This window comes from Somniosus microcephalus, chromosome 1, assembly GCF_052327205.1.
Source record: "Somniosus microcephalus isolate GS21.2 chromosome 1, FLI_Smic_1.0, whole genome shotgun sequence".
NCBI classification, from domain to species: Eukaryota; Metazoa; Chordata; class Chondrichthyes; order Squaliformes; family Somniosidae; genus Somniosus; species Somniosus microcephalus.
In genome coordinates, this window is record NC_140987.1 from 308,285,945 (window position 1) to 308,574,302 (window position 288,358).

Consider the following 288,358-nt stretch of genomic DNA (forward strand, 5'->3'; position numbering starts at 1 on the left):
TTCAGCAGTCAAGGACATTCAGCCTCCGATCTTCGGGTAAGCATTCTCCAAGGCGGCCTTCGAGACACACGACAACGCAAAATCGTCGAGCAGAAACTGATAGCCAAGTTCCGCACCCATGAGGATGGCCTCAACTGAGATCTTGGGTTCATGTCACGCTACATGTAACCCCACCTGATGCAGGGTCACCCAGACTCGAGTCGACATTTGGCTTGTTCTCTCTACACAGATGCGGCCGGACCTGCTGTGATTTCCAGCAAAAAAATAAAAAAATGTTTTTTGTCTTTTTTTTGTTTTTCATACAGACCCCAGCATCTGCAATATTTGACCCCTTGTGACCCCACCTCATTGTTCTTTGATGTAATGTTTTCCTGACTGACCTGTTTGGACACCATTCACACCTTTGATTGCTGTGATTATCTCTCTGCCGAGGTGTGATAAATGGCAGTTGGCAAGATTACCTGTAAACATCTGACATTATTCTCTGACTATATAAGTTGTGTCTTTATGCATTTCTCCACTTCACCTGACGAAGGAGCAGTGCTCCGAAAGCTTATGATGTCAAATAAAGCTGTTGGACTATAACCTGGTGTTGTGTGACTTCTTACAAATTATTGACGATAATTTTCCTCCAAGCTCCCACCTAAAATCAAGCAGGTTCACAGCATAATGATGGAAATTTTGGGTGAGACACTTACGGTCAGATCACTACCTCAACCAGGATTTCCCTCACCTTACGCCCACCGGGACCATAGCTCATTGCTCCTTCCTTGCCTGCTGCATCCAAATGGAGGAAGGGGGATGTGGCCTGGGTTCCCAATTGATTTCTCTCCAACTGCCCCACTTAACCCCGCTTCACAGAACCACCATGTGAAAGCGGTTGAGACAGCCTTTTAGTGGCTTCCTGCCCATCCAGTTAGCCCAAAGACTTACCTGTGGAAGGTCTCGCTCTCCGTTTCAGCCGAGGTCTTCAGAGGCAGCCTTGATTCTAATCTTTGGTGTGATTTACCCCTTTAAAGTCCTTTGTTGTCTCTTCTGGTGCTACAGTCTTGCTGGAATTTCCTCAATTGCACCAGTGTGCTTACTCTTGGCAGGAATCCCATTGGCAGCGTCGCTGTGCCTCGCCGAAAATGTGCCCCAAAGAAGAGAATATTCCCTGGATGTCCAAATTATATTTTGCTTCCTTCTAGAAAGCATTCTTTGAAAACTAAAGCTATCATCACTTTGTCCAGTCCATTGGTTAAACTTTGTCAGCAGAGCTCGCTCCAATTTTTTTAATTATTTAAATTATTTATTCATTCACCTGAGGCCAGCATTTATTGCCCATCCCTAATCGCCCTTGAGAAGGTGGTGGTGGGCTGCCTTTTTGTACCGCTGCAGTCTGTGTGGTGAAGGTGCTCCCACAGTGCTGTTAGGGAGGGAGTTCCAGGATTTTGACCCAGCAACGATGAAGGAACGGCCAATATACTTCCAAGTCAGGATGGTGTATGACTTGGAGGGAACTTGGAGGTGATGTTGTTCCCATGCGCCTGCTGCCTTTATCCTTCTAGGTGGTAGAGGTCGCAGGTTTGGGAAGTGCTGTCGAAGAAGCATTGGCGAGTTGCTGCAGTGCATCTTGTAGATGGTACACACTGCAGTCACGGTACACCGGTGGTGGAGGGAGTGAATGTTTAAGGTGGTGAATAAGTTGCCAATCAAGAGGACTGCTTTGTCCTGGATGATGTCGAGCTTCTTGAGTGTTGTTGGAGCTGTACTCATCCAGGCAAATGGAGAGTATTCCATCAAGCACCTGACTTGTGCCTTCTAGGTGGTGGAAAGGCTTTGGGGAGTCAGGATGTGAATCACTCACTACAGAATATCTAGCCTCTGGCCTGCTCTTGTAGCCATGGTATTTATGTGGCTGGTCCAGTTAAGTTTCTGGCCAATGGTGAACCTCCAGGATGTTGATGGTGGGGAATTTGATGATGGTAATGCCATTGAATGCCATGGGGCAGTGGTTAGATGCTCACTTGTTGGAGATGGTCATTGCCTGGCATGTGTGCAGTGCGAATGTTTCTTGCCACTTATCAGACCAAGCCTGGATGTTGTCCAGGTTATGCTACGTGTGGGCATGGACTAATTTGTTATTTTAGGAATTGTGAATGGAACTGAACAGTGTGCAATCATCAGCAAACATCCCCACTTCTGACCTTATGTTGGAGGGAAGGTCATTGATGAAGCAGCTGAAGATGGTTGGGCCTAGGACACTGCCCTTAGGAACTCCTGCAGCGATGTCCTGGGGCTGAGATGATTGGCCTCCAACAACCACAACCATCTTCCTTTGTGCTAGGTATGACTCCAGCCAGTGGAGAGTCTCCCCCTGATTCCCATTGATTTCAGTTTTACTAGGGCTCCTTGATGCCACACTCGGTCAAATGCTGCCTTGATGTCAAGGGCTGTCACTCTCACCTTACCTCTGAAATTCAGCTTTCGTCCATGTTTGGACCAAGACTGTAATGAGGTCTGGATCCAAGTGGTCCTGGCGGAATCCAAACTGAGCATCAGTGAGCAGGCTATTGGCGAATAAGTGCCACTTGATAGCACTGTCAATGACAACTTTCATCACTTTGCTAATGATTGAGACTAGGCTGTTGCGGTGGTAATTGATTGGATTAGATGTGTCCTGCTTTTTTGGACAGGTCAAACCTGGGCAATTTTCCACTTTGCCATGTAATGATCAATAACATGTCATTCTATAGTGGACACTAGGTGGCGCCGTAGAGCTGTGTAGAGCTGTATATAGCTGTAAGTATATAAGACTACACTACCCAGCTGTATGTATATTAAGACTACATTACCCATGAGGCACTAGGCTACCCACAAGGCAGCAGTCAAGATGGATGCCTCTACAGATACTGTACCTAGTCCACATGTGCTCAATAAAGTGTCTAGCAAAAGCTAGCTGTGTTCATAATAAGAATGTCTATTTATTAATGAACATAAGATGTCGGATAAATGCCAGTATTGCAGTAATTCTGGAACAACTTGGCTAGAGGTGCAGCTCATCAGCTGAGGGAGGGCGGTAGGTGGTAATCAGCAGAAAGTTTCCTTGCCCATGCTTGACCTGAAGCCATGAGACTTCATGGGGTCCAGAGTCAATGTTGAGGACTCCCAGCCTGAGCCACTCCATCCCGACTGTATACTACTGTGCCAGCACCCCTGGTGGGTCTGTCCTGCCAGTGGGACAGGACATACCCAGGGATGGTGATGGAGGATTTTGGGACATTGGTTGAAAGGTATAATTCTGTGAGTATGACTATGTCAGGGTGTTGCTTGACTAGTCTGTGGGATAGCTCTCCCAATTTTGGCACAAGTCCCCAGATGTTGGTGAGGACGACTTTGCAGGGTCGACTGGGCTTTGTCATGTCCGAACTCAATGCCTAGGTTGATGCCAGTTGGTCTGTCTGGCTTTATTCTTATATTTTTAATGGTTTGGTTCAACTGAGTACCGAAATTACTAGCGTTTGGTTCACTGCCACACCTCTTCTAGGAATGCCTACCTTGAAGAAGTTCTGCTCTTCTCTTCGATGGGATCTCCGTTGGCTCGTCAACCTTGTTCATCTTCATTCCTTTCAGTTTCCCTTCTCGTGTTTGATCAGGTATCTGTCACATAATTTTCCTCAGCAACTGTCTCCGGTTCCGACTTATTCCACGTGGATTCCAACTAAACTTCCACCCTTCGTGTTTCAAATCCACCCAGGATTACAAATATCTCCAAGATATTCATCGTTCCTCGAACTACTGCTCTCGCCGCATCTTGAGATCTACGCTCAACACCATGCGGTGCCACATGAACACTCTCGATCTCTCTCTTCAGCAGCACCGAAGCACTCTATCTCAAAGCTGTCCGGGTCCACAGCTCCATTTCATCCTTCGACTCATCCGACGCTTCAACAAAAAAACTTTTTTCTTCCTTTCCGCTAGATCCGTCTTTTGTCTCCACTAGTCCTATCACCATCTCGTCTCGTTTTGCATACCTCTTAATGTCTCTTCACTTCTCTTTTGTTCTCTCCCAGCCTGGCCTTTTAATCTATTTCATTTCCTGTGCTTTTCCAGTCTTGACAAAGGGTTTGACCCGAAACGTTGACTCTATTTTCTCTCCACGGATGTTGCCTGGCCTGCTGAGTTTTTCCAGCATTTTCTGTTGTTTTACCAAAATTACTAGGCCATTTCAGAGAGCAATCAAGAGTAACCACATTGCTCTGGGTCTGGAGTCACATATAGGTCAGACTGGTCGGTTTCCTTTCCTATATGACATTAGTGAACCAGTTGGGTTTTTCTGGCAATCCGCTAGCTTCATAATCACACTAGCTTTTTATTCCAGATTTATTTAATTAACTGAATTTAAATTCACAACCTCTATGGTGGTATTTGAACTCATGTCCACAGTTTATCAGTGCAGGCCTCGGGATTACTAGTCCACAAACATAACCACTGTTCTATTGAATCCTTATGTTATCAGCTTTTAATTTTTTGAAAGCCAGCAGGAGAGCTTGGCACAGTCCTACACTAAGACAATGGCATTTTTTTTACTTGTACTTGTCTTTAAATATGTTTACCCTTTGTCATTTCACTAACTGCTAAATGGACCAGAAGACAATTAGCAATCTCTTTGGGAAGTGTGTTATTTATCTTTCCAGAAATTAAACTTGAACACTTAATAACTAAAACTTTTTAATATTATTTTTCTTCACTGTTTTGTATTTTAACTTCAATTGTATTGTAGGAATGGTCAAATTCCTATCTAGAGATTGGGTTCGACGCAGGCAATCAATCAAAAAGGTTTTTAATGTCAAACTAATGAGTTCAAACAGATTGATGCAAGAGAACTATGAATACAGGTCTTAACAGGTCGGAGGCTCCACGAGGACTGCCTGGGTGTCCCGTGGATGGCGTCATGATGTCATCACGTTTTCCTCGCGTTTGGGTGATCACGTGATTAGCGGCATGACGTCATCGCATTTACCCGCGCTTTTAAAGGGACCGCACGCTGTACATGCAAACAGTATATACAATGGTACAGATTTAGTCTGTAGCTAACACAGCATTAAAGGGAATTATGTACAGTTGTTCAGAGTCCCTCAGTGGCTCTGCCACATGCGCCCCCTCAGAATTGTCTTTAACAGAAAAAGTCTAACGGTGAGGGGGTCTGACAAGCCTGTCAGAGCGACTCCTGTATTCCCGAAGCGGAAGCTGTTGTTCGGCGGGCGGTCTGGCGGGAGGCTGCACTTGTTCTGGTGTGACGACGGTGGGCGGCCAACCTCGTCTCGGTGGCTGTGCATTCTCAACGGGGCGGTCAAGGTCCAGGTGTGCTGGCTTCAAACGGTCGACCGAAATGTGGTCCGGTTTACCACCGACATCCACCTTGAAGGTTTTGTCTCCTGTCTCTAACACGCGGAAAGGACCAGTGTATGGGGCCTTAAGCGGATCCCGGTGAGCATCATGGTGGATGAACACGTAGTCGGCTTGTTTCAGCTCCGCTGGAATGTGAGAGCCCTGAAACCCGTGATGCGATGTGGGAACCGGCGCGAAACATCTGGCTGCTTCCTGGTGACTGATAAGCTGGCGTGAGGCAGACCATGACTCCGTTGGTGTTGGCAGGAATTCCCCTGGCACTTGCAGCGGCTGACCATAAACGAGCTGTGCCGCGGAAGAGTGAAGATCTACCTTGGGGGCCGTGCAAAGGCCCAACATGACCCACTGCAGCTTGTCTGCCCATCCAGCATCTTGGAGGCTGGCCCTCAGTGCGGCCTTAAGCAATCTGTGAAAACATTTGCACAGACCGTTCGCTTGTGGGTGGTAGGATGTGGTGCGGTGTAACTTGACACCGAGTCGTTGAGCCACCGCATTCCAGAGGTCAGAGGAAAACTGCGGTCCCCGGTCCGAAGAGATGTCAGCAGGCACTCCAAAACGGGCGACCCATGAAGAGATGAACGCCCTGGCCACGTCCGCCGAAGTAGTAGATGACAGGGGAAACGCCTCCGGCCATCTGGTGGTGCGATCTACTATGGTCAGAATGTGCGTAAAACCATAGGAAGGTGGAAGTGGTCCTACCAGGTCCACATTAACATGGTCAAACCGTCGCTCAGGAACTGCAAAGGTGGCTAATTGAGCCTTGATGTGGCGCTGTACCTTGGCCTTTTGGCAGACCATGCAGGTGTTGGCCCAGTCGCGGACATCTTTATGCATGCCCCACCAAATGAACTTTGATGAGATTAGCTTTTGAGAAGCCTTCATTTCTGGGTGTGACAACCCATGTATGGCGTCAAACACATAGCGGCACCAGGCGACCGGCACAATAGGGCGAGGGTCCTGAACGGAGACGTCACACAGCAACGTAGTACCAGCCGAATGGAACCTGACGTCGGCCATCTGGAGGCTAGTGGTGTTTGTGCGGTAAGCCTACACTTCTGGGTCTGAGACTTGGTCTGCTGCCATGAGGGCGTCGTCGATGCCCAGCTGGACCGCATGCACGGTCGCGCGGGAGAGGCAATCTGCCACCAGGTTGTCTTTACCGGCCACGTGCTGAATATCTGTGGTAGATTCAGAGATGTATGACATCTGACGTTGTTGTCGAGATGACCACGGTGTGGCGGTCTTGGCCATGGCAAAAGTCAGTGGCTTATGGTCGACGAAAGCGGTGAAAGGACGTCCTTCCAACAAGAACCACAAATGGCGGATAGCCAGAAAAAGGGCTAGTGACTCCCTGTCGAAAGTACTGTACGCCCGCTCGTTACGCCACAGTTGACGGCTGAAGAATGCCAACGGCTGCCACGTCCCGTTCACCCACTGCTCCTGAATGGCGCCGATTGAATAATCTGATGCGTCGGTGGTGAGGGCGATGGTGGCTCCTAGTAGTGGGTGCGCCAGCATGGTCGTGTTGGCTAAGGCACTCTTGGTGTCGGTGAATGCCCGGTCCATGTCGAACTTCCAGCTCACCGGATCCTTGCCAGACTTGCCCTTGAGGGCTTCGTACAGGGGCTGCATGAGCAGTGCTGCCTTAGGCACGAAACGGTGGTAGAAATTTACCATCCCGAGGAACTCCTGCAGGGCCTTTATGTTCTGCGGGCGTGGGAAGGATGTCACCGCCTCTATTTTCACTTGCAAAGGAACCGCCCCCTCTGAGGTAATGTGATGTCCCAGGAAATCAATTTCGCGCAGGCCAAACTGGCACTTGGCTGGGTTGATAATCAGGCCGTGTTGGCTGAGGCGTCGAAAGAGGGTGCGGAGGTGAGAGATGTGTTCCTCCTTATTAGGACTAGCAATGAGGATATCGTCTAAGTAGACGAAAAGGAACTTGAGGTCCCGCAGCACGGAGTCCATGAGGCGCTGGAAAGCCTGGGCGGCGTTCTTCAACCCAAACGGCATCCTTAAAAATTCAAAAAGACCGAAAGGGGTGATGACTGCGGTCTTTTGGACATCTTGCGGGTGCACCGGGACTTGATGGTAGCCTCGGACAAGGTCAACCTTGGAAAAAACGGTTTTTCCTGCCAAATGGGCAGAGAAATCCTGGATGTGGGGGAACGGGTATCGATCAGGAGTGGTGGCATCGTTTAGGCACCGATAGTCACCGCAGGGCTGCCATCTGCCGCCAGGTTTCCGTACGATGTGAAGAGGCGAAGACCAGGGACTATTCGACCTGCGAATAATCCCTAAGTGTTCCATTGTTGCGAACTCCGCCTTCGCGACCGCAAGCGTCCAGGTTCGAGGCGCCGGGCCCACGCGTGGACCGGGGGGCCGGTGGTGGTGATGTGGTGTTCCACACCATGCTTCGTGGCCGTGGAGGAGAACGTGGGCCTGGTCAGGTCTGGAAATTCGCCTAGCAGGCGAGCGAACTTATTCGGAGTTGGGAAAGTGCAGGAGACGGTGCGCGGCATGTTGTTGCTACGGTGGCAAGGGATAGAGTGAAACGTGGCCGCGTTGATCAGCCGCTGGTGCCTTACATTGACCAGGAGGCCGTTGGCGCACAGGAAATCTGCACCGAGAATGGCTTGCAAAACCTTGGCCATAACGAATTCCCAGAAAAAACGCTGGCCGCCGAAGCACACCTGGACCCGCCATCTGCCGAAGGTCCGAATAGCTCCACCATTAGCCGCTTCGAGGGGGAGGCCGTGCCTCCCAGCCTGTACATCAAGAGCTGACGCGGGTAGAATGCTGCACTGCGCTCCGGTGTCGCACAGGATCCGATGACCGGAGAGGGTATCTGTGATGAAGAGCAGCTTGCCTGCATTGCCGATTGCCATCGTGGCCGCGGGGCACCCATTAGAACCGTTCTTCATTGGACGGCGCTGTTGTTTTTTTTGAGAGAAGCTGCAGGGAGGGCGGCAACATCTCACCTTCGCGCCAAACCGCGCATGGTAGAAGCACAGCCCCGTGGGCTGAGGAGCTGGGGCGGCGGCTGTGGGGGATGGGCGCCTCATGGCAGCGCAGTACTGTTGCGTAACTGCGAATATTTTGTCTGCCTCGGCAGCGAGCGCTGCGCAGTCTTCGACCTCGGATCTCGCCAAGGCTGCTTGCACTTGCTCCAGTATTTGGCTGAGGAATAACTCTCTGAAGAGAAAGCATTCCGGTTCGGAGCCAAGGAGTGTGAGCATTTGGTTCATTAGCTCGGAAGGTTTGGAGTCCCCGATCCCGGGCATAGCGAGCAGCTGACTGGCGTGCTCTGATTTCGTGAGCCCGAAAACCTGTAGCAACTGTGCCTTGAGGGTCTCATACTTGCTGTCAGTTGGGGGGTTCCCGAGAAGCCTGACGATCCGCGAGGCGGTAGAGCCGTCGAGTGCGGAGACCACGTATAAGTATCGGGTCTGATCCTCAACGATGCCTCTCAGGGCGAACTGGGATTCAATTTGGGTGAACCACGAGGTCGCTTGTTGCTCCCAGAACTGTGGCATCTTCAACGAAACGGCATTTGCCTCCATGCTGTGTTCCTTTTGCGAAATCCGTTCACAAAAGTCAGGGTCACCAATGTAGGAATGGTCAAATTCCTATCTGGAGATTGAGTTCGATGCAGGCAATCAATCAAAAAGGTTTTTAATGTCAAACTAACGAGTTCAAACAGATTAATGCAAGAGAACAATGAATACAGGTCTTAACAGGTCAGAGGCTCCACGAGGACTGCCTGGGCGGTCCCGTGGATGGCGTCAGGACGTCATCACATTTTTCCCACGTTTGGGTGATCACGTGATTAGCGGCATGACGTCATCGCATTTACCCACGCTCTTAAAGGGGCCGCGCGCTGTACATGCAAACAGTATATACAATGGTACAGGGTTAGTCTGTAGCTAACACATCATTAAAGGGAATTATGTACAGTTGTTCAGAGTCCCTCAGTGGCTCTGCCACAGTATCTATAAATGTGAATGTTATTCTCTTCACGGTGAGGAATGCAGCTCAGGGGAAAGGAGCACTTTTCTAATTTATGAACCCAGTGTCAGCCTCGGGTACTTCTATTATATGTATGTCACAGGGTAGATAAAAAGCTCACTCTAGTCTGATCCAATATTGTACCTTAATCCCAACCTCAGTGGAGCACCCAGACTGCATCAGTGGCAGACCGCCGTTTTCGATACCAGCCATGCTTATGGCTTTTCTAAGTGAGATTATCAATTTACTTCCAACTTATGCAGAATTTTAAGCAAGGTCAGGATTTGGATTTGAGATACCTAAGAATTGGATCTAGAATGCCCAAATTCATTTTACATAGCAATCTCACAGCCAGTAGAGAGGGGAGACTCTCATACCATCAATCTGGATTGGATTCAAAACTCAGAGGTAGAAATTCAATTGCGAAGTTATTCCGGAACAGGTAGGCCTGAGACCCAATTGATATTAGACTGAAAACAAAAACTTGCATTTATATAGTGCCTTTCATGCAGTAAAACATCCCAAAGTGCTTCACAGGAGCATAACCAGACAAAAATTGACACTGAGCCAAATAAGAAGACATTAGGACTATTCTGTCCTCCTCATGACTATGATTCGACAGACAGCTAAACCCTCATCACCAAACAGGAGGAGTTGATACTTTTTTATCCAGTTTAATGACACAGGGTGAAACTACAGAGAGAACAAGAAATTACAACGTCCAATAAGGCTGATTGGTATTACAATCACAATCTGAATGCACAAAATAAACCTGGGGTAGTAGAATGAAACGTTACTACTATAACTCAATGGTTCTATTACAATTTGAGGTAAGTATGATACAACAATCAAAAGTCTAACACATGAATGCCAGGGGAAAGGCTAATAGCTAACTACCACGGAGCTGCACAAAGTGCAATATATTAACTCATCTGGCCACAAATATCAAAAAATGGTGACATAGATCAAACATAAAGAACATCTGATAAAAGGCTACTTACAGACAATGCCAACCAAGGGGGAAACTGAAAAGGATGGCATTAGATACTGGAGACATCACCAGCCATGAATTCTGGCTCCCTCGTGGTTCTGTTTTACTTTCACTTTCTAATCATGTCACATGACATAAATCAATAGTATGGAGGTAAGTAGTAAAACACTAGGGGGAGACAAAAACACAATACCAAAGTCTCATAGGAGACATAACAAGGACAGATGACCAAAAGCTTGGTCAAAGAGGTAGGTTTTAAGGAACGTCTTAAAGGAGGAAAGAAAAGTGGAGATGCCAGGAACGTCTCTCAAACTGCGGAACCAATATGGCATCAGATGTGTTTCCAATGCTGTCCAGGCATGGGAGGTTGGCTGCCTAAGTTGGACCTCTGTGCCCCCGTTTTCTGCCCGTAACATGGGTGCATCATGGTCCAGTTTTGTCCCCGAAGTCTCAGACATAAAAGTACAGTGTGTTAAACAACTGCATCAAATAGAATCCTTTTCATATTATACAAACATATGAAATAGATGGACAGAAAAAGAGCAGCTGATTCATTAAGCCTGTCCCATTCAGTCATGTTGCAAATAAGCCTCATGACACTCAACGCGCTCCATACCACCAGCAGGCATATAATCTCCTGGGAGAGGCAAAAAAAACAGATTAAATAAAGCCTTAGGCCAATTCAAGGAAAAAATAATCAGGGAAATTCCTCTCCGACCCCCAAAGGCAATCAAAAATGAGTTAGAACATGTTCAGGAGGTAACAGTGACCATTTATCATTACAAGCATTTATGCAGTTACCGATGATCATAGAATGGATAACAAAGAAGAGAGCAGTGTTTGCCAGAAGTAGTATAAATTATATAGTTAGCAGATATAGAATAAGTTGTAAGGGCTATGGAATTATTGCAGGGGTTATGGGTTATCAAAAAGGGAGTGTCACCATCAAATATCATCAAAATTAATGAATTATATAGAAATCTGCATATTGTAAATCTCCTTTTGTTTTCCTTTATACCTTTTGGCAACTTTGAATGTGTTTTTTTTAACCATTCAATGTTGGCGGCATCATCAGGATAATAACCTGGAAGAATTACTAATCCTAGTAGAAGTAGTATGAACAGAGCTAGTTATTAGCTTGGGACATCAAATCAACTGGGTATTTTAATTCAGCTGCAGTGTCAGGCTCAGAAGTGTTTCAAAACTAGTACCTATGGTCAAAAGCATTCACAGCTGCATATTTATAGAAACAACCAACATTAATAGAATTATTGAAAAGCTATATCACAATTTTAAAAACTGGTAATGGGGAAAAATAACGCATACATAAAAAAAAGACAGATTTTTGTTTTAAGGAAATAATTAAATCTTTGAAGGTGACAGGACAAGCTGATAAGGCTGCTAAAAAAGCATGGGATACTGGGCTTTCTAAGTAGAGGCATAGAGTACAAAAGCCAGGAAGTTATGTTAAACCTTTATAAATCACTGGTTTGGACTTAGCCGGAGTATTGTGTCCAATTTTGGGCACCACACTTTAGAAAGGATGTCAAGGCCTTGGAAAGGTACTACGGATGAGGGACTTCAGTTATGTGGTGAGAGTAGAGAAGCTGGGGTTGCTCTCCTTGGAGCAGAGAAGGTTAAGAGGATATTTAATAGAGGTGTTCAAAATTATGAAGGGATTTGATAGGCTAGTCATAGAGAAGATGTTTCCACTTGTGGGGGAATCTAAGGCTAGGGGCCATAATTATAAGATAGTCACTAATAAATACATTAAAGAATTCAGGAGAAACTTCTTTACCCAGAGCGTGGAACTCGCTCCCACATGAAGTAGTTGAGGTGAATGGCATAGCTGCATTTAAGGAGAAGCTAGATAAGTACATGAGGGAGAAAGGAATAGAAGGCTATGCTGATAGGGTGAGATGAAGAAGGGTGGGAGGAGGCTCGTGTGGAGCATAGACACTGGCATGGACCTGTTGGGCCAAGTAGCTTGTTTCTGTGCTGTAAGTACTATGTAATTCTATTATGTAAATTGTTTCCACTGGCAGGAGGGTTGGTAACTAGACAACACAGGTTTAAGGTAATTGGCAGAAAAACCAGAGGGGAGATGAGGACATTTTTTTTTACACATGAGTTGTTATGATCTGGAATGCACTGTCTTAAAGGATGGTGGAAGCAGATTCAACAATTTTCAAAAAGAAATCAGATATAAACTAGAAATATTTTCATAGCTATGGGGAAAGAGCAGGGTATTGGGACTAATTGGATAGCTCTTTCAAAGAGCAGGCACAGACCCAATGGCATGGATGGCCTTCTGTGCTGTATACTTCTATGATTCTGATTCTAATTCACTACATCAGTTATAATGAAGCATTTTATCAAATATTTGATTGATCTGTTATAGTGTTTTTCAGAGATTAAAACATATTGCTTTGGAATACTTTAGCCCATGGACTGATCACTACACTTAAATAAACACAGCATGTACTTCAATATAAGAGGATTCAAGATTCAAGGTTCAAGATTCAAGATCATTTTATTGCCATATGTAACTAGTACAATGGAATGCTTACTCCCCACTCACTCCCACAATACAAGCATATAAATATAAAAGCAAAAAATAAAAACAAGTATAAATAAAAACAATAAGCAAATAAGCAGAAAGTATAGCAATAACAGTCCAAGTTGCAGGATATGATGAATAGTGCAAAAAAGCCTCAATTACCACTGGAAATAATAGTAATGTAATATGATAAATATATGGTAATATAAGTATAATGTATATATTTACATAAACATATAACTATAATATATGGGGCAGTGCGGTTAGCAGTTCAGTAGGCGCACTGCCTGTGGATAGAAACTGTTCTTAAACCTGCTGGTCCTGGTTCGGATGCTGCGGTACCGACGTCCGGACCGCAGGAGGGAGAACAGTTTGTGCCCAGGGTGATTGGGGTTCTGAATGATGGAGCGGGCCTTGTTCCGGCACCTGGTCTGGAAGATCTCCTCGATGGATGGAAGTGCACACCCGATGATCTTTGCTGCCGTATTCACAACTCTCTGGATGGCTTTCTTGTTCTGTGCAGTGGTGTTACCATACCACACATTGACACCAATCGTCAAGACACTCTCTATGGTGCCGCGGTAAAAGTTCACAAGCCACTGTGTGCTTATGCCGCATTTCCTCAGGCACCGTAGAGGGTAAAGGCGCTGGTATGCCTTCTTCAGCATAGCCTCAGTATTATGGTTCCAGGCCAGGTCATCAGAGATCTGCAGTCCCAGGAATCGGAAGCAACTGACGACTTCCACTGGTGTCCCGTCTATGCTGATGGGGCGATGGTTCCCTCGGTCCTTAGACTTGCCAACGTTCAGGGCAAGATTGTTGTCATTGCACCATCTCATCAGCTGGACTATCTCATCTCTGTACTCCGTCTCGTCATCGTTGCTTATCAGACCAATTACTGTGGTGTCGTCGGCAAACTTGATAATCCGGTTGTTGCTGTGTATGGCTGTACAGTCATGTGTAAACAGAGAGTACAGCCAAGGACTGATGCTGTGAGGCTGCAGAAGTGCTAGTCCAAGTCCGAGGGCTGTTTTATACCACATTGGTATAAAACTGGAGTCAGATATAGGCCAGACCAGGTAAGGATGCTAGTTTTCCACCCACCAAAGACAAGACAGTTGGGTTTTTACAACAATCCAACAATTTCATCGCCACTTTTACTGGCATTTTTGTTCCAGATTTTTTAAGCTGAATTCAAACTCTCAAACTGCCATGGTAGGATTTGAATTCACGTTCTATAGATAATTAGTCCAATAACATAACCACACTGCCACTGAACTCCTAATAATATAGATGATTGAAGTAACAGCTTGTTTAAACTAGTTTGAGGAATTAAAGTGTGAAGAAATACATTGTCACCTGATTGAATAGTAATAATTACAAGCATGGACAGTACATTGCTTTGCCAAACCAAAGCTGTCCAGCTTTTTCTCAATTGGCACACGAGCACAGCTTTGTATCCATTATCACTGAATCATGACTTCGTTTTACCTCAGCAAAGTTCTAAAAGCCAATGTCGTCAACCTAGAAAAATTCTTAAAAACGTCTCCAATGAGTTGTGTCACAACAACATTTTCAGAGCATACAAGAGGTACATAAAAGTAGTGGAGAAAAGGGGGAAGATATAGTAAACGAGAGAGGAAAAGTGCCAACAAGAGCTGCTGGGTTAGATCCAAATCGTTGTCAGAAGCATTACCACAAGTAAAAATATGAGTTATATCCAACTGTTTTTAAATTTCATGCCAAATGACTTTCAGTGTTTTCCATTTGAGCCCTGAATAAACAAAGCTGCCTTTTGTTCAGGCTCTGTGGAACTGACCAAACGTGGAACAGGTTGGATTTCCAGTCTGATTTTATGCTAACCCCGACTTCAGATTGCTTGCCTGCTACTCTATAGTTCAGAGTAATTATGGCCCACAACACCATCTGCCCTGTATGTAAGAGCCAATTGTATCTTCACACACTCCCAGCCACATCATGCCATTTCACTATTGCCATCTTTCTTCTCACTACAATAAAGTAAAATATTCTAGTCTGTTCATAATTGCAGGGCATTTTTCCTGTTCACATTGTAGGATTCAGGCTCACTTACAACAAAGCTTGTGAAATTTATAGTTTCAGGTTCTGCTGGTCTTGAAGCTCTTCGAGCCAAGATGTGGGATGGCTGCATTGTTGAAACTGAAAAACACATGCCATGGGAGTTGTCTTCCAGTTATTGATGACTGCTTACACAAATTTTGGTGAAGCTCATCAGATGGCATGTTACAAAAGCAGACTGTGTCCCTTGCACCACACTCACTGACAAACTTCACCGAAACACATTGCACCACACTCAATGACTCACACATCACCCAAACACATTGCACCACACTCACTGATAAAAATCACCCAAAAACATTGCTCCACACTCACTGACACACTTCACCCAAACATGTTACACCACACTCACTGACACACATCACCCAAACACATTACACCACACTCACTGACACACGTCACCCAAACACATTGCACCACACTCACTGACACACTTCACCCAAACACATTACACCACACTCACTGACACACGTCACCCTAACACATTGCACCACACTCACTGATACACATCACCCAAACACATTACACCACACTCACTGACACACGTCACCCAAACACATTGCACCACACTCACTGAAACACACATCACCCAAACACATTACACCACACTCACTGACACACATCACCCAAACACATTGCACCACACTCACTGACACACTTCACCCAAACACATTACACCACACTCACTGACACACATCACCCAAACACATTGCACCACACTCACTGACACACTTCACCCAAACACATTGCACCACACTCACTGACACACTTCACCCAAACACATTGCACCACACTCACTGACACACATCACCCAAACAAATTGCACCACACTCACTGACACACTTCACCCAAACACATTGCACCACACTCACTGACACACTTCACCCAAACACATTACACCACACTCACTGAAACATATCACCCAAACACATTGCACCACACTCACTGACACACTCTTCAAGCAAACACATTGCACCACACTCACTGACACTGTGCACCCAAACACATTGCACCACACTCACTGACGCACTTCACCCAAACACATTGCACCACACTTACTGACAATTTTCACCCAAACACATTACACCACACTTACTGACACACACATCACCCAAACACATTGCACTACATTCACTGATGCACACAACACCCAAACAGATTGCACCACACTCACTGACACACACATCTCCCAAACACATTGCACCACACTCACTGAAACACACATCACCCAAACACATTGCACCACATTCACTGACACAAAAATCACCCAAACACATTGCACCACATCACTGACAGATTTCACCTATAAGACATTGCTCCACACTCACTGACACACTTCACCGCAACTCATTGCACGACACTCACTGACACACTTCACCCAAACACATTCCACCACACTCACTGACAAACACATCAACCAAACACATTGCACCATACTCACTGACACAAATCATCCAAAATCAATGCAGCACAATCACTGACACACATCATAGAAACATAGAAACATAGAGATAGGAACAGGAGTAGGCCATTCGGCCCTTCGAGCCTGCTCCGCCATTCAATGAGATCATGGCTGATCTTCGTCTGAGATCATAGCTGATCTTACCAGTTCAGTACCCCGTCCCCGCCTTTTCTCCGTAACCCTTAATCCCCTTAGCCTTCAGAAATATATCCAATTCTCTCTTGAAAATATTTATTGAATTAGCCTTCACAGCCCTCTGTGGCAGGGAATTCCACAGGCTCACCACTCTTTGAGTGAAGAAATTCTTCCTCATCTCTGTTTTAAATGATTTGCCCGCTATTTTTAGACTGTGGCCCCTGGTTCTGTGCTCCCCGGCCATTGGAAACATTCTCTCTGAATTCAGCCTGTCCAGGCCTGCCATAATTTTATATGTTTCGATGAGATCCCCTCTCAATCTTCTAAACTCCAGTGAGTACAAGCCCAAACTATTTAATCTCTCTTCGTAGGTCATTCCCGCCATTCCAGGTATCAGCCTGGTGAATCGCCGTTGCACTCTTTCCATGGCAAGAACATCCTTCCGCAGATGGGGCGACCAAAACTGTACACAATACTCCAGATGCGGTCTCACCAGCACCTTGTACAGCTGTAGTAAGGTATCCCTATTCCTATACTCGAACCCCCTTGATATGAAGGCCAACATACCATTTGCCTTCTTGATCGCCTGTTGCACCTGCATGCTCTCCTTCAGTGACTGGTGCACAAGAACACCCAGGTCCCTCTGCACTTCCCCATCTCCCAATCTATTGCCATTTAGATAATAATCTACCCTCCTGTTTTTACCCCCAAAGTGGATAACCTCGCATTTATCCACATTATAGTGCATCTGCCACGTATCTGCCCATTCCCCCAACCTGTCCAAATCGCACTGTAGCCTCCTGACATCCTCATCAGAGCCCACCCCTCCTCCTAGTTTAGTGTCGTCAGCGAATTTGGAAATATTGCATCCAATTCCCTGATCCAGATCATTTATATATATTGTGAACAGCTGGGGTCCCAGGACAGATCCTTGCGGCACCCCGCTGGTCACTGCCTGCCACTCCGAAAACGAGCCGTTTATTCCAACTCTCTGTTTTCTATCCGCCAGCCAGTTCTCTATCCACGTTAATACTTTGCCCCCAATCCCATGAGCCTTAATTTTGCATGATAATCTTTTGTGTGGAACCTTATCGAAGGCTTTCTGGAAGTCAAGGTACACCACATCCACTGGCTCTCCCCCATCTATTTTACCAGTTACTTCCTCAAAAAATTCCAGCAGATTAGTCAAACACGATTTACCCTTTGTAAATCCATGTTGACTCTGTCCGATCCTTTCCCCATTTGTCAAGTGCTCCGCTATTTTATCCTTAATAATGGACTCTAGCATTTTGCCCACAACCGATGTAAGGCTTACTGGTCTATAATTCCCTGCTTTCTCTCTACCCCCCTTTTTAAATATTGGGGTAACATTAGCTACCCTCCAATCCACGGGTACTGTTCCCGAGTCAATGGAGTTCCGGAAGATGATCCTTAGAGCATCTGCTATCTCCAGGGCCACCTCCTTAAGTACCCTAGGATGTAGTTTATCAGGCCCCGGGGATTTGTCGGCCTTCAGTCCCCTCAACTTACCCAACACCATATCCCTAGAGATACTAATTTCTGTCAGCTCCTCCCTCTCATTAGTCCCTATGTTTGCCGATATTCCTGGGAGGTTATTTGTGTCCTCCTTTGTGAATACAGAACCAAAGTATGAGTTTAATTGGTCTGCCATTTCCTTATTCTCCATTATATATTCTCCCGAATCGGACTGCAAGGGACCGACTTGGGATTTTACCAGTCTTTTCCTCCTGATATACCGATAAAAGCTTTTGCAGTCTGTCTTTATGTTTGCTGCAAGTTTACTTTCGTATTCTATTTTCCCCTTCCTGATTAATCCCTTTGTCCTCTTTTGCTGTATCTTGTACTGCCCCCAATCTTCCGGTCTGGTGCTTTTTTTTGCCAGTTGATATGCCCTTTTTTTTGATTTTATGCTGTCCCTAATTTCCCTCGTTATCCACGGTTGAGTCACCTTTTTAGGTTTATTTTTATGCCAAACCGGTATAAACATGTTCTGGAATTCTTCCATTCTATCTTTGAATGCTTGCCATTGTCTCTCCACTGTCAATCCCCCCAGAAACACCACCCAATCAATCTTACCCAATTCCCGTCTCATACCCTCGTAATTCCCTTTATTTAAGTTCTGGACCTTAGTCTCTGATTCAATTTCCTCACTCTCCATCTCGACTGAGAGCTCGATCATATTATGATCGCTCTGACCCAAGGGGCCTCGTACAAGAAGATTGCTGATAAGTCCCTTCTCATTGCACAATACCCAGTCTAAAATGGCCTGATCTCGAGTCGGCTCCTCGACATATTGGTCCAGATAACCGTCCCGAAAACATTCCAGGAATTCCTCCTCCTCAGAATTTTTACTAATTTGGGTAGTCCAATCAATATGTAAATTAAAGTCACCCATGATGACAGCTGTGCTCTTATCGCACGCTTCTCTAATTTCCCTTTTTATGCCTTCCCTCACCTCCATATTACTATTTGGAGGCCTATATATCACACCCACTAACGTTTTCCTCCCCTTGCTATTTCTCATTTCTACCCATACAGATTCCGTTTCATCCGAGTTAATATCCTTCCTTTCCATTGCATTAATCCCCTCCTTTACCAGCAATGCTACCCCACCTCCCCTACCTTTTTGCCGATCCTTCCTAAATATTGTATATCCCTGGATGTTAAGTTCCCAGCCTTGCCCACCCTGCAGCCACGTTTCTGTAATCCCAATCAAATCATACTTGTTTACCTCTATTTCCACAACTAATTCATCCACCTTGTTCCTAATGCTTCTAGCATTAAGATACAAAGCCTTCAGGCTTGCGTTTTTCACACTCTCATTATGAATTAGTTTGGCCCTTTGTGTTTCTCTCCTTTGCTTATTGCTTCTCACCTTTCTACCATCTATTTCTGACTTCATATGACTTCCCTCTTTTCCACTACCTAGGTTCCCATCCCCCTGCCAAATTAGTACAATTAGTGCAAACACATTGCACCACACTCACTGACGCACTTCACCGAAACACATTTCAACATACTCACAGACACACTTCACCCATACACATAACACTACACTCAATTACACAGTTCAAACAAAAACATTGCACCACACTCACTAACACACATCACCCAACCACATTACACCACACTCACTGACACACACATCACCAAAACTCATCGCACCAAACTCACTGACACACACATCAGCCAAACACATTGCACGGCACTCACTGACACAAACCACCAAAACACATTGCACCACACTCATTGACACACATCACCAAAACACATTGCACCACACTCATTGACACTCTGCACCCAAACACATTGCACCACACTCACTGACGCACTTCACCCAAACACATTGCACCACACTTACTGACAATTTTCACCCAAACACATTACACCACACTTACTGACACACACATCACCCAAACACATTGCACTACATTCACTGATGCACACAACACCCAAACAGATTGCACCACACTCACTGACACACACATCTCCCAAACACATTGCACCACACTCACTGAAACACACATCACCCAAACACATTGCACCACATTCACTGACACAAAAATCACCCAAATAAATTGCACCACATCACTGACAGATTTCACCTATAAGACATTGCTCCACACTCACTGACACACTTCACCGCAACTCATTGCACGACACTCACTGACACACTTCACCCAAACACATTCCACCACACTCATTGACAAACACATCAACCAAACACACTGCAACACACTCACAGGCACACACATCACCCAAACACATTGCACCATACTCACTGACACAAATCATCCAAAATCAATGCAGCACAATCACTGACACACATCACCCAAACACATTGCACCACACTCACTGACGCACTTCACCGAAACACATTTCAACACACTCACTGACACACTTCACCCATACACATAACACTACACTCAATTACACACTTCAAACAAAAACATTGCACCACACTCACTAACACACATCACCCAACCACATTACACCACACTCACTGACACACACATCACCAAAACTCATCGCACCAAACTCACTGACACACACATCACCCAAAAACATTGCACCACACTCACTGACACACACATCACCAAAACACATCGCACCACACTCACTGACACACAGATCACCCAAACACATTACAGCACACTCACTGACACACACATCACCCAACCACATTATACCACACTCACTGACACACACATCACTCAAACACATTGCACCACACTCACTGACACATATTGTAAGGGGTTTTCCTCGAGAGATTTCCCTGCGGTTTCTCTCTCTAGAGGCCTCTCTCTCTTGCACAGTAAAACCTTGAGTGGTTCGACCAACTCGCCCCTTAGATTCTATACTCTGGACTTAGGCGCAGGAACTACAATGTAGAGAAAACTCTTGTAGACCAAGTTTGATGAAACAAAATGAAATTTTATTGCATAAGGAAAAATATCAAATCAAATGCAAGCAGATAAGGGAATAGATGGGAGGGAAAAACACACAAACAAATCATAACGACACAATACGGGCAGCACGGTGGCATAGTGGTTAGCATTGTTGCCTCACAGCGCCAGGGACCCGGGTTCGAATCCGGCCTCGGGCGACTGCCTGTGTGGAGTTTGCACATTCTCCCCGTGTTTGCGTGGGTTTTCTCCGGGTGCTCCGGTTTCCTCCCACAGTCCAAAGATGTGCGGGTTAGGTTGATTGGCTATGATAAATTGACCCTTAGTGTTAGGGGGATTAAATACATGGGGTTACAGGGATAGGGTGGGATATGTGTTGGTGTAGGGGTTACGGGGATCGGGTGGGATATGTGTCGGTGCAGGCTCGATGGGCTGAAATGGCCTCTATCTGCACTGTGGGGTTTCTGTGATTTCTGTGATTGTGAATACTAACTAAAGCAAATACAGGCATCTTATACTCTACAAAGATCATCATGAAATAATGAAACACACGGAACATTGAGGGACAACAACTCATGTTAATTGTACGCTTAAATCCACCCCCTTATTAAAACTAACTAGATCTGATTGTGAAGGGCCAGAAACATGCTCACCAATCCCACTAGGAAGTGCACGGTTTTGAAATCGAGTCTGTGTTTGGTCCTTTCAGGCGTTTCGTCTCCACGTGGATCGTGGAGCCCCTGCGAGCTGCGCCACACCTCTCTCCTGAGGTGGGGGTCGGGGGCGGCTGGACACCGGCGGGTGTGGATGTCGGCGGGGTCAAAGATCGTCGGCTTGACCCTGGTTAGAGGAGCCTTGGGCTGGCTCCCATCGCTTCTTCAGTTTCTTTTCTCTTCTCCCGAGCCGGGGTGGCTGGAAGGTTTCTTCTCTTGGGGTTTTTATTTTTTGTCTCTTCTCCCAAGTTGGGTCGATGGCCTCTCGTTCCGGCAACGGCCCGGGGACGGTCGATGATCTCCCGATGTGCTTCCCCGGGGCGGAACGCCGGTTTCGAGACGGCCTTCTCAATGTTGGCTTTCTTCTTCCTCCTGCGAGTGCCTGATTCTTCTTCTGAGTGTGTCTTCCGTCTGAGCTCAAGCTGCAAGCCTGCCCCAACTGCCGAAAAAGTCTTCCAGATATACTTTCTTCCAGAAACCTCCATCTCCCGCCCAAAATCAGGTTAGTCTTTGCTTTATTTTTGGCGGGCTGGGAGCACAGTGGGGTAGTCATTATATTTTAAAATGTCTTAAACCGCTGGTAAGAGGCCCATCTCTGGTCTGGAATTACCTTCATTGTTTTAATGTCCTGCTGATCTCGTTATCTAGTCCTGGGTGCTGTTCTAATGAATATGAAATTGTCCCCTTTTTTCTGGGTCAACATTTTGATGGCCTCTGCCTCCAGGCTGATCTTGACTAGATCTGCATCTAATCCATATGCATACGTGTGGGTCTGGTTTCGTTCTCTCAGAAACGGCTTCCAGAACTCACTGCGGGTTGAATCCACAAATCTGTCTGAGGTTGCGCAGGAACCATTTTAAAGTGTCTCAATAAACTGGCCACATGGTACGGTGGCCATTTTGTATGCCCCTTTTTCTGGGCTACTTTTAAAACAGTCTTTAAAATCACGGCCTCTTCTGCCATTTGACCCTTATTAATATAAAGTCCAATTTTGCGAATCCTACAATATCATACAAACTTAATGCACCATATTCAATGACACACATCACCCAAACACATTGCACAATACTCACAGACACAAATCAACCAAACACTATGCACCACACTCAATGACAAACTTCACCCAAACACATTGCTCCTCACTCATTGACACTCTTCAACCAAACACATTGCACCACACTCACTGACGTATTTCACCAAAACACATTGCACCACACTCACTGACACACACTTCACACAAACACATTACACAACACTCACTGACACACTTCAGCCAAACACATTGCACCACAATTACTGACACTCTTCACCCTAACATATTACACCACCCATACTGACACACTTCACCCAAACACTTTACATCACACTTATTGACACACACATCACCCAAAAACATTTCACCACACTCAATGACGCACACATCACCCAAACACATTGCACAACACTCACTGACACACACATCACTCAAGCACATTGCACCATACTCACAGAAACAAATCAACAAAACACATTGCACCACACTCAATGATAAACTTCACCCAAACACATTGCACCTCACTCATTGACACTCTTCAACCAAACATATTGCACCACACTCACTGAAGCATTTCACCAAAACACATTGCACCACACTCACTGACACACTTCAGCCAAACACATTGCACCACAATTACTGACACACTTCACACAAACACATTACACCACACATACTGGCACACTTAACCTAAACACATTGCACCACACTCAATGACAAACATCACAAAAACACGTTACACCACACTCACTCACACACATATCACAGAAATACATTGCACCACACTCACTGACGCATTTCACCCAAACACATTGCACCACACTTACTGACAAACTTCACTCAAACACATTACACCTCACTCACTGACACACACATCACCCAACCATATTGCACCACATTCACTGACACAGACATCACCCAAACACATTGCACCACATCACTGACAGATTTCACCTATAAGACATTGCTCCACACTCACTGACACACTTCACCGCAACTCATTGCACGACACTCACTGACACACTTTACCCAAACACATTCCACCACACTCACTGACAAACACATCAACCAAACACACTGCAACACACTCACAGGCACACACATCACCCAAACACATTGCACCACACTCACTGACACAAAATCTTCCAAACTCAATGCACCACATTCACTGACATACATCACCCAAACACATTGCACCACACTCACTGACACAAAATCTTCCAAACTCAATGCACCACATTCACTGACATACATCACCCAAACACATTGCACCACACTCACTGACACAAAATCATCCAAACTCAATGCACCACACTCACTGACACACATCACCCAAACACATTGCACCTCACTCACTGATAAACCTCACCCATACACATTGCACCTCAATCACTGACATGCTTCACCCAAACACATTGCACCACACTCACTGACACACATCTTCCAAACGCATTGCACCACACGCACTGACACACAGATCACCCAAACACATTGCACCACATTCACTGACACACTTCCCCCAAACACGTTGCCCCACACTCACTGACACAAACTTCACCGAAAAATTTTGCACCGCACTCACTGACACACTTCACCCAAACACATTGCACTGTAGGATTCGCAAAATTGGACTTTGTATTAATAAGGTTCAAATGGCAGAAGAGGCCGTGATTTTAAAGACTGTTTTAAAAGAAGCCCAGAAAAAGGGGCATACAAAATGGCCGCCATACAATTTGTCCTGCTTAGTGGGACACTTTAAAATGGTTCCTGGGAAACCTCAGACAGCTTTGTGGATTCAACCCACAGCAATTTCTGGAAGCCGTTTCTGAGAGAACGAAACCAGACCCACACATATACATATGGATTAGATGCAGATCCAGTCAAGATCGGCCTGAAGACAGAGGCCATCTAAATGTTGACCCAGACAAAAGGGGACAATTTCATAGTCATGAGAACAGCTCCAAGCACTAGATAACGAGATCAGCAGGACATTAAAAACAATGAAGGTAATTCCAGACCAGAGATGGGCCTTTACCGGCCATCGAAAACATTTTAAAATATAATAACTACCCCGCTGTGCTCCCAGCCCGCCAAAAGTTAAACAAAGACTAACCTGATTTTGGGCGGGAAGTGGAAGCTTCTGGGGGAAAAGTATAACTGGAGGAGTTGGAGTTGTACAGACACGCAGACACTGGGGAAACTCTGAAGGAGACGCCAGAGATGTAGTTGCGGAGACAGCAGTGGGTGAAGAGGAGTCGCTTCGGGAGAAGATCAGCAAACTCCTCTCCACCACCGGAGGAGGAAGAAGAATTAAGCCAACATCAAGAAGGCCGCTTGAGCCGGCTTCCTGCCCCGGGGAAAAACATTGGGAGATCATCGACCATCCCCGGGCCGTTGCCGAAACGAGAGGCCATCGACCCAACTCGGGAGAAGAGACAAAAACGAACTGAAGAAATGATGGAAGCCAGCCCAAGGCTCCTCTGACTAGGGTCGAGCCGACGATCCTTGACCCCGCTGACTTCCAGGCCCGCCGGTGCCGAGCCGCCCTGAACCCCCTCTCAGGAGAGAGGTGTGGTGCAGCTCGCAGGGGTTCCACGAGGAGACGGAGCGCCTGAAGGGACCAAAACACAGACTCGATTTCAAAACCTTGCACTTCCTACTTCAGATTCAGATTCAGATTCAGATTCAGATTCAGATTAGATTTATTTGCCATATGTAACAAGTACAATGGAATGCTTGTTCCCCGTAGGGATGCGTCAGCTATACATACAGCGCCGCGTTCAGAGTCAATACAATGGCTTCCCGTGGCAGTGGGAGCATGATGTCCCTCAGCCGCTCCGTCCTCCTCTTCACTGCGGCCTCCTCCTCACTGTTGCCAGCTCCACGTGTGGTGGCCTGCTTCTCCCGCTCTGGCCACCATGCCCGGCTCCCCCCCTCCCATCCGGACTGCGACTTACCCGACATGGAGCTGCCGGCCGACGTGCTGCAGCGTGTCGTGAGTCTGCTGCTGCTGCTCGTTGCGCTGCGCTCCTCTGCCCAACTCGCCGAACACATCGTCGGGATGTTAATGCTCCAATGCGGCCTCCTCTTCACCGTCGCCGGCTCCACGCTCCACGGCCCGGGGCCTACTTCTCTCTCTTCACGGGTCAGCCTCTGGCCGCCATGCTCGGCTCCCCTCCTCCCAGTCGGGATTCCTTCCCACCGAGGAGCTGCCGGCCGATGTGCTCCAGTGGGTCGGCTTGGCTGCTGCTGCTGCTCATCATGCTGCACTGCCTCTGCCCGACTCACCAAGCACCTCGCTCCGGTTGTGGGAGCGAGCGGCGAGATCTGGCCGCCCGAAACAGGGAGAGCGACCTCAGCACCGGTTGGATTGGTGAGCATGTTTCTGGCCCTTCACAATCAGATCTAGATAGGTTTAAGGGGGTGGATTTAAGGGTACAATTAACATGAGTTGTTGTCCCTCGATGTTCCGTGTGTTTCCTTATTTCATGATGATCTTTGTAGATTATAAGATGCCTGTATTTGCCTTAGTTAGTACTGTGTCATTATGATTTGTTTGTGTGTTTTTCCCTCCCATGTACTCTCTTATCAGCTTGCATTTTGATTTGATATTTTTCCTTATGCAATAAAATTTCATTTTGTTTCATCAAACTTGGTCTACAAGAGTTTTCTCGACATTGTCGTTCCTGCCCCAAAGTCCAGAGTATAGAATCTAAGGGGCGAGTGGGTCGAACCACTCAAGGTTTTACTGTGCAAGAGAGAGAGGCCTCTAGAGAGAGAAACCTCAGAGACACCTCTCGAGGAAAACCCCTTACAGAAAATGGCAACCGCGGCAGGACTCTGGCAGCAGGATTGCAATGTAGTAGATCCAAGTTTGAATGGTCGAAATGCAATGGGTGAGAGGATAGCGGATTATGTCTTTGGCAAGGTAAATCTCACTAAACAGTGGATTTCCGATCTCTTGCTGGATGGGCGTCCGGTGGACGCAGCCATCAGGTGGACAGAGAGCAAAGAGCATAAGAAGTCAGTGGAGAAGGCAGTGTAGCTGATGTGTTACAAGAAGCAGGTCCAGATCTTGGACCGGGTCATTGCAGCACAGGCAGCCAAGATCACAACCCAGGCAGCAGAGATAGAGCAAAAGGCCATGGGAGGGGAAAAACTCATCACAGCGCTTCACGCGCTGAATCAGGAATGCCAAGTGGTAGCTAGTCAACATCAGGCTAGGATAGAGTACCTGGAGTGCCAGGTTACTGAGGCAAAGATTAATGAAACGAGGATACGTGAGAGAATCGCCCGCCTCGCCCAACAGCTAAGAACGCAGGAGGAGAGATTAGTGGAAGTTAAGGCAGCTTACAAGCTAGCCCTCGAGCACGGGTTTGAGAGCACAGACCACGGCCCCTGCCAAAAGACCATAGAGGACCTAAGAATGGCCCTGGTAAAGGCAAAAGGCATGGTGTGTCTCATCAGCCCGAAAGCTAGTCACATGGACTTTTTAAAGGAATCAAAACAGCCGATTCCAGCTGAGGTAATTGTGGTACCAGCCAGCGAGCCCTCAGCACCGCCGAGCTATAGTGAGACTTGGCCGGAAAAGGAGCGGGTAGTGAAAGAGGGGGTAGCCGAGGTGGAGTGTGAGGAAGAACCACTGGTAGCAAAGCTGGGACCGGCACCAATGTGTCCCGCTCGGTACCAGAGGTTTGGTCCCAACGCTGCCGATGGCAGTATCGGACCCCACCAGAACCAGCTCGTGGTGCCATACGCTGGCCCGCAATTAAGATCCATGGTGAGCCACCTCGCATGACTCACAATAAAGGGAGATCCCTCGATTCATTTCAGGGAGATAGAGGAAACAGCAGCCATTAATGACTGTGATGATCAGGAACAGGTGAAACTGTTGCTTTTCTCCCTGGATTGCACAATCCTTCAGTGCCTCTCAGAGGATGGTAAGAGGGGACGGAAAGGATATGCGGATCTCAGGGAGGAAGTTTGAGAAGTACTGGGAGTGGACGACGGTAGTCCATTCGACCGTGTGGAAGGGACCGTGCAGCTATCTGGAGAACCCCCACGGGCTTTCGCAGAAAGGCTGTGGCCAGTGTATCGACGCAGCTGTCTGGGTATGCTTGAGCGGGCTGTAATGAGCGACGAACAGCGGGTTCATTGGTTCCGTTGCTTGGTTACCAACAGCTTGCCAGAGATACGGGCCCTAGCCAGATCTTGGTTCGATCCCCAAGGTCCCGGTGTCACGGAGGAGATGGTGCTCCGTCAGCTCAATGTGGCGTACAAGAATTGTAGAAGTCAGGAAACACCTCCCCGGAAGGGAAAGGTGCATGAGGGAAAACCCGCAGCCCCAAACAAGAAGGAGTGGCATCAGGAGGGGAATCGCCCTGTCCAAGCCAAGCTCAAATTGCTACGGGTGTGGGAAGGATGGACATTGGCGCAAGGACTGTAGAAATCCGTGGACGGATAATAAAGGGAAATTTCCCGCAGCCCAAGCCCAAGCCCAGACCGCCGCCCCAGCACCAGCCAAAACCCAAGCCGTAGCTCCTGTCCCAGCACAAGGAGCTGGTGCAGTTATGGATCCCGCTGCGATTGAATCAATCATAGAGACAATGTGGTCTCTGATGATTTCGCTGGGGAAAGTAGCCGTCACTACTGGTCTTGTCGTTCCCGAAACCTCGACTCCTGTGCCCAATTGACTAGAGCCAGCGCAGCCTGTTGACCTGTGTCCTCTAGAAAGACATGCACAGGAAGAGACCTCCTGTAAAATGGAGGAATACCTGCGGTGCCAGGTTGCGGAGGCTAAGTTAGTTGAGCAGGCTTTAAGGGAGGAGAACGCTAGGTTAACAGCGAGGGCTGGCAGTTTAGAGGACCAGCTAAGTGTTTGTAAAATGGTTCATGACCAATGCAAACTGTTTCAACCGGGTGCAAGAGTATCAGCAACCGAAGCCAGGTCTGAGGGTAAAGATCCTCAGCCTGAGGCGTGCGATGAGTCACAGACCACACAAGCTGGAACAATAGCCTGCTTGGAAGGAGAAGCTGTCCCGCCTGTAATGATCAATAACATGTCATTCTATAGTGGACACTAGGTGGAGCCGTAGAGCAGTGTAGAGCTGCATATAGCTATATGTATAAGACTACACTACCCAGCTATATATATATTAAGACTACATTACCCATGAGGCACTAGGCTACCCACAAAGCAGCAGTCAAGATGGAAGCCTCTACAGATACTGTACCTAGTCCACATGTGCTCAATAAAAGTGTCGAGCAAAAGCTAGCTGTGTTCATAATAAGAATGTCTATTTATTAATGAACATAAGATGGTACCAGGGTGGTGAAGATCTGCTGAAAATTGTGAAAAGTGAAATGGAGAATTTGAAGCCACCAGAGCGTTTGAAACTCACAGGAACTTTTGACTACAATTGGCAGACTTTTAAACAACAATTTGAACTCTACATTGCAGCCATCGGATTCGGTACAAAGCCAGACGCAAGGAAGATAGCGTTGCTGCTTACGGTTGCAGGCCCACAGGCGATAGAGGTATTTAATACATTTGTATTTAATCCAGAGGAGAACAGAGAAAAATTAGAAGATGTGCTAAAAAAATTTGATGCACATTGCTCTCCCAAAAAGAATGAGACGTATGAAAGATACATCTTCCGTTCTCGGACACAGCAACAAAATGAGACTTTTGATAGCTTTATAACTGATCTGAAACTGAAAGCACAGACATGTAATTTCTCTGAGCTCAAAGCATCCATGATTCGTGACCAGATTGTGTTTGGCCATGATAAAAAAGTCAGGGAATGTCTGTTGAGAGAAACCGAACTAAATTTGGAAAATGCAGTGAAAATATGCCAAGCATGTGAGATAGCTCGAAAGCACGCGAAGACTTTCAGTGAAATCAATAATGATGCGATTGTAATGAGTGATAATGCTGCTGTCGGTGCTGTGTCCTACAAGGGGAAGAAACGTGGGCAGAACAGAAATGAAAAGAAATCGGAGGATGACATTTTTAATTGTAAACGCTGTGGTTACAAACACCAGTTAAGACAATGCCCAGCGTTTGGAAAAAAGTGCACAAACTGGAATGGAAAGAATCACTTTGCCAAACAATGCTTTTCAAAAGTACAAACTAAGAAAGGGCAACGAGTTAATGTAATTGAGGACACTGATTTAAGTGAGACAATTTTTGTAGGAATGGTGTCATGTGACAATATCAAAAAGGATACAGAAAATGTGCAGCCCTCAGAAATGGACAAGGCTGAACATAAAGTTAATGCAGTAAAAGAGGACAAATAGATGATCCCACTGCAGGTAAATGGAGCATTAGTTACCTTGAAACTAGACACTGGGGCAACAGCAAACTTAATCAGCATGAGTGACATTAACAATATGAAAGAAAAGCCCACAATACAGAAAAAGTCAGTACTACTGAAGGACTATAATGGTCAGAAAATAGATAGCTTAGGTGTATGCAGATGTAAAGTGACAGTCAAAGACAAAGTGCATCATCTCATGTTTTCTGTTGTGGCTGAAAGGCTTGATTCACTACTGGGTGACAAAGCTTGTGAGGACTTAGAACTGGTCAAAAGAGTCTACCGTATAAACTGTGCCATAAGCAGACCAGATGACTCGGTGGATTCTGTAGTGAATAATTTCCAGGATGTGTTCAAAGGATTTGGAGATCTACCATTCACTTACAAGATCCAGCTAAAGCAGGATGCTCAGCCAGTGGTACATGCTCCACGAAAAGTTCCAGCACCCCTGCGTGACCAGCTCAAGAATGAACTGGACAGAATGACCACACTAGGAGTCATCAGGAAAGTCGAAGAGCCAACAGACTGGGTTAACTCCATGGTATGTGTAAAGAAAAAGAACAATGATCTAAGAATATGCATGGATCCAAAGGACTTAAATGCAAACATAACACGTGAACACTACCAGATTCCCAAGCGAGAAGAAATCACCAGTGAAATGTCAGGTGCCAGATACTTTACAAAGCTCGATGCCTCACAAGGATTTTGGCAACTAAAACTGGATGAAGAGAGCACCAAATACTGTACCTTCAACACACCATTTGGCAGGTATTGTTTCCTCAGAATGCCTTTCGGGATAATATCTACATCTGAAATCTTTCATAGAGCAATGGAACACATAATTGAAGGTCTGGAAGGAGTTCGGGTCTATGTTGATGACATCATCATCTGGGGCTCCACACTGAAAGAACACAATGAGAGACTGACTAAAGTGCTACAGAGCATACGCCGGAATGGACTGAAGCTCAACAAAGCCAAGTGTCAGTTTGGCGTCCAGGAAGTCACTTTCCGAGGAGATAATCTATCTGGTAAAGGAATAGAGCAACATATGGAAAAAGTAAACGCCATACTCAAAATGTCCCAACCCACTGACAAAAAAGGAGTGCTACGCATCATGGGGATGATAAACTTCATTGGAAAGTTCATTCCTAACTTGTCAGCCAAGACAGCCTGTCTGCGAGACCTGCTACATAAAACAAATGAGTTCGCATGGACAGAAAGACATGAACAAGAGTGGATAAACCTCAAAACAGTGCTGACAACCACACCTGTACTCACCTTCTTTGACCCAACAAATAGAATCAAAGTATCAACGGATGTATCAAAAGATGGCCTAGGTGCGGTCTTGCTACAAGCAGAGGCTGAAGATTGGAAGCCTGTTGCCTATGCCTCCAGGTCTATGACTGATACTGAGTGTCGATACGCCCAGATTGAAAAGGAATGTCTAGGCTTGGTAGTTGGACTAGAAAAGTTTCATGGCTACATATATGGACTTCCCACCTTCACAGTTGAGACAGACCACAGCCCTCTGGTTGCCATCATTAAAAAAAACCTGAATGAGATGTCTCCAAGGATTCAACGACTCATGATGAAGCTGCAAAGATATGACTTTGAACTGATCTACACACCAGGCAAATACATCGTGTTAGCAGATGCACTATCCCGAGCACCCACAATGAGTCATGTGAGCTCTACTGAAGAAGACGTGGATGTTCATGTGAGTATGGTCACTGCTACGCTGCCCGTGTCAGACACAAAATTAAAGCAAATAGCAGAAGAAATAGTAAAAGATACAGTATTACAAACAGTAATAGAGAACATTCATCATGGTTGGCCAAAAGGTTCCTGTCCAAAATATTTTGACATTAGGTCAGAATTGAATGTCGCAAGTGGACTATTACTAAAACAGAACAGAATAGTCATTCCACAGGCTTTACGTCAAGACATGCTCAAAAGGATTCATGAGGGACACCTTGGAATTGAAAAATGCAAAAGGAGAGCAAGAGACACTGTTTATTGGCCTGGCATAAATAAGGACATTGAGAACATGATAGGCAAATGTGAGACATGTCAGAAACACCAAAATAAACAAGCAAAGGAACCAATGATAGTAGCTGACATACCAACAGCAGCATGGCAAAAGGTTGGTATGGACATTTTTCATTTAAATGGTAAAGACTATCTAATAGTGATTGACTACTATTCTAACTATCCTGAGATGGCACTGCTCTCAAGCACCACAGCAAGCAGTGTCATAATGCATGTGAAATCCATCTTCGCCAGACATGGAATTCCCAGGATTGCCGTTAGCGACAATGGCCCGTGCTTCAACTGTAAGGAGTGGCAACAGTTTGCAGCACATTATGACTTTCAGCACATCACATCCAGTCCTTTGTATGCTCAGTCAAATGGCAAGGCAGAGAAAGGTGTTCAAGTTCTCAAGCAGCTACTGAAGAAAGCGACAGAAATCAAGTCTGATCCTTATCTCGCCGTGCTGAGCTACCGAGCCTCACCTTTAGACTGTGGTTCTTCACCTGCTGAACTACTAATGGGTCGCAAGTTGCGCACCACGCTACCCTGCTGTGCAAAAGAACAGCAAAGTGAGGAACTGAGACAGAGACTTCAACTGTTAAAGCTGAAACAGAAATCATACTATGACAAGTCATCCAAAACTCTAAAACCATTGACAAGGGATGATGTTGTCAGGATTGAGGATCCAGATGCATGAAACAGGAACGCTACAGTTCTTGAGGAAGTAGGACCAAGGTCATACACTGTTAGAACTGAGGAAGGACAGATTCTCAGGAGGAACCGCCGTTCCCTCCTAAAAACACAAGAGACTATTCAAGACCAGATTGATGACAATGCCGCAACTGCATCTTGTCGTTCACTGCCAGAACAATCTCATGAAGACACATCAGACTTACCCGTGTTGAGAAGATCCACACATGAAGTAAAAGAGCCTGATAGACTTAATCTTTGAGTACAATGTAAAGTTTTGAAAATGTGTTGACTGTTTTGAAAATGTTTATTCTTATAGAGCACTAACAAAGTGTTACTGATATTATCTTTATTGTTTTCTTGAAAGTTGATTGATATGGAGTTTGTTAAACCTCAAAGAAAGGGGGATGTAATGATCAATAACATGTTATTCTATAGTCGACACTAGGTGGAGCCGTAGAGCAGTGTAGAGCTGTATATAGCTATATGTATAAGACTACACTACACAGCTATATATATATATTAAGACTACATTACCCATGAGGCACTAGGCTACCCACAAGGCAGCAGTCAAGATGGAAGCCTCTACAGATACAGTACCTAGTCCACATGTGCTCAATAAAAGTGTCTAGCAAAAGCTAGCTGTGTTCATAATAAGAATGTCTATTTATTAATGAACATAAGACCGCCCACCTTTGGGGAGGCTTCCCCTATGGCCTGCGACTCGGATGAGGGGGGGCCCGAACAACAAGGTCCCGCCCTCGACACAATTCTGGAGGAGGTGGAGTCGGAAGACTAGGTCCCGCTCTCGACTCAAGTGTGGCGGAGGTAGAAATTGGGGACAGAAATTCTCCACCTGTAGGGACAGGTGAGGAGGAGCCATCTGCCACAGGCCCAATTCCCGAAGGAGCGGAGCCTGAGGGGAGGGAGCCGAAGTCCACAGTCATGGAAGAGCCACAGGCTGTGAGAGCTAAAATCCCACCCAAAGGTCCACTCGCCAAGGGAGCCTGCCCAAATCCCAAAGGGGCGGAGCCTGAGGGGAGGGAGCCGAAGCCCACGGTTGTGGAAGAGCCACGGGCTGTGAGAGCTAAGGTCCCACCCGAAGGTCCACTCGCTAATGGAGCCACGCCCAAAGCACCTTTTCGCAGGTCGACTCGAACGCCTCAGCCATTAAATCCTTGGCCCGATTCCCCCGTTCTCAGTAAACGCCGACTTCAGAAACCCTTGAAAAAACACAGTCCCCGATTAACAGCAAAAGGCTGCGGGGAACCCGAGCCACAGGTCACTGCAGCCCCGCCACAGGGAGCGGCGAGCTGCAGTCCAATCAGGGATTAGGCAAGCCGCCCGGGGATGGGCGCCGCTGTACATAAGTTTAGGTTTAAGTTTAAGGTGTGTAAATATTAAGGGGATTAGAGTTTAAGTAGTTTTAAATCTGCCCAGTATGTGTGTTGTTTTGGATCGAGGTCGAAAGACCCGATCATGCCGTCACCCAAGCCAGAATCTCTCGGGAGCCTGGCTATATTGTGTGATTTATTACAGGAGCCAGTAAAGATGAGAGGGATCCTCATCACGTTCGTGACGATTGGGTGGAGCTGGGCCTATCGGGGCCGCACTAAGGACTCTACCATCTACGGGTGCTCTGGCAACAGAGGCCCCATCGCGACTGATGGAACCGACTCACGGGACGCTGAAGAGACTGCTGTCTACTTCCATGAAGGAAGGTGGCCAGGCTGGCTGGGGTCGAACTCTACTGAATACTCCAGCCAGACGGGGTTTGTGTACAGAGAAACGTCTCTGATGTGCCCCAGGGTGCGGATCATTGCACCCAGGATCAGCGTCACCGTGGGCAAGAAGATTTGCTTGAACTGTCTGGGACATGTACCTTTGGATCGTTGGTGGTGGCTGCGCAAGTTGAGCAGCACCATGAAGAACTCCACTGTGGAGTGGGAGAGACTGGGTAACAACACCCATCGGACTATAACGGGAACTCACGGGGAGTTCAGTGTCTGTTGGGACAAATGGTGAGAACCAGATGAGGGGATCTACATCTGTATTTGGGGTTCAGAACGCGCTTGCCCCACAGGCATCTCCATCTTTTTCCCAAGACAGTGGCAGGATGCTGGACAAGGAATGAGGTGGGACGTCAGCACACAGGCGTGCGGTGCCCCATATTCTCAGATCCCAGTAAACACCACTGAGCTCATCACCCGACCCCGCAAGCCCCTGCCCACAATTCCGGTAGCTAAAGCCCTCAAGGAAGGGTGCCCCACCACAACAAAGGGACCCGGGAACGGATTGGTATTGGTACCCACAGGTCAGGTACTGTACAAAGGGGTCCACCACGCGGTGGCTTCGGTGATTTTAAACTTCACCGAGGTAAGATTGCCAGCGTGGTGCCCCAAGGAAATGGAGCAATTATACCAGGTCCTGTTAACAAACATGTTTAAACAGTTTTACGAATTCGACTTTGCCGATGTCGACAGAACCGAATTGTACACCACACCACATGAGGTCTTGGACAGAGTAGGGAGGCAAAGAAGGGGTGCAGTAAATGATATTTTCACAGCTTTTAATACAGGAACTTCCGTCATCAACACACTGGATGATGTGGAGCTGCAAACCCAGATCAATGATTTAAAAATGCAGCCAAAAAAGACACTGACTGATGAGAATAAGGTAATGGGTTCTGAGTTACATGAGGACCAGGCCATGGCACTACACTTAAAAGAGATAAGAGCTGAGCTGGAGAAACATAGCCAGAACGGTAAATGCTCTCATCAGGGAGGATCAGAATGCGTCCGATCAGGCTGCGCAGAACGAAGCTTGTGTGCTATACAGGGCGTGGTTAATGGGCGAGGGCCGCAATAACCTGGAGGATTTGAAACAAGGTTTAGTTCCCTCCTGGATCAGCAACAAGCACCTCGCAGCCCTCCAACCTTTTGAAAATGCATTAAGTCCGTGCCAGCTCAGACTAGCCTCAGAGGCCTACCCAGTCCCAGTGGACAGCAGACGGTCTAATCACACCATTATGGGTATAGTGGTAAGAATGCCGGTGATGGGAAAGACAGCAAAACCCGCCCCGGTATACAGGGTGGAGAACATTGGAGTCATTCAGGGGGGTGCGCACATTCGCTACACAGGGGTCCCACCTTACGTCATTCAATGGGAGCATGCAATGACGAGTATCGACCTCTCGGGGTGCCGGAGCCGGGGAGCACACATCATCCTGTGTCCCCAGCATTTGAATGCCCACTCAAAACCACAGTGCGGGTTCAGAACTGCTGGCGCGAAGCCTATAAATTGCACCATGCAGGCAATGGCACAAGGCCATGTGCCTCCGCAGGTGGCATATATAGGAGGTGGGACATACTGTGTCCCCACTGCAGCGCCCCACTACCAACATGGACAGCACGGTTGGTGTCCGGTTAGTGACAGCAGCTTCTGTTTCAAGCCCAGGGCAAAAGTTCAAGTGGCCCAAGAGTGAATTGTCCCCATTCCTGAACCTTCCACTGTTCACATCACTGTGAAAGAGAATTTCACCGATATCAGCGATTCATTGCAAATTTTGGATATATCATTCCCCTTCTCCCTGAACACCTTACCAAGATATTAAAAGCTGTTGTTGTTTCACAGAAACACTTCTACACACTGGAGCAGAAGACTTTAGAGACAGGGGCAGACATATTGGACATAGTGACACCACTGTGGTGGGACCTGTTCACTAATGTAAAAGTCCCTTCCTGGATTAGGATAGCCTTCCACATTCTTGTAGTGTGCCAGGTTGTCATTGTAGTTTATTTACTGTTTGTACACTGTAAAAAGGTCAAACATTCGCAAAGGTACGAGAATAGAAGGGAATGGAGGGAGCATTATGTGCGGGTAGAAGAATAGACACCCGTTTAGATTTTGCTGCTTCGTATAAAGTTAAAGTTTTCCCTCCCTCCTCTATTATTTTGATATGTATTCATGTGCATTGTGATTTTCGTGTGTATTTTATTTTATTATTGATGTCTTATTGGGCCAGAAATTCCAGAACGGGGCTTGCAGCGCGTGCAAGCCCCGTATTTGTACTTACCCCGCGCTCCTGCCGATCAGCTTCTGGGACGCCTGAACTTGGAGAAATTGAAAGCACATTCCCGGGCAGCGTATGACGTCATGCCGCCCAGGAGTGCAGCCAGCGCGGACCCAGGAGCCTGCAGTGTAAGTGAGACACGCCCCTTGAGGTCTCAGTTTCACTGGACATGCCCCCAATGTTTCTGTCAAGCTGCTTTGCTTTTTTACATGCAAAGCAGCAGTTTAAAGAGGTTTTTGGAAGATTTTGGTAACTTTTATAAACTTTTAAAAATGTTTACATTATTTTGAGTAATCTGAAGTAGTTTTAAAGAGAATTAAAGCAATTTAAAGACTTTTAAAAGCCCTAAAAGAATTTTTTTAATTCCATTTATTTATTTAGCAATGTCGTCGTCATACGTGTCTTCACACTGTTCCCTTTGGGGAACTGTATGAAGTGATGGAAGGATTTATGGCCGTGATTAACGCTCATTCCGTGACCGTAACCATCTTTGAACCAGCCATTAGGGCGGTTAGTCCTATGGCGGGAGGGTTTGACGGGCTCCCACAAGCTATACAAGGAGGGGGGGCCACCCACACCCACGGACGCAAATATCCCACTGGATGTCAACCCAGAATTTAGAGGCGGAGCTCCGACTCCACTTGCCGGGACTGTCTGGAGCGGGGTTCGAAACCCTACCCTGATCTGGCCCAGCGGCGGGGATCCTACCGCTATGACAAACGCCCAATCCGATTAGCTACGTGAAATGGCAGCATAGGGCTCCAGTCACGGGGAGGGAAAAGGCGCAGGAAACGTATGGGTGTCACCTTTTGTGCGGAGTGGGCCTTTTGCGTAGCAGTAAGCATCCCCGCCGCTGGGCCAGAAGGAGTAGGGTTTTGAACCCCACTCCAGACAGTCCCGGCAAGTGGAGTCGGAGCTCCAACTTTAAATTCTGGGTGGACATCCAGCGGGATACTTGCGTCCGTGGGTGTTGGTGGCCGCCCCCCCCCCTCAGATGGGTTGTGGGAGCCTGTAGAACCCTCCCGCCATAGGACTAACCACCCTAATGGCTGGTTCAAAGATGGTTACGGTCACGGAATGAGCGTTAATCACGGCCATAAATCCTTCCGCCACTTCATACAGTTCCCCAAAGGGAACAGTGTGAGGATACGTGCGATGATGACCTCTTGCGCAATGCACCTCCTTGGACCCTCAGTCGCAGATGCGAGGGGGCAAGTCGTGCAAGTGTTAAATTTTTTATTTTATTGACATGTAAAATGTTGGCCCAATAATTCCCTTCCAAATGCGCTAGTACGGTCGGGGTACTTACGCATCTGGCCGGATGAAATGCCGGTTTTCAGCATGCACAGTGCATGTGGGGAAAACCGGCATTTCCTGTCCTCTGAACGAAGGGGTTCAGAGGCAGAACGCGTGCGACTGCACAGGCAGCGCGTGCGCAGTATAATTCGCCGCTTTCATTAATGCTTTCAGTGAGGTCCAGTCATTACAACTTACACATGAAAAAAGCATGGGTACAGTTGCTACAGAGGCTGCGGAGGAAGATATTTCTTATCGTGGAGCTTCTGAAAGTATGTATGTCTGTATATATTCCTTTGCGTGTTATGTATATATTCCTTTACTTATGTGTATGAATGTATTATTTAATTATGACTTTCAGAGAAAGTAACTTATTGGAAAATCATAATTAAAAACATACATTCATAGTAAAGGAATATAAAACCTACATACATATACGTAAAGGAATATATGTGGACATACATACATAACTCATTCTCACATTCCATTCACACAGCCACAATTGCTCCTTCTACCTACCGTTCTGAAAACCCTTTAAAAAAAAAAAAAATTTTAACTTTAAAACTTACTTAAAATTTCTTAAAATAACTTCCCTCCCTTTCCCAAACAAAAATATTGCATTTCAAAAGCTCCACGATAAAATACATCTTCCTCCGCAGCCAATGAACCACTTTACACTTGCTTTTTTTCAGTGTAACTTCTAAGGACTTAACCTCACGGATTTCATGAATGAAATCCACGAAGTTCACTGCGCAAGCGCTGCCTGTGCAGTCGCACGCGCTCGAGGTCTGGAAATGCCGGCGTTCCCCGCATGCGCTGTTCATGCTGAACGCCGGCATTTCCAACGGCCAGAAGCGTGAGTAAGCCGACCGCACTCACGCTTCTGGCCTGGAATTTCTGGCCCATTAGATGTGATGTTATTATTAGAGGTAATGTGTATGCACTAGGTGATGTAGGGGTATAAGGACCTCCTCCACGCCTGGAAGTAAGTTGTTAGATTTTAACTCCAAGGTATTGCCATCTATAGATGCTTAATGTACATTAGATTTTTCTGAAATGGGAAATGCATGTGTCGTGGGGTCATAGATAGGTAAATACTGGGGATGGTTGGATTGTGGAGAGTCAGAAAATTTTGCTCACTCAGAATATGATACTTAAAGCAAGTTACAGCATCATCAGGGGAGAGTGTAGGATTCGCAAAATTGGACTTTGTATTAATAAGGGTCAAATGGCAGAAGAGGCCATGATTTTAAAGACTGCTTTAAAAGCCCAGAAAAGGGACATACAAAATGGCCACCATACCATGTGACCGGCTTATTGGGACACTTTAAAATGGTTCCTGTGAAACCTCAGGCTGCTTTGTGCATTCAACCCACAGTAAGGTCTGGAAGCCGTTTCTAAGAGAACGAAACCAGACCCACACATATACATATGGATTAGATGCAGATCCAGTCAAGATCAGCCTGGAGACAGAGGCCATCTAAATGTTGACCCAGACAAAAGGGGGCAATTTCATATTCATGAGAACAGCACCAAGGACTAGATAACGAGTTCAGCAGGACATTAAAAACAATGAAGGTCATTCCAGACCAGAGATGGGCCTTTACCGGCCATCGAAAACATTAAAAAATATAATAACTACCCGGCTGTGCTCCCAGCCCGCCAAAAGTAAAACAAAGACTAACCTGATTTTGGGCGGGAAGTGGAAGCTTCTGGGGGAAAAGTATAAAAGGAGGAGTTGGAGTTGTACAGACACGCAGACACTGGGGAAACTCTGAAGGAGACAGCAGTGGGTGAAGAGGAGTCGCTTCGGGAGAAGATCAGCAAACTCCTCTCCACCACTGGAGGAGGAAGAAGAATTAAGCCAACATCAAGATGGCCACTCGAGCCGGCGTCCCGCCCCGGGGAAACACATCGGGAGATCATCGACCATCCCCGGGCCGTTGCTGAAAGGAGAGGCCATCGACCCAACTCGGGAGAAGAGACAAAAACGAACTGAAGAAACGATGGGAGCCAGTCCAAGGCTCCTCTGACCGGGGTCAAGCCAACGATCCCCGACCCCGCCGACATCCAGGCCTACCGGTGTCCAGCCGCCCCGACCCCCACCTCAGGAGAGAGGTGTGGCATAGCTCACAGGGGTTCAACGATCCACGAGGAGACGGAGCGCCTGAAAGGATCAAAACACAGACTCGATTTCAAAACCTTGCACTTCCTAGTTGGATTGGTGAGCATGTTTCTGGCCCTTCACAATCAGATCTAGATAGGTTTAAGGGGGTGGATTTAAGGGTACAGTTAACATGAGTTGTTGTCCCTCGATGTTCCGTGTGTTTCATTATTTCATGATGATCTTTGTAGAGTATAAGATGCCTGTATTTGCCTTAGTTAGTACTGTGTCGTTATGATTTGTTTGTGTTTTTCCCTCCCATGTACTCTCTTATCTGCTTGCATTTGGATTTGATATTTTTCCTTATGCAATAAAATTTCATTTTGTTTCATCAAACTTGGTCTACAAGAGTTTTCTCTACATTGTAGTTCCTGCCAAATAGTCCAGAGTATAGAATCTAAGGGGCGAGTGGGTCGAACCACTCAAGGTTTTACTCTGCAAGAGAGAGAGGCCTCTAGAGAGAGAAACCTCAGAGACACCTCTTGAGGAAAACCCCCTAAAGCACTACACTCACTGACACACATCAACCAAACACATTGCAGCACACTAACTGCCACACATCACCCAGACACATTACACCACACTCACTGACACACATCACCCAGACACATTGCACCACACTCACTGACACACATCACCCAAACACATTGCACCACACTCACTGACACACACATAACCCAAACACATTGCACCACACTCACTGACACACTTCACCCAAACACATTGCACCACACTCACTGACACACATCACCCAAAAACATTGCACCACACTCACTGAGACACTTCACCGAAACACATTGCACCACACTCACTGACACACATCACCCAAACAGATTACACCACACTCACTGACACACACATCACCCAAACACATTGCACCGCACTCACTGACACACACATCACCGAAACACATTGCACCACACTCACTGACACACACATCATACAAACTCATTACACAACACTCACTGACACACATCACCCAAACACATTGCACCACACTCATTGACACTCTTCACCCAAACTCATTGCACCAAACTCACTGACGCACTTCACCAAAACACATTGCACCACAGTCACTGACACACACATCACCCAAACACATTACACCACACTCACTGACGCACTTCAACCAAACACATTGCACCACACTCACTGACAAACTTCACCCAAACACATTACACCACACTTACTGATACACTTCGCCTAAACACTTTGCACCACACTCACTGACACACTTCACCCAAACACATTACACCACACATACTGGCACACTTAAACTAAACACCTTGCACCACAGTCAATGACAAACATCACCAAACAGATTTCACCACAATCACTCACACATACATCACCCAAAAACTTTACACCACACTCATTGACACACTTGACCCAAACAATCTACACCACACTCACTGATGCACTTCACCCAAACAAATTGCACCACACTTACTGACTCACTTCACCCAAACACATTGCACCACACCTACTGAGACGCATCAAACAAACACAATGCAGCACACTTGTTAGATCCGTGTATCTTGATGTTGTGTCCTTCAATAATTAGACAAGAGACTGCAGGGAACGATCAACAGGTGTATACTGAATGAGGGTTATTCTAGAACCAAATGTACAGATCACTACTCAGGGTTTATATACAGGTGTGGTCACTGCCGGTACGACAGTATACAGGAGCTGTAAAAAGTAGTTCTCCCCTTAAAGGTACATACATTACAATTCCTCCCCTTTTAGAGTAACAGTACCATAATACTCATTTAACAATTAAATATCAAACTAATTACAATTAACACCTTTTACATGCAACATTAGCTGAAAATAGTCCATTTATAAATTCAGTCTTTGGGGAGGCTTCCTGATCCTTTCTGGATAGCGCCTTTCCCGAGTGTCTTGCTCTTGGTGCGGAGGCGATTCTGGCCCCCTGTCGTCGGTTGGTTCATCCGCTTCCGATGCTACTGTTTCTGGGGTAGATGCTACCTGTACGATGGGGTCATCAGCAGGTACGTATGGGCAAGACATGGGGTTGACTCGTTCCTGTGACTCTAGGATCTGGTCAGCATGGCATCTCACAATGTTCTCTCCAACATCCACTGTGTACATTAGTGGCCCCTGCCATGTGCATATCGTTCCTGGTTGCCATTTCTCTGTTCGGTAGTCGCGGGCCAAGACTGGTTGCCCTACATTGAAGCTCCTTGTCGGCTTCTCATTGATGTGCTGGAATTGCTTATTCTCAACATCTCTTCGTACATTTGGTCTGAGCAAATCCAGACGAGATCTCAACCTTCGGTTAAAGAACATCATGGCTGGGGCCTGGTTGGTGACTGCATGTGTCGCATTCCGGTAGGCTAACAGGAAATTGTCCACCTTATGCTGCAGTGGAATGTCGTCATCGCACATGGCCCTTACTGCTTTCTTAAAGGTTTGTACGAACCTCTCAGCCAATCCATTTGTGGCTGAATGATACGGGGCAGATGTGTAATGCCTTACCCCATTCCTTTTCATAAATCTTCGAAACTCTTCGGACACAAACTGTGGTCCGTTATCAGAGCAAATCTGCTCTGGCAAGCCGTTCCTGGCAAAAATGGTCCATAGAACTGCAATAGTTTTCTCCGTGTTGGTGGAGGACATTTTGATCACCTCAGGCCATTTCGAGTGCGCATCCACGGCTATTAAAAACATTGAGTCCATGAATGGACCAGCAAAATCAATATGCACCCGTTGCCATGGATATGAGGGCCACTCCCTTGTGTGTAGAGGGGCATGTGGTGGTGCATTTTGGACCTTCTGGCATCCTGAGCAGCTGCTTGTCAGGTCCTCGATTTGCTGATCGATCCCCGGCCACCAAACATAAGCCCTAGCAAGGCTTTTCATTTTGACCCCTCCCAGATGACCTTCGTGAAGCTCATTGAGCACTCTCTCCCTTAACTTGGGTGGAATTACCACTTGGGATCCACACATCAAGGTCCCCTGGCATACTGACAGCTGTTCTCTTTTGGATGAGAATGCTGGCAACAGTGAGTCGCCATGTGCTGGCCATCCCCTCACCGTCAAATCATATACCCGAGACAGTGTCGGGTCATTTCGGGTCTCCTTCTCTATACCAACGTTAGTTACTGGCAAGCATTCAATTACAGTCAAATGAAATATTTCGACAGGATCCACTGCTGGTGTTTCCTCCGCAGTAGGCAGTGGCAGGCGTGATAGCCCATCAGCGTTTCCATGCTGTTTCGTGCCCTTATACTCGATTTTGTATTGGTGCGCCCCTAGAAAAAGGGACCATCTTTGTAGCCATTGCACAGTCATCACCGGAACGCCCTTCTTTGGATTAAAGATGGAGACAAGTGGTTGGTGGTCAGTCAGCAAGGTGAACTTCTGCCCGTGCAGATAGGGATTGAACATTTTCACTCACCACACTAGACTGAGGGCCTCCCTGTCAATCTGGGCGTAGTTACGCTCGGCTGAGGTTAGTGACCGAGACGCAAAGGCTACTGGCCTCTCTGAGCCGTCTGGGAATTTGTGCGACAGCACTGCTCCAATGCCATAGGGTGATGCATCACACGCCAACCGAATTGGTAGCGCTGGGTTGAAATGAGCCAACACCTCTTTTGATGTGATCAATGCTTTGCTCTTCTGGAAAGCTCGTTTGCATTCGTCACTCCACTTCCATGGTACCCCTGTTTGCAGTAGGGTGTTCAGTGGGTGTAGTACGGTAGACAAATTTGGCAAGAACTTATGGTAGTAGTTCACCAGCCCGAGGAACGACCTCAGTTGTGACACATTTTCCGGTGCTGGAGCCTTGACTACTGCCTCAATCTTTTCAGGGGACTTATGTGTAGGAATTCACAATAATTTACAGTTCTGAAGATCAATTTTTTTGATTAAAGAATCCCTGGGCGTTGTGCTTTTAAATTTCCAGGGATAAAAATGGCTGTCACCACATGGCCAAAGACAAAGGACAATGCTTTGTTTACAAAGCAATTGAATGCTATTAGCATTTGTTTGTATATCGAGTGGATACATCTAAACTGCAGAAGAGACTTTTGTACCTTGAATGGGAAACGTTTAAGAATTGAATGGGTTTTAAATCACCCAGCACTGGACAATAGGGCTGTTGCATTCTTTTGTTTCAGCCCAGGGAGCTCCAGAAGACACATTAACCCAGTCTAACCATTTTGAGTTAGCCAATCAGCTTTCTCTTGTGTATTGGACCCTTTGGGTGGGGAATTTTGCACACAGCCCTTGCAGGACAGAACAGCAGGGGGGAGGGGGGGGCTCACCATATATAAGATAGCTGCTGAGAAGCTATCCCTCGCTTTTACTTCCTGGGACCACAGGTGAGCCTCTCTCTCTCTCTCTCTCTCTCACTTCGCTGGACCACATGTGAGCAGAGTTTCTGACTGCTCAGCAAAGCAACCTAGTTAAGGAGTTTGGGGGATGGTAATTTAAGGGGATATTGCTAAGATTGTTTAGCCAACATTGTAGTCACTTACCCCTCATTTTTGCCGTCTGCCTTACCCCATTTTAAGCAATTTTACTATAATTACTGTGTGCGTGTGGGATAGTTTGATATTTTGATTATAGTTTCTTTTAGTTAATAAAACTTGATTTTTTTCTCTCATCCAATCTACGTGTCTGTTTTAATATCAATAATTATAAGCCCTGCAGTCAGAACTGGAAGGTGGGGTAGCGATTCGAAACTGCTGTTTTAAAATTGGTTTTATTGGAATTGGTTGACTGCAGGCAAAGGCTGCAAGACCAGGAAAATTACTTTAAACCAGTTTAAAGAAGCCCCAACCCTTACAATGGCGACCGCGGGCAGGACTGCAGGCCGTTTTTGATATGATATGTGGTCTGGATCTAGAGAAAGCATCAGTTATTGTCTTTCTTGCTTTCAGTCTGTGGCCAGCCCTGCGGAAGGTAGTGGCAGTGTGTAAGCTGACCTATCGGGGTATAGGTGGCTGGGCTAGGAAGGGTGAGAGATGGGAGAGCAGGAGGAGTTTAAAGAGGCCAAGAATCGGGATTCCCAGCTTGAAAAATGCCAGGCGGGGGTAGAACGCCTCAGAGAGGTGTATGAGGCCAGAGCTAGTGGTATGAGGGTGCGGGAAGAGAATGCACGCCTCACACTAGAGGTCATGAAATGCCAGGCATTTATAGAGCGCCTTGTGCAGGAAGTCACAGAGGCGAGGAACAGAGAGATGAGGCTACAAGAGGAGAATGCACACCTCACCCAAGAAGCTAGCGAGGGAGAGAGCCATGCGAGAAATGAGATAGAATTCCTAAAGTACCAAATCACTGAGGCCAGGGAAAATGAGATGAGACAGCGGGAAGAGAATGCCAGGTTTGGTGAAGCAGATCATGGCCCCTGTAGGGCAGAGATAGAAAGCCTTAACATGGCTTTAAAGGCATCAAAGGGAATGATTTGCATGATCAGCTTGAAGGCAGGTCAGCCAGATTTTACTGGCAGCCCAAGTGAAACCATCCCACAGGCAACACCCAGGGAAAGGTTGGCTAGGGAATTAGAGACCCCAAGACCGCAGCCCACAGCTCCGAGTCTTGAGGAGCTCTGGCAGCGAGGAGGGGTGGAAAATGGGGTGGTAGGAGAACACCAGCAGTTCCCGCTAGGCAGGCGGTGACCAGGATCAGTGTAGCCCCTCCAACAATGGAGGTACGGTTTGCCTGTTAGGAGTGAGCCTGAGAATAGGAATCCTCAGCCCACAGCAAGTTCGAGTTCACAGGCAAGCACTGTGGCTTGTGTGGGGGGAGGAGCCATTCATGTTCAGAGTAAGCTGTTTAAGCCAGGGAACAGGGAAGGAGAGTTCTGGGACCCCTGTAGAGCAGGTCCAGTAGCAGAAATCTGGGACAAGGGAGGCAAACAGGGGATAGTTTTGGCCCCAGAAAAAAGGCAGGTCCAAAATTCCCCAGTTAAAGCCACCTGGGTGAGGGAACATGAGTTTGCTGTCCATGCAAGTTCAAGTTCACCGCATGTAAAGGCAGGCACTGGGACCTGTTTAAAGGGACCAGCTTCTCAGCCAGCTACTAGAGTGGTCCCCCCCATGATGTGGGACCCTGGGGAGGCAGGGATAGCAATCCCTCTTACAGGGGACACAGGGAGGGAGCTGACACCAGGTTTTAAACATGGGGAGGAAAATTTCCAGCCACCAGCAGCGGCTGGTGAGAGTATACCTGCCCCCAGCACAGGAGTGGGCAGGGAAGAGCAGACAAACCCAGAGAGAGATTTGCACCGGCAGGCTGCCAGGTACATTATACAGTGCGGGCTATTTGGACATGGGAGAGAAGGTTCCCAGCCAGCTGGGGCTGTGACCCAAGCTCAGGGTCCACCAGCCAAAGTTTCCCCCAGAGACACACCCCTCAGAAGGTCTCAGCGGGTGCCCCAGCCTAAGAAAGCATGGTCACCCACTTTACATTGGAGTAGGGTGGTCTCCCGAGCCAGGGAGAAGCCAGAGAACAGAGGCCCCCACTCAACAGCCATAAGCTGCGAGGGACCAGAGACAGGAGGCAGTCCAGCTTCGCTGCAGCCAGCAGCAATCTGTGACAGTGCCAGAGATTAGTCTGGCCGTCCGGAGACGGGCGGCATCTGTATTATAGCTATGGGTGTGAATATAGCTTGCTTTAAGGTGTATTTTAAGTTTTGTTGATATAACTAGTTTTAAGTTTAAGTTTAAAGAGTTTAAGTTAACATGTGTGCCGAATGTTTGTATTTTGGTCCGAGGTCAAGGGACCCGATCATGTCTCCACCTAAGGCAGCAGGTCAGTGAGACCTGGCTGCATGTCCTTTTAAGTTTTTGCAGGAGATTGGAAAATGAAGCAGCCATGTTCGCCCAGCCCGAGCTGGGCATCGAATGAAGATACGGATACGGAATGTTGGGGATCACCTCGCCACTGGACGAATCCAGGAAACCCCGCAGCAATCTTCGGGAAAAACCGGACAGAGTCTGGAGGAACTTGCCTACTCCTCCTACGGGGAGGAGATGGCCCCAGCTGGGTGGGGCACGGCCCCCAACCCAGCACTATCCTGACCGAAGTTCACTTGCGGGAGACCTCGCTGTTGAGCAGTCACGATGGGGAAGCGCGGGCGCCTTGTGATAGGGACGCGTTCCCCAGGGGTGGGTGGTGATGGCCCGGGAATGATTGTATAGAGGAGGGGGAGACCCATAGAGTCACGTGGGTGCGGTCGGGGGAGGGAGGAACTCACCCGGGGGCCCATGGGCAAAGAGGATAAGTGTGGCTGGGAAGGATGAGTGGGTGGCCGGATCAGTGTGGGGCCAGGGAGAGCCGCCACACAGGCACCCATCATTTTCTGCAGCCAGTCAAGGGAAGATGGGAGGGGGAGGGAGTGGGAGTCATGAGATCCCATACTCCCCGGTCTCGGTCTGTGCCAAGGTAATTTTTAACAGGAGGGGTACCCCGCCTCCACACAGGGACAAGGGAATGGCTCGGGGCTGGCGGAGCAGGCTGGTCTGTAAATCCATTCTGCCTGTTTTAAAGTTTAAGACAATCAACATGGGGGGGGAAGGTACTTTTACTGCCCAAGTGGGAGGAGCAGTACGCACTCGAATTTCGCGACCCATCATCGGCACGTGATGATTGGGGTTCATTTAAGCATGTTGTTTAATGATTTTTTTGTATTTTGTGTTGCAGCCCCAAGTTGAGCAGAGGCGTAGGATCCTCTCTGTGCTTGGGACCAGTTTGTGACAACTCCAAGTTGAGCAGAGGCGTAGGACCCTCTCCGTGCTTGGGATCATTTTGATTAGATTGTGTAACTAAGATTGCAACATTTTGTAATAACTTATGATGTAAAAAAGTGATTGTAAATTTGGTTTACACTGTATAATTTTACAAGCGTGTAGGGGTATGAGACACCTTATTGAGAACTGAAGTATCTGTGAGATGCCTACCGTACCATGTTTTTTTTCTTGAATTTAAGGGGAATAGACGGGACGGGGATCAGTGGCAGATAGCTATTAGGTAAATACAGGGGATGGTTGTTTGTGAGGGGTCAGAAATTATTGCTCATTTCTTCAAGAGGATACTACAAGCAAGCTGGAAGTATCCAAGGGCGGACTGTAGGAATTCGCAATAATTTACAGTTCTGAAGATTCATTTTTTTGATTAAAGAATCCCTGGGCGATGTGCTTTTAAATTTCCAGGGATAAAAATGGCTGTCACCACATGGCTGAAGACAAAGGACAATGCTTTGTTTACAAAACAATTGAATGCTATTAGCATTTGTTTGTATATCGAGTGGATACATCTAAACTGCAGAAGAGACTTTTGTACCTTGAATGGGAAACGTTTAAGAATTGAATGGGTTTTAAATCACCCAGCACTGGACAATAGGGCTGTTGCATTCTTTTGTTTCAGCCCAGGGAGCTCCGGAAGACACATTAACCCAGTCTAACCATTTTGAGTTAGCCAATCAGCTTTCTCTTGTGTATTGGACCCTTTGGGTGGGGAATTTTGCACACAGCCCTTGCAGGACAAAACAGCAGGGGGGAGGGGGGGCTCACCATATATAAAATAGCTGCTGAGAAGCTATCTCTCGCTTTTACTTCCTGGGACCACAGGTGAGCCTCTCTCTCTCTCTCTCTCTCTCTCACTTCGCTGGACCACATGTGAGCAGAGTTTCTGACTCCTCAGCAAAGCAACCCAGTTAAGGAGTTTGGGGGATGGTAATTTAAGGGGATATTGCTAAGATTGTTTAACCAACATTGTAGTCACTTACCCTTCGTTTTTGCCGTCTGCCTTACCCCATTTTAAGCAATTTTACTGTAATTACTGTGTGCGTGTGGGATAGTTTGATATTTTGATTATAGTTTCTTTTAGTTAATAAAACTTGATTTTTTTCTCTCATCCAAACTACGTGTCTGTTTTAATATCAATAATTATAAACCCTGCAGTCAGAGCTGGAAGGTGGGGTAGCGATTCGAAACTGCTGTTTTAAAATTGGTTTTATTGGAATTGGTCTGATGCAGGCAAAGGCTGCAAGACCAGCAAAATTACTTTAAACCAGTTTAAAGAAGCCCCAACCCTTACATATGTAACCCCTCTTCATCAATAACGTGTCCACAATACGAGATCTGCTTCTGGAAAAACTCGCATTTGTGGCGATTAGCTTGGAGCCTATTTTCCTTCAATTTAGTGAGCACCTGCTCTAGGTTGGCGAGGTGATCACTGTCATTTTTGCCCGTGACCAGGATGTCGTCCAAGTAACACTGGGTCCCTGGAATCCCTTGCAGGACTTGTACCATTGCCCTTTGCTAAATAGCCGGAGCTGATGCTACCCGGAACACCAGCCGGTTGTATTGGCAGAGAACTTTATGAGTGTTGATCGTGAGGTATTGTTTCGAGGCTTCTTCTATCTCCATTTGCAGGTACGCCTGGGCCAGATCAATCTTAGTGAAGCGTTTCCCTCCCGATAGCGAGGCGAAAATATCTTCAATCCGTGGAAGCGGATACTGTACAGTGTGAAGGACTGGGTTCACTGTCACCTTAAAGTCCCCACAGATGCGAACCTTCTTTCGTTCCCCAGGCGTATTACTCAACGATCTCTTCATTACAGGAACGATGGGTGTAGCCCACTGGCTCCAGTCCACTTTGGACAGTACTCCTGAATGATCCAAACCTTCCAGCTCCGCTTCGACGGCTGGGCGGATCGCATAAGGTAACAGTCTGGCCTTAAAAAACTTTGGGCTTGCATTTTCCTCTATTTTGATCGTCACTGTTATGCCTTTTAGTGTTCCGAGTCCCAGCTGGAACACTTCTTGTGCGCCAGTTAGCATTTTTGACATTCGTCCAGGTGTGACGTCGTCATCCTTTTTGGCATCTACAGTCAGTGCTTGTATGGAATGCCAAGCTAGCTGTATCTTCCGGATCCATTCACGTCCTAGTAGTGGTGGTCCTCCATTTGGCAATACATATAGGTCCATTTTTGGTGTTTCCTTGCCGTTATATTTAACGTTCACCCTTATTTTTCCTTTGGGGTAGACTTTTTGCCCCATGTACGTCTTCAAGACAATCTTTGTATCTCTCAAGGGTATATCTGAGAATAGCCGCTTGTAGTCCCTTCAGTTTATGACTGTTAGGGCTGATCCTGTGCCCAATTCCATTTTCACTTGGACTCCTGCTATCTTGAGCGTGACCCAGATAGTTTGGTGATCCTCCGTTTTGATCACATTATGTAGTTTCAGACAACCCAGCTCCTTGCTACCGGAGTCTGTATCACTTTTCTGTTCGTCTGAACTACTCTCCGTCACCTTATGTACCTTCTTGTACTTCTCCTGTGGAGATTTCTTGCTGCTGGTTTTCTTTCCCGACCTGCAGACTCTTGCTATGTGTCCTACTTTTCCACACTGCCTGCACACTTTGTCCTTGAACCAGCAATCCTTATGGTCATGTGTTGTTCTGCCGCAGCGATAGCACTTCACTGTTCCACATGACATTTCATTTGTGCCATATTCTTGCGGTCTCCGTTGTATCTCTGCCGCGCCCCGTGCTGCTGCTTCGTGTGATACTGCAATTCTGAAAGCCTTGTCCAGCGTAAGATCCTTTTCTGATGGAAGCCATTTCTGGGTTCCTTCATTTTGAAGCATACACACAAACTTGTCCCTTAATGGATCTGCTAGTCCCGTTCCAAACTGGCAGTGTTTCGATAGCTTGCGCAGTTCCGTTAAATACTCAGCATTACTTTCATCTATATGCTGGTTCCTTTTGTGAAACTTAAATCTTTCTGCTATCAGCAGCGGTGTGGGGTTTAAGTGGTCCTGTAGGATTGACACTATGTTTTCAAAATCCTTTTCTACTGGCTTCTCTGGGGTTACTAGGTTTCGTAGTAAGCCATACGTTTTTGCACCCATTGAATTCAACAATACCAGCGCTTTCTTGTCATCTGGCACTTCATTCGCCTTGCAGTACACTTCTATGCGTTCGACATATGTCGTCCAATCTTCGACTTCATTTTCGAATGCTGTGATACTGCCACTCTTTGTCATTTTTGGGTGTGGTTAGACTGGCTTAAAATGGTGTCTCCCGCGCTTTCCTTTCTTCCCCGCTGCAACTTAAAATGGCATCCCCCATGCTCTCCTTTCTTCCCCGCTGACGCTGCTCAGCCCTTGAACACCGGCTGCGCTCTGCGCATTTTCCTGCGCGCCTCTCTCCCCCGTTGACGCTGATCAGCCCTTGAAGACCGGCTGCGCTCTGCTCTCTCTCGACTCTCTCCCCCGTTGATGCCGCTCGGTCCTGAACACCGGCTGCGCCCTGTGTGCTCTACCCTCTCTCTCTCCCCCGTTGACGCTGCTCGGCCTTTTTCTGTGCCGTCGGTTGGCTCTAGCCGCCGCTGTCCGGGAAGGGTCTGCGCAGTACCTGTTGCCAGCCCGTTTCGCTGGACAACCGTGACTGGAAAGCCAAGCCTGGCTCTCGACAGCCTCCCCTGCGATGCTCAAAACTCCGCTGGATGACTGGGGGGTTACCCGTGGTCGACGCCCGTGCTTCTGGACTTGGCCTTCGGCCACTGTTCTCCAGGAGCGAATCCCTGGGAGGTGATGCAGAGTTGCAGGTAGGTTTGAATCTGCTCGTCGCCAAAGTTAGATCCGTGTATCTTGATGTTGTGTCCTTCAATAATTAGACAAGAGACTGCAGGGAACGATCAACAGGTGTTTACTGAATGAGGGTTACTCTAGAACTAACTGTACAGATCACTAATCAGGGTTTATATACAGGTGTGGTCACTGCCGGTACTAAAGTATACAGAAGTTGTAAAAAGTAGTTCTCCCCTTAAAAGGTACCTACATTACAACACTCACTAACAAACTTCACCCAAACACATTGAACCACACTCACTGACACACACATCACGCAAACACATTGCGCCACACTCACTGACACACACTTCACCCAAACACATTGCACCACACTCACTGACACACATCACTCAAACACATTGCAGGACACTCACTGACACACACATCACCCAAACACATGCACCACACTCACTGACACACATCACCCAAACACATTGCACCACACTCACTGACACACACATCACCCAAACACATTGCACCACACTCACTGACACACATCACCCAAACACATTGCACCACACTCACTGACACACATCACCCAACCACATTGCACCACACTCACTGACACACACATCACCAAAACACATAACACCACTGTGGTAAACCACTGTTTGTATTCCACTGTGTACATGCCTGTACATGCCTCGGCTGACTCCTCCCACGAGTCCAGGTATAAACCGAAGTGGAGCGGCTCCTGAAGGAGGGGATTATTGAGGGCAGCACCAGCCCCTGGCGAGCCCAGGTTGTGGTCATTAAGACCGGCAAGAAGCAGCGCCTGGTCATCGACTACAGCCAGACAATAAATCGCTACACCCTGCTGGACGCTTACCCACTCCCCCGCATAGCTGATATGGTCAACCAGATCGCGCAGTACCGCGTCTTCTCGACCATTGACCTGAAATCAGCGTACCACCAGCTCCCTATCCGCCCTGAGGACCGCCAGTATACTGCCTTTGAGGCAAACGGCCGCCTCTATCACTTCCTTAGGGTTCCCTTTGGCGTCACCAACGAGGTTTCCGTCTTCCAAAGGGAGATGGACCGGATGGTCGATCAAAATGCGTTGCAGGCCACTTTCCCATATCTGGACAATGTGACCATCTGCGGCCATGACTTGCAGGACCATGACGCAAACCTCGAAAAATTCCTCCGCACCGCCCAACTCCTGAACCTGACGTATAACAAGGAGAAGTGCATATTCCGCACAACCCGCCTCGCCATCCTTGGCTGTGTTGTGGAACACGGAGTCATCGGTCCTGACCCCGACCGGATGCGTCCCCTTATGGAACTCCCACTGCCCCACTGCCTCAAGGCCCTGAAGAGGTGCCTAGGGTTTTTCTCCTATTACGCTCAGTGGGTCCCCTACTATGCGGACAAGGCCCGTCCGCTGATCAAGTCCACCTCCTTTCCCGTGATGGCAGAGACCCGCTTAGCCTTCCACCGTATCAAGGAAGACATTGCCAAAGCCACCATGCACGCAGTGGACGAATCCATCCCCTTCCAGGTGGAAAGCGACGCGTCCGACTTTGCCCTGGCTGCTACCCTTAATCAGGCGGGGAGACCCGTGGCCTTCTTTTCGCGAACCCTCCTGGGCCCGGAGACCAGACACTCCGCTGTTGAGAAGGAGGCCCAGTTTATTGTGGAGGCCATGCATCATTGGAGGCACTACCTGGCCGGAAAACAATTTACCCTGCTCACTGACCAGCGTTCAGTTGCTTTTATGTTTAACAACAAGCAGAGGGGCAAAATCAAAAACGACAAGATCTTGAGGTGGAGAATCGAACTTTCCACCTACAATTACGAGATCTTGTACCGACCCGGGAAGCTCAATGAACCCCCGGATGCTCTATCGCGTGGTACCTGCGCCAGCGCGCAGATCGATAGACTGCGGGCCCTCCACAATGACCTCTGCCACCCGGGGGTCACCAGGTTCTTCCACTTCATCAAGGCCCGCGACCTGCCTTACTCCATTGAGGAGGTCAGGACCATGACCAGGAACTGCCAAGTCTGCGCTGAGTGCAAACCGCACTTTTATAGACCAGACAGGGCTCACCTGATAAAAGCCACTCGCCCCTTCGAGCGCCTGAGCATCGATTTTAAAGGGCCTCTCCCCTCCTCCGACCGCAATGTGTACTTCCTCAACATTATTGATGAGTACTCCCGTTTCCCGTTCGCCATCCCCTGCCCGGACATGACCAGTGCCACGGTCATTAAATGTCTGAACGACCTCTTCACCCTGTTCGGTTTCCCCAGCTATATCCATAGCGACTGGGGCTCATCGTTTATGAGCGACGAACTCCGCCAGTACCTGCTCGCTAGGGGTATTGCCACAAGCAGGACCACCAGTTACAACCCCCGGGGGAACGGACAGGTGGAAAGAGAGAATGCGACAGTTTGGAAGGCCGCCCTGCTAGCCTTAAAGTCTAGGGGCCGTGTGACCTCCCGCTGGCAGGATGTGCTCCCCGATGCGCTCCACTCCATTCGGTCACTGCTCTGCACTGCCACTAACACCACCTCTCATGAGAAAATGTTTGTCTTCCCAAGGAAGTCCACATCGGGGACATCGCTACTGCCATGGCTGATGTCCCCAGGGCCGGTCCTACTGAGAAGACACGTGAGGACCCATAAAACGGACCACCTCGTCGAGAGGGTCGACCTCCTCCACGCCAACCCCCAGTGTGCTTACATTGCGTAGCCGGACGGGCGGGAGGAAACAGTCTCCATACGAGACCTCGCACCCTCGGGGGCCGCAGTATCCCAAAACCCACTACCACCCCCCCCCAACGATCCAATACCCAGCCCCAGCAGACGGCAGGCCTGGTCCCCGCGACCCGCTCGACACCCATGAGGACTACACACCAGTGCCCCAGCCTACGTGGGACTCGACGCCGGAAGCTTCACCACCCCTGCCGTCGCCACGTCGATTACAGCGGCAGACAGGACCTCCGGAGAGACTACAATACACTAACCTTTAATACACTTCAACCCGCCGGACTCATTTTTAAACCCCGCCGGACTCATTTTTAAACAAGGGGTGAATGTGGTAAACCACTGTTTGTATTCCACTGTGTACATGCCTCGGCTGACTCCTCCCACGAGTCCAGGTATAAAGGTGACTGCTCCACAGTCCCTCTGTATTCTGGACCGGTCGACCACTTGAGGCACACCTTCATTCTCTTGTTAATAAAAGCCTGTTAGTTACTCGCTGAATCTCAGTCTTTTGAGTTATTGATAGCGCATCAACCACATTCACTGACACACACATCACTGAAACACATAGCACCACATTCACTGACACACACATCAACCAAACATGTTACACCACACTCACTGAAACACAGATCACCCAAACACATTGCACCACACTCACTGACACACTTCAGCCAAACACATTGCACCACACTCACTGACACACTTCAGCCAAACACATTGCACCACACTCAGACACACTTCACCCAAACACACTGCACCACACTCACTGACACACTTCACCCAAACACATTGCTCCACACTCACTGACACACTTCACCCAAGCACATTGCACTGCACTCACTGAAACACTTCACCCAAACACATTGCACCACACTCACTGACACACTTCACCCAATCACATTGCACCACATTCACTGACACACTTCAACCAAACACATTGCACCACACTCACTGACACATATCACACAAACACATTGCACCCCACTCACTGACACACTTCACCCAAACACATTGCACCACATTCACTGACACACTTCACCCAAACACATTGCACCACTGAAATGAAGAGTAGCTTGCCTTTCAAAAGCTAGGCTTTATTAACCTTAAAAAACCAGCAGTACATGTTAAGCACCCAGTCTCAACCAAACTGTAGAGAACTGAATTTAAAATGGCCACCACAGGTCACATGGAATCAACTAACCAATAAGTTTACAGCATATATCTCAAGGCAGGAAAACAGGCAACCAATTACAATGCTTCTTATAAAACAAGAATAATCACCACATTCACCCCTCCTTTTAAAATATACTTCAACCTAGGCAGCCTTTACAGTTTACAATTAGTTATTTATGACTAGAGCAATACATGTATAATGCCTTCAACAATTTTAAAATTTTACTATTAAATTATTAATTATTTTAAAAGTCCATTTTTAATCGGTCAACCGGATATCTTGTTCGTGTTGACCTTCTTAGCCTTGGTGGAGTTCCTTGCCCTCCCACACCAGGAGACACAGAAATATCTTCTGCAGGGAGGCTATCAATATCCCGATTATCAACGGTTTCCAGATTGGAAGTCCCATTAGAAGGTAGACTGGGAGGGTCATGAACATCCATCGGGGGCAGACTGAGAGAATTGTAAGTGTCTGCAATAGGATTGGAAATGTTCGTAGTATCTGTGACGACATCAACATTATCTGAATTATGGCTATTGTTAATGTCCTCAGGAGAGGGCTGGCCACCACAAGGAGCCAGGGGCTAGATTTTCAGTAGCTTGCGCCAGCAGTTAGCGCCTTAAGAGAAGTGATTTCCGGGCGCTATGCGTGTAGCGCCCGGGCGCAACGCAGTTTGCGCTCCGCCCCAAATTAAGTTGCCCGTTAGCGCCGGCGCAAAGTTTAGCGCCCGCCCGGATGCGCGCGCAGAAAATGACGTCACATCCTCGTGCAACGCCCTTTGGCCGCCCCGATTGCAAACTTCAGTCGGACCGCCCCATTGTGCGGCGGGCGGCCGGAGCGTTTGGAAAAAGGAACGCAACACAACCAGCGCGGGCCCCGGGGGGTGCTAATTAAAGGGAACGTCCTCTCCAGTATAAAGGCCATCCTTTTTTCAGAAAACAGTCTTGTGCAACGCATTTCTGGAGACACAACAAGGAGGATAGCTAACTGGTTTCAAGCAGCAAGAGCCAGGTATTTTTGGACTCAGGCAATAGCGCTGCAAGTGGCCATTTGGAAATTAGACTGTTTGCCAGGATTTGATGGGGGCTGCATGGGGTGCCAACGCGCAGCTGCAGCGCCATATCCGTAGGGCTCGCAGACGCATTGTGAGAGGGGCAGCCCTGGCTAGAGGCAGAGGGGGCTACAGGCGTCGGCCACGTAGGCCTTACCCAGTCAGGCTATACCGCCAGCAGCGCTCCTACCTAAACATGAGTGCCGCGCGATGTGTTAGAAGGCTCCGATTCCGAAAGGAGGTGATTGCAGAGATCTGCCACCTGCTTCGCCGAGATCTGCGGCCAAAGCTCAGGTGCAGGACGCCTCTGTCGGTGGAAGTGAAGGTGACGGTGGCATTGAACTTCTATGCCACCGGCTCCTTCCAATACGCTGCTGGGGACATAGCAAACATCTCCCAGTACGGCGCGCATCACTGCATCCGCCACGTGACCGAAGCACTGTTCAGAAGGAGAAGCCAATTCATCTCCTTCCCCATGGCCCTCGAGAGCCAGCATCAGCGCGCATTGGGATTTGCCAGACTCGGGGAATTCCCCTTGGTGCAGGGCGCCATTGACTGTACGCATGTGGCTTTGCGGGCCCCTCTGGAGCATGGCGAGCAGTATCGCAACAGGAAGGGCTACCATTCTCTGAATGTGCAGCTGGTATGTGACCACAAGCAGCGCATCATGGCAGTCAATGCCAGCTTCCCAGGCAGCAGCCACGATGCCTTTATCCTGCGGCAGAGTACTGTGCATGACATGTTCCAGGCACAGCCTTCCCCAAGAGGATGGCTCATCGGGGACAAAGGCTATCCTTTGTGCACCTGGCTCATGACCCCGCTTCGCGCGCCCAGGACCGCTGCTGAAGAGGCCTACAACGAGAGCCATCAAACCACCCGCAACATCATCGAGCTAACTATTGGGGTCCTCAAGCAGCGGTTCCGCTGCCTTGATCGCTCCGGAGGAGCTCTCCAGTATTCGCCGGACCGGGTCTCCCAATTTGTGGTGGTTTGCTGCATGCTACACAACCTGGCTATCCGCAGGACTCAGGCACTGCCACCTGACGTTGGACCAGCACCTCAGGAGGAGGAGCAGGAGAAGCATGAGGAGGAGGAGGAGGAGCAGGAGTACGTTCCCAGGAGGGAGCGACCAGGGCCAAGGGCCGCACGACGCCACCTTATTACACGGTACTTCTAAGCCCCCTGTCAGGGAATGGCCAGGGGCCATGAGGGAAGATGAATGCAGCCGCTCCGCAAGCCCTCAGCCGGCAAAGCCAACAAACACTAAGAAGAACAACCATGGAGACTGCATGAATAAAGATAATTTTTTATTGCACAAAAATGAAAAGCCCTTCCCACATGAATCCCCAAAAACAATAAACGGGCCCCACAAAAAGCCCAACAAACGACTCACTCGCACAAACTGGGGAGGAGCCACTCCACCTTTATTGAAACCGGGCCTCAACGTCGGCCTAACGCAAAAAAAAAGCCCTCCAAAAGCACAACCATGGGCAAAATAAAGATGGCCACCGCCATATTAAAGGAAAGCTGGCCACACCCTCTACTGAGTGGCCCGCGAGGGCGAGACCTTGGCCAGCATTTTGCCTCCCCTGCCCTGCCTGCTGCTCCTTCGCAAGCTCTGCCCAGTGGCTGCTGCGAGGCTGGGGGAAGGCGCCTGAGGCTCAGATGCCCTTCCGCCAGATGCCGCTGGGGGGCGGCCTACACGGCGTTTGGGCCTCGAGGGGCCGTCTGCTGAGTGGCGCACCTGAGCCTGGCCACCATCAGCTGCAGCCGCTTGCCGTCGACGCCCCAGAGGGGGAATGGCGGCGACGGATGGCGCAATGTGGGCCAGCTGGCGTCTGGGATGCGCTGGCTGGTGCTGTGGCGCGGTGGCACTCGGCCGGGCCCGCACTGCAGGATCCGCAGCAATCAGCCGACGGCCGGCTTGCTGGGATGGTCCAGCGCGGCGCCTGCCCTGGCGATGCCTGCCTGAGACAGCGCGTGTGGCAGCAGTGAGTGGCCCTGTGGTCCTGGTGTGCGCGCGCATCACATCCGCCAGGGTCTTGACGGCATCAGTTAGCATGCGGCCAGTCGCGGCAGTTGCTGCCCCGAACTCGCGCACACTGGTCACCAGCGACTCGATGGCCTCAGGCATGCGCCCCACCATGCTCATGAGCTCCGTGTGGCGCCGGTCCGAGTCGTCGGCCATCTGATCGAGCTTCCGCACCTCCTCCGAAGTGAAGGTGTCCGGACTGGAGTCGCGACTCTCCCGCTGGGGAGGAGGGGGCCGAACTAGGGGACCCTTGCCGCGTTGGTGACGGCGAGTGTGCCGAGCAGCAGCACTCCCCTCTGATCCTTCCCCCCTTTGGGGGGAAGGCCGCGGGCCACGCGCACGGCTGCTGGGTGGCTGGACGCCACTGGTCCCAGAAGCTGCATTGCCCTGCGACAGTTCCTCCAGGCACTCGTCCAGTGAGGAGGTGTCAAGCATTTCCTCCTCTCCTGCGGGACGTGACTGTTCCCCCGAAGGTCCGGCTTGCTCCTCCTCCTCCTCCTGGTCGGAGGTGCTGTCACTGGCAGCCTCAGGGTCCTGGTCGTCACCAGCTGAAAGCAGGAATGCACAAGAGTAGCTTCAGAGTGAGGAGACGGCGTCAGCGAGGGAGTTAGGACTGGTGGGATTCAGCGCATTGGTGGGACAGTGGCAAAGGAGGTAGCTCGGATGGGCCAGTGCGACGCGAGAGGGCCAAAAGGCGAGGTCCTTACCATTGCCGGGCAGTGGAGGGTCGGATACACCGCACGCTGTGGGGACAATCACACGGGCTCCCATGAGCACACACACGCGCTCCTCCAGCCGAGTGAGCTTCTGCAGCTTGGCGCGGCCACCCCTGGCACGGGCCTGGCGATTAAACGCTATTTTAGCCTGCAAGAGAAAGGACGGGCTGTAAGTGCGCAGTGAAGCCCTGATGTAGTGTGCACTGCCTCCCATGGTGGAATAGCTTGGACAGAGTGAAGCCCTGATGTACTGTGCACTGCTTCCCATGGTGGAATAGCTTGGACAGAGTGAAGCCCTGATGTAGTGTGCACTGCCTCCCATGGTGGAATAGCTTGGACAGAGTGAAGCCCTGATGTAGTGTGCACTGCCTCCCATGGTGGAATAGCTTGGACAGAGTGAAGCCCTGATGTACTGTCCACTGCCTCCCATGGTGGAATAGCTTGGCCAAAGTGTAGAGTGCCGAATGGCCATTTGATGCTCATGACTGTCCCAATGCTGCTGGCTGAGGGCTGGCCAATAGGACTTTCAGGTCCCTTTGCCCATCATGTCAGGTGTACATGCAAGAATGAGGAGGAGACTGGAAAGGCTACTCACCCTCACAATCCTGGTGAGATCGTTGTATTTCTTACGGCATTGTTTGTGGGTCCTGGGGGCCTCGCCGGTGAACGTCACCCTCTGGGCGATCTGCTTCCAGGCTTTGGTGTAGTCGTGGTGGGTTGGATTCCTCCCACTCTCTGGAAACAAGATCTTGCGCCTCACCTCCAGAGCTGTGACCATTATGTCCAGATCACCCTCTGAGAAGCGCAGGGCACGCTGACGGGCCTTCTCTGGCGTTGCCATGACTCCCTGGGGCTGAGCAGTAGTGTTGAGGCCTCTTTGCAAGGCTGCAGTGTGCAGGGCGTGGCAGCAGACCAATTTGTCCCTTCCCCCTTTAAGAGCTGGTCGGCACCACGGGGTCTGCTGTCAGTGCAAAAATGACCGCACCCGTGCTGCGCCCCGCCTGGGCGCTATCCCTCTGGACCGCCGGCTTAGCGCCTAAAGAGAGTAGTGGAACGCCTCTTTTAGCGCTCCACCAACCTCTTAGGGCGAAGCCACTGAATTCCCGGCAACGGGGCGCTACTTTGGGGCGGGCGCTAACTTCGGGCGGGCGCTAAAGTTAGCGCCCCAAAACTGCCTATACTGAAAATCTAGCCCTTAGTCTTTAACTGAAACCGTACTTTCTTTCCCATCTTGGAATCGAATATGAGCATATTGGGAATTTGCCTCCAATAGCTCCACCTCCTCCACTAAAGGATCATACTTTGACAGTCTAACATGACGTCGGAGCAGCACAGGTCCCTGCATAGTAAGCCATGAAGGTACCGAATATCCTGTAGAGGATCTCCGCGGATAGTTGAAGAGCCTGTCATGGGGGGTCCCATTAGTAGCCGTTGAAAGCAATGATCTAATGGAATGCAGGGCATCAGGCAATACCATTTCCCACTGTGTATTCTTAAGGTTCCGGGATGTCAAAGCCAACATAACTGCCTTCCAGATCACCCCATTGTATCATTCGCACTGTCCATTACCCTGGGGATTATACGGGGTAGTTCTGCTAGTAGAAATTCCCCGACTCTGGAGGTATTCCTTCAACTGGGAAGACATAAAAGAACTTCCCTGATCCGAATGGATATACGCAGGCATCCCAAAGATGACAAAAAGTTGAGTCAGACATTTAATAACTGTAGCAGCTGATACATCTGCGCAAGGAAAAGTAAAAGGGAACCTTGAAAACTCATCCACAACAGTGAATATATATCGATTCTGAGTCATTGAAGGAAGAGGCCCCTTAAAATCAACGCTCAGGCGTTCAAAGGGAGAAGTAGCCTTTATAAGATGAGCTCGTTGAGGCGTAAAGAAATTCGGTTTACACCGGGCGCAGACAGAGCATGACAAAGTCATCCGCTTGACGTCTTCAACTGAAAAGGGCAAATTCTTACTGCGTACGAAGTGTATCATCCTCGTAACACCAGGATGGCACAAAGCATTATGAAGATTAATAAGCGTATCTCCGTGAAGCACAGAACAATAAGCCCTCGACAGCGCATCAGCGGCAACATTATCCTTCCCCAGACGATAGAGTATATCAAAATGATAGCATGCCAACTCGATCCTCCACCTCATTATTTTATCATTCTTAATCTTTCCGAAATGTTTGACATCAAACATGAAGGACACAGATTTTTGGTCAGTTACTAATGTAAAATGTTGCCCAGATAAATAATGTCTCCATTTACGCAGTGCTTCTACTATTGCGTACGCCTCTTTCTCTATTGATGAATGTCTCTGCTCACTATTGCTCAGAGTATGTGAGAAAAAGGCCACAGGTCTTCCATTTTGGTTCAGGGTAGCCCCAATTGCAAAATCGGAAGCATCCGTCTCAATCACAAAGGGAACCTGCTCATCAATAGAATGCACAACTGCTCCAAGGATATCCTTTTTAAGATTATCAAAACACATCCTGGCCTCCCATGATAGAGGATATGTCGTAACCCGAATAAGGGGCCGGATCTTCTGCGAGAATTTTGCAATCCAATTAGAATAATAAGAAAACAGTCCAACAACTCGTTGCAAGGCCTTAGAATTAGTAGGGCAAGGTAACTCAATCAGTGGTCGCAGCCGTTCTGGATCTGGTTTAATCTTGTTTCCCGAGATAATATACCCCAGTAAATTTACCTCGGTGGTCGAAAAGATACACTTCTCTTTATTGAAAGTTAAGCCAACTTTTTCCGCAACTTGAAGGAATCTTTCTGGATTAAAATCGTACTCCACCCTTGATTTGCCACACACCGGGATGTCATCTAAATATGAGAAGGTGTCAGAGAGAGTTATCACTTATAAAAGCATCCATTGCCCATTGAAAACTGGCGACACCGTTAGTAACACCGAATGGTACTCGACAAAACTGGTACTGCTTTCCGCCAGCTTCAAAGGCCGTATATGGTTTGTCCCTCTTAGCGATAGGAATTTGATGATAAGCACTCTTTAGGTCAATAGTGCTAAAAACCTTATATTGAGATACTTTATTGATAAGCTCATCAATCTTAGGCAGGGGGTACGCATCTAATTGAGTATACCTGTTAATAGTTTGAGAGTAGTCGATCACCATTCGCTTCGTATGTCTCTCATTAGTGGTGACAACTACCTGTGCCCGCCAGGGCGAAAAACTAGGTTCAATGATTCCTTCCGATAAAAGACGTTGAACTTCAGAATTAATAAATTCTTTATCCTGACTGCTATACCTTCTTGACTTGGTAGAAATTGGCTTACAGTCCAGCATCAAATTGGAAAAAAGTGATAATGGAGAAATGAATAAAGAAGTTAATCCACAAATAGACAAAGGTGGCTTAGTTCCTCCGAAAGAAAGACTGAGGGACTCATGTAATTGAAGCACATCATGACCAATCAAAATGTCCGCACAGAGATTAGGCAGAATGGATAGGCGTATATCAGTATACGTATTACCTAGGAGAATTAATTTCACAAGGCAACAACCAGCTACTTGTGAGGTGAGAGTCGTCTGAGCCATATACACCTGATAGGAAGCAGGCGAAATTTTCAAACGCTTCTCCCTCACAAACTGAAGACTTATAAAGCTCTCAGTACTGCCCGTATCTATAAGGGCCTTCACTTCTAACCCATTAACTTGGGCCATAACTATAGCTTTGTTTAGGCCATGGGAAAAGGCGGCAGAAACTGATGCAATAAACGCCCTATCTAAAGGCTGAATGGTCGCAGAGGAGGCAACCGATTTGCAAACACGTGCATAATGACCTCCCTTGCTGCATTTACTTCACACAGCCTCCCGGGCAGGGCACTTCAGACTGGGGTGCCGGGCGTTCCCGCAAAAATAAAACTTCTGAATCCTAGAGGCAACAGCTGCCGAAGTAGAAACTGTTTCGGAATCTGGTAAACCACTCCTATTAAATCCACGTGACTCCCTTTCATCCGGAACTGCCGAAACCACGGTCGCAGGCCGATCAAAAAGAGCATAAGAATCCGAACTTCTCTGCGCCAAATCCAATGTAGAGGCTTGCTCAAAAGCACTCTTAAGATCCAAGGTCTTATCTTCTAATATCCGCTGACGAATTGATCTAGACAGTAATCCATTAATAAATGCATCCCGTACCGACTCTTCCTTATGTTCTTCTGCAGACACGGCCTTATAATTACAGTTAGCACCAAGGCGCCGGAGTGCTTGGAAATAAGCATCCAAGGATTCTCCCGCCTGCTGCCTACGGGCAGATAGATGGTGACGTGCAAATACCTCATTTTTGGGTTTAACAAAAAAAAATTCCAACGTAGCAATAGCCAATTCATAAGTTTCACAGTCCAAAATATACTTATACACATCCGAAGCAATGTAATTGATTAGTTTATCCAACTTATTCAGAGATTGCTGATCCAACACGCCCAAAAAGTTTTTAAATGTACAATACCAATGTTTCCATTGATCATCCACTCCTGCAGAATTAGGGTCAGCATTAAATCGTTCCGGTCGAAGATATCGTTCCATTACAGCAAAAGGTTAATAAATTGAAATGAAGAGTAGCTTGCCTTTCAAAAGCTAGGCTTTATTAACCTTAAAAAACCAGCAGTACATGTTAAGCAACCAGTCTCAACCAAACTGTAGAGAACTGAATTTAAGATGGCCACCACAGGTCACATGGAATCAACTAACCAATAAGTTTACAGCATATATCTCAAGGCAGGAAAACAGGCAACCAATTACAATGCCTCATATAAAACAAGAATAATCACCAACAACCACACTCACTGACACGCTTCACCCAAACACATTGCACCACAATCACTGACACTCTTCACCCAAACAAATTGCACCACACTCACTGACACACTTCACCCAAACACATTGCATTAAACTCACTGACACAATTCACACAAACACACTGCACCACACTCACTGACACACATCACCCAAAAACACTGCACCACACTCACTGACACACACTTCACCCAAACACATTGCACCACACTCACTGACACACTTCACCCAAACACATTGCACCACACTCACTTGCTCACTTCAGCCAAACACATTGCACCACATTCACTGACACACTTCACCCAAACACATTGCACCACACTCACTGACACACTTCACCCAAACACATTGCACCACACTCACTGACACACTTCATCCAAACACATTGCACCACACTCACTGACACACTTCACCCAAATACATTGCACCACACTCACTGACACACTTCACCCAAACACATTGCACCACACTCACTGACACATATCACACAAACACATTGCACCCTACTCACTGACACACTTCACCCAAACACATTGCACCACACTCACTGACTCACTTCACCCAAACACATTGCACCACAATCACTGACACACACTTCACCCAAACACATTGCAGCACGCTCACTGACACACTTCACCCAAACACATTGCACCACACTCACTTACACACTTCATGCAAACACATCGCACCCCACTCACTGACACACTTCACCCAAACACATTGCACCACAATCACTGACACACTTCACCCAAACAAAATGCACCACACTCACTGACTCACTTCACCCAAACACATTGCAGCACACTCACTGACACACTTAACCCAAACACATTGCACCACACTCACTGACACAAGTCACCCAAATACTTTGCACCACACTCACTGACACACTTCACCCAAATATATTGCACCACACTCACTGACACACTTCACCCAAACACATTGCACCACACTCACTGACACAATTCACCCAAACACATTGCACCACACTCACTGACACACTTCTCCCAAACACATTGCACCACACTCACTGACACACTTCACCCAAACACATTGCTCCACACTCACTGACTCACTTCACCCAAACACATTGCACCACACTCACTGACAGACATCACCCAAACACATTGCACCACACTCACTGACTCACTTCACAAAAACACATTGCACCACAATCACTGACACACACTTCCCCCAAACACATTGCACCACACTCACTGACACACTTCACCCAAACACATTGCACCACACTCACTGACAAACTTCTCCCAAACACATTGTACCACACTCACTGACACACTTCACCCAAACACATTGCACCACACTCACTGACACACTCCACCCAAACACATTCCACCACACTCACTCACACACACATCACCCAAACACATTGCACTACACTCACTGACATACATCATCCAAACACATTGCACCACACTCACTGACAAACTTCACCAAACACATTGCACCACACTCACTGACACACTTCACCCAAACACATTGCACCACACTCACTGACACACATCACCCAAAAACATTGCACCACACTCACTGACACACACATCACCAAAACACATTGCACCACACTCACTGACACACTTCACCCAAACACATTGCACAACACTCACTAACACACTTCACCCAAACACATTGCAGCACACTCACTGACATACTTACCTCAAACACATTGCACGACACTCACTGACACACGCATCACCAAAACACATTGCACCACACTCACTGACACAAATCACCCAAACACATTGCACCACACTCACTGACACACTTCATCCAAACACATTGCACCACACTCACTGACACACTTCACCCAAACACATTGCACCACACTCACTGACACACTTCACCCAAACACATTGCACCACACTCACTGACACATATCACACAAACACATTGCTCCCCACTCACTGACACACTTCACCCAAACACATTGCACCACACTCACTGACACACTTCACACGAACACAATGCACCAGACTCACTGACTCACTTCACCCAAACACATTGCACCACACTCACTGACACACTTCACCCAAACACTGTGCACCACACTCACTGACACACTTCTCCCAAACAAATTGCACCACACTCACTGACACACGTCACCAAACACATTGCACCACACGCACTGTCATACATCACCCAAACACATTGCACCACACTCACTGACACACTTCACCCAAATACATTGCACCACACTCACTGACACACTTCACCCAAATACATTGCACCACACTCAATGACACACTTCACCCAAACACACTGCACCACACTCAGTGACACACTTCACCCAAACACATTGCACCACACTCACTGACACACTTCTCCCAAACACATTGCACTCACTCACTGACACACTTCACCCAAACACATTGCTCCACACTCACTGACTCACTTCACCCAAATACATTGCACCACACTCACTGACAGACATCATCCAAACACATTGCACCACACTCACTGACTCACTTCACCCAAACACATTGCACCACAATCACTGACACACTTCACCCAAACACATTGCACCACACTCACTGTCACACTCCACCCAAACACATTGCACCACACTCACTGACACACACATCACCCAAACACATTGCACCACACTCACTGACACACTACACCCAAAGTCATTGCACAACACTCATTGACAAACTTCACCAAAACACATTGCACCACACTCACTGACACACTTCACCCAAACACATTGCACCACACTCACTGACACACTTCATCCAAACACATTGCACCACACTCACTGACACACTTCACACAAACACATTGCACCACACTCACTGACACATATCACACAAACACATTGCTCCACACTCAATGACACACTTCACCCAAACACATTGCACCATACTCACTGACACACTTCACACAAACACAATGCACCATACTCACTGACTCACTTCACCCAAACACACTGCAGCACACTCACTGACACACTTCCCCCAATCACAATGCACCACACTCACTGACTCACTTCACACAAAAACATTGCACCACACTCACTGACACACTTCACCCAAACACTGTGCACCACACTCACTGACACACTTCTCCCAAACACATTGCACCACAGTCACTGACACACATCACCCAAACACTTTGTACCACACTCACTGACACACTTCACCCAAACACATTGCACCACACTCACTGACACACTTCATCCAAACACAGTGCACCACACTCACTGACACACTTAACCCAAACACATTGCTCCACACTCACTGACGCACGTCACCCAAACACACTGCACCACACTCACTGAAAAACATCACCCAAACACATTGCACCACACTCACTGACACACTTCACCCAAACACAATGCACCACACTCACTGACATACATCACCCAAACACATTGCACCACACTCACTGACACTCTTCACCCAAACACATTGCACCACACTCACTTACACACATCACCCAAAAACATTGCACCACACTCACTGACACAAATCACCCAAACATATTGCACCACACTCACTGACACACATCACCCAAAAACATTGCACCACAGTCACTGACACACACATCTCCCAAACACATTGCACCACACTCACAGTCACACTTCACCCAAACACATTGCACCACACTCACTGACACACTTCACCCAATCACATTGCCCCACACTCACTGACACACTTCACTCAAACACGTTGCAGCAAACTCACTGACACACTTCCCCCAAACACATTGCACCACACTCACTGACACAATTCACCCAATCACATTGCACCACACTTACTGACACAATTCACCCAAACACGTTGCACCACACTCACTTACACACACATCACCCAATCACAGAGCACCACATTCACTGACAAACTTCACCCAAACACATTGCACCACACTCACTGACACACTTCAGCCAAACACATGCACCACACTCACTGACACACACTTCACCCAATCACATTGCACCACACTCACTGACACATATCACACAAACACATTTCACCACACTCATTGACACACTTCACATAAAAAACATTGCACCACACTCACTGACACACTTCACCAAGCACATTGCTCCACACTCACTGACACACTTCACCCAAACAAGTTGAACAACACTCACTGACACATTTCACCCAAACACTTTGCACCACACTCACTGACACACTTCACCCAAACACAATGCACCACACTCACTGGCACACTTCACCCAAACACATTGCACCACACTCACTGTCACACTTCACCCAAACACATTGCACCACACTCACTGACACATTTCACCCAAACACATTGCACCACACTCACTGACACACTTCACCCAAACACATTGCAGCACACTCACTGACACACTTCTCCCAAACACATTGCACCACACTCACTGACACACTGCACCCAAACACATTGCACCACACTCACTGACACACTTCACCCAAACACATTGCACCACACTCACTGACATACTTCAACCAAACACATTGCACCACACTCAATGACACACTTCAACCAAACACATTGCACCACACTCACGGACACACTTCAGCCAAACACATTGCACCACACTCATTGACACACTTTAGCCAAACACATTGCACCACACTCACTGAAAAACTGCACCCAAACACATTGCACCACACTCACTGACAAACTTCACCCAAACACAATGCACCACTCACTGACACACATCACCCAAACACATTGCACTACTCTCACTGACACACTTCACCCAAAAACATTGCACCACAGTCACTGACACACACATCTCCCAAACACATTGCACCACACTCATAGACACACTTCACCCAAACACATTGCACCACACTCACTGACACACTTCACCCAATCACATTGCCCCACACTAACTGACACACTTCACTCAAACACATTGCACCACATTCACTGACACACTTCACTCAAACACATTGCAGCAAACTCACTGACACACTTCACCCAAACACATTGCACCACACTCACTGACACAATTCACCCAATCACACTGCACCACACTTACTGACACAATTCACCCAAACACATTGCACCACACTCACTTACACACACATCACCCAATCACATTGCACCACATTCACTGACAAACTTCACCCAAACACATTGCACCACACTCACTGACACACTTCAGCCAAACACATGCACCACACTCACTGACACACACTTCACCCAATCACATTGCACCACACTCACTGACACATATCACACAAACACATTTCACCACACTCATTGACACACTTCACATAAAAAACATTGCACCACACTCACTGACACACTTCACCAAGCACATTGCTCCACACTCACTGACACACTTCACCCAAACACGTTGAACAACACTCACTGACACATTTCACCCAAACACTTTGCACCACACTCACTGACACACTTCACCCAAACACATTGCACCACACTCACTGACTCACTTCACCCAAACACCTTGCACCACAATCACTGACACACACTTCACCCAAACACATTGCACCACACTCACTGACACACTTCACCCAAACACATTGCACCACACTCACTGACAAACTTCACCCAAACACATTGTACCACACTCACTGACACACTTCACCCAAACACATTGCACCACATTCACTGACACACTTCACCCAAACACATTGCTCCACACTCACTGACACACTTCACCCAAACACATTGCACCACACTCACTGACTCACTTCACCCAAACACATTGCACCACACTCACTGACACACTTCACCCAAACACATTGCACCTCACTCACTGACACACACTTCACCCAAGCACATTGCACCACACTCACTGACACACTACACCCAAACACATTGCACAACACTCACTGACACACTTCACCCAAACACATTGCACCACACTCACTGACATACATCACCCAAACACATTGCACCTCACTCACTGACACAAGTCACCCAAATACAGTGCACCACACTCACTGACACACTTCACCCAAATACATTGCAACACACTCACTGACACACTTCACCCAAACACATTGCACCACACTCACTGACACACATCATCCAAAAACATTGCACCACACTCACTGACACACTTCACCCAAACACATTGCACCACACTCACTGACACACTTCACCCAAACACATTGCACCACACTCACTAACACACTTCACCCAAACACATTGCAGCACACTCACTGACACACTTCCCCCAAACACATTGCACAACACGCACTGACACACGCATCACCAAGACACATTGCACCACACTCACTGACACACTTCACCCAAACACATTGCACCACACTCACTGGTACACTTCAACCAAACACATTGCACCACACTCACTGACACACTTCACCCAAACACATTGCACCACACTCCCTGACACACTTCACCCAAACACATTGCACCACACTCACTGACACACTTCAACCAAACACATTGCACCACACTCACTGACACACTTCACCCAAACACATTGCACCACACTGACTGACACACTTCAGCGAAACACATTGCACAACACTCACTGACACACTTCACCCAAACACATTGCACCACACTCACTGATACACTTCACCCAAACACATTGCACCACACTCACTGACACACTTCACCCAAACACAATGCCCCACAATCACTGACACACATCACCCAAACACATTGCACCACACTCACTGACACACTTCACCCAAACACATTGCACCACACTCACTGACACACTTCACCCAAGCACAATGCACCACACTCACTGACACACATCACCCAAACACAATGCACCACACTCACTGACACTCTTCTCACAAACTCATTGCACCACACTCACTTACACACTTCACCCAAACACATTGCACCACACTCACTGACACAATTCACCCAAACATATTGCACCACACTCACTGACACACATCACCCAAAAACATTGCACCACAGTCACTGACACACACATCACCCAAACAGATTGCACCACACTCACTGACACACTTCACCCAAACACATTGCACCACACTCACTGACACACTTCACCCAATCACATTGCACCACACTCACTGACACACTTCACCCAAACACATTGCAGCACATTCACTGACACACTTCACCCAAACACATTGCACCACGCTCACTGAAACATATCACACAAACACATTCCACCACACTCACTGACACACTTCACCCAAACACATGCAGCACACTCACTGACACACACTTCACCAAATCACATTGCACCACATTCACTGACACACTTCACCCAAACACATTGCACCACGCTCACTGACACACTTCACCCAAACACGTTGCCCAACACTCACTGACACATTTCACCCAAACACATTGCACCACACTCACTCACACACGTCACCCAAACACATTGCACCACACTCACTGACACACTTCACATCAAAAACATTGCACCACACTCACTGACACACTTCACCAAACACGTTGCACAACACTCACAGGCCTAGAAATTCAGTAGCGTTCGCCAGTCGTTAACGCCTTAAGAGGGGTAGATTTCCAGCGCTAGGCACTTAGCGCCTGGGCGCAGTCCGATCTGCGCCTACGCCCAACTTCAGTTGACATTTCGTGCCGGCGCAATGTGTTTGCGCCCGCTCAGCTGCGCGCGCAGCTTATGACGTCATTTCGTCGTGCAACGCTGTTTGTGCGCCCCAAACCGGAAATTCAGTGGCGCCTGCCCAATGTGGGCGTGGCGCTGTTAACAACTGTGAACTGGAACGCAGCAGAGGCCCTGCGGGCCTCGGGGAGCGCTAAATAAAGGGCACTTAGACTGAACTATAAAGGCCAGCCATTTTGCTGCAATGACTTTCGTGCTTTGGGTTTCTGGACAGAGACCAAGGAACAGAGCTTACTGATTTGGGACAACATAGGAGAGGTATTTTTGGCTTCTGGCCAGAGCTTGGTAATTAGACTCATTGTGATTTCACTGTTTGCAAGTTTATTATGGGGGCTGCATGTGGTTCCAACCCTCAGTTCCAGCATTATGTGCGAAGGGCTCGCAGACGCTGTGTGAGAGGGCCAGCCATGCCTAGATGCAGAGGGGCCATCAGGCATCGGCAACGTAGGCCTTACCCACTCAGGGAATACCGGCAGCAGGTTTCCTAGCTCACCATGACTGCCGCGCATTGTGTTAAGAGGCTGCGCTTCAGAAGGGAGGTGGTTGCAGAGATCTGCCAGCTGCTTCACAGAGATCTGCGTCCACAGCTGATGTGCAGGACGTCTCTGTCGGTGGAAGTGAAGGTCACGGTGGCTCTGAACTTTTATGCAAGCGGCTCCTTCCAAGCCGCTGCTGGGGACATAGCGAACATCTCCCAGTTCGCCGTGCATCGCTGCATCCGGCAGGTCACCGATGCCCTTTTCGCAAGGAGACACCAATTCATCTCCTTCCCCATGACCCTAGAGAGGCAGGAGCAGCATGCAGTCGGATTTGCCAGGATCGCCGACTTCCCCATTGTGCAGGGCGCCATTGACTGCACACATGTGTCTATGCGGGCACCTATCGACAATGCCGAGGATTACCGCAACCGGAAGGGCTACCATTCCCTCAATGTACAGCTGGTGTGTGACCACAGGCAGCGCATCCTAGCTGTCAATGCCCGCTTTCCAGGAAGCAGCCACGATGCATTTATCCTGCGCCAGACTACTGTGGCTGACATGTTCGAGGCACAGCCTCCACCAAGGGGATGGCTTATTGGGGACAAGGGCTACCCTTTGTGTACATGGCTCATGACCCCGCTCCGTGCGCCCAGGACCCCTGCGGAGGAGGCATACAACGAAAGCCATCAAGCCACAAGGAACATCATAGAGCAAACGATTGGCGTCCTCAAGCAACGGTTCCGCTGCCTGGATCGTTCCGGCGGATCTCTACAGTATTCGCCGGATAGAGCCTCCCAGTTCGTCGTCGTTTGGTGCATGCTGCACAACCTGGCTATCCGCAGGACTCAGGCACTGCCACCTCGCGTTGGACCACCACCTCAGGAGGACGAGCAGGAGGACCATGAGGAGGAGGAGGAGGAGGAGGAGTACCAGCCCAGGAGGGAGCCACAAGGTCCAAGGGCCGTCCGCGGCAGCTTATTGAATGACACTTCTAGGCCACCTGTCAGGGAATGGCTTGTGGCAATGAACGCACCTGAATGCAGCCGCTCCGCAAGCCCTCAGCCGGTTAACGCAACAACCACTTGAAACATGACACCTGGACAAGCTGAATAAATAAAAAGCTTTATTTAACAAACTCAGGGCCCTTCCCACATGAAACAGAGAAACAGACAAGACCCCCAAAAAACAGTCAAAAACATATCTCACTCCCACAACCTGGGGAGGAATAACAAACATTGTCCTTCCAATTGGCCTTCATCCTCGGCCTTACCAAAATAAGCCCCCCCCCTCCAGAACACAAACACCCCCATATAAAAAAAACAGTTGGCAACACACTCTACTTGGTGTGCCGAGAGGGCGAGTCCTTGTGCAGGCTTCTCCGGCCCCTGCCCGACCTGTTGCTCCGCCTCAACCTGGGCCCTGTGGGTGTTGCAAGGCTGGGGGAAGGCTCCTGAGGGGCACAATGCGTGACGGCAGATGCCCTTGGGGGTCGGCCTAGACGAGGTCCGGCCCTGGAGGGGCCGGCTGCTGACTGCTGCAGCTGTGGCTGGCCAGCATCAGTCTCTCCAGCAGCTCGTCGCACCTTGGCTGGGGGAGTGGCAGTGGTGGCTGCAGCAATGGGGGCAAGCTGGCTGATGCCAGGCGCTCGCTGGTCGCCAGAGACACTGGCACTCAGCCGGCCTGGCACTGCAGCAAGCGCAGCAATCTGGTGAAGGCCAGACCGCTGTGCTGCAGCAGGGCGGCGGGTGCCCTGGCGATGCTTCCATGACACAGCGAGTGTGGCAGAAGTGAGTGCGCGAACTGCCCTGGTCTGTGCCCGCATCAGATCAGCCAGTGTCTGGACGGCACCACTCATGAACTCACGACTCGCGTCCTGTGCTGCCGCGAGTTGCTCGACACCCCTGGCCTGTGCTGCCGCGAGTTGCTCGACACCCCTGGCCTGTGAGTCCCCGAAATTGGCCACACCATGAGCCAGGGACTCAATGGCCTGAGGCAACTGTCCCACAACCCCCATGAACTCGTTATGGTGCCGCTCCGAGGCCGCGGACATTTCATCAAGGAGGCGCACCTCCTGGGCGAGGACCGTCTCCGGACTGGAGGGCGGACTCTCCCTCTGGGGAGAAGGCCGCCGAGCTGCCCGACCCTTCCCGCGTGCCTGGACGCCACTGGGCCCAGCAACTGCCCTCCCCTGCAACACTTCCCCCCTCTGGGGAGAAGGCAGCCGTGCTGCCCGACCCTTCCCGCGTGCCTGGACGCCACTGGGCCCAGGAGCTACACCCCCCTGCAACACTTCCCCCTGGCTCTCCTCCAGGCAAGACGTGTCCCCTCCATTGCCATCCCCTGGCGCGGATGAGGGTTCCCCCGATGTGCCGCCTTCCTCTTGGTCCTCGTCGCCCTCCTCTTCCGAGGGACTGGCACTCTCAACTTCAGGGACCTCCTCCTCACCAGCTGAAAGCAGGAAGGCACAAGAGTAGCTTTAGAGTGAGGACAGGGCGTCAGCGAGGGAGGCATGACTGGTGCCATTATGCGCATTGGTGGGACAGTGGCAAAGGATGTAGATCTGAAGCGCAAGGGGACCCAGAGAGGTCCAAACGGTCATGTCCTTACCATTTGGTCCCAGCACAGGGTCGGCATCTCCAATAGCAACGGGGCCAGTCACCCGGCCACGCACGAGTCGAGCCATGCTCTCCTCCAGCTGACTGAGCTGCTGGAACTGGGGACGGCCTCCCCCGGTGACAGTCTGGCTCTTCAAATTCCGCGCCAGCTTGGCCTGCAAGAGAAAGGACGGCCTCTAAGTACAGTGTGGTGCCCTGTTGTTGTGTGCACTGCCTCCCATTGTCGAATAGCTTGGCCAGTGTGTTAAGTGCAGAGAGTGCTATTGATGATCATGCCAGTGCCATACCTGTGGGAGGAGGGCTGGCCATTAGGCCTTTGAGGTCCCTTTGCCCATAATGTGAGGTGCACATGCAAGGATGTGGAGGACACTGGAAAGGGTACTCACCCTGACCAACCGACTGAGGTCGTTGTACTTCTTGCGGCATTGGTCAGCAGTCCTGGGGACGTCGCTGTTGGCTGACACCCTCAGGGCGATTTCCCTCCAGGCTCTCCTGTACTGCCTCCTGGGAGCCTTCTTGCCACTGTCCGGGCACAAGATCTCTCTGTTCTTTTGCAACCACCTAAGCAGCACCCTCAAAGCATGCTCTGAGAAGCGCTGTGCTCGTTCACGGGCCTTCTGCATGGCTTCAGGCGCTATTTGGGTCCACCAGCAGTGTTCAGGCCTAGCTGCAGGGCTCCACTATCCAGGGCGTGGCTGCAGACAAAGTCGACCCTTCCCCTTTTAAGAGCTGGCCGGCGTCAGGGTGTCTGCTGTCAATCAAAACATGACCGCACCTGCGCTGCGCTCGGCCTCGGCGTTATCAGTCCGCACCGCCGGCTTAGCGCCGAAAGATAGGAGTGCAACGCCAGTTTCAGCGCTCGCCCAAACTCCTTGGCCAAAGCTACAGAATTTCGGCGAAGTGGCTCCACTTTCCGGCGGGCGCTAACTTTAGCGCCCGCCCAACTTTACCGCCCCAAAAGTGGCTTTACTGAATTTCTAGGCCACTGACACATTTCACCCAAACACATTGCACCACACTCACTCACACACGTCACCCAAACACATTGCACCACAGTCACTGACACACTTCACCCAAACACATTGCACCACACTCACTGACACACTTCACCCAAACACAATGTACCACACTCACTGACACACTTCACCCAAACACATTGCACCACACTCACTGTCACACATCACCCAAAAACATTGCACCACACTCAATGAAACACTTCACCCAAACACATTGCACCACATTCACTGACACAATTCACCCAAACACATTGCACCACACTCACTGACACACATCACCCAAACACATTGCACCACAGTCACTGACACACACATCACCCTAACACATTGCACCACACTCACTGACACATTTCACCCAAACACATTGCACCACACTCACTGACACACTTCACCCAAACACATTGCAGCACACTCACTGACACACACATCACCCAAACACATTGCACAACACTCACTGACACACTTCACCCAAACACATTGCACCACACTCACTGACACACTTCACCCAAACACATTGCACCACACTCACTGACACACTTCACCCAAACACATTGCAGCACACTCACTGACACATTTCCCCCAAACACATTGCACCACACTCACTGACACACTTCACCCAAACACATTGCATCACACTCACTGACACAATTCACCCAAACACATTGCACCACACTCACTGACAAACTTCACCCAAACACATTGCACCACACTCACTGACACACTTCACCCAAACACATTGCACCACACTCACTGACACACTTCACCCAAACACATTGCAGCACACTCACTGACACACTTCCCCCAAACACATTGCACCACACTCAATGACACACTTCACCCAAACACATTGCATCACACTCACTGACACAATTCACCCAAACACATTGCACCACACTCACTGACACACACATCTCCCAATCACATTGCATCACATTCACTGACACACTTCACCCAAACACATTGCACCACACTCACTGACACATATCACACAAACACATTCCACCACACTCACTAAAACACTTCACCCAAACACATGCACCACAGTCACTGACACACTTCACCCAAACACATTGCACCACACTCACTGACAAATATCACACAAACACATTTCACCACACTCACTGACACATTTCACATAAAAAACATTGCACCATACTCACTGACACACTTCACCAAACAAATTGCACCACATTCACTGACACACTTCACCAAACACATTGCACCACAGTCACTGACACACTTCATCAAAAACATTGCACCACACTCACTGACACACTTTGATGCGCCATCAATTACTCAAAAGACTGAGGTTGAGCGAGTAACAATCAGGCTTTTATTAACTAAAGAATGAAGGTCTTGTCTCGAGTGGTCGACCCGTCCAGAATACTAAGGGACTGGGAGGTAGTCACTTATATACCTGGAATAGTGGGAGGAGTCAGCCGAGGCATGTCCAGACCTGTACCTAGTGGAATACACATACAGACACAGACAGGTATGACAGTGGTTTACCACATTCACCCCTTGTTTAAAAATGAGTCCGGCGGGGTGAAGTGTATTTAAAAGTTCGTGTATTGGAGTCTCTCCGGAGGTCTTGTCTGCCGCTGTGATCGACGTGGCGACGGCAGGGGTGGTGGAGCTTCCGGCGTCGCGTCCCGTGTAGGCTGGGGCCCTGGAGTGTAGTCCTCGTGGGTGATGGTCCAAGGCGAGCCGGCTGCTGGGGTTGGATATCGGGTCGTGGGGGGGGGTGGTAATGGGTAGTGGGTTACAGCGGTCCCCGAGGGTGCGAGGTCTCGTATGGAGACTGTGTCCTCCCGCCCGTCCGGGTACGCAATGTAAGCGTACTGGGGGTTGGCGTGGAGGAGGTCGACCCTCTCGACCAGGGGGTCCATTTTATTGGCCCTCACGTGTCTTCTCAGTAGTACCGGCCCTGGGGACGTCAGCCATGGCGGTAACGATGTCCCCGATGTGGACTTCCTTGGGAAGACAAACATTTTCTCGTGAGGGGTGGCATTGGTGGCAGTGCAGAGAAGTGACCGAATCGAGTGGAGCGCATCGGGGAGCACCTCCTGCCAGCGGGAGGTCGGAAGGCCCCTAGACTTTAAGGCTAGTAGGGCGGCCTTCCAAACAGTTGCATTCTCTCTTTCCACCTGTCCGTTCCCCCGGGGGTTGTAACTGGTGGTCCTGCTTGTGGCTATACCCCTAGCGAGCAGGTACTGGCGGAGTTCGTCGCTCATAAACGATGAGCCCCGGTCGCTGTGGATATAGCTGGGGAAACCGAACAGGGTGAAGAGGCTGTTCAGAGATTTAATGACCGTGGCACTGGTCATGTCCGGGCAGGGGATAGCAAACGGGAACCGGGAGTACTCGTCAATGATGTTGAGGAAGTACACATTGCGGTCGGAGGAGGGGAGAGGCCCTTTGAAATCGACGCTCAGGCGTTCGAAAGGGCGAGTGGCTTTTATCAGGTGGGCTCTGTCTGGTCTATAAAAGTGCGGTTTGCACTCAGCGCAGACTTGGCAGTTCTTGGTCATGGTCCTGACCTCCTCGATGGAGTAAGGCAGGTTGCGGGCCTTGATGAAGTGGAAGAACCTGGTGACCCCCGGGTGGCAGAGGTCATTGTGGAGGGCCCTCAGCCTATCGATCTGCGCGCTGGCGCAGGTGCCACGCGATAGGGCATCTGGGGGTTCATTGAGCTTCCCAGGCCGGTACAAGATCTCGTAATTGTAGGTGGAAAGTTCGATTCTCCACCTCAAGATCTTGTCATTTTTGATTTTGCCCCTCTGCTTGTTGTTGAACATAAAAGCAACTGAACGCTGGTCAGTGAGCAGGGTAAATCGTTTTCCGGCCAGGTAGTGCCTCCAATGACGCACAGCCTCCACGATAGCCTGGGCCTCCTTCTCGACCGCGGAGTGTCTGGTCTCCGGGCCCTGGAGGGTTCGTGAGAAGAATGCCACAGGTCTCCCCGCCTGATTAAGGGTGGCGGCCAGAGCGAAGTCAGACGCATCGCTTTCCACCTGGAAGGGAATGGATTCGTCCACTGCGTGCATGGTGGCTTTGGCAATGTCTTCCTTGATACGGTGGAAGGCTAAGCGGGCCTCTGCCGTCACGGGAAAAGAGGTGGACTTGATCAGCGGACGGGCTTTGTCTGCATAGTAGGGGACCCACTGAGCGTAGTAGGAAAAAAACCCTAGGCACCTCTTCAGAGCTTTTAGGCAGTGGGGCAGTGGGAGTTCCATAAGGGGACGCATCCGGTCCGGGTCGGGACCGATGATCCCGTGTTCTACAACACAGCCAAGGATGGCGAGGCGGTCTGTGCGGAATATGCACTTCTCCTTGTTATATGTCAGGTTCAGGAGTTGGGCGGTGCGGAGGAATTTCTCGAGGTTTGCGTCATGGTCCTGCAAGTCATGGCCGCAGATGGTCACATTATCTAGGTAAGGGAAAGTGGCCTGCAGCTCGTTTTGATCGACCATCCGGTCCATCTCCCTTTGGAAGACGGAGACCCCGTTGGTAACGCCGAAGGGAACCCTAAGGAAGTGATAGAGGCGGCCGTTTGCCTCAAAAGCAGTATACTGGCGGTCTTCAGGGCTGATGGGGAGCTGGTGGTATGCTGATTTCAGGTCAATGGTCGAAAAGACGCGGTACTGCGCGATCTGGTTGACCATGTCAGCTATGCGGGGGAGTGGGTAGGCGTCCAGCAGGGTGTAGCGGTTTATTGTTTGGCTGTAGTCGATGACCAGGCGTTGTTTCTCGCCGGTCTTAACGACCACAACCTGGGCTCGCCAGGGGCTGGAGCTGCCCTCAATAATCCCCTCCTTCAGGAGCCGTTCCACTTCGGTTTTGATGAAAACCCTGTCCCCGGCACTGTATCGCCTGCTCTTTGTGGCGATGGGCTTACAGTCGGGGGTGAGGTTAGCAAACAGTGGGGGGGGTGGGACTCTGAGTGTGGAGAGGTTGCATCTGGTGCGCGGCGGGCAATTTGGAGGCTGCTGGCTGCGGACTGTGAGTGGGGGGAGGGGGCCACCGTATGCCATCGTAACGCTTTTGAGGTGGCACTGGAAATCCAACCCCAGTAGAACGGCAGCGCAGAGGTCGGGCAGGACCAGGAGTTTAAAATTATTGAACACAGTCCCGTCTACTACTAGTGTCACCACGCAGTAGCCGCCAATGTCCGCTGACTGGGACTCGGAGGCCATAGAAATCCGCTGGTGCGCAGGCAGGACTGGGAGAGAGCAACGCCGCACCGTGTCGGGGTGGATGAAGCTCTCTGTGCTCCCGGAGTCAAAAAGGCAGTTTATTGCATGGCCGTTTACCTTAACGTCCATTTTGGACCGAGCTAGCTGGTGCGGTCTCGTTTGGTCCAGCGTCACAGAGGCCAGCGTAGGGGTCGGTGTGTCGCTGCGAGTATCAGATGGGGGGGGGTTGGCGGTCTGCTGCGTCCCGGCTGGTGTCCAAGATGGCGGCGTCCATGATTCCCATGTGGCTGGAGTCGTCCAAGATGGCTGCTGCTGCGGTGGTTCGCACATGGCTGGGGAGGCCCAAGATGGCGGCTCGCACGGCCCACACGCAGCGCTGCTGGCGTTCGGGGTGGCTTTGGCCTTGCAGACGCTGGCGTAGTGTCCCTTTTTCCCGCAGCCCGAGCAGGTCGCATTCTTCGCCGGGCAGCGCGCTCTGGGGTGTTTGGCCTGGCCACAGAAGTAGCATTTCTGGCCTTGGGATACTGCTGTCTGGCTATGGGACACTGCTGCGGTAGTTGGGCCGTTGTTGGGCTGTGGCTGGGGTGGCACGGTGCTATGGGGCTGTCCTACCGTGTCCCAGGTTGTCGTTCCCCGCGGCATCCACAGTGCAGAGGAGTAGGCATCCATGCCCCGGAAGGCTGCGTCCAGCGTTAGTGCGATGTCGGAGGCTTTGTCGAGGGTGAGGTCACTCTGCTCCAGCAGTCGCTGTCGGGTGTAGTTGGACCTGTGGCCCGCTACGAAGGCATCCCGGATCAGTTCCTCCGTGTACTTAGTGGGCGTTACCGCCTTACACCCACAGGCCCGGCCAAGCACGGACAGTGCTTGGAGGTATTCCTCAGTCGATTCCCCAGGTTGTTGCTTGCGACTCCCCAGAAGGTGCCTAGCGTATACTTCGTTCACAGGGCGCGTGTACTGGGTCTTGAGGAGCTGGAGGGCGGCTGTGTACGAGGTCGCGTCCCGGATGACTGAGTACACTCGGTGGTTCACCTTGGAGAACAGGACAGACAGTTTGTCCGCATCCGTTTCGACCGCAGTGGAGGCAGTCAGGAATGTCTCGAAGCACGTGAGCCAGTGAGCAAACTTGGTGGAAGCGTCCGCTTCCCGACTGTCCAGGTCCAGGCATGCTGGTGTGAGGATCTTCTCCATTATAAAAAATTTAGTTAATAAAATTGATGCGCCATCAATTACTCAAAAGACTGAGGTTGAGCGAGTAACAATCAGGCTTTTATTAACTAAAGAATGAAGGTCTTGTCTCGAGTGGTCGACCCGTCCAGAATACTAAGGGACTGGGAGGTAGTCACTTATATACCTGGAATAGTGGGAGGAGTCAGCCGAGGCATGTCCAGACCTGTACCTAGTGGAATACACATACAGACACAGACAGGTATGACAGTGGTTTACCACACACTTCACCAAACACATTGCACCACACTCACTGACACACTTCACCCAAACACATTGCACCACACTCACTGACACACTTCACCCAAACACATTGCACCACACTCACTGTCACACATCACCCAAACACATTGCACCACACTCACTGACACACTTCACCCAAACACATTGCACCACACTCACTGACACACTTCAACCAATACACATTGCACCACACTCACTGACACAATTCACACAAACACATTGCACCACACTCACTGACACACACATCACCCAATCACATTGCACCACATTCACTGACACACTTCACCCAAACACATGCACCACACTCACTGACACACACATCACCCAAGCACATTGCACCACATTCACTGACATACTTCACCCAAATACATTGCACCACACTCACTGACAAATATCACACAAACACATTTCACCACACTCACTGACACACTTCACACAAAAAACATTGCACCACACTCACTGACACACTTCACCAAACACATTGAACCACATTCACTGACACACTTCACCAAACACATTGCACCACAGTTACTGACACACTTCACCCAAACTCATTGCACCACACTCACTGACACACACATCACTCAAACACACTGCACCACACTCACTGACACACTTCACCCAAACACATTGCACCACACTCACTGACACATATCACACAAACACATTGCACCCCACTCACTGACAAACTTCACCCAAACACATTGCACCACAGTCACTGACACACTTCACCCAAACACAATGCACCACAGTCACTGACTCACTTCACCCAAACACATTGCATGACACTCACTGACACACACATCACCCAAACACATTGCACCACACTCACTGACACACATCTCCCAAGCACATTGCACCACACTCACTGACACACTTCACCCAAACACATTGCACCACAGTCACTGACACACTTCACCCAAACACATTGCACCACACTCACTGACACACTTCACCCAAACACATTGCACTACACTCACTGACACACTTCACCCAAACACATTGCACCACACTCACTGACACACTTCACCCAAACACAATGCACCACAATCACCGACTCACATCACCCAAACACATTGCAGCACATTCACTGACACACTTCTCCCAAACACATTGCACCTCTCTCACTAACACACTTCAGCCAAACACAATGCATCACACTCACTGACATACATCACCCAAATACAATGCACCACACTCACTGACACAAATCACCCAAACATTTTGCACCACACTCTCTGACAAACTTCACCCAAACACATTGCACCACACTCACTGACACACTTCACCCAAACACATTGCACCACACTCACTAACACACTTCACCCAAACACATTGCAGCACACTCACTGACACACTGCCCACAAACACATTGCACGACACTCACTGACACACACATCACCAAAACACATTGCACCACACTCACTGACACACTTCACCCAAACACATTGCACCACACTCACTGATACACTTCAACCAAACACATTGCACAACACTCACTGACACACTTCACCCAAACACATTGCACCACACTCACTGACACATTTCACCCAAACACATTGCACCACACTCACTGACACACTTCACCCAAACACATTGCAGCACACTCACTGACAAACACATCACCCAAACACATTGCACCACACTCACTGACACACTACACCCAAACACATTGCACAACACTCACTGACACACTTCACCCAAATACATTGCATCACACTCACTGACACAATTCACCCAAACACATTGCACCACACTCACTGACAAACTTCACCCAAACACATTGCACCACACTCACTGACACACTTCACCCAAACACGTTGCACCACACTCACTGACACACTTCACCCAAACACATTGCAGCACACTCACTGACACACTTCCCCCAAACACATTGCACCACACTCACTGACACACTTCACCCAAACACATTGCATCACACTCACTGACACAATTCACCCAAACACATTGCACCACACTCACTGACACACACATCTCCCAATCACATTGCATCACATTCACTGACACACTTCACCCAAACACATTGCACCACACTCACTGACACATATCACACAAACACATTCCACCACACTCACTGACACACTTCACCCAAACAAATGCACCACAGTCACTGACACACACATCACCCAATCACACTGCACCACATTCACTGACACACTTCACCCAAACACATTGCACCACACTCACTGACAAATATCACACAAACACATTTCACCACACTCACTGACACATTTCACATAAAAAACATTGCACCATACTCACTGACACACTTCACCAAACACAATGCACCACATTCACTGACACACTTCACCAAACACATTGCACCACAGTCACTGACACACTTCATCAAAAACATTGCACCACACTCACTGACACACTTCACCAAACACATTGCACCACACTCACTGACACACTTCACCCAAACACATTGCACCACACTCACTGTCACACATCACCCAAACACATTGCACCACACTCACTGACACACTTCAACCAATACACATTGCACCACACTCACTGACACAATTCACACAAACACATTGCACCACACTCACTGACACACACATCACCCAATCACATTGCACCACATTAACTGACACACTTCACCCAAACACATGCACCACACTCACTGACACACACATCACCCAATCACATTGCACCACATTCACTGACATACTTCACCCAAACACATTGCACCACACTCACTGACACATATCACACAAACACATTTCACCACACTCACTGACACACTTCACACAAAAAACATTGCACCACACTCACTGACACACTTCACCAAACACATTGAACCACATTCACTGACACACTTCACCAAACACATTGCACCACAGTTACTGACACACTTCACCCAAACTCATTGCACCACACTCACTGACACACACATCACTCAAACACACTGCACCACACTCACTGACACACTTCACCCAAACACATTGCACTATGCTCACTGACACATATCACACAAACACATTGCACCCCACTCACTGACAAACTTCACCCAAACACATTGCACCACAGTCACTGACACACTTCACCCAAACACAATGCACCACAGTCACTGACTCACTTCACCCAAACACATTGCATGACACTCACTGACACACACATCACCCAAACACATTGCACCACACTCACTGACACACATCTCCCAAGCACATTGCACCACGCTCACTGACACACTTCACCCAAACACATTGCACCACAGTCACTGACACACTTCACCCAAACACATTGCACCACACTCACTGACACACTTCACCCAAACACATTGCACTACACTCACTGACACACTTCACCCAAACACATTGCACCACACTCACTGACACACTTCACCCAAACACAATGCACCACAATCACCGACACACATCACCCAAATACAATGCACCGCACTCACTGACACAAATCACCCAAACATTTTGCACCACACTCTCTGACAAACTTCACCCAAACACATTGCACCACACTCACTGACACACTTCACCCAAACACATAGCGCCACACTCACTAACACACTGCCCACAAACACATTGCACGACACTCACTGACACACACATCACCAAAACACATTGCACCACACTCACTGACACACTTCACCCAAACACATTGCACCACACTCACTGATACACTTCAACCAAACACATTGCACAACACTCACTGACACACTTCACCCAAACACATTGCACCACACTCACTGACACACTTCACCAAAACACATTGCACCACACTCACCGACACACTTCAACCAAACACATTGCCCCACACTCACCGACACATTTCACCCAAACACATTGCACCACACTCACTGACACACTTCACCCAAACACATTGCACCACACTCACTGACACACTTCACCCAAACACATTGCAGCACACTCACTGACACACACATCACCCAATCACATTGCACCACATTCACTGACACACTTCACCCAAACACATTGCACCACACTCACTGACACATGTCACACAAACACATTCCGCCACACTCAATGACACACTTCACCCAAACACATGCACCACACTCACTGACACACACATCACCCAATCACATTGCACCACATTCACTGACACACTTCACCCAAACACATTGCACCACACTCACTGACACATATCACACAAACACATTTCACCACACTCACTGACACACTTCACCCAAACACATTGCACCACACTCACTGACACAAGTCACCCAAATACATTGCACCACACTCACTGACTCACTTCACCGAAATACATTGCACGACACTCACTGACACACTTCACCCAAACACATTGCACCACACTCACTGACACACATCACCCAAAAACATTTCACCACACTCACTGACACAGACATCACCCAAACACATTGCACCACATTCACTGACACACTTCACCCAAACACATTGCAGCACACTCACTGACACAATTCCCCCAAACACATTGCACGACCCTCACTGACACACACATCACAAAACACATTGCACCTCACTCACTGACACACTTCACCCTAACACATTGCACCTCACTCACTGATACACTTCAACCAAACACATTGCACCACACTCACTGACACACTTCACCCAAACACATTGCACCACACTCACTGACACACTTCACCCAAACACATTGCACCACACTCACCGACACACTTCAACCAAACACATTGCACCACACTCACCGACACATTTCACCCAAACACATTGCACCACACTCACTGACACACTTCACCCAAACACATTGCAGCACACTCACTGACACACTTCCCCAAACATATTGCAACACACTCACTGACACACTTCACCCAAACACATTGCACCACACTCACTGACACAATTCATCCAAACACATTGCACCACACTCACTGACACACACATCACCCAATCACATTACACCACATTCACTGTCACACTTCACCCAAACACATTGCACCACACTCACTGACACATATCACACAAACACATTCCACCACACTCACTGACAGACTTCACCCAAACACATGCACCAGACTCACTGACACACACATCACACAATCACATTGCACCACACTCACTGACACATATCACACAAACACATTTCACCACACTCACTGACACACTTCACATAAAAAACATTGCACCACACTCACTGACGCACTTCACCAAACACAGTGCATCACAGTTACTGACACACTTCACCCAAACACATTGCACCACACTCAGTGACACTCTTCACCCAAACACATTGCACCACACTCACTGACACACGTCACCCAAACACATTGCACCGCAGTCACTGACACTCACATCACCCTAACACATTGCACCACACTCACTGACACACTTCACCCAAACACATTGCACCACAGTCACTGACACACACATCACCCAAACACATTGCACCACACTCACTGACACACTTCACCCAAACAAATTGCACCACACTCACTGACAAACTTCACCAAACACATTGCACCACACTCACTGACACACTTCACCCAAACACATTGCAGCACACTCACTGACACACATCCCCCAAGCACATTGCACCGCACTCACTGATATACTTCACATAAAAAAAATTGCACCACACTCACTGACACACTTCACCAAACACATTGCACCACATTCACTGACACACTTCACCAAACACATTGCACCACAGTTACTGATACACTTCACCCAAACATGTTGCACAACACTCACTGACACATTTCACCCAAACACATTGCACCACACTCACTGACACATATCACACAAACACATTGCACCCCACTCACTGACAAACTTCACACAAACACATTGCACCACACTCACTGACACACACATCACCCAAACACACTGCACCACACTCACTGACACACTTCTCCCAAGCACATTGCACCACACTCACTGACACACTTCACCCAAACACATTGCACCACACTCACTGACACACACATCACCCAAACACATTGCAGCACACTCACTGACACACTTCTCCCAAGCACATTGCACCACACTCACTGACACACTTCTCCCAAGCACATTGCACCACACTCACTGACACACTTCACCCAAACACAATGCACCACAATCACCGACTCACATCACCCAAACACATTGCAGCACATTCACTGACACACTTCTCCCAAACACATTGCACCTCTCTCACTAACACACTTCAGCCAAACACAATGCATCACACTCACTGACATACATCACCCAAATACAATGCACCACACTCACTGACACAAATCACCCAAACATTTTGCACCACACTCTCTGACAAACTTCACCCAAACACATTGCACCACACTCACTGACACACTTCACCCAAACACATTGCACCACACTCACTAACACACTTCACCCAAACACATTGCAGCACACTCACTGACACACTGCCCACAAACACATTGCACGACACTCACTGACACACACATCACCAAAACACATTGCACCACACTCACTGACACACTTCACCCAAACACATTGCACCACACTCACTGATACACTTCAACCAAACACATTGCACAACACTCACTGACACACTTCACCCAAACACATTGCACCACACTCACTGACACATTTCACCCAAACACATTGCAGCACACTCACTGACACACTTCACCCAAACACATTGCAGCACACTCACTGACAAACACATCACCCAAACACATTGCACCACACTCACTGACACACTACACCCAAACACATTGCACAACACTCACTGACACACTTCACCCAAATACATTGCATCACACTCACTGACACAATTCACCCAAACACATTGCACCACACTCACTGACAAACTTCACCCAAACACATTGCACCACACTCACTGACACACTTCACCCAAACACGTTGCACCACACTCACTGACACACTTCACCCAAACACATTGCAGCACACTCACTGACACACTTCCCCCAAACACATTGCACCACACTCACTGACACACTTCACCCAAACACATTGCATCACACTCACTGACACAATTCACCCAAACACATTGCACCACACTCACTGACACACACATCTCCCAATCACATTGCATCACATTCACTGACACACTTCACCCAAACACATTGCACCACACTCACTGACACATATCACACAAACACATTCCACCACACTCACTGACACACTTCACCCAAACAAATGCACCACAGTCACTGACACACCCATCACCCAATCACACTGCACCACATTCACTGACACACTTCACCCAAACACATTGCACCACACTCACTGACAAATATCACACAAACACATTTCACCACACTCACTGACACATTTCACATAAAAAACATTGCACCATACTCACTGACACACTTCACCAAACACAATGCACCACATTCACTGACACACTTCACCAAACACATTGCACCACAGTCACTGACACACTTCATCAAAAACATTGCACCACACTCACTGACACACTTCACCAAACACATTGCACCACACTCACTGACACACTTCACCCAAACACATTGCACCACACTCACTGTCACACATCACCCAAACACATTGCACCACACTCACTGACACACTTCAACCAATACACATTGCACCACACTCACTGACACAATTCACACAAACACATTGCACCACACTCACTGACACACACATCACCCAATCACATTGCACCACATTAACTGACACACTTCACCCAAACACATGCACCACACTCACTGACACACACATCACCCAATCACATTGCACCACATTCACTGACATACTTCACCCAAACACATTGCACCACACTCACTGACACATATCACACAAACACATTTCACCACACTCACTGACACACTTCACACAAAAAACATTGCACCACACTCACTGACACACTTCACCAAACACATTGAACCACATTCACTGACACACTTCACCAAACACATTGCACCACAGTTACTGACACACTTCACCCAAACTCATTGCACCACACTCACTGACACACACATCACTCAAACACACTGCACCACACTCACTGACACACTTCACCCAAACACATTGCACTACGCTCACTGACACATATCACACAAACACATTGCACCCCACTCACTGACAAACTTCACCCAAACACATTGCACCACAGTCACTGACACACTTCACCCAAACACAATGCACCACAGTCACTGACTCACTTCACCCAAACACATTGCATGACACTCACTGACACACACATCACCCAAACACATTGCACCACACTCACTGACACACATCTCCCAAGCACATTGCACCACGCTCACTGACACACTTCACCCAAACACATTGCACCACAGTCACTGACACACTTCACCCAAACACATTGCACCACACTCACTGACACACTTCACCCAAACACATTGCACTACACTCACTGACACACTTCACCCAAACACATTGCACCACACTCACTGACACACTTCACCCAAACACAATGCACCACAATCACCGACACACATCACCCAAACACATTGCAGCACATTCACTGACACACTTCTCCCAAACACATTGCACCTCTCTCACTGACACACTTCAGCCAAACACAATGCATCACACTCACTGACATACATCACCCAAATACAATGCACCGCACTCACTGACACAAATCACCCAAACATTTTGCACCACACTCTCTGACAAACTTCACCCAAACACATTGCACCACACTCACTGACACACTTCACCCAAACACATTGCACCACACTCACTAACACACTGCCCACAAACACATTGCACGACACTCACTGACACACACATCACCAAAACACATTGCACCACACTCACTGACACACTTCACCCAAACACATTGCACCACACTCACTGATACACTTCAACCAAACACATTGCACAACACTCACTGACACACTTCACCCAAACACATTGCACCACACTCACTGACACACTTCACCAAAACACATTGCACCACACTCACCGACACACTTCAACCAAACACATTGCCCCACACTCACCGACACATTTCACCCAAACACATTGCACCACACTCACTGACACACTTCACCCAAACACATTGCACCACACTCACTGACACACTTCACCCAAACACATTGCAGCACACTCACTGACACACACATCACCCAATCACATTGCACCACATTCACTGACACACTTCACCCAAACACATTGCACCACACTCACTGACACATGTCACACAAACACATTCCGCCACACTCAATGACACACTTCACCCAAACACATGCACCACACTCACTGACACACACATCACCCAATCACATTGCACCACATTCACTGACACACTTCACCCAAACACATTGCACCACACTCACTGACACATATCACACAAACACATTTCACCACACTCACTGACACACTTCACCCAAACACATTGCACCACACTCACTGACACAAGTCACCCAAATACATTGCACCACACTCACTGACTCACTTCACCGAAATACATTGCACGACACTCACTGACACACTTCACCCAAACACATTGCACCACACTCACTGACACACATCACCCAAAAACATTTCACCACACTCACTGACACAGACATCACCCAAACACATTGCACCACATTCACTGACACACTTCACCCAAACACATTGCAGCACACTCACTGACACAATTCCCCCAAACACATTGCACGACCCTCACTGAAACACACATCACAAAACACATTGCACCTCACTCACTGACACACTTCACCCTAACACATTGCACCTCACTCACTGATACACTTCAACCAAACACATTGCACCACACTCACTGACACACTTCACCCAAACACATTGCACCACACTCACTGACACACTTCACCCAAACACATTGCACCACACTCACCGACACACTTCAACCAAACACATTGCACCACACTCACCGACACATTTCACCCAAACACATTGCACCACACTCACTGACACACTTCACCCAAACACATTGCAGCACACTCACTGACACACTTCCCCAAACATATTGCAACACACTCACTGACACACTTCACCCAAACACATTGCACCACACTCACTGACACAATTCATCCAAACACATTGCACCACACTCACTGACACACACATCACCCAATCACATTACACCACATTCACTGTCACACTTCACCCAAACACATTGCACCACACTCACTGACACATATCACACAAACACATTCCACCACACTCACTGACAGACTTCACCCAAACACATGCACCAGACTCACTGACACACACATCACCCAATCACATTGCACCACACTCACTGACACATATCACACAAACACATTTCACCACACTCACTGACACACTTCACATAAAAAACATTGCACCACACTCACTGACGCACTTCACCAAACACAGTGCATCACAGTTACTGACACACTTCACCAAACACATTGCACCACACTCAGTGACACTCTTCACCCAAACACATTGCACCACACTCACTGACACACGTCACCCAAACACATTGCACCGCAGTCACTGACACTCACATCACCCTAACACATTGCACCACACTCACTGACACACTTCACCCAAACACATTGCACCACAGTCACTGACACACACATCACCCAAACACATTGCACCACACTCACTGACACACTTCACCCAAACAAATTGCACCACACTCACTGACAAACTTCACCAAACACATTGCACCACACTCACTGACACACTTCACCCAAACACATTGCAGCACACTCACTGACACACATCCCCCAAGCACATTGCACCGCACTCACTGACATACTTCACATAAAAAAAATTGCACCACACTCACTGACACACTTCACCAAACACATTGCACCACATTCACTGACACACTTCACCAAACACATTGCACCACAGTTACTGATACACTTCACCCAAACATGTTGCACAACACTCACTGACACATTTCACCCAAACACATTGCACCACACTCACTGACACATATCACACAAATACATTTCACCACACTCACTGACACACTTCACATAAAAAACATTGCACCACACTCACTGACACACTTCACCAAACACATTGCACCACACTCACTGACACACTTCACCCAAACACATTGCACCACACTTACTGACACACTTCACCCAAACACATTGCACCACACTCACTGTCACACATCACCCAAACACATTGCACCACACTCACTGACAAACTTCACCGAAACACATTGCACCACACTCACTGACACACACATCACCCAATCACATTGCACCACATTCACTGACACACTTCACCCAAACACATGCACCACACTCACTGACACACACATCACCCAATCACATTGCACCACATTCACTGACATACTTCACCCAAACACATTGCACCACACTCACTGACACATATCACACAAACACATTTCACCACACTCACTGACAGACATCACCAAACACATTGCACCACATTCACTGACACACTTCACCAAACACATTGCACCACAGTTACTGACAAACTTCACCCAAACTCATTGCACCACACTCACTGACACACACATCACTCAAACACACTGCACCACACTCACTGACACACTTCACCCAAACACATTGCACCACACTCACTGACACATATCACACAAACACATTGCACCCCACTCACTGACAAACTTCACACAAACACATTGCACCACTCTCACTGACACACACATCACCCAAACACACTGCACCACACTCACTGACACACTTCTCCCAAGCACATTGCACCACACTCACTGACACACTTCACCCAAACACATTGCACCACACTCACTGACACACACATCACCCAAACACATTGCAGCACACTCACTGACACACTTCTCCCAAGCACATTGCACCACACTCACTGACACACTTCTCCCAAGCACATTGCACCACACTCACTGACACACTTCACCCAAACACATTGCACCACAATCACTGACACACTTCACCCAAACACATTGCACCACACTCACTGACACACTTCACCCAAACACATTGCACTACACACACTGACACACTTCACCCAAACACATTGCACCACAATCACCGACACACATCACCCAAAGACATTGCACCACATTCACTGACACACTTCTCCCAAACACATTGCACCTCTCTCACTGACACACTTCAGCCAAACACAATGCATCACACTCACTGACAGACATCACCCAAATACAATGCACCACACTCACTGACACAAATCACCCAAACATTTTGCACCACACTCTCTGACACACTTCACCCAAACACATTGCACCACACTCACTGACACACTTCACTCAAACACATTGCACCACACTCACTAACACACTTCACCCAAACACATTGCAGCACACTCACTGACACACTGCCCACAAACACATTGCACGACACTCACTGACACACACATCACCAAAACACATTGCACCACACTCACTGATACACTTCAACCAAACACATTGCACAACACTCACTGACACACTTCACCCAAACACATTGCACCACACTCACTGACACACTTCACCAAAACACATTGCACCACACTCACCGACACACTTCAACCAAACACATTGCACGACACTCACTGACACACTTCACCCAAACACATTGCACCACACTCACTGACACACTTCACCCAAACACATTGCACCACACTCTCTGCCACAATTCACCCAAACACATTGCACCACACTCACTGACACAATCACCCAAACACATTGCACCACACTCACTGACACACACATCACCCAATCACATTGCACCACATTCACTGACACACTTCACCCAAACACATTGCACCACACTCACTGACACATATCACACAAACACATTCCGCCACACTCACTGACACACTTCACACAAACACATGCACCATACTCACTGACACACACATCACCCAATCACATTGAACCACATTCACTGACACACTTCACCCAAACACATTGCACCACACTCACTGACACATATCACACAAATACATTTCACCACACTCACTGACACACTTCACATAAAAACATTGCACCACACTCACTGACACACTTCACCAAACACATTGCATCACATTCACTGACACACTTCACCAAACACATTGCACCCCACTCACTGACACACTTCATCCAAAAACATTGCACCACACTCACTGACACACTTCACCCAAACACAATGCACCACACTCACTGACTCACTTCACCCAAACACATTGCAGCACACTCACTGACACACATCCACCAATCACAATGCACCACACTCACTGACACACTTCACCCAAACACAATGCACCACACTCACTGACACACTTTACCCAAACACATTGCACTACACTCACTGACACACTTCACCCAAAAACATTGCACCACACTCACTGACACACTTCATCCAAACACATTGCACCACACTCACTGACACACTTCACCCAAACACATTGCACTGCACTCACTGACACACTTCACCCAAACACATTGCACCACACTCACTGACACACTTCTCCCAAACACATTGCACCACACGCACTGACACACTTCACCCAAACACAATGCACCACACTCACTGACACACATCACCCAAAAACATTTCACCACACTCACTGACACAGACATCACCCAAACACATTGCACCACACTCACTGACACACTTCACCCAAACACATTGCACCACACTCACTGACACAAGTCACCCAAATACATTGCAGCACACTCACTGACACACTTCACCGAAATACATTGCACAACACTCACTGACACACTTCACCCAAACACATTGCACCGCACTCTCTGACACACATCACCCAAAAACATTTCACCACATTCACTGACACAGACATCACCCAAACACACTGCACCACACTCACTGACACACTTCACCCAAACACATTGCAGCACACTCACTGACACATTTCCCCCAAACACATTGCACGACACTCACTGACACGCACATCACAAAACACATTGCACCTCACTCACTGACAAAATTTACCCTAACACATTGCACCTCACTCACTGATACACTTCAACGAAACACATTGCACCACACTCACTGACACACTTCACCCAAACACATTGCACCACACTCACTGACACACTTCACCCAAACACATTGCACCACACTCACCGACACACTTCAACCAAACACATTGCACCACACTCACTGACACACCTCACCCAAATACATTGCACCACACTCACTGACACACTTCACCCAAACACATTGCACCACACTCACCGACACATTTCACCCAAACACATTGCACCACACTCACTGACACACTTCACCCAAACACATTGCACCACACTCACTGACACAATTCACCCAAACACATTGCACCCCACTCACCGACACACACATCACCCAATCACATTGCACCACACTCACCGACACATTTCACCCAAACACATTGCACCACACTCACTGACACACTTCACCCAAACACATTGCACCACACTCACCGACACACTTCACCCAAACACATTGCACCACACTCACTGACACACACATCACCCAATCACATTGCACCACACTCACCGACACACTTCAACCAAACACATTGCACCACACTCACCGATACATTTCACCCAAACACATTGCACCACACTCACTGACACACTTCACCCAAACTCATTGCACCACACTCACTGACACACTACACGCAAACATATTGCAGCACACTCACTGACACACTGCCCCAAACATATTGCACCACACTCACTGACACACTTCACCCAAACATATTGCACCACACTCACTGACACACTTCACCCAAACATATTGCACCACACTCACCGACACATTTCACCCAAACACATTGCACCACACTCACTGACACACTTCACCCAAAATCATTGCACCACACTCACTGTCACACTACACGCAAACATATTGCAGCACACTCACTGACACACTGCCCCAAACATATTGCACCACACTCACTGACACACTTCACCCAAACACATTGCACCACACTCACTGACACACTTCACCCAAACACATTGCACCAAAATCACTGACACACTTCAACCAAACACATTGCACCACACTCACTGACACATATCACACAAACACAATGCACCACACTCACTGACACACTTCACCCAAAATCATTGCACCACACTCACTGTCACACTACACGCAAACATATTGCAGCACACTCACTGACACACTGCCCCAAACACATTGCACCACAGTCACTGACACACACATCACCCAAACACATTGCACCACACTCACTGACACACTTCACCCAAACACATTGCACCACACTCACTGACACACTTCACCCAAACACATTGCACCACACTCACTGACACATTTCACCCAAAAACATTGCACCACAGTCACTGACACACACATCACCCAAACACATTGCACCACACTCACTGACACACTTCACCCAAACACATTGCACCACACTCACTGACACACTTCGCCAAATACATTGCACCACACTCACTGATACACTTCACCCAAACACATTGCACCGCACTCACTGACACGCTTCACCCAAAAACATTGCACCACACTCACTGACACACTTCACCCAAACACATTGCACCACACTCACTGACACACTTCACCCAAAAACATTGCACCGCACTCACTGGCACAATTCACCCAAACACATTGCACCACACTCACTGACACACTTCACCCAAACACATTGCACCACACTCACTGACACACTTCACCCAAAAACATTGCACCGCACTCACTGACACACTTCACCCAAAAACATTGCACCGCACTCACCGACACATTTCACCCAAACACATTGCACCACACTCACTGACACACTTCACCCAAACACATTGCACCACACTCACTGACACACTATACGCAAACACATTGCAGCACACTCACTGACACACTGCCCCAAACATATTGCACCACACTCACTGAAACACTTCACCCAAACACATTGCACCACACTCACTGACACAATTCACCCAAACACATTGCACCACACTCACTGACACACACATCACCCAATCACATTGCACCACATTCACTGACACACTTCACCCAAACACATTCCACCACATTCACTGACACATATCACACAAACACTTCCACCACATTCACTGACACACTTCACCCAAACACATGCACCACATTCACTGAGACACACATCACCCAATCACATTGCACCACATTCAATGACACACTTCACCCAAACACATTGCACCACACTCACTGACACATATCTCACAAACACATTTCACCACACTCACTCACACACTTCACATAAAAAACATTGCACCACACTCACTGACACACTTCACCAAACACATTGCACCGCATTCACTGACACATTTCACCAAACACATTGCACAACAGTTACTGACACACTTCACCCAAACTCATTGCACCACACTCACTGACACACACATCACCCAAACACATTGCACCACACTCACTGACACACTTCACCCAAACACATTGCACCACACTCACTGACACATATCACACAAACACATTGCACCCCACTCACTGACAAACTTCACCCAAACACATTGCACCACACTCACTGACACACTTCACCCAAACACATTGCACCACACTCACTGACAAACTTCACCCAAACACATTGCACCACACTCACTGACACACTTCACCCAAACACAATGCACAACACTCACTGACTCACTTCACCCAAACACATTGCACGACACTCACTGACACACACATCACCCAAACACATTGCACCACACTCACTGACACTTTTCTCCAAAGCACATTGCACCACACTCACTGACACACTTCACCCAAACACATTGCACCACACTCACTGACACTTTTCTCCAAAGCACATTGCACCACACTCACTGACACACTTCACCCAAACACATTGCACCACACTCACTGACACACTTCACCCAAACACATTGCACCACGCTCACTGACACACTTCACCCAAACACATTGCACCACACTCACTGACACACTTCACCCAAACACATTGCACCACGCTCACTGACACACTTCACCCAAACACATTGCACTACACTCACTGACACACTTCACCCAAACACATTGCACCACACTCACTGACACACTTCACCCAAACACAATGCACCACACTCACCGACACACATCACCCAAACTCATTGCACCACACTCACTGACACACACATCACCCAAACACATTGCACCACACTCACTGACACACTTCACCCAAACACATTGCACCACACTCACTGACACATATCACACAAACACATTGCACCCCACTCACTGACAAACTTCACCCAAACACATTGCACCACACTCACTGACACACTTCACCCAAACACAATGCACAACACTCACTGACTCACTTCACCCAAACACATTGCACGACACTCACTGACACACACATCACCCAAACACATTGCACCACACTCACTGACACTTTTCTCCAAAGCACATTGCACCACACTCACTGACACACTTCACCCAAACACATTGCACCACACTCACTGACACTTTTCTCCAAAGCACAGTGCACCACACTCACTGACACACTTCACCCAAACACATTGCACCACACTCACTGACACACTTCACCCAAACACATTGCACCACGCTCACTGACACACTTCACCCAAACACATTGCACCACACTCACTGACACACTTCACCCAAACACATTGCACCACGCTCACTGACACACTTCACCCAAACACATTGCACTACACTCACTGACACACTTCACCCAAACACATTGCACCACACTCACTGACACACTTCACCCAAACACAATGCACCACACTCACCGACACACATCACCCAAACACATTGCACCACATTCAGTGACACACTTCTCCCAAACACATTGCACCACACTCACTGACACACATCACCCAAACACATTGCACCACAGTCACTGACACACACATCATCCTCACACATTGCACCGCACTCACTGACACACTTCACCCAAACACATTGCACCACACTAACTGACACACTTCACCCAAACACAATGCATCACAATCACTGACACACATCACCCAAAAACATTGCACCACACTCACTGACAAACTTCACCCAAACACATTGCAGCACACTCACTGACACAATTCACCCAAACACAATGCACCACACACACTGACACACATCACCCAAGCACAATGCACGCCACTCACGGACACACATCACCCAAACACATTGCACCACACACACTGACACTCTTCACACAAACACATTGCACCACAGTCACTGACACACACATCACCCAAACACATTGCACCACACTCACTGACACACTTCACCCAAACACATTGCACCACACTCACTGACACACTTCACCCAAACACATTGCACCACACTCACTGACGCACTTCACCCAAACACATTGCACCACACTCACTGACACACATCACCCAAAAACATTTCACCACACTCACTGACACACTTCACCCAAACACATTGCACCACACTCACTAGCACACTTCACCCAAACACATTGCAGCACACTCACTGACACACTTCCCCCAAACACATTGCACGACACTCACTGACAAACACATCACAAAACACAATGCACCACACTCACTGACACACTTCACCCTATCACATTGCACCACACTCACTGATACACTTCAACCAAACACATTGCAGCACACACACTGACACACTTCACCCAAACACATTGCACCACACTCACTGACACACTTCACCCAAACACATTGCACCACACTCACCGACACACTTCAATCAAACACATTGCACCACACTCACCGACACATTTCACCCAAACACATTGCACCACACTAACTGACACACTTCACCCAAACACATTGCACCATACTCACTGACACACTTCACCCAAACACATGCACCAGACTCAATGACACACACATCACCCAATCACATTGCACCATACTCAATGACACACTTCACCCAAACACATTGCACCACACTCACTGACACACATCACACAAACACATTGCACCACAGTCACTGACACACACATCACCCTAACACATTGCACCACACTCACTGACACACTTCACCCAAACACATTGCACCACAGTCACTGATACACACATCACCCAAACACATTGCACCACACTCACTGACACACTTCACCCAAACACATTGCACCACACTCACTGACACACTTCACCCAAACACATGGCACCACACTCACTGACACAGACATCACCCAAACACATTGCACCACAGTCACTGACACACTTCACCCAAACACATTGCACCACACTCACTGATACACTTCAACCAAACACATTGCACCACACTCACTGACACACTTCACCCAAACACATTGCACCACACTCACTGACACACTTCACCCAAACACATTGCACCACACTCACCGACACACTTCAACCAAACACATTGCACCACACTCACCGACACATTTCACCCAAACACATTGCACCACACTAACTGACACACTTCACCCAAACACATTGCACCACACTCACTGACACACTTCACCCAAACACATGCACCAGACTCAATGACACACACATGACCCAATCACATTGCACCACATTCACTGACACACTTCACCCAAACACATTGCACCACACTCACTGACACATATCACACAAACACATTTCACCACACTCACTGACACACTTCACATAAAAAACATTGCACCACACTCACTGACACACTTCACGAAACACATTGCACCGCATTCACTGGCACACTTCACCAAACACATTGCACCACAGTTACTGACACACTTCAACCAAACACATTGCACCACACTCACTGACACTCTTCACCCAAACACATTGCACCACACTCACTGACACACATCACACAAACACATTGCACCACAGTCACTGACACACACATCACCCCAACACATTGCACCACACTCACTGACACACTTCACCCAAACACATTGCACCACAGTCACTGATACACACATCACCCAAACACATTGCACCACACTCACTGACACACTTCACCCAAAAACATTGCACCATACTCACTGACACACTTCACCCAAACACATTGCACCACACTCACTGACACACTTCACCCAAAAACATTGCAGCACACTCACTGACACACTTCCCCCAAACACATTGCACCACACTCACTGACACAATTCACCCAAACACCTTGCACCACACTCACAGACACACACATCACCCAAGCACATTGCACCACATTCACTGACACACTTCACCCAAACACATGCACCACACTCACTGACACACACATCACCCAATCACATTGCACGACATTCACTGACACACTTCACCCAAACACATTGCACCACGCTCACTGACACATATCACACAAACACATTTCACCACATTCACTGACACACTTCACATAAAAAACATTGCACCACTCACTGACACAATTCACCAAAAACATTGCACCACATTCACTGACACACTTCACCAAACACATTGCACCACACTCACTGACACACTTCACCCAAACACATTGCACCACACTCACCAACACACTTCAACCAAACACATTGCACCACACGCACCGACACATTTCACCCAAACACATTGCACCACACTCACTGACACACTTCACCCAAACACATTGCACCACACTCACTGACACACTACACGCAAACACATTGCAGCACACTCACTGACACACTGCCCCAAACATATTGCACCACACTCACTGACACACTTCACCCAAACACATTGCACCACACTCACTGACACAATTCACCCAAACACATTGCACCACACTCACTGACACACACATCACCCAATCACATTTCACCACACTCACTGACACACTTCACATAAAAAACATTGCACCACACTCACTGACACACTTCACCCAAACACAATGCACCACAATCACCGACACACATCACCCAAACACATTGCACCACACTCACTGACACACTTCACCCAAACACATTGCACCACACTCACTGACACACTTCAGCCAAACACATTGCAATACACACACTGACACACTTCACCCAAACACATTGCACCACACTCACTGACACACTTCACCCAAACACAATGCACCACAATCACCGACACACATCACCCAAACACATTGCACCACACTCACTGACACACTTCAGCCAAACACAATGCATCAAACTCACTGACATACATCTCCCAAATACAATGCACCACACTCACTGACACAAATCACCCAAACATTTTGCACCACACTCTCTGACAAACTTCACCCAAACACATTGCACCACACTCACTGACACACTTCACCCAAACACATTGCACCACACTCACTAACACACTTCACCCAAACACATTGCAGCACACTCACTGACACACTGCCCACAAACACATTGCACGACACTCACTGACACACACATCACCAAAACACATTGCACCACACTCACTGACACACTTCACCCAAACACATTGCACCACACTCACTGATACACTTCAACCAAACACATTGCACAACACTCACTGACACACTTCACCAAAACACATTGCACCACACTCACCGACACACTTCAACCAAACACATTGCACCACACTCACCGACACATTTCACCCAAACACATTGCACCACACTCACTGACACACTTCACCCAAACACATTGCACCACACTCAGTGACACACTTCACCCAAACACATTGCAGCACACTCACTGACACACCTCCCCCAAACACATTGCACCACACTCTCTGTCACAATTCACCCAAACACATTGCACCACACTCACTGACACAATCACCCAAACACATTGCACCACACTCACTGACGCACACATCACCCAATCACATTGCACCACATTCACTGACACACTTCACCCAAACACATTGCACCACACTCACTGACACATATCACACAAACACATTCCGCCACACTCACTGACACACTTCACCAAACACATTGCATCACATTCACTGACACACTTCACCAAACACATTGCACCCCACTCACTGACACACTTCATCCAAACACATTGCACCACACTCACTGACACACTTCACCCAAACACAATGCACCACACTCACTGACTCACTTCACCCAAACACATTGCAGCACACTCACTGACACACTTCCACCAATCACAATGCACCACACTCACTGACACACTTCACCCAAACACAATGCACCACACTCACTGACACACTTCACCCAAACACATTGCACTACACTCACTGACACACTTCACCCAAAAACATTGCACCACACTCACTGACACACTTCACCCAAACACATTGCACCACACTCACTGACACACTTCACCCAAACACATTGCACCACACTCACTGGCACACTTCACCCAAACACATTGCACCACACTCACTGACACAAGTCACCCAAATACATTGCAGCACACTCACTGACACACTTCACCGAAATACATTGCACCACATTCACTGACACACTTCACCCAAACACATTGCACCACACTCACTGACACACATCACCCAAAAACATTTCACCACATTCACTGACACAGACATCACCCAAACACACTGCACCACACTCACTGACACACTTCACCCAAACACATTGCAGCACACTCACTGACATATTTCCCCCAAACACATTGCACGACACTCACTGACACACACATCACAAAACACATTGCACCTCACTCACTGACACAATTCACCCTAACACATTGCACCTCACTCACTGATACACTTCAACCAAACACATTGCACCACACTCACTGACACACTTCACCCAAACACATTGCACCACACTCACTGACACACTTCACCCAAACACATTGCACCACACTCACCGACACACTTCAACCAAACACATTGCACCACACTCACTGACACACTTCACCCAAATACATTGCACCACAATCACTGACACACTTCACCCAAACACATTGCACCACACTCACCGACACATTTCACCCAAACATATTGCACCACACTCACTGACACACTTCACCCAAACACATTGCACCACACTCACTGACACAATTCACCCAAACACATTGCACCACACTCACTGACACACACATCACCCAATCACATTGCACCACACTCACCGACACACATCAACCAAACACATTGCACCACACTCACCGACACATTTCACCCAAACACATTGCACCACACTCACTGACACACTTCACCCAAACACATTGCACCACATTCACTGACACATTTCACCCAAAAACATTGCACCACAGTCACTGACACACACACCACCCAAACACATTGCACCACACTCACTGACACACTTCACCCAAACACATTGCACCACACTCACTGACACACTTCGCCAAACACATTGCACCACACTCACTGATACACTTCACCCAAACCCATTGCAGCACACTCACTGACACACTTCCCCCAAACATATTGCACCGCACTCACTGACACACTTCACCCAAAAACATTGCACCACACTCACTGGCACAATTCACCCAAACACATTGCACCACACTCACTGACACACACATCACCCAATCACATTGCACCACATTCGCTGACACACTTCACCCAAACACATTGCACCACACTCACTGACACATATCACACAAACACTTCCACCACATTCACTGACACACTTCACCCAAACACATGCACCACACTCACTGACACACACATCACCCAATCACATTGCACCACACTCACTGACACACTTCACCCAAACACATTGCACCACACTCACTGACACATATCTCACAAACACATTTCACCACACTCACTCACACACTTCACATAAAAAACATTGCACCACACTCACTGACACACTTCACCAAACACATTGCACCACATTCACTGACACACTTCACCAAACACATTGCACCACAGTTACTGACACACTTCACCCAAACTCATTGCACCACACTCACTGACACACACATCACCCAAACACATTGCACCACACTCACTGACACACTTCAACCAAACACATTGCGCCACACTCACTAACACATATCACACAAACACATTGCACCCCACTCACTGACAAGCTTCACCCAAACACATTGCACCACACTCACTGACACACTTCACCCAAACACAATGCACAACACTCACTGACTCACTTCACCCAAACACATTGCACGACACTCACTGACACACACATCACCCAAACACATTGCACCACACTCACTGACACTTTTCTCCAAAGCACATTGCACCACACTCACTGACACACTTCACCCAAACACATTGCACCACACTCACTGACACACTTCACCCAAACACATTGCACCACACTCAATGACACGCTTCACCCAAACACATTGCACTACACTCACTGACACACTTCACCCAAACACAATGCACCACACTCACTGACACACATCACCCAAACACATTGCACCACACTCACTGACACACTTCTTCCAAACACATTGCATCACACTCACTGACACACTTCACCCAAACACATTGCACCACACTCACTGACACACTTCACCCAAACACATTGCACCACACTCACTGACACACTTCACCCAAACACATTGCACCACACTCACTGACACACTTCACCCAAACACATTGCACCACACTCACTGACACATATCACACAAACACATTTCACCACACTCACTGACACACTTCACATAAATAACATTGCACCACACTCACTGACAGACATCACCAAACACTTTGCACCACATTCACTGACACACTTCACCAAACACATTGCACCACAGTTACTGACAAACTTCACCCAAACTCATTGCACCATACTCACTGACACACACATCACTGAAACACACTGCACCACACTCACTGACACACTTCACCCAAACACATTGCACCACACTCACTGACACATATCACACAAACACTTTGCACCCCACTCACTGACAAACTTCACCCAAACACATTGCACCATACTCACTGACACACACATCACACAAACACACTGCACCACACTCACTGACACACTTCTCCCAAGCACATTGCACCACACTCACTGACACACTTCACCCAAACACATTGCACCACACTCACTGACACACACATCACCCAATCACATTGCACCACATTCGCTGACACACTTCACCCAAACACATTGCACCACACTCACTGACACATATCACACAAACACTTCCACCTCATTCACTGACACACTTCACCCAAACACATGCACCACACTCACTGACACACACATCACCCAATCACATTGCACCACACTCACTGACACACTTCACCCAAACACATTGCACCACACTCACTGACACACTTCACCAAACACATTGCACCACAGTTACTGACACACTTCACCCAAACACATTGCACCACACTCACTGACACACTTCACCCAAACACATTGCACCACACTCACTGACACACTTCACCCAAACACATTGCACCACACTCAATGACACATATCACACAAACACATTTCACCACACTCACTGACACACTTCACATAAAAAACATTGCACCACACTCACTGACAGACATCACCAAACACATTGCACCACATTCACTGACACACTTCACCAAACACATTGCACCACAGTTACTGACAAACTTCACCCAAACTCATTGCACCACACTCACTGACACACACATCACTGAAACACACTGCACCACACTCACTGACACACTTCACCCAAACACATTGCACCACACTCACTGACACATATCACACAAACACATTGCACCCCACTCACTGACAAACTTCACCCAAACACATTACACCACACTCACTGACACACTTCACCCAAACACATTGCACCACACTCACTGACACACTTCACCCAAACACATTGCACCACACTCACTGACAAACTTCACCCAAACACATTGCACCACACTCACTGACACACATCACCCAAACACACTGCACCACACTCACTGACACACTTCTCCCAAGCACATTGCACCACACTCACTGACACACTTCACCCAAACACAATGCACCACAATCACCGACAGTCATCACCCAAACACATTGCACCACATTCACTGACACACTTCACCCAAACACATTGCACCACACTCACTGACACATATCACACAAACACATTCCACCACACTCACTGACAGACTTCACCCAAACACATTGCACCACATTCACTGACACATAACACACAAACACATTTCACCACACTCACTGACACACTTCACATAAAAAACATTGCACCACACTCACTGTCGCACTTCACCAAACACATTGCACCGCATTCACTGGCACGCTTCACCAAACACAGTGCATCACAGTTACTGACACACTTCACCCAAACACATTGCACCACACTCAGTGACACTCTTCATCCAAACACATTGCACCACACTCACTGACACACTTCACCCAAACACATTGCACCACACTCACTGACACATTTCACCCAAAAACATTGCACCACAGTCACTGACACACACATCACCCAAACACATCGCACCACACACACTGACACACTTCACCCAAACACATTGCACCACACTCACTGACACACTTCGCCAAACACATTGCACCACACTCACTGATACGCTTCACCCAAACACATTGCAGCACACTCACTGACACACTTCCCCCAAATACATTGCACCGCACTCACTGACACACTTCACCCAAAAACATTGCACCACACTCACTGGCACAATTCACCAAACACATTGCACCACACTCACTGACACACACATCACCCAATCACATTGCACCACATTCGCTGACACACTTCACCCAAACACATTGCACCACACTCACTGACACATATCACACAAACACTTCCACCTCATTCACTGACACACTTCACCCAAACACATGCACCACACTCACTGACACACACATCACCCAATCACATTGCACCACACTCACTGACACACTTCACCCAAACACATTGCACCACACTCACTGACACACTTCACCAAACACATTGCACCACAGTTACTGACACACTTCACCCAAACACATTGCACCACACTCACTGACACACTTCACCCAAACACATTGCACCACACTCACTGACACACTTCACCCAAACACATTGCACCACACTCAATGACACATATCACACAAACACATTTCACCACACTCACTGACACACTTCACATAAAAAACATTGCACCACACTCACTGACAGACATCACCAAACACATTGCACCACATTCACTGACACACTTCACCAAACACATTGCACCACAGTTACTGACAAACTTCACCCAAACTCATTGCACCACACTCACTGACACACACATCACTGAAACACACTGCACCACACTCACTGACACACTTCACCCAAACACATTGCACCACACTCACTGACACATATCACACAAACACATTGCACCCCACTCACTGACAAACTTCACCCAAACACATTGCACCACACTCACTGACACACATCACCCAAACACACTGCACCACACTCACTGACACACTTCTCCCAAGCACATTGCACCACACTCACTGACACACTTCACCCAAACACATTGCACCACACTCACTGACACACACATCACCCAAACGCATTGCACTAAACTCACTAACACACTTCTCCCAAGCACATTGCACCACACTCACTGACACACTTCTCCCAAGCACATTGCACCACACTCACTGACACAATTCACCCAAACGCATTGCACCACACTCACTGACACACTTCACCCAAACATTTTGCACCACACTCTCTGACAAACTTCACCCAAACACATTGCACCACACTCACTGACACACTGCCCACAAACACATTGCACCACACTCACTGACACACTTCTCCCAAGCACATTGCACCACACTCACTGACACAATTCACCCAAACGCATTGCACCACACTCACTGACACACTTCACCCAAACACATTGCACCACACTCACTAACACACTTCACCCAAACACATTGCAGCACACTCACTGACACACTGCCCACAAACACATTGCACGACACTCACTGACACACACATCACCAAAACACATTGCACCACACTCACTGACACACTTCACCCAAACACATTGCACCACACTCACTGATACACTTCAACCAAACACATTGCACAACACTCACTGACACACTTCACCCAAACACATTGCACCACACTCACTGACACACTTCACCGAAACACATTGCACCACACTCACCGACACACTTCACCCAAACACATTGCACCACACTCACTGACACACTTCACCCAAACACATTGCACCACACTCACCGACACACTTCAACCAAACACATTGCACCACACTCACTGACACACTTCACCCAAATACATTGCACCACACTCACTGACACACTTCACCCAAACACATTGCACCACACTCACCGACACATTTCACCCAAACATATTGCACCACACTCACTGACACACTTCACCCAAACACATTGCACCTCACTCACTGACACAATTCACCCAAACACATTGCACCACACTCACTGACACACTTCACCCAAACACATTGCACCTCACTCACTGACACAATTCACCCAAACACATTGCACCACACTCACTGACACACACATCACCCAATCACATTGCACCACACTCACCGACACACATCAACCAAACACATTGCACCACACTCACCGACACATTTCACCCAAACACATTGCACCACACTCACTGACACACTTCACCCAAACACATTGCACCACATTCACTGACACATTTCACCCAAAAACATTGCACCACAGTCACTGACACACACACCACCCAAACACATTGCACCACACTCACTGACACACTTCACCCAAACACATTGCACCACACTCACTGACACACTTCGCCAAACACATTGCACCACACTCACTGATACACTTCACCCAAACCCATTGCAGCACACTCACTGACACACTTCCCCCAAACATATTGCACCGCACTCACTGACACACTTCACCCAAAAACATTGCACCACACTCACTGGCACAATTCACCCAAACACATTGCACCACACTCACTGACACACACATCACCCAATCACATTGCACCACATTCGCTGACACACTTCACCCAAACACATTGCAGCACACTCACTGACACATATCACACAAACACTTCCACCACATTCACTGACACACTTCACCCAAACACATGCACCACACTCACTGACACACACATCACCCAATCACATTGCACCACACTCACTGACACACTTCACCCAAACACATTGCACCACACTCACTGACACATATCTCACAAACACATTTCACCACACTCACTCACACACTTCACATAAAAAACATTGCACCACACTCACTGACACACTTCACCAAACACATTGCACCACATTCACTGACACACTTCACCAAACACATTGCACCACAGTTACTGACACACTTCACCCAAACTCATTGCACCACACTCACTGACACACACATCACCCAAACACATTGCACCACACTCACTGACACACTTCAACCAAACACATTGCGCCACACTCACTGACACATATCACACAAACACATTGCACCCCACTCACTGACAAGCTTCACCCAAACACATTGCACCACACTCACTGACACACTTCACCCAAACACAATGCACAACACTCACTGACTCACTTCACCCAAACACATTGCACGACACTCACTGACACACACATCACCCAAACACATTGCACCACACTCACTGACACTTTTCTCCAAAGCACATTGCACCACACTCACTGACACACTTCACCCAAACACATTGCACCACACTCACTGACACACTTCACCCAAACACATTGCACCACACTCACTGACACGCTTCACCCAAACACATTGCACTACACTCACTGACACACTTCACCCAAACACAATGCACCACACTCACTGACACACATCACCCAAACACATTGCACCACACTCACTGACACACTTCTTCCAAACATATTGCATCACACTCACTGACACACTTCACCCAAACACATTGCACCACACTCACTGACACACTTCACCCAAACACATTGCACCACACTCACTGACACACTTCACCCAAACACATTGCACCACACTCACTGACACACTTCACCCAAACACATTGCACCACACTCACTGACACATATCACACAAACACATTTCACCACACTCACTGACACACTTCACATAAATAACATTGCACCACACTCACTGACAGACATCACCAAACACTTTGCACCACATTCACTGACACACTTCACCAAACACATTGCACCACAGTTACTGACAAACTTCACCCAAACTCATTGCACCATACTCACTGACACACACATCACTGAAACACACTGCACCACACTCACTGACACACTTCACCCAAACACATTGCACCACACTCACTGACACATATCACACAAACACATTGCACCCCACTCACTGACAAACTTCACCCAAACACATTGCACCATACTCACTGACACACACATCACACAAACACACTGCACCACACTCACTGACACACTTCTCCCAAGCACATTGCACCACACTCACTGACACACTTCACCCAAACACATTGCACCACACTCACTGACACACTTCACCCAAACACAATGCACCACAATCACCGACAGTCATCACCCAAACACATTGCACCACATTCACTGACACACTTCACCCAAACACATTGCACCACACTCACTGACACATATCACACAAACACATTCCACCACACTCACTGACAGACTTCACATAAAAAACATTGCACCACACTCACTGTCGCACTTCACCAAACACATTGCACCGCATTCACTGGCACGCTTCACCAAACACAGTGCATCACAGTTACTGACACACTTCACCCAAACACATTGCACCACACTCAGTGACACTCTTCATCCAAACACATTGCACCACACTCACTGACACACTTCACCCAAACACATTGCACCACACTCACTGACACATTTCACCCAAAAACATTGCACCACAGTCACTGACACACACATCACCCAAACACATCGCACCACACACACTGACACACTTCACCCAAACACATTGCACCACACTCACTGACACACTTCGCCAAACACATTGCACCACACTCACTGATACGCTTCACCCAAACACATTGCAGCACACTCACTGACACACTTCCCCCAAACACATTGCACCGCACTCACTGACACACTTCACCCAAAAACATTGCACCACACTCACTGGCACAATTCACCAAACACATTGCACCACACTCACTGACACACACATCACCCAATCACATTGCACCACATTCGCTGACACACTTCACCCAAACACATTGCACCACACTCACTGACACATATCACACAAACACTTCCACCTCATTCACTGACACACTTCACCCAAACACATGCACCACACTCACTGACACACACATCACCCAATCACATTGCACCACACTCACTGACACACTTCACCCAAACACATTGCACCACACTCACTGACACACTTCACCAAACACATTGCACCACAGTTACTGACACACTTCACCCAAACACATTGCACCACACTCACTGACACACTTCACCCAAACACATTGCACCACACTCACTGACACACTTCACCCAAACACATTGCACCACACTCAATGACACATATCACACAAACACATTTCACCACACTCACTGACACACTTCACATAAAAAACATTGCACCACACTCACTGACAGACATCACCAAACACATTGCACCACATTCACTGACACACTTCACCAAACACATTGCACCACAGTTACTGACAAACTTCACCCAAACTCATTGCACCATATTCACTGACACACACATCACTGAAACACACTGCACCACACTCACTGACACACTTCACCCAAACACATTGCACCACACTCACTGACACATATCACACAAACACATTGCACCCCACTCACTGACAAACTTCACCCAAACACATTGCACCACACTCACTGACACACATCACCCAAACACACTGCACCACACTCACTGACACACTTCTCCCAAGCACATTGCACCACACTCACTGACACACTTCACCCAAACACATTGCACCACACTCACTGACACACACATCACCCAAACGCATTGCACTAAACTCACTGACACACTTCTCCCAAGCACATTGCACCACACTCACTGACACACTTCTCCCAAGCACATTGCACCACACTCACTGACACAATTCACCCAAACGCATTGCACAACACTCACTGACACACTTCACCCAAACATTTTGCACCACACTCTCTGACAAACTTCACCGAAACACATTGCACCACACTCACTGACACACTGCCCACAAACACATTGCACCACACTCACTGACACACTTCTCCCAAGCACATTGCACCACACTCACTGACACAATTCACCCAAACGCATTGCACCACACTCACTGACACACTTCACCCAAACACATTGCACCACACTCACTAACACACTTCACCCAAACACATTGCAGCACACTCACTGACACACTGCCCACAAACACATTGCACGACACTCACTGACACACACATCACCAAAACACATTGCACCACACTCACTGACACACTTCACCCAAACACATTGCACCACACTCACTGATACACTTCAACCAAACACATTGCACAACACTCACTGACACACTTCACCCAAACACATTGCACCACACTCACTGACACACTTCACCAAAACACATTGCACCACACTCACCGACACACTTCAACCAAACACATTGCACCACACTCACCGACACATTTCACCCAAACACATTGCACCACACTCACTGACACACTTCACCCAAACACATTGCACCACACTCACTGACACACTTCACCCAAACACATTGCAGCACACTCACTGACAAACTTCCCCCAAACACATTGCACCACACTCTCTGTCACAATTCACCCAAACACATTGCACCACACTCACTGACACAATCACCCAAACACATTGCACCACACTCACTGACACACACATCACCCAATCACATTGCACCACATTCACTGACAAACTTCAACCAAACACATTGCACCACACTCACTGACACATATCACACAAACACATTCCGCCACACTCACTGACACACTTCACACAAACACATGCACCACACTCACTGACACACACATCACCCAATCACATTGCACCACATTCACTGACACACTTCACCCAAACACATTGCACCACACTCACTGACACATATCACACAAACACATTTCACCACACTCACTGACACACTTCACATAAAAACATTGCACCACACTCACTGACACACTTCACCAAACACATTGCATCACATTCACTGACACACTTCACCAAACACATTGCACCCCACTCACTGACACACTTCATCCAAACACATTGCACCACACTCACTGACACACTTCACCCAAACACAATGCACCACACTCACTGACTCACTTCACCCAAACACATTGCAGCACACTCACTGACACACTTCACCCAAAAACATTGCACCACTCTCACTGACACACTTCATCCAAACACATTGCACCACACTCACTGACACACTTCACCCAAACACATTGCACTACACTCACTGACACACTTCACCCAAACACATTGCACCACTCTCACTGACACACTTCATCCAAACACATTGCACCACACTCACTGACACACTTCACCCAAACACATTGCACTACACTCACTGACACACTTCACCCAAACACATTGCACCACACTCACTGACACACTTCACCCAAACACATTGCACCACACGCACTGACACACATCACTCAAAAACATTTCATCACACTCACTGACACAGACATCACCCAAACACATTGCACCACACTCACTGACACACTTCACCCAAACACATTGCACCACACTCACTGGCACACTTCACCCAAACACATTGCACCACACTCACTGACACAAGTCACCCAAATACATTGCAGCACACTCACTGACACACTTCACCGAAATACATTGCACCACACTCACTGACACACTTCACCCAAACACATTGCACCACACTCACTGACACACATCACCCAAAAACATTTCACCACATTCACTGACACAGACATCACCCAAACACACTGCACCACACTCACTGACACACTTCACCCAAACACATTGCAGCACACTCACTGACACATTTCCCCCAAACACATTGCACGACACTCACTGACACACAGATCACAAAACACATTGCACCTCACTCACTGACACAATTCACCCTAACACATTGCACCTCACTCACTGATACACTTCAACCAAACACATTGCACCACACTCACTGACACACTTCACCCAAACACATTGCACCACACTCGCTGACACACTTCACCCAAACACATTGCACCACACTCACCGACACACTTCAACCAAACACATTGCACCACACTCACTGACACACTTCACCCAAATACATTGCACCACACTCACTGACACACTTCACCCAAACACATTGCACCACACTCACTGACACACTTCACCCAAACACATTGCACCACACTCACTGACACACTACACGCAAACACATTGCACCACACTCACTGACACAATTCACCCAAACACATTGCACCACACTCACTGACACACACATCACCCAATCACATTGCACCACACTCACCGACACACTTCAACCAAACACATTGCACCACACTCACCGACACATTTCACCCAAACACATTGCACTACACTCACTGACACACTTCACCCAAACACATTGCACCACACTCACTGACACACTTCTCCCAAACACATTGCACCACACGCACTGACACACAACACCCAAACACAATGCACCACACTCACTGACACACATCATCCAAAAACATTTCACCACACTCACTGACACAGACATCACCCAAACACATTGCACCACACTCACTGAAACACTTCACCCAAACACATTGCACCACACTCACTGGCACACTTCACCCAAACACATTGCACCACACTCACTGACACACTTCACTGAAATACATTGCACCACACTCACTGACACACTTCACCCAAACACATTGCACCACACTCACTGACACACATCACCCAAAAACATTTCACCACATTCACTGACACAGACATCACTCAAACACACTGCACCACACTCACTGACACACTTCACCGAAACACATTGCAGCACACTCACTGACACATTTCCCCCAAACACATTGCACGACACTCACTGACACACACATCACAAAACACATTGCACCTCACTCACTGACACAATTCACCCTAACACATTGCACCTCACTCACTGATACACTTCAACCAAACACATTGCACCACACTCACTGACACACTTCACCCAAACACATTGCACCACACTCACTGACACACTTCACCCAAACACATTGCACCACACTCACCGACACACTTCAACCAAACACATTGCACCACACTCACTGACACACTTCACCCAAATACATTGCACCACACTCACTGACACACTTCACCCAAAAACATTTCACCACACTCACTGACACAGACATCACCCAAACACATTGCACCACACTCACTGAAACACTTCACCCAAACACATTGCACCACACTCACTGGCACACTTCACCCAAACACATTGCACCACACTCACTGACACAAGTCACCCAAATACATTGCAGCACACTCACTGACACACTTCACCGAAATACATTGCACCACACTCACTGACACACTTCACCCAAACACATTGCACCACACTCACTGACACATTTCCCCCAAACACATTGCACGACACTCACTGACACACACATCACAAAACACATTGCACCTCACTCACTGACACAATTCACCCTAACACATTGCACCTCACTCACTGATACACTTCAACCAAACACATTGCACCACACTCACTGACACACTTCACCCAAACACATTGCAGCACACTCACTGACACATTTCCCCCAAACACATTGCATGACACTCACTGACACACACATCACAAAACACATTGCACCTCACTCACTGACACAATTCACCCTAACACATTGCACCTCACTCACTGATACACTTCAACCAAACACATTGCACCACACTCACTGACACACTTCACCCAAACACATTGCACCACACTCACTGACACACTTCACCCAAACACATTGCACCACACTCACCGACACACTTCAACCAAACACATTGCACCACACTCACTGACACACTTCACCCAAATACATTGCACCACACTCACTGACACACTTCACCCAAACACATTGCACCACACTCACCGACACATTTCACCCAAACACATTGCACCACACTCACTGACACACTTCACCCAAACACATTGCACCACACTCACTGACACACTACACGCAAACACATTGCAGCACACTCACTGACACACTGCCCCAAACATATTGCACCACACTCACTGACACACTTCACCCAAACACATTGCACCACACTCACTGACACAATTCACCCAAAAACATTGCACCACACTCACTGACACACACATCACCCAATCACATTGCACCACACTCACCGACACACTTCAACCAAACACATTGCACCACACTCACCGACACATTTCACCCAAACACATTGCACCACACTCACTGACACACTTCACCCAAACACATTGCACCACACTCACTGACACACTTCACCCAAACACATTGCACCACACTCACTGACACACTACACGCAAACACATTGCAGCACACTCACTGACACACTGCCCCAAACATATTGCACCACACTCACTGACACACTTCACCCAAACACATTGCACCACACTCACTGACACAATTCACCCAAACACATTGCACCACACTCACTGACACACACATCACCCAATCACATTGCACCACATTCACTGACACACTTCACCCAAACACATTGCACCACATTCACTGACACATAACACACAAACACATTTCACCACACTCACTGACACACTTCACATAAAAAACATTGCACCACACTCATTGTCGCACTTCACCAAACACATTGCACCGCATTCACTGGCACGCTTCACCAAACACAGTGCATCACAGTTACTGACACACTTCACCCAAACACATTGCACCACACTCAGTGACACTCTTCACCCAAACACATTGCACCACACTCACTGACACACTTCACCCAAACACATTGCACCACACTGACTGACACATTTCACCCAAAAACATTGCACCACAGTCACTGACACACACATCACCCAAACACATTGCACCACACTCACTGACACACTTCACCCAAACACATTGCACCACACTCACTGACACACTTCGCCAAACACATTGCACCACACTCACTGATACACTTCACCCAAACACATTGCAGCACACTCACTGACACACTTCCCCCAAACACATTGCACCGCACTCACTGACACACTTCACCCTAAAACATTGCACCACACTCACTGGCACAATTCACCCAAACACATTGCACCACACTCACTGACACACACATCACCCAATCACATTGCACCACATTCGCTGACACACTTCACCCAAACACATTGCACCACACTCACTGACACATATCACACAAACACTTCCACCACATTCACTGACACACTTCACCCAAACACATGCACCATACTCACTGACACACACATCACCCAATCACATTGCACCACACTCACTGACACACTTCACCCAAACACATTGCACCACACTCACTGACACATATCTCACAAACACATTTCTCCACACTCACTCACACACTTCACATAAAAAACATTGCACCACACTCACTGACACACTTCACCAAACACATTGCTCCACATTCACTGACACACTTCACCAAACACATTGCACCACAGTTACTGACACACTTCACCCAAACTCATTGCACCACACTCACTGACACACTTCACCCAAACACATTGCACCACACTCACTGACACATATCACACAAACACATTGCACCCCACTCACTGACAAGCTTCACCCAAACACATTGCACCACACTCACTGACACACTTCACCCAAACACAATGCACAACACTCACTGACTCACTTCACCCAAACACATTGCACGACACTCACTGACACACACATCACCCAAACACATCGCACCACACTCACTGACACTTTTCTCCAAAGCACATTGCACCACACTCACTGACACACTTCACCCTAACACATTGCACCACACTCACTGACACACTTCACCCAAACACATTGCACCACACTCACTGACACGCTTCACCCAAACACATTGCACTACACTCACTGACACACTTCACCCAAACACAATGCACCACACTCACTGACACACATCACCCGAAAACATTTCACCACACTCACTGACACAGACATCACCCAAAAACATTGCACCACACTCACTGACACACTTCCTCCAAACACATTGCACCACACTCACTGGCACACTTCACCCAAACACATTGCACCACACTCACTGACACAAGTCACCCAAATACATTGCACCACACTCACTGACACACTTCACTGAAATACTTTGCACCACACTCACTGACACACTTCACCCAAACACATTGCACCACACTCACCAACACACTTCAACCAAACACATTGCACCACACGCACCGACACATTTCACCCAAACACATTGCACCACACTCACTGACACACTTCACCCAAACACATTGCACCACACTCACTGACACAATTCACCCAAACACATTGCACCACACTCACTGACACACACATCACCCAATCACGTTGCACCACATTCACTGACACACTTCACCCAAACACATTGCACCACACTCACTGACACATATCACACAAACACATTCCACCACACTCACTGACAGACTTCACCCAAACACATGCACCAGACTCACTGACACACACATCACCCAATCACATTGCACCACATTCACTGACACACTTCACCCAAACACATTGCACCACATTCACTGACACATATCACACAAACACATTTCACCACACTCACTGACGCACTTCACCAAACACATTGCACCGCATTCACTGGCACACTTCACCAAACACAGTGCATCACATTTACTGACACACTTCACCCAAACACATTGCACCACACTCAGTGACACTCTTCACCGAAACACATTGCACCACACTCACTGACACACATCACCCAAACACATTGCACCGCAGTCACTGACACTCACATCATCCTAACACATTGCACCACACTCACCGACACATTTCACCCAAACACATTGCACCACACTCACTGACACACTTCACCCAAACACATTGCACCACACTCACTGACACACTACACGCAAACACATTGCAGCACACTCACTGACACACTGCCCCAAACATATTGCACCACACTCACTGACACACTTCACCCAAACACATTGCACCACACTCACTGACACAATTCACCCAAAAACATTGCACCACACTCACTGACACACACATCACCCAATCACATTGCACCACACTCACCGACACACTTCAACCAAACACATTGCACCACACTCACCGACACATTTCACCCAAACACATTGCACCACACTCACTGACACACTTCACCCAAACACATTGCACCACACTCACTGACACACTTCACCCAAACACATTGCACCACACTCACTGACACACTACACGCAAACACATTGCAGCACACTCACTGACACACTGCCCCAAACATATTGCACCACACTCACTGACACACTTCACCCAAACACATTGCACCACACTCACTGACACAATTCACCCAAACACATTGCACCACACTCACTGACACACACATCACCCAATCACATTGCACCACATTCACTGACACACTTCACCCAAACACATTGCACCACATTCACTGACACATAACACACAAACACATTTCACCACACTCACTGACACACTTCACATAAAAAACATTGCACCACACTCATTGTCGCACTTCACCAAACACATTGCACCGCATTCACTGGCACGCTTCACCAAACACAGTGCATCACAGTTACTGACACACTTCACCCAAACACATTGCACCACACTCAGTGACACTCTTCACCCAAACACATTGCACCACACTCACTGACACACTTCACCCAAACACATTGCACCACACTCACTGACACATTTCACCCAAAAACATTGCACCACAGTCACTGACACACACATCACCCAAACACATTGCACCACACTCACTGACACACTTCACCCAAACACATTGCACCACACTCACTGACACACTTCGCCAAACACATTGCACCACACTCACTGATACACTTCACCCAAACACATTGCAGCACACTCACTGACACACTTCCCCCAAACACATTGCACCGCACTCACTGACACACTTCACCCTAAAACATTGCACCACACTCACTGGCACAATTCACCCAAACACATTGCACCACACTCACTGACACACACATCACCCAATCACATTGCACCACATTCGCTGACACACTTCACCCAAACACATTGCACCACACTCACTGACACATATCACACAAACACTTCCACCACATTCACTGACACACTTCACCCAAACACATGCACCATACTCACTGACACACACATCACCCAATCACATTGCACCACACTCACTGACACACTTCACCCAAACATATTGCACCACACTCACTGACACATATCTCACAAACACATTTCTCCACACTCACTCACACACTTCACATAAAAAACATTGCACCACACTCACTGACACACTTCACCAAACACATTGCTCCACATTCACTGACACACTTCACCAAACACATTGCACCACAGTAACTGACACACTTCACCCAAACTCATTGCACCACACTCACTGACACACTTCACCCAAACACATTGCACCACACTCACTGACACATATCACACAAACACATTGCACCCCACTCACTGACAAGCTTCACCCAAACACATTGCACCACACTCACTGACACACTTCACCCAAACACAATGCACAACACTCACTGACTCACTTCACCCAAACACATTGCACGACACTCACTGACACACACATCACCCAAACACATCGCACCGCACTCACTGGCACAATTCACCCAAACACATTGCACCACACTCACTGACGCACTTCACCCAATCACATTGCACCACATTCACTGACACACTTCACCCAAACACATTGCACCACACTCACTGACACACTTCACCCAAACACATTGCACCACACTCACTGACACATATCACACAAACACTTCCACCACATTCACTGACACACTTCACCCAAACACATGCACCACACTCACTGAGACACACATCACCCAATCACATTGCACCACACTCACTGACACATATCTCACAAACACATTTCACCACACTCACTCACACACTTCACATAAAAAACATTGCACCACACTCACTGACACACTTCACCAAACACATTGCACCGCATTCACTGACACATTTCACCAAACACATTGCACCACAGTTGCTGACACACTTCACCCAAACTCATTGCACCACACTCACTGACACACACATCACCCAAACACATTGCACCACACTCACTGACAAACTTCACCCAAACACAATGCACAACACTCACTGACTCACTTCACCCAAACACATTGCACGACACTCACTGACACACACATCACCTAAACACATTGCACCACACTCACTGACACTTTTCTCCAAAGCACATTGCACCACACTCACTGACACACTTCACCCAAACACATTGCACCACACTCACTGACACACTTAACCCAACACATTGCACCATGCTCACTGACACACTTCACCCAAACACATTGCACTACACTCACTGACACACTTCACCCAAACACATTGCACCACACTCACTGACAGACTTCACCCTAACACAATGCACCACACTCACCGACACACATCACCCAAACACATTGCACCACATTCAGTGACACACTTCTCCCAAACACATTGCACCACACTCACTGACACACATCACCCAAACACATTGCACCACAGTCACTGACACACACATCACCCTCACACATTGCACCGCACTCACTGACACACTTCACCCAAACACATTGCACCACACTCACTGACACACTTCACCCAAACACAATGCACCACACTCACTGACACACATCACCCAAGCACAATGCACGCCACTCACGGACACACATCACCCAAACACATTGCACCACAGTCACTGACACACACATCACCCAAACACATTGCACCACACTCACTGACACACTTCACCCAATCACATTGCACCACACTCACTGGCACACTTCACCCAAACACATTGCACCATACTCACTGACACTCATCACCCAAACACATTGCACCACACTCACTGACGCACTTCACCCAAACACATTGCACCACACTCACCGACACACTTCCCCAAACACATTGCACGACACTCACTGACAAACTCATCACAAAACACATTGCACCACACTCACTGATACACTTCAACCAAACACATTGCACCACACTCACTGACACACTTCACCCAAACACATTGCACCACACTCACTGACACACTTCACCCAAACACATTGCACCACACTCACCGACACACTTTAACCAAACACATTGCACCACACTCACCGACACATTTCACCCAAACACATTGCACCACACTAACTGACACATATCTCACAAACACATTTCACCACACTCACTCACACACTTCACATAAAAAACATTGTACCACACTCACTGACACACTTCACCAAACACATTGCACCACATTCACTGACACACTTCACCAAACACATTGCACCACAGTTACTGACACACTTCACCCAAACTCATTGCACCACACTCACTGACACACACATCACCCAAACACATTGCACCACACTCACTGACACACTTCACCCAAACACATTGCACCACACTCACTGACACATATCACACAAACACATTGCACCCCACTCACTGACAAGCTTCACCCAAACACATTGCACCACACTCACTGACAAACTTCACCCAAACACAATGCACAACACTCACTGACTCACTTCACCCAAACACATTGCACGACACTCACTGACACACACATCACCCAAACACATTGCACCACACTCACTGACACTTTTCTCCAAAGCACATTGCACCACACTCACTGACACACTTCACCCAAACACATTGCACCACACTCACTGACACACTTCACCCAAACACATTGCACCACACTCACTGACACGCTTCACCCAAACACATTGCACTACACTCACTGACACACTTCACCCAAACACAATGCACCACACTCACTGACACACATCACCCAAACACATTGCACCACACTCACTGACACACTTCTCCCAAACACATTGCACCACACTCACTGACACACTTCACCCAAACACATTGCACCACACTCACTGACACACTTCACCCAAACACATTGCACCACACTCACTGACACACTTCACCCAAACACATTGCACCACACTCACTGACACACTTCACCAAAACACATTGCACCACACTCAATGACACATATCACACAAAAACATTTCACCACACTCACTGACAAACTTCACATAAAAAACATTGCACCACACTCACTGACAGACATCACCAAACACATTGCACCACATTCACTGACACACTTCACCAAACACATTGCACCACAGTTACTGACAAACTTCACCCAAACTCATTGCACCACACTCACTGACACACACATCACTGAAACACACTGCACCACACTCACTGACACACTTCACCCAAACACATTGCACCCACTCACTGACACATATCACACAAACACATTGCACCCCACTCACTGACAAACTTCACCCAAACACATTGCACCACTCTCACTGACACACACATCACACAAACACACTGCACCACACTCACTGACACACTTCTCCCAAGCACATTGCACCACACTCACTGACACACTTCACCCAAACGCATTGCACCACACTCACTGACACACTTCACCCAAACACATTGCACCGCACTCACTGACACACTTCACCCAAAAACATTGCACCGCACTCACTGGCACAATTCACCCAAACACATTGCACCACACTCACTGACACACTTCACCCAATCACATTGCACCACATTCACTGACACACTTCACCCAAACACATTGCACCACACTCACTGACACACTTCACCCAAACACATTGCACCACACTCACTGACACATATCACACAAACACTTCCACCACATTCACTGACACACTTCACCCAAACACATGCACCACACTCACAGAGACACACATCACCCAATCACATTGCACCACATTCACTGACACACTTCACCCAAACACATTGCACCACACTCACTGACACATATCTCACAAACACATTTCACCACACTCACTCACACACTTCACATAAAAAACATTGCACCACACTCACTGACACACTTCACCAAACACATTGCACCGATTTCACTGACACATTTCACCAAACACATTGCACCACAGTTACTGACACACTTCACCCAAAATCATTGCACCACACTCACTGACGCACTTCACCCAAACACATTGCACCACACTCACTGACACACTTCACCCAAACACATTGCACCACACTCACTGACGCACTTCACCCAAACACATTGCACCACACTCACTGACACACTTCACCCAAACACATTGCACCACACTCACTCGCACACTTCACCCAAACACATTGCAGCACACTCACTGACACACTTCCCCAAACACATTGCACGACACTCACTGACAAACTCATCACAAAACACATTGCACCACACTCACTGATACACTTCAACCAAACACATTGCACCACACTCACTGACACACTTCACCCAAACACATTGCACCACACTCACTGACACACTTCACCCAAACACATTGCACCACACTCACCGACACACTTTAACCAAACACATTGCACCACACTCACCGACACATTTCACCCAAACACATTGCACCACACTAACTGACACATATCTCACAAACACATTTCACCACACTCACTCACACACTTCACATAAAAAACATTGTACCACACTCACTGACACACTTCACCAAACACATTGCACCACATTCACTGACACACTTCACCAAACACATTGCACCACAGTTACTGACACACTTCACCCAAACTCATTGCACCACACTCACTGACACACACATCACCCAAACACATTGCACCACACTCACTGACACACTTCACCCAAACACATTGCACCACACTCACTGACACATATCACACAAACACATTGCACCCCACTCACTGACAAGCTTCACCCAAACACATTGCACCACACTCACTGACAAACTTCACCCAAACACAATGCACAACACTCACTGACTCACTTCACCCAAACACATTGCACGACACTCACTGACACACACATCACCCAAACACATTGCACCACACTCACTGACACTTTTCTCCAAAGCACATTGCACCACACTCACTGACACACTTCACCCAAACACATTGCACCACACTCACTGACACACTTCACCCAAACACATTGCACCACACTCACTGACACGCTTCACCCAAACACATTGCACTACACTCACTGACACACTTCACCCAAACACAATGCACCACACTCACTGACACACATCACCCAAACACATTGCACCACACTCACTGACACACTTCTCCCAAACACATTGCACCACACTCACTGACACACTTCACCCAAACACATTGCACCACACTCACTGACACACTTCACCCAAACACATTGCACCACACTCACTGACACACTTCACCCAAACACATTGCACCACACTCACTGACACACTTCACCCAAACACATTGCACCACACTCAATGACACATATCACACAAAAACATTTCACCACACTCACTGACAAACTTCACATAAAAAACATTGCACCACACTCACTGACAGACATCACCAAACACATTGCACCACATTCACTGACACACTTCACCAAACACATTGCACCACAGTTACTGACAAACTTCACCCAAACTCATTGCACCACACTCACTGACACACACATCACTGAAACACACTGCACCACACTCACTGACACACTTCACCCAAACACATTGCACCCACTCACTGACACATATCACACAAACACATTGCACCCCACTCACTGACAAACTTCACCCAAACACATTGCACCACTCTCACTGACACACACATCACACAAACACACTGCACCACACTCACTGACACACTTCTCCCAAGCACATTGCACCACACTCAATGACACACTTCACCCAAACGCATTGCACCACACTCACTGACACACTTCACCCAAACACATTGCACCGCACTCACTGACACACTTCACCCAAAAACATTGCACCGCACTCACTGGCACAATTCACCCAAACACATTGCACCACACTCACTGACACACTTCACCCAATCACATTGCACCACATTCACTGACACACTTCACCCAAACACATTGCACCACACTCACTGACACACTTCACCCAAACACATTGCACCACACTCACTGACACATATCACACAAACACTTCCACCACATTCACTGACACACTTCACCCAAACACATGCACCACACTCACAGAGACACACATCACCCAATCACATTGCACCACATTCACTGACACACTTCACCCAAACACATTGCACCACACTCACTGACACATATCTCACAAACACATTTCACCACACTCACTCACACACTTCACATAAAAAACATTGCACCACACTCACTGACACACTTCACCAAACACATTGCACCGATTTCACTGACACATTTCACCAAACACATTGCACCACAGTTACTGACACACTTCACCCAAACTCATTGCACCACACTCACTGACACACACATCACTGAAACACACTGCACCACACTCACTGACACACTTCACCCAAACACATTGCACCACACTCACTGACACATATCACACAAACACATTGCAACCCACTCACTGACAAACTTCACCCAAACACATTGCACCACACTCACTGACACACACATCACCCAAACACACTGCACCACACTCACTGACACACTTCTCCCAAGCACATTGCACCACACTCACTGACACACTTCTCCCAAGCACATTGCACCACACTCACTGACACACTTCTCCCAAGCACATTGCACCACACTCACAGACACAATTCACCCAAACGCATTGCACCACACTCAATGACACACTTCACCCAAACACATTGCACCGCACTCACTGACACACTTCACCCAAAAACATTGCACCGCACTCACTGGCACAATTCACCCAAACACATTGCACCACACTCACTGACACACTTCACCCAATCACATTGCACCACATTCACTGACACACTTCTCCCAAACACATTGCACCACACTCACTGACACATATCTCACAAACACATTTCACCACACTCACTCACACACTTCACATAAAAAACATTGCACCACACTCACTGACACACTTCACCAAACACATTGCACCGCATTCACTGACACATTTCACCAAACACATTGCACCACAGTTACTGACACACTTCACCCAAACTCATTGCACCACACTCACTGACACACACATCACCCAAACACATTGCACCACACTCACTGACACACTTCACCCAAACACATTGCACCACACTCACTGACACATATCACACAAACCCATTGCACCCCACTCACTGACAAACTTCACCCAAACACAATGCACAACACTCACTGACTCACTTCACCCAAACACATTGCACGACACTCACTAACACACACATCACCCAAACACATTGCACCACGCTCACTGACACACTTCACCAAAACACATTGCACTACACTCACTGACACACTTCACCCAAACACATTGCACCACACTCACTGACAGACTTCACCCAAACACAATGCACCACACTCACCGACACACATCACCCAAACACATTGCACCACAGTCACTGACACACACATCACCCTCACACATTGCACCGCACTCACTGACACACTTCACCCAAACACATTGCACCACACTCACTAACACACTTCACCCAAACACATTGCAGCACACTCACTGACACACACATCACCAAAACACATTGCACCACACTCACTGACACACTTCACCCAAACACATTGCACCACACTCACTGATACACTTCAACCAAACACATTGCACAACACTCACTGACACACTTCACCCAAACACATTGCACCACACTCACTGACACACTTCAACCAAACACATTGCACCACACTCACTGACACACTTCTCCCAAGCACATTGCACCACACTCACTGACACAATTCACCCAAACGCATTGCACCACACTCACTGACACACTTCACCCAAACACATTGCACCGCACTCACTGACACACTTCACCCAAAAACATTGCACCGCACTCACTGGCACAATTCACCCAAACACATTGCACCACACTCACTGACACACTTCACCCAAACACATTGCAACTCACTCACTGACACACTTCACCCAAACACATTGCACCACACTCACTGACACATATCACACAAACACTTCCACCACATTCACTGACACACTTCACCCAAACACATGCACCACACTCACTGAGACACACATCACCCAATCACATTGCACCACATTCACTGACACACTTCTCCCAAACACATTGCACCACACTCACTGACACATATCTCACAAACACATTTCACCACACTCACTCACACACTTCACATAAAAAACATTGCACCACACTCACTGACACACTTCACCAAACACATTGCACCGCATTCACTGACACATTTCACCAAACACATTGCACCACAGTTACTGACACACTTCACCCAAACTCATTGCACCACACTCACTGACACACACATCACCCAAACACATTGCACCACACTCACTGACACACTTCACCCAAACACATTGCACCACACTCACTGATACATATCACACAAACCCATTGCACCCCACTCACTGACAAACTTCAACCAAACACAATGCACAACACTCACTGACTCACTTCACCCAAACACATTGCACGACACTCACTGACACACACATCACCCAAACACATTGCACCACACTCACTGACAATTTTCTCCAAAGCACATTGCACCACACTCACTGACACACTTCACCCAAACACATTGCACCACACTCACTGACACACTTAACCCAACACATTGCACCACGCTCACTGACACACTTCACCAAAACACATTGCACTACACTCACTGACACACTTCACCCAAACACAATGCACCACACTCACCGACACACATCACCCAAACACATTGCACCACAGTCACTGACACACACATCACCCTCACACATTGCACCGCACTCACTGACACACTTCACCCAAACACATTGCACCACACTCACTAACACACTTCACCCAAACACATTGCAGCACACTCACTGACACACACATCACCAAAACACATTGCACCACACTCACTGACACACTTCACCCAAACACATTGCACCACACTCACTGATACACTTCAACCAAACACATTGCACAACACTCACTGACACACTTCACCCAAACACATTGCACCACACTCACTGACACACTTCACCAAAACACATTGCACCACACTCACCGACACACTTCAACCAAACACATTGCACCACACTCACTAACACACTTCACCCAAACACATTGCAGCACACTCACTGACACACTGCCCACAAAAACATTGCACGACACTCACTGACACACACATCACCAAAACACATTGCACCACACTCACTTACACACTTCACCCAAACACATTGCACCACACTCACTGATACACTTCAACCAAACACATTGCACAACACTCACTGACACACTTCACCCAAACACATTGCACCACACTCACTGACACACTTCACCAAAACACATTGCACCACACTCACCGACACACTTCAACCAAACACATTGCACCACACTCACCGACACATTTCACCCAAACACATTGCACCACACTCACTGACACACTTCACACAAACACATTGCACCACACTCACTGACACACTTCTCCCAAACACATTGCAGCACACTCACTGACACACTTCCCCCAAACACATTGCACCACACTCTCTGTCACAATTCACCCAAACACATTGCACCACACTCACTGACACAATCACCCAAACACATTGCACCACACTCACTGACACACCCATCACCCAATCACATTGCACCACATTCACTGACACACTTCACCCAAACACATTGCACCACACTCACTGACACATATCACACAAACACATTCCGCCACACTCACTGACACACTTCACACAAACACATGCACCACACTCACTGACACACACATCACCCAATCACATTGCACCACATTCACTGACACACTTCACCCAAACACATTGCACCACACTCACTGACACATATCACACAAACACATTTCACCACACTCACTGACACACTTCACATAAAAACATTGCACCACACTCACTGACACACTTCACCAAACACATTGCATCACATTCACTGACACACTTCACCAAACACATTGCACCCCACTCACTGACACACTTCATCCAAACACATTGCACCACACTCACTGACACACTTCACCCAAACACAATGCACCACACTCACTGACTCACTTCACCCAAACACATTGCAGCACACTCACTGACACACTTCCACCAATCACAATGCACCACACTCACTGACACACTTCACCCAAACACAATGCACCACATTCACTGACACACTTCACCCAAACACATTGCACTGCACTCACTGACACACTTCACTCAAAAACATTGCACCACACTCACTGACACACTTCATCCAAACATATTGCACCACACTCACTGACACACTTCACCCAAACACATTGCACTACACTCACTGACACACTTCACCCAAACACATTGCACCACACTCACTGACACACTTCTCCCAAGCACATTGCACCACACGCACTGACACACATCACACAAAAACATTTCATCACACTCACTGACACAGACATCACCCCAACACATTGCACCACACTCACTGACACACTTCACCCAAACACATTGCACCACACTCACTGGCACACTTCACCCAAACACATTGCACCACACTCACTGACACAAGTCACCCAAATACATTGCAGCACACTCACTGACACACTTCACCGAAATACATTGCACCACACTCACTGACACACTTCACCCAAACACATTGCACCACACTCACTGACACACATCACCCAAAAACATTTCACCACATTCACTGACACAGACATCACCCAAACACACTGCACCACACTCACTGACACACTTCACCCAAACACATTGCACCACACTCACTGACAGACTTCACCCAAACACAATGCACCACACTCACCGACACACATCACCCAAACACATTGCACCACAGTCACTGACACACACATCACCCTCACACATTGCACCGCACTCACTGACACACTTCACCCAAACACATTGCACCACACTCACTAACACACTTCACCCAAACACATTGCAGCACACTCACTGACACACACATCACCAAAACACATTGCACCACACTCACTGACACACTTCACCCAAACACATTGCACCACACTCACTGATACACTTCAACCAAACACATTGCACAACACTCACTGACACACTTCACCCAAACACATTGCACCACACTCACTGACACACTTCACCAAAACACATTGCACCACACTCACCGACACACTTCAACCAAACACATTGCACCACACTCACTAACACACTTCACCCAAACACATTGCAGCACACTCACTGACACACTGCCCACAAAAACATTGCACGACACTCACTGACACACACATCACCAAAACACATTGCACCACACTCACTTACACACTTCACCCAAACACATTGCACCACACTCACTGATACACTTCAACCAAACACATTGCACAACACTCACTGACACACTTCACCCAAACACATTGCACCACACTCACTGACACACTTCACCAAAACACATTGCACCACACTCACCGACACACTTCAACCAAACACATTGCACCACACTCACCGACACATTTCACCCAAACACATTGCACCACACTCACTGACACACTTCACACAAACACATTGCACCACACTCACTGACACACTTCTCCCAAACACATTGCAGCACACTCACTGACACACTTCCCCCAAACACATTGCACCACACTCTCTGTCACAATTCACCCAAACACATTGCACCACACTCACTGACACAATCACCCAAACACATTGCACCACACTCACTGACACACCCATCACCCAATCACATTGCACCACATTCACTGACACACTTCACCCAAACACATTGCACCACAATCACTGACACATATCACACAAACACATTCCGCCACACTCACTGACACACTTCACACAAACACATGCACCACACTCACTGACACACACATCACCCAATCACATTGCACCACATTCACTGACACACTTCACCCAAACACATTGCACCACACTCACTGACACATATCACACAAACACATTTCACCACACTCACTGACACACTTCACATAAAAACATTGCACCACACTCACTGACACACTTCACCAAACACATTGCATCACATTCACTGACACACTTCACCAAACACATTGCACCCCACTCACTGACACACTTCATCCAAACACATTGCACCACACTCACTGACACACTTCACCCAAACACAATGCACCACACTCACTGACTCACTTCACCCAAACACATTGCAGCACACTCACTGACACACTTCCACCAATCACAATGCACCACACTCACTGACACACTTCACCCAAACACAATGCACCACATTCACTGACACACTTCACCCAAACACATTGCACTGCACTCACTGACACACTTCACTCAAAAACATTGCACCACACTCACTGACACACTTCATCCAAACATATTGCACCACACTCACTGACACACTTCACCCAAACACATTGCACTACACTCACTGACACACTTCACCCAAACACATTGCACCACACTCACTGACACACTTCTCCCAAGCACATTGCACCACACGCACTGACACACAACACCCAAACACAATGCACCACACTCACTGACACACATCACACAAAAACATTTCATCACACTCACTGACACAGACATCACCCCAACACATTGCACCACACTCACTGACACACTTCACCCAAACACATTGCACCACACTCACTGGCACACTTCACCCAAACACATTGCACCACACTCACTGACACAAGTCACCCAAATACATTGCAGCACACTCACTGACACACTTCACCGAAACACACTGCACCACACTCACTGACACATTTCCCCCAAACACATTGCACGACACTCACTGACACACACATCACAAAACACATTGCACCTCACTCACTGACACAATTCACCCGAACACATTTCACCTCACTCACTGATACACTTCAACCAAACACATTGCACCACACTCACTGACACACTTCACCCAAACACATTGCACCACACTCACTGACACACTTCACCCAAACACATTGCACCACACTCACCGACACACTTCAACCAAACACATTGCACCACACTCACTGACACACTTCACCCAAATACATTGCACCACACTCACTGACACACTTCACCCAAACACATTGCACCACACTCACCGACACATTTCACCCAAACACATTGCACCACACTCACTGACACACTTCACCCAAACACATTGCACCACACTCACTGACACACTACACGCAAACACATTGCACCACACTCACTGACACACTTCACCCAAACACATTGCATCACACTCACTGACACATTTCACCCAAACACATTGCACCACACTCACTGACACACTTCACCCAAATACATTGCACCACACTCACTGACACACTTCACCCAAACACATTGCACCACACTCACTGACACACTTCACCCAAACACATTGCACCACACTCACCGACACATTTCACCCAAACACATTGCACCACACTGACTGACACACTTCACCCAAACACATTGCACCACACTCACCGACACATTTCACCCAAACACATTGCACCACACTCACTGACACACTTCACCCAAATACATTGCACCACACTCACTGACACACTTCACCCAAACACATTGCACCACACTGACTGACACACTTCACCCAAACACATTGCACCACACTCACCGACACATTTCACCCAAACACATTGCACCACACTCACTGACACACTTCACCCAAACACATTGCACCACACTCACTGACGCACTTCACCCAAACACATTGCACCACACTCACTGACACAATTCACCCAAACACATTGCACCACACTCACTGACACACACATCACCCAATCACATTGCACCACACTCACCGACACACTTCAACCAAACACATTGCACCACACTCACCGACACATTTCACCCAAACACATTGCACCACACTCACTGACACACTTCACCCAAACACATTGCACCACACTCACTGACACAATTCACCCAAACACATTGCACCACACTCACTGACACACACATCACCCAATCACATTGCACCACACTCACCGACACACTTCAACCAAACACATTGCACCACACTCACCGACACATTTCACCCAAACACATTGCACCACACTCACTGACACACTTCACCCAAACACATTGCACCACACTCACTGACACACTACACGCAAACACATTGCAGCACACTCACTGACACACTGCCCCAAACATATTGCACCACACTCACTGACACACTTCACCCAAACACATTGCACCACACTCACTGACACAATTCACCCAAACGCATTGCACCACACTCACTGACACACTTCACCCAAACACATTGCACCGCACTCACTGACACACTTCACCCAAAAACATTGCACCGCACTCACTGGCACAATTCACCCAAACACATTGCACCACACTCACTGACACACTTCACCCAATCACATTGCACCACATTCACTGACACACTTCACCCAAACACATAGCAACACACTCACTGACATACTTCACCCAAACACATTGCACCACACTCACTGACACATATCACACAAACACTTCCACCACATTCACTGACACACTTCACCCAAACACATGCACCACACTCACTGAGACACACATCACCCAATGACATTGCACCACATTCACTGACACACTTCACCCAAACACATTGCACCACACTCACTGACACATATCTCACAAACACATTTCACCACACTCACTCACACACTTCACATAAAAAACATTGCACCACACTCACTGACACACTTCACCCAAACACATTGCACCACACTCACTGACACACTTCACCCAAACACATTGCACCACACTCACTGACACACTTCACCCAAACACATTGCACCACACTCACTGACACACTTCACCCAAACACATTGCACCACACTCAATGACACATATCACACAAACACATTTCACCACACTCACTGACAGACATCACCAAACACATTGCACCACATTCACTGACACACTTCACCAAACACATTGCACCACAGTTACTGACAAACTTCACCCAAACTCATTGCACCACACTCACTGACACACACATCACTGAAACACACTGCACCACACTCACTGACACACTTCACCCAAACACATTGCACCACACTCACTGACACATATCACACAAACACATTGCACCCCACTCACTGACAAACTTCACCCAAACACATTGCACCACACTCACTGACATACTCCACCCGAACACATTGCACCACACTCACTGACACACACATCACCCAAACACGCTGCACCACACTCACTGACACACTTCTCCCAAGCACATTGCACCACACTCACTGACACACTTCTCCCAAGCACATTGCACCACACTCACTGACACACTTCTCCCAAGCACATTGCACCACACTCACTGACACAATTCACCCAAACGCATTGCACCACACTCACTGACACACTTCACCCAAACACATTGCACCGCACTCACTGACACACTTCACCCAAAAACATTGCACCGCACTCACTGACACACTTCACCCAAACACATTGCACCACACTCACTGACACACTTCACCCAATCACATTGCACCACATTCACTGACACACTTCACCCAAACACATTGCACCACACTCACTGACACACTTCACCCAAACACATTGCACCACACTCACTGACACATATCACACAAACACTTCCACCACATTCACTGACACACTTCACCCAAACACATGCACCACACTCACTGAGACACACATCACCCAATCACATTGCACCACATTCACTGACACACTTCACCCAAACACATTGCACCACACTCACTGACACATATCTCACAAACACATTTCACCACACTCACTCACACACTTCACATAAAAAACATTGCACCACACTCACTGACACACTTCACCAAACACATTGCACCGCATTCACTGACACATTTCACCAAACACATTGCACCACAGTTACTGACACACTTCACTCAAACTCATTGCACCACACTCACTGACACACACATCACCCAAACACATTGCACCACACTCACTGACACACATCACCCAAACACATTGCACCACACTCACTGACACATATCACACAAACCCATTGCACCCCACTCACTGACAAACTTCACCCAAACACAATGCACAACACTCACTGACTCACTTCACCCAAACACATTGCACGACACTCACTGACACACACATCACCCAAACACATTGCACCACACTCACTGACATTTTTCTCCAAAGCACATTGCACCACACTCACTGACACACTTCACCCAAACACATTGCACCACACTCACTGACACACTTAACCCAACACATTGCACCACGCTCACTGACACACTTCACCCAAACACATTGCACTACACTCACTGACACACTTCACCCAAACACATTGCACCACACTCACTGACAGACTTCACCCAAACACAATGCACCACACTCACCGACACACATCACCCAAACACATTGCACCACATTCAGTGACACACTTCTCCCAAACACATTGCACCACACTCACTGACACACATCACCCAAACACATTGCACCACAGTCACTGACACACACATCACCCTCACACATTGCACCGCACTCACTGACACACTTCACGCAAACACATTGCACCACACTCACTGACACACTTCACCCAAACACAATGCATCACAATCACTGACACGCATCACCCAAAAACATTGCACCACACTCACTAACAAACTTCACCCAAACACATTGCAGCACACTCACTGACACAATTCACCCAAACACAATGCACCACACTCACTGACACACATCACCCAAGCACAATGCACGCCACTCACGGACACACATCACCCAAACACATTGCACCACACTCACTGACACACATCACCCAAGCACAATGCATGCCACTCACGGACACACATCACCCAAACACATTGCACCACACTCACTGACACACTTCACCCAATCACATTGCACCACACTCACTGACACACTTCACCCAAACACATTGCACCACACTCACTGACACTCATCACCCAAACACATTGCACCACACTCACTGACGCACTTCACCCAAACACATTGCACCACACTCACTGACACACTTCACCCAAACACATTGCACCACACTCACTCGCACACTTCACCCAAACACATTGCAGCACACTCACTGACACACTTCCCCCAAACACATTGCACGACACTCACTGACAAACACATCACAAAACACATTGCACCACACTCACTGATACACTTCAACCAAACACATTGCACCACACTCACTGACACACTTCACCCAAACACATTGCACCACACTCACTGACACACTTCACCCAAACACATTGCACCACACTCACCGACACACTTTAACCAAACACATTGCACCACACTCACCGACACATCTCACCCAAACACATTGCACCACACTAACTGACACACTTCACACAAACACATTGCACCACACTCACTGACACACTTCACCCAAACACATGCACCAGACTCAATGACACACACATCACCCAATCACATTGCACCACATTCACTGACACACTTCACCCAAACACATTGCACCACACTCACTGACACATATCACACAAACACATTTCACCACACTCACTGACACACTTCACATAAAAAACATTGCACCACACTCACTGACACACTTCACGAAACACATTGCACCGCATTCACTGGCACACTTCACCAAACACATTGCACCACACTCACTGACACACATCACACAAACACATTGCACCACAGTCACTGACACACACATCACCCTAACACATTGCACCACACTCACTGACACACTTCACCCAAACACATTGCACCACAGTCACCGATACACACATCACCCAAACACATTGCACCACACTCACTGACACACTTCACCCAAACACATTGCACCACACTCACTGACACACTTCACCCAAACACAATGCACAACACTCACTGACTCACTTCACCCAAACACATTGCACGACACTCACTGACACACACATCACCCAAACACATTGCACCACACTCACTGACACTTTTCTCCAAAGCACATTGCACCACACTCACTGACACACTTCACCCAAACACATTGCACCACACTCACTGACACACTTCACCCAAACACATTGCACAACACTCACTGACACGCTTCACCCAAACACATTGCATTACACTCACTGACACACTTCACCCAAACACAATGCACCACACTCACTGACACACATCACCCGAAAACATTTCACCACACTCACTGACACAGACATCACCCAAACACATTGCACCACACTCACTGACACACTTCACCCAAACACATTGCATCACACTCACTGGCACACTTCACCCAAACACATTGCACCACACTCACTGACACAAGTCACCCAAATACATTGCACCACACTCACTGACACACTTCACCGAAATACATTGCACCACACTCACTGACACACTTCACCCAAACACATTGCACCACACTCACTGACACACATCACCCAAAAACATTTCACCACACTCACTGACACAGACATCACCCAAACACATTGCACCACACTCACTGACACACTTCACCCAAACACATTGCAGCACACTCACTGACACAATTCCCCCAAACACATTGCACGACACTCACTGACACACACATCACAAAACACATTGCACCTCACTCACTGACACAATTCACCCTAACACATTGCACCTCACTCACTGATACACTCCAACCAAACACATTGCACCACACTCACTGACACACTTCACCCAAACACATTGCACCACACTCACTGACACACTTCACCCAAACACATTGCACCACACTCACCAACATACTTCAACCAAACACATTGCACCACACGCACCGACACATTTCACCGAAATACATCGCACCACACTCACTGACACACTTCACCCAAACACATTGCACCACACTCACTGACACACTACACGCAAATACATTGCAGCACACTCACTGACACACTGCCCCAAACATATTGCACCACACTCACTGACACACTTCACCCAAGCACTTTGCACCACACTCACTGACACAATTCACCCAAACACATTGCTCCACACTCACTGACACACACATCACCCAATCACATTGCACCACATTCACTGACACACTTCACCCAAACACATTGCACCACACTCACTGACACATATCACACAAACACATTCCACCACACTCACTGACAGACTTCACCCAAACACATGCACCAGACTCACTGACACACACATCACCCAATCACATTGCACCACATTCACTGACACACTTCACCCAAACACATTGCACCACATTCACTGACACATATCACACAAACACATTTCACCACACTCACTGACACACTTCACATAAAAAACATTGCACCACACTCACTGACGCACTTCACCAAACACATTGCACCGCATTCACTGGCACACTTCACCAAAGACAGTGCATCACAGTTACTGACACACTTCACCCAAACACATTGCACCACACTCAGTGACACTCTTCACCCAAACACATTGCACCACACTCACTGACACACATCACCCAAACACATTGCACCACAGTCACTGACACTCACATCACCCTAACACATTGCACCACACTCACTGACACATTTCACCCAAAAACATTGCACCACAGTCACTGACACACACATCCCCCAAACACATTGCACCACACTCACTGACACACTTCACCCAAACACATTGCACCACACTCACTGACACACTTCACCAAACACATTGCACCACACTCACTGATACACTTCACCCAAACACATTGCAGCACACTCACTGACACACTTCCCCCAAACACATTGCACCGCACTCACTGGCACAATTCACCCAAACACATTGCACCACACTCACTGACACACACATCACCCAATCACATTGCACCACATTCACTGACACATTTCACCCAAACACATTGCACCACACTCACTGACACATATCACACAAACACTTCCACCACATTCACTGACACACTTCACCCAAACACATGCACCTCACTCACTGACACACTTCACCCAAACACATTGCACCACACTCCGACACATTTCACCCAAACACATTGCACCACACTCACTGACACATTTCACCCAAACATATTGCACCACACTCACTGACACACTTCACCCAAACACATTGCACCACACTCACTGACGCACTTCACCCAAACACATTGCACCACACTCACTGACACAATTCACCCAAACACATTGCACCACACTCACTGACACACACATCACCCAATCACATTGCACCACACTCACCGACACACATCAACCAAACACATTGCACCACACTCACCGACACATTTCACCCAAACACATTGCACCACACTCACTGACACACTTCACCCAAACACATTGCACCACACTCACTGACACAATTCACCCAAACACATTGCACCACACTCACTGACACACACATCACCCAATCACATTGCACCACACTCACCGACACACTTCAACCAAACACATTGCACCACACTCACCGACACATTTCACCCAAACACATTGCACCACACTCACTGACACACTTCACCCAAACACATTGCACCACACTCACTGACACACTACAAGCAAACACATTGCAGCACACTCACTGACACACTGCCCCAAACATATTGCACCACACTCACTGACACACTTCACCCAAACACATTGCACCACACTCACTGACACAATTCACCCAAACGCATTGCACCACACTCACTGACACACTTCACCCAAACACATTGCACCGCACTCACTGACACACTTCACCCAAAAACATTGCACCGCACTCACTGGCACAATTCACCCAAACACATTGCACCACACTCACTGACACACTTCACCCAATCACATTGCACCACATTCACTGACACACTTCACCCAAACACATAGCAACACACTCACTGACATACTTCACCCAAACACATTGCACCACACTCACTGACACATATCACACAAACACTTCCACCACATTCACTGACACACTTCACCCAAACACATGCACCACACTCACTGAGACACACATCACCCAATCACATTGCACCACATTCACTGACACACTTCACCCAAACACAGTGCACCACACTCACTGACACATATCTCACAAACACATTTCACCACACTCACTCACACACTTCACATAAAAAACATTGCACCACACTCACTGACACACTTCACCCAAACACATTGCACCACACTCACTGACACACTTCACCCAAACACATTGCACCACACTCACTGACACACTTCACCCAAACACATTGCACCACACTCACTGACACACTTCACCCAAACACATTGCACCACACTCAATGACACATATCACACAAACACATTTCACCACACTCACTGACAGACATCACCAAACACATTGCACCACATTCACTGACACACTTCACCAAACACATTGCACCACAGTTACTGACAAACTTCACCCAAACTCATTGCACCACACTCACTGACACACACATCACTGAAACACACTGCACCACACTCACTGACACACTTCACCCAAACACATTGCACCACACTCACTGACACATATCACACAAACACATTGCACCCCACTCACTGACAAACTTCACCCAAACACATTGCACCACACTCACTGACACACACATCACCCAAACACACTGCACCACACTCACTGACACACTTCTCCCAAGCACATTGCACCACACTCACTGACACACTTCTCCCAAGCACATTGCACCACACTCACTGACACACTTCTCCCAAGCACATTGCACCACACTCACTGACACAATTCACCCAAACGCATTGCACCACACTCACTGACACACTTCACCCAAACACATTGCACCGCACTCACTGACACACTTCACCCAAAAACATTGCACCGCACTCACTGGCACAATTCACCCAAACACATTGCACCACACTCACTGACACACTTCACCCAATCACATTGCACCACATTCACTGACACACTTCACCCAAACACATTGCACCACACTCACTGACACACTTCACCCAAACACATTGCACCACACTCACTGACACATATCACACAAACACTTCCACCACATTCACTGACACACTTCACCCAAACACATGCACCACACTCACTGAGACACACATCACCCAATCACATTGCACCACATTCACTGACACACTTCACCCAAACACATTGCACCACACTCACTGACACATATCTCACAAACACATTTCACCACACTCACTCACACACTTCACATAAAAAACATTGCACCACACTCACTGACACACTTCACCAAACACATTGCACCGCATTCACTGACACATTTCACCAAACACATTGCACCACAGTTACTGACACACTTCACTCAAACTCATTGCACCACACTCACTGACACACACATCACCCAAACACATTGCACCACACTCACTGACACACATCACCCAAACACATTGCACCACACTCACTGACACATATCACACAAACCCATTGTACCCCACTCACTGACAAACTTCACCCAAACACAATGCACAACACTCACTGACTCACTTCACCCAAACACATTGCACGACACTCACTGACACACACATCACCCAAACACATTGCACCACACTCACTGACATTTTTCTCCAAAGCACATTGCACCACACTCACTGACACACTTCACCCAAACACATTGCACCACACTCACTGACACACTTAACCCAACACATTGCACCACGCTCACTGACACACTTCACCCAAACACATTGCACTACACTCACTGACACACTTCACCCAAACACATTGCACCACACTCACTGACAGACTTCACCCAAACACAATGCACCACACTCACCGACACACATCACCCAAACACATTGCACCACATTCAGTGACACACTTCTCCCAAACACATTGCACCACACTCACTGACACACATCACCCAAACACATTGCACCACAGTCACTGACACACACATCACCCTCACACATTGCACCGCACTCACTGACACACTTCACGCAAACACATTGCACCACGCTCACTGACACACTTCACCCAAACACAATGCATCACAATCACTGACACGCATCACCCAAAAACATTGCACCACACTCACTAACAAACTTCACCCAAACACATTGCAGCACACTCACTGACACAATTCACCCAAACACAATGCACCACACTCACTGACACACATCACCCAAGCACAATGCACGCCACTCACGGACACACATCACCCAAACACATTGCACCACACTCACTGACACACATCACCCAAGCACAATGCACGCCACTCACGGACACACATCACCCAAACACATTGCACCACACTCACTGACACACTTCACCCAATCACATTGCACCACACTCACTGACACACTTCACCCAAACACATTGCACCACACTCACTGACACTCATCACCCAAACACATTGCACCACACTCACTGACGCACTTCACCCAAACACATTGCACCACACTCACTGACACACTTCACCCAAACACATTGCACCACACTCACTCGCACACTTCACCCAAACACATTGCAGCACACTCACTGACACACTTCCCCCAAACACATTGCACGACACTCACTGACAAACACATCACAAAACACATTGCACCACACTCACTGATACACTTCAACCAAACACATTGCACCACACTCACTGACACACTTCACCCAAACACATTGCACCACACTCACTGACACACTTCACCCAAACACATTGCACCACACTCACCGACACACTTTAACCAAACACATTGCACCACACTCACCGACACATCTCACCCAAACACATTGCACCACACTAACTGACACACTTCACACAAACACATTGCACCACACTCACTGACACACTTCACCCAAACACATGCACCAGACTCAATGACACACACATCACCCAATCACATTGCACCACATTCACTGACACACTTCACCCAAACACATTGCACCACACTCACTGACACATATCACACAAACACATTTCACCACACTCACTGACACACTTCACATAAAAAACATTGCACCACACTCACTGACACACTTCACGAAACACATTGCACCGCATTCACTGGCACACTTCACCAAACACATTGCACCACACTCACTGACACACATCACACAAACACATTGCACCACAGTCACTGACACACACATCACCCTAACACATTGCACCACACTCACTGACACACTTCACCCAAACACATTGCACCACAGTCACCGATACACACATCACCCAAACACATTGCACCACACTCACTGACACACTTCACCCAAACACATTGCACCACACTCACTGACACACTTCACCCAAACACAATGCACAACACTCACTGACTCACTTCACCCAAACACATTGCACGACACTCACTGACACACACATCACCCAAACACATTGCACCACACTCACTGACACTTTTCTCCAAAGCACATTGCACCACACTCACTGACACACTTCACCCAAACACATTGCACCACACTCACTGACACACTTCACCCAAACACATTGCACAACACTCACTGACACGCTTCACCCAAACACATTGCATTACACTCACTGACACACTTCACCCAAACACAATGCACCACACTCACTGACACACATCACCCGAAAACATTTCACCACACTCACTGACACAGACATCACCCAAACACATTGCACCACACTCACTGACACACTTCACCCAAACACATTGCATCACACTCACTGGCACACTTCACCCAAACACATTGCACCACACTCACTGACACAATTCACCCAAACACATTGCACCACACTCACTGACACACACATCACCCAATCACATTGCACCACACTCACCGACACACTTCAACCAAACACATTGCACCACACTCACCGACACATTTCACCCAAACACATTGCACCACACTCACTGACACACTTCACCCAAACACATTGCACCACACTCACTGACACACTACAAGCAAACACATTGCAGCACACTCACTGACACACTGCCCCAAACATATTGCACCACACTCACTGACACACTTCACCCAAACACATTGCACCACACTCACTGACACAATTCACCCAAACGCATTGCACCACACTCACTGACACACTTCACCCAAACACATTGCACCGCACTCACTGACACACTTCACCCAAAAACATTGCACCGCACTCACTGGCACAATTCACCCAAACACATTGCACCACACTCACTGACACACTTCACCCAATCACATTGCACCACATTCACTGACACACTTCACCCAAACACATAGCAACACACTCACTGACATACTTCACCCAAACACATTGCACCACACTCACTGACACATATCACACAAACACTTCCACCACATTCACTGACACACTTCACCCAAACACATGCACCACACTCACTGAGACACACATCACCCAATCACATTGCACCACATTCACTGACACACTTCACCCAAACACATTGCACCACACTCACTGACACATATCTCACAAACACATTTCACCACACTCACTCACACACTTCACATAAAAAACATTGCACCACACTCACTGACACACTTCACCCAAACACATTGCACCACACTCACTGACACACTTCACCCAAACACATTGCACCACACTCACTGACACACTTCACCCAAACACATTGCACCACACTCACTGACACACTTCACCCAAACACATTGCACCACACTCAATGACACATATCACACAAACACATTTCACCACACTCACTGACAGACATCACCAAACACATTGCACCACATTCACTGACACACTTCACCAAACACATTGCACCACAGTTACTGACAAACTTCACCCAAACTCATTGCACCACACTCACTGACACACACATCACTGAAACACACTGCACCACACTCACTGACACACTTCACCCAAACACATTGCACCACACTCACTGACACATATCACACAAACACATTGCACCCCACTCACTGACAAACTTCACCCAAACACATTGCACCACACTCACTGACACACACATCACCCAAACACACTGCACCACACTCACTGACACACTTCTCCCAAGCACATTGCACCACACTCACTGACACACTTCTCCCAAGCACATTGCACCACACTCACTGACACACTTCTCCCAAGCACATTGCACCACACTCACTGACACAATTCACCCAAACGCATTGCACCACACTCACTGACACACTTCACCCAAACACATTGCACCGCACTCACTGACACACTTCACCCAAAAACATTGCACCGCACTCACTGGCACAATTCACCCAAACACATTGCACCACACTCACTGACACACTTCACCCAATCACATTGCACCACATTCACTGACACACTTCACCCAAACACATTGCACCACACTCACTGACACACTTCACCCAAACACATTGCACCACACTCACTGACACATATCACACAAACACTTCCACCACATTCACTGACACACTTCACCCAAACACATGCACCACACTCACTGAGACACACATCACCCAATCACATTGCACCACATTCACTGACACACTTCACCCAAACACATTGCACCACACTCACTGACACATATCTCACAAACACATTTCACCACACTCACTCACACACTTCACATAAAAAACATTGCACCACACTCACTGACACACTTCACCAAACACATTGCACCGCATTCACTGACACATTTCACCAAACACATTGCACCACAGTTACTGACACACTTCACTCAAACTCATTGCACCACACTCACTGACACACACATCACCCAAACACATTGCACCACACTCACTGACACACATCACCCAAACACATTGCACCACACTCACTGACACATATCACACAAACCCATTGTACCCCACTCACTGACAAACTTCACCCAAACACAATGCACCACACTCACTGACTCACTTCACCCAAACACATTGCACGACACTCACTGACACACACATCACCCAAACACATTGCACCACACTCACTGACATTTTTCTCCAAAGCACATTGCACCACACTCACTGACACACTTCACCCAAACACATTGCACCACACTCACTGACACACTTAACCCAACACATTGCACCACGCTCACTGACACACTTCACCCAAACACATTGCACTACACTCACTGACACACTTCACCCAAACACATTGCACCACACTCACTGACAGACTTCACCCAAACACAATGCACCACACTCACCGACACACATCACCCAAACACATTGCACCACATTCAGTGACACACTTCTCCCAAACACATTGCACCACACTCACTGACACACATCACCCAAACACATTGCACCACAGTCACTGACACACACATCACCCTCACACATTGCACCGCACTCACTGACACACTTCACGCAAACACATTGCACCACGCTCACTGACACACTTCACCCAAACACAATGCATCACAATCACTGACACGCATCACCCAAAAACATTGCACCACACTCACTAACAAACTTCACCCAAACACATTGCAGCACACTCACTGACACAATTCACCCAAACACAATGCACCACACTCACTGACACACATCACCCAAGCACAATGCACGCCACTCACGGACACACATCACCCAAACACATTGCACCACACTCACTGACACACATCACCCAAGCACAATGCACGCCACTCACGGACACACATCACCCAAACACATTGCACCACACTCACTGACACACTTCACCCAATCACATTGCACCACACTCACTGACACACTTCACCCAAACACATTGCACCACACTCACTGACACTCATCACCCAAACACATTGCACCACACTCACTGACGCACTTCACCCAAACACATTGCACCACACTCACTGACACACTTCACCCAAACACATTGCACCACACTCACTCGCACACTTCACCCAAACACATTGCAGCACACTCACTGACACACTTCCCCCAAACACATTGCACGACACTCACTGACAAACACATCACAAAACACATTGCACCACACTCACTGATACACTTCAACCAAACACATTGCACCACACTCACTGACACACTTCACCCAAACACATTGCACCACACTCACTGACACACTTCACCCAAACACATTGCACCACACTCACCGACACACTTTAACCAAACACATTGCACCACACTCACCGACACATCTCACCCAAACACATTGCACCACACTAACTGACACACTTCACACAAACACATTGCACCACACTCACTGACACACTTCACCCAAACACATGCACCAGACTCAATGACACACACATCACCCAATCACATTGCACCACATTCACTGACACACTTCACCCAAACACATTGCACCACACTCACTGACACATATCACACAAACACATTTCACCACACTCACTGACACACTTCACATAAAAAACATTGCACCACACTCACTGACACACTTCACGAAACACATTGCACCGCATTCACTGGCACACTTCACCAAACACATTGCACCACACTCACTGACACACATCACACAAACACATTGCACCACAGTCACTGACACACACATCACCCTAACACATTGCACCACACTCACTGACACACTTCACCCAAACACATTGCACCACAGTCACCGATACACACATCACCCAAACACATTGCACCACACTCACTGACACACTTCACCCAAACACATTGCACCACACTCACTGACACACTTCACCCAAACACAATGCACAACACTCACTGACTCACTTCACCCAAACACATTGCACGACACTCACTGACACACACATCACCCAAACACATTGCACCACACTCACTGACACTTTTCTCCAAAGCACATTGCACCACACTCACTGACACACTTCACCCAAACACATTGCACCACACTCACTGACACACTTCACCCAAACACATTGCACAACACTCACTGACACGCTTCACCCAAACACATTGCATTACACTCACTGACACACTTCACCCAAACACAATGCACCACACTCACTGACACACATCACCCGAAAACATTTCACCACACTCACTGACACAGACATCACCCAAACACATTGCACCACACTCACTGACACACTTCACCCAAACACATTGCATCACACTCACTGGCACACTTCACCCAAACACATTGCACCACACTCACTGACACAAGTCACCCAAATACATTGCACCACACTCACTGACACACTTCACCGAAATACATTGCACCACACTCACTGACACACTTCACCCAAACACATTGCACCACACTCACTGACACACATCACCCAAAAACATTTCACCACACTCACTGACACAGACATCACCCAAACACATTGCACCACACTCACTGACACACTTCACCCAAACACATTGCAGCACACTCACTGACACAATTCCCCCAAACACATTGCACGACACTCACTGACACACACATCACAAAACACATTGCACCTCACTCACTGACACAATTCACCCTAACACATTGCACCTCACTCACTGATACACTCCAACCAAACACATTGCACCACACTCACTGACACACTTCACCCAAACACATTGCACCACACTCACTGACACACTTCACCCAAACACATTGCACCACACTCACCAACATACTTCAACCAAACACATTGCACCACACGCACCGACACATTTCACCGAAATACATCGCACCACACTCACTGACACACTTCACCCAAACACATTGCACCACACTCACTGACACACTACACGCAAATACATTGCAGCACACTCACTGACACACTGCCCCAAACATATTGCACCACACTCACTGACACACTTCACCCAAACACATTGCACCACACTCACTGACACAATTCACCCAAACACATTGCTCCACACTCACTGACACACACATCACCCAATCACATTGCACCACATTCACTGACACACTTCACCCAAACACATTGCACCACACTCACTGACACATATCACACAAACACATTCCACCACACTCACTGACAGACTTCACCCAAACACATGCACCAGACTCACTGACACACACATCACCCAATCACATTGCACCACATTCACTGACACACTTCACCCAAACACATTGCACCACATTCACTGACACATATCACACAAACACATTTCACCACACTCACTGACACACTTCACATAAAAAACATTGCACCACACTCACTGACGCACTTCACCAAACACATTGCACCGCATTCACTGGCACACTTCACCAAAGACAGTGCATCACAGTTACTGACACACTTCACCCAAACACATTGCACCACACTCAGTGACACTCTTCACCCAAACACATTGCACCACACTCACTGACACACATCACCCAAACACATTGCACCACAGTCACTGACACTCACATCACCCTAACACATTGCACCACACTCACTGACACATTTCACCCAAAAACATTGCACCACAGTCACTGACACACACATCCCCCAAACACATTGCACCACACTCACTGACACACTTCACCCAAACACATTGCACCACACTCACTGACACACTTCACCAAACACATTGCACCACACTCACTGATACACTTCACCCAAACACATTGCAGCACACTCACTGACACACTTCCCCCAAACACATTGCACCGCACTCACTGGCACAATTCACCCAAACACATTGCACCACACTCACTGACACACACATCACCCAATCACATTGCACCACATTCACTGACACATTTCACCCAAACACATTGCACCACACTCACTGACACATATCACACAAACACTTCCACCACATTCACTGACACACTTCACCCAAACACATGCACCTCACTCACTGACACACTTCACCCAAACACATTGCACCACACTCCGACACATTTCACCCAAACACATTGCACCACACTCACTGACACATTTCACCCAAACATATTGCACCACACTCACTGACACACTTCACCCAAACACATTGCACCACACTCACTGACGCACTTCACCCAAACACATTGCACCACACTCACTGACACAATTCACCCAAACACATTGCACCACACTCACTGACACACACATCACCCAATCACATTGCACCACACTCACCGACACACATCAAACAAACACATTGCACCACACTCACCGACACATTTCACCCAAACACATTGCACCACACTCACTGACACACTTCACCCAAACACATTGCACCACACTCACTGACACAATTCACCCAAACACATTGCACCACACTCACTGACACACACATCACCCAATCACATTGCACCACACTCACCGACACACTTCAACCAAACACATTGCACCACACTCACCGACACATTTCACCCAAACACATTGCACCACACTCACTGACACACTTCACCCAAACACATTGCACCACACTCACTGACACACTACACGCAAACACATTGCAGCACACTCACTGACACACTGCCCCAAACATATTGCACCACACTCACTGACACACTTCACCCAAACACATTGCACCACACTCACTGACACAATTCACCCAAACGCATTGCACCACACTCACTGACACACTTCACCCAAACACATTGCACCGCACTCACTGACACACTTCACCCAAAAACATTGCACCGCACTCACTGGCACAATTCACCCAAACACATTGCACCACACTCACTGACACACTTCACCCAATCACATTGCACCACATTCACTGACACACTTCACCCAAACACATAGCAACACACTCACTGACATACTTCACCCAAACACATTGCACCACACTCACTGACACATATCACACAAACACTTCCACCACATTCACTGACACACTTCACCCAAACACATGCACCACACTCACTGAGACACACATCACCCAATCACATTGCACCACATTCACTGACACACTTCACCCAAACACATTGCACCACACTCACTGACACATATCTCACAAACACATTTCACCACACTCACTCACACACTTCACATAAAAAACATTGCACCACACTCACTGACACACTTCACCCAAACACATTGCACCACACTCACTGACACACTTCACCCAAACACATTGCACCACACTCACTGACACACTTCACCCAAACACATTGCACCACACTCACTGACACACTTCACCCAAACACATTGCACCACACTCAATGACACATGTCACACAAACACATTTCACCACACTCACTGACAGACATCACCAAACACATTGCACCACATTCACTGACACACTTCACCAAACACATTGCACCACAGTTACTGACAAACTTCACCCAAACTCATTGCACCACACTCACTGACACACACATCACTGAAACACACTGCACCACACTCACTGACACACTTCACCCAAACACATTGCACCACACTCACTGACACATATCACACAAACACATTGCACCACACTCACTGACAAACTTCACCCAAACACATTGCACCACACTCACTGACACACACATCACCCAAACACACTGCACCACACTCACTGACACACTTCTCCCAAGCACATTGCACCACACTCACTGACACACTTCTCCCAAGCACATTGCACCACACTCACTGACACACTTCTCCCAAGCACATTGCACCACACTCACTGACACAATTCACCCAAACGCATTGCACCACACTCACTGACACACTTCACCAAACACATTGCACCGCACTCACTGACACACTTCACCCAAAAACATTGCACCGCACTCACTGGCACAATTCACCCAAACACATTGCACCACACTCACTGACACACTTCACCCAATCACATTGCACCACATTCACTGACACACTTCACCCAAACACATTGCACCACACTCACTGACACACTTCACCCAAACACATTGCACCACACTCACTGACACATATCACACAAACACTTCCACCACATTCACTGACACACTTCACCCAAACACATGCACCACACTCACTGAGACACACATCACCCAATCACATTGCACCACATTCACTGACACACTTCACCCAAACACATTGCACCACACTCACTGACACATATCTCACAAACACATTTCACCACACTCACTCACACACTTCACATAAAAAACATTGCACCACACTCACTGACACACTTCACCAAACACATTGCACCGCATTCACTGACACATTTCACCAAACACATTGCACCACAGTTACTGACACACTTCACTCAAACTCATTGCACCACACTCACTGACACACACATCACCCAAACACATTGCACCACACTCACTGACACACATCACCCAAACACATTGCACCACACTCACTGACACATATCACACAAACCCATTGCACCCCACTCACTGACAAACTTCACCCAAACACAATGCACAACACTCACTGACTCACTTCACCCAAACACATTGCACGACACTCACTGACACACACATCACCCAAACACATTGCACCACACTCACTGACATTTTTCTCCAAAGCACATTGCACCACACTCACTGACACACTTCACCCAAACACATTGCACCACACTCACTGACACACTTAACCCAACACATTGCACCACGCTCACTGACACACTTCACCCAAACACATTGCACTACACTCACTGACACACTTCACCCAAACACATTGCACCACACTCACTGACAGACTTCACCCAAACACAATGCACCACACTCACCGACACACATCACCCAAACACATTGCACCACATTCAGTGACACACTTCTCCCAAACACATTGCACCACACTCACTGACACACATCACCCAAACACATTGCACCACAGTCACTGACACACACATCACCCTCACACATTGCACCGCACTCACTGACACACTTCACGCAAACACATTGCACCACACTCACTGACACACTTCACCCAAACACAATGCATCACAATCACTGACACGCATCACCCAAAAACATTGCACCACACTCACTAACAAACTTCACCCAAACACATTGCAGCACACTCACTGACACAATTCACCCAAACACAATGCACCACACTCACTGACACACATCACCCAAGCACAATGCACGCCACTCACGGACACACATCACCCAAACACATTGCACCACACTCACTGACACACATCACCCAAGCACAATGCACGCCACTCACGGACACACATCACCCAAACACATTGCACCACACTCACTGACACACTTCACCCAATCACATTGCACCACACTCACTGACACACTTCACCCAAACACATTGCACCACACTCACTGACACTCATCACCCAAACACATTGCACCACACTCACTGACGCACTTCACCCAAACACATTGCACCACACTCACTGACACACTTCACCCAAACACATTGCACCACACTCACTCGCACACTTCACCCAAACACATTGCAGCACACTCACTGACACACTTCCCCCAAACACATTGCACGACACTCACTGACAAACACATCACAAAACACATTGCACCACACTCACTGATACACTTCAACCAAACACATTGCACCACACTCACTGACACACTTCACCCAAACACATTGCACCACACTCACTGACACACTTCACCCAAACACATTGCACCACACTCACCGACACACTTTAACCAAACACATTGCACCACACTCACCGACACATCTCACCCAAACACATTGCACCACACTAACTGACACACTTCACACAAACACATTGCACCACACTCACTGACACACTTCACCCAAACACATGCACCAGACTCAATGACACACACATCACCCAATCACATTGCACCACATTCACTGACACACTTCACCCAAACACATTGCACCACACTCACTGACACATATCACACAAACACATTTCACCACACTCACTGACACACTTCACATAAAAAACATTGCACCACACTCACTGACACACTTCACGAAACACATTGCACCGCATTCACTGGCACACTTCACCAAACACATTGCACCACACTCACTGACACACATCACACAAACACATTGCACCACAGTCACTGACACACACATCACCCTAACACATTGCACCACACTCACTGACACACTTCACCCAAACACATTGCACCACAGTCACCGATACACACATCACCCAAACACATTGCACCACACTCACTGACACACTTCACCCAAACACATTGCACCACACTCACTGACACACTTCACCCAAACACAATGCACAACACTCACTGACTCACTTCACCCAAACACATTGCACGACACTCACTGACACACACATCACCCAAACACATTGCACCACACTCACTGACACTTTTCTCCAAAGCACATTGCACCACACTCACTGACACACTTCACCCAAACACATTGCACCACACTCACTGACACACTTCACCCAAACACATTGCACAACACTCACTGACACGCTTCACCCAAACACATTGCATTACACTCACTGACACACTTCACCCAAACACAATGCACCACACTCACTGACACACATCACCCGAAAACATTTCACCACACTCACTGACACAGACATCACCCAAACACATTGCACCACACTCACTGACACACTTCACCCAAACACATTGCATCACACTCACTGGCACACTTCACCCAAACACATTGCACCACACTCACTGACACAAGTCACCCAAATACATTGCACCACACTCACTGACACACTTCACCGAAATACATTGCACCACACTCACTGACACACTTCACCCAAACACATTGCACCACACTCACTGACACACATCACCCAAAAACATTTCACCACACTCACTGACACAGACATCACCCAAACACATTGCACCACACTCACTGACACACTTCACCCAAACACATTGCAGCACACTCACTGACACAATTCCCCCAAACACATTGCACGACACTCACTGACACACACATCACAAAACACATTGCACCTCACTCACTGACACAATTCACCCTAACACATTGCACCTCACTCACTGATACACTCCAACCAAACACATTGCACCACACTCACTGACACACTTCACCCAAACACATTGCACCACACTCACTGACACACTTCACCCAAACACATTGCACCACACTCACCAACATACTTCAACCAAACACATTGCACCACACGCACCGACACATTTCACCGAAATACATCGCACCACACTCACTGACACACTTCACCCAAACACATTGCACCACACTCACTGACACACTACACGCAAATACATTGCAGCACACTCACTGACACACTGCCCCAAACATATTGCACCACACTCACTGACACACTTCACCCAAACACATTGCACCACACTCACTGACACAATTCACCCAAACACATTGCTCCACACTCACTGACACACACATCACCCAATCACATTGCACCACATTCACTGACACACTTCACCCAAACACATTGCACCACACTCACTGACACATATCACACAAACACATTCCACCACACTCACTGACAGACTTCACCCAAACACATGCACCAGACTCACTGACACACACATCACCCAATCACATTGCACCACATTCACTGACACACTTCACCCAAACACATTGCACCACATTCACTGACACATATCACACAAACACATTTCACCACACTCACTGACACACTTCACATAAAAAACATTGCACCACACTCACTGACGCACTTCACCAAACACATTGCACCGCATTCACTGGCACACTTCACCAAAGACAGTGCATCACAGTTACTGACACACTTCACCCAAACACATTGCACCACACTCAGTGACACTCTTCACCCAAACACATTGCACCACACTCACTGACACACATCACCCAAACACATTGCACCACAGTCACTGACACTCACATCACCCTAACACATTGCACCACACTCACTGACACATTTCACCCAAAAACATTGCACCACAGTCACTGACACACACATCCCCCAAACACATTGCACCACACTCACTGACACACTTCACCCAAACACATTGCACCACACTCACTGACACACTTCACCAAACACATTGCACCACACTCACTGATACACTTCACCCAAACACATTGCAGCACACTCACTGACACACTTCCCCCAAACACATTGCACCGCACTCACTGGCACAATTCACCCAAACACATTGCACCACACTCACTGACACACACATCACCCAATCACATTGCACCACATTCACTGACACATTTCACCCAAACACATTGCACCACACTCACTGACACATATCACACAAACACTTCCACCACATTCACTGACACACTTCACCCAAACACATGCACCTCACTCACTGAGACACACATCACCCAATCACATTGCACCACATTCACTGACATACTTCACCCAAACACATTGCACCACACTCACTGACACATATCTCACAAACACATTTCACCACACTCACTCACACACTTCACATAAAAAACATTGCACCACACTCACTGACACACTTCACCAAACACATTGCACCACAGTTACTGACACACTTCACCCAAACTCATTGCACCACACTCACTGACACACACATCACCCAAACACATTGCACCACACTCACTGACACACTTCACCCAAACACATTGCACCACAGTTACTGACACACTTCACCCAAACTCATTGCACCACACTCACTGACACACACATCACCCAAACACATTGCACCACACTCACTGACACACTTCACCCAAACACATTGCACCACACTCACTGACACATATCACACAAACACATTTCACCCCACTCACTGACAAACTTCTCCCAAACACATTGCACCACACTCACTGACACACTTCACCCAAACACAATGCACAACACTCACTGACTCACTTCACCCAAACACATTGCACGACACTCACTGACACACACATCACCCAAACACATTGCACCACACTCACTGACACTTTTCTCCAAAGCACATTGCACCACACTCACTGACACACTTCACCCAAACACATTGCACCACACTCACTGACACACTTCACCCAAACACATTGCACCACGCTCATTGACACACTTCACCCAAACACATTGCACTACACTCACTGACACAGTTCACCCAAACACATTGCACCACACTCACTGACACACTTCACCCAAACACAATGCACCACACTCACCGACACACATCACCCAAACACATGGCACCACATTCAGTGACACACTTCTCCCAAACACATTGCACCACACTCACTGACACACATCACACAAACACATTGCACCACAGTCACTGACACACACATCACCCTCACACATTGCACCACACTCACTGACACACTTCACCCAAACACATTGCACCACACTCACTGACACACTTCACCCAAACACAATGCATCACAATCACTGACACACATCACCCAAAAACATTGCACCACACTCACTGACAAACCTCACCCAAACACATTGCAGCACACTCACTGACACAATTCACCCAAACACAATGCACCACACACACTGACACACATCACCCAAGCACAATGCACGCCACTCACGGACACACATCACCCAAACACATTGCACCACACTCACTGACACTCTTCACACAAACACATTGCACCGCACTCACTGACACACTTCACCCAAACACATTGCACCACACTCACTGAAACACATCACCCAAAAACATTTCACAACACTCACTGACACAGACATCACCCAAAAACATTGCACCACAGTCACTGACACACTTCACCCAAACACATTGCACCACACTCACTAGCACACTTCACCCAAACACATTGCAGCACACTCACTGACACACCTCCCCCAAACACATTGCACGACACTCACTGACAAACACATCACAAAACACAATGCACCACACTCACTGACACACTTCACCCTATCACATTGCACCACACTCACTGATACACTTCAACCAAACACATTGCACCACACTCACTGACACACTTCACCCAAACACATTGCACCACACTCACTGACACACTTCACCCAAACAAATTGCACCACACTCACTGACACACTTCACCCAAACACATTGCACCACACTCACTGACACACTTCACCCAAACACATGCACCAGACTCAATGACACACACATCACCCAATCACATTGCACCACATTCACTGACACACTTCACCCAAACACATTGCACCACACTCACTGACACATATCACACAAACACATTTCACCACACTCACTGACACACTTCACATAAAAAACATTGCACCACACTCAATGACACACTTCACGAAACACATTGCACCGCATTCACTGGCACACCTCACCAAACACATTGCACCACACTCACTGACACACATCACACAAACACATTGCACCACAGTCACTGACACACACATCACCCTAACACATTGCACCACACTCACTGACACACTTCACCCAAACACATTGCACCACAGTCACTGATACACACATCACCCAAACACATTGCACCACACTCACTGACACACTTCACCCAAACACATTGCACCACACTCACTGACACACTTCACCCAAACACATTGCACCACACTCACTGACGCACTTCACCCAAACACATTGCAGCACACTCACTGACACACTTCCCCCAAACACATTGCACCACACTCACTGACACACTTCACCCAAACACATTGCACCACACTCACTGACACACTTCACCCAAACACAATGCACAACACTCACTGACTCACTTCACCCAAACACATTGCACGACACTCACTGACACACACATCACCCAAACACATTGCACCACACTCACTGACAATTTTCTCCAAAGCACATTGCACCACACTCACTGACACACTTCACCCAAACACATTGCACCACACTCACTGACACACTTCACCCAAACACATTGCACCACACTCACTGACACGCTTCACCCAAACACATTGCACTGCACTCACTGACACACTTCACCCAAACACAATGCACCACACTCACTGACACACATCACCCGAAAACATTTCACCACACTCACTGACACAGACATCACCCAAACACATTGCACCACACTCACTGACACACTTCACCCAAACACATTGCACCACACTCACTGGCACACTTCACCCAAACACATTGCACCACACTCACTGACACAAGTCACCCAAATACATTGCACCACACTCACTGACACACTTCACCGAAATACATTGCACCACACTCACTGACAGACTTCACCCAAACACATTGCACAACACTCACTGACACACATCACCCAAAAACATTTCACCACACTCACTGACACAGACATCACCCAAACACATTGCACCACACTCACTGACACACTTCACCCAAACACATTGCAGCACACTCACTGACACACTTCACCCAAACACATGCACCAGACTCAATGACACACACATCACCCAATCACATTGCACCACATTCACTGACACACTTCACCCAAACACATTGCACCACACTCACTGACACATATCACACAAACACATTCCACCACACTCACTGACAGACTTCACCCAAACACATGCACCAGACTCACTGACACACACATCACCCAATCACATTGCACCACATTCACTGACACACTTCACCCAAACACATTGCACCACATTCACTGACACATATCACACAAACACATTTCACCACACTCACTGACACACTTCACATAAAAAACATTGCACCACACTCACTGACGCACTTCACCAAACACATTGCACCGCATTCACTGGCACACTTCACCAAAGACAGTGCATCACAGTTACTGACACACTTCACCCAAACACATTGCACCACACTCAGTGACACTCTTCACCCAAACACATTGCACCACACTCACTGACACACATCACCCAAACACATTGCACCACAGTCACTGACACTCACATCACCCTAACACATTGCACCACACTCACTGACACATTTCACCCAAAAACATTGCACCACAGTCACTGACACACACATCCCCCAAACACATTGCACCACACTCACTGACACACTTCACCCAAACACATTGCACCACACTCACTGACACACTTCACCAAACACATTGCACCACACTCACTGATACACTTCACCCAAACACATTGCAGCACACTCACTGACACACTTCCCCCAAACACATTGCACCGCACTCACTGGCACAATTCACCCAAACACATTGCACCACACTCACTGACACACACATCACCCAATCACATTGCACCACATTCACTGACACATTTCACCCAAACACATTGCACCACACTCACTGACACATATCACACAAACACTTCCACCACATTCACTGACACACTTCACCCAAACACATGCACCTCACTCACTGAGACACACATCACCCAATCACATTGCACCACATTCACTGACATACTTCACCCAAACACATTGCACCACACTCACTGACACATATCTCACAAACACATTTCACCACACTCACTCACACACTTCACATAAAAAACATTGCACCACACTCACTGACACACTTCACCAAACACATTGCACCACAGTTACTGACACACTTCACCCAAACTCATTGCACCACACTCACTGACACACACATCACCCAAACACATTGCACCACACTCACTGACACACTTCACCCAAACACATTGCACCACAGTTACTGACACACTTCACCCAAACTCATTGCACCACACTCACTGACACACACATCACCCAAACACATTGCACCACACTCACTGACACACTTCACCCAAACACATTGCACCACACTCACTGACACATATCACACAAACACATTTCACCCCACTCACTGACAAACTTCTCCCAAACACATTGCACCACACTCACTGACACACTTCACCCAAACACAATGCACAACACTCACTGACTCACTTCACCCAAACACATTGCACGACACTCACTGACACACACATCACCCAAACACATTGCACCACACTCACTGACACTTTTCTCCAAAGCACATTGCACCACACTCACTGACACACTTCACCCAAACACATTGCACCACACTCACTGACACACTTCACCCAAACACATTGCACCACGCTCATTGACACACTTCACCCAAACACATTGCACTACACTCACTGACACAGTTCACCCAAACACATTGCACCACACTCACTGACACACTTCACCCAAACACAATGCACCACACTCACCGACACACATCACCCAAACACATGGCACCACATTCAGTGACACACTTCTCCCAAACACATTGCACCACACTCACTGACACACATCACACAAACACATTGCACCACAGTCACTGACACACACATCACCCTCACACATTGCACCACACTCACTGACACACTTCACCCAAACACATTGCACCACACTCACTGACACACTTCACCCAAACACAATGCATCACAATCACTGACACACATCACCCAAAAACATTGCACCACACTCACTGACAAACCTCACCCAAACACATTGCAGCACACTCACTGACACAATTCACCCAAACACAATGCACCACACACACTGACACACATCACCCAAGCACAATGCACGCCACTCACGGACACACATCACCCAAACACATTGCACCACACTCACTGACACTCTTCACACAAACACATTGCACCGCACTCACTGACACACTTCACCCAAACACATTGCACCACACTCACTGAAACACATCACCCAAAAACATTTCACAACACTCACTGACACAGACATCACCCAAAAACATTGCACCACAGTCACTGACACACTTCACCCAAACACATTGCACCACACTCACTAGCACACTTCACCCAAACACATTGCAGCACACTCACTGACACACCTCCCCCAAACACATTGCACGACACTCACTGACAAACACATCACAAAACACAATGCACCACACTCACTGACACACTTCACCCTATCACATTGCACCACACTCACTGATACACTTCAACCAAACACATTGCACCACACTCACTGACACACTTCACCCAAACACATTGCACCACACTCACTGACACACTTCACCCAAACAAATTGCACCACACTCACTGACACACTTCACCCAAACACATTGCACCACACTCACTGACACACTTCACCCAAACACATGCACCAGACTCAATGACACACACATCACCCAATCACATTGCACCACATTCACTGACACACTTCACCCAAACACATTGCACCACACTCACTGACACATATCACACAAACACATTTCACCACACTCACTGACACACTTCACATAAAAAACATTGCACCACACTCAATGACACACTTCACGAAACACATTGCACCGCATTCACTGGCACACCTCACCAAACACATTGCACCACACTCACTGACACACATCACACAAACACATTGCACCACAGTCACTGACACACACATCACCCTAACACATTGCACCACACTCACTGACACACTTCACCCAAACACATTGCACCACAGTCACTGATACACACATCACCCAAACACATTGCACCACACTCACTGACACACTTCACCCAAACACATTGCACCACACTCACTGACACACTTCACCCAAACACATTGCACCACACTCACTGACGCACTTCACCCAAACACATTGCAGCACACTCACTGACACACTTCCCCCAAACACATTGCACCACACTCACTGACACACTTCACCCAAACACATTGCACCACACTCACTGACACACTTCACCCAAACACAATGCACAACACTCACTGACTCACTTCACCCAAACACATTGCACGACACTCACTGACACACACATCACCCAAACACATTGCACCACACTCACTGACAATTTTCTCCAAAGCACATTGCACCACACTCACTGACACACTTCACCCAAACACATTGCACCACACTCACTGACACACTTCACCCAAACACATTGCACCACACTCACTGACACGCTTCACCCAAACACATTGCACTGCACTCACTGACACACTTCACCCAAACACAATGCACCACACTCACTGACACACATCACCCGAAAACATTTCACCACACTCACTGACACAGACATCACCCAAACACATTGCACCACACTCACTGACACACTTCACCCAAACACATTGCACCACACTCACTGGCACACTTCACCCAAACACATTGCACCACACTCACTGACACAAGTCACCCAAATACATTGCACCACACTCACTGACACACTTCACCGAAATACATTGCACCACACTCACTGACAGACTTCACCCAAACACATTGCACAACACTCACTGACACACATCACCCAAAAACATTTCACCACACTCACTGACACAGACATCACCCAAACACATTGCACCACACTCACTGACACACTTCACCCAAACACATTGCAGCACACTCACTGACACAATTCCCCCAAACACATTGCACGACACTCACTGACACACACATCACAAAACACATTGCACCTCACTCACTGACACAATTCACCCTAACACATTGCACCTCACTCACTGATACACTTCAACCAAACACATTGCACCACACTCACTGACACACTTCACCCAAACACATTGCACCACACTCACTGACACACTTCACCCAAACACATTGCACCACACTCACCAACACACTTCAACCAAACACATTGCACCACACGCACCGACACATTTCACCGAAACACATCGCACCACACTCACTGACACACTTCACCCAAACACATTGCACCACACTCACTGACACACTACACGCAAACACATTGCAGCACACTCACTGACACACTGCCCCAAACATATTGCACCACACTCACTGACACACTTCACCCAAACACATTGCACCACACTCACTGACACAATTCACCCAAACACATTGCTCCACACTCACTGACACACACATCACCCAATCACATTTCACCACATTCACTGACACACTTCACCCAAACACATTGCACCACACTCACTGACACATATCACACAAACACATTCCACCACACTCACTGACAGACTTCACCCAAACACATGCACCAGACTCACTGACACACACATCACCCAATCACATTGCACCACATTCACTGACACACTTCACCCAAACACATTGCACCACATTCACTGACACATATCACACAAACACATTTCACCACACTCACTGACACACTTCACATAAAAAACATTGCACCACACTCACTGACGCACTTCACCAAACACATTGCACCGCATTCACTGGCACACTTCACCAAAAACAGTGCATCACAGTTCCTGACACACTTCACCCAAACACATTGCACCACACTCAGTGACACTCTTCACCCAAACACATTGCACCACACTCACTGACACACATCACCCAAACACATTGCACCGCAGTCACTGACACTCACATCACCCTAACACATTGCACCACACTCACTGACACATTTCACCCAAAAACATTGCACCACAGTCACTGACACACACATCCCCCAAACACATTGCACCACACTCACTGACACACTTCACCCAAACACATTGCACCACACTCACTGATACACTTCACCCAAACACATTGCAGCACACTCACTGACACACTTCACCCAAACACATTGCACCACACTCACTGATACACTTCACCCAAACACATTGCACCACACTCACTGACGCACTTCACCCAAACACATTGCAGCACACTCACTGACACACTTCCCCCAAACACATTGCACCACACTCACTGACACACTTCACCCAAACACATTGCACCACACTCACTGACACACTTCACCCAAACACAATGCACAACACTCACTGACTCACTTCACCCAAACACATTGCACGACACTCACTGACACACACATCACCCAAACACATTGCACCACACTCACTGACACTTTTCTCCAAAGCACATTGCACCACACTCACTGACACACTTCACCCAAACACATTGCACCACACTCACTGACACACTTCACCCAAACACATTGCACCACACTCACTGACACGCTTCACCCAAACACATTGCACTACACTCACTGACACACTTCACCCAAACACAATGCACCACACTCACTGACACACATCACCCGAAAACATTTCACCACACTCACTGACACAGACATCACCCAAACACATTGCACCACACTCACTGACACACTTCACCCAAACACATTGCACCACACTCACTGGCACACTTCACCCAAACACATTGCACCACACTCACTGACACAAGTCACCCAAATACATTGCACCACACTCACTGACACACTTCACCGAAATACATTGCACCACACTCACTGACACACTTCACCCAAACACATTGCACCACACTCACTGACACAAGTCACCCAAATACATTGCACCACACTCACTGACAGACTTCACCCAAACACATTGCACCACACTCACTGACACACATCACCCAAAAACTTTTCACCACACTCACTGACACAGACATCACCCAAACACATTGCACCACACTCACTGACACGCTTCACCCAAACACATTGCACTGCACTCACTGACACACTTCACCCAAACACAATGCACCACACTCACTGACACACATCACCCGAAAACATTTCACCACACTCACTGACACAGACATCACCCAAACACATTGCACCACACTCACTGACACACTTCACCCAAACACATTGCACCACACTCACTGGCACACTTCACCCAAACACATTGCACCACACTCACTGACACAAGTCACCCAAATACATTGCACCACACTCACTGACACACTTCACCGAAATACATTGCACCACACTCACTGACAGACTTCACCCAAACACATTGCACAACACTCACTGACACACATCACCCAAAAACATTTCACCACACTCACTGACACAGACATCACCCAAACACATTGCACCACACTCACTGACACACTTCACCCAAACACATTGCACCACACTCACTGACACACTTCACCCAAACACATTGCACCACACTCACTGACACGCTTCACCCAAACACATTGCACTGCACTCACTGACACACTTCACCCAAACACAATGCACCACACTCACTGACACACATCACCCGAAAACATTTCACCACACTCACTGACACAGACATCACCCAAACACATTGCACCACACTCACTGACACACTTCACCCAAACACATTGCACCACACTCACTGGCACACTTCACCCAAACACATTGCACCACACTCACTGACACAAGTCACCCAAATACATTGCACCACACTCACTGACACACTTCACCGAAATACATTGCACCACACTCACTGACAGACTTCACCCAAACACATTGCACAACACTCACTGACACACATCACCCAAAAACATTTCACCACACTCACTGACACAGACATCACCCAAACACATTGCACCACACTCACTGACACACTTCACCCAAACACATTGCAGCACACTCACTGACACAATTCCCCCAAACACATTGCACGACACTCACTGACACAGACATCACAAAACACATTGCACCTCACTCACTGACACAATTCACCCTAACACATTGCACCTCACTCACTGATACACTTCAACCAAACACATTGCACCACACTCACTGACACACTTCACCCAAACACATTGCACCACACTCACTGACACACTTCACCCAAACACATTGCACCACACTCACCAACACACTTCAACCAAACACATTGCACCACACGCACCGACACATTTCACCGAAACACATCGCACCACACTCACTGACACACTTCACCCAAACACATTGCACCACACTCACTGACACACTACACGCAAACACATTGCAGCACACTCACTGACACACTGCCCCAAACATATTGCACCACACTCACTGACACACTTCACCCAAACACATTGCACCACACTCACTGACACAATTCACCCAAACACATTGCTCCACACTCACTGACACACACATCACCCAATCACATTTCACCACATTCACTGACACACTTCACCCAAACACATTGCACCACACTCACTGACACATATCACACAAACACATTCCACCACACTCACTGACAGACTTCACCCAAACACATGCACCAGACTCACTGACACACACATCACCCAATCACATTGCACCACATTCACTGACACACTTCACCCAAACACATTGCACCACATTCACTGACACATATCACACAAACACATTTCACCACACTCACTGACACACTTCACATAAAAAACATTGCACCACACTCACTGACGCACTTCACCAAACACATTGCACCGCATTCACTGGCACACTTCACCAAAAACAGTGCATCACAGTTCCTGACACACTTCACCCAAACACATTGCACCACACTCAGTGACACTCTTCACCCAAACACATTGCACCACACTCACTGACACACATCACCCAAACACATTGCACCGCAGTCACTGACACTCACATCACCCTAACACATTGCACCACACTCACTGACACATTTCACCCAAAAACATTGCACCACAGTCACTGACACACACATCCCCCAAACACATTGCACCACACTCACTGACACACTTCACCCAAACACATTGCACCACACTCACTGACACACTTCACCAAACACATTGCACCACACTCACTGATACACTTCACCCAAACACATTGCAGCACACTCACTGACACACTTCACCCAAACACATTGCACCACACTCACTGATACACTTCACCCAAACACATTGCACCACACTCACTGACGCACTTCACCCAAACACATTGCAGCACACTCACTGACACACTTCCCCCAAACACATTGCACCACACTCACTGACACACTTCACCCAAACACATTGCACCACACTCACTGACACACTTCACCCAAACACAATGCACAACACTCACTGACTCACTTCACCCAAACACATTGCACGACACTCACTGACACACACATCACCCAAACACATTGCACCACACTCACTGACACTTTTCTCCAAAGCACATTGCACCACACTCACTGACACACTTCACCCAAACACATTGCACCACACTCACTGACACACTTCACCCAAACACATTGCACCACACTCACTGACACGCTTCACCAAAACACATTGCACTACACTCACTGACACACTTCACCCAAACACAATGCACCACACTCACTGACACACATCACCCGAAAACATTTCACCACACTCACTGACACAGACATCACCCAAACACATTGCACCACACTCACTGACACACTTCACCCAAACACATTGCACCACACTCACTGGCACACTTCACCCAAACACATTGCACCACACTCACTGACACAAGTCACCCAAATACATTGCACCACACTCACTGACACACTTCACCGAAATACATTGCACCACACTCACTGACAGACTTCACCCAAACACATTGCACCACACTCACTGACACACATCACCCAAAAACTTTTCACCACACTCACTGACACAGACATCACCCAAACACATTGCACCACACTCACTGACACGCTTCACCCAAACACATTGCACTGCACTCACTGACACACTTCACCCAAACACAATGCACCACACTCACTGACACACATCACCCGAAAACATTTCACCACACTCACTGACACAGACATCACCCAAACACATTGCACCACACTCACTGACACACTTCACCCAAACACATTGCACCACACTCACTGGCACACTTCACCCAAACACATTGCACCACACTCACTGACACAAGTCACCCAAATACATTGCACCACACTCACTGACACACTTCACCGAAATACATTGCACCACACTCACTGACAGACTTCACCCAAACACATTGCACAACACTCACTGACACACATCACCCAAAAACATTTCACCACACTCACTGACACAGACATCACCCAAACACATTGCACCACACTCACTGACACACTTCACCCAAACACATTGCAGCACACTCACTGACACAATTCCCCCAAACACATTGCACGACACTCACTGACACACACATCACAAAACACATTGCACCTCACTCACTGACACAATTCACCCTAACACATTGCACCTCACTCACTGATACACTTCAACCAAACACATTGCACCACACTCACTGACACACTTCACCCAAACACATTGCACCACACTCACTGACACACTTCACCCAAACACATTGCACCACACTCACCAACACACTTCAACCAAACACATTGCACCACACGCACCGACACATTTCACCGAAACACATCGCACCACACTCACTGACACACTTCACCCAAACACATTGCACCACACTCACTGACACACTACACGCAAACACATTGCAGCACACTCACTGACACACTGCCCCAAACATATTGCACCACACTCACTGACACACTTCACCCAAACACATTGCACCACACTCACTGACACAATTCACCCAAACACATTGCTCCACACTCACTGACACACACATCACCCAATCACATTTCACCACATTCACTGACACACTTCACCCAAACACATTGCACCACACTCACTGACACATATCACACAAACACATTCCACCACACTCACTGACAGACTTCACCCAAACACATGCACCAGACTCACTGACACACACATCACCCAATCACATTGCACCACATTCACTGACACACTTCACCCAAACACATTGCACCACATTCACTGACACATATCACACAAACACATTTCACCACACTCACTGACACACTTCACATAAAAAACATTGCACCACACTCACTGACGCACTTCACCAAACACATTGCACCGCATTCACTGGCACACTTCACCAAAAACAGTGCATCACAGTTCCTGACACACTTCACCCAAACACATTGCACCACACTCAGTGACACTCTTCACCCAAACACATTGCACCACACTCACTGACACACATCACCCAAACACATTGCACCGCAGTCACTGACACTCACATCACCCTAACACATTGCACCACACTCACTGACACATTTCACCCAAAAACATTGCACCACAGTCACTGACACACACATCCCCCAAACACATTGCACCACACTCACTGACACACTTCACCCAAACACATTGCACCACACTCACTGACACACTTCACCAAACACATTGCACCACACTCACTGATACACTTCACCCAAACACATTGCAGCACACTCACTGACACACTTCACCCAAACACATTGCACCACACTCACTGATACACTTCACCCAAACACATTGCACCACACTCACTGACGCACTTCACCCAAACACATTGCAGCACACTCACTGACACACTTCCCCCAAACACATTGCACCACACTCACTGACACACTTCACCCAAACACATTGCACCACACTCACTGACACACTTCACCCAAACACAATGCACAACACTCACTGACTCACTTCACCCAAACACATTGCACGACACTCACTGACACACACATCACCCAAACACATTGCACCACACTCACTGACACTTTTCTCCAAAGCACATTGCACCACACTCACTGACACACTTCACCCAAACACATTGCACCACACTCACTGACACACTTCACCCAAACACATTGCACCACACTCACTGACACGCTTCACCCAAACACATTGCACTACACTCACTGACACACTTCACCCAAACACAATGCACCACACTCACTGACACACATCACCCGAAAACATTTCACCACACTCACTGACACAGACATCACCCAAACACATTGCACCACACTCACTGACACACTTCACCCAAACACATTGCACCACACTCACTGGCACACTTCACCCAAACACATTGCACCACACTCACTGACACAAGTCACCCAAATACATTGCACCACACTCACTGACACACTTCACCGAAATACATTGCACCACACTCACTGACAGACTTCACCCAAACACATTGCACCACACTCACTGACACACATCACCCAAAAACTTTTCACCACACTCACTGACACAGACATCACCCAAACACATTGCACCACACTCACTGACACACTTCACCCAAACACATTGCAGCACACTCACTGACACAATTCCCCCAAACACATTGCACGACACTCACTGACACACACATCACAAAACACATTGCACCTCACTCACTGACACAATTCACCCTAACACATTGCACCTCACTCACTGATACACTTCAACCAAACACATTGCACCACACTCACTGACACACTTCACCCAAACACATTGCACCACACTCACTGACACACTTCACCCAAACATATGCACCAGACTCAATGACACACACATCACCCAATCACATTGCACCACATTCACTGACACACTTCACCCAAACACATTGCACCACACTCACTGACACATATCACACAAACACATTTCACCACACTCACTGACACACTTCACATAAAAAACATTGCACCACACTCACTGACACACTTCACGAAACACATTGCACCGCATTCACTGGCACACTTCACCAAACACATTGCACCACACTCACTGACACACATCACACAAACACATTGCACCACAGTCACTGACACACACATCACCCTAACACATTGCACCACACTCACTGACACACTTCACCCAAACACATTGCACCACAGTCACTGATACACACATCACCCAAACACATTGCACCACACTCACTGACACACTTCACCCAAACACATTGCACCACACTCACTGACACAGACATCACCCAAACACATTGCACCACACTCACTGACACACTTCACCCAAACACATTGCAGCACACTCACTGACACAATTCCCCCAAACACATTGCACGACACTCACTGACACACACATCACAAAACACATTGCACCTCACTCACTGACACAATTCACCCTAACACATTGCACCTCACTCACTGATACACTTCAACCAAACACATTGCACCACACTCACTGACACACTTCACCCAAACACATTGCACCACACTCACTGACACACTTCACCCAAACACAATGCACAACACTCACTGACTCACTTCACCCAAACACATTGCACGACACTCACTGACACACACATCACCCAAACACATTGCACCACACTCACTGACACTTTTCTCCAAAGCACATTGCACCACACTCACTGACACACTTCACCCAAATACATTGCACCACACTCACTGACACACTTCACCCAAACACATTGCACCACACTCACTGACACGCTTCACCCAAACACATTGCACTACACTCACTGACACACTTCACCCAAACACAATGCACCACACTCACTGACACACATCACCCGAAAACATTTCACCACACTCACTGACACAGACATCACCCAAACACATTGCACCACACTCACTGACACACTTCACCCAAACACATTGCACCACACTCACTGGCACACTTCACCCAAACACATTGCACCACACTCATTGACACAAGTCACCCAAATACATTGCACCACACTCACTGACACACTTCACCGAAATACATTGCACCACACTCACTGACAGACTTCACCCAAACACATTGCACCACACTCACTGACACACATCACCCAAAAACATTTCACCACACTCACTGACACAGACATCACCCAAACACATTGCACCACACTCACTGACACACTTCACCCAAACACATTGCAGCACACTCACTGACACAATTCCCCCAAACACATTGCACGACACTCACTGACACACACATCACAAAACACATTGCACCTCACTCACTGACACAATTCACCCTAACACATTGCACCTCACTCACTGATAAACTTCAACCAAACACATTGCACCACACTCACTGACACACTTCACCCAAACACATTGCACCACACTCACCAACACACTTCAACCAAACACATTGCACCACACTCACTGACACACTACACGCAAACACATTGCAGCACACTCACTGACACACTGCCCCAAACATATTGCACCACACTCACTGACACACTTCAGCCAAACACATTGCACCACACTCACTGACACAATTCACCCAAACACATTGCTCCACACTCACTGACACACACATCACCCAATCACATTGCACCACATTCACTGACACACTTCACCCAAACACATTGCACCACACTCACTGACACATATCACACAAACACATTCCACCACACTCACTGACAGACTTCACCCAAACACATGCACCAGACTCACTGACACACACATCACCCAATCACATTGCACCACATTCACTGACACACTTCACCCAAACACATTGCACCACATTCACTGACACATATCACACAAACACATTTCACCACACTCACTGACACACTTCACATAAAAAACATTGCACCACACTCACTGACGCACTTCACCAAACACATTGCACCGCATTCACTGGCACACTTCACCAAAAACAGTGCATCACAGTTACTGACACACTTCACCCAAACACATTGCACCACACTCAGTGACACTCTTCACCCAAACACATTGCACCACACTCACTGACACACATCACCCAAACACATTGCACCGCAGTCACTGACACTCACATCACCCAAACACATTGCACCACACTCACTGACACATTTCACCCAAAAACATTGCACCACAGTCACTGACACACACATCCCCCAAACACATTGCACCACACTCACTGACACACTTCACCCAGACACATTGCACCACACTCACTGACACGCTTCACCAAACACATTGCACCACACTCACTGATACACTTCACCCAAACACATTGCAGCACACTCACTGACACACACATCACCCAATCACATTGCACCACATTCACTGACACATTTCACCCAAACACATTGCACCACACTCACTGACACATATCACACAAACACTTCCACCACATTCACTGACACACTTCACCCAAACACATGCACCTCACTCACTGAGAAACACATCACCCAGTCACATTGCACCACATTCACTGACACACATCACCCAAACACATTGCACCACACTCACTGACACATATCTCACAAACACATTTCACCACACTCACTCACACACTTCACATGAAAAACATTGCACCACACTCACTGACACACTTCACCAAACACATTGCACCACAGTTACTGACACACTTCACCCAAACTCATTGCACCACACTCACTGACACACACATCACCCAAACACATTGCACCACACTCACTGACACACTTCACCCAAACACATTGCACCACACTCACTGACACATATCACACAAACACATTGCACCCCACTCACTGACAAACTTCTCCCAAACACATTGCACCACACTCACTGACACACTTCACCCAAACACAATGCACAACACTCACTGACACACACATCACCCAAACACATTGCACCACACTCACTGACACTTTTCTCCAAAGCACATTGCACCACACTCACTGACACACTTCACCCAAACACATTGCACCACACTCACTGACACACTTCACCCAAACACATTGCACCACGCTCACTGACACACTTCACCCAAACACATTGCACTACACTCACTGACACAGTTCACCCAAACACATTGCACCACACTCACTGACACACTTCACCCAAACACAATGCACCACACTCACCGACACACATCACCCAAACACATTGCACCACATTCAGTGACACACTTCTCCCAAACACATTGCACCACACTCACTGACACACATCACACAAACACATTGCACCACAGTCACTGACACACACATCACCCTCACACATTGCACCGCACTCACTGACACACTTCACCCAAACACATTGCACCACACTCACTGACACACTTCACCCAAACACAATGCATCACAATCACTGACACACATCACCCAAAAACATTGCACCACACTCACTGACAAACCTCACCCAAACGCATTGCAGCACACTCACTGACACAATTCACCCAAACACAATGCACCACACACACTGACGCACTTCACCCAAACACATTGCACCACACTCACTGAAACACATCACCCAAAAACATTTCACCACACTCACTGACACAGACATCACCCAAAAACATTGCACCACAGTCACTGACACACTTCACCCAAACACATTGCACCACACTCACTAGCACACTTCACCCAAACACATTGCAGCACACTCACTGACACACCTCCCCCAAACACATTGCACCACACTCACTGACACACTTCACCCAAACACATTGCACCACACTCACTGACACACGTCACCCAAACACATGCACCAGACTCAATGACACACACATCACCCAATCACATTGCACCACATTCACTGACACACTTCACCCAAACACATTGCACCACACTCACTGACACATATCACACAAACACATTTCACCACACTCACTGACACACTTCACATAAAAAACATTGCACCACACTCACTGACACACTTCACGAAACACATTGCACCGCATTCACTGGCACACTTCACCAAACACATTGCACCACACTGACTGACACACATCACACAAACACATTGCACCACAGTCACTGACACACACATCACCCTAACACATTGCACCACACTCACTGACACACTTCACCCAAACACATTGCACCACAGTCACTGATACACACATCACCCAAACACATTGCACCACACTCACTGACACACTTCACCCAAACACATTGCACCACACTCACTGACACACTTCACCCAAACACATTGCACCACACTCACTGACGCACTTCACCCAAACACATTGCAGCACACTCACTGACACACTTCCCCCAAACACATTGCACCACACTCACTGACACACTTCACCCAAACACATTGCACCACCCTCACTGACACAATTCACCCAAACACATTGCACCACACTCACAGACACACACATCACCCAATCGCTTTGCACCACACTCACTGACACACATCACCCAAAAACATTTCACCACACTCACTGACACAGACATCACCCAAACACATTGCTCCACAGTCACTGACACACTTCACCCAAACACATTGCACCACACTCACTGATACACTTCAACCAAACACATTGCACCACACTCACTGACACACTTCACCCAAACACATTGCACCACACTCACTGACACACTTCACCCAAACACATTGCACCACACTCACCGACACATTTCTCCCAAACACATTGCACCACACTAACTGACACACTTCACCCAAACACATTGCACCACACTCACTGACACACTTCACCCAAACACATGCACCAGACTCAATGACACACACATCACCCAATCACATTGCACCACATTCACTGACACACTTCACCCAAACACATTGCACTACACTCACTGACACATATCACACAAACACATTTCACCACACTCACTGACACACTTCACATAAAAAACATTGCACCACACTCACTGACACACTTCACGAAGCACATTGCACCGCATTCACTGGCACACTTCACCAAACACATTGCACCACAGTTACTGACACACTTCAACCAAACACATTGCACCACACTCACTGACACTCTTCACCCAAACACATTGCACCACACTCACTGACACACATCAGACAAACACATTGCACCACAGTCACTGACACACACATCACCCTAACACATTGCACCACACTCACTGACACACTTCACCCAAACACATTGCACCACAGTCACTGATACACACATCACCCAAACACATTGCACCACACTCACTGACACGCTTCACCCAAACACATTGCACCACACTCACTGACACACTTCACCCAAACACATTGCACCACACTCACTGACACACTTCACCCAAACACATTGCAGCACACTCACTGACACACCTCCCCCAAACACATTGCACCACACTCACTGACACACTTCACCCAAACACATTGCACCACACTCACTGACACAATTCACCAAAACACATTGCACCACACTCACAGACACACACATCACCCAATCACATTGCACCACATTCACTGACACACTTCACCCAAACACATGCACCACACTCACTGACACACACATCACCCAATCACATTGCACTACATTCACTGACACACTTCACCCAAACACATTGCACCACACTCACTGACACATATCACACAAACACATTTCACCACACTCACTGACACACTTCACATAAAAAACATTGCACCACTCACTGACACAATTCACCAAAAACATTGCACCACATTCACTGACACACTTCACCAAACACATTGCACCACAGTTAATGACACACTTCACCCAAACTCATTGCACCACACTCAATGACACACACATCACCCAAACACATTGCACCACACTCACTGACACACTTCACCCAAACACATTGCACCACACTCACTGACACATATCACACAAAAACATTGCACCCAACTCACTGACAAACTTCACCCAAAAACATTGCTGCACACTCACTGACACACTTCACCCAAACACAATGCACCACACTCACTGACTCACTTCACCCAAACAGATTGCACCACACTCACTGACACACACATCACCCAAACACATTGCACCACACTCACTGACACACTTCACCCAAACACATTGCACTACACTCACTGACACACTTCACCCAAACACATTGCACCACACTCACTGACACACTTCACCCAAACACAATGCACCACACTCACCGACACACATCACCCAAACACATTGCACCACACTCACTGACACACTTCTCCCAAACACATTGCACCACACTCACTGACACACTTCAGCCAAACAGAATGCACCACACTCACTGACATACATCACCCAAATACAATGCACCACACTCACTGACACAAATCACCCAAACCTTTTGCACCACACTCACTGACACTCTTCACCCAAACACATTGCACCACACTCACTTACACACTTCACCCAAACACATTGCACCACATTCACTGACACAATTCACCCAAACACATTGCACCACACTCACTGACAGACATCACCCAAACATATTGCACCACAGTCACTGACACACACATCACCCTAACACATTGCACCGCACTCACTGACACACCTCACCCAAACACATTGCACCACACTCACTGACACACTTCACCCAAACACAATGCATCACAATCACTGACACACATCAGCCAAAAACATTGCACCACACTCACTGACACACTTCACCCAAACACATGCACCAGACTCAATGACACACACATCACCCAATCACATTGCACCACATTCACTGACACACTTCACCCAAACACATTGCACTACACTCACTGACACATATCACACAAACACATTTCACCACACTCACTGACACACTTCACATAAAAAACATTGCACCACACTCACTGACACACTTCACGAAGCACATTGCACCGCATTCACTGGCACACTTCACCAAACACATTGCACCACAGTTACTGACACACTTCAACCAAACACATTGCACCACACTCACTGACACTCTTCACCCAAACACATTGCACCACACTCACTGACACACATCAGACAAACACATTGCACCACAGTCACTGACACACACATCACCCTAACACATTGCACCACACTCACTGACACACTTCACCCAAACACATTGCACCACAGTCACTGATACACACATCACCCAAACACATTGCACCACACTCACTGACACACTTCACCCAAACACATTGCACCACACTCACTGACACACTTCACCCAAACACATTGCACCACACTCACTGACACACTTCACCCAAACACATTGCAGCACACTCACTGACACACCTCCCCCAAACACATTGCACCACACTCACTGACACACTTCACCCAAACACATTGCACCACACTCACTGACACAATTCACCCAAACACATTGCACCACACTCACAGACACACACATCACCCAATCACATTGCACCACATTCACTGACACACTTCACCCAAACACATGCACCACACTCACTGACACACACATCACCCAATCACATTGCACTACATTCACTGACACACTTCACCCAAACACATTGCACCACACTCACTGACACATATCACACAAACACATTTCACCACACTCACTGACACACTTCACATAAAAAACATTGCACCACGCACTGACACAATTCACCAAAAACATTGCACCACATTCACTGACACACTTCACCAAACACATTGCACCACAGTTAATGACACACTTCACCCAAACTCATTGCACCACACTCAATGACACACACATCACCCAAACACATTGCACCACACTCACTGACACACTTCACCCAAACACATTGCACCACACTCACTGACACATATCACACAAAAACATTGCACCCAACTCACTGACAAACTTCACCCAAAAACATTGCTGCACACTCACTGACACACTTCACCCAAACACAATGCACCACACTCACTGACTCACTTCACCCAAACAGATTGCACCACACTCACTGACACACACATCACCCAAACACATTGCACCACACTCACTGACACACTTCTCCCAAAAACATTGCACCACCCTCACTGGCACACTTCACCCAAACACATTGCACCACACTCACTGACACACTTCACCCAAACACATTGCACCACACTCACTGACACACTTCACCCAAACACATTGCACTACACTCACTGACACACTTCACCCAAACACATTGCACCACACTCACTGACACACTTCACCCAAACACAATGCACCACACTCACCGACACACATCACCCAAACACATTGCACCACACTCACTGACACACTTCTCCCAAACACATTGCACCACACTCACTGACACACTTCAGCCAAACAGAATGCACCACACTCACTGACATACATCACCCAAACACATTGCACCACACTCACTTACACACTTCACCCAAACACATTGCACCACATTCACTGACACAATTCACCCAAACACATTGCACCACACTCACTGACAGACATCACCCAAACATATTGCACCACAGTCACTGACACACACATCACCCTAACACATTGCACCGCACTCACTGACACACCTCACCCAAACACATTGCACCACACTCACTGACACACTTCACCCAAACACAATGCATCACAATCACTGACACACATCAGCCAAAAACATTGCACCACACTCACTGACAAACTTCACCCAAACACATTGCAGCACACTCACTGACACACTTCACCCAAACAAAATGCACCACACACACTGACACACATCACCCAAGCACAATGCACGCCACTCACTGACACACATCACCAAAACACATTGCACCGCACTCACTGACACTCTTCACACACACACATTGCACCACAGTCACTGACACACACATCACCCAAACACATTGCACCACACTCAATGACACACTTCACCCAAACACATTGCACGACACTCACTGACACACACATCACAAAACACATTGCACCACACTCACTGATACACTTCAACCAAACACATTGCACCACACTCACTGACACACTTCACCCAAACACATTGCACCACACTCATTGACACACTTCACCCAAACACATTGCACCACAGTCACCGACACACTTCAACCAAACACATTGCACCACACTCACCGACACATTTCACTCAAACACATTGCTCCACGCTCACTGACACACTTCACCCAAACACATTGCACCACACTCACTGACACACTTCACCCAAACACATTGCAGCACACTCACTGACACACTTCCCCAAACACATTGCACCACATTCACTGACACACTTCACCCAAACACATTGCACCACAGTCACTGACACGTATCACACAAACACATTTCACCACACTCACTGACACACTTCACATAAAAAACATTGCACCACACTCACTGACACACTTCACGAAACACATTGCACCGCATTCACTGGCACACTTCACCAAACACATTGCACCACAGTTACTGACACACTTCAACCAAACACATTGCACCACACTCACTGACACTCTTCACCCAAACACATTGCACCACACTCACTGACACACATCACACAAACACATTGCACCACAGTCACTGACACACACATCACCCTAACACATTGCACCACACTCACTGACACACTTCACCCAAACACATTGCACCACAGTCACTGATACACACATCACCCAAACACATTGCACCACACTCACTGACACACTTCACCCAAACACATTGCACCACACTCACTGACACACTTCACCCAAACACATTGCAGCACACTCAGTGACACACTTCCCCCAAACACATTGCACCACACTCACTGACACACACATCACCCAATCACATTGCACCACATTCACTGACACACTTCACCCAAACACATGCACCACACTCACTGACACACACATCACCCAATCACATTGCACTACATTCACTGACACACTTCACCCAAACACATTGCACCACACTCACTGACACATATCACACAAACACATTTCACCACACTCACTGACACACTTCACATAAAAAACATTGCACCACTCACTGACACAATTCACCAAAAACATTGCACCACATTCACTGACACACTTCACCAAACACATTGCACCACAGTTACTGACACACTTCACCCAAACTCATTGCACCACAGTTACTGACACACTTCACCCAAACACATTGCTGCACACTCACTGACACACTTCACCCAAACACAATGCACCACACTGACTGACTCACTTCACCCAAACAGATTGCACCACACTCACTGATACACACATCACCCAAACACATTGCACCACACTCACTGACACACTTCTCCCAAACACATTGCACCACACTCACTGACACACTTCACCCAAACACATTGCACCACACTCACTGACACACTTCACCCAAACACATTGCACCACACTCACTGACACACTTCACCCAAACAAATTGCACCACACTCACTGACACACTTCACCCAAACACATTGCACCACACTCACTGACACACTTCACCCAAACACGTGCACCAGACTCAATGACACACACATCACCCAATCACATTGCACCACATTCACTGACACACTTCACCCAAACACATTGCACCACACTCACTGACACATATCACACAAACACATTTCACCACACTCACTGACACACTTCACATAAAAAACATTGCACCACACTCACTGACACACTTCACGAAACACATTGCACCGCATTCACTGGCACACTTCACCAAACACATTGCACCACACTCACTGACACACATCACACAAACACATTGCACCACAGTCACTGACACACACATCACCCTAACACATTGCACCACACTCACTGACACACTTCACCCAAACACATTGCACCACACTCACTGACACACTTCACCCAAACACATTGCACCACACTCACTGACGCACTTCACCCAAACACATTGCAGCACACTCACTGACACACCTCCCCCAAACACATTGCACCACACTCACTGACACACTTCACCCAAACACATTGCACCACCCTCACTGACACAATTCACCCAAACACATTGCACCACACTCACAGACACACACATCACCCAATCGCATTGCACCACACTCACTGACACACATCACCCAAAAACATTTCACCACACTCACTGACACAGACATCACCCAAACACATTGCTCCACAGTCACTGACACACTTCACCCAAACACATTGCACCACACTCACTGATACACTTCAACCAAACACATTGCACCACACTCACTGACACACTTCACCCAAACACATTGCACCACACTCACCGACACACTTCAACCAAACACATTGCACCACACTCACCGACACATTTCACCCAAACACATTGCACCACACTAACTGACACACTTCACCCAAACACATTGCACCACACTCACTGACACACTTCACCCAAACACATGCACCAGACTCAATGACACACACATCACCCAATCACATTGCACCACATTCACTGACACACTTCACCCAAACACATTGCACTACACTCACTGACACATATCACACAAACACATTTCACCACACTCACTGACACACTTCACATAAAAAACATTGCACCACACTCACTGACACACTTCACGAAGCACATTGCACCGCATTCACTGGCACACTTCACCAAACACATTGCACCACAGTTACTGACACACTTCAACCAAACACATTGCACCACACTCACTGACACTCTTCACCAAAACACATTGCACCACACTCACTGACACACATCAGACAAACACATTGCACCACAGTCACTGACACACACATCACCCTAACACATTGCACCACACTCACTGACACACTTCACCCAAACACATTGCACCACAGTCACTGATACACACATCACCCAAACACATTGCACCACACTCACTGACACACTTCACCCAAACACATTGCACCACACTCACTGACACACTTCACCCAAACACATTGCACCACACTCACTGACACACTTCACCCAAACACATTGCAGCACACTCACTGACACACTTCCCCCAAACACATTGCACCACACTCACTGACACACTTCACCCAAACACATTGCACCACACTCACTGACACAATTCACCCAAACACATTGCACCACACTCACAGACACACACATCACCCAATCACATTGCACCACATTCACTGACACACTTCACCCAAACACATGCACCACACTCACTGACACACACATCACCCAATCACATTGCACCACATTCACTGACACACTTCACCCAAACACATGCACCACACTCACTGACACACACATCACCCAATCACATTGCACTACATTCACTGACACACTTCACCCAAACACATTGCACCACACTCACTGACACATATCACACAAACACATTTCACCACACTCACTGACACACTTCACATAAAAAACATTGCACCACTCACTGACACAATTCACCAAAAACATTGCACCACATTCACTGACACACTTCACCCAAACACATTGCACCACACTCACTGACACACTTCACCCAAACACATTGCACCACACTCACTGACGCACTTCACCCAAACACATTGCAGCACACTCACTGACACACCTCCCCCAAACACATTGCACCACACTCACTGACACACTTCACCCAAACACATTGCACCACCCTCACTGACACAATTCACCCAAACACATTGCACCACACTCACAGACACACACATCACCCAATCGCATTGCACCACACTCACTGACACACATCACCCAAAAACATTTCACCAGACTCACTGACACAGACATCACCCAAACACATTGCTCCACAGTCACTGACACACTTCACTCAAACACATTGCACCACACTCACTGATACACTTCAACCAAACACATTGCACCACACTCACTGACACACTTCACCCAAACACATTGCACCACACTCACTGACACACTTCACCCAAACACATTGCACCACACTCACCGACACACTTCAACCAAACACATTGCACCACACTCACCGACACATTTCACCCAAACACATTGCATCACACTAACTGACACACTTCACCCAAACACATTGCACCACACTCACTGACACACTTCACCCAAACACATGCACCAGACTCAATGACACACACATCACCCAATCACATTGCACCACATTCACTGACACACTTCACCCAAACACATTGCACTACAATCACTGACACATATCACACAAACACATTTCACCACACTCACTGACACACTTCACATAAAAAACATTGCACCACACTCACTGACACACTTCACGAAGCACATTGCACCGCATTCACTGGCACACTTCACCAAACACATTGCACCACAGTTACTGACACACTTCAACCAAACACATTGCACCACACTCACTGACACTCTTCACCCAAACACATTGCACCACACTCACTGACACACATCAGACAAACACATTGCACCACAGTCATTGACACACACATCACCCTAACACATTGCACCACACTCACTGACACACTTCACCCAAACACATTGCACCACAGTCACTGATACACACATCACCCAAACACATTGCACCACACTCACTGACACACTTCACCCAAACACATTGCACCACACTCACTGACACACTTCACCCAAACACATTGCACCACACTCACTGACACACTTCACCCAAACACATTGCAGCACACTCACTGACACACTTCCCCCAAACACATTGCACCACACTCACTGACACACTTCACCCAAACACATTGCACCACACTCACTGACACAATTCACCCAAACACATTGCACCACACTCACAGACACACACATCACCCAATCACATTGCACCACATTCACTGACACACTTCACCCAAACACATGCACCACACTCACTGACACACACATCACCCAATCACATTGCACTACATTCACTGACACACTTCACCCAAACACATTGCACCACACTCACTGACACATATCACACAAACACATTTCACCACACTCACTGACAGACTTCACATAAAAAACATTGCACCACTCACTGACACAATTCACCAAAAACATTGCACCACATTCACTGACACACTTCACCAAACACATTGCACCACAGTTAATGACACACTTCACCCAAACTCATTGCACCACACTCAATGACACACACATCACCCAAACACATTGCACCACACTCACTGACACACTTCACCCAAACACATTGCACCACACTCACTGACACATATCACACAAAAACATTGCACCCAACTCACTGACAAACTTCAACCAAAAACATTGCTGCACACTCACTGACACACTTCACCCAAGCACAATGCACCACACTCACTGACTTACTTCACCCAAACAGATTGCACCACACTCACTGACACACACATCACCCAAACACATTGCACCACACTCACTGACACACTTCTCCCAAACACATTGCACCACCCTCACTGGCACACTTCACCCAAACACATTGCACCACACTCACTGACACACTTCACCCAAACACATTGCACCACACTCACTGACACACTTCACCCAAACACATTGCACTACACTCACTGACACACTTCACCCAAACACATTGCACCACACTCACTGACACACTTCACCCAAACACAATGCACCACACTCACTGACACACATCAGCCAAACACATTGCACCACACTCACTGACACACTTCTCCCAAACACATTGCACCACACTCACTGACACACTTCAGCCAAACAGAATGCACCACACTCACTGACATACATCACCCAAATACAATGCCCCACACTCACTGACACAAATCACCCAAACCTTTTGCACCACACTCACTGACACTCTTCACCCAAACACATTGCACCACATTCACTGACACAATTCACCCAAACACATTGCACCACACTCACTGACAGACATCACCCAAACATATTGCACCACAGTCACTGACACACACATCACCCTAACACATTGCACCGCACTCACTGACACACCTCACCCAAACACATTGCACCACACTCACTGACACACTTCACCCAAACACAATGCATCACAATCACTGACACACATCAGCCAAAAACATTGCACCACACTCACTGACAAACTTCACCCAAACACATTGCAGCACACTCACTGACACACTTCACCCAAACAAAATGCACCACACACACTGACACACATCACCCAAGCACAATGCACGCCACTGTCACTGACACACACATCACCCAAACACATTGCACCACACTCAATGACACACTTCACCCAAACACATTGCACGACACTCACTGACACACACATCACAAAACACATTGCACCACACTCACTGACACACTTCACCCTAACACATTGCACCACACTCACTGATACACTTCAACCAAACACATTGCACCACACTCACTGACACACTTCACCCAAACACATTGCACCACACTCATTGACACACTTCACCCAAACACATTGCAACACAGTCACCGACACACTTCAACCAAACACATTGCACCACACTCACCGACACATTTCACTCAAACACATTGCTCCACGCTCACTGACACACTTCACCCAAACACATTGCACCACACTCACTGACACACTTCACCCAAACACATTGCAGCACACTCACTGACACACTTCCCCAAACACATTGCACCACATTCACTGACACACTTCACCCAAACACATTGCACCACACTCACTGACACATATCACACAAACACATTTCACCACACTCACTGACACACTTCACATAAAAAACATTGCACCACACTCACTGACACACTTCACGAAACACATTGCACCGCATTCACTGGCACACTTCACCAAACACATTGCACCACAGTTACTGACACACTTCAACCAAACACATTGCACTACACTCACTGACACACATCACACAAACACATTGCACCACAGTCACTGACACACACATCACCCTAACACATTGCACCACACTCACTGACACACTTCACCCAAACACATTGCACCACAGTCACTGATACACACATCACCCAAACACATTGCACCACCCTCACTGACACACTTCACCCAAACACATTGCACCACACTCACTGACACACTTCACCCAAACACATTGCAGCACACTCACTGATACACTTCCCCCAAACACATTGCACCACACTCACTGACACACTTCACCCAAACACATTGCACCACACTCACTGACACAATTCACCCAAACACATTGCACCACACTCACAGACACACACATCACCCAATCACATTGCACCACATTCACTGACACACTTCACCCAAACACATGCACCACACTCACTGACACACACATCACCCAATCACATTGCACTACATTCACTGACACACTTCACCCAAACACATTGCACCACACTCACTGACACATATCACACAAACACATTTCACCACACTCACTGACACACTTCACATAAAAAACATTGCACCACTCACTGACACAATTCACCAAAAACATTGCACCACATTCACTGACACACTTCACCAAACACATTGCACCACAGTTACTGACACACTTCACCCAAACTCATTGCACCACACTCAATGACACACACATCACCCAAACACATTGCACCACACTCACTGACACACTTCACCCAAACACATTGCACCACATTCACTGACACATATCACACAAAAACATTGCACCCCACTCACTGACAAACTTCACCCAAACACATTGCTGCACACTCACTGACACACTTCACCCAAACACAATGCACCACACTCACTGACTCACTTCACCCAAACAGATTGCACCACACTCACTGATACACACATCACCCAAACACATTGCACCACACTCACTGACACACTTCTCCCAAACACATTGCACCACACTCACTGACACACTTCACCCAAACACATTGCACCACACTCACTGACACACTTCACCCAAACACATTGCACCACACTCACTGACACTCTTCACCCAAACACATTGCAGTACACTCACTGACACACTTCACCCAAACACATTGCACCACACTCACTGACACACTTCACCCAAACACAATGGACCACACTCACCGACACACATCACCCAAACACATTGCACCACACTCACTGACACACTTCTCCCAAACACATTGCACCACACTCACTGACACACTTCAGCAAAACAGAATGCACCTCACTCACTGACATACATCACCCAAATACAATGCACCACACTCACTGACACAAATCACCCAAACACATTGCACCACACTCACTGACAGACTTCACCCAAACACAATGCATCACAATCACTGACACACATCAGCCAAAAACATTGCACCACACTCACTGACAAACTTCACCCAAACACATTGCAGCACACTCACTGACACACTTCACCCAAACAAAATGCACCACACACACTGACATACATCACCCAAGCACAATGCACGCCACTCACTGACACACATCACCCAAACACATTGCACCACACTCACTGACACTCTTCACACACACACATTGCACCACAGTCACTGACACACACATCACCCAAACACATTGCACCACACTCAATGACACACTTCACCCAAACACATTGCACGACACTCACTGACACACACATCACAAAACACATTGCACCACACTCACTGACACACTTCACCCGAACACATTGCACCACACTCACTGATACACTTCAACCAAACACATTGCACCACACTCACTGACACACTTCACCCAAACACATTGCACCACACTCATTGACACACTTCACCCAAACACATTGCACCACAGTCACCGACACACTTCAACCAAACACATTGCACCACACTCACCGACACATTTCACTCAAACACATTGCTCCACGCTCACTGACACACTTCACCCAAACACATTGCACCACACTCACTGACACACTTCACCCAAACACATTGCACCACACTCACTGACACAATTCACCCAAACACATTGCACCACAGTCACTGACACACACATCACCCTAACACATTGCACCACACTCACTGACACACTTCACCCAAACACATTGCACCACAGTCACTGACACACACATCACCCAAACACATTGCACCACACTCACTGACACACTTCACCCAAACACATTGCACCACACTCACTGACAAACTTCATCCAAACACATTGCACCACAGTCACTGACACACTTCACCCAAACACATTGCAGCACACTCACTGACACACTTCCCCCAAACACATTGCACCACACTCACTGACACAGTTCACCCAAACACATTGCACCACACTCACTGACACAATTCACCCAAACACATTGCACCACACTCACTGACACACACATCACCCAATCACATTGCACCACATTCACTGACACACTTCACCCAAACACATTGCACCACACTCACTGACACATATCACACAAACACTTCCACCACATTCACTGACACACTTCACCCAAACACATGCACCACACTCACTGACACACACATCACCCAATCACATTGCACCACATTCACTGACACACTTCACCCAAACACATTGCACCACACTAACTGACACATATCACACAAACACATTTCACCACACTCACTGACACACTTCACATATAAAGCATTGCACCACACTCACTGACAAACTTCACCAAACACATTGCACCACATTCACTGACACACTTCACCAAACACATTGCACCACAGTTACTGACACACTTCACCCAAACTAATTGCACCACACTCACTGACACACACATCACCCAAACACATTGCACCACACTCACTGACACACTTCACCCAAAAACATTGCACCACACTCACTGACACATATCACACAAACACATTGCACCCCACTCACTGACAAACTTCGCCCAAACACATTGCACCACACTCACTGACACACTTCACCCAAACACAATGCACCACACTCACTGACTCACTTCACCCAAACACATTGCACGACACTCACTGACACACACATCACCCAAACACATTGCACCACACTCACTGACACACTTCTCCCAAGCACATTGCACCACACTCACTGACACACTTCACCCAAACACATTGCACCACACTCACTGACACACTTCACCCAAACACATTGCACCACACTCACTGACACACTTCACCCAAACACATTGCACTACACTCACTGACACATTTCACCCAAACACATTGCACCACACTCACTGACACACTTCACCCAAACACAATGCACCACACTCACCGACACACATCACCCAAACACATTGCAAAACATTCACTGACACACTTCTCCCAAACACATTGCACCACACTCACTGACACACTTCAGCCAAACACAATGCACCACACTCACTGACATACATCACCCAAATACAATGCACCACACTCACTGACACAAATCACCCAAACATTTTCCACCACACTCACTGACACTCTTCACCCAAACACATTGCACCACACTCACTTACACACTTCACCCAAACACATTGCACCACATTCACTGACACAATTCACCCAAACACATTGCACCACACTCACTGACACTCTTCACACAAACACATTGCACCACAGTCACTGACACACACATCACCCAAACACATTGCACCACACTCACTGACACACTTCACCCAAACACATTGCACCACACTCACTGACACACTTCACCCAAACACATTACACCACACTCACTGACACACTTCACCCAAACACATTGCACCACACTCACTGACACACATCACCCAAACACATTGCACCACACTCACTGACACACTTCACCCAAACACATTGCACCACACTCACTGACACACTTCACCCAAACACATTACACCACACTCACTGACACACTTCACCCAAACACATTGCACCACACTCACTGACACTCTTCACCCAAACACATTGCACCACACTCACTGACACGCTTCACTCAAACGCATTGCACCACAGTCACTGACAAACACATCACCCAAACACATTGCACCACACTCACTGACACACTTCACCGAAACACATTGCACCATACTCACAGACACACTTCACCCAAACACATTGCACCACACTCACTGACACACTTCACCCAAACACATTGCAGCACACTCACTGACACAATTCCCCCAAACACATTGCTCCACACTCACTGACACACTTCACCCAAACACATTGCACCACACTCACTGACACAATTCACCCAAACACATTGCACCACACTCACAGACACACACATCACCTAATCACATTGCACCACATTCACTGACACAATTCACCCAAACACATTGCACCACACTCACAGACACACACATCACCTAATCACATTGCACCACATTCACTGACACACTTCACCCAAACACATTCCACCACATTCACTGACACACTTCACCCAAACACATTGCACCACACTCACTGACACACTTCACCCAAACACATTGCAGCACACTCACTGACACACTTCCCCAAACACATTGCACCACACTCACTGACACACTTCACCCAAACACATTGCACCACACTCACTGACACAATTCACCCAAACACATTGCACCACAGTCACTGACACACACATCACCCTAACACATTGCACCACACTCACTGACACACTTCACCCAAACACATTGCACCACAGTCACTGACACACACATCACCCAAACACATTGCACCACACTCACTGACACACTTCACCCAAACACATTGCACCACACTCACTGACAAACTTCATCCAAACACATTGCACCACAGTCACTGACACACTTCACCCAAACACATTGCAGCACACTCACTGACACACTTCCCCCAAACACATTGCACCACACTCACTGACACATATCACACAAACACATTGCACCCCACTCACTGACAAACTTCGCCCAAACACATTGCACCACACTCACTGACACACTTCACCCAAACACAATGCACCACACTCACTGACTCACTTCACCCAAACACATTGCACGACACTCACTGACACACACATCACCCAAACACATTGCACCACACTCACTGACACACTTCTCCCAAGCACATTGCACTACACTCACTGACACACTTCACCCAAACACATTGCACCACACTCACTGACACACTTCACCCAAACACATTGCACCACACTCACTGACACACTTCACCCAAACACATTGCACTACACTCACTGACACATTTCACCCAAACACATTGCACCACACTCACTGACACACTTCACCCAAACACAATGCACCACACTCACCGACACACATCACCCAAACACATTGCAAAACATTCACTGACACACTTCTCCCAAACACATTGCACCACACTCACTGACACACTTCAGCCAAACACAATGCACCACACTCACTGACATACATCACCCAAATACAATGCACCACACTCACTGACACAAATCACCCAAACATTTTCCACCACACTCACTGACACTCTTCACCCAAACACATTGCACCACACTCACTTACACACTTCACCCAAACACATTGCACCACATTCACTGACACAATTCACCCAAACACATTGCACCACACTCACTGACACTCTTCACACAAACACATTGCACCACAGTCACTGACACACACATCACCCATACACATTGCACCACACTCACTGACACACTTCACCCAAACACATTGCACCACACTCACTGACACACTTCACCCAAACACATTACACCACACTCACTGACACACTTCACCCAAACACATTGCACCACACTCACTGACACACTTCACCCAAACACATTGCACCACACTCACTGACACACTTCACCCAAACACATTACACCACACTCACTGACACACTTCACCCAAACACATTGCACCACACTCACTGACACTCTTCACCCAAACACATTGCACCACACTCACTGACACGCTTCACTCAAACGCATTGCACCACAGTCACTGACAAACACATCACCCAAACACATTGCACCACACTCACTGACACACTTCACCGAAACAGATTGCACCATACTCACAGACACACTTCACCCAAACACATCGCACCACACTCACTTACACACTTCACCCAAGCACATTGCATCACATTCACTGACACAATTCACCCAAACACATTGCACCACAGTCACTGACACACACATCACCCTAACACATTGCACCGCACTCACTGACACACTTCACCCAAACACATTGCACCACACTCACTGACACACTTCACCCAAACACAATGCATCACAATCATTGACACACATCACCCAAAAACATTGCACCACACTCACTGACAAACTTCACCCAAACACATTGCAGCACACTCACTGACACACTTCACCCAAACACATTGCAGCACACTCACAGACACACACATCACCCAAACACATTGTGCCACACTCACTGACACACTTCACCCAAACACATTGCACCACACTCACTGACACACTTCACCCAAACACATTGCAGCACACTCACTGACACACTTCACCCAAACACATTGCACCACACTCACTGACACACTTCACCCAAACACATTGCGCCACACTCACTGACACACTTCACCCAAACACATTGCACCACACTCACTGACACACTTCACCCAAACACATTGCAGCACACTCACTGACACACTTCACCCAAACACATTGCACCACACTCACTGACACACATCACCCAAACACATTGCACCACACTCACTAGCACACTTCACACAAACACATTGCAGGACATTCACTGACACACTTCCCCCAAACACATTGCACGACAGTCACTGACACGCACATCACAAAACACATTGCACCACACTCACTGACACACTTCACCCTAAAACATTGCACCACACTCACTGATAAACTTCAACCAAACACATTGCACCACACTCACTGACACACTTTAGCCTAACACATTGCACCACACTCACTGACACACTTCACCCAAACACATTGCTCCACACTCGCCGACACACTTCTACCAAACACATTGCACCGCACTCAACGACACATTTCACCCAAACACATTGCACCACACTCACTGACACACTTCACCCAAACACATTGCACCACACTCACTGACACACTTCACCCAAACACATTGCACCACACTCACTGACACACACATCACCCAATCACATTGCACCACATTCACTGACACACTTCACCCAAACACATTGCACCACACTCACTGACACACTTCACCCAAACACATTGCACCACAATCACTGACACACTTCACTCAAACACACGCACCAGACTCACTGACACACACATCACCCAATCACATTGCAGCACATTCACTGACACACTTCACCCAAACACATTTCACCACACTCACTGACACACTTCAGATAAAAAACATTGCACCACACTCACTGACACTCTTCACCCAAACATATTGCACCACACTCACTGACACACATCACCCAAACACATTGCACCACAGTCACTGAAACACACATCACCCTAACACATTGCATCACACTCACTGACACACTTCACCCAAACACATTGCACCACAGTCACTGACACACACATCACCCAAACACATTGCACCACACTCACTGACACACTTCACCCAAACACATTGCACCACACTCACTGACACACTTCACCCAAACACATTGCACCACACTCACTGACACACTTCACCCAAGCACATTGCAGCACACTCACTGACACACTTCCCCCAAACACATTGCACCACACTCACTGACACACTTCACCCAAACACATTGCACCACACTCACTGACACAATTCACCCAAACACATTGCACCACACTCACAGACACACAAATCACCTAATCACATTGCACCACATTCACTGACACACTTCACCCAAACACATTGCACCACACTCACTGACACAGGTCAGACAAACACATTCCACCACATTCACTGACACACTTCACCCAAACACATGCACCACACTCACTGACACACACATCACCCAATCACATTGCACCACATTCACTGACACACTTCACCCAAACACATTGCACCACACTCACTGACACATATCACACAAACACATTTCACCACACTCACTGACACACTTCACATAAAAAACATTGCACCACACTCACTGACACAATTCACCAAACACATTGCACCACATTCTCTGACACACTTCACCAAACACATTGCACCACAGTTACTGACAAACTTCACCCAAACTCATTGCACCACACTCACTGACACACACATCACCCAAACACATTGCACCACACTCACTGACACATTTCACCCAAACACATTGCACCACACTCACTGACACATATCACACAAACACATTGCACCCCACTCACTGACAAACTTCACCCAAACACATTGCACCAAACTCACTGACACACTTAACCCAAACACAATGCACCACACTCACTGACTCACTTCAGACAAGCACATTGCACCACACTCACTGACACACACATCACACAAACACATTGCACCACACTCACTGACACACTTCTCCCAAACACATTGCACCACACTCACTGACACACTTCACCCAAACACATTGCACCACACTTACTGACACATTTCTCCGAAACACATTGCACCACACTCACTGACACACTTCACCCAAACACATTGCACTACATTCACTGACACACTTCACCCAAACACATTGCACCATACTCACTGACACACTTCACCCAAGCACAATGCACCACACTCACCGACACACATCACCCAAACACATTGCACCACACTCACTGACACACTTCAGCCAAACACAATGCACCACATTCACTGACATACATCACCCAAATACAATGCACCACACTCACTGACACAAATCACCCAAACATTTTGCACCACATTCACTGACACTCTTCACCCAAACACATTGCACCACACTCACTTACACACTTCACCCAAGCACATTGCATCACATTCACTGACACAATTCACCCAAACACATTGCACAACAGTCACTGACACACACATCACCCTAACACATTGCACCGCACTCACTGACACACTTCACCCAAACACATTGCACCACACTCACTGACACACTTCACCCAAACACAATGCATCACAATCATTGACACACATCACCCAAAAACATTGCACCACACTCACTGACAAAGTTCACCCAAACACATTGCAGCACACTCACTGACACACTTCACCCAAATACATTGCAGCACACTCACTGACACACTTCACCCAAAAACATTGCACCACACTCACTGACACTCTTCACACAAACACATTGCACCACAGTCACTGACACACACATCACCCAAACACATTGCGCCACACTCACTGACACACTTCACCCAAACACATTGCACCACACTCACTGACACACTTCACCCAAACACATTGCAGCACACTCACTGACACACTTCACCCAAACACATTGCACCACACTCACTGACACACATCACGCAAACACATTGCACCACACTCACTGACAAACTTCACCCAAACACATTGCAGGACATTCACTGACACACTTCCCCCAAACACATTGCACGACACTCACAGACACGCACATTACAAAACACATTGCACCACACTCACTGACACACTTCACCCTAACACATTGCACCACACTCACTGATAAACTTCAACCAAACACATTGCACCACACTCACTGACACACTTCACCCTAACACATTGCACCACACTCACTGACACACTTCACCCAAACACATTGCACCACACTCACCGACACACTTCTACCAAACACATTGCACCGCACTCAACGACACATTTCACCCAAACACATTGCACCACACTCACTGACACACTTCACCCAAACACATTGCACCACACTCACTGACACACTTCACCCAAACACATTGCACCACACTCACTGACACACATCACCCAATCACATTGCACCACATTCACTGACACACTTCACCCAAACACATTGCACCGCACTCAACGACACATTTCACCCAAACACATTGCACCACACTCACTGACACACTTCACCCAAACACATTGCACCACACTCACTGACACACTTCACCCAAACACATTCCACCACACTCACTGACACACTTCACTCAAACACACGCACCAGACTCACTGACACACACATCACCCAATCACATTGCAGCACATTCACTGACACACTTCACCCAAACACATTTCACCACACTCACTGACACACTTCAGATAAAAAACATTGCACCACACTCACTGACACTCTTCACCCAAACATATTGCACCGCACTCACTGACACACATCACCCAAACACATTGCACCACAGTCACTGAAACACACATCACCCTAACACATTGCACCACACTCACTGACACACTTCACCCAAACACATTGCACCACAGTCACTGACACACTTCACCCAAACACATTGCACCACACTCACTGACACACTTCACCCAAACACATTGCACCACACTCACTGACACACTTCACCCAAGCACATTGCAGCACACTCACTGACACACTTCCCCCAAACACATTGCACCACACTCACTGACACACTTCACCCAAACACATTGCTCCACACTCACTGACACAATTCACCCAAACACATTGCACCACACTCACAGACACACACATTACCCAATCTCATTGCACCACATTCACTGACACACTTCACCCAAACACATTGCACCACACTCACTGACACACTTCACCCAAACACATGCACCACACTCACTGACACACACATCACCCAATCACATTGCACCACATTCACTGACACACTTCACCCAAACACATTGCACCACACTCACTGACACATATCACACAAACACATTTCACCACACTCACTGACACACTTCACATAAAAAACATTGCACTACATTCACTGACACAATTCACCAAACACATTGCACCACATTCACTGACACACTTCACCAAACACATTGCACCACAGTCACTGACACACTTCACCAAACACATTGCACCACAGTTACTGACACATTTCACCCATACTCATTGCACCACACTCACTGACACACTCATCACCCAAACACATTGCATCACACTCACTGACACATTTCACCCAAACACATTGCAACACACTCACTGACACAATTCACCCAAACACATTGCACCACACTCACTGACACGTATCACACAAACACATTCCACCACATTCACTGACACACTTCACCCAAACACATGCACCACACTCACTGAAACACACATCACCCAATCACATTGCACCACAGTTACTGACACATATCACCCAAACTCATTGCACCACACTCACTTACACACTCATCACCCAAACACATTGCATCACACTCACTGACACATTTCACCCAAACACATTGCACCACACTCACTGAAACATATCACACAAACACATTGCACCCCACTCACTGACACACTTCACCCAAACACAATGCACCACACTCACTGACTCACTTCACACAAGCACATTGCACCACACTCGCTGACACACTTCACCCAAACACATTGCACCACACTCACTGACACACTTCACCCAAACACATTGCACTACATTCACTGACAAACTTCACCCAAACACATTGCACCACACTCACTGACACACTTCACCCAAACACAATGCACCACACTCACCGACACACATCACCCAAACACATTGCACCACACTCACTGAAACACTTCAGCCAAACACAATGCACCACATTCACTGACATACATCACCCAAGTACAATGCACCACACTCACTGACACAAATCACCCAAACATTTTGCACCACACTCACTGACACACTTCATCCAAACACATCGCAGCACACTCACTGACACACTTCACCCAAACACATTGCACCACACTCACTGACACACATCATCCAAACACATCGCAGCACACTCACTGACACACTTCACCCAAACACATTGCACCACACTCACTGACACACATCACCCAAAAACATTTCACCACACTCACTGACACAGACATCACACAAAAACATTGCACCACACTCACTGACACACTTCACCCAAACACATTGCACCACACTCACTAGCACACTTCACCCAAACACATTGCAGCACACTCACTGACACACTTCCCCCAAACACATTGCACGACACTCACTGACACGCACATCACAAAACACATTGCACCACACTCACTGACACACTTCACCCTGACACATTGCACCACACTCACTGATACACTTGAACCAAACACATTGCACCACACTCACTGACACACTTCACCCAAACACATTGCACCACACTCACTGACACACTTCACCCAAACACATTGCACCACACTCACCGACACACTTCAACCAAACACATTGCACCACACTCACCGACACATTTCACCCAAACACATTGCACCACACTCACTGACACACTTCACCCAAACACATTGCACCACACTCACTGACACACTTCACCCAAACACATTGCACCACACTCACTGACACACTTCACCCAAACACATTGCACCACATTCACTGACACACTTCACCCAAACACATGCACCACACTCACTGACACACACATCACCCAATCACATTGCACCACAGTTACTGACACACTTCACCCAAACTCATTGCACCACATTCACTGACACACTCATCACCCAAACACATTGCACCACACTCACTGACACACTTCTCCCAAACACATTGCACCACACTCACTGAAACACTTCACCCACACACATTGCACCACACTCACTGACACACTTCACCCAAACACATTGCACCACACTCACTGACACATATCGCACAAACACATTGCACCCCACTCACTGACACACTTCACCCAAACACAATGCACCACACTCACTGACGCACTTCACACAAGCACATTGCACCACACTCACTGACACACACATCACCCACACACATTGCACCACACTCACTGACACACTTCACCCAAACACATTGCACTACATTCACTGACAAACTTCACCCAAACACATTGCACCACACTCACTGACACACTTCACCCAAACACAATGCACCACACTCACCGACACACATCACCCAAACACATTGCACCACACTCACTGAAACACTTCAGCCAAACACAATGCACCACATTCACTGACATACATCACCCAAGTACAATGCACCACACTCACTGACACAAATCACCCAAACATTTTGCACCACACTCACTGACACTCTTCACCCAAACACATTGCACCACATTCACTGACAAAATTCACCCAAACACATTGCACCACAGTCACTGACACACACATCACCCCAACACATTGCACCGAACTCACTGACACACTTCACCCAAACACATTGCACCACACTCACTGACACATATCACACAAACACATTCCACCACACTCACTGACACACTTCACCCAAACACATGCACCACACTGACTGACACACACATCACCCAATCACATTGCACCACATTCACTGACACACTTCACCCAAACACATTGCACCACACTCACTGACACATATCACACAAAAACATTTCACCACACTCACTGAAACACTTCACATAAAAAACATTGCACCACACTCACTGACACACTTCACCAAACAAATTGCACCGCATTCACTGCCACAATTCACCAAACACATTGCACCACAGTTACTGACACACTTCACCCAAACACATTGCACCACACTCACTGAAACTCTTCACCCAAACACATTGCACCACAGTCACTGACACACACATCACCCTAACACATTGCACCACACTCACTGACACACTTCACCGAAACACATTGCACCATACTCACTGACAGACTTCACCCAAACACATTGCACCACACTCACTGACACACTTCACCCAAACACATTGCAGCACACTCACTGACACACACATCACCCTAAAACATTGCACCACACTCACTGACACACTTCACCGAAACGCATTGCACCATACTCACTGACACACTTCACCCAAACACATTGCACCACACTCACTGACACACTTCACCCAAACACATTGCAGCACACTCACTGACACACTTCCCCCAAACACATTGCACCACACTCACTGACACACTTCACCAAACACATTGCACCACACTCACTGACACAATTCACCCAAACACATTGCACAACACTCACAGACACACACATCACCCAATCACATTGCACCACATTCACTGACACACTTCACCCAAACACATTGCACCACACTCACTGACACATATCACACAAACACATTCCACCACATTCACTGACACACTTCACCCAAACACATGCACCACACTCACTGGCACACACATCACCCAATCACATTGCACCACATTCACTGACACACTACACCCAAACACATTGCACCACACTCACTGACACATATCATACAAACACATTTCACCACACTCACTGACACAATTCACCAAACACATTGCACCACATTCACTGACACACTTCACCAAACACATTGCACCACAGTTACTGACACACTTCACCCAAACACATTGCACCACACTCACTGACACATATCACACAAACACATTGCACCCCACTCACTGACAAACTTCACCCAAACTCATTGCACCACACACACTGACACACTTAACCCAAACACAATGCACCACACTCATTGACTCACTTCACACAAGCACATTGCACCACACTCACTGACACACTTCTCCCAAACACATTGCACCACACTCACTGACACACTTCACCCAAACACATTGCACCACACTCACTAGCACACTTCACCCAAACACATTGCAGCACACTCACAGACACACTTCCCCCAAACACATTGCACGACACTCACTGACACGCACATCACAAAACACATTGCACCACACTCACTGACACACTTCACCCTGACACATTGCACCACACTCACTGATACACTTCAACCAAACACATAGCACCACACTCACTGACACACTTCACCCAAACACATTGCACCACACTCACTGACACACTTCACCCAAACACATTGCACCACACTCACCGACACACTTCAACCAAACACATTGCACCACACTCACCGACACATTTCACCCAAACACATTGCACCACACTCACTGACACACTTCACACAAACACATTCCACCACATTCACTGACACACTTCACCCAAACACATGCACCACACTCACTGACACACACATCACCCAATCACATTGCACCACAGTTACTGACACACTTCACCCAAACTCATTGCACCACACTCACCGACACACTTCAACCAAACACATTGCACCACACTCACCGACACATTTCACCCAAACACATTGCACCACACTCACTGACACACTTCACCCAAACACATTGCACCACACTCACTGACACACTTCACCCAAACACATTGCACCACACCCACTGACATATATCACACAAACACATTCCACCACATTCACTGACACACTTCACCCAAACACATGCACCACACTCACTGACACACACATCACCCAATCACATTGCACCACAGTTACTGACACACTTCACCTAAACTCATTGCACCACACTCACTGACACACTCATCACCCAAACACATTGCACCACACTCACTGACACACTTCTCCCAAACACATTGCACCACACTCACTGAAACACTTCACCCACACACATTGCACCACACTCACTGACACACTTCACCCAAACACATTGCACCACACTCACTGACACATATCGCACAAACACATTGCACCCCACTCACTGACACACTTCACCCAAACACAATGCACCACACTCACTGACGCACTTCACACAAGCACATTGCACCACACTCACTGACACACACATCACCCAAACACATTGCACCACACTCACTGACACACTTCTCCCAAACACATTGCACCACACTCACTGACACACTTCACCCACACACATTGCACCACACTCACTGACACACTTCACCCAAACACATTGCACTACATTCACTGACAAACTTCACCCAAACACATTGCACCACACTCACTGACACACTTCACCCAAACACAATGCACCACACTCACCGACACACATCACCCAAACACATTGCACCACACTCACTGAAACACTTCAGCCAAACACAATGCACCACATTCACTGACATACATCACCCAAGTACAATGCACCACACTCACTGACACAAATCACCCAAACATTTTGCACCACACTCACTGACACTCTTCACCCAAACACATTGCACCACATTCACTGACAAAATTCACCCAAACACATTGCACCACACTCACTGACACACATCACCCAAACACATTGCACCACAGTCACTGACACACACATCACCCCAACACATTGCACCGAACTCACTGACACACTTCACCCAAACACATTGCACCACACTCACTGACACATATCACACAAACACATTCCACCACACTCACTGACACACTTCACCCAAACACATGCACCACACTGACTGACACACACATCACCCAATCACATTGCACCACATTCACTGACACACTTCACCCAAACACATTGCACCACACTCACTGACACATATCACACAAACACATTTCACCACACTCACTGACACACTTCACATAAAAAACATTGCACCACACTCACTGACACACTTCACCAAACAAATTGCACCGCATTCACTGCCACAATTCACCAAACACATTGCACCACAGTTACTGACACACTTCACCCAAACACATTGCACCACACTCACTGAAACTCTTCACCCAAACACATTGCACCACACTCACTGACACACATCACCCAAACACATTGCACCACAGTCACTGACACACACATCACCCTAACACATTGCACCACACTCACTGACACACTTCACCGAAACACATTGCACCATACTCACTGACACACTTCACCCAAACACATTGCACCACACTCACTGACACACTTCACCCAAACACATTCCACCACATTCACTGACACACTTCACCCAAACACATGCACCACACTCACTGGCACACACATCACCCAATCACATTGCACCACATTCACTGACACACTACACCCAAACACATTGCACCACACTCACTGACACATATCATACAAACACATTTCACCACACTCACTGACACAATTCACCAAACACATTGCACCACATTCACTGACACACTTCACCAAACACATTGCACCACAGTTACTGACACACTTCACCCAAACACATTGCACCACACTCACTGACAAACTTCACCCAAACACATTGCACCACACACACTGACACACTTAACCCAAACACAATGCACCACACTCATTGACTCACTTCACACAAGCACATTGCACCACACTCACTGACACACACATCACCCCAACACATTGCACCACACTCACTGACACACTTCTCCCAAACACATTGCACCACACTCACTGACACACTTCACCCAAACACATTGCACCACACTCACTAGCACACTTCACCCAAACACATTGCAGCACACTCACAGACACACTTCCCCCAAACACATTGCACGACACTCACTGACACGCACATCACAAAACACATTGCACCACACTCACTGACACACTTCACCCTGACACATTGCACCACACTCACTGATACACTTCAACCAAACACATAGCACCACACTCACTGACACACTTCACCCAAACACATTGCACCACACTCACTGACACACTTCACCCAAACACATTGCACCACACTCACCGACACACTTCAACCAAACACATTGCACCACACTCACCGACACATTTCACCCAAACACATTGCACCACACTCACTGACACACTTCACACAAACACATTCCACCACATTCACTGACACACTTCACCCAAACACATGCACCACACTCACTGACACACACATCACCCAATCACATTGCACCACAGTTACTGACACACTTCACCCAAACTCATTGCACCACACTCACTGACACACTCATCACCCAAACACATTGCACCACACTCACTGACACACTTCTCCCAAACACATTGCACCACACTCGCTGACACACTTCACCCACACACATTGCACCACACTCACTGACACACTTCACCCAAACACATTGCACCACACTCACTGACACATATCACACAAACACATTGCACCCCACTCACTGACACACTTCACCCAAACACAATGCACCACAGTCACTGACGCACTTCACACAAGCACATTGCACCACACTCACTGACACACACATCACCCAAACACATTGCACCACACTCACTGACACACTTCTCCCAAACACATTGCACCACACTCACTGACACACTTCACCCACACACATTGCACCACACTCACTGACACACTTCACCCAAACACATTGCACGATATTCACTGACAAACTTCACCCAAACACATTGCACCACACTCACTGACACACTTCACCCAAACACAATGCACCACACTCACCGACACACATCACCCAAACACATTGCACCACACTCACTGAAACACTTCAGCCAAACACAATGCACCACATTCACTGACATACATCACCCAAGTACAATGCACCACACTCACTGACACAAATCACCCAAACATTTTGCACCACACTCACTGACACTCTTCACCCAAACACATTGCACCACATTCACTGACAAAATTCACCCAAACACATTGCACCACACTCACTGACACACATCACCCAAACACATTGCACCACAGTCACTGACACACACATCACCCCAACACATTGCACCGCACTCACTGACACACTTCACCCAAACACATTGCACCACACTCACTGACACATATCACACAAACACATTCCACCACACTCACTGACACACTTCACCCAAACACATGCACCAGACTCACTGACACACACATCACCCAATCACATTGCACCACATTCACTGACACACTTCACCCAAACACATTGCACCACACTCACTGACACATATCACACAAACACATTTCACCACACTCACTGACACACTTCACATAAAAAACATTGCACCACACTCACTGACACACTTCACCAAACAAATTGCACCGCATTCACTGGCACACTTCACCAAACACATTGCACCACAGTTACTGACACACTTCACCCAAACACATTGCACCACACTCACTGAAACTCTTCACCCAAACACATTGCACCACACTCACTGACACACATCATCCAAACACATTGCACCACAGTCACTGACACACACATCACCCTAACACATTGCACCACACTCACTGACACACTTCACCGAAACACATTGCACCATACTCACTGACACACTTCACCCAAACACATTGCACCACACTCACTGACACACTTCACCCAAACACATTGCAGCACACTCACTGACACACTTCCCCCAAACACTTTGCACCACACTCACTGACACACTTCACCCAAACACATTGCACCACACTCACTGACACAATTCACCCAAAAACATTGCACCACACTCACAGCCACACACATCACCCAATCACATTGCACCACATTCACTGACACACTTCACCCAAACACATTGCACCACACTCACTGACACATATCACACAAACACATTCCACCACATTCACTGACACACTTCACCCAAACACATGCACCACACTCACTGGCACACACATCACCCAATCACATTGCACCACATTCACTGACACACTGCACCCAAACACATTGCACCACACTCACTGACACATATCATACAAACACATTTCACCACACTCACTGACACACTTCACATAAAAAACATTGCACCAAACTCACTGACACAATTCACCAAACACATTGCACCACATTCACTGACACACTTCACCAAACACATTGCACCACAGTTACTGACACACTTCACCCAAACACATTGCACCCCACTCACTGACAAACTTCACCCAAACACATTGCACCACACACACTGACACACTTAACCCAAACACAATGCACCACACTCATTGACTCACTTCACACAAGCACATTGCACCACACTCACTGACACACACATCACCCCAACACATTGCACCACACTCACTGACACACTTCTCCCAAACACATTGCGCCACACTCACTGACACACTTCACCCAAACACATTGCCCCACACTCACTGACACACTTCACCCAAACGCATTGCACTACACTCACTGACACACTTCACCCAAACACATTGCACGACATTCACTGACACACTTCACACAAACACATTGCACCACACTCACTGACACACTTCACCCAAACACAATGCACCACACTCACCGACACACATCACCCAAACGCATTGCACCACAATCACTGACACACTTCACCCAAACACATTGCACTACATTCACTGACACACTTCACACAAACACATTGCACCACACTCACTGACACACTTCACCCAAACACAATGCACCACACTCACCGACACACATCACCCAAACACATTGCACCACACTCACTGACACACTTCAGCCAAACACAATGCACCAAACTCACTGACACAAATCACCCAAACATTTTGCCCCACATTCACTGACACTCTTCACCCAAACACATTGCACCACACTCACTTACACACTTCACCCAAACACATTGCACCACATTCACTGACACAATTCACCCAAACACATTGCACCACAGTCACTGACACACACATCACCCTAACACATTGCACCGCACTCACTGACACACTTCACCCAAACACATTGCACCACACTCACTGGCACACTTCACCCAAACACAATGCATCCCAATCATTGACACACATCACCCAAAAACATTGCACCACACTCACTGACAAACTTCACCCAAACACATTGCAGCACACTCAGTGACACACTTCACCCAAACACATTGCAGCACACTCACTGACACACTTCACACAAACACATTGCACCACACTCACTGACACTCTTCACACAAACACATTGCACCACAGTCACTGACACACACATCACCCAAACACATTGCGCCACACTCACTGACACACTTCACCCAAACACATTGCACCACACTCACTGACACACTTCACCCAAACACATTGCAGCACACTCACTGACACACTTCACCCAAACACATTGCACCACAGTCACTGACACACATCACGCAAAAACATTTCACCACACTCACTGACACAGACATCACCCAAACACATTGCACCACACTCACTGACACACTTCACCCAAACACATTGCACCACACTCACTAGCACACTTCACCCAAACACATTGCAGGACACTCACTGACACACGTCCGCTAAACACATTGCACGACACTCACTGACACGCACATCACAAAACACATTGCATCACACTCACTGACACACTTCACCCTAACACATTGCACCACACTCACTGATACACTTCAACCAAACACATTGCACCACACTCACTGACAAACTTCACCCAAACACATTGCACCACACTCACTGACACACTTCACCCAAACACATTGCACCACACTCACCGACACACTTCACCCAAACACATTGCACCACACTCACTGACACACTTCACCCACACACATTGCACCACACTCACTGACACACTTCACCCAAACACATTGCACTACATTCACTGACAAACTTCACCCAAACACATTGCACCACACTCACTGACACACTTCACCCAAACACAATGCACCACACTCACCGACACACATCCCCCAAACACATTGCACCACACTCACTGAAACACTTCAGCCAAACACAATGCACCACATTCACTGACATACATCACCCAAGTACAATGCACCACACTCACTGACACAAATCACCCAAACATTTTGCACCACACTCACTGACACTCTTCATCCAAACACATTGCACCACATTCACTGACACAATTCACCCAAACACATTGCACCACACTCACTGACACACATCACCCAAACACATTGCACCACAGTCACTGACACACACATCACCCAAACACATTGCACCACACTCAATGACACACTTCACCCAAACACATTGCACCACACTCACTGACACACTTCACCCAAACACATTGCACTGCAGTCACTGACACACACATCACCCTAATACATTGCACCACACTCACTGACACACTTCACCCAAACACATTGCACCACACTCACTGACTCACTTCACACAAACACATTGCACCTCACTCACTGACACACACATCACCCAAACACATTGCACCACACTCACTGACACAATTCTCCCAAACACATTGCACCACACTCACTGACACACTTCACCCAAACACATTGCACCACACTCACTGACACACTTCACCCAAACACATTGCACCACACTCACTGACACACTTCACCCAAACACATTGCACTACATTCACTGACACACTTCACCCAAACACATTGCACCACACTCACTGACACACTTCACCCAAACACAATGCACCACACTCACCGACACACATCACCCAAACACATTGCACCACACTCACTGACACACTTCATCCAAACACAATGCACCACATTCACAGACATACATCACCCAAATACAATGCACCACACTCACTGACACAAATCATCCAAACATTTTGCACCACACTCACTGACACTCTTCACCCAAACACATTGCACCACACTCACTTACACACTTCACCCAAACACATTGCACCACATTCAATGACACAATTCACCCAAACACATTGCACCACACTCACTGACACACATCACCCAAACACATTGCACCACAGTCAGTGACACACACATCACCCTAACACATTGCACCGCACTCACTGACACACTTCACCCAAACACATTGCACCACACTCACTGACACACTTCACCCAAACACAATGCATCACAATCACTGACACACATCAGCCAAAAACATTGCACCACACTTACTGACAAACTCCACCCAAACACATTGCAGCACACTCACTGACACACTTCACCCAAACACAATGCACCACACACACTGACACACATCACCCAAGCACAATGCACGCCACTCACTGACACACATCACCCAAACAAATTGCACCACACTCACTGACACTCTTCACACAAACACATTGCACCACAGTCACTGACACACACATCACCCAAACACATTGCACCACACTCATTGACACACTTCACCCAAACACTTTGCACCACACTCACTGATACACTTCACCCAAACACATTGCAGCACACTCACTGACACACTTCACCCAAACACATTGCACCACACTCACTGACACACATCACCCAAAAACATTTCACCACACTCCCTGACACAGACATCACCCAAACACATTGCACCACACTCACTGACACACTTCACCCAAAGACATTGCACCACACTCACTAGCACACTTCACCCAAACACATTGCAGCACACTCACTGACACACTTCCCCCAAACACATTGCACGACACTCACTGACACACACATCACAAAACACATTGCACCACACTCACTGACACACTTCACCCTAATACATTGCACCACACTCACTGATAACCTTCAACCAAACACATTGCACCACACTCACTGACACACTTCACCCAAACACATTGCACCACACTCACTGACAAACTTCACCCAAACACATTGCACCAAACTCACCGACACACTTCAACCAAACACATTGCACCACACTCACCGACACATTTCACCCAAACACATTGCATCACACTCACTGACACATTTCACCAAACAAATTGCACCGCATTCACTGGCACACTTCACCAAACACATTGCACCACAGTCACTGGCACACTTCACCCAAACACATTGCACCACACTCACTGACACTCTTCACCCAAACACATTGCACCACACTCACTGACACACATCACCCAAACACATTGCACCACAGTCACTGACACACACATCACCCTAACACATTGCACCACACTCACTGACACACTTCACCCAAACACATTGCACCACAGTCACTGACACACTTCACCCAACCACATTGCACCACACTCACTGACACACGTCACCCAAACACATTGCAGCACACTCACTGACACACTTCCCCCAAACACATTGCACCAGACTCACTGACACACTTCACCCAAACACATTGCACCACACTCACAGACACACACAATACCCAATCACATTGCACCACATTCACTGACACACTTCACCCAAACACATTGCACCACACTCACTGACACACTTCACCCAAACACATTGCAGCACACTCACTGACACACTTCACCCAAACACATTGCACCACAGTCACTGACACACATCACGCAAAAACATTTCACCACACTCACTGACACAGACATCACCCAAACACATTGCACCACACTCACTGACACACTTCACCCAAACACATTGCACCACACTCACTAGCACACTTCACCCAAACACATTGCAGGACACTCACTGACACACGTCCGCTAAACACATTGCACGACACTCACTGACACGCACATCACAAAACACATTGCATCACACTCACTGACACACTTCACCCTAACACATTGCACCACACTCACTGATACACTTCAACCAAACACATTGCACCACACTCACTGACAAACTTCACCCAAACACATTGCACCACACTCACTGACACACTTCACCCAAACACATTGCACCACACTCACCGACACACTTCACCCAAACACATTGCACCACACTCACTGACACACTTCACCCACACACATTGCACCACACTCACTGACACACTTCACCCAAACACATTGCACTACATTCACTGACAAACTTCACCCAAACACATTGCACCACACTCACTGACACACTTCACCCAAACACAATGCACCACACTCACCGACACACATCCCCCAAACACATTGCAGCACACTCACTGAAACACTTCAGCCAAACACAATGCACCACATTCACTGACATACATCATCCAAGTACAATGCACCACACTCACTGACACAAATCACCCAAACATTTTGCACCACACTCACTGACACTCTTCATCCAAACACATTGCACCACATTCACTGACACAATTCACCCAAACACATTGCACCACACTCACTGACACACATCACCCAAACACATTGCACCACAGTCACTGACACACACATCACCCAAACACATTGCACCACACTCAATGACACACTTCACCCAAACACATTGCACCACACTCACTGACACACTTCACCCAAACACATTGCACTGCAGTCACTGACACACACATCACCCTAATACATTGCACCACACTCACTGACACACTTCACCCAAACACATTGCACCACACTCACTGACTCACTTCACACAAACACATTGCACCTCACTCACTGACACACACATCACCCAAACACATTGCACCACACTCACTGACACAATTCTCCCAAACACATTGCACCACACTCACTGACACACTTCACCCAAACACATTGCACCACACTCACTGACACACTTCACCCAAACACATTGCACCACACTCACTGACACACTTCACCCAAACACATTGCACTACATTCACTGACACACTTCACCCAAACACATTGCACCACACTCACTGACACACTTCACCCAAACACAATGCACCACACTCACCGACACACATCACCCAAAAACATTGCACCACACTCACTGACACACTTCATCCAAACACAATGCACCACATTCACAGACATACATCACCCAAATACAATGCACCACACTCACTGACACAAATCATCCAAACATTTTGCACCACACTCACTGACACTCTTCACCCAAACACATTGCACCACACTCACTTACACACTTCACCCAAACACATTGCACCACATTCCATGACACAATTCACCCAAACACATTGCACCACACTCACTGACACACATCACCCAAACACATTGCACCACAGTCAGTGACACACACATCACCCTAACACATTGCACCGCACTCACTGACACACTTCACCCAAACACATTGCACCACACTCACTGACACACTTCACCCAAACACAATGCATCACAATCACTGACACACATCAGCCAAAAACATTGCACCACACTTACTGACAAACTCCACCCAAACACATTGCAGCACACTCACTGACACACTTCACCCAAACACAATGCACCACACACACTGACACACATCACCCAAGCACAATGCACGCCACTCACTGACACACATCACCCAAACAAATTGCACCACACTCACTGACACTCTTCACACAAACACATTGCACCACAGTCACTGACACACACATCACCCAAACACATTGCACCACACTCATTGACACACTTCACCCAAACACTTTTAACCACACTCACTGATACACTTCACCCAAACACATTGCAGCACACTCACTGACACACTTCACCCAAACACATTGCACCACACTCACTGACACACATCACCCAAAAACATTTCACCACACTCCCTGACACAGACATCACCCAAACACATTGCACCACACTCACTGACACACTTCACCCAAAGACATTGCACCACACTCACTAGCACACTTCACCCAAACACATTGCAGCACACTCACTGACACACTTCCCCCAAACACATTGCACGACACTCACTGACACACACATCACAAAACACATTGCACCACACTCACTGACACACTTCACCCTAATACATTGCACCACACTCACTGATAACCTTCAACCAAACACATTGCACCACACTCACTGACACACTTCACCCAAACACATTGCACCACACTCACTGACAAACTTCACCCAAACACATTGCACCAAACTCACCGACACACTTCAACCAAACACATTGCACCACACTCACCGACACATTTCACCCAAACACATTGCATCACACTCACTGACACATTTCACCAAACAAATTGCACCGCATTCACTGGCACACTTCACCAAACACATTGCACCACAGTCACTGGCACACTTCACCCAAACACATTGCACCACACTCACTGACACTCTTCACCCAAACACATTGCACCACACTCACTGACACACATCACCCAAACACATTGCACCACAGTCACTGACACACACATCACCCTAACACATTGCACCACACTCACTGACACACTTCACCCAAACACATTGCACCACAGTCACTGACACACTTCACCCAACCACATTGCACCACACTCACTGACACACGTCACCCAAACACATTGCAGCACACTCACTGACACACTTCCCCCAAACACATTGCACCAGACTCACTGACACACTTCACCCAAACACATTGCACCACACTCACAGACACACACAATACCCAATCACATTGCACCACATTCACTGACACACTTCACCCAAACACATTGCACCACACTCACTGACACATATCACACAAACACATTCCACCACATTCACTGACACACTTCACCCAAACACATGCACCACACTCACTGACACACACATCACCCAATCACATTGCACCACATTCACTGACACACTTCACCCAAACACATTGCACCACACTCACTGACACATATCACACAAACACATTTCACCACACTCACTGACACACTTCACATAAAAAACATTGCACCACACTCACTGACACAATTCACCAAACACATTGCAGCACATTCACTGACACACTTCACCAAACACATTGCACCACAGTTACTGACACGCTTCACCCAAACTCATTGCACCAAACTCACTGAAACACACATCACCCAAACACATTGCATCACACTCACTGACACATTTCACCCAAACACATTGCACCACACTCACTGACACACTTCACCCAAACACATTGCACTACATTCACTGACAAACTTCACCCAAACACATTGCACCACACTCACTGACACACTTCACCCAAACACAATGCACCACACTCACCGACACACATCCCCCAAACACATTGCACCACACTCACTGAAACACTTCAGCCAAACACAATGCACCACATTCACTGACATACATCACCCAAGTACAATGCACCACACTCACTGACACAAATCACCCAAACATTTTGCACCACACTCACTGACACTCTTCATCCAAACACATTGCACCACATTCACTGACACAATTCACCCAAACACATTGCACCACACTCACTGACACACATCACCCAAACACATTGCACCACAGTCACTGACACACACATCACCCAAACACATTGCACCACACTCAATGACACACTTCACCCAAACACATTGCACCACACTCACTGACACACTTCACCCAAACACATTGCACTGCAGTCACTGACACACACATCACCATAATACATTGCACCACACTCACTGACACACTTCACCCAAACACATTGCACCACACTCACTGACTCACTTCACACAAACACATTGCACCTCACTCACTGACACACACATCACCCAAACACATTGCACCACACTCACTGACACACTTCTCCCAAACACATTGCACCACACTCACTGACACACTTCACCCAAACACATTGCACCACACTCACTGACACACTTCACCCAAACACATTGCACCACACTCACTGACACACTTCACCCAAACACATTGCACTACATTCACTGACACACTTCACCCAAACACATTGCACCACACTCACTGACACACTTCACCCAAACACAATGCACCACACTCACCGACACACATCACCCAAACACATTGCACTACATTCACTGACAAACTTCCCCCAAACACATTGCACCAGACTCACTGACACACTTCACCCAAACACATTGCACCACACTCACAGACACACACAATACCCAATCACATTGCACCACATTCACTGACACACTTCACCCAAACACATTGCACCACACTCACTGACACATATCACACAAACACATTCCACCACATTCACTGACACACTTCACCCAAACACATGCACCACACTCACTGACACACACATCACCCAATCACATTGCACCACATTCACTGACACACTTCACCCAAACACATTGCACCACAGTCACTGACACACACATCACCCAAACACATTGCACCACACTCAATGACACACTTCACCCAAACACATTGCACCACACTCACTGACACACTTCACCCAAACACATTGCACTGCAGTCACTGACACACACATCACCATAATACATTGCACCACACTCACTGACACACTTCACCCAAACACATTGCACCACACTCACTGACTCACTTCACACAAACACATTGCACCTCACTCACTGACACACACATCACCCAAACACATTGCACCACACTCACTGACACACTTCTCCCAAACACATTGCACCACACTCACTGACACACTTCACCCAAACACATTGCACCACACTCACTGACACACTTCACCCAAACACATTGCACCACACTCACTGACACACTTCACCCAAACACATTGCACTACATTCACTGACACACTTCACCCAAACACATTGCACCACACTCACTGACACACTTCACCCAAACACAATGCACCACACTCACCGACACACATCACCCAAACACATTGCACCACACTCACTGACACACTTCATCCAAACACAATGCACCACATTCACAGACATACATCACCCAAATACAATGCACCACACTCACTGACACAAATCATCCAAACATTTTGCACCACACTCACTGACACTCTTCACCCAAACACATTGCACCACACTCACTTACACACTTCACCCAAACACATTGCACCACATTCAATGACACAATTCACCCAAACACATTGCACCACACTCACTGACACACATCACCCAAACACATTGCACCACAGTCAGTGACACACACATCACCCTAACACATTGCACCGCACTCACTGACACACTTCACCCAAACACATTGCACCACACTCACTGACACACTTCACCCAAACACAATGCATCACAATCACTGACACACATCAGCCAAAAACATTGCACCACACTCACTGACAAACTCCACCCAAACACATTGCAGCACACTCACTGACACACTTCACCCAAACACAATGCACCACACACACTGACACACATCACCCAAGCACAATGCACGCCACTCACTGACACACATCACCCAAACAAATTGCACCACACTCACTGACACTCTTCACACAAACACATTGCACCACAGTCACTGACACACACATCACCCAAACACATTGCACCACACTCATTGACACACTTCACCCAAACACTTTGCACCACACCCACTGATACACTTCACCCAAACACATTGCAGCACACTCACTGACACACTTCACCCAAACACATTGCACCACACTCACTGACACACATCACCCAAAAACATTTCACCACACTCACTGACACAGACATCACCCAAACACATTGCACCACACTCACTGACACACTTCACCCAAAGACATTGCACCACACTCACTAGCACACTTCACCCAAACACATTGCAGCACACTCACTGACACACTTCCCCCAAACACATTGCACGACACTCACTGACACACACATCACAAAACACATTGCACCACACTCACTGACACACTTCACCCTAATACATTGCACCACACTCACTGATAACCTTCAACCAAACACATTGCACCACACTCACTGACACACTTCACCCAAACACATTGCACCACACTCACTGACAAACTTCACCCAAACACATTGCACCAAACTCACCGACACACTTCAACCAAACACATTGCACCACACTCACCGACACATTTCACCCAAACACATTGCATCACACTCACTGACACATTTCACCAAACAAATTGCACCGCATTCACTGGCACACTTCACCAAACACATTGCACCACAGTCACTGGCACACTTCACCCAAACACATTGCACCACACTCACTGACACTCTTCACCCAAACACATTGCACCACACTCACTGACACACATCACCCAAACACATTGCACCACAGTCACTGACACACACATCACCCTAACACATTGCACCACACTCACTGACACACTTCACCCAAACACATTGCACCACAGTCACTGACACACTTCACCCAACCACATTGCACCACACTCACTGACACACGTCACCCAAACACATTGCAGCACACTCACTGCCACACTTCCCCCAAACACATTGCACCAGACTCACTGACACACTTCACCCAAACACATTGCACCACACTCACAGACACACACAATACCCAATCACATTGCACCACATTCACTGACACACTTCACCCAAACACATTGCACCACACTCACTGACACATATCACACAAACACATTCCACCACATTCACTGACACACTTCACCCAAACACATGCACCACACTCACTGACACACACATCACCCAATCACATTGCACCACATTCACTGACACACTTCACCCAAACACATTGCACCACACTCACTGACACATATCACACAAACACATTTCACCACACTCACTGACACACTTCACATAAAAAACATTGCACCACACTCACTGACACAATTCACCAAACACATTGCAGCACATTCACTGACACACTTCACCAAACACATTGCACCACAGTTACTGACACGCTTCACCCAAACTCATTGCACCAAACTCACTGAAACACACATCACCCAAACACATTGCATCACACTCACTGACACATTTCACCCAAACACATTGCACCACACTCACTGACACTCTTCACACAAACAGATTGCACCACAGTCACTGACACACACATCACCCAAACACATTGCATCACACTCACTGACACATTTCACCCAAACACATTGCACCACACTCACTGACACTCTTCACACAAACAGATTGCACCACAGTCACTGACACACACATCACCCAAAAACATTGCACCACAATCACTGACACACTTCACCCAAACACATTGCACCACACTCACTGAAACACACATCACCCAAACACATTGCATCACACTCACTGACACATTTCACCCAAACACATTGCACCACACTCACTGACACACTTCACCCAAACACATTGCACTACATTCACTGACAAACTTCACCCAAACACATTGCACCACACTCACTGACACACTTCACCCAAACACAATGCACCACACTCACCGACACACATCCCCCAAACACATTGCACCACACTCACTGAAACACTTCAGCCAAACACAATGCACCACATTCACTGACATACATCACCCAAGTACAATGCACCACACTCACTGACACAAATCACCCAAACATTTTGCACCACACTCACTGACACTCTTCATCCAAACACATTGCACCACATTCACTGACACAATTCACCCAAACACATTGCACCACACTCACTGACACACATCACCCAAACACATTGCACCACAGTCACTGACACACACATCACCCAAACACATTGCACCACACTCAATGACACACTTCACCCAAACACATTGCACCACACTCACTGACACACTTCACCCAAACACATTGCACTGCAGTCACTGACACACACATCACCATAATACATTGCACCACACTCACTGACACACTTCACCCAAACACATTGCACCACACTCACTGACTCACTTCACACAAACACATTGCACCTCACTCACTGACACACACATCACCCAAACACATTGCACCACACTCACTGACACACTTCTCCCAAACACATTGCACCACACTCACTGACACACTTCACCCAAACACATTGCACCACACTCACTGACACACTTCACCCAAACACATTGCACCACACTCACTGACACACTTCACCCAAACACATTGCACTACATTCACTGACACACTTCACCCAAACACATTGCACCACACTCACTGACACACTTCACCCAAACACAATGCACCACACTCACCGACACACATCACCCAAACACATTGCACTACATTCACTGACAAACTTCCCCCAAACACATTGCACCAGACTCACTGACACACTTCACCCAAACACATTGCACCACACTCACAGACACACACAATACCCAATCACATTGCACCACATTCACTGACACACTTCACCCAAACACATTGCACCACACTCACTGACACATATCACACAAACACATTCCACCACATTCACTGACACACTTCACCCAAACACATGCACCACACTCACTGACACACACATCACCCAATCACATTGCACCACATTCACTGACACACTTCACCCAAACACATTGCACCACAGTCACTGACACACACATCACCCAAACACATTGCACCACACTCAATGACACACTTCACCCAAACACATTGCACCACACTCACTGACACACTTCACCCAAACACATTGCACTGCAGTCACTGACACACACATCACCATAATACATTGCACCACACTCACTGACACACTTCACCCAAACACATTGCACCACACTCACTGACTCACTTCACACAAACACATTGCACCTCACTCACTGACACACACATCACCCAAACACATTGCACCACACTCACTGACACACTTCTCCCAAACACATTGCACCACACTCACTGACACACTTCACCCAAACACATTGCACCACACTCACTGACACACTTCACCCAAACACATTGCACCACACTCACTGACACACTTCACCCAAACACATTGCACTACATTCACTGACACACTTCACCCAAACACATTGCACCACACTCACTGACACACTTCACCCAAACACAATGCACCACACTCACCGACACACATCACCCAAACACATTGCACCACACTCACTGACACACTTCATCCAAACACAATGCACCACATTCACAGACATACATCACCCAAATACAATGCACCACACTCACTGACACAAATCATCCAAACATTTTGCACCACACTCACTGACACTCTTCACCCAAACACATTGCACCACACTCACTTACACACTTCACCCAAACACATTGCACCACATTCAATGACACAATTCACCCAAACACATTGCACCACACTCACTGACACACATCACCCAAACACATTGCACCACAGTCAGTGACACACACATCACCCTAACACATTGCACCGCACTCACTGACACACTTCACCCAACCACATTGCACCACACTCACTGACACACTTCACCCAAACACAATGCATCACAATCACTGACACACATCAGCCAAAAACATTGCACCACACTCACTGACAAACTCCACCCAAACACATTGCAGCACACTCACTGACACACTTCACCCAAACACAATGCACCACACACACTGACACACATCACCCAAGCACAATGCACGCCACTCACTGACACACATCACCCAAACAAATTGCACCACACTCACTGACACTCTTCACACAAACACATTGCACCACAGTCACTGACACACACATCACCCAAACACATTGCACCACACTCATTGACACACTTCACCCAAACACTTTGCACCACACCCACTGATACACTTCACCCAAACACATTGCAGCACACTCACTGACACACTTCACCCAAACACATTGCACCACACTCACTGACACACATCACCCAAAAACATTTCACCACACTCACTGACACAGACATCACCCAAACACATTGCACCACACTCACTGACACACTTCACCCAAAGACATTGCACCACACTCACTAGCACACTTCACCCAAACACATTGCAGCACACTCACTGACACACTTCCCCCAAACACATTGCACGACACTCACTGACACACACATCACAAAACACATTGCACCACACTCACTGACACACTTCACCCTAATACATTGCACCACACTCACTGATAACCTTCAACCAAACACATTGCACCACACTCACTGACACACTTCACCCAAACACATTGCACCACACTCACTGACAAACTTCACCCAAACACATTGCACCAAACTCACCGACACACTTCAACCAAACACATTGCACCACACTCACCGACACATTTCACCCAAACACATTGCATCACACTCACTGACACATTTCACCAAACAAATTGCACCGCATTCACTGGCACACTTCACCAAACACATTGCACCACAGTCACTGGCACACTTCACCCAAACACATTGCACCACACTCACTGACACTCTTCACCCAAACACATTGCACCACACTCACTGACACACATCACCCAAACACATTGCACCACAGTCACTGACACACACATCACCCTAACACATTGCACCACACTCACTGACACACTTCACCCAAACACATTGCACCACAGTCACTGACACACTTCACCCAACCACATTGCACCACACTCACTGACACACGTCACCCAAACACATTGCAGCACACTCACTGACACACTTCCCCCAAACACATTGCACCAGACTCACTGACACACTTCACCCAAACACATTGCACCACACTCACAGACACACACAATACCCAATCACATTGCACCACATTCACTGACACACTTCACCCAAACACATTGCACCACACTCACTGACACATATCACACAAACACATTCCACCACATTCACTGACACACTTCACCCAAACACATGCACCACACTCACTGACACACACATCACCCAATCACATTGCACCACATTCACTGACACACTTCACCCAAACACATTGCACCACACTCACTGACACATATCACACAAACACATTTCACCACACTCACTGACACACTTCACATAAAAAACATTGCACCACACTCACTGACACAATTCACCAAACACATTGCAGCACATTCACTGACACACTTCACCAAACACATTGCACCACAGTTACTGACACGCTTCACCCAAACTCATTGCACCAAACTCACTGAAACACACATCACCCAAACACATTGCATCACACTCACTGACACATTTCACCCAAACACATTGCACCACACTCACTGACACTCTTCACACAAACAGATTGCACCACAGTCACTGACACACACATCACCCAAAAACATTGCACCACAATCACTGACACACTTCACCCAAACACATTGCACCACACTCACTGACACACTTCACCCAAACACATCGCAGCACACTCACTGACACATTTCACCCAAACACATTGCACCACACTCACTGACACACATCACCCAAAAACATTTCACCACACTCACTGACACAGACATCACCCAAAAACATTGCACCACACTCACTGACAGACTTCACCCAAACACATTGCACCACACTCACTGACACACTTCCTCCAAACACATTGCACCACACTCACTGATACACTTCAACCAAACACATTGCACCACACTCACTGGCACTCTTCACCCAAACACATTGCACCACACTCACTGACACACTTCACCCAAACACATTGCACCACACTCACCGACACACTTCAACCAAACACAATTGCACCACACTCACCGACACATTTCACGCAAACACATTGCACCACACTCACTGACACACTTCACCCAAACACATTGCACCACACTCACTGACACACTTCACCCAAACACATTGCAGCACACTCACTTACACACTTCACCCAACACATTGCACCACACTCACTGACACACTTCACCCAAACACATTGCACCACACTCACTGACACACACATCACCCAATCACATTGCACCACATTCACTGACACACTTCACCCAAACACATTGCACCACACACACTGACACACATCACCCAAGCACAATGCACGCCACTCACTGACAAAAATCACCCAAACAAATTGCACCACACTCACTGACACTCTTCACACAAACACATTGCACCACAGTCACTGACACACACATCACCCAAACACATTGCACCACACTCATTGACACACTTCACCCAAACACTTTGCACCACACTCACTGATACACTTCACCCAAACACATTGCAGCACACTCACTGACACACTTCACCCAAACACATTGCACCACACTCACTGACACACATCACCCAAAAACATTTCACCAAACTCACTGACACAGACATCATCCAAACACATTGCACCACACTCACTGACACACTTCACCCAAATACATTGCACCACACTCACTGGCACACTTCACCCAAACACATTGCAGCACACTCACTGACACACTTCCCCCAAACACATTGCACGACACTCACTGACACACACATCACAAAACACATTGCACCACACTCACTGACACACTTCACCCTAACACATTGCACCACACTCACTGATAACCTTCAACCAAACACATTGCACCACACTCACTGACACACTTCACCCAAACACATTGCACCACACTCACTGACAAACTTCACCCAAACACATTGCACCAAACTCACCGACACACTTCAACCAAACACATTGCACCACACTCACCGACACATTTCACCCAAACACATTGCATCACACTCACTGACACATTTCACCAAACAAATTGCACCGCATTCACTGGCACACTTCACCAAACACATTGCACCACAGTCACTGGCACACTTCACCCAAACACATTGCACCACACTCACTGACACTCTTCACCCAAACACATTGCACCACACTCACTGACACACATCACCCAAACACATTGCACCACAGTCACTGACACACACATCACCCTAACACATTGCACCATACTCACTGACACAGACATCACCCAAAAACATTGCACCACACTCACTGACAGACTTCACCCAAACACATTGCACCACACTCACTGACACACTTCCTCCAAACACATTGCACCACACTCACTGATACACTTCAACCAAACACATTGCACCACACTCACTGGCACTCTTCACCCAAACACATTGCACCACACTCACTGACACACTTCACCCAAACACATTGCACCACACTCACCGACACACTTCAACCAAACACAATTGCACCACACTCACCGACACATTTCCCGCAAACACATTGCACCACACTCACTGACACACTTCACCCAAACACATTGCACCACACTCACTGACACACTTCACCCAAACACATTGCAGCACACTCACTTACACACTTCACCCAACACATTGCACCACACTCACTGACACACTTCACCCAAACACATTGCACCACACTCACTGACACACACATCACCCAATCACATTGCACCACATTCACTGACACACTTCACCCAAACACATTGCACCACACACACTGACACACATCACCCAAGCACAATGCACGCCACTCACTGACACACATCACCCAAACAAATTGCACCACACTCACTGACACTCTTCACACAAACACATTGCACCACAGTCACTGACACACACATCACCCAAACACATTGCACCACACTCACTGATACACTTCACCCAAACACATTGCAGCACACTCACTGACACACTTCACCCAAACACATTGCACCACACTCACTGACACACATCACCCAAAAACATTTCACCAAACTCACTGACACAGACATCATCCAAACACATTGCACCACACTCACTGCCACACTTCACCCAAATACATTGCACCACACTCACTGGCACACTTCACCCAAACACATTGCAGCACACTCACTGACACACTTCCCCCAAACACATTGCACGACACTCACTGACACACACATCACAAAACACATTGCACCACACTCACTGACACACTTCACCCTAACACATTGCACCACACTCACTGATAACCTTCAACCAAACACATTGCACCACACTCACTGACACACTTCACCCAAACACATTGCACCACACTCACTGACAAACTTCACCCAAACACATTGCACCAAACTCACCGACACACTTCAACCAAACACATTGCACCACACTCACCGACACATTTCACCCAAACACATTGCATCACACTCACTGACACATTTCACCAAACAAATTGCACCGCATTCACTGGCACACTTCACCAAACACATTGCACCACAGTCACTGGCACACTTCACCCAAACACATTGCACCACACTCACTGACACTCTTCACCCAAACACATTGCACCACACTCACTGACACACATCACCCAAACACATTGCACCACAGTCACTGACACACACATCACCCTAACACATTGCACCACACTCACTGACACACTTCACCCAAACACATTGCACCACAGTCACTGACACACTTCACCCAAACACATTGCACCACACTCACTGACACACGTCACCCAAACACATTGCAGCACACTCACTGACACACTTCCCCCAAACACATTGCACCAGACTCACTGACACACTTCACCCAAACACATTGCACCACACTCACAGACACACACATTACCCAATCACATTGCACCACATTCACTGACACACTTCACCCAAACACATTGCACCACACTCACTGACACATATCACACAAACACATTTCACCACACTCACTGACACACTTCACATAAAAAACATTGCACCACACTCACTGACACAATTCACCAAACACATTGCAGCACATTCACTGACACACTTCACCAAACACATTGCACCACAGTTACTGACACGCTTCACCCAAACTCATTGCACCAAACTCACTGAAACACACATCACCCAAACACATTGCATCACACGCACTGACACATTTCACCCAAACACATTGCACCACACTCACTGACACTCTTCACACAAACAGATTGCACCACAGTCACTGACACACACAAAACCCAAAAACATTGCACCACAATCACTGACACACTTCACCCAAACACATTGCACCACACTCACTGACACACTTCACCCAAACACATCGCAGCACACTCACTGACACATTTCACCCAAACACATTGCACCACACTCACTGACACACATCACCCAAAAACATTTCACCACACTCACTGACACAGACATCACCCAAAAACATTGCACCACACTCACTGACAGACTTCACCCAAACACATTGCACCACACTCACTGACACACTTCCCCCAAACACATTGCACCACACTCACTGATACACTTCAACCAAACACATTGCACCACACTCACTGGCACACTTCACCCAAACACATTGCACCACACTCACTGACACACTTCACCCAAACACATTGCACCACACTCACCGACACACTTCAACCAAACACAATTGCACCACACTCACCGACACATTTCACGCAAACACATTGCACCACACTCACTGACACACTTCACCCAAACACATTGCACCACACTCACTGACACACTTCACCCAAACACATTGCAGCACACTCACTTACACAATTCCCCCAACACATTGCACCACACTCACTGACACACTTCACCCAAACACATTGCACCACACTCACTGACACAATTCACCCAAACACATTGAACCACACTCACTGACACACACATCACCCAATCACATTGCACCACATTCACTGACACACTTCACCCAAACACATTGCACCACACTCACTGACACATATCACACAAACACATTCCACCACACTCACTGACACACTTCACCCATACACATGCACCAGACTCACTGACACACACATCACCCAATCACATTGCACCACATTCACTGACACACTTCACCCAAACACATTGCACCACACTCACTGACACATATCACACAAACACATTTCACCACACTCACTGACACACTTCACATAAAAAACATGGCACCACATTCACTGACACACTTCACCAAACACATTGCACCGCATTCACTGGCACACTTCACCAAACACATTGCACCACAGTTACTGACACAATTCACCCAAACACATTGCACCGCATTCACTGGCACACTTCACCAAACACATTGCACCACAGTTACTGACACAATTCACCCAAACACATTGCACCACAGTCACTGACACACTCATCACCCTCACACATTGCACCACACTCACTGACACACTTCACCCAAACACATTGCACCACACTCACTGACACACTTCACCCAAACACATTGCACTACAGTCACTGACACACACATCACCCTAATACATTGCACCACACTCACTGACACACTTCACCCAAACACATTGCACCACACTCACTGACTCACTTCACACAAACACATTGCACCTCACTCACTGACACACACATCACCCAAACACATTGCGCCACACTCACTGACACACTTCTCCCAAACACATTGCACCACACTCACTGACACACTTCACCCAAACACATTGCACCACACTCACTGACAGACTTCACCCAAACAAATTGCACCACACTCACTGACACACTTCACCCAAACACATTGCACCACATTCACTGACACACTTCACCCAAACACATTGCACCACACTCACTGACACACTTCACCCAAACACAATGCACCACACTCACCGACACACATCACCCAAACACATTGCACCACACTCACTGACACACTTCATCCAAACACAATGCACCACATTCACAGACATACATCACCCAAATACAATGCACCACACTCACTGACACAAATCACCCAAACATTTTGCACCACACTCACTGACACTCTTCACCCAAACACATTGCACCACACTCACTTACACACTTCACCCAAACACATTGCACCACATTCACTGACACAATTCACCCAAACACATGGCACCACACTCACTGACACACATCACCCAAACACATTGCACCACAATCAGTGACAGACACATCACCCTAACACATTGCACCGCACTCACTGACACACTTCACCCAAACACATTGCACCACACTCACTGACACACTTCACCCAAACACAATGCATCACAATCACTGACACACATCACCCAAAAACATTGCACCACACTCACTGACAAACTCCACCCAAACACATTGCAGCACACTCACTGACACACTTCACCCAAACACAATGCACCATACACACTGACACACATCACCCAATCACAATTGTCGCCACTCACTGACACACATCACCCAAACACATTGCACCACACTCACTGACACTCTACACACAAACACAATGCACCACAGTCACTGACACACACATCACCCAAACACATTGCACCACACTCATTGACACACTTCACCCAAACACTTTGCACCACACTCACTGATACACTTCACCCAAACACATTGCAGCACACTCACTGACACATTTCACCCAAACACATTGCACCACACTCACTGACACACATCACCCAAAAACATTTCACCACACTCACTGACACAGACATCACCCAAAAACATTGCACCACACTCACTGACAGACTTCACCCAAACACATTGCACCACACTCACTGACACACTTCCTCCAAACACATTGCACCACACTCACTGATACACTTCAACCAAACACATTGCACCACACTCACTGGCACTCTTCACCCAAACACATTGCACCACACTCACTGACACACTTCACCCAAACACATTGCACCACACTCACCGACACACTTCAACCAAACACAATTGCACCACACTCACCGACACATTTCACGCAAACACATTGCACCACACTCACTGACACACTTCACCCAAACACATTGCACCACACTCACTGACACACTTCACCCAAACACATTGCAGCACACTCACTTACACACTTCCCCCAACACATTGCACCACACTCACTGACACACTTCACCCAAACACATTGCACCACACTCACTGACACAATTCACCCAAACACATTGCACCACACTCACTGACACACACATCACCCAATCACATTGCACCACATTCACTGACACACTTCACCCAAACACATTGCACCACACACACTGACACACATCACCCAAGCACAATGCACGCCACTCACTGACACACATCACCCAAACAAATTGCACCACACTCACTGACACTCTTCACACAAACACATTGCACCACAGTCACTGACACACACATCACCCAAACACATTGCACCACACTCATTGACACACTTCACCCAAACACTTTGCACCACACTCACTGATACACTTCACCCAAACACATTGCAGCACACTCACTGACACACTTCACCCAAACACATTGCACCACACTCACTGACACACATCACCCAAAAACATTTCACCAAACTCACTGACACAGACATCATCCAAACACATTGCACCACACTCACTGACACACTTCACCCAAATACATTGCACCACACTCACTGGCACACTTCACCCAAACACATTGCAGCACACTCACTGACACACTTCCCCCAAACACATTGCACGACACTCACTGACACACACATCACAAAACACATTGCACCACACTCACTGACACACTTCACCCTAACACATTGCACCACACTCACTGATAACCTTCAACCAAACACATTGCACCACACTCACTGACACACTTCACCCAAACACATTGCACCACACTCACTGACAAACTTCACCCAAACACATTGCACCAAACTCACCGACACACTTCAACCAAACACATTGCACCACACTCACCGACACATTTCACCCAAACACATTGCATCACACTCACTGACACATTTCACCAAACAAATTGCACCGCATTCACTGGCACACTTCACCAAACACATTGCACCACAGTCACTGGCACACTTCACCCAAACACATTGCACCACACTCACTGACACTCTTCACCCAAACACATTGCACCACACTCACTGACACACATCACCCAAACACATTGCACCACAGTCACTGACACACACATCACCCTAACACATTGCACCACACTCACTGACACACTTCACCCAAACACATTGCACCACAGTCACTGACACACTTCACCCAAACACATTGCACCACACTCACTGACACACGTCACCCAAACACATTGCAGCACACTCACTGACACACTTCCCCCAAACACATTGCACCAGACTCACTGACACACTTCACCCAAACACATTGCACCACACTCACAGACACACACATTACCCAATCACATTGCACCACATTCACTGACACACTTCACCCAAACACATTGCACCACACTCACTGACACATATCACACAAACACATTTCACCACACTCACTGACACACTTCACATAAAAAACATTGCACCACACTCACTGACACAATTCACCAAACACATTGCAGCACATTCACTGACACACTTCACCAAACACATTGCACCACAGTTACTGACACGCTTCACCCAAACTCATTGCACCAAACTCACTGAAACACACATCACCCAAACACATTGCATCACACTCACTGACACATTTCACCCAAACACATTGCACCACACTCACTGACACTCTTCACACAAACAGATTGCACCACAGTCACTGACACACACAAAACCCAAAAACATTGCACCACAATCACTGACACACTTCACCCAAACACATTGCACCACACTCACTGACACACTTCACCCAAACACATCGCAGCACACTCACTGACACATTTCACCCAAACACATTGCACCACACTCACTGACACACATCACCCAAAAACATTTCACCACACTCACTGACACAGACATCACCCAAAAACATTGCACCACACTCACTGACAGACTTCACCCAAACACATTGCACCACACTCACTGACACACTTCCCCCAAACACATTGCACCACACTCACTGATACACTTCAACCAAACACATTGCACCACACTCACTGGCACACTTCACCCAAACACATTGCACCACACTCACTGACACACTTCACCCAAACACATTGCACCACACTCACCGACACACTTCAACCAAACACAATTGCACCACACTCACCGACACATTTCACGCAAACACATTGCACCACACTCACTGACACACTTCACCCAAACACATTGCACCACACTCACTGACACACTTCACCCAAACACATTGCAGCACACTCACTTACACAATTCCCCCAACACATTGCACCACACTCACTGACACACTTCACCCAAACACATTGCACCACACTCACTGACACAATTCACCCAAACACATTGCACCACACTCACTGACACACACATCACCCAATCACATTGCACCACATTCACTGACACACTTCACCCAAACACATTGCACCACACTCACTGACACATATCACACAAACACATTCCACCACACTCACTGACACACTTCACCCAAACACATGCACCAGACTCACTGACACACACATCACCCAATCACATTGCACCACATTCACTGACACACTTCACCCAAACACATTGCACCACACTCACTGACACATATCACACAAACACATTTCACCACACTCACTGACACACTTCACATAAAAAACATGGCACCACATTCACTGACACACTTCACCAAACACATTGCACCGCATTCACTGGCACACTTCACCAAACACATTGCACCACAGTTACTGACACAATTCACCCAAACACATTGCACCGCATTCACTGGCACACTTCACCAAACACATTGCACCACAGTTACTGACACAATTCACCCAAACACATTGCACCACAGTCACTGACACACTCATCACCCTCACACATTGCACCACACTCACTGACACACTTCATCCAAACAAATTGCACCACACTCACTGACACACATCACCCAAACACATTGCACCACACTCAATGACACACTTCACCGAAACACATTGCACCACACTCACTGACACACTTCACCCAAACACATTGCACTACAGTCACTGACACACACATCACCCTAATACATTGCACCACACTCACTGACACACTTCACCCAAACACATTGCACCACACTCACTGACTCACTTCACACAAACACATTGCACCTCACTCACTGACACACACATCACCCAAACACATTGCGCCACACTCACTGACACACTTCTCCCAAACACATTGCACCACACTCACTGACACACTTCACCCAAACACATTGCACCACACTCACTGACACACTTCACCCAAACACATTGCACCACACTCACTGACACACTTCACCCAAACACATTGCACCACATTCACTGACACACTTCACCCAAACACATTGCACCACACTCACTGACACACTTCACCCAAACACAATGCACCACACTCACCGACACACATCACCCAAACACATTGCACCACACTCACTGACACACTTCATCCAAACACAATGCACCACATTCACAGACATACATCACCCAAATACAATGCACCACACTCACTGACACAAATCACCCAAACATTTTGCACCACACTCACTGACACTCTTCACCCAAACACATTGCACCACACTCACTTACACACTTCACCCAAACACATTGCACCACATTCACTGACACAATTCACCCAAACACATGGCACCACACTCACTGACACACATCACCCAAACACATTGCACCACAATCAGTGACAGACACATCACCCTAACACATTGCACCGCACTCACTGACACACTTCACCCAAACACATTGCACCACACTCACTGACACACTTCACCCAAACACAATGCATCACAATCACTGACACACATCACCCAAAAACATTGCACCACACTCACTGACAAACTCCACCCAAACACATTGCAGCACACTCACTGACACACTTCACCCAAACACAATGCACCATACACACTGACACACATCACCCAATCACAATTGTCGCCACTCACTGACACACATCACCCAAACACATTGCACCACACTCACTGACACTCTACACACAAACACAATGCACCACAGTCACTGACACACACATCACCCAAACACATTGCACCACACTCATTGACACACTTCACCCAAACACTTTGCACCACACTCACTGATACACTTCACCCAAACACATTGCAGCACACTCACTGACACACTTCACCCAAACACATTGCACCACACTCACTGACACACGTCACCCAAAAACATTTCACCACACTCACTGACACAGATATCACCCAAACACATTGCACCACACTCACTGACACACTTCACCCAAAGATATTGCACCACACTCACTGACACACTTCACCCAAACACATTGCACCACACTCACTGACACACTTCACCCAAACACATTGCACCACACTCACTGACACACTTCACCCAAACACATTGCACTACATTCACTGACACACTTCACCCAAACACATTGCACCACACTCACTGACACACTTCACCCAAACACAATGCACCACACTCACCGACACACATCACCCAAACACATTTCACCACACTCACTGACACACTTCATCCAAACACAATGCACCACATTCACAGACATACATCACCCAAATAAAATGCACCACACTCACTGACACAAATCACCCAAACATTTTGCACCACACTCACTGACACTCTTCACCCAAACACATTGCACCACACTCACTTACACACTTCACCCAAACACATTGCACCACATTCACTGACACAATTCACCCAAACACATTGCACCACACTCACTGACACACATCACCCAAACACATTGCACCACAGTCAGTGACACACACATCATCCTAACACATTGCACCGCACTCACTGACACACTTCACCCAAACACATTGCACCACACTCACTGACACACTTCACCCAAACACAATGCATCACAATCACTGACACACATCACCCAAAAACATTGCACCACTCTCACTGACAAACTCCACCCAAACACATTGCAGCAGACTCACTGACACACTTCACCCAAACACATTGCACCACACTCACTGACACAATTCACCCAAACACAATGCATCACAATCACTGACACACATCACCCAAAAACATTGCACCACTCTCACTGACAAACTCCACCCAAACACATTGCAGCAGACTCACTGACACTCTTCACACAAACACATTGCACCACAGTCATTGACACACTTCACCCAAACACTTTGCACCACACTCACTGATACACTTCACCCAAACACATTGCAGCACTCTCACTGACACAGACATCACCCAAACACATTGCACCACACTCACTGACACACCTCACCCAAAGACATTGCACCACACTCACTAGCACACTTCACCCAAACACATTGCAGCACACTCACTGACACACTTCCCCCAAACACATTGCACGACACTCACTGACACACACATCACAAAACACATTGCACCACACTCACTGACACACTTCACCCAAACACATTGCACCACACTCACTGATAACCTTCAACCAAACACATTGCACCACACTCACTGACACACTTCACCCAAACACATTGCACCACACTCACTGACAAACTTCACCCAAACACATTGCACCACACTCACCGACACACTTCAACCAAACACATTGCACCACACTCACCGACACATTTCACCCAAACACATTGCATCACACTCACTGACACACTTCACCCAAACACATTGCACCACACTCACTGACACACTTCACCCAAACACATTGCAGCACACTCACTGACACACTTCCCCAAACACATTGCACCACACTCACTGACACACACATCACCCAATCACATTGCACCACATTCACTGACTCACTTCACCCAAACACATTGCACCACACTCACTGACACACTTCACCCAAACACATTGCACCACACTCACTGACACACGTCACCCAAACACATTGCAGCACACTCACTGACACACTTCACCCAAACACATTGCACCACACTCACTGACACTCTTCACACAAACAGATTGCACCACAGTCACTGACACACACAAAACCCAAAAACATTGCACCACAATCACTGACACACTTCACCCAAACACATTGCACCACACTCACTGACACACTTCACCCAAACACATCGCAGCACACTCACTGACACATATCACAAAAACACATTCCAAAACACTCACTGACACACTTCAGATAAAAAACATTGCACCACACTCACTGACACACTTCACCAAACAAATTGCACCGCATTCACTGGCACACTTCACCAAACACATTGCATCACAGTCACTGGCACACTTCACCCAAACACATTGCACCACACTCACTGACACTCTTCACCCAAACACATTGCACCTCACTCACTGACACACATCACCCAAACACATTGCACCACAGTCACTGACACACACATCACCCTAACACATTGCACCACACTCACTGACACACGTCACCCAAACACATTGCACCACAGTCACTGACACACTTCACCCAAACACATTGCACCACACTCACTGACACACGTCACCCAAACACATTGCAGCACACTCACTGACACACTTCCCCCAAACACATTGCACCAGACTCACTGACACAGTTCACCCAAACACATTGCACCACACTCACTGACACAATTCACCCAAACACATTGCACCACACTCACAGACACACACATTACCCAATCACATTGCACCACATTCACTGACACACTTCACCCAAACACATTGCACCACACTCACTGACACATATCACACAAACACATTCCACCACATTCACTGACACACTTCACCCAAACACATGCACCACACTCACTGACACACACATCACCCAATCACATTGCACCACATTCACTGACACACTTCACCCAAACACATTGCACCACACTCACTGACACATATCACACAAATACATTTCACCACACTCACTGACACACTTCAGATAAAAAACATTGCAACACACTCTCTGACACAATTCACCAAACACATTGCAGCACATTCACTGACACACTTCACCAAACACATTGCACCACAGTTACTGACACACTTCACCCAAACTCATTGCACCAAACTCCCTGAAACACACATCACCCAAACACATTGCATCACACTCACTGACACATTTCACCCAAACACATTGCATCACACTCAGTGACACATTTCACCCAAACACATTGCACCACACTCACTGACACATATCACACAAACACATTGCACCCCGCTCACTGACACACTTCTCCCAAACACATTGCACCACACTCACTTACACACTTCACCCAAACACATTGCACCACACTCACTGACACACTTCACCCAAACACATTGCACCACACTCACTGACACACTTCACCCAAACACATTGCACTACATTCACTGAGAAACTTCACCCAAACACATTGCACCACACTCACTGACACACTTCACCCAAACACAATGCACCACACTCACCGACACACGTCACCCAAACACATTGCACCACACTCACTGACACACTTCAGCCAAACACAATGCACCACATTCACTGACATACATCACCCAAATACAATGCACCACACTCACTGACACAAATCACCCAAACATTTTGCACCACACTCACTGACACTCTTCACCCAAACACATTGCACCACACTCACTTACACACTTCACCCAAACACATTGCACCACATTCACTGACACAATTCACCCAAACACATTGCACCACACTCACTGACACATTTCACACAAACACATTTCACCACACTCACTGACACACTTCACATAAAAAACATTGCACCACACTCACTGACACACTTCACCAAACACATTGCACCGCATTCACTGGCACACTTCACCAAACACATTGCACCACAGTTACTGACACACTTCACCCAAACACATTGCACCACACTCACTGACACTCTTCACCCAAACACATTGCACCACACTCACTGACACACATCACCCAAACACATTGCACCACAGTCACTGACACACTTCACCCAAACACATTGCACCACACTCACTGACACACTTCTCCCAAACACATTGCACCACACTCACTGACACACTTCACCCAAACACATTGCACCACAATCACAGACACACTTCACCCAAACACATTGCACCACACTCAATGACACACTTCTCCCAAACACATTGCACCACACTCACTGACACACTTCACCCAAACACATTGCACCACACTCACTGACACACTTCACCCAAACACATTGCACTACAGTCACTGACACACACATCACCCTAACACATTGCACCTCACTCACTGACACACTTCACCCAAACACATTGCACCACACTCACTGACACGCTTCACCCAAACACAATGCACCACACTCACTGACTCACTTCACACAAACACATTGCACCACACTCACTGACACACACATCACCCAAACACATTGCACCACACTCACTGACACACTTCTCCAAAACACATTGCACCACACTCACTGACACACTTCACCCAAACACATTGCACCACACTCACTGACACACTTCACCCAAACACATTGCACCACACTCACTGCCACACTTCACCCAAACACATTGCACTACATTCACTGACACACTTCACCCAAACACATTGCACCACACTCACCGACACACTTCACCCAAACACAATGCACCACACTCACCGACACACATCACCCAAACACATTGCACCACACTCACTGACACACTTCAGCCAAACACAATGCACCACATTCACAGACATACATCACCCAAATACAATGCACCACACTCACTGACACAAATCACCCAAACATTTTGCACCACAATCACTGACACTCTTCACCCAAACACATTGCAACACACTCACTTACACACTTCACCCAAACACATTGCACCACATTCACTGACACAATTCACCCAAACACATTGCACCACACTCACTGACACACATCACCCAAACACATTGCACCACAGTCAGTGACACACACATCACCCTAACACATTGCACCGCACTCACTGACACACTTCACCCAAACACATTGCACCACACTCACTGACACACTTCACCCAAACACAATGCATCACAATCACTGACACACATCACCCAAAAACATTGCACCACACTCACTGACAAACTTCACCCAAACACATTGCAGCACACTCACTGTCACACTTCACCCAAACACAATGCACCACACACACTGACACACATCACCCAAGCACAATGCACGCCACTCACTGACACACATCACTCAAACACATTGCACCACAGTCACTGACACACACATCACCGAAACACATTGCACCACACTCATTGACACACTTCACCCAAACACGTTGCACCACACTCACTGATACACTTCACCCAAACACATTGCAGCACACTCATTGACACACTTCACCCAAACACATTGCACCACACTCACTGACACACATCACCCAAAAACATTTCACGACACTCACTGACACAGACATCACCCAAACACATTGCACCACACTCACTGACACACTTCACCCAAACACATTGCACCACACTCACTAGCACACTTCACCCAAACACATTGCAGCACACTCACTGACACACTTCCCCCAAACACACTGCACGACACTCACTGACACACACATCACAAAACACATTGCACCACACTCACTGACACACTTCACCCTAACACATTGCACCACACTCACTGATACACTTCAACCAAACACATTGCACCACACTCACTGACACACTTCACCCAAACACATTGCACCACACTCACTGACAGACTTCACCCAAACACATTGCACCACACTCACCGACACACTTCAACCAAACACATTGCACCACACTCACTGACACAATTCACCCAAACACATTGCACCACACTCACTGACACACACATCACCCAATCACATTGCACCACATTCACTGACACGCTTCACCCAAACACATTCCACCACACTCACTGACACACTTCACCCAAACACACGCACCAGACTCACTGACACACACATCACCCAATCACATTGCACCACATTCACTGACACACTTCACCCAAAAACATTGCACCACACTCACTGACACACTTCACCAAACAAATTGCACCGCATTCACTGGCACACTTCACCAAACACATTGCACCACAGTCACTGGCACACTTCACCCAAACACATTGCACCACACTCACTGACACTCTTCACCCAAACACATTGCACCACACTCACTGACACACATCACCCAAACACATTGCACCACAGTCACTGACACACACATCACCCTAACTCATTGCACCACACTCACTGACACACTTCACCCAAACACATTGCACCACAGTCACTGACACACTTCACTCAAACACATTGCACCACACTCACTGACACACGTCACCCAAACACATTGCAGCACACTCACTGACACACTTCCCCCAAACACATTGCACCAGACTCACTGACACACTTCACCCAAACACATTGCACCACACTCACTGACACAATTCACCCAAACACATTGCACCACACTCACAGACACACACATTACCCAATCACATTGCACCACATTCACTGACACACTTCACCCAAACACATTGCACCACACTCACTGACACACACTTCACCCAAACACATTGCACCACACTCACTGACACATATCACACAAACACATTCCACCACACTCACTGACACACTTCACCCAAACACATGCACCACACTCACTGACACAGACATCACCCAATCACATTGCACCACATTCACTGACACACTTCACCCAAACACATTGCACCACACTCACTGACACATATCACACAAACACATTTCACCACACTCACTGACACACTTCACATAAAAAACATTGCAGCACATTCACTGACACACTTCACCAAACACATTGCACCACAGTTACTGACACACTTCACCCAAACTCATTGCACCAAACTCACTGACACACACATCACCCAAACACATTGCATCACACTCACTGACACATTTCACCCAAACACATTGCACCACACTCACTGACACATTTCACCCAAACACATTGCACCACACTCACTGACACATATCACACAAACACATTGCACCCCACTCACTGACACACTTCACCCAAACTCAATGCACCACACTCACTGACTCACTTCACACAAGCACATTGCACCACACTCACTGACACACACATCACCCAAACACATTGCACCACACTCACTGACACACTTCTCCCAAACACATTGCACCACACTCACTGACACACTTCACCCAAACACATTGCACCACACTCACTGACACACTTCACCCAAACACATTGCACCACACTCACTGACACACTTCACCCAAACACATTGCACTACATTCACTGAGAAACTTCACCCAAAAACATTGCACCACACTCACTGACACACTTCTCCCAAACACAATGCACCACACTCACCGACACACATCACCCAAACACATTGCACCACACTCACTGACACACTTCAGCCAAACACAATGCACCACATTCACTGACATACATCACCCAAATACAATGCACCACACTCACTGACACAAATCACCCAAACATTTTGCACCACACTCACTGACACTCTTCACCCAAACACATTGCACCACACTCACTTACACACTTCACCCAAACACATTGCACCAAATTCACTGACACAATTCACCCAAACACATTGCACCACACTCACTGACACACATCACCCAAACACATTGCACCACAGTCACTGACACACACATCACCCTTACACATTTCACCGCACTCACTGACACACTTCACACTAACACATTGCACCACACTCAATGACACACTTCACCCAAACACAATGCATCACAATCATTGACACACATCACCCAAAAACATTGCACCACACTCACTGACAAACTTCACCCAAACACATTGCAGCACACTCACTGACACACTTCACACAAACACAATGCACCACACACACTGACACACATCACCCAAGCACAATGCACGCCACTCACTGACACACATCACCCAAACACATTGCACCACACTCACTGACACTCTTCACACAAACACATTGCACCACAGTCACTGACACACACATCACCCAAACACATTGCTCCACACTCACTGACACACTTCACCCAAACACCTTGCACCACACTCACTGACACACTTCACCCAAATACATCGCAGCACACTCACTGACACACTTCACCCAAACACATTGCACCACACTCACTGACACACATCACCCAAAAACATGTCACCACATTCACTGACACAGACATCACCCAAAAACATTGCACCACACTCACTGACACACTTCACCCAAACACATTGCAGCACACTCACTGACACACTTCCCCCAAACACATTGCACGACACTCACTGACACGCACATCACAAAACACATTGCACCACACTCACTGACACACTTCACCCTAACACATTGCACCACACTCACTGATACACTTCAACCAAACACATTGCACCACACTCACTGACACACTTCTCCCAAACACATTGCACCACACTCACTGACACACTTCACCCAAACACATTGCACCACACTCACCGACACACTTCAACCAAACACATTGCACAACACTCACCGACACATTTCACCCAAACACATTGCACCACACTCACCGACACATTTCAGCCAAACACATTGCACCACACTCACTGACACACTTCACCCAAACACATTGCAGCACACTCACTGACACACTTCCCCCAACACATTGCACCACACTCACTGACACACTTCACCCAAACACATTGCACCACACTCACTGACACAATTCACCCAAACATATTGCACCACACTCACTGACACACACATGACCTAATCACATTGCACCACATTCACTGACACACTTCACCCAAACACATTGCACCACACTCACTGACACATATCACACAAACACATTCCACCACACTCACTGACACACTTCACCCAAACACATGCACCAGACTCACTGACACACACATCACGCAATCACATTGCACCACATTCACTGACACACTTCACCCAAACACATTGCACCACACTCACTGACACATATCACACAAAGACATTTCACCACACTCACTGACACACTTCACATAAAAAACATTGCACCACACTCACTGACACACTTCACCAAACACATTGCACCGCATTCACTGGCTCACTTCACCAAACACATTGCACCACAGTTACTGACACACTTCACCCAAACACATTGCACCACACTCACTGACACACATCACCCAAACACATTGCACAACAGTCACTGACACACTTCACCCAAACACATTGCACCACACTCACTGACACACTTCTCCCAAACACATTGCACCACACTCACTGTCACACTTCACCCAAACACATTGCACCACACTCACTGACACACTTCTGCCAAACACATTGCACCACACTCACTGACACACTTCACCCAAACACATTGCACCACACTCACAGACACACTTCACCCAAACACATTGCACTACAGTCACTGACACACACATCACCCTAACACATTGCACCACACTCACTGACTCACTTCACACAAACACATTGCACCACACTCACTGACACACACATCACCCAAACACATTGCACCAAACTCACTGACACACTTCTCCCAAACACATTGCACCACACTCACTGACACACTTCACCCAAACACATTGCACCACACTCACTGACACACTTCACCCAAACACATTGCACCACACTCACTGCCACACTTCACCTAAACACATTGCACCACACTCACCGACACACTTCACCCAAACACAATGCATCACACTCACCGACACACATCACCCAAACACATTGCACCACACTCACTGACACACTTCAGCCAAACACAATGCACCACATTCACAGACATACATCACCCAAATACAATGCACCACACTCACTGACACAAATCACCCAAACTTTTTGCACCACACTCACTGACACACATCACCCAAACACATTGCACGACAGTCAGTGACACACACATCACCCTAACACATTGCACTGCACTCACTGGCACACTTCACCCAAACACATTGCACCACACTCACTGACACACTTCACCCAAACACAAAGCATCACAATCACTGACACACATCACCCAAAAACATTGCACCACACTCACTGACAAACTTCACCCAAACACATTGCAGCACACTCACTGACACTCTTCACCCAAACACAATGCACCACACACACTGACACACATCACACAAACACATTGCACCACAGTCACTGACACACACATCACCCAAACACATTGCACCACACTCACTGACACACTTCACCCAAACACATTGCACCACACTCACTGATACACTTCACTCAAACACATTGCAGCACACTCACTGACACACTTCACCCAAACACATTGCACCACACTCACTGACACACATCACCCAAAAACATTTCACCACACTCACTGACACAGACATCACCCAAACATATTGCACCACACTCACTGACACACTTCACCCAAACACATTGCACCACACTCACTAGCACACTTCACCCAAACACATTGCAGCACACTCACTGACACACTTCCCCCAAACACATTGCACGACACTCACTGACACACACATCACAAAACACATTGCACCACACTCACTGACACACTTCACCCTAACACATTGCACCACACTCACTGATACACTTCAACCAAACACATTGCACCACACTCACTGACACACTTCACCCAAACACATTGCACCACACTCACTGACACACTTCACCCAAACACATTGCACCACACTCACCAACACACTTCAACCAAACACATTGCACCACACTCTCCGACACATTTCACCCAAACACATTGCACCACACTCACTGACACACTTCACCCAAACTCATTGCACCACACTCACTGACACACTTCACCCAAACACAATGCATCACAATCACTGACACACATCACCCAAAAACATTGCACTACACTCACTGACAAACTTCACCCAAAGACATTGCAGCACACTCACTGACACACTTCACCCAAACACATTGCAACACACTCACTGACACACTTCAACCAAACACATTGCACCACACTCACTGACACACTTCACCCAAACACATTGCACCACACTCATTGACACACTTCACCCAAACACATTGCTCCACACTCACTGACACACTTCACCCGAACACATTGCACCACACTCACTGACACACTTCACCCAAACACAATGCACCACAATCACTGACACACATCACCCAAACACATTGCACCACGTTCACTGACACACTTCACCCAAACACATTGCACCACACTCACTGACACACTTCACCCAAACACAATGCAGCACACTCACTGACACACATCACCCAAACACATTGCACCACACTCACTGACACTCTTCACCCAAACACATTGCACCACACTCACTTACACACTTCACCCAAATACATTGCACCCCAGTCACTGACACACATCACCCAAACACATTGCACCACAGTCACTGACACACACATCACCCACATTGCACCACACTCACTGACACACTTCACCCAAACACATTGCACCACACTCACTGACACACTTCACCCAAACACATTGCACCACACTCACTGACACACTTCACCCAAACACATTGCAGCACACACACTGGCACACTTCCCCCAAACACATTGCACCACACTCACTGACACAATTCACCCAAACACATTGCACCACACTCACTGACACACACATCACCCAATCACATTGCACCACATTCACTGACACACTTCACCCAAACATATTGCACCACACTCACTGACACACTTCACACAAACACATTGCACCACACTCACTGACACACTTCACCCAAACACATTGCACCACACTCACTGACACATATCACACAAAAACATTCCACCACACTCACTGACACACTTCACCCAAACATATTGCACCACACTCACTGACACACTTCACACAAACACATTGCACCACACTCACTGACACACTTCACCCAAACACAATGCATCACAATCACTGACACACTTCACCCAAACTCATTGCACCACACTCACTGACACACTTCACCCAAACACAATGCATCACAATCACTGACACACATCACCCAAAAACATTGCACTACACTCACTGACAAACTTCACCCAAAGACATTGCAGCACACTCACTGACACACTTCACCCAAACACATTGCAACACACTCACTGACACACTTCAACCAAACACATTGCACCACACTCACTGACACACTTCACCCAAATACATCGCAGCACACTCACTGACACACTTCACCCAAACACATTGCACCACACTCACTGACACACATCACCCAAAAACATGTCACCACATTCACTGACACAGACATCACCCAAAAACATTGCACCACACTCACTGACACACTTCACCCAAACACATTGCAGCACACTCACTGACACACTTCCCCCAAACACATTGCACGACACTCACTGACACGCACATCACAAAACACATTGCACCACACTCACTGACACACTTCACCCTAACACATTGCACCACACTCACTGATACACTTCAACCAAACACATTGCACCACACTCACTGACACACTTCTCCCAAACACATTGCACCACACTCACTGACACACTTCACCCAAACACATTGCACCACACTCACCAACACACTTCAACCAAACACATTGCACAACACTCACCGACACATTTCACCCAAACACATTGCACCACACTCACCGACACATTTCAGCCAAACACATTGCACCACACTCACTGACACACTTCACCCAAACACATTGCAGCACACTCACTGACACACTTCCCCCAACACATTGCACCACACTCACTGACACACTTCACCCAAACACATTGCACCACACTCACTGACACAATTCACCCAAACATATTGCACCACACTCACTGACACACACATGACCTAATCACATTGCACCACATTCACTGACACACTTCACCCAAACACATTGCACCACACTCACTGACACATATCACACAAACACATTCCACCACACTCACTGACACACTTCACCCAAACACATGCACCAGACTCACTGACACACACATCACGCAATCACATTGCACCACATTCACTGACACACTTCACCCAAACACATTGCACCACACTCACTGACACATATCACACAAAGACATTTCACCACACTCACTGACACACTTCACATAAAAAACATTGCACCACACTCACTGACACACTTCACCAAACACATTGCACCGCATTCACTGGCTCACTTCACCAAACACATTGCACCACAGTTACTGACACACTTCACCCAAACACATTGCACCACACTCACTGACACACATCACCCAAACACATTGCACAACAGTCACTGACACACTTCACCCAAACACATTGCACCACACTCACTGACACACTTCTCCCAAACACATTGCACCACACTCACTGTCACACTTCACCCAAACACATTGCACCACACTCACTGACACACTTCTGCCAAACACATTGCACCACACTCACTGACACACTTCACCCAAACACATTGCACCACACTCACAGACACACTTCACCCAAACACATTGCACTACAGTCACTGACACACACATCACCCTAACACATTGCACCACACTCACTGACTCACTTCACACAAACACATTGCACCACACTCACTGACACACACATCACCCAAACACATTGCACCAAACTCACTGACACACTTCTCCCAAACACATTGCACCACACTCACTGACACACTTCACCCAAACACATTGCACCACACTCACTGACACACTTCACCCAAACACATTGCACCACACTCACTGCCACACTTCACCTAAACACATTGCACCACACTCACCGACACACTTCACCCAAACACAATGCATCACACTCACCGACACACATCACCCAAACACATTGCACCACACTCACTGACACACTTCAGCCAAACACAATGCACCACATTCACAGACATACATCACCCAAATACAATGCACCACACTCACTGACACAAATCACCCAAACTTTTTGCACCACACTCACTGACACACATCACCCAAACACATTGCACGACAGTCAGTGACACACACATCACCCTAACACATTGCACTGCACTCACTGGCACACTTCACCCAAACACATTGCACCACACTCACTGACACACTTCACCCAAACACAAAGCATCACAATCACTGACACACATCACCCAAAAACATTGCACCACACTCACTGACAAACTTCACCCAAACACATTGCAGCACACTCACTGACACTCTTCACCCAAACACAATGCACCACACACACTGACACACATCACACAAACACATTGCACCACAGTCACTGACACACACATCACCCAAACACATTGCACCACACTCACTGACACACTTCACCCAAACACATTGCACCACACTCACTGATACACTTCACTCAAACACATTGCAGCACACTCACTGACACACTTCACCCAAACACATTGCACCACACTCACTGACACACATCACCCAAAAACATTTCACCACACTCACTGACACAGACATCACCCAAACATATTGCACCACACTCACTGACACACTTCACCCAAACACATTGCACCACACTCACTAGCACACTTCACCCAAACACATTGCAGCACACTCACTGACACACTTCCCCCAAACACATTGCACGACACTCACTGACACACACATCACAAAACACATTGCACCACACTCACTGACACACTTCACCCTAACACATTGCACCACACTCACTGATACACTTCAACCAAACACATTGCACCACACTCACTGACACACTTCACCCAAACACATTGCACCACACTCACTGACACACTTCACCCAAACACATTGCACCACACTCACCAACACACTTCAACCAAACACATTGCACCACACTCTCCGACACATTTCACCCAAACACATTGCACCACACTCACTGACACACTTCACCCAAACTCATTGCACCACACTCACTGACACACTTCACCCAAACACAATGCATCACAATCACTGACACACATCACCCAAAAACATTGCACTACACTCACTGACAAACTTCACCCAAAGACATTGCAGCACACTCACTGACACACTTCACCCAAACACATTGCAACACACTCACTGACACACTTCAACCAAACACATTGCACCACACTCACTGACACACTTCACCCAAACACATTGCACCACACTCATTGACACACTTCACCCAAACACATTGCTCCACACTCACTGACACACTTCACCCGAACACATTGCACCACACTCACTGACACACTTCACCCAAACACAATGCACCACAATCACTGACACACATCACCCAAACACATTGCACCACGTTCACTGACACACTTCACCCAAACACATTGCACCACACTCACTGACACACTTCACCCAAACACAATGCAGCACACTCACTGACACACATCACCCAAACACATTGCACCACACTCACTGACACTCTTCACCCAAACACATTGCACCACACTCACTTACACACTTCACCCAAATACATTGCACCACAGTCACTGACACACATCACCCAAACACATTGCACCACAGTCACTGACACACACATCACCCACATTGCACCACACTCACTGACACACTTCACCCAAACACATTGCACCACACTCACTGACACACTTCACCCAAACACATTGCACCACACTCACTGACACACTTCACCCAAACACATTGCAGCACACACACTGGCACACTTCCCCCAAACACATTGCACCACACTCACTGACACAATTCACCCAAACACATTGCACCACACTCACTGACACACACATCACCCAATCACATTGCACCACATTCACTGACACACTTCACCCAAACATATTGCACCACACTCACTGACACACTTCACACAAACACATTGCACCACACTCACTGACACACTTCACCCAAACACATTGCACCACACTCACTGACACATATCACACAAAAACATTCCACCACACTCACTGACACACTTCACCCAAACACATGCACCACACTCACTGACACACACATCACCCAATCACATTGCACCACATTCACTGACACACTTCACACAAACACATTGCACCACACTCATTGACACATATCACACAAACACATTTCACCACACTCACTGACACACTTCACATAAAAAACATTGCACCACACTCACTGACACACTTCACCAAACAAATTGCACCGCATTCACTGGCACACTTCACCAAACACATTGCACCACAGTTACTGCCACACTTCACCCAAACACATTGCACCACACTCACTGACACTCTTCACCCAAACACATTGCACCACACTCACTGACACACATCACCCAAACACATTGCACCACAGTCACTAACACACACATCACCCTAACACATTGCACCACACTCACTGACACACTTCACCCAAACACATTTCACCACAGTCACTGACACACACTTCACCCAAACACATTGCACCACACTCACTGACACACTTCACCCAAACACATTGCACCACACTCACTGACACACTTCACCCAAACACATTGCACCACACTCACTGACACACTTCACCCAAACACATTGCAGTACACTCACTGACACACTTCCCCCAAAAACATTGCACCACACTCACTGACACACTTCACCCAAACACATTGCACCACACTCACTGACACAATTCACCCAAACACATTGCATCACACTCACAGACACACACATCACACAATCACATTTCACCACATTCACTGACACACTTCACCCAAACACATTGCACCACACTCACTGACACACTTCACCCAAACACATTCCACCACATTCACTGACACACTTCACCCAAGCACATGCACCACACTCACTGACACACACATCACCCAATCAGATTGCACGACATTCACTGACACACTTCACCCCAACACATTGCACCACACTCACTGACACATATCACACAAACACATTTCACCACACTCACTGACACGCTTCACATAAAAAACATTGCACCACACTCACTGACACAATTCACCAAACACATTGCACCAGATTCACTGACACACTTCAGCAAACACATTGCACCACAGTTACTGACACACTTCACCCAAACTCATTGCACCACACTCACTGACACACACATCACCCAAACACATTGCACCACACTCACTGACACACTTCACCCAAACACATTGCACCACACTCACTGACACATATCACACAAGCACATTGCACCCCACTCACTGACAAACTTCACCCAAAAACATTGCACCACACTCACTGACACATTTCACCCAAACACAATGCACCACACTCACTGACTCACTTCACCCAAACACATTGCACCACACTCACTGACACACACATCACCCAAACACATTGCACCACACTCACTGACACACTTCTCCCAAACACATTGCACCACACTCACTGACACACTTCACCCTAACACATTGCACCACACTCACTGACACACTTCACCCAAACACACTTCACCCAAACTCAATGCACCACACTCACCGACACACATCACCCAAACACATTGCACAACACTCACTGACACACTTCTCCCAAACACATTGCACCACACTCACTGACACACTTCACCCAAACACAATGCACCTCTCTCACTGACATACATCACCCAAATACAATGCACCACACTCACTGACACAAATCACCCAAACATTTTGCACCACATTGACTGACACAATTCACCCAAACACATTGCACCACACTCACTGACAGACTTCACCCAAACACATTGCACCACACTCACCGACACACTTCAACCAAACACATTGCACCACACTCACTGACACAATTCACCCAAACACATTGCACCACACTCACTGACACACACATCACCCAATCACATTGCACCACATTCACTGACACGCTTCACCCAAACACATTGCACCACACTCACTGACACATATCACACAAACACATTCCACCACACTCACTGACACACTTCACCCAAACACACGCACCAGACTCACTGACACACACATCACCCAATCACATTGCACCACATTCACTGACACACTTCACCCAAAAACATTGCACCACACTCACTGACACACTTCACCAAACAAATTGCACCGCATTCACTGGCACACTTCACCAAACACATTGCACCACAGTCACTGGCACACTTCACCCAAACACATTGCACCACACTCACTGACACTCTTCACCCAAACACATTGCACCACACTCACTGACACACATCACCCAAACACATTGCACCACAGTCACTGACACACACATCACCCTAACTCATTGCACCACACTCACTGACACACTTCACCCAAACACATTGCACCACAGTCACTGACACACTTCACTCAAACACATTGCACCACACTCACTGACACACGTCACCCAAACACATTGCAGCACACTCACTGACACACTTCCCCCAAACACATTGCACCAGACTCACTGACACACTTCACCCAAACACATTGCACCACACTCACTGACACAATTCACCCAAACACATTGCACCACACTCACAGACACACACATTACCCAATCACATTGCACCACATTCACTGACACACTTCACCCAAACACATTGCACCACACTCACTGACACACACTTCACCCAAACACATTGCACCACACTCACTGACACATATCACACAAACACATTCCACCACACTCACTGACACACTTCACCCAAACACATGCACCACACTCACTGACACAGACATCACCCAATCACATTGCACCACATTCACTGACACACTTCACCCAAACACATTGCACCACACTCACTGACACATATCACACAAACACATTTCACCACACTCACTGACACACTTCACATAAAAAACATTGCAGCACATTCACTGACACACTTCACCAAACACATTGCACCACAGTTACTGACACACTTCACCCAAACTCATTGCACCAAACTCACTGACACACACATCACCCAAACACATTGCATCACACTCACTGACACATTTCACCCAAACACATTGCACCACACTCACTGACACATTTCACCCAAACACATTGCACCACACTCACTGACACATATCACACAAACACATTGCACCCCACTCACTGACACACTTCACCCAAACTCAATGCACCACACTCACTGACTCACTTCACACAAGCACATTGCACCACACTCACTGACACACACATCACCCAAACACATTGCACCACACTCACTGACACACTTCTCCCAAACACATTGCACCACACTCACTGACACACTTCACCCAAACACATTGCACCACACTCACTGACACACTTCACCCAAACACATTGCACCACACTCACTGACACACTTCACCCAAACACATTGCACTACATTCACTGAGAAACTTCACCCAAAAACATTGCACCACACTCACTGACACACTTCTCCCAAACACAATGCACCACACTCACCGACACACATCACCCAAACACATTGCACCACACTCACTGACACACTTCAGCCAAACACAATGCACCACATTCACTGACATACATCACCCAAATACAATGCACCACACTCACTGACACAAATCACCCAAACATTTTGCACCACACTCACTGACACTCTTCACCCAAACACATTGCACCACACTCACTTACACACTTCACCCAAACACATTGCACCAAATTCACTGACACAATTCACCCAAACACATTGCACCACACTCACTGACACACATCACCCAAACACATTGCACCACAGTCACTGACACACACATCACCCTTACACATTTCACCGCACTCACTGACACACTTCACACTAACACATTGCACCACACTCAATGACACACTTCACCCAAACACAATGCATCACAATCATTGACACACATCACCCAAAAACATTGCACCACACTCACTGACAAACTTCACCCAAACACATTGCAGCACACTCACTGACACACTTCACACAAACACAATGCACCACACACACTGACACACATCACCCAAGCACAATGCACGCCACTCACTGACACACATCACCCAAACACATTGCACCACACTCACTGACACTCTTCACACAAACACATTGCACCACAGTCACTGACACACACATCACCCAAACACATTGCTCCACACTCACTGACACACTTCACCCAAACACCTTGCACCACACTCACTGACACACTTCACCCAAATACATCGCAGCACACTCACTGACACACTTCACCCAAACACATTGCACCACACTCACTGACACACATCACCCAAAAACATGTCACCACATTCACTGACACAGACATCACCCAAAAACATTGCACCACACTCACTGACACACTTCACCCAAACACATTGCAGCACACTCACTGACACACTTCCCCCAAACACATTGCACGACACTCACTGACACGCACATCACAAAACACATTGCACCACACTCACTGACACACTTCACCCTAACACATTGCACCACACTCACTGATACACTTCAACCAAACACATTGCACCACACTCACTGACACACTTCTCCCAAACACATTGCACCACACTCACTGACACACTTCACCCAAACACATTGCACCACACTCACCGACACACTTCAACCAAACACATTGCACAACACTCACCGACACATTTCACCCAAACACATTGCACCACACTCACCGACACATTTCAGCCAAACACATTGCACCACACTCACTGACACACTTCACCCAAACACATTGCAGCACACTCACTGACACACTTCCCCCAACACATTGCACCACACTCACTGACACACTTCACCCAAACACATTGCACCACACTCACTGACACAATTCACCCAAACATATTGCACCACACTCACTGACACACACATGACCTAATCACATTGCACCACATTCACTGACACACTTCACCCAAACACATTGCACCACACTCACTGACACATATCACACAAACACATTCCACCACACTCACTGACACACTTCACCCAAACACATGCACCAGACTCACTGACACACACATCACGCAATCACATTGCACCACATTCACTGACACACTTCACCCAAACACATTGCACCACACTCACTGACACATATCACACAAAGACATTTCACCACACTCACTGACACACTTCACATAAAAAACATTGCACCACACTCACTGACACACTTCACCAAACACATTGCACCGCATTCACTGGCTCACTTCACCAAACACATTGCACCACAGTTACTGACACACTTCACCCAAACACATTGCACCACACTCACTGACACACATCACCCAAACACATTGCACAACAGTCACTGACACACTTCACCCAAACACATTGCACCACACTCACTGACACACTTCTCCCAAACACATTGCACCACACTCACTGTCACACTTCACCCAAACACATTGCACCACACTCACTGACACACTTCTGCCAAACACATTGCACCACACTCACTGACACACTTCACCCAAACACATTGCACCACACTCACAGACACACTTCACCCAAACACATTGCACTACAGTCACTGACACACACATCACCCTAGCACATTGCACCACACTCACTGACTCACTTCACACAAACACATTGCACCACACTCACTGACACACACATCACCCAAACACATTGCACCAAACTCACTGACACACTTCTCCCAAACACATTGCACCACACTCACTGACACACTTCACCCAAACACATTGCACCACACTCACTGACACACTTCACCCAAACACATTGCACCACACTCACTGCCACACTTCACCTAAACACATTGCACCACACTCACCGACACACTTCACCCAAACACAATGCATCACACTCACCGACACACATCACCCAAACACATTGCACCACACTCACTGACACACTTCAGCCAAACACAATGCACCACATTCACAGACATACATCACCCAAATACAATGCACCACACTCACTGACACAAATCACCCAAACTTTTTGCACCACACTCACTGACACACATCACCCAAACACATTGCACGACAGTCAGTGACACACACATCACCCTAACACATTGCACTGCACTCACTGGCACACTTCACCCAAACACATTGCACCACACTCACTGACACACTTCACCCAAACACAAAGCATCACAATCACTGACACACATCACCCAAAAACATTGCACCACACTCACTGACAAACTTCACCCAAACACATTGCAGCACACTCACTGACACTCTTCACCCAAACACAATGCACCACACACACTGACACACATCACACAAACACATTGCACCACAGTCACTGACACACACATCACCCAAACACATTGCACCACACTCACTGACACACTTCACCCAAACACATTGCACCACACTCACTGATACACTTCACTCAAACACATTGCAGCACACTCACTGACACACTTCACCCAAACACATTGCACCACACTCACTGACACACATCACCCAAAAACATTTCACCACACTCACTGACACAGACATCACCCAAACATATTGCACCACACTCACTGACACACTTCACCCAAACACATTGCACCACACTCACTAGCACACTTCACCCAAACACATTGCAGCACACTCACTGACACACTTCCCCCAAACACATTGCACGACACTCACTGACACACACATCACAAAACACATTGCACCACACTCACTGACACACTTCACCCTAACACATTGCACCACACTCACTGATACACTTCAACCAAACACATTGCACCACACTCACTGACACACTTCACCCAAACACATTGCACCACACTCACTGACACACTTCACCCAAACACATTGCACCACACTCACCAACACACTTCAACCAAACACATTGCACCACACTCTCCGACACATTTCACCCAAACACATTGCACCACACTCACTGACACACTTCACCCAAACTCATTGCACCACACTCACTGACACACTTCACCCAAACACAATGCATCACAATCACTGACACACATCACCCAAAAACATTGCACTACACTCACTGACAAACTTCACCCAAAGACATTGCAGCACACTCACTGACACACTTCACCCAAACACATTGCAACACACTCACTGACACACTTCAACCAAACACATTGCACCACACTCACTGACACACTTCACCCAAACACATTGCACCACACTCATTGACACACTTCACCCAAACACATTGCTCCACACTCACTGACACACTTCACCCGAACACATTGCACCACACTCACTGACACACTTCACCCAAACACAATGCACCACAATCACTGACACACATCACCCAAACACATTGCACCACGTTCACTGACACACTTCACCCAAACACATTGCACCACACTCACTGACACACTTCACCCAAACACAATGCAGCACACTCACTGACACACATCACCCAAACACATTGCACCACACTCACTGACACTCTTCACCCAAACACATTGCACCACACTCACTTACACACTTCACCCAAATACATTGCACCACAGTCACTGACACACATCACCCAAACACATTGCACCACAGTCACTGACACACACATCACCCACATTGCACCACACTCACTGACACACTTCACCCAAACACATTGCACCACACTCACTGACACACTTCACCCAAACACATTGCACCACACTCACTGACACACTTCACCCAAACACATTGCAGCACACACACTGGCACACTTCCCCCAAACACATTGCACCACACTCACTGACACAATTCACCCAAACACATTGCACCACACTCACTGACACACACATCACCCAATCACATTGCACCACATTCACTGACACACTTCACCCAAACATATTGCACCACACTCACTGACACACTTCACACAAACACATTGCACCACACTCACTGACACACTTCACCCAAACACATTGCACCACACTCACTGACACATATCACACAAAAACATTCCACCACACTCACTGACACACTTCACCCAAACACATGCACCACACTCACTGACACACACATCACCCAATCACATTGCACCACATTCACTGACACACTTCACACAAACACATTGCACCACACTCATTGACACATATCACACAAACACATTTCACCACACTCACTGACACACTTCACATAAAAAACATTGCACCACACTCACTGACACACTTCACCAAACAAATTGCACCGCATTCACTGGCACACTTCACCAAACACATTGCACCACAGTTACTGCCACACTTCACCCAAACACATTGCACCACACTCACTGACACTCTTCACCCAAACACATTGCACCACACTCACTGACACACATCACCCAAACACATTGCACCACAGTCACTAACACACACATCACCCTAACACATTGCACCACACTCACTGACACACTTCACCCAAACACATTTCACCACAGTCACTGACACACACTTCACCCAAACACATTGCACCACACTCACTGACACACTTCACCCAAACACATTGCACCACACTCACTGACACACTTCACCCAAACACATTGCACCACACTCACTGACACACTTCACCCAAACACATTGCAGTACACTCACTGACACACTTCCCCCAAAAACATTGCACCACACTCACTGACACACTTCACCCAAACACATTGCACCACACTCACTGACACAATTCACCCAAACACATTGCATCACACTCACAGACACACACATCACACAATCACATTTCACCACATTCACTGACACACTTCACCCAAACACATTGCACCACACTCACTGACACACTTCACCCAAACACATTCCACCACATTCACTGACACACTTCACCCAAGCACATGCACCACACTCACTGACACACACATCACCCAATCAGATTGCACGACATTCACTGACACACTTCACCCCAACACATTGCACCACACTCACTGACACATATCACACAAACACATTTCACCACACTCACTGACACGCTTCACATAAAAAACATTGCACCACACTCACTGACACAATTCACCAAACACATTGCACCAGATTCACTGACACACTTCAGCAAACACATTGCACCACAGTTACTGACACACTTCACCCAAACTCATTGCACCACACTCACTGACACACACATCACCCAAACACATTGCACCACACTCACTGACACACTTCACCCAAACACATTGCACCACACTCACTGACACATATCACACAAGCACATTGCACCCCACTCACTGACAAACTTCACCCAAAAACATTGCACCACACTCACTGACACATTTCACCCAAACACAATGCACCACACTCACTGACTCACTTCACCCAAACACATTGCACCACACTCACTGACACACACATCACCCAAACACATTGCACCACACTCACTGACACACTTCTCCCAAACACATTGCACCACACTCACTGACACACTTCACCCTAACACATTGCACCACACTCACTGACACACTTCACCCAAACACACTTCACCCAAACTCAATGCACCACACTCACCGACACACATCACCCAAACACATTGCACAACACTCACTGACACACTTCTCCCAAACACATTGCACCACACTCACTGACACACTTCACCCAAACACAATGCACCTCTCTCACTGACATACATCACCCAAATACAATGCACCACACTCACTGACACAAATCACCCAAACATTTTGCACCACATTGACTGACACAATTCACCCAAACACATTGCACCACACTCACTGACACACATCACCCAAACACATTGCACCACAGTAACTGACACACACATCACCCTGTCACATTGCACCGCACTCACTGACACACTTCACCCAAACACATTGCACCACACTCACTGACACACTTCACCCAAACTCATTGCACCACACTCACTGACACACTTCACCCTAACACAATGCATCACAATCACTGACACACATCACCCAAAAACATTGCACTACACTCACTGACAAACTTCACCCAAAGACATTGCAGCACACTCACTGACACACTTCACCCAAACACATAGCAACACACTCACTGACACACTTCAACCAAACACATTGCACCACACTCACTGACACACTTCACCCAAACACATTGCACCACACTTACTGACACACTTCAGCCAAACACATTGCACCACACTCATTGACACACTTCACCCAAACACATTGCTCCACACTCACTGACACAGTTCACCCTAACACATTGCACCACACGCACTGACACACTTCACCCAAACACAATGCACCACAATCACTGACACACATCACCCAAACACATTGCACCACATTCACTGACACACTTCACCCAAACACATTGCACCACACTCACTGACACACTTCACCCAAACACAATGCAGCACACTCACTGACACACATCACCCAAACACATTGCACCACACTCACTGACACTCTTCAACCAAACACATTGCACCACATTCACTTACACACTTCACCCAAATACATTGCACCACAGTCACTGACACACATCACCCAAACACAATGCACCACAGTCACTGACACACACATCACCCACATTGCACCACACTCACTGACACACTTCACCCAAACACATTGCACCACACTCACTGACACACTTCACCCAAACACATTGCACCACACTCATTGACACACTTCACCCAAACACATTGCAGCACACACACTGACACACTTCCCCCAAACACATTGCACCACACTCACTGACACAATTCACCCAAACACATTGCACCACACTCACTGACACACACATCACCCAATCACATTGCACCACATTCACTGACACACTTCACCCAAACACATTGCACCACACTCACTGACACACTTCACACAAACACATTGCACCACACTCACTGACACACTTCACCCAAACACATTGCACCACACTCACTGACACATATCACACAAAAACATTCCACCACACTCACTGACACACTTCACGCAAACACATTTCACCACACTCACTGACACACTTCACATAAAAAACATTGCACCACACTCACTGACACACACATCACCCAAACACATTGCACCACATTCACTGACACATATCACACAAACACATTTCACCACACTCACTGACACACTTCACATAAAAAACATTGCACCACACTCACTGACACACTTCTCCCAAACACATTGCACCACACTCACTGACACACTTCACCCAAACATATTGCACCACACTCACTGACACACTTCACCCAAACACATTGCACCACACTCACTGACACACTTCACCCAAACACATTGCAGCACACACACTGGCACACTTCCCCCAAACACATTGCACCACACTCACTGACACACTTCACCCAAACATATTGCACCACACTCACTGACACACTTCACCCAAACACATTGCACCACACTCACTGACACACTTCACCCAAACACATTGCAGCACACACACTGGCACACTTCCCCCAAACACATTGCACCACACTCACTGACACAATTCACCCAAACACATTGCACCACACTCACTGACACACACATCACCCAATCGCATTGCACCACATTCACTGACACACTTCACCCAAACACATTGCACCACACTCACTGACACACTTCACACAAACACATTGCACCACACTCACTGACACACTTCACCCAAACACATTGCACCACACTCACTGACACATATCACACAAAAACATTCCACCACACTCACTGACACACTTCACCCAAACACATGCACCACACTCACTGACACACACATCACCCAATCACATTGCACCACATTCACTGACACACTTCACACAAACACATTGCACCACACTCATTGACACATATCACACAAACACATTTCACCACACTCACTGACACACTTCACATAAAAAACATTGCACCACACTCACTGACACACTTCACCAAACGCATTGCACCGCATTCACTGGCACACTTCTCCAAACACATTGCACCACAGTTACTGCCACACTTCACCCAAACACATTGCACCACACTCACTGACACTCTTCACCCAAACACATTGCACCACACTCACTGACACACATCACCCAAACACATTGCACCACAGTCACTGACACACACATCACCCTAACACATTGCACCACACTCACTGACACACTTCACCCAAACACATTTCACCACAGTCACTGACACACACTTCACCCAAACACATTGCACCACACTCACTGACACACTTCACCCAAACACATTGCACCACACTCACTGACACACTTCACCCAAACACATTGCACCACACTCACTGACACACTTCATCCAAACACATTGCAGTACACTCACTGACACACTTCCCCCAAAAACATTGCACCACACTCACTGACACACTTCACCCAAACACATTGCACCACACTCACTGACACAATTCACCCAAACACATTGCATCACACTCACAGACACACACATCACACAATCACATTTCACCACACTCACTGACACAATTCACCCAAACACATTGCATCACACTCACAGACACACACATCACCCAAACACATTCCACCACATTCACTGACACACTTCACCCAAGCACATGCACCACACTCACTGACACACACATCACCCAATCAGATTGCACGACATTCACTGACACACTTCACCCCAACACATTGCACCACACTCACTGACACATATCACACAAACACATTTCACCACACTCACTGACACGCTTCACATAAAAAACATTGCACCACACTCACTGACACAATTCACCAAACACATTGCACCAGATTCACTGACACATTTCAGCAAACACATTGCACCACAGTTACTGACACACTTCACCCAAACTCATTGCACCACACTCACTGACACACACATCACCCAAACACATTGCACCACACTCACTGACACACTTCACCCAAAACACATTGCACCACACTCACTGACACATATCACACAAGCACATTGCACCCCACTCACTGACAAACTTCACCCAAAAACATTGCACCACACTCACTGACACATTTCACCCAAACACAATGCACCACACTCACTGACTCACTTCACCCAAACACATTGCACCACACTCACTGACACACACATCACCCAAACACATTGCACCACACTCACTGACACACTTCTCCCAAACACATTGCACCACACTCACTGACACACTTCACCCTAACACATTGCACCACACTCACTGACACACTTCACCCAAACACACTTCACCCAAACTCAATGCACCACACTCACCGACACACATCACCCAAACACATTGCACAACACTCACTGACACACTTCTCCCAAACACATTGCACCACACTCACTGACACACTTCACCCAAACACAATGCACCTCTCTCACTGACATACATCACCCAAATACAATGCACCACACTCACTGACACAAATCACCCAAACATTTTGCACCACATTGACTGACACAATTCACCCAAACACATTGCACCACACTCACTGACACACTTCACCCAAACACATTGCACCACACTCACTGACACACTTCACCCAAACTCATTGCACCACACTCACTGACACACTTCACCCAAACACAATGCATCACAATCACTGACACACATCACCCAAAAACATTGCACTACACTCACTGACAAACTTCACCCAAAGACATTGCAGCACACTCACTGACACACTTCACCCAAACACATTGCAACACACTCACTGACACACTTCAACCAAACACATTGCACCACACTCACTGACACACTTCACCCAAACACATTGCACCACACTTACTGACACACTTCAGCCAAACACATTGCACCACACTCATTGACACACTTCACCCAAACACATTGCTCCACACTCACTGACACACTTCACCCTAACACATTGCACCACACTCACTGACACACTTCACCCAAACACAATGCACCACAATCACTGACACACATCACCCAAACACATTGCACCACATTCACTGACACACTTCACCCAAACACATTGCACCACACTCACTGACACACTTCACCCAAACACAATGCAGCACACTCACTGACACACATCACCCAAACACATTGCACCACACTCACTGACACTCTTCACCCAAACACATTGCACCACACTCACTTACACACTTCACCCAAATACATTGCACCACAGTCACTGACACACATCACCGAAACACAATGCACCACAGTCACTGACACACACATCACCCACATTGCACCACACTCACTGACACACTTCACCCAAACACATTGCACCACACTCACTGACACACTTCACCCAAACACATTGCACCACACTCATTGACACACTTCACCCAAACACATTGCAGCACACACACTGACACACTTCCCCCAAACACATTGCACCACACTCACTGACACAATTCACCCAAACACATTGCACCACAGTCACTGAGACACACATCACCCAATCACATTGCACCACATTCACTGACACACTTCACCCAAACACATTGCACCACACTCACTGACACACTTCACCCAAACACATTGCACCACACTCACTGACACACATCACTCAAACACATTGCACAACAGTCACTGACACACGCATCACCCAAACACATTGCACCACACTCACTGACACACTTCACACAAACACATTGCACCACACTCACTGACACAATTCACGCAAACACATTGCACCACACTCACTGACACACTTCTCCCAAACACATTGCAGCACACACACTGACACACTTCCCCCAAACACATTGCACCACACTCACTGACACAATTCACCCAAACACATTGCACCACACTCACTGACACACACATCACCCAATCTCATTGCACCACATTCACTGACACACTTCACCCAAACACATTGCACCACACTCACTGACACATATCACACAAAAATATTCCACCACACTCACTGACACACTTCACCCAAACACATGCACCACACTCACTGACACACACATCACCCAATCACATTGCACCACATTCACTGACAAACTTCACCCAAACACATTGCACCACACTCACTGACACATATCACACAAACACATTTCACCACACTCACTGACACACTTCACCCAAAAACATTGCACCACACTCACTGACACACTTCACCCAAAAAACATTGCACCACACTCACTGACACACTTCACCCAAAAAACAATGCACCACACTCACTGACATACATCACCCAAATACAATGCACCACACTCACTGACACAAATCATCCAAACATTTTGCACCACACTCACTGACACTCTTCACCCAAACACATTGCACCACACTCACTTACACACTTCACCCAAACACATTGCACCACATTCACTGACACAATTCACCCAAGCACATTGCACCACAGTCACTGACACACACATCACCCTAACACATTGCACCGCACTCACTGACACACTTCACCCAAACACATTACACCACATTCACTGACACACTTCACCCAAACACATGCACCACACTCACTGACACACACATCAGCCAATCACATTGCACCACATTCACTGACACACTTCAATCAAACACATTGCACCACACTCACTGACACATATCACACAAACACATTTCACCACACTCACTGACACACTTCACATAAAAAACATTGCACCACACTCACTGACACAATTCACCAAAAACATTGCAGCACATTCACTGACACACTTCACCAAACACATTGCACCACAGTTACTGACACACTTCACCCAAACTCATTGCACCGCACTCACTGACACACATATCACCCAAACACATTGCACCACACTCACTGACACATTTCACCCAAACACATTGCACCACACTCACTGACACATATCACACAAATACATTGCACCCCACTCACTGACACACTTCACCCAAACACAATGCACCACACTCACTGACTCACTTCACACAAGCACATTGCACCACACTCACTGACACACACATCACCCAAACACATTGCACCACACTCACTGACACACTTCTCCGAAACACATTGCACCACACTCACTGACACACTTCACCCAAACACATTGCACCACATTCACTGACACACTTCACCCAAACACATTGCACCACACTCACTGACACACTTCACCCAAAAACATTGCACTACATTCACTGACACACTTCACCCAAACACATTGCACCACACTCACTGACACACTTCACCCAAACACAATGCACCACACTCACCGACACACATCACCGAAACACATTGCACCACACTCACTAACACACTTCAGCCAAACACAATGCACCACATTCACTGACATTCATCACCCAAATACAATGCACCACACTCACTGACACAAATCACCCAAACATTTTGCACCACACTCACTGACACTCTTCACCCAAACACATTGCACCACACTCACTTACACAATCCACCCAAACACATTGCACCACATTCACTGACACAATTCACCCAAACACATTGCACCACACTCACTGACACACATCACCCAAACACATTGCACCACAGTCACTGACACACACATCACCCTAACACATTGCACCGCACTCACTGACACACTTCACCCAAACACATTGCACCACACTCACTGACACACTTCACCCAAACACAATGCATCACAATCATTGACACACATCACTCAAAAACATTGCACCACACTCACTGACAAACTTCACCCAAACATATTGAAGCACACTCACTGACACACTTCACACAAACACAATACATCACACACACTGACACACATCACCCAAGCACAATGCACCACACTCACTGACACACTTCACCCAAACACATTGCAGCACACTCACTGACACACTTCACCCAAACACAATGCACCACACACACTGACAGACATCACACAAGCACAATGCACCACACTCACTGACACACTTCACCCAAACACATTTCACCACACTCACTGACACACTTCACCCAAACACATTGCACCACACTCACTGACACACTTCACCCAAACACATTGCACCACACTCACTGACACAATTCACCCAAACACATTGCACCACACTCACTGACACACACATCACCCAATCACATTGCACCACATTCACTGACACATTTCACCCAAACACATTGCACCAAACACAATGACACATATCACACAAACACATTCCACAACACTCACTGACATACTTCACCCAAACACACGCACCAGACTCACTGACACACACATCACCCAATCACATTGCACCACATTCACTGACCCACTTCACCCAAACACATTGCACCACACTCACTGACACATATCACACAAACACATTTCACCACACTCACTGACACACTTCAGATAAAAAACATTGCACCGCATTCACTGGCACACTTCACCAAACACATTGCACCACAGTTACTGACACACTTCACCCAAACACATTGCACCACACTCACTGACACTCTTCACCCAAACACATTGCACCACACTCACTGACACACATCACCCAAACACATTGCACCACAGTCACTGACACACACTTCACACAAACACATTGCACCACACTCACTGACACACTTCACCCAAACACATTGCAGCACACTCACTTGCACACTTCCCCCAAACACATTGCACCACACTCAATGACACACTTCACCCAAACACATTGCACCACACTCACTGATACAATTCACCCAAACACATTGCACCACACTCACAGACACACACATCACCCAATCACATTGCACCACATTCACTGACACACTTCACCCAAACACATTGCACCACACTCACTGACACATATCACACAAACACATTCCACCACATTCACTGACACACTTCACCCAAACACATGCACCACACTCACTGACACACACATCACCCAATCACATTGCACCACATTCACTGACACACTTCACCCAAACACATTGCACCACACTCACTGACACATATCACACAAACACATTTCACCACACTCACTGACACACTTCACATAAAAAACATTGCACCACACTCACTGACACAATTCACCAAACACATTGCACCACATTCACTGACACACTTCACCAAACGCATTGCACCACAGTTACTGACACACTTCACCCAAACACATTGCTCCACACTCACTGACACACTTCACCCAAACACATTGCACCACACTCACTGACACACTTCACCCAAACACATTGCACCACACTCACTGACACACTTCACCCAAACACATTGCACTACATTCACTGACACACTTCACCCAAACACATTGCACCACACTCACTGACACACTTCACCGAAACACAATGCACCACACTCACCGACACACATCACCCAAACACATTGCACCACACTCACTGACACACTTCAGCCAAACACAATGCACCACATTCACTGACATACATCACCCAAATACAATGCACCACACTCACTGACACAAATCACCCAAACATTTTGCACCACACGCACTGACACTCTTCACCCAAACACATTGCACCACACTCACTTTCACACTTCACCCAAACACATTGCACCACATTCACTGACACAATTCACCCAAACACATTGCACCACACTCACTGACACACATCACCCAAACACATTGCACCACAGTCACTGACACACACATCACCCTAACACATTGCACCACACTCACTGACACACTTCACCCAAACACATTGCACAACACTCACTGACACACTTCACCCTAACACAATGCATCACAATCATTGACACACTTCACCCAAACACATTGCACCACACTCACTGACACACTTCACCCAAACACATTGCACCACACTCACCGACACACTTCGACCAAACACATTGCACCACACTCACCGACACATTTCACCCAAACACATTGCACCACACTCACTGACACACTTCACCCAAACACATTGCACCACACTCACCGACACACTTCAACCAAACACATTGCACCACACTCACCGACACATTTCACCCAAACACATTGCACCACACTCACTGACACACTTCACCCAAACACATTGCACCACACTCACCGACACACTTCAACCAAACACATTGCACCACACTCACTGACACACTTCACCCAAACACAATGCATCACAATCATTGACACACTTCACCCAAACACATTGCACCACACTCACTGACACACTTCATCCAAACACATTGCACCACACTCACCGACACACTTCAACCAAACACATTGCACCACACTCACCGACACATTTCACCCAAACACATTGCACCACACTCACTGACACACTTCACCCAAACACAATGCACCACACTCACTGACACACTTCACCCAAACACATTGCACCACACTCACTGATACACTTCACCCAAACACATTGCACCACACTCACTGACACACTTCACCCAAACATATTGCACTACACTCACTGACACACTTCACCCAAAAGCATTGCACCACACTCACTGACACACACATCACCCAAACACATTGCACAACACTCACTGACACACATCACCCAAACACATTGCACCACACTCACTGACTCACTTCACCCAAACACATTGCACCACACTCACTGACACACACATCACCCAAACACATTGCACCACACTCACTGACACACTTCTCCCAAACACATTGCACCACACTCACTGACACACTTCACCCAAACACATTGCACCACACTCACTGACACACTTCACCCAAACACATTGCACCACACTCACTGACACACTTCACCCAAAAGCATTGCACTACACTCACTGACACACTTCACCCAAACACAATGCATCACAATCACTGACACACATCACCCAACAACATTGCACTACACTCACTGACAAACTTCATCCAAAGACATTGCAGCACACTCACTGACACACTTCACCCAAACATATTGCAAAACATTCACTGACACACTTCAACCAAACACATTGCACCACACTCACTGACACACTTCACCCAAACACATTGCACCACACTTACTGACACACTTCACCCAAACACATTGCACCACACTCATTGACTCACTTCACCCAAACACATTGCACCACACTCACTGACACACTTCACCCTAACACATTGCACCACACTCACTGACACACTTCACCCAAACACAATGCACCAGAATCACTGACACACATCACCCAAACACATTGCACCACATTCACTGACACACTTCACCCAAACACATTGAACCACACTCACTGACACACTTCACCCAAACACAATGCAGCACACTCACTGACACACATCACCCAAACACAATGCACCACACTCACTGACACACATCACCCAAACACATTGCACCACACTCACTGACACGCTTCACCCAAACACATTGCACCATACTCACTTACACACTTCACCCAAACACATTGCACCACAGTCACTGACACACATCACCCAATCACATTGCACCACAGTCACTGACACACACATCACCCAAACACATTGCACCACACTCACTGACACACATCACCCAAACACATTGCACCACACTCACTGACACACTTCACCCAAACACATTGCACCACACTCACTGACACACTTCCCCCAAACACATTGCACCACACTCACTGACACAATTCAACCAAACACATTGCACCACACTCACTGACACACACATCGCCCAATCACATTGCACCACATTCACTGACACACTTCACCCAAACACATTGCAGCACACTCACTGACACATATCACACAAAAACATTCCACCACACTCACTGACACACTTCACCCAAACACATGCACCACACTCACTGACACACACATCACCCAATCACATTGCACCACATTCACTGACACACTTCACACAAACACATTGCACCACACTCATTGACACATATCACACAAACACATTTCACCACACTCACTGACACACTTCACATAAAAAACATTGCACCACACTCACTGACACACTTCACCAAACACATTGCACCACATTCACTGAAACACTTCACCAAACACATTGCACCACAGTTACTGACACACTTCACCCAAACACATTGCACCACGCTCACTGAAACACTTCACCCAAACACATTGCACCACACTCACTGACACATATCACACAAACACATTGCACCCCACTCACTGAAACACTTCACCCAAACACATTGCACCACACTCACTGACACACTTCACCCAAACACAATGCACCACACTCACTGACTCACTTCACCCAAACACATTGCACCACACTCACTGACACACACATCACCCAAACACATTGCACCACACTCACTGACACACTTCTCCCAAACACATTGCACCACAGTCACTGACACACTTCACCCTAACACATTGCACCACACTCACTGACACACTTCACCCAAACACACTTCACCCAAACTCAATGCACCACACTCACCGACACACATCACCCAAACACATTGCACAACACTCACTGACACACTTCTCCCAAGCACATTGCACCACACTCACTGACACACTTCACCCAAACACAATGCACCTCTCTCACTGACATACATCACCCAAATACAATGCACCACACTCACTGACACAAATCACCCAAACATTTTGCACCACATTGACTGACACACTTCACCCAAACACATTGCACCACACTCACTGACACACTTCACCCAAACACATTGCACCACACTCACTGACACACTTCACCCAAACTCATTGCACCACACTCACTGACACACTTCACCCAAACACAATGCATCACAATCACTGACACACATCACCCAAAAACATTGCACTACACTCACTGACAAACTTCACCCAAAGACATTGCAGCACACTCACTGACACACTTCACCCAAACACATTGCAACACACTCACTGACTCACTTCAACCAAACACATTGCACCACACTCACTGACACACTTCACCCAAACACATTGCACCACACTTACTGACACACTTCAGCCAAACACATTGCACCACACTCATTGACACACTTCACCCAAACACATTGCTCCACACTCACTGACACACTTCACCCTAACACATTGCACCACACTCACTGACACACTTCACCCAAACACAATGCACCACAATCACTGACACACATCACCCAAACACATTGCACCACATTCACTGACACACTTCACCCAAACACATTGCACCACACTCACTGACACACTTCACCCAAACACAATGCAGCACACTCACTGACACACATCACCCAAACACATTGCACCACACTCACTGACACTCTTCACCCAAACACATTGCACCACACTCACTTACACACTTCACCCAAATACATTGCACCACAGTCACTGACACACATCACCGAAACACAATGCACCAGTCACTGACACACACATCACCCACATTGCACCACACTCACTGACACACTTCACCCAAACACATTGCACCACACTCACTGACACACTTCACCCAAACACATTGCACCACACTCATTGACACACTTCACCCAAACACATTGCAGCACACACACTGACACACTTCCCCCAAACACATTGCACCACACTCACTGACACAATTCACCCAAACACATTGCACCACAGTCACTGAGACACACATCACCCAATCACATTGCACCACATTCACTGACACACTTCACCCAAACACATTGCACCACACTCACTGACACACTTCACCCAAACACATTGCACCACACTCACTGACACACATCACTCAAACACATTGCACAACAGTCACTGACACACGCATCACCCAAACACATTGCACCACACTCACTGACACACTTCACACAAACACATTGCACCACACTCACTGACACAATTCACCCAAACACATTGCACCACACTCACTGACACACTTCTCCCAAACACATTGCAGCACACACACTGACACACTTCCCCCAAACACATTGCACCACACTCACTGACACAATTCACCCAAACACATTGCACCACACTCACTGACACACACATCACCCAATCTCATTGCACCACATTCACTGACACACTTCACCCAAACACATTGCACCACACTCACTGACACATATCACACAAAAATATTCCACCACACTCACTGACACACTTCACCCAAACACATGCACCACACTCACTGACACACACATCACCCAATCACATTGCACCACATTCACTGACAAACTTCACCCAAACACATTGCACCACACTCACTGACACATATCACACAAACACATTTCACCACACTCACTGACACACTTCACCCAAAAACATTGCACCACACTCACTGACACACTTCACCCAAAAAACATTGCACCACACTCACTGACACACTTCACCCAAAAAACAATGCACCACACTCACTGACATAAATCACCCAAATACAATGCACCACACTCACTGACACAAATCATCCAAACATTTTGCACCACACTCACTGACACTCTTCACCCAAACACATTGCACCACACTCACTTACACACTTCACCCAAACACATTGCACCACATTCACTGACACAATTCACCCAAGCACATTGCACCACAGTCACTGACACACACATCACCCTAACACATTGCACCGCACTCACTGACACACTTCACCCAAACACATTACACCACATTCACTGACACACTTCACCCAAACACATGCACCACACTCACTGACACACACATCAGCCAATCACATTGCACCACATTCACTGACACACTTCAATCAAACACATTGCACCACACTCACTGACACATATCACACAAACACATTTCACCACACTCACTGACACACTTCACATAAAAAACATTGCACCACACTCACTGACACAATTCACCAAAAACATTGCAGCACATTCACTGACACACTTCACCAAACACATTGCACCACAGTTACTGACACACTTCACCCAAACTCATTGCACCGCACTCACTGACACACATATCACCCAAACACATTGCACCACACTCACTGACACATTTCACCCAAACACATTGCACCACACTCACTGACACATATCACACAAATACATTGCACCCCACTCACTGACACACTTCACCCAAACACAATGCACCACACTCACTGACTCACTTCACACAAGCACATTGCACCACACTCACTGACACACACATCACCCAAACACATTGCACCACACTCACTGACACACTTCTCCGAAACACATTGCACCACACTCACTGACACACTTCACCCAAACACATTGCACCACATTCACTGACACACTTCACCCAAACACATTGCACCACACTCACTGACACACTTCACCCAAAAACATTGCACTACATTCACTGACACACTTCACCCAAACACATTGCACCACACTCACTGACACACTTCACCCAAACACAATGCACCACACTCACCGACACACATCACCCAAACACATTGCACCACACTCACTAACACACTTCAGCCAAACACAATGCACCACATTCACTGACATTCATCACCCAAATACAATGCACCACACTCACTGACACAAATCACCCAAACATTTTGCACCACACTCACTGACACTCTTCACCCAAACACATTGCACCACACTCACTTACACACTCCACCCAAACACATTGCACCACATTCACTGACACAATTCACCCAAACACATTGCACCACACTCACTGACACACATCACCCAAACACATTGCACCACAGTCACTGACACACACATCACCCTAACACATTGCACCGCACTCACTGACACACTTCACCCAAACACATTGCACCACACTCACTGACACACTTCACCCAAACACAATGCATCACAATCATTGACACACATCACTCAAAAACATTGCACCACACTCACTGACAAACTTCACCCAAACATATTGAAGCACACTCACTGACACACTTCACACAAACACAATACATCACACACACTGACACACATCACCCAAGCACAATGCACCACACTCACTGACACACTTCACCCAAACACATTGCAGCACACTCACTGACACACTTCACCCAAACACAATGCACCACACACACTGACAGACATCACACAAGCACAATGCACCACACTCACTGACACACTTCACCCAAACACATTTCACCACACTCACTGACACACTTCACCCAAACACATTGCACCACACTCACTGACACACTTCACCCAAACACATTGCACCACACTCACTGACACAATTCACCCAAACACATTGCACCACACTCACTGACACACACATCACCCAATCACATTGCACCACATTCACTGACACATTTCACCCAAACACATTGCACCAAACACAATGACACATATCACACAAACACATTCCACAACACTCACTGACACACTTCACCCAAACACACGCACCAGACTCACTGACACACACATCACCCAATCACATTGCACCACATTCACTGACCCACTTCACCCAAACACATTGCACCACACTCACTGACACATATCACACAAACACATTTCACCACACTCACTGACACACTTCAGATAAAAAACATTGCACCGCATTCACTGGCACACTTCACCAAACACATTGCACCACAGTTACTGACACACTTCACCCAAACACATTGCACCACACTCACTGACACTCTTCACCCAAACACATTGCACCACACTCACTGACACACTTCACCCAAACACATTGCAGCACACTCACTTGCACACTTCCCCCAAACACATTGCACCACACTCACTGACACACTTCACCCAAACACATTGCACCACACTCACTGATACAATTCACCCAAACACATTGCACCACACTCACAGACACACACATCACCCAATCACATTGCACCACATTCACTGACACACTTCACCCAAACACATTGCACCACACTCACTGACACATATCACACAAACACATTCCACCACATTCACTGACACACTTCACCCAAACACATGCACCACACTCACTGACACACACATCACCCAATCACATTGCACCACATTCACTGACACACTTCACCCAAACACATTGCACCACACTCACTGACACATATCACACAAACACATTTCACCACACTCACTGACACACTTCACATAAAAAACATTGCACCACACTCACTGACACAATTCACCAAACACATTGCACCACATTCACTGACACACTTCACCAAACGCATTGCACCACAGTTACTGACACACTTCACCCAAACACATTGCTCCACACTCACTGACACACTTCACCCAAACACATTGCACCACACTCACTGACACACTTCACCCAAACACATTGCACCACACTCACTGACACACTTCACCCAAACACATTGCACTACATTCACTGACACACTTCACCCAAACACATTGCACCACACTCACTGACACACTTCACCGAAACACAATGCACCACACTCACCGACACACATCACCCAAACACATTGCACCACACTCACTGACACACTTCAGCCAAACACAATGCACCACATTCACTGACATACATCACCCAAATACAATGCACCACACTCACTGACACAAATCACCCAAACATTTTGCACCACACGCACTGACACTCTTCACCCAAACACATTGCACCACACTCACTTTCACACTTCACCCAAACACATTGCACCACATTCACTGACACAATTCACCCAAACACATTGCACCACACTCACTGACACACATCACCCAAACACATTGCACCACAGTCACTGACACACACATCACCCTAACACATTGCACCGCACTCACTGACACACTTCACCCAAACACATTGCACAACACTCACTGACACACTTCACCCTAACACAATGCATCACAATCATTGACACACTTCACCCAAACACATTGCACCACACTCACTGACACACTTCACCCAAACACATTGCACCACACTCACCGACACACTTCGACCAAACACATTGCACCACACTCACCGACACATTTCACCCAAACACATTGCACCACACTCACTGACACACTTCACCCAAACACATTGCACCACACTCACCGACACACTTCAACCAAACACATTGCACCACACTCACCGACACATTTCACCCAAACACATTGCACCACACTCACTGACACACTTCACCCAAACACATTGCACCACACTCACCGACACACTTCAACCAAACACATTGCACCACACTCACTGACACACTTCACCCAAACACAATGCATCACAATCATTGACACACTTCACCCAAACACATTGCACCACACTCACTGACACACTTCATCCAAACACATTGCACCACACTCACCGACACACTTCAACCAAACACATTGCACCACACTCACCGACACATTTCACCCAAACACATTGCACCACACTCACTGACACACTTCACCCAAACACATTGCACCACACTCACCGACACACTTCAACCAAACACATTGCACCACACTCACTGACACACTTCACCCAAACACAATGCACCACACTCACTGACACACTTCACCCAAACACATTGCACCACACTCACTGATACACTTCACCCAAACACATTGCACCACACTCACTGACACACTTCACCCAAACACATTGCACTACACTCACTGACACACTTCACCCAAAAGCATTGCACCACACTCACTGACACACACATCACCCAAACACATTGCACAACACTCACTGACACACATCACCCAAACACATTGCACCACACTCACTGACTCACTTCACCCAAACACATTGCACCACACTCACTGACACACACATCACCCAAACACATTGCACCACACTCACTGACACACTTCTCCCAAACACATTGCACCACACTCACTGACACACTTCACCCAAACACATTGCACCACACTCACTGACACACTTCACCCAAACACATTGCACCACACTCACTGACACACTTCACCCAAAAGCATTGCACTACACTCACTGACACACTTCACCCAAACACAATGCACCACACTCACCGACACACATCACCCAAACACATTGCACCACACTCACTGACACACTTCTCCCAAACACATTGCACCACACTCACTGACACACTTCACCCAAACACAATGCTCCACACTCACTGACATACATCACCCAAATACAATGCACCACACTCACTGACACAAATCACCCAAACATTTTGCTCCACATTCACTGACACAATTCACCCAAACACATTGCACCACAATCACTGACACACATCACCCAAACACATTGCACCACAGTCACTGACACACACATCACCCTTACACATTGCACCGCACTCACTGACACACTTCACCCAAACACATTTCACCACACTCACTGACACACTTCACCCAAACACATTGCACCACACTCACTGACACACTTCACCCAAACACATTGCACCACACTCACTGACACAATTCACCCAAACACATTGCACCACACTCACTGACACACTTCACCCAAACACAATGCATCACAATCACTGACACACATCACCCAACAACATTGCACTACACTCACTGACAAACTTCATCCAAAGACATTGCAGCACACTCACTGACACACTTCACCCAAACACATTGCAAAACATTCACTGACACACTTCAACCAAACACATTGCACCACACTCACTGACACACTTCACCCAAACACATTGCACCACACTTACTGACACACTTCACCCAAACACATTGCACCACACTCATTGACACACTTCACCCAAACACATTGCACCACACTCACTGACACACTTCACCCTAACACATTGCACCACACTCACTGACACACTTCACCCAAACACAATGCACCAGAATCACTGACACACATCACCCAAACACATTGCACCACATTCACTGACACACTTCACCCAAACACATTGAACCACACTCACTGACACACTTCACCCAAACACAATGCAGCACACTCACTGACACACATCACCCAAACACAATGCACCACACTCACTGACACACATCACCCAAACACATTGCACCACACTCACTGACACGCTTCACCCAAACACATTGCACCATACTCACTTACACACTTCACCCAAACACATTGCACCACAGTCACTGACACACATCACCCAATCACATTGCACCACAGTCACTGACACACACATCACCCAAACACATTGCACCACACTCACTGACACACATCACCCAAACACATTGCACCACACTCACTGACACACTTCACCCAAACACATTGCACCACACTCACTGACACACTTCCCCCAAACACATTGCACCACACTCACTGACACAATTCAACCAAACACATTGCACCACACTCACTGACACACACATCGCCCAATCACATTGCACCACATTCACTGACACACTTCACCCAAACACATTGCAGCACACTCACTGACACATATCACACAAAAACATTCCACCACACTCGCTGACACACTTCACCCAAACACATGCACCACACTCACTGACACACACATCACCCAATCACATTGCACCACATTCACTGACACACTTCACACAAACACATTGCACCACACTCATTGACACATATCACACAAACACATTTCACCACACTCACTGACACACTTCACATAAAAAACATTGCACCACACTCACTGACACACTTCACCAAACACATTGCACCACATTCACTGAAACACTTCACCAAACACATTGCACCACAGTTACTGACACACTTCACCCAAACACATTGCACCACGCTCACTGAAACACTTCACCCAAACACATTGCACCACACTCACTGACACATATCACACAAACACATTGCACCCCACTCACTGACACACTTCACCCAAACACATTGCACCACACTCACTGACACACTTCACCCAAACACAATGCACCACACTCACTGACTCACTTCACCCAAACACATTGCACCACACTCACTGACACACACATCACCCAAACACATTGCACCACACTCACTGACACACTTCTCCCAAACACATTGCACCACACTCACTGACACACTTCACCCAAACACATTGCACCACACTCACTGACAAACTTCATCCAAACACATTGCAACACACTCACTGACACACTTCAACCAAACACATTGCACCACACTCACTGACACACTTCACCCAAACACATTGCAACACACTTACAGACACACTTCAGCCAAACACATTGCACCACACTCATAGACACACTTCACCCAATCACATTGCACCACACTCACTGACACACTTCACCCTAACACATTGCACCACACTCACTGACACACTTCAACCAAACACAATGCACCACAATCACTGACACACATCACCCAAACACATTGCACCACATTCACTGACACACTTCACCCAAACACATTGCACCACACTCACTGACACACTTCACCCAAACACAATGCAGCACACTCACTGACACACATCACCCAAACACAATGCACCACACTCACTGACACACATCACCCAAACACATTGCACCACACTCAGTGACACTCTTCACCCAAACACATTGCACCACACTCACTTACACACTTCACCCAAACACATTGCACCACAGCCACTGACACACATCACCCAATCACATTGCACCACAGTCACTGACACACACATCACCCAAACACATTGCACCACACTCACTGACATACTTCACCCAAACACATTGCACCACACTCACTGACACACTTCACCCAAACACATTGCACCACACTCACTGACACAATTCACCCAAACACATTGCCGCACACACACTGACAAACTTCCCCAAAACACATTGCACCACACTCACTGACACAATTCACCCAAACACATTGCACCACACTCACTGACACACACATCACCCAATCACATTGCACCACATTCACTGACACACTTCACCCAAACACATTGCACCACACTCACTGACACATATCACACAAAAACATTCCACCACACTCACTGACACACTTCACCCAAACACATGCACCACACTCACTGACACACACATCACCCAATCACATTGCACCACATTCACTGACACACTTCACACAAACACATTGCACCACACTCACTGACACATATCACACAAACACATTTCACCACACTCACTGACACACTTCACATGAAAAACATTGCACCACACTCACTGACACACTTCACCAAACACATTGCACCACATTCACTGAAAAACTTCACCAAACATATTGCACCACAGTTACTGACACACTTCACCCAAACTCATTGCACCACACTCACTGACACACACATCACCCAAACACATTGCACCACACTCACTGACACACTTCACCCAAACACATTGCACCACACTCACTGACACATATCACACAAACACATTGCACCCCACTCACTGACACACGTCACCCAAACACATTGCACCACACTCACTGACACACTTCACCCAAACACAATGTACCACACTCACTGACTCACTTCACCCAAACACATTGCACCACACTCACTGACACACTTCTCCCAAACACATTGCACCACACTCACTGACAAACTTCACCCAAACACATTGCACCACACTCACTGACAAACTTCATCCCAACACATTGCAACACACTCACTGACACACTTCAACCAAACACATTGCACCACACTCACTGACACACTTCACCCAAACACATTGCACCACACTTACTGACACACTTCAGCCAAACACATTGCAACACACTCATTGACACACTTCACCCAAACACATTGCACCACACTCACTGACACACTTCACCCTAACACATTGCACCACACTCACTGACACATTTCACCCAAACACAATGCACCACACTCACTGACACACTTCACCCAAACACAATGCACCACACTCACTGACTCACTTCACCCAAACACATTGCAGCACACTCACTGACACACTTCCCCCAATCACAATGCACCACACTCACTGACACACTTCACCCAAACACAATGAATCACAATCACTGACACACATCGCCCAAAATCATTGCACCACACTCACTGACAAACTTCACCCAAACACATTGCAGCACACTCACTGACACACTTCACCCAAGCACAATGCACGCCACTCACTGACACACATCACCCAAACACATTGCACCACACTCACTGACACTCTTCACACAAACACATTGCACCACAGTCACTGACACACACATCACCCAAACACATTGCACCACACTCACTGACACACTTCACCCAAACACATTGCACCACACTCACTGACACACACATCACCCAAACACATTGCACCACACTCACTGACACACTTCGCCCAAACACATTGCACCACACTCACTGACACATATCACACAAACACATTGCACCCCACTCACTGACACACTTCACCCAAACACATTGCACCACACTCACTGACACACTTCACCCAAACACAATGTACCACACTCACTGACTCACTTCACCCAAACACATTGCACCACACTCACTGACACACTTCTCCCAAACACATTGCACCACACTCACTGACACACTTCACCCAAACACATTGCACCACACTCACTGACAAACTTCATCCCAACACATTGCAACACACTCACTGACACACTTCAACCAAACACATTGCACCACACTCACTGACACACTTCACCCAAACACATTGCACCACACTTACTGACACACTTCAGCCAAACATATTGCAACACACTCATTGACACACTTCACCCAAACACATTGCACCACACTCACTGACACACTTCACCCTAACACATTGCACCACACTCACTGACACATTTCACCCAAACACAATGCACCACAGTCACTGACACACATCACCCAAACACATTGCACCACACTCACTGACAAACTTCAACTATACACATTGCACCACACTCACTGACACACTTCACCCAAACACATTGCACCACACTCACTGACACACTTCACCCAAACACAATGCACCACACTCACTGACACACATCACCCAAACACAATGCACCACACTCACTGACACACATCACCCAAACACATTGCACCACACTCACTGACACTCTTCACCCAAACACATTGCACCACACTAACTTACACACTTCACCCAAACACATTGCACCACACTCACTGACACACATCACCCAAACACATTGCACCACAGTCACTGACACCCGCATCACCCAAACACATTGCACCACACTCACTGACACACTTCACACAAACACATTGCACCACACTCACTGACACAATTCACCCAAACACATTGCACCACACTCACTGACACACTTCTCCCAAACACATTGCAGCACACACACTGGCACACTTCCCCCAAACACATTGCACCACACTCACTGACACAATTCACCCAAACACATTGCACCACACTCACTGACACACACATCACCCAATCACATTGCACCACATTCACTGACACACTTCACCCAAACACATTGCACCACACTCACTGACACATATCACGCAAAAACATTCCACCACACTCACTGACACACTTCACCCAAACACATGCAGCACACTCACTGACACACACATCACCCAATCACATTGCACCACAGTCACTGACACCCGCATCACCCAAACACATTGCACCACACTCACTGACACACTTCACACAAACACATTGCACCACACTCACTGACACAATTCACCCAAACACATTGCACCACACTCACTGACACACTTCTCCCAAACACATTGCAGCACACACACTGGCACACTTCCCCCAAACACATTGCACCACACTCACTGACACAATTCACCGAAACACATTGCACCACACTCACTGACACACACATCACCCAATCACATTGCACCACATTCACTGACACACTTCACCCAAACACATTGCACCACACTCACTGACACATATCACACAAAAACATTCCACCACACTCACTGACACACTTCACCCAAACACATGCACCACACTCACTGACACATATCACACAAACACATTTCACCACACTCACTGACACACTTCACATAAAAAACATTGCACCACACTCACTGACACACTTCACCAAACACATTGCACCACATTCACTGACAGACTTCACCCAAACACATTGCACCACACTCACTGACTCACTTCACTCAAACACATTGCACCACACTCACTGACACAAACTTCACCCAAACACATTGCACCACACTCACTGACACACTTCTCCCAAACACATTGCACCACACTCACTGACACACTTCACCCAAACACATTGCACCACACTCACTGACACACTTCACCCAAACACATTGCACCACACTCACTGACACACTTCACCCAAACACATTGCACTGCAGTCACTGACACACTTCCCCCAAACACATTGCACCACACTCACTGACACACTTCACCCAAACACAATGCACCACACTCACCGACACACATCACCCAAACACATTGCACCACACTCACTGACACACTTCTCCCAAACACACTGCACCACACTCACTGACACACTTCACCCAAACACAATGCACCACACTCACTGACATACATCACCCAAATACAATGCACCACACTCACTGACACAAATCATCCAAACATTTTGCACCACACTCACTGACACTCTTAACCCAAACACATTGCACCACACTCACTTACACACTTCACCGAAACACATTGCACCACATTCACTGACACAATTCACCCAAACACATTGCACCACACTCACTGACACACATCACCCAAACACATTGCACCACAGTCACTGACACACACATCACCCTAACACATTGCACCGCACTCACTGACACACTTCACCCAAACACATTGCACCACACTCACTGACACACTTCACCCAAACACAATGCATCACAATCACTGACACACGTCACCCAAACACATTGCACCACCCTCACTGACAAACTTCACCCAAAAACATTGCAGCACACTCACTGACACACTTCACACAAACACAATGCACCACACACACTGACACACATCACCCAAGCACAATGCACCACACTCACTGACACAATTCACACAAACACATTGCAACACACTCACTGACACACACATCACCCAATCACATTGCACCACTTTCACTGACACACTTCACCCAAACACATTGCACCACACTCACTGACACATATCACACAAACACATTCTACCACACTGACTGACACACTTCACCCAACCACATGCACCACACTCACTGACACACACATCACCCAATCACATTGCACCACATTCACTTCACCCAATCACAATGCACCACACTCACTGATACATATCACACAAACACATTTCACCACACTCACTGACACACTTCACATAAAAAACTTTGCTCCACACTCACTGACACACTTCACCCAAACACAATGCACCACACTCACTGACTCACTTCACCCAAACACATTGCAGCACACTCACTGACACACTTCCCCCAATCACAATGCACCACACTCACTGACACACTTCACCCAAACACAATGAATCACAATCACTGACACACATCGCCCAAAATCATTGCACCACACTCACTGACAAACTTCACCCAAACACATTGCAGCACACTCACTGACACACTTCACCCAAGCACAATGCACGCCACTCACTGACACACATCACCCAAACACATTGCACCACACTCACTGACACTCTTCACACAAACACATTGCACCACAGTCACTGACACACACATCACCCAAACACATTGCACCACACTCACTGACACACTTCACCCAAACACATTGCACCACACTCACTGATACACTTCACCCAAACACATTGCAGCACACTCACTGACACACTTCACCCAAACACATTGTACCACACTCACTGACACAGATCACCCAAAAACATTTCACCACACTCACTGACACAGACATCACCCAAACACATTGCACCACACTCACTGACACACTTCACCCAAACACATTGCACCACACTCACTTGCACACTTCACCCAAACACATTGCAGCACACTCATTGACACACTTCCCCCAAACACATTGCACGACACTCACTGACACACACATCACAAAACACATTGCACCACACTCACTGACACACTTCACCCTAACACATTGCACCACACTCACTGATATACTTCAACCAAACACATTGCACCACACTCACTGATAAACACTTCAGCCAAACACATTGCACCACATTCACTGTCACACTTCACCCAAACACATTGCACCACACTCACCGACACACTTCAACCAAACACATTGCACCACACTCACCGACACATTTCACCCAAACACATTGCACCACACTCACTGACACACTTCACCCAAACACATTGCACCACACTCACTGACACACTTCACCCAAACACATTGCAGCACACTCACTGGCACACTTCCCCAAACACATTGCACCACACTCACTGACACACTTCACCCAAACACATTGCACCACACTCACTGACACAATTCACCCAAACAAATTGCACCACACTCACTGACACACACATCACCCAATCACATTGCACCACATTCACTGACACACTTCACCCAAACACATTGCACTACACTCACTGACACATATCACACAAACACATTCCACCACACTCACTGGCACACTTCACCCAAACACATGCACCAGTATCACTGACACACACATCATCCAATCACATTGCACCACATTCACTGACACACTTCACCCAAACACATTGCACCAGACTCACTGACACACTTCACCCAAACACATTGCACCACACTCACTGACACATATCACAGAAACACATTACACCACACTCACTGACACACTTCACCAAACACATTGCACCGCATTCAATGGCACACTTCACCAAACACATTGCACCAAAGTTACTGTCACACTTCACCCAAACACATTGCACCACACTCACTGACACTCTTCACCCAAACACATTGCACCACACTCACCGACACACATCACCCAAACACATTGCGCCACAGTCACTGACACACACATCATCCTAACACATTGCACCACACTCACTGACACACTTCACCCAAACACATTGCACCACAGTCACTGACACACACATCACCCAAATACATTGCACCACACTCACTGACACACTTCACCCAAACACATTGCACCACACTCACTGACACACTTCACCCAAACACATTGCAGCACACTCACTGACACACTTCCCCCAAACACATTGCACCTCACTCACTGACACACTTCACCCAAACACATTGCACCACACTCACTGACACACTTCACCCAAACACATTGCACCACACTCACTGACACAATTCACCCAAACACATTGCACCACACTCACAGACACACACATCACCCAATCACATTGCACCACATTCACTGACACACTTCACCCAAACACATTGCACCACACTCACTGACACACACATCACCCAATCACATTGCACCACATTCACTGACACACTTCACCCAAACACATTGCACCACACTCACTGACACATATCACACAAACACATTTCACCACACTCACTGACACACTTCACATAAAAAACATTGCACCACACTCAATGACACAATTCACCAAACACATTGCACCACATTCACTGACACACTTCAGCAAACACATTGCACCACAGTTACTGACACACTTCACCCAAACACATTGCACCACACTCACTGACAAACTTCACCCAAAAACATTGCACCACACTCACTGACACACTTCACCCAAACACAATGCACCACACTCACTGACTCACTTCACCCAAACACATTGCACCACACTCACTGACACACACATCACCAAAACACATTGCACCACACTCACTGACACACTTCTCCCAAACACATTGCACCACACTCACTGACACACTTCACCCAAACACAATGCACCACACTCACTGACATACATCACCCAAATACAATGCACCACACTCACTGACACAAATCACCCAAACATTTTGCACCACATTCACTGACACAATTCACCCAAACACATTGCACCACACTCACTGACACACATCACCCAAACACATTGCACCACAGTCACTGACACACACATCACCCTAACACATTGCACCGCACTCACTGACACACTTCACCCAAACACATTGCACCACACTCACTGACACACTTCACCCAAACACATTGCACCACACTCACTGACACACTTCACCCAAACACAATGCATCACAATCACTGACACACATCACCCAAAAACATTGCACTGCACTCACTGACAAACTTCACCAAAAGACATTGCAGCACACTCACTGACACACTTCACCCAAACACATTGCAACACACTCACTGACACACACATCACCCAAACACATTGCACCACACTCACTGACACACTTCACCCAAACACATTGCACCACACTCACTGACTCACTTCACCCAAACACATTGCACCACACTCACTGACACACACATCACCCAAACACATTGCACCACACTCACTGACACACTTCTCCCAAACGCACTGCACCACCCTCACTGGCACACTTCACCCAAACACATTGCACCACACTCACTGACACACTTCACCCAAACACATTGCTCCACACTCACTGACACACTTCACACAAACACATTGCACTACACTCACTGACACACTTCCCCCAAACACATTGCACCACATTCACTGACACACTTCACCCAAACACAATGCACCACACTCACCGACACACATCACCCAAACACATTGCACCACACTCACTGACGCACTTCTCCCAAACACATTGCACCACACTCACTGACACACTTCACCCAAACACAATGCACCACACTCACTGATATACATCACCCAAATACAATGCACCACACTAAATGACACAAATCATCCAAACATTTTGCACCTCACTCACTGACACTCTTCACCCAAACACATTGCAGCACACTCACTTACA